Raw genomic sequence first — 288358 nt, forward strand, 5'->3', positions numbered from 1 at the left:
AGAGTCTAAAATAACATCCATAAAATCATCTGGTTTTGGCAAATTTGAAGGGATAATTATCATCTTTTTCAATTTTATTCATGGTAGATCTTCTACATATTGAGCCAATTTTGGTTATTTATATATTCCAGGCAGACAATCTATTTCATCAAGATATTCTAACTCAGTTGCATAAAGTTTTATAGAGAAGTAGCTCCCAATGTTTTATCTTTGCATCCCATCAGTTAAAAATGTTTGAGTAAGCACCCCAATTTACTTATTTAATAACTGTATATATTTACTACTATACTTACAGATTACATAATTATAAAACAAAGTTGTAAAAGAAAAATTTAAAAGATGAGCTGAAGATGAAATGAACTGTTTAAAAATACTTTTAAAAACTTTTTGCTTCTCTAAAATAGTTGTAATATTTATATTTTAGTAAAAGTTATATGATTAAATAGGCTTTATTATTTTTTAAAATCTTGGTTTAATACTTGGTGATACAATGATCAAATAGCTTTTTATTTTTATACTTCTTTTAAAAAGCTGCCCTAGCTATAAAGATACCTCAAAAATACACATAGATCCACCTCTATCCATTCTACTAAGGGAAGTCTCCCAAGAATGGAAAAATAAGCACCACATGTACTCACCAGCAAATTGGTTTCACTGATCAACACCTAAGTGTACATATAGGAATAACATTTATCGGGTGTTGGGCAGGTGGGGGAGGGAGGAGGGGATGGGTATATACATACATAATGAGGGTGATGTGCACCATCTGGGGGATGCACACGCTTGAAGCTCTGACTCAAGGGGGGAAGGGGGCAAGGGCAATAAACGTAACCTTAACATTTGTACCCCCATAATATGCTGAAATAAAAATAAAAAAATAAATAACCAATTTTAAAACAAACAAACAAAATACACATACATCCAAATTAGAGAAAATAAATGCATCACTAGTAACTTCACTAAATCTTCATATTTATTCTTTTCAGGCCCATTCACCAATTATGTAGATTTTGGTTTAAATATTAGGAAATGTTTGCCTTTGCCTTTCCTAATGCCAATCAGTGGTCTTTTTAAAAAATCAGAGTGTTGAATTTTTATATTTTTAACAAATAACTTTAAAAACCACTGGGACTATATATTACAGGTTATAAAAAGTAGGTTAGATATTTTGTGTCCATGGTTTTAGAGTATGCAGATAAAATAAATGTTATCAGTGACAAATACTGCTTTCAGCAACAAAATCAAATTATGATGGGAACGTTTTCAAACCATGATTCTCAAAATGCTGTCTCCATTGCAGATGTTTCTTTTGAAAGCAGTTATTTTTTATTTCCTTATAAAACTCTATTATTAAATATTATTATTATTTTTAGAGATAAGGTCTCTATGTTGCCCAGGCTGGTCTCAAACTCCTGGTCTCAAGATATCCTCCCATCTCAGCCCCCCAAATAGCAAAAAGTACAGGCTCGAGCCACCATGTCCGGCTACTAGTTTTACTTTTGAGTGGAAGATTGTGCTAATATTTTTTTCAGTTCCTGCTAGGTTAATACAACTGGTAGCCATTTATGTTCACAGAATGGTCAGCAAATTTGGAATACTTATCTCTATAGAGAAAACATACACAACTCACCAATAGCTTAAATCTTTAAATTTAAATTAAAATAGCTTAAAATAGCTTAAAATTATACCTGAATTAAATCTCAGATATCTTGTAAGAGGAAATAAAATTCCATGTTCTTCTTTATTGATTTTTTAGGTTGACATCTCATAATTTTTATCAAAAATTTATAAGTTCATTAAGATGTAACTGGTGGAATTTGGTAACTGCTAACATTTAAAAATTAAAGGTTAAATCTCGTCACATCCAATGGTATCCCAATACTATAGAAATTTGATAGCCACCACCCTCCATTCTTAAAAACATAAGAATCAGCTTCTATTTAACAATGGAAAATTATACTTTATCCCTTTTTTGTCCCAGACTTCTATTCCTATCCCACTTCAAACCCCAAGAATTTATTTTAGTATATATTCATTTTGAAACTTTATGTTAATCACCACTATTTTCTACCATAAAAATATGCATATAAATTGAACGTTTAATTTTTTTAATTACCTGTGAACATAAGGCTCTAAGTGTTAATTGCCTCTTGGATAGAGTTATCATTGCAATTGTTAGTAGTACATAATTAGTCAAAACAACATAACGATATTAAAAATTTTCATAGATAATTATTAGACCAAAATTTGAAAATTATTGGAAATAAATCTCTTAATGAGATGCAGAGGGCCAGGTTATTTTCATGTGTCCCGGGATAAATATTGTTTATGATTTGAAAGAGACAGGGCTCACATCACTTGTATTCATAAATTTCACATTTCCAGATGTAAACCCTGAGAACCTTTGTTCATGCAAACAGATAGAAATGGAGGTTTTCTTATAGCAATGCTGCTCAATTTGTTTAACTACTTCTGGATCATATGCCAAGAAGTCACCCACTGATGGAATTAGTTTTAATGATCTATCTTTTGAAATTTCTACTTCATTCTTCAATTGTGTTGACAGCAAAGAATTAATATGTTACACAGTCATTAGAGTTCATTCACTTAAGCTTTATTGAGATTTATCACAGGATTATTAGCCAACTTTTGCTGTGTAACCAACAAAATCTCAGTGGCATATCACAAAAAGCAGCTATTTCTCTCCCTAGCAAGTATGTTTGTCAACTGGGGCAAACCTGATGTAGGCTGTAGATGCATTCTGGTTGGTTCCATGTCTCATTCTGAGGTGCAGGATGAAGTCCCAGTGGCTCCCTGGGGTGTGGTCTCCTCATGTCAGAGGTCAAAGCGTGCGGTACATCTCAAAGCCAAGGCTCAGAATGATCACACGACATTGGCCAAAGAAAGTCATATGATTAATCCCAGTATCAAAGGACTAAGATGAATATTCTTATCATGAATGTGTGGGATGGGGGTGTGAATGTTTGCTGAATAATCCAGTCCATCCACGCCTATTACCTATTATTCTTATTTATGTTGTTTTGTTGTCAATGTAGTTTTCATTTAGCAATAACTTGTTCAAAACAATATATTAAAAAGAGTTGGTAGATTAAGAAGAGAGATGAGGAAGACCTCCAAGATGCTGGTAATGTTCTTTTATTTTTTTACCTGGGTGGTAGATAGTTGGGTTCACCTGACAATAATTCAGTGAACTGTACATTGATAATCTATGTGCTTTTTCAGTAAGTAATGTTATACTCCAAATAAAAGCTTATTCTTAAAAAAAAATAAGAGTTGAGGAAGTAAAATTTTTTATCAAAACTTTTTTAATGCAATATTTATATAGTAATTCTTTTTACTTTATGTATTTTATCAATATGTTAAGAACTATAGGTTTAAAGCATTCAATTTATGGAAAATGTCTGCTATGAAACCTCCTTAGCAAAGCTGTTTCTTATTTTCAAATCTATCAACTAAATCAGATTTACTTTGCATCAGAAAATCACTCACTGTTATAAATAACATATTCAAATAAACATGTTTATATTTATTTCAAGGAAGGTTATAAAAACATTGTGTAATAAGTAATGGAATACATTTTGTAATACAGTTTACTAAAGGTGATTACGATTTAAATTGTGTGGGTTCGATAGAATGAAATTATTCAATTTAAAAGTTAAAAAGCAAGAGTAAATCTGTACAGTTTCTTATATCTTAATTTCTAATAATGCAGTATAATATATAGATAAAATGATGTCATCATGAAGGGAGAAATATAATAAAAACATGACATTTATTAAGTGTGTGTGCATGCATGCATTAAACTTTGATATTTGGCTTTTTGGAATAATTAACTAAAAATCATGTGTAAAAATCCATAAATAGCTTCATTAATTTTGTTCACACCAAGAGAAAACATATTCTACATTTCATGAAAGAAGATTTTAAACACTGCTAAAAAATTAATTATTCTCGCAGCTACTGTATAATTAAAATTTTTAATAATAGGTAGAAAAATATAAACAATTTAGAACATGAAATATTTTAAGTCATGAATTGATAAAACATATTTTGACCAAAAATTGAACAATACACAACAAATCTAAAAAGAAAAAAAAAATCAGTATCACTTGCAACATTTGGACTTCAGTTACTTTTAAAGCAAAAGTATCAGCAGTCTGCACTGCATGTTCTTTGAGTATACTTTTCTTCCCAGTCAATGATAACACCCGAGGGAGGAGGATTGAGAGTAGCTGAAGAAAACTGCCTGCATTTAAATAAAAGTAAACAAAAGAAATAGTCATTTTCGGCATCACTATGTTTACCAGTGTCACCTTCGTTTTGCCCACACTGAACTCTTCCCTCAGAGAGCAGTGCACTTGTGGACAATGTTCGAGAGGAGGAAGAGGCGAGGCTGTAAAAGACAATTGCCACCAATGCCCTCTCTGAAATGTCAGATTTCAGGATGATCCATCGAGGGCAAAAGACTCTGTTTCCAACACAGTGCCATACCTTTAGGAGAAATATGTATAAGAGAGGGAAAGACCAGAAACCTATGGACTTTTATTAATCCATGGACTATTCATAAAAGGAAGCTTCCTAGAAAACAATATTTCCAGAAGTCCCTTAGTTTTGTTCCCTGGAGGTGCCTCCCCTTATGGGGCCATAAACCACCATTTTGAAATCTAGGAGGAGCAAGGGGTAAACCTTTCGTGATCTCAGTGCTGCTCACCAGACCTGTCTGGGCTCCCTACTGCCCCACTCAGGGTCAGTTAGTGGGGCCAAGGGACTGTTGTACGAAGGAAAGATGTCAGCCCTTTCCAGGTTGGAATATTAAGTGCCACTGTAAGACCCTCCTCTACATAGTTTCCTCTTCCCTCTGCCAGGACGACTGATGACTTCCATCCAGCCACTAGCTGAGTCACAGAGTGCAGCGTAATAGAAAGACCCAAACCTCCCTGGGCGGAGGTGTAGCATAAATAAGAAATAAACACCTGTGTCTTCACATTCTGGGGCAGTTTGTTTCCCACGGCATCCTGAACAGTTCAGTTTTCTTTTGTAAAGTGGGACGAGGCCTATTTTGAAAGGGGACATAAGAAAACAGAAAGCCCACGTGGAACCAGGGAAGAGTACTTACCAAAGCCGGGCTGTGCATACGGAGACCTTCACAGTCCCCACGTTGTAGTCCCTTTCTAAAAGTCTCCACTTAGCCCAGTAAGACCACTGGTCTAGAGGGGAAAAAAATCACTTTTAAATAGTTTGCAAAAAAATAGCTGGGGAATCTCTGTGGAAAATAAAATATACTTGTGATAATTCCTCATCTCATTTCAGAGAATTGTGAAGAGTCTGTTATTTTAAATAATCTAGGCTGAATACTATTTAGCTAAGTGTATATGAAACGACTATGTTCCAATACACTAAAATACCAAAGGCACCAACGTTCAAACCTCGGTGTGGCGGACCCCTCCCTCCCCTCCCTTCCCTACCAAGCAGACACAGGCCTGACCTGTAGACTGAGTGAAGGTCTGCCGCATAGCTCCAGTACTGGGACAGCTTATTTTCAATTTCTTAAATAAAAACAAAACAAGATTGTTTTAAATAAAAACAAAATATGCATACCACTAGGGTATAGATCATTCCTTAGGGTACATCCATCTCATTTCAGATAAAACAAAGAGAATGCTGTCTTTGCAGTTCTAATTAAATTTCCTTTAGATCTGTGGTTAAACTTTCTTTATCATTCCCAATTTTAGATATTTGTGGTTTGATTTTGTTTCTGGACAGGGCGTTGCTCTGTCACCCAGGCTGGAGTGCAGTGGCATCATCATAGCTCACTGCAACTTCCTAGGTTCAAGCGATCCTCCTGCCTCAGCCTCCTGAGTAACTGGGACCACAGGCACATGCCATGACACCCAGATAATTTTTGTATTTCTTGTAGATATGAGGTCTTGCTCTTGCTCAGGCTGGTCTTGAACTCCTGGCCTCAAGTGATCCTTGGCCTCTGAAAGTGCTAGGATTATAGGCATGCACCACCATGCCTGACCTGGTTTTTGTTTTTCTTAATTGAACATGGCAGATATTTATCAATTTTAAGAAGTGGTCTTTCATGTTTATCAATTTTTCTACTCTAATATATTATTGCACATTTGTGTCTAAAATTGTTTTCCTTTTCTTAGGTTTATTTTATTGTGATATCAGCTTCTTGAGTTAAGTACTGTTGTGTTTTTAAAATTTTATTCTTTCTGGTTAGTGACAATAAAACATTTAAGATGCTTTTTTGTTAAGGTATAATTGAGAAATAAAAACTGTATTATTTACAGTGCACAATGTGATGTTTTTTATACATGTATACATTGTGAAATGGTTAAATCAAGCTAATGAACATATACCTGCCATTTTTTGTGGTGAGAACATTTAAGATCTACTCTCTCAGTAATTTTCAACATTTAAGATCTACTCTCTCAGTAATTTTCAAGTACACAAAACACTATTATTAACTATTGTCATAATGCTATACAATACTAGATCTTCCAAATTTATTCATCTCATCTAACTGAAACTTCATACACTTTGACCAATATCTTAAGATGATCATGTTTTTTTCAGATTACAGCTTTTGTTGTATTGATAAGAAAGGTTTTCCATATGCCATTGTCTGGATGTACTAATAATGTTCAATTCTACAATTACATATTTGATTTCTTTTTTGACTCAAATCTTATTCAGGAAGATGTTTTAATATTTCTAAATAGTTGGATTTAGGAGGAGAATGGAGGGTTTTGGAACTTTTTTCCAATTTTAAATCTTTGGTTGCATTTATAGCACAGTGATCAAAAATATATCCCATTTCAGATTTGGAGAGTTTATTAAAATTGTTCTCAGTTATTGATGTGGAAAACAGTTTGTCATGGGTTCTGTGGAAGGGTCCTGGCTTTTAAATTTAATCTCCAATACTTTCTCACTAGGATTAAGGAGTAGCATAATTCTTAACCAAAATATTGCCTCTCATAACCATTATTAAATTAGCTTCACTATAGTTTATTGAAAACACCCCCAAAGAAAACATTCATTCCAGAGAGAGAGAGTGAAGGTTACAAAATGGGTAGTACCACAATCAGCGATGATGTAGTGCAGATTGTTCTGCTTTTGGAACAGGGTAAAATAGTCCCTGTTTTCCTTGAAATTGTCACTCTGGCTGACAAACCAAGAGAAACAGCAGCATAGTTTTCCCTCCTGAGCGGGCTGTTTCGTTTCGCTTCAGAGTGGGTGGGGAATGGAGGAGTCTGGTAAAATATTGGTAACTAGTGTGAAAGAACTGACCGTACTAGTTAGTTATCTCACCTACCCGCGGCTGGCACCTCCCCAGCTGTGACCCGGAGTGGAGTGACCTGGCCTTGGAGGTGCCACATTCCGCAAAGAAGCCTACACAGGACACGGATGTTCTCGAAAACAGCTTCACTAAAGGCAACAGTTACACAGGCTCTCCAAAAACACCTGCTCAAAACGCTGTGAACTAACAATAAAAAAACAACTTTCATTTTATTTTTTAATCTGTTTTGCACCAGGAGGATGGAGATCAAGAGCCTTGGCTCACAAGCCCAGGGTCTCTCTCCTAACAGATCAGAATGCTGACCTTATTTACACAACCGGTGTGAATAATCTGTGATTCTGTACGCCCAAGGAAAGTAGGGACTGTCCCTTTCTCTAAGGGCCAAAATTTTCATTTACATCCATTAATCCATCATTACTGATATATAATTAGATCCTTCACATTCATGCTTGTGTATTGCCTGTTTGATGTTAATACTTGCCTCAACTTAAAGACAAAGAGTTGAGGATTTTATTTGAATTAACAAGAGTAGTAAAGCTCATTGTAAAAGTTAAATGAAATAACAGAAAATTTAAACACCTTTGCCTCAGCCACATCCAGTTCTCTCCTCCTGAAATACTAACTCAATGTGAGAAATGTTGGTGTGCATTCACGACTTCCCCTTTTAACAAATACAAACAAATATTGAGGGTTTTTTTAAATGCTATCATGCTACAGATATTAATTCTAGAATTTTCTTTGAAAGGTGAATGTTTCTAATATTCTTTATATATTTTATGTAGTGCTAGCTAGCATATCACAGTGTATGGCTATAAAAGTTTTATTGTATCATATAAAATAATCTGGGTTCCATTTTATGCTTATCATCTTAAACTGATCTTTTAAAAAATAGTTTGATTGAGATATAATTTATATATCATAAAATTCACCTGTGTTAAGTGTATACTTTAATGAATTTTAGTATGTTTACAGAGTTGTGCAACCATCAACAAAACCAAATTTTAAGACATTTCCATTGTCCTAAAAAAGAAATCTTATGCCATAATTCTCCATTCCCATTCCCAGCCTTAGACAATGACTAATGTAGTTTCTGTCTCTAATTATTTGCCTTTTCTTTGGGGCATTTCATATAAATGAGATCATACATGTATGTTTGACTTGTTCCACTCAACATAATGTTTTTGAAGTTCATCCATATTACTGCATTTATCAGTCCTTCATGCCTTTTTTCTTGCCAAATAACATTTCTTAATCTTTACCTGGCATATATTTAGTCATTTTTAAAATTTTTGCCCTTAATACATCATTATGTTTTAGGGGCCTTGTTAAACAGTAAAAGATTAAATTTTGTATTTAATCCAATTTGAGAACCTATTTTTTTCCTTTTTAACATTGTAATTTAATCTATTTACATTTTTGTTTTGATACTAGTAAATTTTCCTTTGTTTCTGGTGTCTTTTTTTATGCTTTCTGCTTGAGAGCTGATATTTATTATTTTTCTTTTTCTAGTATTTTCTTGCATTGAACAACATCTTTTCCCTTTTTCTAGAATTTTCCTATATTGGACAACTTTTCCTCTTTTTTTTTTCCAGCTAGATACTAGAAAGTATATAGCTACTTTAATTCTATGAGTAGTTACCTTAAAGATGAACTTATATTTCTCTTATGTTCATGAGCAAGATTGAGCTATATTTTTCTCATCATATTTTCTTTGTTTTTTTGTTGTTCTTGTTGTTCTTGTTTTTTGTTTTTTGGACTGAGGTTTTTTGGGCCTTATAAAATGAGGCATTTTTTTCTATTCTTGTTTAAGATTTGATTTAAAATATGTGTCATTATTTTCTTAAATGATTGAGAGTTTTCTTTGTGGCAAGGCTTTTCATCATGGATTCAGTTTCTTTAATAGAAATAGGATTACATAGATGTTCTATTTCTTCTTGTGTCTATTTTATCTTTTCTCTAGGAATTTGACCATTTCATCCACATTTTCAAAAGTATTGGGATAATGTTTTTCTTAATGTTCTCATAATCACTGTCATTTTTCAAAGTTGAATTATGTTGCCTTTTTTCACTCTTAACAATGGTTATTTCCGCCTTCTTTTATTCTTGATCAAAGAATGAACTCTTGGCTTTGTTGATTTTCTTCATATTAATAGCATGTTTTTCTATTTCGTTCACATCTGCTCTTTCTTTTATTATTTGACAAAAAATGTCAGAATCATGTACCATTTCTAAGCCCATTGGAAAAGGTCTTATGCATTTTGGTTTTTTCTCTTGAGTTTGTCACAGCCACCAAATAAAAAACATGAAACCTCCCATATATGAAACTTTATATATCCTATATGTAAAAAATATATATAGGATAAACTTTCAAATGGTGATTTTTTTTGTGCTACAAGTACCTTAACCCTAAGTCATCCCTACAATGCAATCTAGCAGGAAAGTCTGACAGCTAAAGGTTTGGAGCCACTTACTCATCATATTTCATTGAGAGCCCACTATTAGTAAGTGGTTATAACAGATATAAAAATAATCATAATAAATCAGAAACAGGAGCTTTCCTCAGGGAACAAGTATACTAGTAGGGAGTGATGCAAGTATGTTAGTGATGGTAAAACATCTTCAAAAGCTACGGGTACCATCTGAAAGTGTAAACAAAATTCCACAGGAATTCAGAGGAGAGTGGAGTTAGGCAATGCTTCATCCAAGGGGCATCATCTGGTCTTCAAGGAAAGGCAGGATTTGGATAAGAAGAAACTCCTGTGGGGGGAGGAGATGGAGGCTATTTCATCTTGGGACACTGAGTCAGAGGTAGCAGATCTCTTATTTAGGAGGTAACAGAAAGGCTGAAAGAACAAGCTGAAAGTGGTTAACCAGCTGTGTGACCCCGAGAAAGTGCCCCAGTCTTGGTCTCCATTTCCTCACCTGTGAAGTCCAGGTGTTAAAGTCCATCATCTCTAAGGTTCCTGCCAGTTTTAAAATCTGTAGGGCTTGGAACAAAAGACAATAGTATTTTAAATCATTAAAGAGAGTTGTAGTCATAGTTTCATTTTTACAGGAAATTGTTGGTCATATCCTTGCTTTATTTAACATCAAGTTCTTGTTTGGGAATGCAATAGCTAATTATAACACTAAAACGACAGAAAAATAGGATTTATTTGCAGCAATATTTTTGACAGAAGCTCTTAGAAGCCCTTGTGTAAATAACACAGTGATTTTATGCATTAGTAATGTGTATGGTAGAAATTTGGAAAATACACTAGGAGGAACTGAATTTTCAGATATATCTGTAAAACAAGGATTAAAGGCTCTATGGAGGTGTGATTACAAATATCAGAAAAAAATAAGGATTTAAAAAAATAAAATGATACATTAAGTTTAAAGATGAGAGAAAGAGGAATGAGAGAAAGAAATGAAATTTTTTTGTTGAAATTTGTCTGGTGGCTTGGTTATGCTGAAAAAGGAAGTTTCAGAGCTTGGTAATCATCTTCAGTTTTGCCTGAATAAGAATAAAATCAGAAAGAAGTGAAACTTTGAAGTTGTCCTCAGTAAGAACTGAGGCCCACTTGCATGCATAATGATTTAATAGTCTGCTTTTACTGCAGTAGTCTATAAAACTACAAAAATATATTCAATCATTATTCAGTACAAATAATTTTAAATCTTTAGAAGTAGTTTTTGCATTTAAATTCAAGTGCAAAATTTTATAGTATAGCTAAAGTAGTGGTCATTACCAAGATTTTCTCCAGAGACTATATCTAAGTATACATAAGTCCTCATGTATGTAAAACTAAAGTATAATATAATTTTACATATTAATTTAATTCCCTCCTGAATCCTGATTTTCTTCCAATTGACTGGGAAGTCTGTTGTTGTCATTTCACATTAAAATGTGCTATTGATTTTCCTTATTTCTTCTCTCATTGTCACTAACCCGTCTCCTGCAAGAGAGCAAAAGAGCTCTGACATCAGAAGGATGGTAAGGATAATAAAAAAATCACTAAATTTTAGAAATTCCATACTGAAAAAAAATGGATTAACCAACACGTAATTGATTAAAGGATAAATTCCTAGACTAGATAACCTAGCATTTTATTCAGACACAAGTAAAACATTACACAAAGGAGGTGGACTCATTTTTTAAAAAATCAGACATAGTTTTTCCATCCTAAAGCATATTTGTGTCTGCTAGCAGACAAGTACAGGTAATTGCCTCCAGGTGTTTGCCTGCAGGAAGTCATTGAAATTCAGTGCTAGTAATGGCAGTTTTCTCAGCAGCAAAAACTCACCTGCAGGAAGCTCATAGGCACAGGTATATTTTAGAATAGCAACGCCAAATCAGCTGAAAGGTTATAGACCCAGACTGCCCAGTTTAATAGGGCACTGATCAAATAAAACAAGAATGAGGACATATATTTAAACTAGTAACAAAAATTTAAGTTGAAAAAAAATTTCACTGACTTCTTAAAAATTATTTATTTTTCTTTATATTTTACTTATTCATGATAACTATCTAGCAGGCACTTTTTTCCCCTCCCAGACAAAATAGGAATTATAAGAATAATTACACTTTCCTTAAAGTTCTGTTTTTATGGGAGCTCATGTTTAAAAATAATTTATTATTAAACAATAATCCAGATCTTTTTTTCTACTGTGAATAGATACCCTAGTACATTTAATTAAAAATGGTAGATTAACCATTAGTATTTAGCTCAATACTATCACTCAAATGACAATAATATTTTTGAAAGGCACAACTTACAAAGACAAAATAAACAAGAATGGAGATAACAGCAACAGAAATTTGGAAGCTGCAAGCATGTCTGAGAAAGCTGAATCCTCAGCCAACTGCAGAGAGAACTGAGACAAAGTCTGATTTTTTTTTTTGAAAAATTTCAGTTAAAGACCCAAGAACGCATATCATTCAGATACCTCTGGAAGTTCTCTTGCAAATGATGTTAAAAAGCATCTCTGTATCCCTCACCTATGCACACACACTCCATGCAACAGGTCAACTACCACCTTAGCAAAAGACCTAATGATTGGGGACAGGCAGAAAGAAGGTACAGTACTATAAAAACAGGAGAATTCAGCATATATACTAAGTAATAAAACTCTCAGAATGTCTTGTCTATTTTGGTCTGGAACACTAGTTGCTACATACACCTACTTGTACCTGTACATGTGTGTATGCACCACACACACACACACACACACACACACACACACACGCAGACAATTAGTAGTCTTTTCTGGGGAATTTGACAAGCACAAGAGAAAAAAATCTGAAAATACTGACAACAAAGGCTCCACAAGAAAGAATAAAGCCAGATCAACATACAATGAAGTCCCTGGTCACTAAAAACTTGTTACAAACTTCTCTTTTAATCAGCTGTTAGTGTGCCATTCCTGTAGGAGTAGCCAGACAAGGATCGCTAAGATCTGATTCTAATATGAGAGACATTGAAACAAATAATCAGGGAGAAAGCAATGGGAAAAAACAAACACTTTAGGGGATAATAAAATTTAAAAACTATTATTAATACACTCAGATAAGATATTGCACATTTAAGACAAGAAAGGGGTGCTATTTTAGAAAAAGAATATGTAGGGGGGAAAGAGCTTTAAAATAGTTAAAATAGAATTGTGAAAATTAAAAAAAACCCTCAATATAAGAGTGGGAAGATCAATCAGAGAAAATCTTCCAACAGTGAAGCAAAAATAGAAAATAGGGATAAAAGATAAGAAAAAATAGAGGACCTGTCCAGGAAGTCCAACATCTGTATGATAGGAGTTCCACAAAGGAGAACTTCGGAAATAGAGAAGAGGAAATCATCAATGAAGCAACTCAAGAATATTTCACCAAGTGAAAGAATATGAATTTTTAGGTCAAAGTAAACTATAGAAAGTCCAGCACCAGAGATGATAAAAAACCAACTTTAAGATACATCATGGGAAAATCTCCAAACTCTGGGATAAAGAGAGTATGTTATGAGCTCCTAGAGAGAAGAGACTTCACAACAAGAATCCAGACCCAGGGTGGCAAGATATTTCTTAAACAGCAATGCTGGAAGCTAGAAGACAATGAATTTAAATGTCTTCAAAAGTATGTGGAAAATTCTTTTCATCGTAGAATTTTCTATCCAGCCAAACTATAAATTAAATGTGAAGATAGAATAAAGGCATTCTCAGATTTACAAGGTCTCAAAGTTTCTTGTTTTCTGTGGATCCTTTCTTAGGAACCTCCTGGAGTATGGACACCCCCAAAATGAGGGAATAAACTCAGAAAGGAAAGCAGGGGGTCCAGGAAATTATGTCCCACGTGAGAAACAGGGGAAGATAATCCTCAGGATGATGGTGAAGGGAATCCCGTGAAAACTGGTGAGTTGGCCTAAGATGTGAACCTTGAGAACACAGGTCAAAATGCTCTAGAAGAGAGCTGTTGGGTAAGACCCAAATAATACTATATTGGGAGAGTTTGAATGTGCTGAGATGATATTTACCCATCTTAGGTTGAATTAATAAGTGAAATCATGCATTGCTCAATAGCAGAGATGTGTTCTGAGAAATGTGTCATTAGGTGATTTTGGGTTTGTGTGAACATCATGAATGAGTGTACTTACACAAACCTACCTAGTACAGTCTACTGCATGCTTAGGCTAGCCTATCACTCCTGGGCTGTAACCCCAGAGCATGTTACTGTACCAAACACTGCGCGCAATTGGAACATGATGGCAAGTATTTGTGTCTCTAAACATATCCAAACATAGAAAAGGTACAGTTAAAGTAAGTATAGTCAAGATAAAAGATGATACACCCGTACAGGGCACTTACCGTGCATGAATGGAGCTTCCTGGCAGACTGGAAGCTGCTCTGGGCAAGTCAGTGGGCGAGTGGCGAGTGAAGGTGAAGGCCTAGAACGTTGCTGTGCACTGCTGTAGACTTTAGAGACACTTTACAATTAGGCTACACTAAATTTATATTTCAAATGTCTTTAACCTTAGCTTACTGTAAATTTTGTACTTTATAAACTTTTTAATTTTTTCAACTTTTTGATTCGTTATAACACAGCTTAAAACACAAACACATTATACAGGTATACAAAAATATTTTCTTTCTTTATATCCTTAGGCTATAAGCTTTTTTTTTCTATTTTTCGATTTGTTTTAACTTTTTTTAACATTTTTGTTAAAAACTAAGACAAACACACACACACTAGCCTTGGCCTACACAGGCTTGGCATCAAGACATCACCAGGCGACAGGAATTTGTTAGCTTCTTTATAACCTTCCGGGACCACCATCGTATATGTGGTCTGTTGTTGACTGAAATGTTGTTAAATGACACGTGACTATACACAGAAAGCTAAGCCAATACACAAACTAAGCAATTATTTTCTCCAGGGAAACACAAAAAAGGAAAAATGATCATAGTATATATTATATGGCTTATCTGTGAATAGTGTTCATAATAACATCCGTGGTCGTGTGATGATGTGCCCATAAACACTAATTGTTGACCCAACCAAAAATAGAATCGATGTGGAGTGCCTACGGGGGTGGACAATGTGACCGTGTGTGCTGGGGACAGGGGGGTGGCCAGGAAAGAGAGCCAAAGCTGGACATTTCCGAATGAGAGGGCAATACATAACCTCTAAAATTGAAAAGTCAGAAATTAGCAACACATTATTTAGAGATATAAATGTAAATATCGAACAATTGGCTCAAAGCCTTGAAAATGTTTCTGCCTAGGGAATGGAAAAACGTAAGAAAGGAGGTGCAAGTAATGGTCTTTTTCCTTACAACAATCTGACTCTTTAAACTTTGATGGAAAATTATGCATTGATTTAAACAAAAAGGAAAAAAAATCCAGGTTAAAGATGTACTCTTGAAATCTTTGGGTGAATTATTCTAGGTGATATGGCTAAGGCAGATAACTTATCTGATGATGAGTTTACCTTTCTACTTGTTAATTCATTCATACAGTCAGTTCCATGGAAAAGGTAAATAGAAATAAACCATGAGTTTCTTTCTTCTGTTGCTTGCAAACCAGCAGGAAACATGTTGAAAACATGAAAATATGTTTTACATGTTTGCAGGAATAAATGAAAAAATGACCAGTATATAGGTAAAGGAACTACAAGCGATAGTGTAAAGGAAACAGGATCCCGTTTTCCTGCTGGATGTGGCAATTTGAATTCAGCATTGAAGGAAGAGGTAGAGCAGATAGTCGAAACTAACATGAATAAAATCATAGAGAAAGGAAATGCTTCAGCAAGGTTTCATCCAGCATAATAAAGAATGAGAAGTGAACACGCTGACTGCAAGGGAGCAGGCATCTCGTGTGCCTTGTTTATCACGTAGGTCATTGCCTGCCACTTAATATTAATCGAGACTCAATAAACATTTGTCCAATAAACGAATGGATAAGAGTGGAAGAACGAGTTAGGAGCTGATAACAGAGGGCCTTGAATTCCATGTTAAAAATTCAGAATTTAGTCTGTAAGTAAATAGGAAAGCAAATTTGAGGAGAGGATTGTCATGGTTCTAATTTTGACAGCAGAGTTCAGGATAAATGAAAACATGAGAGATGTCAGGTCAGTTAGGAGAAAATGAAAAACAAAGGTCTGAATTTTATTCATTAGCCACTAAGTTAGAAAAGAAGACACATAAGCCAGCTATTGCAGAAGCAAGCCATGATCTTAAGGAAATCTATTAAATGTGAAGTCAGAAACATCTCAGTATAAATCTGTCTGTTAATGCTGTGGTCCCCGACTTGTGGGATGGGAAAATTGTCTTCCATGAAAGTCGGCAGTGGTGGACTCCCCACCCCACCTCCACCTGCACGGGAGGGGCAACAGGCAACAGATGACTGAACAAGCTGCACCTGTATTTACAGCTGCTCCACTCCCCATCGCTCACATCACCGCCTGAGCTCGGCTGCATCCTCCCCCTACAGCCCACAGAAAAACTGCCTTCCATGAAACCGCTTTGTCCCTGGTGTCAAAAAAGTTGGGGACCGCTGCAATGGATGTAAAGGTCTGGACATGCCATAGAACCTCTTTTATGAATATCAGTTTCTTCATTAGTAAAATCAGCAATTTTTTTTTAATATCTCATCTGTTGTCTAAAGGGTATCAGGTAACTCAAAGATGTGAATCTCAAATATGTTAAGGCAGTATAAAGTGAAGTGGGGACAAAAGAAGAGAAAAATGCAAGAAGAGGACACAAAACAGAGCTAAGAATGGAGCTAAAAATCCACTGTAATACACAAAATTATGTGAAAGCATTTTGTAAGCTGTGAAGAGCTTATGGAAACGCTAGGTGCAGTTGACCTAGGACATTTCTGATTTAGTGGAAGCTTGAAAGACGTTACCACTGGGTAAGAGGAAAGGGCATTATGCCCATGCGGAGGGAATGGGTGAAGATTAAGCTTTTAAGGAGCTTAGGGGTCAAGAGAGAAATAGACTATTTAGTGGGCTGGGAAACTGAGTTTAAGAAGCTTTTCTGAATCTAGGAGATGTTTCAGCAGATGTGTAGCAGAAGAAAGAAGAATTGATAAAGTAGGAAAGATACAGAATAAAGAGAGTGGGAAACTGGTCGCCAAAGACACGGGAGAAATAGAAGGAAGCACAGCAGGTGTGGGGAGGGGGTGAGTTGGCGTTCAGTGGAGAACAGATCCCACTTGTTCAAGAGCAGGAGAGCAGAGGGGTGAATGTGGAAGTCACAAAGTGTGCAGTATCAGGGAGTTAAGGGATTTCTCATTTCAATAGTTTTATTTTTTTCAGCACTATTGTCCAGAGCAGGGGTCCTCAAACTATGTCCTGCGGGCCATGTGCGGCCCACTGAGGACATTTATCCGGCTGCCGGGTGCCGCTGCCTGTCCCGCTTAGCAGCTGACTCGTCCTGGGCCCATAGTGCGCATGTGTGGAATGCGCGCCGCACTCTCCAATGGCCCTCCAATGGTCTGAAGGACAGTGAACTGGCCCCCTGTTTAAAAAGTTTGAGGACCCCTGGTCCAGAGCTTCACAAAGCAAGGTAAGCGGGTGAGTGAGGGAAGGAGTTAGGGCTGTGAGGAGAGCACAGGAGTTTCCAAGTTATTGGAGGGCAGGGAGGGACACAGAGCCAACTAAGAGTGAGAAGGGCTGTCAGGTATAAAGTTAACCACCTTCATTGAGAGCAAAAATACATATTAATATGTTGCTGTTATAGTGTATACAACATATTATGCTTTTTGAACAGTTGTTTTTAAAAGCATATCATGTCACTAGTCTTCATATGCTACCAATATATTACGTACAAGAAAATTGAGGCTGAGAGAGAAGTTCTTGCCCAAGATGATGGGGCAGGTAGGTGCTTGTCTCGCTTAAAGGAATTTTAAGAATCATCTTTAGTCATTAGTGGGAGGAAATCCTGTTATTTAAGTTGTGAAATACGTATTCTTTCTTGGATAGTTCCTTCTTCAGCAAAAAAGTTGAAAACGTAACAGGGCTGAGATCAAGTCAAGATCATCCAAAATATTTTTTGGGTTAGTATTACAGGATGTATGTTTTACAATGCATGAACATAGACTTCTAACAATTGTACGGAAAAAGCATTTTTTTAAAAGACCATACAAACACCAATTAAGTAATGAAATATTTATTAGAATTTCATGTTGCACACAAATCTTGTCATCTTTTCTACTTTTAAGTGCTTGGATGGTTAATCATATCCTCAGGACAGGAGATAGTGAAAGCACAGGTGTTTAATGTTAGCCTACTCGTAAGTGGCACCTCAAAGTTAAATTGGATTAAAGGGAGATGCATTTACAGTAAAACAAGTTTAGAAAGATTTACTACAAAATGAGGATTCTATTGGAGAACAGGAGGACTTTTTTCAGTTGGGAGTAAAAAGTGAAAAACTGGATAAATGAACAAGATAGAGAAAAGTAATGTGCTCTAAGACATTACAGAATAAATTCCACTGAGAAGGCAACAGTTTTATAAATGGTATATATAACATAAATTAGAACCTACAGCTGTTTTTAATAAATAGACTTTATTTTTTAGAACAGTTTTAGGTTTATAGAACAGAGAGTTCCCATATATGCCCCCTCTTTCTGCTAGCTCTCATTTTCCCCTATTACTAACATTTTGCATTGTTGTGTTACATTTGTTACAGTTGAACTAATATCGATACATTATTATTACCTAAAGTCCATAGTTTCTATCAGGGCTCACTCTTTGTGCTGTACAGTTCTATGCAACCCACTGCTGTTAACCTAATATTTTTAATTGTATCATCTGGAAAATTAGTTTTGATTTATTAATTTGTGAGCTGAGGAACACATTCAAAGGATTAAATAGACATTTAGATTTCGAAGGTGTGGTACCATTTCTAGCCAGGATTTCAGAGCAGTAATAGATAAGACCACTTTTTGCATTTTTATACAACCTTTTAAAAATTTTCCAATACATTTTTACTCCCAACTGAAGAAAGCCCTCCTGTTCTCCAAGAGAAAATTCCTCATTTTGTAGTAAATAAGTAGTCTCTAATCATATCTCAATATTCCCTTAGAAAAGTAATATAAGAGATTTTCTTAATTTTAATTTTTACTGAAGTACAATAAGTTTGGGAAAATTATCACATAATTCTGGAGGAATAACAAAATTATACACTACAGAAGAAAAGCCGAAGAGAAAGGCTTCTTTTAGGGAGGCAGCTGAAAATATTGCTGGGATGATCACTTGGATCACGTTGAGGTTGGAATGACAGCCAGGGAATAGGGACTGTATCTTCTGGTTAGAAGAAAGCTATTCAATTTCTTCTGTAAGGGAGTTACATGATCACAGCATTATTTTTAGGAGATAATTAGGGTGGCGTGCCTTTTAAAAGAAGCTAGGAATGCTTGGACTCCAGCCCTATCTTTTCCAAGTTAACGTCATGGTGGACAACTGCATTCTTTCCCCAGACACCCTTAGATGTTAATATTGGCAACACTAGAGTACCATTGGAATAATCTATTGGACAGTTTTCATGAAATGTAATCGGGATATACTTGCTTTTCATTTTTAGCAATTTTTGAAGAAGAGTAATGAATTTTAAATGTATCACATTGGACCTCTACATCTTAGGGTAATAATAATGAAATCCCAAATCTTCTAAGTCTGAGAAAGAAAGCAACAAATGGGGTGAGAAAACAGACAGCAGACAGAGTCTTGGTTAAGAGAAAAACTGAGGGGATTAGAAAAATGGTGTTTGAAATGATGTCAGAACTGTAGGTTATGGGTGGTTGTAAAGAGAGAATTCTGATTTTAATTAGTCAGGGAATCTATAATCAAGAAGCCAAGTGTCAGGGCGATACAAACTAGAAGAAAAGGAGATTATGTCTTAGAGTAGTTTTCATCCAAGATTTCAATGCACTTATAACTATTAATAGAAGGAGTAATTGTAAGTGAATTTAAGAGGGTAGGTATCCAATTCATCATCTTCACAGACCTAAAAAAATATCGTCCTAGGTTTAACAATAAGTCATTCACTTCAAATTAAGAATCGAAGAAGGAAAAGAAAATAGAGCAGTAAAATGGCAAGTAGTTACAAGCATGGAAATAAATGCTTACTTAAAAAGGAATCCAGGCCGGGCACGGTGGCTGACGCCAGTAATCCTAGCACTCTGGGAGGCCGAGGCGGGTGGATTGCTCGAGGTCAAGAGTTCGAAACCAGCCTGAGCAAGAGCGAGACCCTGTCTCTACTATAAATAGAAACAAATTAATTGGCCAACTAATATATATAGAAAAAATGAGCCAGGCATGGTGGCGCATGCCTGTAGTCCCAGCTACTCGGGAGGCTGAGGCAAGAGGATCGCTTGAGCCCAGGAGATTGAGGTTGCTGTGAGCTAGGCTGACGCCACAGCACTCACTCTAGCCTGGGCAACAAAGTGAGACTCTGTCTCAAAAACCAAAAAAAAAAAAAAAAAAAAAGGAATCCAATTACTATGTGAGGAAAGAAAGAATATATGAGGAGACACAGAAGAATAAGATCAAGGAGACAGTACACAGAGTGGAAGGATATAGGAAAGGCGCTATTTAGTTAGATACTTACAAAAGTAGATACTTTCAGATTACATAGTAAGCATTCATTCCTCTTCTGTAAGGCATCCCTAGGAAATAGATTATTGTCACTCCATTACAGATGAGAACACTGTAAAATGTCCCTTTGTACTTTAGCATATTAAACTTAGGTTGCTAATTAGCAATATATCTGAGATAGAATTTGGCTATGGTAAGAAATATTAACATTTCTTTCTTTTTTCCAGGACTTTTAGTTTAACCTAGCAGAATGATGCCTTTGATTTACCTGCCAAAACACTGGTCAAAATCACATAATGGCTTCTCAATATTACCATCTATTTTAGATTATCAGAAAAAATGGAGCATGCTTCGAGGAGATTTTAGTAGCAAGACATCTATTCTAATCAACATCTGCTATTATTTCTGCCGCATCCCAGAATTTGTCACTTAAGTACTGCCCAATCTTATTCTGGCTTTCTTTGAATTTGTGAGAACCGACACAATATATTTTGTCGTGATTTATTGCAGAGTGGCAGTTTGGCCTTTTGGGCATATGAATCACAGACCACTGTCATGAAATAACTTATGTTTGGAAACTTTTTTGAATAATAATTGGTTAGGGATAAGTCATTTTTTTCTTAATGAAAAAATAGAAGATTTCTTAATAATATCTCATTAGAGATTTGAAATTTAAAATTGTGTGAATTTGTTTTAATTGCATCCAAATGGATATAAGATCATCAGCTGCACAGAATAGATACCCAAAAGAAATGATTGTTGAGACAGTAGAAAAATATTTTTGGAGAAAATTCATAAACTAACTATCCTCTTCCCCCAAATCAAACCTGAGGTAATAGAGATTTATGCTTTCATAATAATAAAAATAAGAGAAAAGCTACTGTTTGAGAATGTCTGATTTACCTTTCTGGAAATTACTTTATTTTGTTCCAGATGGGTGGACTATGGAACTCTCCAAGAGAACATGGTTACGAAACCGTTGTGTGGTCAGAGCTCAGGAGGGAGGGACTGTTTTGACTCTCTTGTTACTATGTGAGGGATGGAATTTTGCAACCAGAAGGTTCCACAACAGTTGGGAACAACAGTTGTGTGAGTAGCGAGCAGAAGACAAATGTGTGTGTCCTGTTACTCCTGCTCTGAGCACTACATATTGCCACTGTGCCAAGATTTCCTGCTTGCATCAATATTTTTTATAATTACCAAACCTCATGTGCAAAATCCATTAATAGCAAAAAAAAAAATCTTACAAATAATATCTACACTGTCTTTAGGTCAGACAGCCATCTGGCTTGCTGATATTGCATTACACACACACAGAGACACACACACAGAGCCTTATTTAGATGCCTTATTATAATAACTCTTGCTCCATTTTCAATCATCTACCAAGCTCCACCTCCTCTTGCAGAAATGAAAATAACTGAAATTTAAAAAGCACTCAAAACATGCTAAAGCTTACTATGAGCTATTATTGTCCTGATATTAGTGGATTACTTTTATCTATCTTCCATTCTCTTGCTCATCTCTCTTACTTGCGAATTAATGTTACTTTCATTTTTCTTAGCTTCTGGAAACTCTATTCTGACTATTGTTCTTTCTCCAGCTTTTCTCAAGTTGGATTTTGACCCTAGACTCTTGGGTTCCTTTATATTGATACCCATTGACATTCTGGCACAATAGGAACTACCATGAAAAGAAGATGCCAGTAAGTTTAACCATGAGCTTTTGCAAACAGAAAATTAGACAAAATAGCACAGAATTGTACAGCCGACGGTTTAGGGAAAGGAAAAATGGGTGGTTCAAGAGTTGTTTACCAGAAGCAATTCAGTTACAAAATTTGATTCAATGGTCAGGCATCTTCTGAACGTTTCTTAGAGCCCAACAACATTTTTACAGAGTCAGGAGCTGGTGAGTTTGGGGATCTGATACTGCCTGGGGCAAGAGAGACATTATGGCAGTTGAGATGTGTTTGCAAAAATGGGGGACTTGTAAAGCTGGTGGAAGTGGAGTTGCAGGCTTGGCAGTTTATTAACAAGAAGGGAAGTTTACTTATAACCAATGATTTAGAAGAGGAACTTGAAATGCTTTAATGTGTTGAATGCTGTGCTGTAGCTTGGTCCACACCTAGTATAGTTATTTGCTGATGTTGAAATTCCATAAATACAGATATACAGATATATCTTATTAAAATGAAAATATACCAAAGAGGATATCTCCATTATATATATATATATGTACATATATATGTATTTGTGCCTATGTGTGTGTGTGTGTATGTATACACACACATATATATGTAATCCCCTCTTATCTACAGGGGATACATTTCAAGACTCTTCCAGTGGATGCCTGAAACCTCACATAGTACCAAACCTTATATATGTTAATACTATGTTTTTTCCTATATATACATACCTATGATAAAGCTTAATTTATAAATTAGGTACAGTTAAAGATTAGCAATAATTAGCCGGGCGCGGTGGCTCACGCCTGTAATCCTAGCTCTCTGGGAGGCCGAGGCGGGCGGATTGCTCAAGGTCAGGAGTTCGAAACCAGCCTGAGCAAGAGCGAGACCCCGTCTCTACTATAAATAGAAAGAAATTAATTGGCCAACTAATATATACAAAAAATTAGCCGGGCATGGTGGCGAATGCCTGTAGTCCCAGCTACTTGGGAGGCTGAGGCAGAAGGATTGCTTGAGCCAGGAGTTTGAGGTTGCTGTGAGCTAGGCTGACGCCACGGCACTCACTCTAGCCTGGGCAACAAAGCGAGACTCTGTCTCAAAAAAAAAAAAAAAAGATTAGCAATAATTAATAATAAAATAAAACAATTATAAAAATATAGTGACCTTATATAGGTCATATATAGACCTTATATAAATAAGGTCTGTCTTCTTCTTTCTCAAAATGCTGTAATACTTTTGGACTACAACTAACCACAGGTAATTGAAGCCTCTGAAAGCAAAACTAAGGGTAAGAGGGGACTGTTGTATGTATATGCATACATATACATATATATTTTTTATGTGTATATATACATTTTCATATGTATTAATATATAATTTTTAAAAACGGAAATCAGGTTCTACTAGAAAGGCCATGTATGTGGAAATTAAATCTCAAAGTAGAGAAAGGGAGCTTGAAGAAAAACACTATCTGCTTCATAACTGTGTTTAGGCTCCACCTGCTTTTCCAGATCCTGGCTCAGGATGAAATGCTCAGACTTACTGGGAGGCAAGGTGGCCTAGGGGGTTAGGATGTGGTCTCCACTACAGACTGGATCCCTCTGAGGACATGTATGGTTGTACTTTGCCCATGAGACTTAACCTCTCTAAGCCTGATCTTCTTAATCAGTAAAACATGGATAACGACATTACCTGTAGCAGCAGGTTATTATTTTTTTTTAAAAGAATAAGCATGATTTTGCAAAAAGTTTAGATTTACAGAAAATTTTCCAAGATTATACAGAGAGCTCCCATATGCCTTCACTGTTTACCTCATTGCTAACATCTTATATTACCATGATACATTTGTCAAAAATAAGAAATTGAACTTGGTACATTACTATCAACTAAACTCTAGACTATATTTGGATGTCACCAGTTTTTCCATCAATGTCTTCTCTCTGTTGCAGGATCCACGGAGGGTACCATGTTACATTTAGTCATCAGATCTGCCTTGAATAAGTCTCCAGAGACTTATTTAAAGGTTTAAAAGGTAATAAATGTAAAGCACACTCAACATAGTGAGGGGACGCAATGAGGCATTGGTCACCACTTGGAGATACAGGTAAAATTTTGTGGCAGGCACTGTTTCAAGCATTTTAGAAATACTATCTCATGTAGTCTTCATAACAATTCTATGAAGACTCCAATGACATTCACTTTAGAGATGAGAAAACTGACCTAACATACAGAAAGGTCAAATAAATTGCCCAAGATTCTGCAGTTGGCAGAGCTTATGGCTCTGAGCCCATGCCTTTCTTTAATCACTATTGTAAATACTTAATACACACTACTTATTAGAATAGACTCTAGAAAGGTTGAATTCTCTCCAGGGCGGTAGGAATATTACTAACTACTTGTTTTCTCTCCCCTTCTTCACTAAGAATATGGCTGATTTTTAATCCTCTTTAATTGAACAATTATAGCAACCCAGAAAGAAAAGGTAAGGAAGGTGTACTGAATGAGCCAGCAGCACTTGGTGCATAGTTTTTTCTTAGAAATCACTTTTTGAACTCTTAACCCTGCCATATGTTTTAAAAATTTTATCCACATATATACCTCTCTCTCATTCCTTCTTTTCTGCCTTCCCTCTTTTCTCCACAAAATGTTTAGGTCATGAAACCTCTATCAAACTGTAGCAGAAGAGAAACATTTTCTTTTCATTTTTCTTTTTTAAATCTAGGAATGGAGCTTAAGAGCAAGGAAAAGGCAGTGAAGTTGCTGCTAAGAATTGGGGAGGGCGTAAAAGGGAAAGGATTTGGGGGCAGGAAGAAGGGGAGGGGAGGGTGGACGGAGAGTTCTCCAGTCGAGCTCTGCGAGCTCTGCTGGTAGCCAGCTGGCGACATTGTACATGTAATACACATGGCCACTCCATATTTGTGCTTCCCAGTCCACAAAATGAGCAGATCCCCTTTAACTATGTTATATAATGTTGAGTCCAGAAATTTAAAACAAAAAGATGTTTAAAGAAAATATAAAAGCCAGAAAAGAGGATAAGTTGATATGAAAGGCTTAACAACTAAACTGGAAGATGAGCTGGCCTCAGACTACAGCATTCATTCAATCAACATGTATTTCAACACTTTTCTAGGTGCCGGGGGGCTGGAGATACAGTGAAAAACAAAACAAGGCCACTTCGTTCATAGCTCATAGCTCTAATATTCTCGTTTAGGGTTGAGAGATAATAAACATGGAAACCAATATGATAACTTCAGAGTGTTAGAAATCATAAAGGAAATTAATGGAGTGATGAGATAGAGAGTATGAGGTAGGTGAGGGGATTGCCACACTTTAGATATGACAGATAATATTTGATCCACAAATGTTCAGACTGTGAATACAATGGGGAAAATGAGATCCATACCTCCTTCGGCAATTGATAAAATGTCTTTATTTATAGCACAACAAATGTGTGTATCAAGACAGCCTTCCATAGGAAGTTTGAGAACATTTTTTACCAGAAATGTTAAACAGCACACAGCAATGTTTTAAGAGTTATTTAAGAGTTAGCCTTCCTGGAATAAGAAAGACTAGAATGAAGTCCTTTGGTTCTCTTCAAGCACCTGACAAGCCCTTTTCCTGGGCTGGTATTAACTCAATCTGCAAGTCCGTGTAAATATAATCTTGGTGTCTCTATGCACTGAATTATGAGCCCCCACCTCCCCCAAAATTCATATGTTGACACGCCAACCCCCAATGTGGCTGTATCTGGAGATAGGATGTTCAGGAGGTAATTAAGGTTAAATGAGGTCATAAGGGTGGGGCCCTGATCCAATAGCATTGGTGTCCTATAAGAAGAGACATCTGAACCTACCCTCCCTTTCTCTTTCTCTTTCCCCTCTCTCTTCCCTTCCCTTTCCTTTCCTTTCCATGCACATGCACCACACCTAGGAGAGGCCATGTGAGGACAGAAGGCAGCAGTCTGCAGACCAGGAAGAGAGCCCTCACCAGAAACTGAACCAGCCGGCACCTTGATCTTGGACTTCTAGCCTCCAGAACTGTGAGGAAATAAATGTCTGTTGTTTAAGCTCCTGGGGCCATGGTATTTTGTTATGGTGCTGGAACCAACTAATACAGTGTCTTTGTTGTACTTGTTTCCACATTAAATCACAGATAAGGTTCGGTTATTTTCATTGAATGCTGTTCTTCTCTTTCTGGTGTTCCTCAGTATGATAGTTGTGGACACTGCTTATGATGCAAGTGTTGCTTCCATCAATCACATCTAATCTTCTTTCCCCAAATAACACACCGAATAATACCCATTAAACTGTCATTATTTGTCATTGAACTAGGAGCTTTTCAATGAACTTAGAGACCACACTCCCTGTATCCTGTAAGGTTGACAGTATCAACATTGGTGTAAATGTGAATTAAATAATTCTTCTTAAAACTGGACATGGTTAAAATTAAACACATTTCCTCTTTCCCCCCTTAGCATCACACCACCCCAACACCCCCATTTTTATGACACAATCTACCAAGTTTCTCTCAAAACTTGAAACTATAAACTTTTCAAAATTCCTTTACTTCTTTGCTCCACAGATACAGAATATTATAAAGTTTTAATCTGTTTTCACAAAATACAATCGTTAAGCTTTAAGCATCTGAATATTCTCTGGATTCTAATCATGAATCTACCATTTACTAGGTCTGTGGCTTCAGGTAGATTACTTAGAATTTCTAATTCTGTTTCTTCATCTACAGTGTGAGTTTATGCTGGGGGGTTAAATGAGTTCACACAGGACAGTCTGGCAAGTAGGAAACTCTTACTAATTGTTAATCACTGCTACCATCACTACTACCACTACTACTGTTACTACTACTACGACTACTACAAATATTACTGTAGTTTTTGTAACCAGCCTCCATGTCTATCCTAAATCCATCAGTGACAATAACTTTCCTTGAAAAGACCATTCTCAGTCCAGATGTCTCCAAATGACTACCAACTGTTTGCAATATCATATCTTAATTCCTTCCAAATGATGACTGAGTAGGCTCCTTTGGTTGCCAGTTGCCTGCCCATTCTGTCTTCAGAGCTCCTCATATTACAGTAAACCCACCCTTCCCGTTTGCCTGGGACAGTCCAGGTGTATGTCTTTCATCTGGGTATAATTATTAATAGCCTCCCTTTCACTCTCAAAAGTGTTCTGGTGTGGGTGTTACTTGTTTCACATTTGCTTGGACTTTCTATTCTAGGCAGAAAAATCATCACACAAAGTTCACTTGCCTTTACCTTCAAGATGTTTCCTTCCCCTGGCATGTTGTTATTAGACTATTGCCCAGTTGTGAACTTTCTCTCCTTCAAAATCCTACTGAGAACTCACCCTCAGGATGGAACTTTCTCTGATAGTCCTGTCCTCCACCCCACCAGAAACCTCTCAGCAATCATGTAAATAACTCTGTATAACTTTAATTGGTTCTGTTTATAAGCTGCTGCTTCTATCTTTTCTTCCCTCTAGGTATTTTTCCATGTGTTTATCCTGTCTCCATTAATTTGTAAACTCCCAGAGGGCAAGGCCTGAACACAAGCTGATGTTGGCATAAAGTGGATGCAGGGTAAAGCTGAATGGTACCGAGTGAGTGCCATCCTTCTTTATTGCTAATCTGTTAAAAAGGAAAAAAAAAACAATCTTGTTAGTGATGACGGTCCTGAGACTGCTAACCTAATGTAGAAATAAATCCAGTTTCTGTTAGTTTCCAGACAAACATGATAAAATCAATAGTTACAAGCATTCCATAATGTAAGGGGGAGGGTGTGCGGATATTTTGACCTATAAAGGAATTTGTGGTGTATGTTAGGCATGTCATTATAGAGTTTTTTGCCTAGAGGTTTATTCTCGTCTTTGTAAGTCTGCAGGACTATCTCAGAAAGGAAATAATATTTACTTTAAAAACTGAGATCTAAAAACCAAACAAAGCCTCAGGAAAGAAACAATACCACCGTATTACAAGTTTGTGCTATGAGTGGAGGGAAAATGAACCTAATTTAGGAGGCCTCCTCCTCTGTGCCTAACCGAAAATACCACATGGTCCAGCACTCCAAGATCGCTACATGGGTGGATTGTCCATCTCTGCCCAGGTAACAAAGGCAGCCCCTCGCGAATGCTCCTTTTTTTCTCGCTGCGGGGGTAAGAAATGGGGATCCTGTACCGCGACCACCTGCTCCCCTGTCGGGACCCCGCACGGAAAGCGCCAGGTACCCGTCTGTCACCCGGGTGCAAGCCCGAGGCACGCTCCGACGGAGGCGGTGCGCTCGCCCGATAACATCAAAGCCCCAGGCAGGGGCCAGAAAAGGGGGGGCAAAAGCAGCCGAGGGAACGAGGCGCCTCCCCCTAGCATTTCCTCTCACGCCCACTTCCAACCTAGGAGGCTTTTGGTTTCTGCTTTTGTTGTTTTTAAAATTAAAAGTTAAGCCCAGGAAGCTGCTTTGGACCAGACTTCTGCGTTGCAGTCCGGGTAAGTTTCGCTCCTGGTTCTTTTGTCTGGCGCCTGGCTGGGGCAGAGCCCGGGCGCGGGGCGCGGGTGGCGCAGCGAGCGGGGACGGCTCGGTCGCCGGGTCGCCCGGAGGAGGAGGGGACTCGGCCGGTGGACGGGGAAGCCCGGCGCGCGCCGAGGGCGGAGGGCGGAGGGCCGAGGGAGGGAGGGACGCGCGGCGTGACCCGGCGGCCGGCGGGGAGGAACCTCCGGGATCTCCGCGTGGCGGCGGCGGCGGCGGTGGCGCTGCCCGGCGGCGCGCAGGGCGGGGGGCCGGGGCCGCGGGGCCGCGCCAGGGGGGGCCGAGCCGGGCCGGGCGGGTGGCCGCGTGGGAACCCCGGCCGGGGACGCGCGGGCGGCCGGTGGGGGTGGTGGCGCCGGCCCGGTTGGACGCGGCTCGGGAGTGGACTTGTGCTTTCTGAAAACTGATCGGCAGGAAAAATGTGTGCAGAGCCTTTCAGTGACATTACCCTCCCTCCAACCCCACGTCCCCCAGCGGGGTTCCAGAAGCGTTCTCGCAGCCCGGAGGGATGCAGCCGGAGGGAAGTGGCCCCCTAGGGACCCCCATATGTGGCTTTTCTTTTCTTTTTTGGCCGCAAATGGTCACCTGCTCCCCCATTGTTCCAGGATTTTTAACAGATCAAACTGCAGTTTTCCATTCTCATTCATCCTCTGGTTCATTTTTTTTTTTTTTTTACCCCACGTTCCGTTTATTTGAAAAATTTTGAGAAACTATATTGAATTAGCCACAAAACAATTAAGGTGGCACAATCTACTTTATATCGTAGCTGGATTTCCCTGCATTCTGATACTTGGAAGTCAGAAGTGTAGGCAAGATTAGGAAAAGAAATATTGAGAAAATTCGAAAACTTGCTAGGAAAACTGTTCTGTATTGTATTTATTTCAAAGAAAAGTTTAGTATCTGTGTGCTGCTCAAAAAAGCCAAATAGGAATGACAGACTTTACCTATTATAATTCAAAATTGCGTGTAAATTTTGCTAGAAGGTTCATAGCAATGCTAAATCCTGAATAAACATTGTGTTGACAGTACATATTTCTGTTGTGCTCAACAACTATTGGGTTAAAAAGTATTAATTCAGTTAGCATTTTTGACTTCCCAAGTGACATTAACTCGGCTCATCATCAAGGTACCTTCATCCTGACAGGTTATTAGCTATACTTTCACATTTAAATGAGTGTTCATTTTTTGATTCAAATAACCCAGTTAGGAAGTTACAATATATACTTTTTATGATTGCAACCTATTGGATATCATTTCATTTCATAAGGAGATGGTTATGTCACAATGAAAATAAAAATTGCACCATTCCATTGTGGGATTAACATTAGTATCCTAGACATCATTTCAGATTTACACAGTTGGATGATCTTTGCTCTTATAACCAAATTTACTTTTTAGTAGGCATATTTTATCCCCCTTTATATGACATTATTTTTGGCTAGAAATTCGCCATTTCTGAGTATTCCATTTTTAATCATTCTCATTTTGGTGTTTTCAGCTCTTCTTAGCTCAAATGAGCTAGAGGTAGGATTTTTCTCTGGGGAATTTTAGGGGTCGACCCTAGCAGGAAAAACCTAGACGCCTTTATGGAAGCGCAAGGGAAGAGATCAGTCACGTTTGCACAGAGGGCCGGCAGTCTTAGTGGGTGTATGGTCGTTTAGCATTTTTATTCCTTAAAAGGGGAAAACAGTTTGGTTTTATCAGAGAATTTTTTTGCATTTTAGTTTTTGTTTTACCTATTCCTTCTAAGTTCTGGGTGTCCCATTAAACCCATTATAAGGAGGCCACTTTTGCCTCCTTCTTTAGGGGTACGCGTGGAATTTCTGACCCCCTAATTACTGACGTTCTTTAGGTCTAAGCCTGAAAACCTTCGTTACCCTGGTCCAGCCCTTCCTAATTTCTTTGCCATGGATTTCCACTCCTTGCTTCCTGCACTGCTTTCTAGCAGCCAGGATCAAACTCGGGTTTATGGTAATTACTCCCTCTTCCCCTTTCTCTGCTCCCTGGCCTCCCAGGAGCCGGGTCAGGCACCCAGCCCTGCACCCCGCTTTTCTGTCCCCGAAGTGCCCTCCCGTGTGCCCCAAGCTGTCAGGCGGGCAGGCAGGGGTTAATTGCGCTCGCTGCTTCGGCTCTGGGAAGCACCAACGGGCTTTGGAGCGGCCTCTGGAATAACCTTGGCTTTCCTCGCCCTTTTAATAGAACATCCGCGACCAAAAAGTGGTTTCAGTTCAGGGTTAACACGTCCTCGTCCACTCTCCAAACCAACACCCCGCCCCCCTCTGGTTTTTTTAAAAGTTGTTTTTCAAAGTTAATGAGTTTCAAGTTTCACAATGACTTTCCCCTTCCTGCTACGCGTTGCTGAGGAAACCCCCTTGGGGTCCCCCCTCCCCGACGTCTCCCCCTCCCCCATCCGGCCCGGGCTAGGGGCGGGGCTGGGAGACCCCATGACGTCACCAGGCCGGCCCACATCCTGCTTTAGAAAGTAAAGAGACGGTAAAGAGAAACTACGGCCCCGCCCGTCCCCGCCCCTCTACCCCGACCAACCGCCCCCAACTGCGCGACCCGGCCAGGCCTTCCCCGGCCGCGTGACCGGCCGGGCCCGCCCCCGCCCCCGCCCCCGCGAGTGCCCAGGCTGCGCGACCCCAGCCGCCCTCCCCGGCGTCCCTAAGCCCGCCTCCCCCCGGCAGCGCCGCCTCCCTCCCAGCCCCTCCGGTCCCTGCGGCGGCCGGGAGGGCGGAGCGGCGGGTGGTGGCGGGCCGGGCGCGCTCCGGGGCCCGCCCCGCAGGGGACACCCGGAGCACCAGCTCCACCTGGGTGCGGGGCTGGGGCACCGGCTCGCCCCACGCCCCGGGCAGAGCTGGCGGCCGCGCCCGCCCAGCTGGGCCCCGGCGCCCGAGTGGCCCCCGCCCCTGGCCCCCGCCCCGCCGGGGACGCCCCCTCCCCCGCCCGCCCGCGCGTCGCAGCCCGCGGCCTCCCCGCCTCCCGCCCCCGGGGATCCCCTGCCGCCCCGCCCACCCGCGGGAAAGCCTCTGACCTTCGCCCTCCCTCCCCCGCGCCGCGCGGCCCGCGCTTCTCCCGCCGTCCCCAAAGACGCTAAACGTGCCCTACTCTGCCCCGGGGAGAGGTAAACCCGCGCCCGCCCGCCCGCCCCGGCCGGCCCCGGGGTCCGCGCCCCGCCGGGTGCGCGCCCGGCCCGCCGCCGGCCCCGACGCCCCCTGCCCGGCGGCCGCTACCATGCCGCGGGCTCGGGCGCCGGCGAGCGCCGCCGCCTCCCCCGCCCGGCGCCTGCGGCCCCCGCCCGCGCGCCCCGCGCTCCCCCGCCCCCCGGCCCGCTCCCCTGTTTAATATTTCAGCGCTGGGTGGTGTGAGCGCCAGTTGCCGGCCCTGGTGCGGCTGCTGCTCGGCGGCGCGGCGCGGCGGCGGGGCTGGGCGCCGGCGAGCAGCCGCAGCGGCGGGAGGTTATGTTTGTGTTTGGGGTTGTCAAGTGAAGCAGGGATCCCAGGCGCCGCGCCGCGCCGCGCGGGGGGCGCGGAGGTTCCGAGCTGCGGCCGCCGCCATCAGCAGCGCGGCTCCGGGCGGGCTGCGGCGGCAGCGGCTCCGCCGGGCGTCCTGGCAGCAGGTTCGGCGCGGGCTCCGCGGCGGGGGCGCTGCAGCGGGGAGGGCGGCGGGCGGGCGGGGCGGGGGGCAGGACCACATCCCCTCGGCGGGCGGGGGGCGTGCGGGCGCGCGTGTGTGTGCGTGTGTGTGCAACCGCCGACCTTGCAGAGGGGATGGCTGCGTGCGGGAGGCACTTGCCACTTCTGGGCGCCCGCGCCGCGCGCCGGCCGAGCAGGTACGGAGGGACCCAGCCTCCCCGGCCGCCTTCCACCCGCAGACGCATTTTGCAAGAGGGTGGGGGGTGAGGGAGACCAGGCCTCGGCTTCCCAACCTCCCGGCTTTGTGGCTTTCTTTCCCTTTCGTTCCTTGCTCTAAGTGCCTGTTTACTCCCGGCCACCTGGGTAGTTTCTTTCCGGGTTGGGAGTGCGCGCCCGCAGCAGTTGGGAGGGGGCCTCGGGTTGGGGCGCGGGTCGGTCGGGCTCGCCCAGGGGTCGGGCTCGGGAAGGAGTTGCTGGCTGCAGAGGGGAGGGGGCGGCGGAGCTGGCGGCGAGGAGGAGTCTCAGGGCTGCCGCGCTCGCCTCATCTCGTCGTCGTCGTCTTCCTCCTCCTCCTCCTCCGGCTCTCTCCGCATCCACTCCAGGCTTCTTCCCGAGCTGGCACTTCCATTCCCCCCTCCTCCTGGCATGCGAAGCGCTTTGTTCAGTGCAGCGTTGCAGAGGGGTTTTCCCAGGCTCCGCCCTCCACATTCATTCATGTTTTTTCTCCTTGCAACTGTCTTTACGCTTTTTGATCGTGTCATGTTTTTGCTCCATATGTAGTATTTATTTCTTTCCCGTAAACGAGCGGTTTATCACTCGTCCCAGTCGCTACACTGCTGCTGTCTTTGGAAATACCCACTTCCCCCCACAAGGATTTAAACATGGGATGGACAGCTAGGGACAGTGGGTAGACAGTGAACGGGGTAGCAGGAAGCCTTTACAGATTGGGAATTTGCATATTTTACATTTATGCTCCAGATCCTGTGGGATCACGTGATTGGATTACGATCAGAGTTCAAGCTTTAAAAACTTCCAAATAGCATGATTATTTAAAAGCTTTAAGTTTAACAAGGAACGTCATCAAGCATTCATGCAATTTATTTGGCCCTAATGTGGCTAAATTCTTTATTGAATCAGAGCCTTCCTGAATCAGTGGATTTTTCTTTAGTGCAGGGAGTTGAGGAACCATATCTTTCATAGATCATTTAGCACAGTGGTAGATGAAATACGTAGTTGGATCATCATATTTTATATTCTTTCCCATGCAGTTAAAATATTGGAATAATTTTATGCTGTGCTGGCATATAGCCATATTAGGGATAAAATACTGAACTTAATTGCAGCCTTATTTACCTTCTAGTTATTTGCTATAATAAAACCACAAATTTCTGAAATCTTATAGTAGTGTATTAGACATATTCTTTCCCATATAGGCTTTCTGAGGGAGAATTAATATTTCATCAATTTTGTGTGGCAGGCAAAACAGCTACATTGTTTGGTTTAGTACTTATAACAACCTTATGAGGTGAATTATATTTCTTAGTTTTACAGTTGGGAAATCTGATCTTCAGAGAGGTTAAATAATTTGAACAAGGCCACACAATAAGGGATAAAGCCTGACTTTGAACCCAGTCTGATTTGACACCAAAATATGTAGTTACGACTTGATATGCAGTACAGCCTCTTGGAAAAAACACTGAGAGTAGGTTTTATCACCTTCATATGGAAATAAATATTGGAAATAACTGGGTCATGTGGTGCCACATTCCTTAGTTGCTGATCTTGGGCAGGTTACTTAATTTCTCCTCTATTAGTTTTATTTTCTATAAGGTGGGTAAATGATAGCTACCTTCTCAGTTATTGTTAGGATTAACTTAGGTAATGTGTAGAAAGTACATAGGTGCATAGGAGGTGCTTAGTAAGTATTCTCTTATTCTATCTATGGTGCCACATAGAACAAAAGTATTAAACAAAGTATTCCATTTTTGTGTCTCTGCTTAGTGATTAAACATTGTTTCATGTTTAACAGTAACATAATGGGCTTTGCTTATCAGCTTTCTTGCAGGAAGTTAAAACTAAAATTTCAGCTCTAGGATCCTTGAGAATCTTGTGGAAGAGGAGTCTGAGGTGGCTGATTGGGGGAGATAGATGATTAGGTTTTGGATCATTACTGTCTCGGCACATTGTTTTTCAGATCACTCTTTTTAAAAATGTGTATGTCAGGACGGACTAAGATATGCTGCAGTAACAAATAACTCCCAAACCTCTGACTTAAAAGAATGAAAATCTGTTTCCTGTTGATGTTGCATTAGCATGTCAGTTTAGCATGAGCCCAGCTCTGTGTTGTCAGATTCATTATCTAGAACAGTTCTGGTCCCTTGGCAGAGGGGAAAGAGCTCGGGAGGACCTTGCTTTGATACTTACATGCTCCAGCTCGGAAGTGAGGCATGTCTTATCCACTCACAGGTCACTAGCTACAACAGGTGACACATTCCAGCCAAACACTTGAGGCGGAAAATGCAGTCTTACCATGAGCCTAGAAGGGAGGTCTGGAATAAATGAGAAGCAGCCATAATAGTAACCGCATATATTAAGTGAAGTTGTTAAATTTCACTTAAATTTCACAAGATGAGCAAGACATAGTCCCTTCCCTTATGAGTGGGCAGATGTACTACACATGCAACATAACCCTTTTGTAGCCTGATGCTATACTTTAATTGTACCTGGTAATGTTATTTTAAAACACAAAGTGAAATTTTTCCACTCTTGTTTGATAAAGGTATGGTGATTTTTTCCCCCCTGTTTTCTTAATGAGAAGGTCCAGATATTGGCAAGATGTGATATGTCTATGTTTAATTAAAAGTTAATAATCTTTTATAGCAGTGCTTAGCATGGTTACCTTTTCTTGAGTTGAGATTGTGCCATGCTAGGTGATAACTTTTAAAGTATCTTTTTCCTTTGAAGATGATAAAATGTGCTTCTTGTTTTTTTCTTTTTTAGCACATGGATTAATTGATGTACATTGAGTTTATGGAGCTACCTTTTTGTGACCTGCTCTTCCCACAGTTTTTAAGAAGAAAAAGGAGCCCCTGAATAAAAGAAGATGCCTCGAACTAAACAGATCCATCCCAGAAATCTAAGAGGTAAGGCTCTGCATTAAGGAGAAGTAAGGCTTACAATAAATTTTTAAATAAAGTATCTCTTTAGTGACAGGAGTGGCTGTTTGTTAGATGTTGACTGTGCTCTGCAGTTAGCTCTATTTCTTTTGTTCATTTCCATTTGTCCTGCGCAATTCTTGTTTCTCAGGAGATTCTTAATAAATATCTGCTGAATGAATTAATTGAATTTGACGAAATTACAGTGCTTTTTCAACCATTAGATGTGGGTATCGAAGGCTGAGATTTGCTATTTCTTGACAGGAACCATATTTGGATCAAGGAATCTGAAATGAAGGATTGAATGTTCTTTGCCAACTGGATCATCAAGAATTTTTGTGTTTATTTTTTTCACTTCTCCATACTTCTTTTGAGATTTATTTCTGTACTGCTTTATAAGTTAGATTAACAAGATAAGAAGCGAAGAGAGTTGTAGTTGGCATTTATTAGACCATTATTTGCGGAAGTCAGAGGCAAATTATTTTCCATAAGGAAGCAGTGGGTCAAAAACATGTATATAATACACATTTCACACAAAGACTAAAAAATGCCTGTTTTCTCCTTAACTGTCAACATATATTTTATTATTAGAAAAGTAGGGCCGGGCGTGGTGGCTCACGCTTGTAATTCTAGCACTCTGGGAGGCCGAGGCGGGCGGATTGCTCAAGGTCAGGAGTTCAAAACCAGCCTGAGCGAGACCCCGTCTCTACTATAAAAAATAGAAAGAAATTAATTGGCCAACTAATATATATATATATAAAATTAGCCGGGCATGGTGGCACGTGCCTGTAGTCCCAGCTACTCGGGAGGCTGAGGCAGTAGGATTGCTTGAGCCCAGGAGTTTGAGGTTGCTGTGAGCTAGGCTGACGCCATGGCACTCACTCTAGCCTGGGCAACAAATTGAGACTCTGTCTCAAAAAAAAAAAAAAAAAAAAAGAAAAGTAAGCCTATTCTAGCTTACCATTTTAAAAGATTTGTATTATTTTAATGTGTTTCATCATCTGGGAATAGCAGTTATCTTTTATATTAGCATATTGACTGCCACACAAAAAACCCAGAAACTTTTCCATGGGGCCACAGTGTTTTACTATGAAAATAGAATAAAAACTTTGAGTGTAATTTAAAGGTAAACATAAATAGAAAAATGAAATTTACAGACTTCTATTCATTTAATTCACATTTTTAGAATTGTCAATATTAATTGTTACAATAAGAACATCAACAAGTAGGATTTTACATATGCTTCACATGGCCCCAGGGGCAAAACTAGAGTAGGTTAAATACAACTCTCATGGCAGTTAATGTGTTAAAATGCACTAGATAAGAATGTAGCAGTATCAAGCAAAGAACTATTAAAGCAAATAATTCTAAACTGAGCAAAATATTCTATGAAATATTTACCATTACAGAAAAAATTCCCAAGCATATGCAAGTTAAGAAATGACCTGAGTACCAAATATATTAATTGAAAATGTTCCTTAGTGAAATAAATTTGGCTAGTCACCATAAGTTGATATTTGAAAATGTGGCCAATTTTGTGGTCTTTGTGAATCTGGAAATAGTGCTTGTTTCCTGCCTTAAAAAGTACTAGAACTCTCTGTTGACATAGGTAGATGCCTTGGCCTAAGTTCAAGTTGATGATTATAGTACCAGTGTTTAATGAGGTGGAGATTTAGATGAGACCATTAAGTGTGGTGTGTCAAGGTCTGATTTTTCTGAGTCTTATAGGAAATGTTGAAAATTGAATGTGTATTTGCCCATCTCCCTCACTGGAGTCTGAACTTCCTAAAGTAGAAACTTTCTTTCATTTATGTAAGAAAGGCGTCCACACCCAAGGACATTTGGAGCCATGGGCCCTGCTTTTACAATTTATCTGTCCAGGGGGCACCCTCTTCAATCTGCATGAAGGCAGCATATAGGCCCCCAGCTGCCCTGGCCCCCAGCACAGTTCCTGACAGCTAATGGGAACCCACATATTTGTTGAAGGAGTGAATACATAATTGATCTAAAGGTATTATTCATTAGGTCATAAATATTAAACGTTTTTCATATTTAACACATTGAGCGCCACACTAGGAAAAAAATTTTTTCCTTGGGGCCATGCTATTTTATTACAAAAATAGAATAAAAACTTCAAAAACCAAATGTTCCTTTCTCATTTAATGAAAAGTTTATTTTTTATTGTTTTCTGTGCATGAGTTATATGCAGTTAAATTATCAGTGTTAATTGTAACAAGAACATCAACAGGTAAGGTTTTCGTGAACGAACTGCTGCAGGGTTTTGCCCAGGGGGCCATCGGTCCTATACTACAGCATGGCAGCATGAGTTGCCTGCACACCACACAGCTCCCAAGGTAAAGAGACGTGTGAGTTACATATGCTTCATGAGGCCTCTGGCTCTCAAAACTGGCATGAGTTAAATACAACTCACATGGCAGTTAATGTGTTAAAATATATACTAAGATTTTAGATGAAATGACTATCTTGAGAAATGCAGATTTTCAGACCATAGACTCTTTGTTTCTGTATTAAATAATCGTTCAACTCAGCAGACATTTGTTGAATGACTTCATGCACCACAGTTCTAGGTGGTGCATGAAGATAGGGATAAAATGATGATAACGCTGAGACCATGAAGGGAGTAGTATGGTGCTGAAGGTGGGCCTAGGCAAACATAACCGCTGCTATGGTGAGGGAAGAGCAGAGGTCTGGAGATGGCAGAGATAGAGGATCACAGTTTGTGCTGTTGTTAGGGGGTGGTTTGGAGTGAGGCAGGGCGGCGATTTAGGGGAGGAAAGGTAACACCTGAACTGGGTCCTTAAGGCTGGCAACTTATCCCAAGAAGCTGACAAAATGGAGTAAGTGCATTTCATCCTGGGGTAGGAGCTGGGGAGTAACTTGGGGTATCTAAGGTACTCTGTTACCAGAGTGTAAGAAGGAGGCAGAGAAGCAGGAGATTGGAGTGGGAGAATTAGGAGGAATCACATGATGAAGGTCCATCAAATTTAGTATGTAGAGCTAAAAATTTTAATAGGAAAACTTGCTTTTCTGAAATTATGATATTTTTGGAGTTTTCAAAAAGAGAACTTGAAACGAATTGAGTCTGACCCATCACTTAGAGACTAGAAAGTTAACTACCTAAGGTGCTTATGAACTCCTAGCCACTAAGGAAAAGATGGAAGTAGATTTGCACAAGATAGGTTACCCAAGCTATGCCAGTGGGACCACCGGAGACTCCCAGGGCCCGGGGAGGAGGGACTTCATGGAAGGCGTGGTATCTGAGCCACCTTAGTTCACTCAGCAGCAGTGGATGAGGGTGAAGCTTCCATTTCTGGCTGGGAAAACCTGAGTGAGCAAAGGCATGCAGGAGAAGGTGCTAAGGCCTCACACCTTAAAATTTTCACTTTCCCCCTCAATGTATCTAAGGGCTCTATCCCTGGAAAGAATTTGGGGGTTAAAGTCAGCGGGTAAACATTAGCTACTGAAATTAAATTTTTAGCCTATCTTTTATGTCATCACTATGACAGTTTGGACTGTCATGTTTTGCTTTGTTTTACCTGTGACCCACTGCGTTGGCTTACAGAAAACACCTCTAATACAATTAGATATGAAATAGGGCGAGGAGGACATTGGAAAACCAGTAAAGGAGTCATAGCCCAGCCTGCTCATGCTGCTTCTGCTTTTAGCCGAGGGGTTTTTGCAAAACCTAACTCCTCTGTTTAGGCTTTCTTGGGAAATGGCCTATAATGTATTTGTGTTGGGCTTGGTAATTAAGTCAATATTAAAAGATATATACCTTAAAAATTCTCAAATTATATGCTTATTACGTTTCCATGGCAGTTTCAATTCTTAAAATGTAATCTTTCTTTGATTTATTCTTGGTTCTTCTGCTGGGATGGGTATATTCCTCTGTATGTGCAAGGTCATACGATCACGTGTGCATCTTTCTGGAATGTGAATTCTACTTGGGGAGAATATGTATACTTTGTGTGTATGCATATTAAAGTATTAGACAAGTATTAAAAATATACAAAATTTTATATATCTGTCATGGAAGAATATACAAAATTTGCATGGATTTTAGATTAGGTTTGCACAGGCTACCTCCCATAAGGAGATGGAGTTACACTTCTTTGCTCTTCAAGTTCTTTAGTCGAAAAGTATGAGAAAAAAATGTCATCTTATGGGCAGTAAATAAATTTGGGGCATAAATGAGACAGACCTGATGGGTGATCTTTATACTTTTTAGGACTGTGGTTTTGTCAGATATGATCTCTTTACCCTTGGCATATAAACCAGATAGAACTTTTGTCTTTGATGTCTGTTTCCCATTTGCACAGCGCAGATGAGTAGAGTTTTAACACTGACCATTCGTTTGTGAGGTTGAAGAAGAACTTTGGAAGAGCATGAGAGAAGCACTTGGTGTTAGAAGTAAGGCTTCGTGTGTTGTCCTAGGTTCCCTGGAAAAAGGTGACTGGACCATGGTGTGGTGAACTCCAAAGCCCGAGCTCCTGTATGTGTGCTTGGTGACCTGAGTGCTGGGCAGTGCCACCTTGCCCTGCAGTTATTCCTTAGTGATTGCTCCTCAGTGGAGCGGGTTGTCCCCGCCACCTTCCTAGGTCTTTGCTTGGACTCGAGTGACATGGAATGGAGGACCCAGTGACTTGCTGGGGGTTCCATGCCAATTCTGGTATGATAAAGGGCTGTGTTTTTGCTTCACCAGTCGTTATTGTGAATATGTTTCAAAGCTTCAGCAAAGGAAACGAGTTGTTAACTTATTTTAGTTGCATTTGGGCCTAGGGTTTCAAAGCCTCGTCTACTTTAAGATTGGAAGTCAGTGTGGAAAATACTAAGTATTAACCTTTTGCAAAACATATTTTGAGAATTTGGTGTAGCTGTTATTCATTTTTATTGGTTGAGTGCATTTGGCTCTGACCACACTATGAAAATGAGAACTTTTTCCTCTCTGAGAGCCAGCTTTATTATAATGTGAAAAGTACCATGGAAGAAGGTGATCACACCACAGCCACGATCCACACATGGGGTCTGTGGATGGCCCTCACTTCACAGGAGGAGGGCCAGTGTCCTGAGTGGCCAGGGCTTCCTTTCCACTCTATCTCATGAATAGTCAAATGCCATTTTAGGACCTCAGTGTGCAAATCCAGCATTTCTGTGCTTGGTCTTCGTTCTGGAAGGTACTTTTTCTCCTTCTCCATTTCGGCTCTCTTCATACTTTGTATGGGAGATACATCTACCAAAGAAGATTTTCACCTCTTTGATTTTTTTCCCCTTTTTTCTTCTCTTCTTCCCTTGTCAAAGTACACCCCGCCCCTCCACAAACATACTGTAGGCCTCCGTGTTTTGTTTGCATGTGGCTTATTGTACTTACGATGTTGCATCATAATTATTCTTCTACAGATCTCTCATCTTAGCTGGATTCTAAATATATCAGAAGAGACTATTTTGGTCATCTGGCTCAACAACAGAGTATTTGGTTGTGTTAGCCTTTTAGCAAACTAGAGGGTTAAGATGATTTTTATTCACAAAGTTTATGTTTTTGAACCTTGAGTAGGAACTGGCTCTTCCCATGTTTGGTAGCCTCTGATTAAGAAACTTGTGATACTTTTAATTGCCTGAACAGATAAACCAAGTGGTTATGACTAACTTTTGTTTTATGTGAAGTTTCGCCATTGGATTCCTAGAGTTTATCCTTTCAGTACATGTAATTAGTGTAAAGGTAACAAGTTTGGCCTCATGCTATCACTGACGAGCTGTGTGGTCTTGAGCAAGCTCTGAGTGTTGAATTCCTCGTCTGTAAAATGGAGATAATGTGTGACGATTAGATGATGTGGCAAATGTAAGCATTTGCCTCAGTGTCTGACATGGGGTAAACAGTCCAGAGAGCCATTACTTTCTATAAAAAACTGGCACATGTCAAACTGTTGGGTTGCATATGCATCATAAACAGAGGAAACAGGAATACCAACATAGAACCTCAAACCGCATTTTATGCTGCATACAGGAAGCTGCATCTGTGCTCAGCATTGATCACTGACATGTCCCCTTCTTGTCCTGACTACTCAAGGTTTAGGATCTGGAGGAGAGAGGCCAGCGCAGAAAATCATCTGGGAAGGGAAATTCTTACCCAATGTGCCGCTTCCTCAGTTTTTCCACTTAAACCCACTGAAACCTGGTCTCGGTTTTGGACAATGTTAAAATGAGGTTAAACGGAATATTTATTTGTCTTCATCTAATTCTCAGGAAACTTACTTTATTCTGTTGAACTGTTTTTAACAACAACGTTGACATCACGGAGCATGCGATGTTGAAGTGAAGTTCTCTCCTTAGGTTCTGAGACGGCAGCCATCTCTCAGTCCCCTGCTCTGCGTCTGTTTGAGACAAGAAAAACCCAACCGGGGTTTCAGGGTTAATCTGATTAAGATGAATGTTTTCATTGGCTTTCAATGTGTAGGCCTACTCCAGTGGTGGTTTTATAAAGTCTTCTATGGTGAATAGTCTTGTGTTTACTTCTTATGTAGGGATTATCTTGTTGAGTTTATAAGTGCAAGAGGTTTAATTTTGATGATGTTCAGATGGAATTCCAGCTGTTTAAGCATTGTTTTTCACATTTGAATGTGAGGTCAGCAGTTCCATGCTGACAGCCTTAAGATCTGAGAAGTCGGAAATCTTGTAGTGAAAACAACTCCACAGCTTATTTAAAAAACAAAAAAGAAATTCTGTATACGACTATAGCCAGAAAGGAAATAAGTAATAATTAAAAAAATAGTTTTTGCTGATGTAAGTGAAAAAGTTATTATGTAAATAGCTGACATGATTTAGTTTAAGTAGGATAAAAATGTAAGAATAGATTTAATATGGCAAGCCTCCCATTTTTTTTTGTAGATAATTATTTTTCAGCTCATGTTGAGAGCTTATTTGATGCTTTTTGAGTGCTTATTAGCATCAGCTAAATGCTTTTTTCTTTTTAAAAGAAAATACAAAATGTAATAATATGATTAACCAGAGTAATGATTTTATTTTAGAACATCTTTGCACAAGATATGTTCTGATGAGGTACAATTTTATGTTATCATAGAATAAAAAAAAAGTAATGTACATAAAGTCTCCTATCGTGTAAAAACATTTTTAAGCTTCACATTACTGCATTCTAAATGCAGTAATTTGAACAAGTCTGGGCTAAAGTTGGTTCTTGTGTTATGTGGAAAAATATTTTATAAATAAATTAAGTGGTTTACTTTTTTATTCATATATTTAATTTCTTTGAAACATTTAAGCAGTACTATTAATAATATGCTCATATTAATAATATGCTCATTGTAAATGATGCTATGGTGTTTTTATAAAGCACTTGATTTTTGTAATACTATTAGCAGTTCATTATAGCACAAAAGCTTACAATCAGGATCCTTTCTTCTCAACGTTCAAGTCATTCTTTCAGAAAGAAGGCCCTTTTGACCATTGAGGTATATTTAGTGCAGGATTGCATTAATTTTTATTTTTTTATTTTTTACAACTTTAAAATGAAAGTGTTCAGAAGGTTCTTAGAAATTTTCTGTGATGAGTTTTGTTCTAGCAAATATTCTAAAGTTGTGCTGTGGTGTAAAAGTCTTCAAAAACTATGAAATGATCACAAATTAGTTGGCCACTATATAGTTAACTAGAATTTCCATGTGGCTATAGGAATAGAGTATGAATTTAACCAAGTATACTTACCGTTTTGTATTTTGAAGTATGCTTGTATGTGCTTGTCTTCCAGCTCTGTCAGCAAAGAAAAAAATCAGCCTATAAACTGCTTAATAGTTACAATATGCAAATAGATTAAACATATAACACAGGGTAGTATTTGATAGTTTACAAGTAAATAAAAAAGAAAAATGAACTGAGGTGACACACAGGGCCCTGTAAGGTGGTTAAGCTGTACGGGGATGCACCAGAGTGCTTTCCCTTTGTGCCTCTCTGCAAGAATTATACAACTTTTACACCAGGAAAGATGGACCTTGGAGGTTATTTAGTTCAGCTGCCTCATTTTACAGATGAGAAGTCAGGGTGGACAGAGAAATTTAACTGAATAGACTTTGAGCAGCTTTTTTGTATCTTGATTGAGATGATATTTGTGAAATATTCTTTAGGAATTTTTTAACCCATATTACTTTCTATAGTTATGATTTTTTATGGGCCAGTGGCAAGAGAGAGGCTGTCTTGTATAGTTTTTGTGGTGATTGAAAAGAGGTAACCTTTCCACAGGTCTGTACTATGCTCTGTTCAAAGTGCTTTTTACAAATTTGCTCATTTCATCCCTAAAGCCACAAGAGATAGGTACTGTTAATATTATGAGCCCATTTTACAGATGTGGGAATGAGGAGGAGAGAGATTGCTGTGTGCCCAGGGTCACACAGCTAGAAGTCTCTGGTGCCTTTCCCCCTAACCGTCATGCTTGTACTGACTAATGTTGATAGTAGAAAGAGCTTTCCTGATTAGTAAGAGTTTGAAAGTGCTCTTCATCCCAGTTGTGAAATAAAACTTGTTAAGCATAGTACATAGAGGTAACTCAGGAGGTCATAATTTGAAGGACTATTTTTTCCCCCTCTAAGTCTGTAATTGTTGAGAATCCATTTCAGAGTTATGTATGTATATGTTACTTCACGTGGGATTTGCTATTACAAACCATCAAGGGAATTTCCAGGTGCTTCAAGACAGAAAGAATAGTTGCTTCGTCAAAGATGTTTGCTTACATGATCTGCTTAGTTTTAGGTAGCTGAAAGTAGAGATGTCTTCCTTAAAATGGAGAATGGCAGTATTTAAATGAGATCCTTAGTATAACAGGTGAAATTTCAGACATGAAGACTTAGAAAATATTTCTGGTGAAATTAATGTGAAAACATTACAATTCTAAGAAAAATAACAGATGATAACATTCTATAATTTGTTTTTATATGATAGGTACAGTAGAATGTAGAAAAAGTGTGCCATTTTAGATGTATATGGACTTTTTCATATTGAAGATATAGATAAAGGGCAAATAAAGAACCACTTTAAAGGGATCAGAGTTAGGAGATTATATTAGTCTTCCATTTTAACAGGAACAATGAAAATGTTAGTAGATTATGCCCAGACATAAAATCTTGCACCTCTTCTGTTAGAGTTCTTATTATAATATGTCTCCAAACACGTGGAAAAAAAGATCTAAGAGTAGTATAAAGCAACAGTATGATTTCAGATTACTATGGTCTGTGCAGTATGGAATTTCCAAAGGGAAAATGGAGCAAAAAATAATCCGAGTGGGATAGAGCAACCAGGAATACCCCTTGGAGAAGTCACCTTTTTTCTCAACGAATAGGAATTTTAAGAGGGGTTCTTAAAGAAAGGAAGGGTATATTGGCAGAGAAAATAAGTTCTTTTTAGACTTTGGTGGAAAAAAGGATGGGGGACAAATCATGTAGAAGTGATTGTTGCTCTAGCTTGCTTGGTTAGAGTGGATTTCTCAATGAATTTGAAACTCTAAGGAAGAAAAGAGGGAAGGAAACTTCTTAGATTTGATGTGTATAGTTTATGGTAATTAGAAAATTACTAGGTTAAGTTCTTTTATACTGCCAGGTAGGTCTTAAGTGTTTAAAGAAGATATATCAAAGGCTGGGCACTATTTTATAATACTTTAAAACTGAGAAACAACATTCATGTAGGGTCAGTGTGATTTGTTGACATCCGGGAAAGAGAGTAACAAGTTAAAAACATGAGGTAGCCTTTTTTTTTATTGTTTTCCCTATTTCAGAAATCATCATGCATTTGAATAAATCAGCAACGGAGCATTGTGTGACCTTGAGCAAATAACTTTAATTAAATTTCTTCTTTGAGAACAAGGCATTGGAGGGAACAGGGGTTGGTGGGAGTGATGTTGACCTTTTTACCACTAAATAGCTGTTATTCTAGGGCAGGGGTCAGCGAACTGTAGTCCATTAGTTAAATCCAATCCTCTACCTGTTTTTGTAAATAAAGTTTTATTGAAACATAGCCATGCCCGTTTATTTATGTACTATCTATCTGCTTTCGTGCAGCAACAGTAGAGGCAGAGTTGAGTAGAGGCAAAGTTAAGTAGTTGCGCGTGGCTCATGAAGCCTAAAATATTTACCATTTAACCCTTTACAGAAAAGTTTGTTGACCTCTGTAGAGGTAATAGAGGAGCATTGACTTCTTTATAAACTCCTTTATGTTTGGGAATCAATGAGAATGCTCCATCTTTCTATTAAATATATAGAATGCTGCAGGAATGAATTTTAGGGGAATCTAGATCTACCGCTTTAGTATGTGAGTGCCTGCTGCTGCCAGGCATGATAAGGGAATTCACATTTGTTTGGGAAGAAGTCCCTTTACTTGTGATTTTAAAATGAAGGGAGAGGCTTAGAGGTTGAGTTGTTCTTGCCAGAAAAATTCAGTTCTTGATTTTCTGATACCAAGATCATGGGTCTCCACCCAATAGGCCTTGTTCACTAGGGAGCCAACTGTCCTGTCAGATAGACTACTATCCTTTTCCCAATTATGTTGTCTCCATTAGTCACCTCTGTATTTAACTCAGAGTGGTAGAAATATATCAAAAGCAATCTATTTTCAACGTGAAGGATTGTTCTTCAGCAGAATAGAGCTGCCTTTCAGCGTAATGAGCCCTGAGGGAAGTTCCTCACCTCAGGAGTGGAGTGCTGGGCTGGGACTGGGCCAGCTGAGTGGTGATTGCTGTTACTACATCAGCAATATAATTTGTACTTAGGTTTTGGGGAACACAGTTAAACTTCTGGTGTCTGAATTCTCAGTATTCCCTATAGCACTTTCTTTAATATCCTAATAATGCTTAATTTCTGGTGGTTTTGGGGTAATGGGATGAGAGTAGGTAGAGAAAATGATATTCTTGTGTTGTGGTTTTGTTTTGCTTTATTTTGCTTAAGTTTAAATTTAAGGAGAGACTCAGTTGAGTTCATGATAACTATTGAGTAGTTTGAGAAGTACTTTTGAAAGTAATGTTAATTTTCCACAGACACGTTGGCTTGTTAGCCTCTTTATTTTGGTACATGCCAGTGTTAGCACATGACTCAAAAAAAGTTAGAGAATCAGTAACTGTTAACATGTTTCCTTTCTCAGCCTAGAGAGTGGTCATGAAATATGGCGGAAACAAGGGGCCTCTTGGGTGGCCAACACTCAGAAGCCTCTGTCCAGACTTGTGTGGCCCTGCTGTGCTGAGGTGGATATGTTGTGGAGTGCAACAACTCTTGTTCTGTCTTCCGGGAAATTTATAGCCGAAGATGTAAAGACCATAATGGCTTATACCTGAAAGTCCAGACAGCTGTGCAAATATTTGATGAGTGAACATTTAAGTATATATTCAATTAACATATATGAGGAGATGTCTGACTGCATAGCCAAGAGGGGAAATGCATTATTTGGCATTCTGTATGTTGATCGTTTAAGTGGACCTGCTATCTTTTGACGGAATTAATGCCATGTGTGTGATGAGTTACGTGTTGAGCATTCACACTGACATCTTCTTGGAGGAGCTAGAGTTTGCAGTAATTTTGTATTTGGTGATAGGCTCTTTCATGGAAAGATTACCTTTTTCAGTCTCCAGATAGTAGCTTACTCCCTCAGTCATACTGCTGTGTGGTGTATTTTTTTCTTTTACAGCTTTATTAAGATATAATTTCTGTGCAGTAAAATTCACTCATTTTAAGTATATGATTCAATGATATTCAGTAAGTTTATAGAATTCGGCAACCTTCACCATAGTGTAGTTTGGGAACATGTCTGTCACTCTCAGTATTTCCTTGTGCCTATTTGTAGGCAATCCTCACTCCCACTATCAGCCCCACCAACTGCTGGTCTGTTTTCTGGCTCTCTTCTGGACACTTAATAAATGGAATTGTACAATATATGGTGTTTACATTTAGCTTTTTTCATTTGGCATAATGCGTTTGAGATTCATGTACATCATAGCATATATCAGGATCTTTGTTACCTTTTGTTACCAAGTAATAGTCTCTTACATGAATATACTACATTTTATTGATCCATTCACCAGTTGACAGACATTTGGGTTATTTTCAGTGTTTGGCTAGTATGAATAATGTTCCCATAAGCAGCCTTGTACAAATTTGCAGTTAGGTGGAGTGTTCTATAAATCTCAGTTAGGTCAAGTTGGTTGTTAACACCTATTTTATCTGATAATACTATAGAGACTCCAGCTCTCTCAGAGTTACTATTTGCATGGCTTATGTTTTCCTGTCCTTTTACTTTGAACTTGTTGTTTCTTTGAAACCAAGGTATGTTTCTTGTGGACAGCGTGTTGTTGCAATTGGTTTTATATCCAGTTGGACAAACTGCCATTTGAGTGGGTGTTTATTTCATCATGTTGATATGATTATTGTTATTGTTGGATTTATGTCTGCCATTTTGCTATTTTCTATTTGCTTCATAATTTTGTTCTTCTGTAAGTCCTTCATTGTCTTCTCGTGTGTTAGATTTTTTAGTGTAAGATTTGATTTCTTTTTAATTTTTAATATACTTTTGAATAATTTCCTGATGGCTGCTCTAGATATTATAATATTTATCTTAATGTATCACTGTCTACTTGAAAATAGTACTACCTGAACTCTGGTAAAATGTGGAAACTTTGTTCTCATATCTCCTTTTCCTTCTCCTCCTTTTATACTATTATTGTCATGTATGTTTGATCCTTATGTGTTTATAAGGCCAGCTATATAGTGTTAAATCACTGCTTTATACAATCTGTTTTTTAAACAGTTTACGATAAGAAATGAGAAAAAATACTAATCGAGTTTTATATCTACGTATGTATTTATCATCTCCAGCACTCCTCAGTTTCCCTGTGGATTCATGTTGTCTCTTGTGTCATTTTTATTCAACCTGAAGGATTTCCTATAGCATTTTTTGTAAGGCAGATTTTCTAGTAACAAAATCGCTTTTAAAAAAATTCATGACATATCTTTATTTCTCCTTCAGTTTTGAAGACTAGTTTTCTGGATATAGAAATCTTGGTTGATAGGATTTTTGTTGTTTTTCTTTCTGTACTCTGAGTCTTCCTCTGGCCTTTTTTGTTTTTGATGAGAAGCCAGCTGTTTGTTTATTGTGTTGTTTGTTTGTTTGTTTTCCTGTATGAGATGAATTGTTTTTTGCATGGTGCTTTCACGGGTTTTTCTTCAGCTTTCAAACTTTTGAGTATGATGTGTATAGTGTGGCTTTCATCATTTGGTTGATATCCAGAGCACTGACAGTGGTTGTTCTTGACAGTTTTGTCTGGCTTCATGGTTGTGTTTTGGGGACTTCTCGCCTCTTCACTCTGGCCTAGCTGTGTTTCCTATGAATGTGTGCAGAGCATCCTCCTGTGGCACCCGGGAACATCAAGTTGCACAAGTTAACAGGCTTCTTGCTTAAGACTTCTCATAGAGACCCATCAAGGTGGCAGAATATGTAGATGCTGTTTTAAAAGTAGAAATAGTGAGATGATTGTGCTTTTAAGATACTATTGCAGGCATTATTGATATTTAAAATCCATACTACTGATGCAAATATTAGTCCACTGATAACTTTAATATCTAAGCTTCTTTCATTGAAACTGTAGTTTAGTTGGAAAAAAAAGCAAGGGTTGTGAAATTGGGATGAATCCTGGTTTTATGACTTATTAGATCTGTGATTGACAGAATGTTAATCTCTCTGAACTTGTTTCCTCACCTTAAATTGGTTAAAATCTACTTTTTGGGCTATTTTGAAGACCAAATATAACATAGGTAAAACATCTGGCACTTAGCAGATACTCAGCAAATGTTAGTTTACCCACCTGACAAGTTTGTGTTGGGAGGGGCATTTGGTAACTTTTTCTTCACCAGATTTATCGCCTTGCTTTACCTAGCTTTGTTTCTTAAATTTTTCTCTTCTTTTTGTAGAATAAATTTGGTACTTTATGCAGTGATTGAAACATACAATGTATTTTTCTCAGAGTACATTTTGGTTGAATGCTTTTTGCAGATATCCAAAAGTTCCAAATATTTCATAGTAGTGCGTTGGTGGTATAGTAGTGAGCATAGCTGCCTCCAATATTTCATAGTGGTTCTCTTTCTAAAGTCTAAATTTTATGTGCTTATAAGTGACAATGAAGCATTTTACTGCCAGTTCAGGGAGTGAATGAGCTCATATATAGACAGTCCCCGACTTAGGGTGCTTCGTCTCGTGATATTTTGACTTTACAGTGGTACTCATACAGCCATTCTGTTTTTTACATTACAGTACATTATTCAATACACAAGATATCTAACATTTTGTTATAAAATAGGCTTTGTGTTAGATGATTTTGCCCAACTATAGGCTAATGTAAGTGTTCTGAGCACATTTAAGGGAGCCTAGGCTAAGTTATGATGTTTGGTAGATTAGGTATGTTAAATGCATTTTTTTAAACTTATAATTTATATTTTCAATTTATGATGGGTTTATCAGGATGTAACCCCATCATAAGTAGAGGAGCATCTCTATGTGTGTGTATATGTCTCTGTGTGTGTGTGTGTGTGTGTGTGTGTGTGTGTGTGTGATATGTAAGCTCATCCTGTGGATGAGCTGCAAGGTCTGCAAGACAAGAGAAAGTAGTGTTGTTATCTAGACATCCTCAGGCCATCATTGGAAGGGACAAAACAGGTCTCTAATAAAGATTATCAAATAATTTACAAAGAAATATTCTTGGACCTTGCTGGACCAGAGTCTACTTTGCTCAACCTAGGAGAGTCTCTCCTATGACATTTAAGAAGTGGTAACTTTGGTTATGATAGGTTTTAATGTCATCTTTAGTTTTGGGGAGGACATAATTGGACATCCAGATCCTCTTAATAATAGCCATATTTTCATATGATTCTTAGAACATGACTTATAAAACAATAAGTCAATAATTTCTCTTCCTTATTTTACTTAAGTCTGGTAGAATACCTTATTCTAGAATATTGTGTAAATATTTTTATTAATTTTTTAAAAATTACATTTCTAGACACTTCCTGTTCCCTGGAAACCATTAATTTCCTCCTTAGGAGTGTGTGTGTGGGGGGGTAGTGTGTTTATCAAGAGTAATTCCTGAAAATAAAGTACTCAGATAGCTATAAATTTTGCAATGTAGACATTGTGGGATTTAGACACATAGGAAATCAAGATTCACAGCTCATTTGTTGTAAAGTGAAATCAGGAAGTCCCTCGTTAAAAGAGTGGACAGGATTATGTGGACGTTTTATAGGCAGTTGCCTCACACTTGGAGTCGCAGCCATGTGCTGTCTGGAATGAAGTCTGATTTAACAACTCACGCAAGCCAGTAACGTGCATGATACAGCCAAAGTGTTGTAGTTAAATAATGAGTTTCATAAACATTAAATGGTCTTTCAGCGCCTGCATTTGTTTCAGGAGTCAAGCACGGAGTTATGTATGTATGCAAGTCGGTCTGACTCTTGTACTTCTATTAAACACTGAGATAAATGTGTCTCTTGAGACAGGTCTGTAACACGCTTATAAAAATGATTATTTTTTTTCTCCCTCAGGTTTTAAAAATCACATATTTGGTAGCCATCTCCGATAAAAATTTTTAGAGGAAGTTTATTAAATGAAGTAAAAATTTAGACTTTTATTCTTTGTAGATTGGATATTTTTCTTGTACGCTTAGCAGACGTATGGTAAATAGCTCTGCATGACACCGTGCCGCAGGGGATACCAGGGTGACCTGGCATACATCTCAGCCTCAGCCACGCAGACCCTGCAGCTCAACAGGAGAGGTGAGACAAGCCCACGAGTGTAACAAGTACAAAGTCTAGGGCCCTGGAGCAAGGAAAGCTGCCAGGAGAGACCGGGAAGGGAGGCAGTGTTCTCTGATTCTGTGAGAAAGCTGCTCCTGAGCCCCAAGAATTCTCTTTACTTTCTACGTCCACATTGAGTTAGCTCCCCAAGTCCCAGTTTCATAAAACCTACGCTTATGTTTCTGTTCCCCCTCATTGTGGGTGTCTGAAGGAGAGGAAAGAGGAATTCAGGGGTGAGAGACTTGGTTAAGGGGAGTAAATTGGATAAATGGTGTGGTTTCTTGACTTGAGGGTCAGACCAGGCTGCACGTGGCATCCTGACCTGACAAATGCCACTGGAATAGCTTGGGAGTGCAAGATCCCAATGAAAATATACTGGAAAAAATAACTCGGGTAAGCTTGGCACTGGGAACATCTTAGAGTAGGAAAAATACCATTTGTGTGAATCAAGTCCTTGGTACAGATGTATGAAGAGCTACTGACACCTCATGGATGTGGATATTATGAATTTTTGTTACAGAAAGTGTGTATGTATATGTACCAGAGGGTATATATGGGTGAGTATATATACACTTAGATAGTCTTGGCTAAAATTGATCTATGAGATTAATCTGTAATACTGAAAGCTGTTCAGATATTCCCAGGCCACTTGAAATACGAAATAAAGTTGGAGTATATCTGTTCAGTGGTATCACAAATTAATCTTTCTAAAAGTGTCCTGATTTTTTCTATAGAAATGTACAGATTGGACTTAATGAAAGTGAAAACAAGATAGCATTTTAAAAAGTCCATTATCCTTTTCAAATTTACTTGCATTACTGTTTCAGGAAAAAATTATAATCGTACTTTTCTTTCTTTTTTGTGAAATAACAGTTCAGAGAGGTGGAGTGTCAGGACCCATTGGCAGGGTAAATCTAGATAAATCTAATTTCAGTAAAAAATTGCACATAGTCCATTTTGGTTTTGTGTAATCTTTTGCTCTCTAGACCTGTGTGTATATCAGCAAAATTGGTTGTTTGCAAAGTTTATTTATAAAATGAATCTTATTTTCTAACATTTGCAATTTTAGAATTATTCTTATATCCACATAAATGCACACACATAAACGGGGAAGGATCTTTTAAAAATGATATTGGGATTAACTGAGTGGATATTTGAAGGGGAAAGTACTGAATCCCCACAAATCAACATAAATTTTAGGGTGGACATAAAGAAAATCAAAATATGGAAAGGAGGAAATATAGAAGAACATCTTATGCCTCTGGAGAGATTATAGTCTCAGGTTTGGAAAATTAGAACTCAGAAATAAAAGGCATGACAGTTATAAAAATATAAAATATTTAGGAACTGATAAATTTAGCATTTGAAAGGTAGCTTCTAATATATAGGAAAAGGTAATAGATAAATGGACAAAGAAAATTATAAATAACAAAGTATTAATAATATATGGAAACATTCTCTGTAATAAGTGAAAATGGGAACAGTGTGGAGATAATTTGTATATACCAATGCATTTGATATTTGAAAGAAATAACACCCAGGGCTGCTGAGGTTATGTGGAATAAATACACTCATTTATTGATGACACAGTAGAACTTCAAAGGGGTTTATACTAAGGTATAAAATCCCTTTGCCCACGTGTTCTATTTCTTGAAATTTATCCCAAGGAAATGACTCAACAGAAGCAAAAAGATACTTGCTCAAAGATCTCCATTGTGGTGTTATCTTTCATAGCAAAATATCAGAAGTGCCTTAGATGACCTTTAATATAGACTAGTGAATTGATCCTATGTTTTGGTAGACATTAAAAATGATAATTTTTGAAATCCTGTGGAAATATGAAAATACTATGTGTAAAAATACAACTGTAGTGTATAGATTATGCAATTATACATGATCTTTGTGGAAATACCTTTGTTGGGGTGGCAGCGATATGAGAACTTTAAATTATCTCATAGATCAATTGAGCATTTGTTCTGTGACTCTGGTTAATTTGTCAGGCTTTGTTGTAGGCACGGGCTGTTGTAGGCCCCGGGCCTGCAGAGCTCCTTAGGTGATCTTATGTGGTCCTGCAGGTGGACGTTACATAAACAGCTAACAGCACATCTTTCCTGGGATGATGTGGGAGCTGGGTCTTGGAGAATGATTAGGATTTGGCCGGATCCTTGGGGCAGAGGCAGTCTGAGCAGAGGGAACAGTGAAAATAAAGAGGTGGTGTTTGAGTCGTGGGCGAAATGTATATTTACAAGGACTGGGTTATTTCCAGGGTTAATTTAACAGTGAGGAGCAGAGTTATAGGGCACGGAGTGGGTTTTGAGGACCAGGTCATGGAGGAAGTGTGTGCGTACTTAGGATGGAAGAGGACTGCTTCATTTCCATTTCTGCAGCTTTTTCATCTTTCACAGTATGATATGCATCATTTGTCTTGTTAGTCATGCCCCATTCTCTTAATTGTTGAGGACTTTTGGTTGTCTGGCTATTTCGTAAACATGAGGTAAAGTGCACAGAATAAAAAGCAATACTCATCTCTGTCAGTTTGTGTATTTGCTGTTGTGGTCGTTTGTAAATTGATCATGGCTAATTTTCCTGAGACTGTACAGTGAATTGGTGGCAAAAACTAGATTTTCTGACTCCTGATCCATTAAACCATTTCTTTCTGCATTTTACTGCTGAGCTATGGGTTACGCTGAATATGCATATATTTGTGGTTAGTATAGTTGTATGTGATTGAAGAACATGTTTCATTGGATATCATAGAAAGGATTTTGTGTATGAAATAGGTAGTAGCAGTGAGTTGTTTTGTTTTTAAATGTTCTTCAACATAAAGATTGAAATTTAAATGATAAATTCTACTATTTATTGTTTTTCTTTTTGTAAAGCATCCTATGTGGAAAAAATTAAGGAACATAGTATATCTCTTAGACACTAATATCATGCCGGTTCGCTATGTTTTAATGTTTTGAGCTATTGATGTCCATTCTATTGAAAGCAAAGAACAATAATCATTAGGTGCTTTATTAGATCTTATTTAATACTTTCATAAAGAAATGCATAGATATGACTGTTTCTCAAATGTGTTTTCTAATATTTGAGAACTGTATTTTGGTGTAATTGTTTTCTTTTTTTATACTATGTGTTTTATGCATTTAAAAACATTCTGAAAAGGAGTCCATAGATTTTACTAGACTGCAAAGGCACATAGCACACAGAAAAAGTTATGAACCACCACCCTCCATTCTGCAAACCTGAAAGCCAGGAAGAGACCACAATGAACATTAGAAATTAACAAATAGAGTTTTGAGTCTTTACTGTGCCTCTTAGGAGCTCTGAGGATGAAGCATTTAACTTCTGAGTATCATATTCTATATTATAAAATGAGTATAATACATCCATCACAGATTTGTGATGAGGATTAAAATGTATAACCCTAGGGTAATTTACCTGGCAGAGTAGCTGGCACATAGAATAGATGTTGTTACCCCCTCAGTCCTAACTCTTACCAGAAACTAGCTGTGTGTTCTTGGGCAAATTACTTATTGTTTCTTGATCTTTCTTATGCATTTGTCTAAATGAACAGGCCTTAGGTTTGTCTGTTTCTACTTACACTAAAAAAATAAAAAACAACCCCCCAAACTTGTGATTATATAAAAAACCAAGATTGCCTTTTTTCAAATTGGAATACATGGTCAGCTAAGCTGAAGGAGCATTGATTGGTAGATTTGTCCTCATGTTGCACCCCTGAAGGGAAGATGATGGTATAGGCCTTTATTTTGTTGATTAAAGACATGCATGTATCAACGGGCATTGTCTTTTATTTCTATGCCACTTAGCTTTTCCTTACCAGTTTCCTTTCCTTATGTGTTTGCCAGTCACCTTTGGTTGAAACCATGCTGTTTATCAAAGATCATGACTTAAAAGGACAATATACCTAATTGCCTTAAATGCCAGCCAGAGCCATAGTGGAAGCCATCCTGGTAAACAAGCCTCTCTTTGGGGCTGTGTTGCAGGAATCCTACTTCAGTTCTAATAAAAGTGATATTCTTGCCTGTTGCCACTGGTCATCGCCTCTCCTTATCATCATGTCTAATAGCTCTTTAAATCTCATTTATTCCATCGTTTAGAAGGCCATAGGATTGGTTGGCTGTGGGCGTATGGGGAGGGTTGGTCCTGGCAGAGGCTTGTAATAAAGTAGGGTAATAAAGTCAGGGTTCTTGATTGCAAAGAGTGGAAGCAGTCTCTTTAACTTAGAGGAAGAATTCACTGCAAGGGTATCATGTTGCTGACATAATCCCCAGCACAGGATGATATCTGTGTTTAAAAGACAGCTAGGAACCAGGGGAAGCTGTGCAGCCAGAACACGGGAGATACTGCCCCAGGAGCAGCTTGCATCCTGGCTGGCACCTGGGTGGGAGCATCGGACCCCTCTGAGAGCCTGCAGTGGGTGCCTGGCCGGGCCATGGCTGGGCCACAGTTCAGGGAAGGCAAGCATCTGGCCTGCCTGCCCCGCAGGACTCACACAAGGGTGTTTTCCTGACTGTGGGGCAAGGATTCTGATGCTGGGCAGACAGAGGGAAATACAAGCCCGAAGACAGATGAATGTTTTCTGACGGGTGTAGGACTTGGCAAAACTGCTTATTATCGGTGTGTTTGTGCGCCTGTGTGAGTGTGCGTGCACGTACCTGCTTTTTGGAGAGGAAGGGATCCTGCCTTTCATCAGACTTCTAAAAGGATCTTTGATCCAAAAGGAGATAAGAAACACTATAATAAAGAGATTTAACTGTGTTTGAATCTTTGCTTTTCCACCAGGTGGTGCAAATCTTTTATGATGTTCACAGAAGTTAAATCCTCTTAAAAGATAAGAAAAATTTAAAATTATCATTTCTCTGTTTAAGAGTTTAGTTTTACCACACAACAATGAGGAGTTGTTGGTCTGATTCTTGCTTTCCTTCTGTCTTTAGTAAAGATATATGTGGATTTATATATCTTTTTAAATAACTGACCATAGATCTAGTTTTGAGGCTATACTAATTTGTTTTGTTCTTTGTAGAAAGAAACTATAATGACTGGGAAAAAATAGTAATATATTCAGTGCACTAATTGTGTCATGCTCTTTATGGAGCTAGAAATACCCAATTTTTATAACTTTTTGCTTGATGCAGAAAATTTATGTGACTTAAATTTTTGAAGATAAAAGTCATGTCATGATACTTTGTCTTGAAATGCAACCTCACTGACGAGAGGGTTGTGACCAGATAATAGGAAGGAAGTCTACTTAGTGGGACAGGTCCCTTGACTAGATTTTTCAGTATGTGTGAGGCAGTGACAACTTAGGGTAGGGGTCTGGTAAGCAACCTATTTAATATAAATATTTCATGGCCAGGGTAAAGATGATAAGAGTGCATTTTGAGTTCAGATATGTTTTAGAATTGTCTTAGACTTGGAAGTTTTTCAGTTTGGAAATGCTTTGAATATTTTTGGGAAAAGTAAATACACCTGTTAAGTTTAGCTAAATATTGTGTATATACACCATTAGGAGAGTTTAAAATATGTATTATTAAAATGAATTTTTAACAGTTCAGAGGTAGTTTAACATTTAAATTTGACCATTTCATAGTGAGGATGTTTATACCAGTGGTTAGGTAGTTATAGTTTTCATTTATACCTAAAAACAGTTAAAATATTCCAAGCCAAAAAGCTCAGGGCTATGCTGTGTGTCTAGAGTTTAAGTGAAAACTTATTAAATATGATCTTTTTTGATAATCACTTGTAACTCTGCTCATTAGGAATGCCCTAAGCCAGTGTTTTTCAAACATTACTGCCCATTTAAGAAGAAAAAAATTAAGTTAATCATTAATTTAAATTTAAATTAAATTTAATTTCTGCCTAATGAAGAGAATTAAATACTAAAGAATACAATGTGGTTGGGTACGGTTGAACTGTAGAAGGCCATGAATCCTGGTAATAGCCAGGATACTTTTCATCCCCACCAAAACCCGTTTCTCTCCCCTTTGGGGGACGCCCTGTAGCAAACGCACAGTCTAGGCCTTGCTGTACTTTGGCACCATTGCTTCATCTGTGGCTTGTCTGGAATAAAGTGAGTGGGTGTGTGTCACTTCCGGAAGCATCACAAGGGTGTTGTTCATTGGACACATTTGTTTTCAGGGCTGGAACATAAATACGCTTTTTATTTGTACCTCACTGATGATCATTGAACCCAGAGAGTACCACTGATGGTGTCAGAATCCCTGCCTCCCAAACTTGAATGCTGTCCCAGACAACCTAAATTTTCGGAGACATTTCCTCAGGTTAGACAGAGATGAGTGAATTCCTTTATTTTCATTTCCCTTTTGATCGTGCCTTCTTTGGTCTTGTGTTTAGAAGGAGAGAATAAAACGGAATTGTGTTTTCTTCTATTTTGTCATAAAGTTTGTTTTATTGAAGAATAAAATCGTGTTAACAATGGAAAGGTCGTGCTTTTCTTGCAGCCTTTTAAAAAAGCAGAGTAGAATATTGAGAATGGACTATTTAGTCCAGTTTTCTCATTTTATGCATGAGAAACAACTTTAGATGATGACATAGAAAAGATAGAACTGTAAGTGACAGAATAGTGTCTCCAGTTTAGATGATCTGACTTGAGAAAGGTTCACAAAGAATTGCCTCCTTCAGAGGCAGCGACGAATTCTGATTCTATTTTTTGGACAAAGGATCTTATTGATGGGCTGTGGATCTGCGTGTTGGTCGGTCTATCTTTCTGCTTTTTTCCTCTGTGCTGTTAATAGTTTGCTCTATCTCCTTCTACATCTTTCTGGTTTTAGGAACAAATAGCCAGAGACAGAGTGGGTTGCTAATTTTTTATTTTATTTTTTTTTACCAAAAGGATGGGTTACTATATACATTACACTCTAGCTTACTTTTCTTTTTCACTTTTGGTTTGTGTGTTCGCAAATTTGGTATGGGCATCCTTCAGGTCATTACGTACAGATTTTAATTTGTCCTATCATCTATAATAAAAATTTACCTAAGTCTGTCTCTTTGATAGAACAAATTAATTGCTTTTGTTTTTGCTTTTTTAAAATTTTAGTTTTTATTTTTGCCATTACAGACCCCTGCAGCAAACATCTTTGGTACATAATTCTATTTATTGATTTTTTTTATGCTTTCATTTTTATAAGATTTTATAATGATTCTCTGAGTCTATATTTTAGTTATGTTTATGGTGCCTTTATCATACAGAATTTTAAAACTTTTTTATAATTGAGTCTGTCAACGTGCTTTCTATTCTGACTCACAATTATACAAATATTCTCCTAAAATTTCTTCTAAATTTCTAAAAGGAATAGAAAGTTCAGGTTATCAGGCAACATTTTGTTGATTCTAAAATGCATAGTTGTTTTTAACACCTTCACATCTCTGAAGTTGTTTCTTATAATAGTATATCCTAGCTTGGCTAGTACTATCTTTTTCTTTCAGTGATACATAAAGTAACAGTTTGTATGACAATTGATGCCTTGAATTCAATAAAATTGTTCTTTCTTGCATTTAGATCTTTAATCCACTTGTACTTATTTTCTGTATATTGTGAGGTAGGGAGTCCTTTTTTCTCCCCCCAGAAATAAAACCAGTTTGCCGGGATTATTTGCTAAATGAAGGACCCTTTTCTCACAGAATTGCCATGTAGCCACTTCCGATACGCTTTGACTCCTGGCCTGGTCCACTAATTTATTTATTCCTGTGCTAATACTATACTATTTTGGCAACTGTACCTTTTTAGTGAGCTTTAAATTCCAAAAGGGTAAGTTTGGCTTCACTGTCGTCTTTTTCTTTTTTTAAACATTTCTTAATGTTTACCTAAAATGTTCTGACTCTTGATTCTGAAGTCTCTATTTTTATCTATTCCCTTTACTTTCAAAGTAGGTTAATTGGGCAGGCATTTCATACTTACACGCATATGCTCACATAATGGTATTTCCCATTTTCCTGGGTTTGCTCTTAGCTCTGTGGGTATCGTGGTTCAGCATCACGTGCAGAAGTTCTCATGGAGCCAGATGCTCACCAGCATTCCCTTGCTGGATTATGAGTGACACATCTAGAATTTGTATTTAGAGACTGCCCTGGGCTTCGTGGGATTTCTGGCAACTCTGATGTCTGTCCTCTAAATGCCAGCGACGCTGCAGTCATTATGATGTACAAAGGTTCCCGTAGAGTCTTACTTCAGGATGGTCTGAGGGGTGGATCTCTGGTGGTGGAAGAGTGTGAATAATTGTTGAAGATGGGTGAGATTGTGAAAGTGGAGTTATACTGGTCTCTTTTTTTAAAATGTGCACTTGGAACTTTTTGAAATAAAAAGTTAATTTTTTTCAATGCCCCATGCATGTCCACAGAGCATTCTGTGGGGCAGGCCGCTGTGCGTGGTGGCCAGGGAGAAGGAGCGTCTGGCTCCTGAATAAGAATTCTAAGTGACTCCCTCTCCCCAGTAGAGCATTGTTATTAGTATAATCAATAATTGGGGGACAATTATACTGTTAATTTTATTATTTGGAGGGGCAATTTATGGAGTTTTATGGGCTAGTCAAGACACCAACCAAATGTACAATTTTTTTAAGTGGAATATTCTAATTTCTAAACAATAAGAACAGCAGCTTTATAATTAGGGACCCTGTGGGTAGTAGGACCAAAGGTGCCTTGGGAAGCTTAAGCGCTGTCTTAGCCTCCCTCTAAGCCCTGGGGGTCAGCGTACCTGAGCACAGCCGTGTGCTTGCCGTGCAAGTGCAAGTGCAGTTTGCAGAGAAGTGCCTCGGCCACCTCCTCCCTTCCCCAAGCAAACTGTTTCCACATCCCTCTTGGGGAGACATTTTGGAGCCTCTACCACGATGCTTGCCTGTACTCCACCTGAAGAGCTAATTTAAATTTGCTTTGTAAGAAGGCTCCTGTTTATTTTTGGTTCTAGGGCTTTGGTGGCTATTTAGATTAGTAGTTCCATAGCAGTCCCCAGCCTTCTCGGCACCAGCGACTGGTTTCATGGAAGACAGTTTTTCCACGGGCTGCGGCGTTGGCGGAGGGGCATAGTGCAGAGCTCAGGCGGTGATGCGAGGCCCATTTCCTAACAGGCCACGAACTGGTACCAGGCCACGGACTGGTACCTGGCCACAGCCTGGGGGCTGAGGACCTGGGGGTTGAGGTAGAACACTAGACTAATGACATCACCAGGGTGATGAAACATTGTGTACATCTTGACTTTCTTTTTGCACATTCAGCTTCATTCCTAGCCCTAGTCATCTGCTGGGCATTTTTATCCGTACAGATGGTCAGAATTTGGATTGGGCAAATACATGTGTGGATCCGAATACATTCATCATCCATCATGGAGAAGCAGCTGGGCACCTGGGTCCTGGGAGGGTCCCATGGATTGCTGTGTGGATGGAGGGGTAGGGCAATTTTGTTCCACATTAAGCGTTGGCTTCTGATATGTTAAATTAATCTTAGAGGAAAGTGGAGCATGTTGGGATTTATGTGGACCTGTCAGGGCAGATTTTATTTGTTTGTATATTTCTTTTAACATCTCATGAGTGAGACATATTTTTTAAAAGTACTGTCAGGGTGGAAAGGTGGCCCAGGACTGCTGTGCTGCCAACTCTGGAGTACTTTGTGAGTGCTCTCCCCCGGGATTGTGCAACGGGCCCAGCCTGGAGCCAGCCCATAAATTTCTTAAGTAAATTTATGTTGAGTTAGCGCCTTTTAAGAGAATGTTCCTTAGAGGTGATTGACCTTGGAGGTCTTGTTAGCATGGTAATCGTAGCACGTAAACATCTTTTTATAACAAATCTCAAACCTCATTTATTAATAATTAAACAATGGCAATTAAAATTGCATTATAATTTTAACAGTGCATGCCCAATAAAATGCTCTGTCACATCCATAGTTGTGCCAACATGGCTAATAAAAATTTGATAATGAGTATTTCCAAATATTGGAAAGCCATACTTTATAATTGTCTTTAAAATTCTACCCATTGGAAATCCAGCTGTTAATTTATATTTTTAATACCTGAAAACTTTTATGTTAATGAATGTACTTCTCAAAAGAATGTTAAGTTTATCTTTTTTGAAATATCAAGAGATGAAATACATATAATTTAAATCTCCCCAAATTTGAGAGAAAATTTTTAATAATTTTAGCAATATAGAAAATAATGAGAAAATTATTGCCTTGGTTATCCCAAGTATCTGAATTACCTTTGTAGATTTTATAGACTTTAAGATTCTGTTCAATAAATATTTTTATGTATTTGTAAACATTTGGTAGTCTAAACTTGAGTAGTCATCTAAAAATTAACCATATGGGAGGCCAGGTATGGTGGCTTATCCCTATAATCCCAGCAGTTTGGGAGGCCAAGGTGGGAAGATTGTTTTTGAGGCTAGGAGTTTGAAACCAGGCTGGGCAACATAGCGAGACCCTATCTCTACAAAAAACAAGAAAAAAATTAGCCCAGCATGGTGGCATGTACTTACAGTCCCAGCTGCTCAGGAGGCTGAGGCAGGAGGATTGCTTGAGCCCAGGAGTTTAAGGTTACAAATGAACTGCGATCACACCACTGCACTCCAGCCTGGGCAGCAGAGCAAGAGCCTGTCCCAAACAAACAAACAAACAAACAAACAAAAAACAGCCATATGATAGTGATACCTTGAATATGTTATTAGGGATAATGGCCAACATTTATTGAGTTCTTACTGAATTTTGGACCTGTTCTAATCTCATTGCCTCATTTAATTCTGCCCCCTAAAAAAAAAAATCCTGTGACCGGTTGTACTTGCTTTTTCTTGTTTTAAAAAGAGGAAAACTAAAGTCTATGTGTGTGAGAAGCCACAGTCCCTCCTCCCCCAGGAAGTGAATGGTGCAGAGACTGGAGTTAGAATTCTGGTCTGTCTTAACCAAAGTGTTGCACACTGCCGCTACATTGTTAAAGGCATAAAATGCTATTCAGATACTTTTAGCAATTAAATTATAAATTAAATAAGAGTGACATAATTCTGAATGCCTACAAGATGTGTATAGGTCTTGTGAAATTTAATTTTGGGGACATGCTAGTGTAAAGTCTAACCCTTCTATAGGGTTAGATCCTATGTGCTAGGATGCTAAAAGATCGTGCAGTTTTAAACTCTTGGAGGCACTTTGCCAATATAGTTGTTAGAGGAATCAGGAAGTCGTATGGTTGGCCAGTGCAGAGATGGCGTTTTTGGACAAGTGGAGGAAACCAGTATGACTGCCTGCTCACTGAGTGCCAGGAACTGTGCTGGGCACCGTCACGTGTGCTGCTGCCTGGTAATCTGCACAGTGCGGGGGTGACAGGTTCAGGATGGCTCCAGGCGCCTAGGTCACTTGTCCCAGGTCACACAGCCACGAGGCAGAGCTGCTGCTCAGAAGCAGGTCTTCTGCCAGGAAACACTTCTTTCCTCTCTCTCGTGCTGCTGATCGCAGTTGCTGCTTGACCTTCCCCCACTCTGCTCTTGGCGTGGGATTGGCTGAGGGTGAGGATGTTGCCTTCTCTTTTCATCCTTAAGATTTTTAGGTACTCCCATGCAAGCCACCTTATTCCTATGGATGCATCCAGTGGAAAGCATTTTAATTTACTGGTATCTCCATTGCAAGAGGTCCCCTGCAGCCATAAAACACTCTTGAGTGTTCTCAGTAAGCCTCTGGGAAAGAATTCCAGACCCTTGTTTTGGGTTCATTGAACTTGTCTATTCAGACCAGTACCCTCTGCTTTTTCAGATCTGAGTACTGAGTTTATAAGTGAGCTGTGTGCTTGAGTCTTGCTATGCCCATTTAGCAGTTAAGGTGTGTCTGGAACCTCCTTTTCTTGACCAGCTTTTGTGCTGATGGGTGTTTCTAGCTTTGTCCAGGCATTCTGTTACTACTTAGGCATCTCCATTTCAGCCAGTTCTTGGTTCCCCCTTAAAAAGTCATAGGTTGTAGGCACCACAGGGTTCAGTGGTGAGAACAGGTGGGCCGTGGCAAAAGCATAAGGCTGACCACAGGAAGACACGTCAGTACTGCCTGAAAACTGCCTGTGACACAGGCTCCAGAGTCAGCATTTTCTCACTCCTTCATCTAAGGGAAGGGAACTTCGCTTGAATAAAGAATTATGATTTTTCTGAACTTTGTCACCTAGATGTTAAATTGTCACTTAGGATTGAGAAGCAATGGCATGTATTTTCATTACTCCTCCTTTCTACAAATACCTCTTGGCCTTCCAAACAAAAATGCCCACTGCCCCTCTTAAAATCATAACTTTTTTTTTGTAATCAAGGTGCTGCTTGTGAATCATAGGATATGAAAAACACGCACAATCTATTGATAATGATGACCTGGATTCACCCTGTTTGAAAATTCAACTTTAAAATCTAGTAGAGAATGCTTGTTTTACTTTTTTTTTTTTTTTTTTTGAGACAGAGTCTCACTTTGTTGCCCAGGCTAGAGTGAGTGCCATGGCATCAGTCTAGCTCACAGCAACCTCAATCTCCTGGGCTCAAGCAATCCTGCTGCCTCAGCCTCCCGAGTAGCTGGGACTACAGGCATGCGCCACCATGCCCAGCTAATTTTTTCTATATATATTAGTTGGCCAATTTATTTCTTTGTATTTATAATAGAGACGGCGTCTCACTCTTGCTAGGTTGGTTTCGAACTCCTGAGCTCAAACGATCTATACCCGCCTCGGCCTCCCAGAGAGCTAGGAGAGAATGCTTGTTTTAAAAAATACTTTTCTAGTTTAGTTAAAGAACTCTAGGAGTTAAAATCATATTTTGTCTTTTTTTAATATTATTTAAATAAAAAGATCCTCAGTCTTTGGGAAACTGAGGCACAAGGCCCCAGGTACTGGCTCACCTTTGAGCAAAACAGTGAAGCTGTTCTTTCTGCTTGGGAACATTTTTGTAATATTTTCTCTCCACTAGTCTGCACAATTCAAGCGAAAATCAAGCTTGAAGTGTTTATGTGGTATCCACTGAGCACACTGGCTGCTTAATGCATTTTGTTACAATGTTAGCAAAACAAAATGCTAAGATAGCTATTCACTGGGCATCAGGATATAGCGAACTTCTGGTTATCCAAAGGAGAATAACAGAGCTGAGAATACAACAGAAGGTGTGTATGGGGGGGTGGGGAGGGGCAGGCAGGGCAGTTGGGTGATTCTCTCAAACCATTTTAACCATAACATTGATTATGGGGTTTAGGTTATCAAATAATATTAGCACCTTGAAATGGGTGTAAAATGTAGAAATCATTTTAGTACATAGAAGTTTGAGATTAATGGTATCCATCATGGCAAGATTCATCACATTTAAGGTGAAAAGTAATTTGGGCACACCCCCGTCATGAGCAGCCTTCCTCTGAAGATGTTCTCTTGGTGTCCACACTCCTCTGTAGCTATCTCTCTAAGACTGGCTGCTGGGTGAGTCAGCACCATGAGAAGAGGATCTGGGTGGTATTTGACCTCCTCAGGGCGCTTGTGGGGTGACGGTGCAGGGTTTCTGTGCTTGGAGGACGTAAGACCTTGTGCAAGGAGGAGGCCATCGTGTCAGTCGATTGCTTCTCTTTAACTGACTATAGAATATTAAAAATCGAACAAGGGCTCATGATATGTAAACTTCACCCAGTTCTCTGTTCATGAATCAACACAAATAGCCAAAGAAGATATTTTCTATCTGCTTCCTCAGATAATAAATGCTATTCACATGTAGAAAGAAAGATGGAAAGATGATTTACAGATGACTCAAGGTTATTTAAAAACAAATTAAGTTTGTGGATTTCCAACTGATAAGCTTATACTTTCCAGGCAAGTTTGAGTAGTTTTATTAAATAAGCATCCTTCTTCTAGCATGTCTTATTTGGGATTTCAACAATTTTTATTATGTCCTTAGGGAATTTTTCTTTTGTGAAGTTTTTCTTCCTTTTTTAATGTAACTATTACAATGAGAAAGAGTTGGAGTTTGATGAACTGGATTGTAACACTAAAATGAGGATGGAAAATAACAAGGCATTCACCGGTGAATGCTGATGCCCGGGCTGGGGCTGGGGCTGGGGCTGGTGAGCTGTCTGGTGCGGGACGTATCTGCTCCTGAGAAAGCTGGAGCCTCCTATCTGATCAGTTGGGTCCATGCCTCTGTAACCTGTCCTGGCGCTGGCATCCGCGAACTCCAAGGCACCCACTCTGCCAGCCCAGTGGAAATAACGCTGCATGAGGAAACCACAGCAGGGCTTAGGGTCTGGGCTTTCAAACGTACTCTCTGTGTGCTAGATAGCCTTACCACCCTCATCTGTAAGTGATGAGAGGACCCTGCCTGCCACACGTGGGCATTGTAAACATTAATCCTAGCACTCTGGGAGGCCGAGGCGGGTGGATTGCTCGAGGTCAGGAGTTCGAAACCAGCCTGAGCAAGAGCGAGACCCTGTCTCTAAAAAAAAAAAAAATAAAAAAATAAAGAAAAAAAAAATAAATACCATCATTCCTAAAGAGGCTGGCTGAGCCACTGCCCCCCTTCCCTCAGGAATCCGGAGTACCTTCCTTTACTGTCAGGATAAGCTGCTCGCCCTGCGGTTGGTCTCCCTGCAGGTGTCCTCACCTTCCAGCCTGTGGCCTGATGGGGCGTTTGCTCATCTAAACAGGCTGTGTCCATTCCCGCTTTCAAGACTTTGCTCCTACTTTTCCGCGGTCAGGTGTGCTCTTGCTCTTAGTCTCCATCTATTACTGAAATGTTCTGTTGATGAAGCCAGAAATGCTGGGAAGTGGTGTCTGGGAACCACAGGCCAGACACTGGATGTGTTCACTGCTGCTGGGTTGGCCATTGCTCTAGGCCTATTTGGTGAACACTGTGTGAGCACACCTGTGCACATCCACAAGCGCACGTGTATATTTTAAAACAAAAATTAGGACTCTAGGGGGCTTTTACTTCACCTCTTTGATCTTACACGCATATCTTCTTTCACCCCAATGAGAAACCTTGTTCTCAGTGGCTCTTGGAATGATAGAATTACTTATTCACCTCATCCTATTATATACACACAGCAGTTTCAGAATAATAACATTAACACCACCATCAATATTTTTCAGCACTTTTTTTTGTCCTTATGGTATGTCCCACCGAGGAGATATTCGTGAATCATGGTGTTTTAATGTTACTTGTTTCTCTCTGTGGTTGTGCCACAACCCATTAAATATGAAATTCATTTTCCACATTTTATGTTTGATTTTTAGAGGCTGTTTTTTAAAACAAATTTTAACAATTACATAAAATATTTGTTAATACATGGTTCCAAAGTGGAAGCTAGAAAACAATATACTGTCAAAGAAGTCCTCTATCTCTGTTCTCTCCCCTCCAGTAAGTAGCCACCTAAAAATATTATGGTTTATCCTTCCATTTTTGGCTTTACTGTGTATATGCATGTTTATATGTGTGTAAATATGAATAGTATATAATTTATTGGTAAAATATGTAGGCATGTGTATGTGTGTGTATATTGGCCTATACTTTATATTTCTAAAGGAGAGGAAACTAGTCTATTAGTGCTTTCCATGTTAATGTGTAGACTTTACCCATTTTTTCTTTCCTAGGGAAAGGAGATTGTAGGGATGTATAAATGGATATTACTAAAATTACTTTATTAGATGTACTGAAGTTTTTTATTTGTTTTTGTTGTTATTTTTTAACCTTCATAAACTCTTACTCAGTGTGGTCTTTACTTTTAGTTAGCTTCTCTTTCCATAATTACACTTGCCCATAATTACACTTCAGCAGTCTTGGGAGAGAACCTCTGTGGCTTTCTGAAAAATTGTTCTTTTATATAAAGTTGCCCAGATAAGTTACAGGAGGAACTGTCCTCACCAGTTTCAAAATGAGTTCAAACACTGTGTGGGGGACTTTCCAAATGAGTAAAGCATGCGGTGGTGTGTGGTTAGCCAATACAAAGCTAAGGGACTGCAACAGCTGTTGCCAACTTGTGAAACATGCCTTTAGGTTAAAAGCAGTATTTGGAGACTTGACTTCCATTTGTGCATAGTTTTATGCACACTCTTTTATAGACACTTCTTTAAAAGTATAAAAGTATCACTATAAAAGTATCACATCCATGTTATATACATCCAGGCAGATTATGAATATATATATTTCTTACTCTAGATTATGTGTAACTAACAAGGACATATTTCTAAATAATGAAATGCATCTTAAACCAGAAGCATCCAAAGTAAGCAAATATATATTTAAAGGGCCACTTAAGGATAGCATTGTATAGCATGGTGTAATATTTGAGGGTTTTTAGTAATATATTTTAACTTTCTTAAATATCATTTTTAAAAAAATTAATGTTCTAAATATACTACCCATGGTACATGAAACAATTACAGTTGTGTCGGAACCTTATGCGTGTAAAGTTATCTGGTCAGCATAAAAAATTTGTAGTATCTGTGAAGAAGAGCGTTAAGAGCTAACATACATTGAATATCTACTGTGTGTCTGGTAGATTACATCAGTGATCTCTTTCAGCAATTAAACCATCTTGTGAGGCAGATGATATTATTAATAATTTAATTTAATTTTTTGTGATGAAAGAAGCCGAGGTGTGAGGGGCCTGGTGTCGGGCGGCTGGTGAGTGGCAGAACTAGGAACTGAGCCTCAGTTTGTCTGAAGACAAACCCTTGCTATTCCCAGCGCATGGCGTTGCCTCCACTTTCTTTTCTTGTCTTAAAATGAGGCTCAAGGATCTCTTTCACTAGATTGAGACACAGTAACCACTTGTCAACTACAAATTGTAGTTGATATGACAATTGTTCCTGTGCTTTAAAATGCATGTTAAAATGGTTAGGAAATGTTAACCTTTTGAAGACTTGAAACAGATGCTCAGAAAGTAATTTCTTGGGGTGGGGTTAGGGATTCTCGTCATCACAGTTTTTAAAATAATTTGATTTTAGTTTTTTGAAAAGCTGCTGGTAGTTCCTGTAATTGGACTGTTTGCTTTTACACTTCACAGCTATAATTTTCTCCAGATCGGAAGACTTTCTGTGCAGCTGCTTTAATTTACATCTCTGTTTTGGGGAAAATCTAAAACATGTGTCCATAGTACATGGTGTTTCAGTATAAAGATTTGCAGGAGACAAGGCATAAAATTATTATAACTATTTCCCAATATACTGTTTTTGTATAGGGATGTTTTATGACATATCTAACCAAATTTTATGTGCTACTCTTTAAACACGGGAGTCCTACTGTCAGTTTATGGTTTACTTAAAAGAAGAATGTGGTTTTCTTCTAGTCAAGTTAGAAGATAAAGTTTACCAAAGTTAAAAATAAGAGAAGCAGCATAGAAATGTGTTACAAGCTATGGGAAAAAAGATTATCGTAAGATAACACCATTAATTATAAATTAACCCAAATGTTAGGATATAACAGAAAAATGTAAATAGGTACCAGTGAGTCTCAATGGACAAGAAAGCACTAGAAATATTCTAAGGCCCTGGGGAGATGACGTGGGGACTTTTCACACCCTACAGCCCTAGGTAAGGGCTGAATTGATTTCATGTCTTGACTAAAACCAAAGCGGAGGCAGGGTGGGGCGTGCTGTGTGTGAGGGTTATGTGCTGCGTAGCTAGGATGTGTTTGGAGAAATAAGAAGACACTAATTTTCCTTTCCCAATCATTCCACTTCCACTTCCTCCCCGCCAAATAGGAAATGACACAAGAATACAAGAGATAAACGCGAAAAGCTCTGTTGTGTGGTGGTTTTCAGTTCTTTTCAGAATAAATACTGTTAGGATGCACTTCTTGGTGCATAGTAACTGTTCTGTATTTAATTAAGGTCATAATGTTTTTTAATCAAGATTCTCACAAGCAGCTTAACAGAAAGGGAATGTACATTTTCATCCTTCTCCATGTAGAAATGTGAGCTACAACTTCTTAGAATCAGAAAAATGGGTTTTCTTTCCTTTCTTCATTTCAAGTAGAGTCTACCATACTTGAAAGCTGCTAGCTTTCAAGCTTTCATACTGCATAGCCCTCATATAAGCATATAAAAAGTGCCTGTTCTGTATTCATTAACTTTAATCTGTCAATTGTGATGCCAGTCTGAGGTATTTGGAGTATTATATCTGGTTCATTCATTTGCCTGATGACTGTGTAAATAATTGGATTGATACCCAGGTTTATGCTAGGGAAGTTGTGGTGTGAAGAACAGTCTATGTCTGTCTTTCTCTCCCCTTCCATAGGTAGAGTTACAAAAAAGCATACTGTTTGTGAATATATGTTCATTGTAGAAAATTTGGAAGATCCACATCCTCACAGAAATTATAGTCACTCATAACTCTGTCATCCAGAAATAACTATTATTAGCAAGTGCATCTATTTCATTTATATGTATACATGTAGCTGTATGTATGTATTTACACATGTATATGGACTATATGGATAAATGCTTACAAATATGAACATATACTTACACATGTATACATTTTTAAACATATTTGGCATCAGACAGTACGTATTTGGTCATGCTCCCCCTTATAGTAAAATTACACTTGTAATGAATGTTACAACCCAAAAGTTAATAGTATGCAGTTATTAATAGAATGTTTACTTGAATCTAATCTAAAAAGAAAAGAGAATTCTCCAATTAAAATCATTCTTATTAATTTTATTATCTTTTGTTGTTTCTGTTTAAAATAGAAAACCTTCATAATTTTATTGAGAGCTGCCACAAACCAGAGGATATAGTGTCCATACACTCTATTTATGTTTTTCCTCTCACCAAATAGTCTAGAGAAGAAGAAATCATCAATCCTTTTGGTTGAATATTTGATTTCTGAGCTGGAATTTTTTGTGAGCTAGCAAATTTCAGGGTATAAATTGAGTTATTTTTGCTGGCATCCTGGATTTGAGGCATGAGATTTCATCATCATGATTAAAAAAGCCTTTCCCTGCCCACAAAGCAAGTTAAATAAAATACGCAAAATGATATAGGTAAACGTGCTTAGTCCATGAAGCCCAAGACAAGCATCCTATGTAGACAGTCCTGTTTATAAAGTGAGTACAGTGAGATATGGAAGGATACTATGCACCATTTTAGGGGGCTGTACTGTGTTTAATATTCATGGAAAAGGTGAGCCATTATTTGTTCCTTCTATTATACCTGTGATTACTCAGCAATTTAAGTAGCTGAAGTCATATATTGGATTAAAAACGCTCAAGGCAGTTGTTCTAGGAGTCCAGGCTAGATTTAACCTTTATCTGGTGCAAGGGTTGGAATAAAAACTGATATAAAAAGGAATTAGTGAAGAACCAGAAGTGAAGAATTCAGAGCAGAAGATAAGTTAGTGCCCTTGAGATTTATTTGGAGGTGAAATAGGATCAATAAACTTCTGGTGAGTAACTGTAATTTGAGAAGATCTGAAAATGAAGGTGTCTTGAATTTATTTATTATGTTGTATGGAGCCTTAGACCGAGGGTGTGTGTTGTTCTTAAAGAAAAGTGAAAAGGTTAACAATAAATATCCATGTTTCCTTTAGTTATATTCATAGGAGTTAAAATCTTACTACACCTACCTTTTCTCATATATGTACTGTTTTTGTTGTTCTTTTATCTGTGGTACATTTGAAAGTACATTAAAGCTATCGGTTTTTGTAAGTTGATTTTATATATGACTGCCTTACTGAGTTCTTATTCATTCTTACCAATTTGGTTGACCTTTTTTTTTTTAATCTGTGTAGTTAGAATGTCGTAGCAGCTGCAAATAAAATGATTTTGGTTTTTCCTTTACAATTTTTATGTTTTTGGAAATTTTTTTTCTTATTTTATTGCATTGTCCAAGGCTCTAGTAAAGTATTAAATAGTATCACTGATAAAATACTGGCTTTAATGGAATGGCTTCTGATAGTTCACAGTTAAATAAAATGATTGAAGTTAACCTCTGTGGACATTCTTTATGTAGTTTTAGAAATCATCTTCTAATCCTAACTGTCTGAGTATTTTACTAAGAATGGGTATGGAATTTTTATCACTGTTTTGCTTAATATTAATATGTCTGTGTAGTAAATTCTAGAAATAGATTTTTCTGATGTCAAGCTATCCTTACATTCTTGAGATAGATCCAATTTGGTGATGATATTTTAATTATTTTATATGTTTTGGTGCTACTATATTTGAAATAGATCAGTAAATATAGATGCTGTTGTGACTAGTGAAATATAGGTACATTTAAAAATATTGCTGTTAAGTATTTTTATTATTAATATGCTTCCTAAATTACAGATAATAAAAATATAACTACTATCACTTGGAGAACTATGGAATTCTTTGTTAAAAAGAAATTTTCACTTTTAAAATGGTTGACAAATCAGTAATCTAGATACTAAAAAACACCTCTCATTCTCATTCTTGCCCTCTTTCTGATAGTTTTGAATGTGGATATATTGTCTAGAAGATGATCTTGATGTTAATCTGCAGATCCTACAATCTCAGACATAAGAGGAACTTGAAGAGGTTATCTTAGTTGTCCTGTTTTCTGTTATCAAAGACTTAACAGGATGATAATTGTTAAGAGTCTCATGAAGTAACTCATTCTAAAGCTTCACTATCAATTGCACGTCTCCTGACTTTAATGCTCTCGGACATTCTAGTTAGTAGCATTTTCTGGTATGCTCAGTATTCGTTAAGATGCTTCTTCCTTGAATATTTGATATTACAGTTCTTTCTAAGCATATTGGAATGGTAAATAAAAAATATAATACTTCTTTAGGAAATGGGAGGGGAGTTGGTATTTCTTTGAATCCCTTCTAACAATCAATAATCATTATGCAACAATTATAAAATGTGAAGAATGTTAGTTTTAGAGTACATAAATTCCCTAAAGCCAGCATGTTGAATTGTCACATCTCTTTAGTGTGGGAAGGAAGGAATATAGGTAATCAGATTGATTCTAGTAACTGTTGTATCGGTTTTACAATGTGCCTTTGTGTCTTTGGGAGATGAGGTTGTATTCCTTTCTCCTTTCTATGGAATCCACAAGACTGTATGTGTGGGTTCTAGAAAGGAGACCATTGTAAAAACCAAAATGCTATAATATAAGGGGTTTGATCTAAGAGCATTTGCCAGTGTCAGTCTTGTCAGTGATTTTGAAAATGAGCAAAATTTATATATATTGCATTTATATAAAGTGCTTAATGGCAAATCTGAAAATGTTTTTTGAAAATAGCATTCACCCAGTCATGTGTTTAGGGCAATAGAAATAGTCAAAAGAAAGCTAAAGAAAGCAGTTGATGATATCATTTTCATTTTAGGTCCACTTCCACGTTGGCTGTCTCTTTTGAAGTTGACTCTTATCATCCTAGAATCATTGATCTTATAACTGAAAGTAACCTGGACAATATTGGTTCAAAATATGTTTTGGTTTTTGGGTTTTGTTTGTCTTGGAACAAATATTATGCTAGATGTTAGGGATATAAAAATGAATAAAATACAGCTCTAGCCTGGAAGACCAATAATCTGAAGAAATACTTTACTTTGGGGTAGTAAGTTCTGGAATGGAACCTTGTGGCAAGAGGTGAGTTATCCATGTTTTGTAGGTGTGGCTCCTGCAGGTGGGGAGGGAGCCCAAGTGCACATAGCTCGGTAATGGTATTGCTGGGACTAGACTCCTCGTCTCTTGACATGTGTCACACTGAGTTGACCTGTTCAGCTTTGATAAAGAAAGTTTTATCAAGCGTGTATGTGTGTTTGTATTTATTTAGTACCTTGCTCTGTGCAGTTAACAGCTGGTTTGGTGTTTTTTTTTTTTGAGATGTATAGACATCCTACTTTCTTATCCCATACATTTTTTTAGGGCAGGGGTAGGGTACAGATTCCCACTTAACATTTGGAACCAAGAGCAGTTAATAATTTGAGTAATTTTTAATCCAGTTGTGTCATTGTGTTACCCAAAATCCTATACTCCAGCCCTAGACCTTAGGATAAACGTTTAGAGCCTTTTCATGGCACTGTGCCCATGATTTTGCCTGCCTTTCCAACCGCATCCCTCCCTGTGCTCCTTGCTTTACACTTGAACCTCAGAAACACTGAGTACCTGCTGACTTAGGGTTCTCCTTGCATATTGTGCTTTTGCTAGCCATCATGCTTTGTCCTGAACCTCTTGATTCTTTTTCAGCTGTGTACTGACATTCATCCTGAGATTCACCTCTGGTCCCTCCGGCCAGCCTCCCAGAACACTGCGCTGGGCCAGGCTGGGCTGCTTGAGGTACAGCTCTCGCCGTGGAAATAAATGCCTCTTGTCTGTCTAGCCCTAAAACATAGGGTACCTAACACGTTAGTAGGTACTTAGTAAATGTTTGCTGAATAATTAAAGTTTTTAGATTGACCTTTTCATCAGACTATTAAAAAATGTGTGTGCACGCACTTAGATATGTTTTTAAAATTTACTGGTTATTCTCTTGTATTATTTTCCATGTTTTGGGTTCCAGTTTGTTTTTCCTTGGAAAAATGCTTGTTTTGGAGGATAGCAAACCTACCTTATTTATAATGTTCACCAATAACGTCTTATTCCATGCTAATTTAGTTCTTATTATTAGACAATCACATGTTGGATAACAACTTACAGATTTTATATTTTGGTGCATCCATGGATGAAAACATTTAAAAATCTGACATTTATCTGACATTTAACCATTTCATTGGTTATTGTGAGTCATGATTTTATGGACAGTGATGATGTCCATTCTCCAGTCTCTATAGCCATATGACATGTAAATTACCCATTATATTTGCTTTTTAAATATATATCTAGGAAATAAAACTTAAAACAGTTACAATATAAGGCAAACCTCATAGCAGTTGAAGGATAACCTGTTCACCTTTTCCCTGCTGTAGAATTATTACTAGATAATTGCCTATTTGGTTCAAAAGTAAAAAAAAAAAAATTTTTAAAAACCCTTGATTTTTTTTGAAATAAATGAGAAACTGCAAATTCTTTTCAATTGAATTCAAATTCAATGCATATTGGGCACTGATTGTTTCTTTGTAATCATCATGGTTGCCCCCCACCCCCACCCATCATTTTATAAGAAAGCCAAATTACAGGATAGTGAATATCTTAAAGGACTCTTATCTCAAAGACTAGGATACCCAGATACAGAGGGGCCTTGCGGAGATACTGGGTCAGTAAATGAAACTCAGCAAATCATAATCATCTTTGGATTCTCAGTCAGGTTATGTAAGTGGTCATACAAATGGATTGTTAACTCTGCTTTTCCTAAGTTGCTTTTCTAGCCATTAAGCGGTTGGGAAGGTGCTCTCAAATGCAGAGAAGTGCGCTGCTGTTACTTTAAGAAGGAAATTAAGTAGGGAGGGAAAAGGAGGATGTTGTGACTGCTGACATTTGTGGCCTCCTTTCATTTGCGTAAGAGGTGGACTGGCTTCTCCTGGCTGCGGTTGCCATGGAGAGGTAGTGGGGGAGGACTCCCAGGAGCAGCCGTGAGAGAGTCGCCTTAGAGCTGCTCCCGCTCCGAATGTGACGTGAAGGGGCAGGGAGCTCAGGTGTGCCACGGCGGCACAGATAATGGGGATGGCGGACCTGTCGTGGCTGGTAACGTGACTGTGCACATAGCCCTGGGTGTGACGGGTGTGTTTGTGCAAGTGCCTGTGGATTCTCTGTGTGAAGTGAAAGGGTTGTGATGTTGTATGCGTTCCCACCCTTCGGTGTGGTTTCTACGCTCTGTGTGATCTGATGAAAAGAGTTTAAACAATTAAAGCAAATGTACACCCTGGCTATAATGAGAAACTAACTTCAGTCGGCATGTGTGCATATAGGTAAATGACATCAATAACAAGTCAAATAAATTATGGTGGGAATAATACCCTGAGAGAAATCTAATATGGTAGGTTAAACTGTCACCAGAAACAATGTGTTACTAACCTGGATCATACAGCTATTATAGAGTGAGGTAGCTGGCTAATAGTGGAAAAACAAAACAGTGAAAGTTGTTAAGATTTTATTCTCCATAACATGTAGAAGAAAATCATTTTCGTGTTTTGTAGATAAATATGCTTATTATCTTAATTGAATTTTGATCATTGCTATTAACATATTTTATTGGAAATACTTTTACATCTAATAGAAAATTGTTAATAAATTTGTGCTATGATCATTTTATCACTTGTTTTCTTGACATACGTGGTAAATTGAATATGATGATTATATATTAGTCTTTTGTTTTTTTTTGTGGATATCATTGTGGATAATGCCTTTGTTTAAAAACAAACGTGATTGGTAGTTTTAACTTAAACTCTGAGCTATTTAAAAATTATTTCTCTTAGAGAAATCATATCCTGTTAAATTTACCAACTATAAAGAAACTTATTTGACTTTTCAGTTTTACGGTGAAATCCGAGTGAGAACTGAATATTAATATTGTTTTATAGTAGAGTCAGAAATGGTTTAGATGAAAGAATATGTTGTAATGTTGTTACGGACATTGGCTGCTTAGTGCATATTACAATATAATTTATTTGAAGAAAAACTAGTTGCCTAATTTACTCCATGAAAGAAATGCCAAACAAAATTCTTTTCTTAAATACAGTAGTGTTATGTAAAATCTATGCAATAGTGATATATAGTACCACTGAGCAGATTTGTAGAATGTAAAAATTTATTTTGGCATTACCTTGGAAGGTATTACATTAAGTTAAAGTATTTCAGAAGCTATTCAGTAAGTACTAATGGTTATATATATAAGACTTCCTTTAATGATAACCTTATTTGGCTTACTAAAAATTTCTATTTCTCTTGTGTTTAGAATATTATATATTAAGAATAAATTTCTTTTTAAATATGATATTAGAATATATAAACATTTATAAGTATTAGATACAGATATTGATGAAGTTGACATTATTGATGAGGTTTTCATTATTTTCTTAATTTTTAAATTAATTCTGTGTTATATCTATTCAGTAAGAAAGCCAAAATTATTCCTCTCAATTACTCGTATAAGTCAAAGGACTATGGGACATAAAATATTCAAGTGTTTGTTAGGTAGCAATAGGTAATCTTTATGTGCCGACTAGATGCTGAGTACTTTTATAAACACACTGTCTTTTGTGAATCTCACACAACTTTGTGAGGTGTAGGTACTGTTTTCTAACCCATTTTATAGATGAGGAAATTGAGGTTTAGATTGTAAAGTAGCTCGCCCAATGTCATAGAGATAGGAGGGTGTAGACTAGGATTTGAGCTGAGGAAAGTTCTTAACTATCATATTTTACTGTTTCTTTCATATTAAAAGTATAGTGTAGTCAGACATAGTGGGAAAGCTTTCTATTCATGTATCCTGGGATGGAATCCCAGCCTTCCATGTCTTAGCCGAGTGACAGAAGTTATGCCTCCTCAGGCCTCAGTTTTCTTATGGGTACTTCAAGATGGAGTACCTGTGAGTACTTTAATTGTAATGCTAAATGTGAAGACCCCTCCCAGTGGTAGCAGTTATTGCCAACAGTCATTATTATTCATAATGTTAAAAATAAGATACTAATTGAAATTATGCTTGGACATAGTTAATAAAATAAAAGGAGGAATAAACAGGATATGATTACAGTAATATTGAGTGCTTTTTTAGTTATCAGATAATTATTAATTTATAACAGGGTTTTCCAACTTTAGCCCTATTGATCATCTTTTTTGTTATTATTATTCTTTGAGACAGGGTCTCACTCTGTTGCCTGTGCTAGAGTACAGGGCATCATCATAGCTCACTGCAACCTGAAACTGTTGGGCTCAAGCGATCCTCTTGCCTCAGCCTCCTGAGTAGCTGGCACTACAGGTGCATGATGCTATACTCACCTATTTTTTTATTTTTTGCAGAGACGGGATCTTGCTCAGTCTCCTCTCAAACTCCTGATCTTGAGTGATCCTCCACGTTGGCCTCCCAAAGTGTTAGGATTATAGGTGTGAGCCACCATGCCTGGCCACTATTGATGATTTGGGCTGGATTATTCCTTGTTATGGGCACTGTCCTATGCATCATGGGATATTTGGCAGAATCCCTGGCCTGTACCCACTAGATTCCAGTTGTAACCCCTTTCCCTTAGTTGTAACAACCAAAAATATCTCCAGATATTGCCAAATGCCCTTTGCAGGGCGAAATCACACCTTACTAAAAACCTCTGATAGAGCTATATAGGCATTAAATAAGTAAATAAACATAATATAATTACAGATTGGGATGAGGACACTGATGGAAAAGACCAAGACAGAGGTGCTCTAAGAATAATGCCAGGCAGGGGCTGGCTTTTGTTGGCGGGCATGGCTGTGCATGGGTAGGGAGGCAGTGAAGGCAGGTCTTAGAGTCTCCGTGGTGCTTGCACCTGGGTGTCCCGGGTGGACAGCTTGGATAGGGTTTTGTAGGGAGAATCAGAGGAATTGGAGATTGCCAGAGTATTACACCCCTGATAGCAAGGAATTGTTGCTTAACAATGAAGGTTTTGAGAAGTGGGCAGTGGGCAGTCTGCAAGACTGACTCACCAACCAGATGAAACCTCGTGTGTTGTCTTGGCCATGCACGAGTCACATGTGTTGTTAGCGACATTAGAAATCACTGAGTGTCCTAGACCTTCATGAATGTTGCCAACCTTGGGTCTTAAGTCTGAGACTGCCAGGTGATTCCTATATTTAAAACTTCCATGATTTGTCTTGCTTTGGAGCTTAGGTGTGATCTTGGGACGTGAGAGAGCTCGAATTTTGGCAAGGAGCATGTCTTGGTACTCATTACTCCTTACTCCTGGGTTCTTGCCCTTGCCTACCCCTACCCAGGTGTCTGGCCTGTCCCCAGAGCTTTTTCTTCTAGTGCATCTACTTGTAAAGTAAATATTTTGTTTTCGAGTCACAATCTTGAAGTTTACAAATTGCTGGAAGCAGAACATACCTACAGTGGGTACAGTATGTCTTCCATAATTTTACAAATGGTGATGACTAAATATTCCATACCCTTCTATGATATCAGGTTCAAGGGAACCTGATGAAATTTCTCCCTTTCTCAGTAGTGACCTCAACAGGCGGTTTCTGGGGCTATTTCAGTAAGCTCATCATAAGCAGAACTTAATTTTTCATTAACAGCAGTGAGACATATCACCAGGAGTTGTAATTGCAGCTTAAATGGTAGTATTGCAAGGCATTTTTAATGCCGATTACTTCAGAAATGGTGATAGAAACTTTTTTTTGCAAAATTATGTTGGTGAAATCGTGTATATCTGAGTGTGTCTGTCTGTGATTTCCGCCATAGTAAAATGGAACTTCAGTTTTTGAGCCAGAACCGAGGCCTGTTGCTTCTTAGATGTAGCCTAAGAGAAGGCAAAAAGGGAAGAGGAGAGGTTGCCTTTCCCGACAGCTTTGTGGCGTTTTTGTTCCTGTGTCTGCCGGCCGCCCGCATGCATGCACGCCCCCACTCCACTTCTTTTGGTAAGTTAGACCAATCATTGGCTGCTTTATTTTACCTGGGAAAATAAATTTTTCAATTTTATTTTCCTTCCTGAGTCTTCCCAGTGGGACTTCATGAAGCAGTCAGGACCTTTTCAGTGTGTGCCTTCGCCCCAGCAGAGAGGAATCCGCCGTATTTGAGCACGCGCTGTGCTTCTAGGGCTGGGCACGCGCCGTGGGCATTGGTTTTCCTGTCTTCAGGCGGCTTACATCAGACTTGGACAAAAGATTCACACGTAATAGATAATTTAAGGGCTAAATAACTAAATAATAATGGACACTTGGGATACAGTTAAATAGTATATAATGTGGGATAAATGTTCTATGCGATGTATAGGAAGGCAAGAAACTATGACTTTTCTGGCATTATTAGTAGATGTTTCTGAGAGTTTGGATTCAAACTTGTCATGAAAACTGGTGCGGTGTGGATGAATGTTGGGGCCTGGTATACTAGAGTAACTGATAGAGCCTGATCCTGGAGTTAGATCGTAGAGAGTGATACAGACGTGAAACAAGCAACGTCACACAAGCACACTTAACACAGGAGGAGGCAGGGTGCTGCTGGGGCACACTGGGGTGGCGTCGGGAGGGCAGGGAAGGGCTTCAAAAGCATGTGAAGTTGAAGCTCACACATGAAAGGTGAGGAGTGGCCAGGTCGGGCAGGAGGCCCTCTTGATGGACGTAGAGAACGCAGAGAAGTAGCACAGCGCAGTGTTAACAAGTTCACCTGCTAGAGGCGCAGTCTGCCTGGGGTCGAACTGGCACTTGCCCTGGCTAGCTCTCTGAAGTTTGCTTCGGTGTGCCACAGTTTGCTCCTCTGGAAAATGAAGACCAAGGCTGGCCCCTTTTTCCCAGGCAGGTTTTATGGGGGGGATTTATGAGAATCGAATGCGTTAGTATATGTCAAGTCCTAAGAACAGTGCCCAGCACCCAGGGGACCCTTACGTTTCAGCTGTTGTTGATGGATTTTCCCCCAGCAGGGCCCTGGAGATGTGGCTATAAGGAGGATGAGGGCTTCCCAGGCAGGTGTAAGGGAACCACTGGAGAGGCAACTCTTGGGAGAAGGAACACCATGAACTCGAAGCTGCAGTGGGAGGAAGGCAAGCTGTGCGCATCCCTAAAAGGCAACCTTGTTCATCCAAGAGGAAGGTCAAGAGGAGGGATTTTTATGATGTGTTACCACAGATAACTTGTGCTCTCTCCATGATTTTGAACTCTGTGTGTGTGTGTGTGCTAATTCTGTGTGTTGCAAGTGCACTTTACATCTAAGGGAGTTTAAGAAATAGTTAATCTTGTTGTTTATCCAGAATAATTACATAGTGGATATCACTTACGTGCTACAGTATAGTACATGAAAAGAACTTTAGGTCTTCTTAATTCCAGTTATATTTTAGTGTATTTTCACCATGATTTGCCTAAGTGGGTCTCTGTGATGCAGTTAGCTTCTTAAGCAAATGATAGCAGTGATAAATGATCAGAAAGCTATTTTTGGTTTGACTAGTTCAGATCCATACATATGAAGTTACAAGCGTAATTACTGTTATTTTTGGCCAGAGTCCTTGGAAGTGTTGGAGTTAGCCAAGTACTTCCTTTGTGAAAGAAATGACACTCGTCTATTGTTTCAGTTGTGATGATTTGTCAAAGAATATGATTTTTTTTGAGTGCTTGGATTATGAAGATTTAGATTGGGATTATAATTAAGCATTGTAAATTTTATCAATAAATATTTGTTCAGAACCACTTAAATGTACTACTATCATTATCTTCTATGAGCTGTTACTTCAAGATAACAGTGAAGACAAATAAATAGAGAACATGCATGTATACAGATAATGAGATGGTGGATATATCTCAAACAAAGCTATATACACACATTATATATACATATATATATATAAAATACACAAAATGTAGGAACTGTTATTTGATTAGACTAATGACTTTGAACAATAATGTGGATTTTCCTAAAATGTAATTTTAATATGTATTATAATCAGCAGTTTTGGTAATATGTTTTGTAAGTAGTAGTCATTGGAAAATCAGTTTAAGAAATTTATCTCTAAGTGTGTATTAAAAAGCTAACTTTTAAATTAATGATTAACCATTAATATTATGGATCACTCAGTTGACCACCTATAAATTTCTTTATTTTTTTTACCATTTTCTATTTTTAATGAAGTACCACTTAGTAGTTAATATTATTTGCATTTAAAATTATTGCATAGAAAATTGGCAATTGGAAATAGTTCTATATTTAACCTACACCTGTTTGTCTCTGTGAAACTATGAAAAATTTGTGAACTTTTCTTGTGAGTTCTTAAAAGAAAGGTTAGCCATTTCTTTTACAGAAAAGATAGTGAGGACTGTTTAAACAGTATAGTTAATTTTAAAGTTTTTGAGCTTGGATTTTTTAAGGTCTAGTTTTCTTGTGGTTATGAAATGTTAGTTCTTCCCTGCTTTTGAGTAGCCTTATATGGTATAGAGTGGTTAAGATGTATTATATTTATGTGATGCCAACGTCAAGATTATTGGGCACCTTGCTACTGTGTGCCCAGCACTGCCCTGCGGCAGTGGTGAGTGACATCTGCCTCTGCTCTGTCCTCGTGGGCGTGTGGTCTGGTGGGGAGTCGTTACTCACAGTGAAAGGGAACAACTGCAATCATAGGGCAAGCGTAAGGTGTTATGCATTGTGGGGCACAGATCCGGGGCCCCCAGTGTATTCTCGACGAACTATAAAATGTTAGGGTGTTCTGGTTTATTTTGATTATAATTCCCCGTGTAAATGTCAGATCCGCTGTTGATGACTAACACTTTTAGACTTTATCTATTTTTTTCCCTTCCATCACCTACTTATTTTCCATATCCTTTTAACTTCTGATTCTTGCTGGTGAGGGTTTATCCTTTGGAAAAGATGCAAATTGGGTTATTTTGAGATGAAGGAGCAGACTTCTTAACTGACCTCAATATTTTGACTAACATTTTGACTAGATTGAATGTAAAGGGCAAAGAATAATGTTTTGTCGTAATTATAATGGTATTATTGTCAGTAAATGTTAAAATATTGTCAATCTGAGAGGAGAAAACAGGCATCAAATAATTTGGAAGCATGGGGTAATATACAGAGTTTAAGTGAGAAAACTGAAAAATAGAATCTGAGTGTATTCATATATGTACATATATACTAATATATAAATATGCATGTACATGTACTTATACATATATGTAATATGTATATAAGCATGTAAGCAGGTGGGCGCTTGAGTACTTTTAGAGAATTGAGGCACTTAAGTTTTTATTTGGCTATCCATAGTTACACATATGCACTTATATATTATACCTGCCTGTATGTTTAAGTGAGCAAATAATGCATCTTCTTCAATATGAGTAATACATACACTTAGTTTTTTTTTAAAAAAATCAACGAATACAGAAGGATATGCAATAAAAAAGTAGCATTTTCCCCTTTTCTTGACTCTGCTGTTTATCCTCATTATCAGCTATATCAATTTCTGGTCACTTTTCCCCATAAATGTTTATGCAGATATGATACTGTCATTGTTTAAAATGTGCATACATGTACACACAATGTGACTTATATAATATACAGTTATTCATCACTTGACAAGGATACATTCTGAGCAATGTATCATTAGGTGATTTTGTCACTGTGTGAACATCGTGGCATGTACTCACACAAACACAGGTGGTGTAGCCTACTGCACACCTAGGCTAGATGGTACAGCCTGTTGCTCCTAGGCTACAACCCTGTACAGCATGTTACTGTACTGAATACTCTAGACAGCTGGAACACAATAGTACATATTTGTGTATCTAAACATAGAAAAGGAACAGTCAAAATACAGTATAAAAGATACAAACTGATCCGTCTATATAGGACTCGTACCTTACCATGAGTGGAGCTTGCAGGACTGTAAGTTGCTCTGGGTGAGTCGTTGAGTGAGTGGTGAGTGAATGTGAAGGCCTAGGCCATTGCTGTACACTGCTGTAGACTTTAGGAGCACTGTGTACTTAGGCTACACTAAATTCATAAAAATTTTTGTTTTTTCAGTAATAAATTAACTATAGTTTACTGTAACCTTTTTATTTTATAAATTTTTAAAATTTTGACTCTTTTGTAATAACACTTAGCTTAAAACAGATGCATTTTATAGCTATACAAAATATTTTCTTTATGTTCTTATTCTATAGATTTTATTCTATTTTTAAAATTTGTATATTTTTACTTTTTAAACTTTTTTGTTAAGAACTAAGACACAAGTACACACATTAGCCTAGGCCCACACAGGGTCAAGATCATCAATATCACTGTCTTCCACCTCCACATCTTGTCCCACTGGAAGGTCTTCAGGGGCAATAACATGCATGGAGCTGTCACCTCCTATAACAATGCCTTCTGGAGTATCTCCTGAAAGACTGCCTGGGGCTGTTTTACAGTTTTTTTATAAGTAGAAGGAGTACACTATAAAACAATAGTATAGTTACATAAACCAGTAACACAGCCATTTATTATCATTACCAAGCATTAAGTACTGTCCATAATTGTATGCGCTGTACTTTTATATGACTGGCAGTGCAGTAGGTTTGTTTACACCAGCATCAGCACAAACACGTGAGTAACACATTGCAACAAGAATGTTCAGTTCCAAATAATCTTATGGGACCACCATCATATATGTGGTCCACTTTTGACCGAAGCATCATTGTGGAGCACATGACTGTATATTGATCTGCACCTTTGTTGTTTTAAAAATTTAGGATCCTCATACTCTAAAAGGGCATTACCCAGATTCCTGTAGTTTTGAGTTTAAATTGAAAGTAAAAGCCATACCAGTAGGAGAACATCTGCTAAGGAGCTGATCATTTATAAATCGTGGCTACACTCAACCCTCCTGCATGATTTTAGGTTACCATTTTTTCCCGTCTATCTGGTCAGTATCTTTGTTTTCTTGCTGAGTTTTAATTTTGTCACTCATACTAATTTTATTTCTAGAATACACATTTGAAATAGAATAAGAACAAAGCCCTTTCAGTTTTCTCTAGTGATCAAACATGGTAAAACATAAACCAGTATGTATTAAAAGAAATAAGGAGTCCAGACTCTGAATTCCAAATCAGACTCTGTATGTCCAGCCTTGACCGGCCCGTAGTGTTCTGTTTCAGCTTTTCTTTGAAGCGTCTTTCCTGGAATAAGTCCCCGCCCCTCAGTCTCACGTTCCAAACTCATTGTCCTGCCTACACATTGACTTCCTGTCCTTCCAACAGACCATTTCTGGCTCTTCGTTCATTTGTTCATTTAGTAGTTAAATCTGTTGATTCCAAACACTTCCTCAGTTATGTGAGTAAATTGTGTGAGCTGCTGGACACGTAGTGCTGAAAGCAGGTCACCTGCCTTGACAGTGGGTGAGCTGGTGTCCGTCCCTCCAGCCTCCACTCCGGACCCTCTGATTACGGTCTTGATGCGCTAACTCCTTAGCACACTGCTCTCACCCGCGTGTTTGCTTTCCGTCATGCCCCGCTGTTCCCCAGATGCTGTATACCTGTTCCTATTTTGTACCCGTCTTCACGTTCTTTCCTCCCAGAAGCTTTTCTTCTTCTGGAGTTTACATCAACGCTCAGATTTTGCCAGTATTTAATAGAATGAAAGGGAATCAATTAATAATTTTTTAAAGCACTTTAAACAGAGAAGGTGTTTTCAGTTTTCCAAAAGATTTTCATAGCTGATAATACACTGGCTGTTTGTAGTGTGCATTAGAAAAGAGATTGGGAACAAACCATCTGTTTTACTTCAGTTTTATGTTTTTTAAAAAATAATCATTTCAGTCTAATGTTTTAAGACTTACGTGAAGTAATGTGAAATAACGCAATGTTACTAAGATTCAGGGTGTTAGTTCATTATTTACAGACTGGCCATAGGCTTGAGGTCATTTTTAGATGAGTTAATTTTTTGTCATATATTTTGTTTATACATAAACTATAAACTGTTTAATTCATTGTCATTATTTTTGCTTTAGGCAGTCATTTGTCTTTTAAAGAATTGTAGAAGAGAAAAATATGGTACTATATTTGCCTTCTCTCTTTTTCTTCTTATAAATCAGAGGTTGGCAAACTTTTTTTGTAAAGGACCAGATAGTAAATATTTTAGGCTTTGTGGGCCTCATACAGTCTGCATCCTTTGTCACTTCTGCTGCTGCTGCTTTTCTGTTTTATTTTTTTCATTAAAAAAAGAATATATAGGCTTTATAAAAACATCTATAGGTTAAATTTGCCCAGTGGGCTGTAATTTCCTGGCCCCTGCTATAGGTACAAATTTTCATCTGTTATAATTTCCATTCAGCCTGAATCAGCCCCTTTTAGCAGTTCTTATAATATTGGTAAGAAATTTTTTCAAATTTTGTCTATCTGAAAATATCTTCATTTTGCTTCAGTTTTGAAGGATAATTTTTCTAGATATAGAATTATAGTTTGACATTTTTTTCTCTTTAGTATTTAAAAATTCTGTTGCCCTCTTTGCCTCCATTCCTTCCCCTCCTCCGCTCATACTCATTCTGTTCCCCCTTCCTCATCCTTGTTCTTCTCTCATTCTGCAGTTTCATGATGGATGACGTATATATGTGTAATATCCTTTGTATTCATCATCCTTGGGGTTCACCGAGCTTCCTGCATCTGTAGGTCAATGTTTTTAGTCAAATTTGGGAAAAATTCAGCCATTATTTCTTCTTTCTTCTCACTTCTTTCTCTCTTCTCTTTCTGGGGCTTCAGTTACATCTGTGTCAGATTATTTGTTACTGTTACACAGTTCATTGAGACTATGTTCATTTCTTCCAGTCTTTTCTGTGTTTCAGTTTGGATAATTTCTGTTGACCTGTCTTCAAGTTCACTAATCTTTTTGTCTGCAGTGTCCCATCTGTTATTCTCACCCAGTGAATTTTTATTTCAGATATTGTACTATTCTATTATAGTATTTCTATTCTTTTTAGACTTTATATCTCTTTTGGAATTCCTCTACTCTTCATCTTTTACTATATTCATTTTTTTCCTGTAATTTTTCTCCTAAATATTATAGTTATTTCACAGTCCTTTAAACGTGGTTTCATCTTCTTTGCTTCTCATTCCTTAAGGGTCAGTCCATCAAGTTTCTGCTGGCTTTCTGTCACTTATATTACCTTCATTTTTTAAAAAAAATTCTTTGTCCCCAATTTTATTGTTATTGGTAGGAAGGTTAGTCTCACATAGGCTACTCTACCAGAACTAGACGCCTGAGTCTTAAATGAGCAAATTCTTGTGGAGCCTTTACTATCTATATTTTCATAATATTGAACAGATAGTTCTCTGAAGAGTAAAGAGACTCTGTGAAGCCTTTTCAGCTGGCAGATGAAGGAAAAAGACAGTGCTTGGATCCTTTTGCTTCACGAATTTGGCCATCATTGGTTGGCCAGCAGTGGTTGTAGGTGAGGTGGTGAGAGATCTCTGCACTATAAACTTCCCACTGCCCTGCTACTATGAACAAAAGTGGGTTGAATGAAGCAGGCATGTGTCATGAGAGCCATACTTCGTTGTATTTTCTTCTTTGTGCTATTGTAGAAGTTGTCACTGTTTACTATATGTTACAGACACTTATGTATTGATGCATTTTATTTGATTCTATTTTCATCTTCTCTAAAGCCTAGGTTCTGAAGGGAGGGCACTATTTCACTCAAAGCTTGGTATGTGGTCAGATCTGAGTTTGAGATGAGGTATACTTATGTCAAGCATGATGCCGGATGCACTGATGAAAAAAAGTAATTTTTTCCTTTCTATCTACTCTCTTCTACTCTGTAAAGAGCTGTTAAAAATAGTTGGACTAGTAAACTAACACATTGACTGCCACGTTAGGAAATTTTTTTTTCCTTGGGGCCATGGTATTTTATTACGAAAACAGAATAAGAACATCGAAAACAAAATGATCTTTTCTAATTTAATGAAAAATTTGTTATTTTTTATTGTTTTCTGTTTTATTGTTTTCTGTGTGCGAGTTATATGGAACTTGAAAAATAGTTCACGTGGCTTCCAAGGTAAAGAGACTTGTGAGTAACATATACTTCCCAAGGCCCTGGGGTCAAAACTAGCATGAGTTACATACAACTCACATGACTGTTAATATGTAAGAAAAATTATGGATTATATATTGCAATTACCTTTTATCCCCTATCATTGTTTCATATGGCTAAATAAGAATAGTTTGTACTAGTAAGAGCTATATTTATTATTTGGGGAGAAATTTAACCACTGAAAAAATGAAAGTTAACAAAAAAGTGAATGTTTAATAGCACTATAAAATGTACCTTTGAATCCTCATTTAACATGTAAGAATACTGATAGTGTAGTGTAGGTCTATATCAGAGGTTCTTGAGCTGGGTTTAGGGGTCTCCATAGATTGCCATGGTCCTTAAGATAATATGCAAAAGTGTGTGAGTGTGTGTGTGTGTGTGTCTGTCTGTCTGTCTTTATTCTTGGGAGAGGCTGTACACTGGTCATAAGTTTCTTTTTTTTTTGATAGAGATATTTGGAAATTTCATTTTTTTTTTAAATTAGCACTTTTTTTAATTGAAAAAGTGATAAATCAGCAATCAGTATTATAGGATGATGGAGATGTTCTAGATTAAAAAAGAAAGAACAGCATATCATATATCTCTTGTGTCTTTTTATTTTTAAAAGTATATGTGTGTGTATATATATATATATGGATATACATACACAAACATGAAAAATAACTAGAAACTAATGTCACAATATGTTAACATTGGCACATTTGGGTTGTCGAAATACCATTTACTTCTATCATATGTTGTTTCAATTTTAGAAACTAAAGTTAAATCCCACAAAGTTAAGTAATTCAAAGGGAAAAGATAATATAAAAAGTACAATGAACTATGTCTTTGTCACCATTTCCTAGCAGTGACTACAAACACTAGTAGCAGTGACTTGTGAATCCTTTTATACACACACACTGTCTCTCTCCACCCAAACAAAAATGTACTATATATGTTGTTTCCTTGGGTTTTGCTTTCTTTAATTAACTTTGTATCTTGAAAGTTTTCCAATCTCCAAATTCTTGAAGGGGATCTGTGATGCTCCACCCCCAGTCCCCCCCCATTAAGAAGACTGGATATTGCCTTTCTAGAAATCGTTTTCTATTCTTTTTGTTACCCTTTCCAGCTTTGGTGTATACAAACATGACTCCTAGTGGTAGTTCAGAAATTATTTCATTTCCTTTTGGTTCAGAGTATTGCTAGGAGCAGTGACCTTTATTGAATGCCCACTCTATGCTGGCCTCACTCACCTTACACTGTTATGTCATTTCTTGCCTATTATTATTAACACTCTAACAACATATGAATAATACTTTTAAAATCTTAGTTTTTGGTGACTCACACCTGTAATCCTGGCACTCTGGGAGGCCAAGGCAGTCGGATCATTTGAAATTAGGAGTTCGAGATCAGCCTGAGCAAGAGTGAGACCCTGTCCCTACTAAAAAAAAACCAGAAAGAAATTAGCTGGACATTTAAAATATATAGAAAACATTAGCCAGACATGGTGGCGCATACCTGTAGTCCCAGCTACTCGGGAGGCTGAGGCAGGAGGATCCCTTGAGCCCAGGGGTGTGAGGTTGCTGTGAGCTAGGCTGATGCCACGGCACTCAAGCCCAGGCAACAGAGTGAGACTCTGTCTCAAAAAAAAAAAAATCTTAGTTTTTAAAAAAAATTTCAGATTCAATTCTGTATTTGTTTCTTTTTTAAACTTTTGATTGTGGAAGTTTTTAAATGATTACAAAATAAAATAGCGCAGTAAACCTCTGTTTGCCTGCCATCCAGCTTCAGTGATCAGCAGCTGACGGCCAGTCTGGTTGCCTTTACTCCCCGGACCACGTCCGCCCTTCTTGTTTTAAAGCTAACCTCAGAGATCGTTTTATTCATTTGTTTTCATTGTGTCAGCTCTAAAAGATAAGGAATATCTTTTCACATAATCACAATACCTTTATAAAACCAAAAAAGTAATTCCTTAATGTGGGTCAGATATCCTATCAGTGCTTTAATTTCCAGTTGTTTCCAGTGTCATGATTTTTTAAACATTTTGTCAGAATTGGGACAAATAAGTTCTGGATTTTTTATAAGTTGATGTATCTTTTATGTTCTAATATATAGGAACCCTTTCCAATTCTCTCCTTGTTTCTTTGCAAATTATTTATCAAAAAAACTGAGTTATTTGTCCTATAGAGTTTTTACCATTGGTCTTTTTTTTAAATGGTCAAGTATATAAATATATTTCATTACAAATTGTTTTGATTGGTTGCTTTTACATTTCCAGATATTCTTCAGGTATCATTAGATTCTAGTTGAGTACACATTTTTTGCCAAACATGTCTCTGGGCCGTTTATGGCTTTGACTTATATTGTTCACTAAACACATGTTTGCAGATTTGAAATATGGGACATTTGAAATAAAACTTCACAAGAAAAAATAATTCAAAATCAGATAAACTTACTTTAAGGACAACGTTGAGGATGCTGTTTTATTCTTTTTGTGCTGCTATAACAGATTACCTGAGACCAGGTAGTTTATAAGGAACAGAAATTTATTCTTCACAGTTCTGGAGGCTGGAAGTCCAAAATGGAGGCACCAGCATCTAGCGAGGGCCTCCTTGCTGAGTGCTCACACGGCAGGAGAACAGACGACAGAGAACCCACTCCAGCGAGCCCTTTGCATAGTGCTGCCAATCCATTCATGAGGGGCAGCCCTCCTGACCTCGACACCTCCCATTAAGCTCCACCTCCCAACACTGTTGCTGTGAGGATTAAGTTTCCAACACAGGAATTTTGGAGTGGATGAAAACATTCCAACCATAGCAGATGCCCATAGCTGTGCAATAGATAACATGTGTATTGTGTCTGCTTAATTTGTGGTAGGCGCTCAGAGATGGAAAATTCTTGTTTCTTTTTAAATTAGAATGCAGTCAGCTGCTTAATGTAACAAGGAGAGAGGCCTTTTCAGAGTCTCTGTGATATGAGCATAGATTACCTAGAGTCTTCCACAGAGATGAGTCTTGCTGAAGGGATGCTGTGTATCAAGTAGGAGGCCAAGTCTTGAACTCCCTGAACCTGTCGTCCCCAACCCCCTGGGCCAAGGCCTGGGACAGATCCATGGCCTATTAGGAAATGGGCCGTGCAGCACATCACCGCCTGAGCTCCGCACCTCCCTCCTCCCACTCACAGCACCCCACCCCCTATCCCTGGTCCGTGGAAAAACTCTCTTCCATGAAACCGGCCCCCAGTGCCAGAAAGGTTGGGGACTGCCGCCCTAAACCACAACATCTGAAGCGCCACGAGGAGCCCAAATGTTTCTCCTACTGGTGTATAATTTTCTCCCTGAGCGAATTGTCTGAGGCATTGTGAACCAGGGTCACATGCACTCAGTCACCAATTATAAATGGATTACGTGACAAAAATTCAGTTTTAAATCTATGGTTTGGCGCTCAGACCACATTTGCCCTCAGTAATAATGTGTTGTGTTTGATTAGGGTTTCAGCCTAGCCTACAAAAGATGTTTCGATTTGTAACATACCTAGCGTTATTGTAACTGGTAATACAGAGCTCATCTTGTTATTGTGGTGCCAGGTAACAATGCCATTGTGTCCAGAGGGACAGTCTGTTCAGTGTTCCAACTCGAGATACTAGCTGGGTGCTCTCGCGTTGTGGGAGCCTGCATAGGGTGCTCCGAAGTCCTGGGCCTGCTAGGCAGAAATCACCTGCACCTGTCACTTTTCCGGGCACGTGATGGGGAAGTGAGCGCCTCCTGAAAGGAGCCTCTTCAGCAGATGTGCCGAAGGCACCAGGTGGGGGCAGGGCTGGATGTCCACAGGCCGCAGTGATGAATCTAGTGCCTGGGGGATGGGAGGTCGTAAGTCTTAACCGTTTGCTGGGTCTGTTGTAGAAAACTGAGATATCAGAGTATTATTTACCTCAAACTGACATCTCATTCAGTTAGAGTTCTAGAAGAAATGTAGTTGCATTCTTCCCTTTCCAGTCTTTACACCTCTTCTTGCCCAAAAGTGGTTTGGAGAATTATTTGCACCATTTCTTTTCTCTGACTCTCTCATTTCTAATCTTCATCCTGCCCTTTTTCGCTTCTCAGAGGACTTGGATTTATTTGTGTCTGTGGTAGCCGAGAGTGCGCAGGGTGGCAGAGGCCGCAGGCATGCTGGTAAAGAGGCCGTCTCGCTTGCTGTGGCCTCCCCACAGAGAGTCACTGATTCCGAAAGGGTTACATGATTTAGGTAAGAAGGTGCAGAGGTATACACGTGGCGGGTTAATGGGATAGCTGTGAATACTGGCTGTAGGATTGGTACCCGACAGGCAGTGCTGTTGATTCCCTTGCTCCCTGAGAAGCAGGGCATGTGAAAGAGGCTATGCAAAGTGTTGATTTGGCTAAAATGTCACTAAATTATAATGGAACATTTACGAAAGCATGAGTGGGTCAGAGTGTTGTGTTTCCGTGGACTTGGTCTGGGGATCAGAGTGGTTCCTCTGCGTCTGTTTCTGGTGCTCAAATCCTCAGCCCCCACCTGCCCCCAGTACCCACAGTCCAGCCTTTGCTCAGACCGCGTCTTGTTCCAGCGGAACCAGAAATCTGAAATATCAAACTATGCCTTTTAAAATGTATTGTGGGGAAGAATGGATGTACTATTTGCTGACAAGGGGTGGGGCAGTAGCCAGCCTGAAAAGCTGGAGGAACATGCTGGGGAGTTTTTTTAGTCTTTGAGATCCACACCTCCTGAGTCCTCCCCAACCACCTGTGTGCCTGCATCCTTAGTTCCCAAATCAGGGTGTGTATGTGTGGGTGTGTGTGTGCATGCATGTGCATGTATTCACATGCATAGGGGCACACATGTTCAGATTCTCACACATGTGAATCCATTACTAGGTTCGTAGCCCAAGTTCTGTGGACCCTGGTGTTTGGCCTCTCAGGGTAAGAATGTTCAGTCTTCACATTCCTTTCTCCCCCACCATAGTTACCATGACTACCTCCTCCTGTTGGCTACATCAGAAAATCATCAAGTGGGAAGAGGCAGCCAATATTGTCATACATACTCTAATAATAATATCCAACCCACAGTGGGCAACGTATTTGTTGTGATTATTGGAAAACTATATTATTAGAAACGTGTATTAGAAAACGTCAGTTTTCGGCATCTTCATAACAATAGTTTATTATGCTTAAATTGTTTTTGTATTTTCAAACATTGCATTTTCAGCTAGAAATATTTTCTAGATTTAGGGCTGACATTAGTAATAATTATTAGATCTATTTTTGGTATAATGCTAAGAACATATGCTTTCATTTTGCATTTTAGAAGTGTAATTTAATTGGACATTCTTAGCCATGAAGTGTACATTGAACTTTCCCTCCCTTATCTTTTTAGTATCCACCAGCATCAGCAGCTCCTTTGATAAGGCAGAGGATGAAGTTGCTGCTGCTGCCCCTGGTACTAGATAAATGTTGCCGTAAAGAGCTGCCTGAGGCCGGGCGCTGTGGCTCACGCCTGTAATCCTAGCTCTTGGGAGGCCGAGGCGGGCGGATTGCTCAAGGTCAGGAGTTCGAAACCAGCCTGAGCAAGAGCGAGACCCCGTCTCTACTATAAATAGAAAGAAATTAATTGGCCAACTGATATATATATAAAAAATTAGCCGGGCATAGTGGCGCATGCCTGTAGTCCCAGCTACTCGGGAGGCTGAGGCAGAAGGATCACTGGAGCCCAGGAGTTTGAGGTTGCTGTGAGCTAGGCTGACGCCACGGCACTCACTCTAGCCTGGACAACAAAGCGAGACTCTGTCTCCAAAAAAAAAAAAAAAAAAAAAAAAAGAGCTGCCTGATAAGACTTTTCTCCCCTAACTACTCGCATTTTATACAATTTTGAATCTTGACCTTATAATATCTATAATTTACAGAGCATTGCTTCTCAAGGTTGGCGGCGTGTTGGAATCACCTGGCATACTTTCTAAAATGCTGATTTAATTGGTATGGGGTGCAGCCTCAGTATCAAGATTTTTTAAATGACTCTAATATTAAGTGACTTGCGTTTGCAGCAAAGGTTGGGTTCTGCTGTTTTAGGGGATATATAAAGGCTCATCAAACCAGGAGCCGCCGGGTAGGCACTAAGGGAGTTGTCCTCGGGCTGCGTTGCTTTGGTAGCGGCTGTTGAAGGAGCTTCTCAGCTTGGAGCTCAACCCTCACCTGGGCTCCAAAACGGTGTGAGGTTTGAGGAAGGAGAGTTTGCTTTGCTTTTTAGTTCTTAGGAAATGTGTATTCAAACATAAAAGCCAGTGGTCATTTTAGTATCCTCTAGGAGTAAAAAGATATTTAATGGAAGGGGGAACTTCTTTCCCCCCACCATTAAAAGTGCAGTTTAATAACAGTGTTCTCACACAGTTCTCAGCTGTGCTGATCAAGGCTGCCAGGTGAAACCAGTGATTGATATATGCGGCATGAATGAATATATTTTTAAGGGACAAAAAAATTTAAATGTGTTAGATGGCACAGTGTAACACATTTGTGTCATGTCTGTGTGTATTTTATTATTTTCATGGTCAGTTTTGATATCAAGATGATTTTCTTAGAGAAGAAACATAGCATAGATGATCCATGATTTTAGAAACATAATAGACCTGATATTTACTTTTTTCTTTGAACTTTTTCAAGTTTTTCTCAGTATCACAATGGAAATATGCTTTCTGAAAAGAATATGTTAACAATTCTTCAAAGGGCAGGCCATAAAAGTATAGCAAGGGTAGGCACTTCACATTTTAAATTTTATTATAGGATGTTTTGTTCCTCACTGTCTTTGCTGTTCCCTGACTCATTATCATACTAGGATAGACATTGTTCATGTCTAGTTAACCTTTATCTCAACCCTACTTTATCCATAACCACTCTGGATCTTTTTAAAACCCCTGAACCCTTTGCTAGAAATGGATCACAACCTGCAGCCTCCTCCATCTCTGGGGCCCCGAGACTCCCAGCTGCCCTCCCGTTCAGCCCTCTGCTCTTGGTACCTAAGTCCTGTTTCTCATTTGCTGTCTAGCCTCTGCCCTCCTGCATGTTTGGTTGATCACATGCACTGTCTGCCACTCTCTAGCACCTTCATCTTGCTCAATTCTTTGTCCTTCCTCCTGGAAAAACCCAAATCTGCCATCCCTCTTCCACTTTTTTAAATTTTTTTTTTTTTTTTTTTTTTTTTTTTTTTGAGAGAGAATCTCAGTGTGTCACCCTGGGCTAGGCAGTGGTGTCGTCATAGCTCACAGCAACCTCAAACTTCTGTGCTCAGGCAATCCTCCTGCCTCAGCCTCTTAAGTAGCTGGGACTACAGGTGCACACCACCACCCCCAGCTAATTTTTCTGTTCTTTGTAGACATGGGGTCTAGCTCTTGCTCTTGAACTCCTAGGCTTAAGGGATCCTCCCACCTCAGCCTCCCGAAGTGCTGGGATTACAGGTGTGAGCCACTGCACCCAGCCCCTTCTCCACTGCTTCATTCACTCGTCAGACTTTGTTAGAGTAAGGACACTGCTGTGCATATGGAGCCACCAGAGGTGTGTGGGTTTCCACATTCACAGATGCACAGTTGCTGTCCAACAGGGCTTTTACTTGTCCTTAAAATTGGTCAGCTCTGTCGTTCCTATCAGTGACTTTGCCTTATTTTTACCAGTCTCCATGGCCTCTCACACATGGACTAACCTCCTTTTTCTTTGTGGATAATCATGTCTCTTACAACAATACATTCGAGATAATTGGATATAAACTCCTTGAAATTTGTCCCTTCCGCTAGCAGACTTCTCACCTAACACATCTTCCTTCCTTCCCCTTCTTCCTTTTGGCTTCAGAGAACAGCCTTGGGTCTTTCTCGGCTTAAAGCCAAGCCCCCTCCTGGTCTGTTGATGCTATCTTCTACTTTCTCCAAAACCTCCCCCTCCACATCCCCCATTTTCCCCAAGTCTTCGCTCTTCTTTTGTTGCTTCCTTCTTCCCTTGGGCCTGTGAACATCTTGGAGGAACTAAACAAACCAAGCAGTCTTCCCTTGACTCCATGTTTCTCTCTGCCTCTTCCCAGTTCACTCTTATTTTGACTTCAGTGTTTTGAAAGACAGTTCTACTTCACTCTCTTCTCTTCTCGCTTCATGTGCCATCTCTTCCTGGGCCCACTGCCCTGGCCTGCCTGTCCCCCGCATGCTTCAGGAAGCACAGTCACCTCTTAATAGCTCAGTTCATGAAAAAACTGCTCAGTCCTTATCATCTGCTTCATCTACTGGTTTGACCTTGAAACATTGTTTTCCTGACTTCTGAGTTCTGTGACCAAAATCCTTTCTGTTCTCGTAATTTTTTCTAGCCGTTTCTTTTCCTTATTTTTTATTTATTTTTTTATTTTTGCCTCTTTTTCAGGTTTATTTTCCTGTACTTGCTCCTTAAAATCTGGGGCTTCCTGCCATTCCACCATGAATCTTTTTTTTTTTTTTTTTTTTTTTTGAGACAGAGTCTCGCTTTCTTGCCTAGGCTAGAGTGAGTGCCATGGCGTCAGCCTAGCTCACAGCAACCTCAAACTCCTGGGCTCAAGCAATCCTCCTGCCTCAGCCTCCCGAGTAGCTGGGACTACAGGCACGAGCCACCATGCCCGGCTGATTTTTATATTATATATATTAGTTGGCCAATTAATTTCTTTCTATTTTTATGGTAGAGACGGGGTCTCGCTCAGGCTGGTTTTGAACTCCTGACCTTGAGCAATCCGCCCGCCTCGGCCTCCCAGAGAGCTAGGATTACAGGCGTGAGCCACCGCGCCCGGCCCACCATGATTCTTAACCGGAAAATAGGTGACATATCAAAACCAGTTGTCAAAGCTTTGAAAATTTATACAATCTGGGCACCCTCCAGAATGTCTGATTTAGTAGGTCCTTCTAGAAATTGACAGTATGATGGTTCTGTAATAATCTGTCATACAGAAGTACCATAATTTACTTAGCCATTTCTCAAGTATTCATTTATTCAAAATTATTTATTCCTTCAGCACCTACTATTAATATATACTAGGTGCTATGATTTAGTTTTTTTCTCTCATGTAAAACACTGTGAATAGCATTTATCTTACTCTTTTCATAATCTCAGCATAGATTTCCAAATGTTGAGTTGCTCTTTTATAGGATGGAGATGGTTTTCAAAGATCTTGCTACCTGTGGTCAAATTGCTTAATAGAATAGTTGTATTTTTGCTTATACCAACTCGATGGTGTGGTTTTAACTACCAGTTATGTATAATAACAAGGTCATGCCCAAGTTGTGTATCTCTCAACCTCCTCTCTCTAGGTTTATGTATCCAAACTGTGTTGAGTTCTCTGCAAACTCTTGTTTCCTGCTCCTCTGCCTGCCCGAGCCCCAGGGCTCCTCTGTTGAATGCCCTGCACTCTGTGGATACAGTCACAGGGTCACCACTTGGGTAGGAACTGCTTGTTTACTTACCTGAGTTCCACACGCAGGATGTTGGGATTATTTGTCTTTGAGTATCTTTAGTGTTGGCATTCAGGGGCTAATAAATACATTCGGACTAAACAAACCATGGATATTATAATGTTTTCATGCTTTAGAAGTTGTCCTGTAGTCTTTCATTTAATCTGGAAATTTGGTCTTTAGAATCAATAGCCAACAAAGATAATTTAGCACATTGTTAGGGTTTATTTTTATTGAGTTTAAATAATTATTTTTATATTAAAATATTCATTATATTCCCAGGTGTGATGTGTGTAAAAAAAAAAAATTCATTATAGGTAAATTAGTAACCGAAGAAAATATAAATGCTAACATGAAATCTGTTAATGTACTACTATCAGATAGCCACTTATATTTTGGCCTCCTTCTTCATAGACCTATTAGTATATATATTCCTGTGTGTGTCTGTACATATATGTACATATTCCTCTTTGTGGCACAAAATGTTAAGAATGTTGATGGTTAAATCATATTCTGTTGTATGCAAGTATTTAATTATCTGTTTCACCAGTCACCTATTGTTTTACATGTAAAATTCCCCCAAGTTATTATTGACATAAATGCTGCAGTGATATTGCAATAGCAGGTGATTGGGCAACTGTGTGTCAAGGGGCTAGTGATCCAGGCTATCTGTGCACTCCAGTGAGTAAAATACAGTGTAATGAGGAAACCAGGCAGGTTCTCAGAGTATGCTGTGAGGAGTGGTGCTGGACCCCAGGGGCAGGGAGGGGGGAAGGGATGGGAATGGAGGAGGGAAGGGATGGGATTAGAGTGGGGGTTGGGGAGACAGGCTGTTCCCCTGGGGGAACAGCCAACAAAGTCATTGGCTAATTTCTTTCTTCTTTGGGGGTATTTATTAGAATAACATTTGGTTAATATGATGAAGAACATCCTTTCCTATTCAAGTGTTGAAGGTTTTCTTCAACACTAAAGATAGATGTGATTTAATCAAGCACATTTGGGGACATTTAAATTACCTTCTTCCCCCTCCCTTGTTTGCTATTATAAATTATAATAACTTGCTTCTGAATATTGAAATAGCTTTGCATTCTTATTTTCTTGAATATGCTTCTTGATATAGATTGTTAAATCCATACTCAGATGAGACTTGTCTGTTGTGTTGGTTTTTCTGCCTCTTGGGTCAGGTTTTCATGTCAGGATCACGCCAGCCTTGTAACATGATTTAGAACACATTCTGTGTCGTGCTGCCTTCTGGAGCAGTTTAGAGCATGCTTTCTTCTTAAAAGTTTGAAATAGTTTGGTAGTAAAACTGGGCCTGGAACCTTTAAAAAAGTGAATTTTATGTTGCTTTGTGGTACTTCCTCAGTTTCATCAGTGGTGGTTATTCTGGTCAAGTTTTCCTCTTCCTGGATCAACTTGGGAATTGTGTATTTTTCTAGAATGTTTACTAGTCCGTCACGATTTACAAATTCTTTAGTACAGAGTTGAGTCTGATTTCTTTCACTTACTATAGCAGTGTTCTTCAGCCTGAAGTATGGGTGGTTTAGATTATCATTTTCAGCATTATTGTCATGTGTCATCTTCCTCAAAGTCATAGGTGGGTCTGGAGGTATTTGAGATGTGCAACTTGTAGGTTAAATGGCTTGCGAAGATAGGTTTATTTAGTTTACTTAGCAGCAAAGAATGGGAACAATCTCCATTTAGAAGAGTGTGTGTAAATGTTTGTGTGTACCGGATATAATTTTAGCATTGTGCCATTGTCATATATTTAGTGGTATTGAAATAGCTCTAGCAGTTCACAGTAAGAGTAAGGAGCTTGTGCTGACGTATAATGAGAGGAAGTAGGAATTATGCTTTATTCAGAAGTAAAAATAGTACAGTCACATATGGTGATCTTTTTTCAATCAGATGGTACCTCTTTCAGTAAACAGAGGTGCCTTTTACAGTTCATTAGGATCTACTGTATAAAATTTCACCAATTTGTGTTTTTAAGGCTAAATGAAGAGGCAGAATCTATGGATCTGAGAGCAGAGGCTGTATGGTGTCTAGCAGAACAGTAAAGAGGGAAGGATGAGCTAATACAATTAAGAGAGAAGTAATTTAAATCTTTCATAGATTGAATGGCATAATAGTTACTAATTCGAGAGCTTTCAGTGTGCTGATATGATTTCCCAAATGTTGAAATCATTAATAATGTTAAAGATGTTAAAATGCTAGATTTTTAAGTGAAACCACCCAGTCCAGTTTTCAGGTTATGTGTCTGTGCTCCTTTTTCTCTTTTTCAGAGTGCATGCATGCTTCTGTGTCACTTGGCTGGTTATTACCGTGTTTGTACGATCAGTCAGCCACGCAGCTCGGTCTCGCTGCCGTCATTACCAACATCATTACTAACGACCATGCGATGCGTAGCTATGGAGAAACAGGGCGCTGTGCACAAGGTTCAGTGTTGGTGCAGAGTGACGGCTCTGACCCAGGGTGGTGGGGACGGATTCCCAGAGAAGCCACATCTTGAAAGGGTGCCACACACAGCAGGGATGGTGTGGGAGGGGCCATTGGGGAAACTGACTGAGTGGCTGTTAGCCGTAGGGGTCTGGTCTAGCCTGGACTTCACCGTGGCTGAGCCTGAAGAGAGAATGCAAGGGGGGAAGGGCAGAGAAGGTAACTAGATCACAGAGATTCTTGTTAACCACTCAGGAGAGTCTGGGTTTTATTTACCATCAAATTGATATTAAAATGATTATTTAAAGAGTGTGATAAACTGAGAGCTCCTCTGGGAGAACCATTCTGTTTCCTTTGTCTCTGTAGCTCTTCTCATTGTGCCTGACACAGGGCAGGCATTCACTATAGTAAAAAAAAACACAGCATTTGGTGAACCAAATCCTAGCAATTTAGTGGGCTGGTCCCCAAACCTGGGATGTAATAGATCCTAAAGCTCTCAAGGGTTGGTACTGAGGCCTCTGAGATCGTGAGCGAGGCCCCAACATTTCAGCATAGGGTGAAAAATGGTCAGAGAGCAGGGACTTACTGTGAATGCTTATTTTGAAGATCATTTCCTTTTTATAAATTATTTGTTTTTAATTATGCAGTCTTCCAAAATCCCTAAGACTTTTTTTTTTTTTGCTCAGTGGTTTCAGATTATATTTCACAAATAAATAGACTTTTTAAATAATTATTTGTGAATGATGAAAATGAGATATTTTTGCATTGTTGTACAAATAAAATCTTTAAATTAAATTATGTAAAGAATTATACGAGATAGTTTCTAGCCTTTATCATTAACATTTTCTGTATTTTAAAGGTGAGGAAAGAACAGTGTAAAAATGTATGAATTTTTAGTAGCTGTAAAAAAATATATAACCTGTACTGTAAGTACCCTCTCCTACCTAGCCTATTTCTCCTTTAGCCACTGGCCCCTCTGAATCTTAGGAAGATTATGGATCCATTCATGTGTTGCTGGGATCTGTTCCAGGTGATAACTCCTCTGAGTATATTTAGTAAAAATGGAATGAATTAGGATTACATCTTAATTTAAATCCAATAAGAACTCATTATAGTAAGAATGCATTATTAACTTTAGATTTACTTATATGGCACACATATCATTATGTTTGTGTATCTATTTTTATTTTTAGGAAACAGAGACAAAGAAACTATTATGTATCTCTGAATGTGTGGTTCTTTGTGAAATTCTTAACCCAGATCACAATGGTGGTGGGAAGGCTGTGTTGAAGGATGTCTCAGAGTCTAAGATCCCATCCTTCCTCCTACCCCCAACTCCCCATTCAAGACTTGTAATGAGAGATGTGATTGCTGGGAAGTGTTACCCTTGGTGAAGGTGTGGCAGAAGGATGTGTTGAACACAGTTCCTTATATTGTCGAGCTTCAAGCTGCAGGTTTACCATCTAGCAGTGAGTCCTAAGATTAATGTAGGTGGTCTAGGGGCAGCATCTTTCATTTTTAATAGGAAAGGATAGAAAGTAGAGCATGAGTAAGTTTGTTTCTGAATTATGTGCATGTATAAATGCATATTATACATATACATGTGATACGGGTTGGAGTGTGAAAATACACTTTTTTCTCTAGGCCATAGTGGAAAAAAGGATAAATATGCTTTAATTATCAGTTAATTGCCTTGTATCAACCAATTAAGAACATACAATATTAATAAATGACTGCATTCTCTATAATTTTGGAGAGTGTCTTTTAAATCATATTTACCAGGAGAATACAAAACACAGGTTAATTACAAATAGGACTTTTTATTAAAATTGAAGTAAAAGCTTTTATAATGACTGTTACAAGCTCTGTAATTAAAGATTGTATTTACCTGTTGAACTGGAGCTATAGGTAAAAGCATTTGAGTAGTAGGTACTTATTGTATCTAATGTAGGAGATGTCCTCAATCAGTAATCCAAGTTTATATACTGTTATTATCAAGACAAAAAGAAAACTTAATTGAAATTTTTAGAAACAAAGACTAGTATTTTGTGAGTAAATGTAAACACTCCATTTTTGTAAGAGTTTATGTTGAAATGCAAACAGAAAGTAGCCAAACCTCAACTAAATAGTAGCTATTCTGTAAGTATTTGTTAAATTAGGAGTTTTTGTTGCTTTGAGCCACAATTGGTTCTATTAATAAGAAGTAGTTTGTGTTATATAATGCCAAATTATGTGTGTATAAACTATTAAGCACAGCCATTACTACTGTGAATATATATAATATATACATATATATTATTTATGATTCTTAAGTTTGGGTGAATTGCTGACATAGAATTAATAGTGCTTTGGTAATAAAACTCCTTTTATATGTTTCTAAAGGACTGTATATTTAAATTATGTGATTTTTTTATTTATAGTTTGAATATCTATAATGTACTCAGTGTATTTTATTTTTAAAAAGTAGGCCTTAGCCTTTTCATCTATGCACGTGGTAGTTTTCTCTTTGAAGTAAAATTACCACTGAATGCAGGATCCACTTTATGCATTTAATATGTTTTTTTTTCCAGGACTATATTTAATTTCACTCAACATTTCATGAGAAATAGCTAAAATTTATAAATCAGGAAGATTGTCTTAATTTCCAACAGTTGCCTGTACTCCTGAAATTGTATTTTGGATCTGATAATTAGCAGGAAGCCAGTAGGACAATGCTGTGGGGGATCCATTTGTGAGGATAAAAATTCAGTTTTTGACCATTGCTGAGATATAATGTCTCATATTTCAAACTAGCTCGCTTCCTTTGTTCTGTGGCTCCTGCTCTGCCTTGGCGGGCTGGTTGGATCAATATGCAACTGATGGACGTTTGATCAGCAAATCAAAGGTTCGCTTGAATTTCTGGTTTTTCCAGCAAGATGGGGAAAGAGGCAGGCAGACTAGAGTTTGAAGGGCCACGGTATGGTGTGTCCCTTTTATTTATGATGGAGTAAGATGCCATATTGGAACTTATGTGTTCCGTGGCCAGTAAGCAGTGGTAGGGTTAGCCCTGCCGGGGCTCGGACTGATGGTGTGTATGTCAGAAGGCAGAGGCTAATAATCTACATGCCTGAAGCAACAATATTTTGAAGGCATTTATCTAAACTATACTTTCGTAGTTGGGATATCAAAAATGTTATGTAATTATCAGTACTAGGCTGAGGCAGGAGGCTTGCTTGAGCTTAGGAGTTTGATGTTGCAGTGAGCTATGCACTGCACTCCAACCTGGGTAACAGCAACACCCTATCTCAAAAAAAAAAAGTTAAAAAAAATTTATTGATACCGTATTCAGTTCAGTGCAAAACAGTGCCCTGGGAATTTTGTCCCTTTATCATTTTGATAAGTGCCTAGCCCAGTGTTAAATATGGAATTGATCACTGCCATAGTCATCAAATATGTGTGTTCTTACAAAATTTAAATTAATTGTCATCAAAGTAGAACAAGCACATATTTACAAAATCCGATTCTGCCCAGAGCCTCAGATCAGAGAACAGCAGTACGGAGGCAGCACTCAACTCTGTCAGTTGCTGCTTCTGGGTTATGCCTGGCCTGGAAACCCGTGAGTCTGTGTAACAGTTCTCTAGTGAGTTCTATATAGTATCTCTGTAATGCAGTACTCTGTCCTCACACTTCATAGATGCTCTGTGCTGTCGTCAAGGGACAGATGCTTTCTGCCACGCCACTCTTCAGCTAATCCTTTCCTTTGTTTCTCCATCATATTCTTTCCTCTGTGTTTGTCTTAGGTCTGAGACTCAGACCGTCTCTGAACTTTGCTTAGTCTTGTTGTTTCTAAACTAGTAGGTATTTGTTATATCCCTTATAAAATTTATTTTGGGCACCTCATATGTGAAGAAACTATTATTTTTAGATACCTTTATTAGGCAAATAAACTTTTTTTTAGTTTTAGTTCAGTATTTAAAGTACACTAATTATTTACATTATGGAAACAATTGGAAGTAGTCCTTGTGACTAAGAAATGATAAGAATTATAAATTTAAAAGGGAATAGATTCTTTAACAGTATGTAAATGTTTGTTTCATAAATCATTTAACAAATATTTATTACTATGTGTCAGATCCTGTTTAAAAATAGTTTGTTTGCTCTACTTTATTGTTGTTTGTATATGATGAATTGATTTATAAAATTGTTTTTTGGTTTTTTTTTAGATAAAATTGAAGAAGCACAAAAAGAACTTAATGGGGCAGAAGTTTCAAAGAAAGGTAAGTTAAAATTAACTCGAATATAGATTTTGTTTTTGCAGAGTTGCCTATCTCGGTGCCTTATGATTGCAGCCTTACCAAACCAATCGATGTAAACATATCACAAAAGTAGAAATCACCTTAAAGTGATTGACACCTTGTTGACACTTAAAATTTTATGGACTTTGCTTTATGAAATAGTTTAGTTGCATAATACATTCTATAACTGTTTCCCACATATTAATATATTGCTGGTAGGAGTATGAAAGAATGTTGCAGCTTTTGTTTTGTTTTGCTTTGTTTTTGAGGCAGGGTCTTGCTCTGTCACCAGGAATAGAGTGCAGTGGCATCATCATAGCTCACTGCAGCCTCAAACTCCTGGGCACAAGCGATCCTCCTGCCTCAGCCTCCTGAGTATCTGGGACTACAGACATACGCCACCACACCCAGTTAATTTTTCTATTTTTTGTAGAGATGCAGTCTTACTTTTACTCAGGCTGGTCTCGAACTCCTAGCCTCAAGCAATCCCCCTGTTTCGGCCTCCCAAAGTGCTAGGATTATAGGTGCAAGCCACCATGTGTGGCTATTCCAGCTCTTTTGAAGGACCTCTTTGTGAGTCTCTCCATGGGAACAGTACCAGTGCAGTTGCTATGATCATGCATGTGTATGCATGTGTGTGTTCATGTGATGCAGTATATTTTTGTAGTGACAAAAACCTGAGACAGCTAGAATAGCCTGAATGGCAGTCAGTGGAAGAATAGTTGAATAAATTGTAGTACATTCATAATTTGGGATATCATACAGCTTTAAAGAAATGTTAATTACTTCAGTTGATGGTGATGACTTATTATTAAATAAGAAAAACAAAATTACAATGTAGCATGTAAAATATCCTATTTTTTGTTAAAACAAATAATAAAGTCCAATACATGTACAGATATATATGTGTATATGTATGTTTATAACACATGCTTATATGGGATTGGACAGAGTTTGAAAGGATTTATATACAGATATGTTTATAATAGTTGGGAAAGGGGCAGTAGAAGATGACTCACTTTTATTTGTATGTCTTTGTATTATTTCACTAGCTACAATGGGTATAATTTTGTATCAAAACTAAAAACTTTAAAGGAAAAAATTAGCTTACATCATAGAATGCGTATTGATTATCTTTCCAAGCAATATAAAAAAATACATGAGATGCAGAACAGTGTTCAGGAAGGGACAGATAGTGAAGCAGATAGTGTTTCAGTTTTAATGAGTAAAATTGATTATATTATTTCATACAAGGTGTCCAAAAAGTTTCCATACTAGGAAAAATTTTGTAATGAATGTTTTGTAAATAAAGGTACATTTAGCTGCAGTTTCTCATTTTCCCTATGTATAGTGACTTTTGGGACACCCTGTATAAATCAAAGTTTAATATAAAAATAAAGTTCTCTTCATGGCATTTATATTTCATGATTTACATTTTTCCTTCTTCTTAATATATCTTCTAATTACAGTGGAATATTTTGACAAGAGTAATTTACCTAAATAGGATTCTAATTGAAAGCCTTTTAAAAAAATTTTTTTTTAATCCAGTTAGATTGCTGACTAGGTATCTTTAGGGGAAATAATTTCTTGCTGTCCCAATTCTTCATCACTTGGGCCAGTCTGTAGTCTCCCAGGTTGTTCTGTTTGGTCTTAATATTTGCGGTGCTGTGTGGCAGTTCAAGTACCCTTCTCCTCACCCCCCTCCCCTTCTTCCATGGAGGCTCTGGAAGGACCATATCAAATCTGACCCTCCAATAATGACATTCTTGCAGGAAAGCAAGGCTAGAGAGAGGAGAGATGTCTCCATAGCCATGCTGTCCATTTGAAAGGTTGGCTGAAGATCCTGTGCATAAGGCGGTTAAAGACCCTCGGGTTATAAGAGGCCTTGTTTTTTAAACTTCCTTTATCATAGTCAGCCTTTTTCACATCAGTCATGATTTAGAGCCGCTTCAAGTAGCAGAATAAATGTGAGCTTGTCTTCCTTTTCCCTTCTTAACTCCTGTGGCAAAGAGTTTTCAGAACAGTGAACTAAATGCCTGATAGAAACGAGGAAATGGAACAAAGGTTCTAGAAAAAGAAATTGGATAATGAGGTTCAGAATAATTGAGTGGGCTACAGTTGGCAGGCTACACTTACTTAAGACCTAGGATGAATACCAAGTGAGCATTGTTCTGTTCAGTTCACTGCATAGAATTACTACTTGGCATTCACTTTTACGCAGAAATTCTGGGCAAATTAAAAATAAATTTCTTTCCAAATATAAGTAAGGAGTAATATAAGTTCCCCTTTAACATGAGAAAAAAGTCTGTGAATAATAGAATCATAGAGATTTCGCGAATCTTTCCTTGCTCAGGTACCTATTTTTTTTAAAGGAAATTCATTTCTTTTGTCAAAGAATATACTTTAAAAATAGTCATTTGTTTTTAGATTACGATGAATCATCTGTGATAGATCACTTTTTCAGTATTTTTCTGACATGCTTTTGGTTTTTTTCATCCTGTAAAATTGACCAAATCCGGCTTTTGTTTTTTTAAATCACTGCTAACATTTCTAAGGCTTTGTTTTCACTGAAGATTCTGTGATCCTTAAACTATTTGAGATTCTGTCTCCCCCTCTCTGCTTTTTTGTAATTATTAGGACAAGTAACTAATTTATTTTCAGAAGTATGCAGCATAGGGGTAGGCTCTAAAAGAAAATATAATAGATTGAACCCCCCCCCCCATATTATAACATTTTAGGGCAGAATAAATCTGTTTAGCATAAAAAACAGACTTTGCCCATCATAAACCAGTAGAATAAAGTTCACTAAATTATGTTGATGTAATTTATTTTATTCTTTTTCTCTGCTTATGAATGAAAATGAGATGACTTTAATTTGATTTATTTTGATTTTAATTTGGGGACAGATATAAGCATCAACACTCACACAATTCTCCATCACGTCATTATGTCTTTACATTGCTATCTACTTATTCTTAACATGCATTATGCTTGACACTATTTTTAAAATTATTGAGCAGGATTTCAGTGAAATAGTGACTATTACAGATGTGGTAATTGAATATGAATAAAATTAACTGGGAAGAAATAAATAGATCAATTAGGAGAGCTTTTATGTGCTGTCTCTTGGATAAGCTTTAATTTTAATACTTTGTTTTAAAGTTTGATAATAAAATGTTTGACATAAAACTTAATAAAGTTAACGTATTACATTATAAAGAATAAAAACAACATGGTAATCTTTGATTTCAACACCCAATTTAAGAACTGCAATATTTCCAATACTATTGTATCCACCCACATGGCTGATCCACACTTCATCTCACTATCTCCCGTGTAGAGGTGTTTACTGTCCTCAATTTTGTGTTCATAATTTTAGTGCTCTTAAAATTAATTATTTATCCTCAAACAATATTTTTTTTTAGTTTTCCCTGCATTTGAGCTTTAAAAATAAAATGATGTTATATATAGTCTTCTGTAGCTTTTTTCGCTCAACATTGTTCCTAAGATAAATTCTGTTGTTGTGTGTAGCTATTTCATTTCATTGCTATAATAATATTTCATTGTATGAAATGATTTGTTCACCCAAATCATCTTCTGTTGATGGATTGAATTTTTTCTATGTTTTTGCTATTGCAAACAATGCAGCTACGAACATTTTCCAATCCTGGGGCCAACATGTGAAAACATACATGTTTTCTAGAGCATATATAGGGAATGTGGATGTTCAGACTCATAAAATGTTGCCAAATTGTTTTCCATAGTGTTTGGAGGAAACTTTGTATAATACATTTCTACTGTCAATGTTTAACAATTCATTTTGTGCTATCAAGCACACGGTATTTCAGTATTTTTAATTTTTTCCAATTGAATGAGTGTAAAATAAATAGTATTTTATTCTGTTCTTGATATATGTTTCCCTGATTAATAATATTGAAAGAAACATTAACAGTAAGTTTAAACAGAATTTATTTGAGCCAGGAACAATTCATGAATCAGACAGCATTGAGAACCAGAAGAGGCTCAGAGAGCGCTGCCCAGCGGTGTGAGCAGCACGCTTTCATAGCCCAAACATGGAAGCAAGGTAGAGAAATCACTTGATTGGCTACAGCTAGACTCTGCCTTATTTGGGCATATTGCAATGAGGCATTTGCCTTATTTGTGATGGTCTGATATATTGGCTACCTGGGATTGACTGAAAACAGGCTATCTGTTACCAAAAATATACTCCTAAATTAGGTTTCAGTTTGTTTACATACTAAGTTAGGTTCCAGTTTGTTACATAGTAAGGAGACAGCTTCAGGTTAATGGCCTCCTATTTATTTAATTTAACATTAACAGTGTCAAACATGACTTCATTTATATTCCCCCTTGCCGAAATGTTTGCTACTATCTTTTGTGCATTTTTTTTAAAAAAATGGGTTCTTTTATTCTTAATATATTTTGGATAACAACTAATTGTTTTATATGTTTTAGGTTTCTCTCTCTTTTTACTTGTATAAATTTAAAGGGTACAAGTGCAATTTTGTTACATAAATAAATTGCATAGTGGTGAAGTCTGGGCTTTTACTGTATCTGTCGCTCAAATAATGTACATAGTACTCATAAAATAATTTCTCTTCACCCATGCTCTGCACCCTTCTGAGTCTCCAATGTCTGTCCCACACTCTATGTCCATATGTATACACTACATAATCCCACATATAAATGAGAACATGTAGTATTTGACTTTGTGTTTCTGAGTTGTTTCACTAACAATAATGGCCTCCAGTTCCATCCATGCTGCAGTGGACATGATTTCATTCTTTTTATGGCTGTGTAGTATTCCACTGTGTGTGTGTGTGTGTGTGTGTGTGTGTATACATATATATATACCACATTTTCTTTCCCCAGTCATCCACTGATGGACTCTTTGGTTGATTCCATATCTTTGCTATTGTAAATAGTGCTGCAATAAACATAAGAGTGCAGGTATCTTTTGGATATATTGATTTCTTTTCCTTTGAGTAGATAACCAGTAGTGGGACTGCTGGATTGAATAATAATTCTGTTTTTAGTTCTTTGAGAAATTTCCAAACTGTTTTCCATAAGTATTGTACTGATTTACATTCCTACCAACAGTGTATAAGTGTTTCCTTTTCTTCCCATCCTCACCAACATAAGTTATTTTCTGACTTTTTAATATTAGCCATTTTAACTGGTATAAAATACCATCTCATTGTGGTTTAATGCACATTTTTCTGATGATTAGTGATGTTGAGCATTTTTTCATATGCTTATTGCCATTTGTATGTCTTCTTTTGGAAAATGCCTATTCCTGTTCTTTGCCTGCTTTTTAATAGGATTATTTGGTTTTTGTTGTTGAGTTGGTTGAGTTCCTTGTAAATTCTGGATATTTGTCCCCATTGGTTGAATAGTTTGCAGATACTTTCTCCAAATCTGTAGGTTGTCTGTTTACTCTTTTGATCATTTCTTTTCCTGTGTAGAAGCTTTTTAGTTTAAGTCCCATTTCTCTATTTTTGGTTTTGTTACATTTGCTTTTGAGGTCTTAATCGTCAATTCTCTGCCTAGACCAATATTCAGAAGAGCTTTCCTAGGTATTCTTGAATTTTTATAGTTTCAGGTCTTACATTTAAGTCTTTTATCCATCTTGAGTTGATTCTTATATATAGTGAGAGATAAGGATCCAGTTTTATTCTTCTGCATATGGCGATCCAATTTTCCCAGCAGCATTTATTGAAAAGGGTGTGCTTTTCCCAGTGTATGTTTTTTGTCACCTTTGTCAAAGATCAGTGGACTGTAGATATGAGGCTGTATTTCTGGTTTCCCTATTCTATTTCATTGATCTTTTTGTCTATTTTTACACCAGTACTATGATATGTTAGTTACTATAGCCTTGTAGTATAATTTGAAGTCTGATAATGTGATGCGTCCAGCTTTGTATTTTTTGCTGGTATTGCTTTGGCTATTTGAGCTCTTTTTTAGTTCCATATGAATTTTAGGATTATTCTTTCTAATTTTGTGAAAAATGATATTCATATTTTGATAGAGATTGCATTGAATCTGTAGATTGCTTTGAGCAGTATGGTCATTTTAACAGTATTATTAATAATCCTTCTGATCCACAAGTATTAATTCTTCTGATCTGTTTTCCATTTATTTTGGTCTTCTGCAGTTTCTTTCATCAATTTATATTAATGGTTCTCCTTGTAGAGATCTTTCACCTCCTTGGTTAAATATTAATGTATCCTCAGGTATTTTATTTTTCTTATAGTTATTGTAAATGGGATTGCCTTGATTTAGTCCTCAGCTTGATTGTTATTGATATTATGGAAATGCTACTGATTTTTATATGTTGATGTTGTATCCTGAACTTTATTGGTATATAGAAATACTACTGGTTTTTATATGTCAATGTTGTATCCTGAAACTTTACTGAATTCATTTATCAATCCTAAGAGTTTTTTGGTGGAGTCTTTAGGGTTTTGTAGATATAAGATCATATTGTCAGCAAACAGAGATAATTTGACTTTGTCTTTTTCAGTTTGGATGCTTTTTATTTCTTTCTCTTGCCTGATTGCTCTGGATAGACCTTCCAGTACTATGTTGAATGGGAGAGGTAAAAAAGTGGGCATCGTGTATTGTTCTAGTTCTTAGAGGGTTGCTTTCAACCTTTTCCCATTTAGTATGATGTTGGCTAAGGTTTTGTCATATTAACATTTTGACGTATATTCCTTCTATCTCTAGTTTGTTGGGGGGTTTTATCATGAAGGCTGCTGGATTTTACCAGACGCCTTTTTTTTTTTTTTTTTTTTCATCTGTTAAGGTGGTTACATGGTTTTTGTCTTAAAATTCTGTTTGTGTGTTGAATCACATTTATTGGTTCATGTATGTTGAATTATCTTTGCATTACTGGAATAAAATCTACATGATCATGTTGGATTGTATTTTTGATGGGCTGTTGGAATTCATTTGCTAGTATTTTGTTGAGGATTTTTCCATTTGTTTTCATCAGGGATGTTGGGCTGTAGTTTTCTTATGTTCTTGTCTGGTTTTGGTATCAGGGTAATACTGGCCTCATAGATGAGTTGGGGAGAATTCTCTCCTCTTTGATTTTTTTGGAATAGTTTCTGGAGAATGGGTGTTAGTTCTTCTTTGTATGTCTGGTAGAATTTGGCTTTGAATCCATCTATTCTTGGCCTTTTGTTTGGTGGGAGATTTTTTTATTACTGATTCAGTGTCTTTACTCATTATTGATCTGTTCAGGATTTCTGTTATTTCCTAGTTCAATCTTGGGAGGTCATATTTTTCCAGGAATTTATCCATTTCTTTTAGGTTTTCTAGTTTATGACCATATAGTTGTTTATAATAGTTTCTGATGGATGATCTTTTGTATTTCTGTGGTTTCAGTTGTAATGTCTCCTTTTATTTGCAATTTCTCTCTGTTCTTGGTTAGGTTAGCTAGTGATTTATCAATTTTGTTTACCTTTTCAAAGAACCAACTTTTTATTTCATTGATTGTTTTATATTTTCTTTGGTCTCTATTTCATTTACTTCTCTGATCTTTGTTATTTTTTTTCTTTTACTAGCTTTGGGTTTAGTTTGTTCTTGTTTTTCTAAGCTTTGTGAGGTGCAACACGTTAGGTTGTTCATTGGTGATCTTTTTGATGTATGCATTTATGCTATAAACTTCCCTCTTAGTAATTATTTTACTGTATCCCCAAGGATTTGGTATGCTGTTTGTATTTTCATTCATTTAAAAAAATTTTAATTTGTCTTAAATTTCTCATTGACCCAAAGATCCTTCAGGAGAATATTGTTTAATTACATGTATTTGTATAGTTTCTGAAGTTCCTCTTGGTATTTATTTTTAGTTTTATTCTTCTGTGGTCTGAGAGGATAATTGATATGATTTTGGTTTTTAAAAAATCTGATTGAGACATTTTTGTGGCCTAACATATGATCTATTTGCAGAATGTTCCATGTGCTGATGAGAGGAATGTGTATTCTGCAGTTGTTGGGTAGAATGTTCTGTAAATGTCTCTCAGGTTCATCTAGTCTAAAGTCTAATTTAAGTCCAGTATTTTTTTTTTTTTTTTTTTTTTTTGAGACAGAGTCTCGCTTTGTTGCCCAGGCTAGAGTGAGTGCCGTGGCGTCAGCCTAGCTCACAGCAACCTCAAACTCCTGGCTCAAGCAATCCTCCTGCCTCAGCCTCCCAAGTAGCTGGGACTACAGGCATTCGCCACCATGCCCGGCTCATTTTTTGTATATATTAGTTGGCCAATTAATTTCTTTCTATTTATAGTAGAGACAGGGTCTCGCTCTTGCTCAGGCTGGTTTCGAACTCCTGACCTCGAGCAATCCGCCCGCCTTGGCCTCCCAGAGAGCTAGGATTACAGGCGTGAGCCACCGTGCCTGGCCTTAAGTCCAGTATTTCTTTGTTAAATTTTCTGTGTCAGTGATCTGTCTAGTGCTGTGAGTGGTGTGTTGAAGTCCCCTACTATTGTTTTCAAGCACTGTGCACTGTGTTAGTCTGTCTCTTTCTTTAGGTCTAACAATATTTATTTTATGAATCTGGGTGCTCCAGTGTTAGATACATATATATTTAAGAATGTTATATCCTCTTAATTGATCTCTTTATTATCATATAATGATATTCTTTGTCTCAATTTACTGTTTTTGATCCAGGGTCTGTTTTATTTGATGTAAGTGTAGCTACTCTTGCTTGCTTTGGCTTCCATTTGCATGGACTGTGTTTTTCCACCCACTTTACTTTCAGTCTTACATGTCTTTACAGATAAGGTAAATTTCTTGTAAGCAGCATATAGTTTGCTCATGGATTTTTGTTTGTTTGTTTGTTTTCCATTCTACCAATCTGTTTCTTTTAAGTGGAATATTTAATCCATTTATGTTCAAGGTTAATATTAATATGTGAGGTTTTGTTTGTGTCATTTTTTTTTATTTTAGCGTATTATGGTACAAGTGTTAAGGTTATTTATATTGCCCATGCCACCCTCCCCCCTCGAGTAAGAGCTTCAAGCATGTCTGTGTCATATTTTTAATTGTTATCTAGTTGTTTTGTAAATTCTTTGTTTCTTTTTTCTCTGTCTTTCTTGTGGTTTGGTGGAGTTCTGATGTATTGCCATTTGATTCCTTTCTTTCCCTCCTTTTTGTAATTGTCTTATAAGACCTGCGAGTTTATGATGATAAATATTGACCATTCATTTCCATGTTTGGAACTTCTTTAAGCATTTCTTTTAGGGCTTGTCTGATGGAATGAATTTCTTCAGCATTTACTTGTCTGGGAAAGACTTTATTTCTCCTTCATTTATGAAGCTTATTCTAGCTGGATATAAAATTCTTGGCTGCCAGTTCTTTCTTCTAGTACTTTGGAAATAGGAGCCCAGTCTCTTCTGGCTTGCAAGGTTTCTGCTGAGAAGTCTGCTGTTAGACTGATGGGCTTTTCTTTATAGGTAACTAGATACTTTTCTTTTGCCTATTTTAGGATTTTTTTCCTTCTTGCTAACTTTAGACAGTCTGATGACTATATGGCATGGTGAAGTCCATCTTGCAGTGTATTTTTCTTGTGTTCATTGGGCCTCCTAGTCTGGCCTCTTGCTAGACTAGGTAAGTTTTTATGAATTATTTCCTTACATAAGTTTTTAAACTTTTTGCTTTTTCTTACTTGGGAGTACTGATGATTCATGTTTGGTCACTTTATGTATTAATAGTCCCATACATCCTGAAGGCTTCGTTCATCCTTTTTTATTTTTCTCTGGATTAATTCAAAAGACTTGTGTTCAAGTTCTGAGATTCTCTCTTCTCATTGGCCTATTCTATTGTTTAAGCTTTCAAATGTATTTTGTAATTCCTTCAATTTTTCATCTCCAGAAGTTCTGTTTGTTTGTTTGTTTTTTAAGATACTGAATTCCTTGGTAAATTTCTTGTTCATATCCAGAATTGATTTTCTGACTTCTTTGTATTGGTTTTCAGATTTTTCGTATATCTCATTTATCCTTTTTAAAATCACTATTTCACTTTCTTTATCTGGAATTTCGAGGATTTCTTTTTGGTTAGGACTCATTGGTAGAGAATTATTGTGTTTCTTTGTGGGTGTCATTATACCTTTCTTTTTCATACTTCCTGTATATTTATGTTGATTTCTTCAGATCTGGAGAAACTGTCACTTCTTTTTCTTTTTGAATTTACTTTTTTTTTTTTTTTTGGAGACAGAGTCTCACTTTCTTGCCCAGGCTAGAGTGAGTGCTGTGGCGTCAGCCTGGCTCACAGCAACCTCAATCTCCTGGGCTCAGCGATCCTACTGCCTCAGCCTCCCTGGTAGCTGGGACTACAGGCATGCGCCACCATGCCCGGCTAATTTTTTTTTTTTGTATATATATTTTTAGTTAGTCAATTAATTTCTTTCTGTATTTTGGTAGAGACGGGGTCTTGCTCAGGCTGGTTTTGAACTCCTGACCTCGAGCAATCCGCCCGCCTCGGCCTCCCAGAGTGCTAGGATTACAGGCGTGAGCCACTGCGCCTGGCCCTTGAATTTACTTTTGTTGGGACAAGACTTTTTTGTTCTTGAGGATATGCCTGCAATGTACATTGAGTAGGACCATTTGGCTTTGCTCCCGGTTGCATTCAGTGGTGAAGACTTTATATGATTTCCTTGATTATAAATAGCCTTAGTGTGGTGGATTTCTCAAATGCTGATTCTAGTAGCAGTGTACCAGGCACTGCAGCGGGCTCACAACCTCCTGAGTAGCCAGGGTGATGTGGGCAATAGTGGTAGCAGAGGTCATGAGAAGCTTATCTTGTTTCCAAGCACTGTGTACTGCGTCAGTGGATGTTGTGGGCTGTGCAGGTCGATCTCCTGGCCAGTAGGTGGCGCTTGCAGGCAAGGGCCAGCTGCCATGGTAGCTTTAAGGGTTATGCTTGACCTTTGTTGATGGGGGAAGCAAGGGGGTGTCCCTTGCTCTGTCTGGGAGGCATGGGGCAAAGCTGCCTGGCTGGGGAGAGGGAGGAAAGCCTGCATTCGGACCACCCAATGGTGGGCACAAGTACCGGCGCCGAAGGGGTCTGCGGGCAGTCCTCAGGCTCCAGGAGAATGCCCGTGCAAGGAGTGGGCAAGGGCTGCTGCCCAAGGTCTCAGCACAGGAATGGAGCGGCGTTCCCAGCACCACAGCCCAGTGAGTGGGGGTGGGACCTGCTTCGCCTCCTGCTCCAGACCCGGTGGGCTCACCCCCCCCCCCCCGTCCTGACTTTGCTAGCCAGTTGTTACAGTTAGTTACAGTAGATGCAGTTTTCTTTAAGTCTGCGAAACTGCCCAGTTCCAGTGCCCACGCCTGGAGCACACGCACCACTCATGTCCCAGTTCTGGCTGTGGGGCCCTTCCCCGCTCGAGACCCGGATCACGGATCCCCAGGGGGGACTCCATTGCCTGGCGCTGCTGCCCCTGCTGCCTTGCAGGATTCTGTGCAGCTTGTGAGCTAGGATCAAGAGTGATGCCCTCCTGTCAGCGACCAGGTCTGCAAATGTGCCTGCGCCACTCCTGGAGCCAGTCCTTCTCACAGTCTGCCAGCCGCTGCGTGTTAGATCGGGCATGGGAGAGTCGAGGCGCTCTCCTGGGCCTGGATCCTTGGTTTCCCAGTGGGAAGGTGGCTCGCAGAGTCCCCCTCTCCCCACACTGGAGACTTCGCCTTGCAGGCTGCCTGGCCACCTTCTCTGTCCCCTATCTGAGGCTTTCTCACGCTTTTCTGTTGAACTCCCATGTTCCTTCTTGGATTAAGCTTCACAGTGTGAATCTCTACATGCTGTTAATATTTTGCTACTTCCAAGTGGATGAGGCATGCTGCAGAAGTTTCTAGTCTGCCATCTGGGAAAATAAGGACTGTTTTAGATACTTAGCTTAATTTTTTACATTCTTTAAAATGTCTTTTATTAAACAGAAGCTCTTCATTTTAATATTGTCAGCCTGTCTTTTTCTTTTATGATTATTGATTTAACTTTTTTTGTAGTTTTGTTTGTCTTAAGAAGTTCTTTTACGCATTTTTCTATATTTTTTCTAAAAGACTTCCACATTTCAGATTAAAGAATCCATCAGGAGTTGAATTTTTAAAATATATTTAGTTTTAAAACATATAGCGTAAGTTAGTTTCTTTTTTTTCTCAAGTCGATAATAATTGCTAATATTGTTAAATGTCCCCTGAAACATTATTAAGTGGTTTCTTCCTTTACTACCTATTTAGTATTAATTTTCCACATATGTATGGGTTTGCTTCTTAATTCTCTATTCTGTTCTGTTAATTTGTCTACCCATGTGCTAATATCACAGTGCATTGATTACTGTCACTTTATTGTCTTGATATACATATGCAATATGCAGTGTATACACTATAAACAGTAGTGCAAATTCCTCAAGTTGTTTGTCTTTATGAAGACAGACTATTTGACTGTTTAAAGGTTTTTCTCAACTGTTTAAATTTTTGAAACAGTTTTTTAAAAAACTTGTTGAAATTTTATTTGAGGTTGATTGAATTTAGGGCAAACTGACCATCTTTGCAGTTTTTAGGGTGTTTATAAAAATGATATACATGTTTTCTTTAATGTTGTATAATTTTCTCCATGTGAATTTTATAAATATTTTATTGGATTTAGTTCTTGGAACTTTATTTTCTTGCTCATTTCATTGATTTTCTTTTGTAAAAATTGTTTTCTAATTCTTTTTGGTAAACAAAAATGCAATACACACACACACATTTATATATATTTAGTTTTGAGACAGAGTCTCACTCTGTTGCCTGGGCTAGAGTGCCATGGCGTTAGCCTAGCTCACAGCAACCTCAAACTACTTCTGGGCTCAAGCAGTCCTTTTGCCTCAGCCTCCCGAGTAGCTGGGACTATAGGCATGTGCCACCATGCCAGGCTAATTTTTTCTATATATTTTTAGTTGGCCAATTAATTTTTCTATTTTTAGTAGAGACAGGGTCTTGCTCTTGCTCAGGCTGGTCGCAAACTCCTGACCTTGAGCGATCCTCCTGGCTCAGCCTCCCAGAGTGCTAGGATTACAGGCATGGGCCACCACGCCCGGCCCAATATATTTTTGAATATTGATTTTATATCAACCACCTGGATGAATTCTCATTCATTCTGAAAAATTTGCTGGTATTTTCAGATTTTCTTGTCATATCTACTGGGAACAATGAAAATTTTGTTTCTTCCTTTTTAAATCATTGTTTTTTAAAAATTTATTTTCCTTGTCTCATTTAGTTGGCTACAGTAAAATCCATCCCAACAGAAAAGTGTTGTCATCCTTGACTTGTTCTTGAGTTTTAAAAAAATGCTTATAATGTTCCACCATTAAAATGTTTGCTTTTCTGTAGGAGGGAGGCTGCTGTGTTTTTTAGTTGCTTAAAGAGGTTATCTTCTATTTTTGATTTATTGAAATTTTTAAAAATCACAAATGATTACCATTTTTATTAAATATTTCTTCTTTGTATATCACGATGATACTATGATCTTTACTCTTTCATTTTAATGTTTAAACATGACTTGCATTCCTTTGATAAAACCAGTTTGGTCATGATGTTTAATCTTTTTAATCACACTGCTAGATTTGATGTGTTAATATTTTATTGAAGAATTTTGAATCCATGTTTAAGACATATTGATCTATAATTTCATTTTTTAATCATTTTATTGCCTGATTTTGTTTTAAGGTCATATACTAGCTCAGTAGAGTGATCTGAGGACTATATGTTTCTGCTTCCCTGGAGGTGTTTAATGTTGGAATGATACCTTTGTAGGCAAGTCTTAGAACATGTTTTGATTTTTGGAAGAAGATAGAGTAGATTTTTAACTGTCAATTCAATGTGTTTGATAATATGGGATTATTCAGACTTTCTGTTTGCTCTTCAGCAAATAGAAAGTTTTAGGAAGTTATAAATTATCCATCTTATAAATATTCACATTTATTGGCAAATAGTCACTTATAGTATTCTCTTATTCTCCTTCATTGCTGGTGGATATATAGTTACTTCATTTTTCATTGCTAATATTGTTCATTTGTATGTTTTCTTTCTTGATTAGTGTTGCTAGAAATCTATATTTTTCTCTCTTTTTGTTGTGCCAACTTCTGGTTTTCTTCATACTCTCTTGTATCATCTTTTTCAGTTTCATTAAATTTTGTTCTTTATTACTTTTTCCCATCTTTTTTGGGGGGTTTATTCTGTTGTTCAAATTTTGTAAGTTGGAATGTTCATTTATTTTTAAGCTTTTATCCTTTTGTATTGAAATCATTACAGTGTTAATTTCCATCTAAGCAATGCTTTAGATATATCATCCACAAGTTTATATTTGCTGGTTTCATTAATTTCTGTACTGGTTTCTTTGGCCCCCATGTTAGAATTTTTTTTTTTTCTCACATGAATAGGGATTTTGTTTATTTATGTTTAGTGGTTTCTACTTATGTGCATTGTGATGTTAATTGTTTTTTAAAAACCATTTAGGATACCTAAAATTATTTTTTCCCTGTTTCTGAATGCTATGTAATCAAAAATTTCAGGGAATGTTCTGTAAAAGTACTCCTAGATTTTGTTAATATGTTAGAAATTTAGCCTTTTATAAATAAATTCACCATTTTGCAAAGATGAAAAAGCAACAACCTTTCTCAAGAGAGTTCAACCAGAAAGTGGCAAGAGAATATTCAAGCCCAAGTCTTGGACTATGCTGTCCTGATATTTATTATTCTGTGGTAAAACCCCATCAGAGCTGTGTTCAGTGATAGTTTTTTGCTCATCTATTTAAATTTTAGGATCAGTTTTACTCCTGTTCTGAATTATCCTTTTGAATAAGGAGGCTTTAATGACAGTCATATGCAAAAATGTTGCGATGATTCAGGAGAAAATAAGATTCAGACAGTGGATATAGAGAAAGGTGGAGATTTTCGGTAAGCTTGCATGGTGATTTTTTTGTTGTTGTTGTGGTTGGTTTTGTTTTTTACATTATTCTGTCTCAACAAAAGCCTACATTTTCCACCATCATTACCAGTCATTTCTTTTCAGCAGCAGTGTTATCACTCTGACAGTATATCCTTCAGCCCTCAGGAAGCATTTGTTTAAAAAATAATTTCTGTTAATTTTACTATGTATATGAGAGTAAAATGGCCTAATCATATGTAGACAGTTTATATGGGTTAAGAAATACAGTTAGGTCATCTGTACTAGTAGTAACTGAATGATACTCAGATTTGCTCTGAGGAGCCAGTTGATGAGTAGGATTTTTGTTACCATAGGTGCAGTTTATGCCATGGAATACCCTTCTGTTATCTGGGGAAGTTTGAGGGAAGTTAGGTTTCTATATAAAACTAGACTGAATAGTTCAGAATTGAGAGAAATACTAGATCATGAATTCTAATTAGTGTGTAAATGAGAAAGCTATGGTTTGCTCGCCTACTTTCCTACATTTTTTTTTGGGGGGGGGGCGGGCGAGAGGGGAAAGCTCTTCATGTTGTGAATGAATTTCCAAGGGGAAATATGGCAACTTTCACTTTTTTTTAATTTTTAGATTTCACACATTTTTAAAAATGAAGGCTATTTTGCAGTAATACTTTATGTTAATAAGTTTATGCTTTAATGCCAAGGAAAATTTCTTCCTAAACATTCTGCTATATTTAATAATTAAGAAAATACAAGAGCATATTCTTATAATTAGAGGTGATGAAGTCCTTCCCATGTAACACTAAAATTTAGGTCACATAGGCAAGAAATTGGGCAGATCTTATTAAATTAAAATGAATAATGTCAATATATTGTTTCATCTTGGTAAGTTGAAAATGTTTTAAAACAGTCTGGGAGAAAATTTCTGCAGTAAAATAGAACTTGGTAGGCTTAGTTAAAATGTTACTATCTTGGAACAGCAATTGACAATTTGCAAAATGAAAGCTCACTTTGATATAGCTAGAGGAAAGGCTAATGTAATATTTTAGTGAGATGTCTAAATACAGGATTTTTAAAGGCATGCAGTTTTATTATTTTAGGATTATATCAATACTAACTAGTATATATGTTTAACAAGTTGCGGTCTTAGGTTTACTAATTATTAGGGAATAATGTATTTTAATAAGCATGTTTAATGGAGGTTTATTATAAATAACAGTATTTGTAAGTTATACTCCCTTAATGTTAAAAGTCCTAAAACAGTCATCATATTTTCCCTTGTAAAGTTCATTTATTTTTTCAATAAATTGTTACTGTGTATCAGCCATTCTTTTAAGCTGTGGGAAATATATGGAAAAGAAAAAATCAAAACCCGATGGAAAAGAAAAAAATCAAAACCCAAAAAGATCTCACAAACTGTAACCCAGCCCTTGCCCAAATCATAAAATCTGAATTGGTAGAGTAAAAATTCATGAGGTGTTATGTAGACTGGCAGCAGTGCTAACAAATTTCCCTTGGGAAAACAGCAACAGATTTTCTGTTTTTTAGAAAAGAAAATCATCTCCTTCTCTTACCATTATATTACTTAGAATTTCAAATTTAAATATTTAAGTTTCATGAAGTGTTCCCTTAGTGTAATAGACAATGAATGCTATGAGCTTGAATTGCAGGGAAATTAGTATTGTTTTAATTGTTTGTGCCATGTATTTAAGTTAAAGGTATCATACATCAACCACGTCAATATATTGGTATTTAAAAATACCAAATCCCAAGAGATCGTTGCCTTTCAGGTAGACTGCCAGCTTTATAAAAGATGATTTGCATATGACATAAACAAAGCATTTTTAGTACTTCAATGTAAAATAAATGTCTTTAAATATTCTATCCTCTCTGTATTTAAGTTCATAATCCTAAAACTTTGCTTGCTATGAAATATGAGAGGCAAAAATCCTCACTAACAATGTTACTTATTACTATATCTTGAGCAATTTGTTAATTAAAGACTTAAAATAACCAACATGATTTTAATTTTATAAGATGCCTCATAGAAAGGCTTGCATTGTTGTGCAAGCCATTTTTATATTAATAGCATATTTCATTGACTTCAAAATATTATTGATTATAAGAGGCACAATGATTTTATGCACCCTTTAGCAAGCAAGGAAAAAAGTCAGTGCCAATTAAGTTATGACACAATGCTCTTATAACTGATTAGAAGATGCATCCTGATTTTAGAGAGTTTAAAATGTTAAAAATATTCTCTCAGATTATATCGAATACATATTTATATCTGCTGCTTCATTTTCCATCAAGAAAGATAAAGTAATTAAGGTAATGATGTGTGGTTTTGAGCTGCTTTGAGACAGTGTCCCTGAGGACTGAAAAACAAAGGAATGAATCTTATTCTAGAGGTTCATTTGGGGATTCATGGAAGGAAGATACAGGGGAATAAAACACAGGTTTTGTTTGTTTCTCTTCAGTTCTGAGGTCATTGACCTCATGCCATATTCGTCAGTATTTTCTATATAAATAATGTTACAGGGTGACTTAAAAGGATAATGAGTGTTGCTGTTGATTTATGTAGGCTTTTCTCCCCCTTTGCTGCTGTATTCTCTGTATGAGGGCAAGAAGGGGAGGGAGCGAGGGAAGCTAAGGTATCTGTTGCTTATGCAGAGACTTGCTCCTTTGCTCATTATCCCTGAGAGAAGGCAGCAGAGGACAGCTATGAATCTGAAGCAGATAATTTGAGGGGAGAAAGAAGAGAAAATGCAAATGAGAGGCATCAGATAAACTGAAGAGAGATAAAGAACTAGGAGAAAATCTGGAAAATGAATTTTTTGAAAATGAAAAAGCAAAGCAGATAGGGAAATAACAAAGTCCCATTTCACCAAAAATGTGGTGTTCTTTTATTATTTCACTATTCAGAAGGTGTTTGATGGGCTATGCTGTAAGCAAGAAGTTTATCAAACTTTGAAGGATCTAACTTAGAGTTTTTCCCTGACCACTAAGCATGAGGTATAAAATTATTTCATTCAAGTAAAGACTTAGAAGCAGCAAATGAGATTCTGTGGATGAGTAGAGAAGGGCAGGGAGAGGACTGAAGAACATCTGCCTGAAAACGCCTGTCTGTAGCACACCATTTATGCACAGCCTGGTATTTGGAGGAGAGATGGATTGGAAGAGCCGGAGCAGCGGCCTGTGTTGGGAGTCCAGCCTGCCACGCAGGAGCAGGAGGGAGATGGCCCTGAGTGTCTGGCTTGTTGAGGAGTGTGTTTATTTCAGTAGCCTTCTCCCCTCCCCGCTGCCCCCCCCCCAGCATGTAGTTAACCACTTAGTAACTGTTTATAAAAACCCTATAATGTGAAGACAAAACTTGATAAAATGGCCTCATCTCGCTGCTCCCCAAGCCTCACCCTGTCACCTTTACCACACGAGTCTCATAAGTCCTCCAGTTCAGTTTTGCCCACAATCAAATCACAGCACCTACTGCGTACAGTTCCTGGTAGATACAGTAGGGATTTGTCAAGTACTGAGTCAGTGACAATGGATGGGGGGCAAAGTTTGGGGGGAAGGATGGCTTCCTTTACGTTACAGGTAGGATTTATAAGCAATGTCTGCTATTGCTTTATTTTCCAAGTGTGATTAAATATTTATTTCTCCTGCTGTAACCTAGATTGGATATCTGAAGTAAATTGTGTCTTTTATTATATTAAATTATCGAGTGCAATGATATATACAGATAGTTTATGTATGTCACTGTAACAAAAATAAAAGCTTCATTCTTTAACCTTTCATAAAGACTATGAACAGCTACAAACAGATCTTATGATTATATTTAATCACAAAGACTGTGACTACTCTGTGTACTTATTTTGTAATATTGTAACATCTTTGTTAACTTAGTAGGAAGTTTAGATATTCTGAAGAATGGAGGTTCCAGGTTTCTGTATGTTTAACACTACAACCCAAAAAGCCTTGGCGGTAGAAATGTTTATCAAGGAGAGGTCACATTTTTCTGTTTTGATAATAGACAGTATAAACCTCAATTTAGACTTTTTTTGTTGACTTAAGGTTAGTGGTGTGCTGGTAAACTATTTTGGTCATTAAATATGAAATGTCTGATTTCAAATCAAAAGTTCCATTTATTGTATCTCAAACAAGAAGCAGTACAATTAATCGAAGTGTGCACCTATACTATTGACACAATTTTGCCGTCTTCATGGTAGTGTGTTTATGCCAGCAGCGAAGAAGCCTGAAGAGTGAGTGGCCATGAAATCACGAAAAGCATTTTCTATAGCTTGTTGAGAATTGAATAGTTTTTCTTGTAAGAAGTGGTCCAAAGCCTGGAAGAAGTGGTAGCCAGTTGGGAAAGGTCTGGTGAATATGGTGGATGACAGTTTCCAAGTCCAGCCTCTATAGTTGGAGCAGCATTGTTTGTGCAACATGTGGTCAAGAGTTGTCTGCAAGAGCATTGGCCTGTCTGTATTGACCAATCTCAGCTGCTTAATTGCAAGCATCCTCATTATTTCATCCAGTTGGTTACATTAGACATCCACTGTATTTAATTGACCAGGTTTCACAACGCTGTAGTGGATATTACGAGCACTGGACCACCAAACAGACACCATTAGCTTTTTTGGTGAATATTCACTTTTGGATTGTGTTTTGGCGTTTCATCTTCATCCAACCATTGTGCCGAATGCTTGCAATTGTCAAAAAGAATCCATTTTTCATCGCACGTAACAATATGGTGTAGAAATGGTTTGCCTTTATGTGGTGATAACAAGGAAAGGCAAGCTTCAAGGTGATTTCTCTTCTGACGCTCATTTAATTCACGAGGTACCCATTTCTCCAGCTTCTTTACCTTGCTGATTTGTTTCAAATGGTCTGATGTTGTTAGAATAGTAATGTCAAACCTTGCTGCTAATGCACGCATAGGTTGAGATGGACTTGCTTCCACTGCAGCTTCCAGCTCATCATTGTCCACCTTGGTCTCAGGTTGCCCATGTGGCTCATTTTCAAGATTAAAATCACCAGAATAGAACTTCTCAAACCATCAATGTACTGTGCTTTCATTAGCCTCATCCCTCCCAAATATTTCATTGGTATTTCAAGCTGTCTTTGCAGCATTGGTTCCACGATGGAACTTGTATTAGAAAATAACGTGAATTTTTGACTTATCCATGGTTTCACAAAAATTTCTCTAAAAAATTTTTGAAAGATAATCACAAGCCAAACTGTGTGTTTGAAAGAACAAAATAAAATAAGAAATGTCAAAGCGAAATGTCAGAGATATCGACTGTCAAACTTAAGTACTTAAGGATATTGGACATTTCATGTTTAGTAACCTAATAGTTTGGGCAGACTTGGAATGGGGAGGCTGGGGAGATGGGCAGCGGTTTGTAGCATTTGCCACTGTGGTAAAATTACTCCCCACCATGGTTGATCTCAAGCTACCAATGGTTGTGCTTTGCAAAATTCCTGAATATTTAATAGTAGAGTGGTCTTTAGCACACATTGCTTGGAGAAATCATTGCCATATTGTGTTCTTACTGTGCATTCAACTACTATGTACTCCAATACTACAGTCCCCAACTCCTGGGCTATGGACAGGTACTGGTATTAGGAACCTAAGGCCTAATCCCTTAGGAACCCAGTCACACAGTGAAGCTTCATCTGTATTTACAGCCGCTCCCCATCACTCGCATCATTGCATAAGGTCTGCCTCCTGTCAGATCAGCAGTGGCATTAGATTCTCACAGGAGCAGGAACCCTACTGTAAACTGCACATGTAAGGGACCTAGGTTACACACTCCTTATGAGAATCTAATGCCTGATGACCTGAGGTGGAGCTGAGGCGGTGATGCTAGTGCTGGGGAGCGGCTGCAAATACAGATTATCATTAGCAGAGAGGTTTGACTGCACAGTAAATGGAATATGCTTGAATCATCCCAAAACCTTCCCATCCCCCCTCATCCATGGAAAAATTGTCTTCCATGAAACAGGTCCCTGGTGCCAGAAAGGTTTGGAGTCACTGCTCTAGTAGGAGAGAGACATAGAACTGAATGGATCATAATCCCTAGAAAATTGTGAACTTTCCTTGAAAAATCACCAAGGTCTTTGGAATCTTTCTTGTGAAAGTATAACAAAAGAATGTAAATTTGAAAGACTTTCTTTTATGGCAGGGAAATGTGACTTATTCTATAAACTTAGTGTTTTAATTGAAGTCTGAATCAGCCTTCTATCGTTTTCTTAAACCTACAAAAATACATCAGAATACAGGTTGAGTTTCCCTCATCTGAAAATCTGAAACCCAAAATACTCTAAACTCTAAAACTTTTGGGGCACCAACATGATGCTCCAAAGAAATGCTCAATAGAGCATTTCAGATTTTGGGTTTTTGTATTAAGTATGCTCAACAGGTAAGAATAATACAAATATTCCAAAATTTGGGGAAAATTCAAAATCTGAAACAGTTCTGATACCAATCATTTAGGGTAAGGGATACTCAACCTGTATTTGGTTTTATTACCAGTGTCAGACATCTTGTTAGCAACATTCAGATTTTTATCTTTTACACTTCTGCTAGTTTTGTACAAACCTTATTGTATACAACATTAGAACAAGCTTAAAAAATAGAAAATATACTTAGTTCATGACATCTCATATGAATTGTCACTTTTTTCTATTACCTTCTTTGCTAACCCAATGATAGCATAGCCAAAGAGGACCTATTATGAGGTATAAAGTTGCTTTTACCACTTTCTCTGAAGTGCTTGGCAGAAGTCAGGCAAAGTGCTTATGGAACATGTTACTGTACTGAATACTGTAGGCAATTGTAATAAAATGCTAAGTATTTGTGTATATAAATGTAAAAATGGTACAGTAAAAAAAAAGGTAAATAAGAAGGTCATTATAACAAATGCTATAAGTATATACTTGCTTTCCTTCTCTTTAGTGGAAACCATTTTAAAAGACACAGTTATGTAAAAGTAATAATTATAACAGTGTGTTGTTGGGCTGTTATATTTATAGATGTATTAGTAATATGTGCAACAGTTATACCACAGAAAGGGGAAAAGAGAATAGAGCTGTAATGTTTCCATTTCTCAGTGGAATTAGTGTAAATCCAAAGAGACTCTGATAAGATGTGAGGTAAGCCCTAGAGCAACTACAAAGGCAATACATATATGTAGAGAGAGAAAAAAATCATTAAAGGAATTAAAATGTTATGTTAGAAAATATTCACTTAATATAAAAGAAAACAATAAAGAAGAAGTAGAGGAACAAAGACACAAGACATATAGAAAATAAAACGTTAAATGGCAGACATAAATCTAGCTATGTCAATAATAACAGTAATGTGAATGGATTAAATAGTCCAGTCAAAAGGCAGAGATTGTCAGACTAAAGAAACAAGATCCAAGTATGTATATGCTGTCTACAGTGAGAATTTAGATTCAAAGACACAAATATATTAATAGCAGAAGGCTAGAAAAAGATATATTGTGCAAGTAACAAGCATGAGAAAGCTGAAGTGGCTACACTGTATCAAAGAGACTTCAAAATAAAAAATGTTACTAGAGAAAAAGAGGGGCATTTTCTAATGATGAAAGGGTTAATCCATCAGGAAGACATAGAGTTATAAACATATATCCACCTAATAACAGAGCCGCAAAATACATGAAACAAAACATGACAGAAATGAAGGGAGAAATAGACAATTCAACAATAACAACTGGAGATTTAAACACCCCACTTTCAGTAATGGATGGAACCTTCTAGGCACAAGGTCAACAGGAAAATAGAAAATTTGAACAACACTATAAAGCAGCCAGATCTAAGCACTCCACCAAACAGCAGCAGAATACACATTATTCTCTAATACATATGGAGTGTTGTCCAGGACAGACCGTAACCTAGGCCATAAAACAGTCTATGACAATAAATCAAAGAGGGTTGAAATAATATAAAGTTTATTCCAGCCACCATGGACTAAAATTAGAAATCAATAACAGAAAAATGTACTGGCCTGGAAAAGTTCTGCCAATCGTACATCATCCCTAAGAGGAGGAGAAAAGGCAAAACTTTTACCGTACAAACATTAACGGCTTTCCAAATAAGTAGGATTAGCAAGATTGCTGTGATATTTGTAAAGGCAATTCTGCATTAGAATCTTTATGCATAAGGAAAGTAACAAAGATAAATGCCACTAGAAATGCTTTCTTTTAAGCAAAAATGCAGCTTGATATATGTTTATGTGTGTATGTATAAAAATATGACCATAGTTCCTCCAAAAAACCCCCAAAATTATTCAAAAGCATCTCTAAGTATCAAGCAAGAAGGGAATTATTTGAAGATACAGAGAAATATATTTGATCTCATTTCCTTTCTTTTAAATAGAATCAAAACATTTTAAGAGCTGAAACTTTTAGTATAGGAATATACTTGTGACCCATTGTTGTTACATTGTCATTTCTTAATGATGTACTTACAAAAAAGATTAAGTATTATTTTGTTTTTTATGTTAATTTAATTTTCTTTATTTTAATGGTGTTCAGTCTATTTTTAATAATATTTGTTAATTTTATATTCTAATAATTAGAATGATGTTAGCCTTTTTAAAAAAATCATTTTAAAACATAAAACATATGTTTATTTTTTTATTTTTTTAGTCAAAAGGGTATGAAAAGTTTAGTTTCACGGAAGCGAAAATACCGATGTTAATCTTGGCCATTGAGTACTGTGTTTCCCCGAAAATAAGACCTACCCATAAAATAAGCCCTAGCCGGATTTCTAAGCATTTGAGCAATATAAGCCCTACCCCGAAAATAAGACCTAGTGATGGGCGTGGCTACAGCGTGGAGCGGGAAAGAAGACAAGCAGCTCTCGTCTGCCCCAGGAGACTCTGTTGCTCGGCATGAGAGGTTGGGGCCAATGGTTCTAAAGGAAATAGAGTCGCAAGAAGTTGAGGATGGAATTCGGGGTTTGGAGAGTTATGATGATGTTCCAGAAGAAGATGACTTAACTATATTTGAATAAATGTAGATTGTTGTACTGTACTTAAAAAAAATAACACATCCCCTGAAAATAAGCTCTAGGGTGTCTTCTTTTTTTATTATTATTATTTTTTTCGGCATATTATGGGGGTACAGATTTTAAGGTTTCAATAAATGCCCATTCCCCTAGGGTGTCTTCTTGAGGAAAAATAAATATAAGACCCTGTCTTCTTTTCAGGGAAACACAGTGTTATAGAAACAGACGTACTGAGATAATGGTGTAGCCATTTTGTCTTAGTATTGCAATTGCAACCAACAATGATGTTGATTATATAATAATGATAATAATAATTTCAACAGTAGCAATAATAATGAACTAAAATTGAAATTCTGGTTACCATGCTAGGCTGTCTACGTAATTTATCTCAAATAATCCTCATAATCCCACGAGGTGGCATTATCTGTGTTTCGCAGATAATGAAGGCATAAGAGAACTTACAAGGACAGGTAGCTAGCCAGTGGCAGTGCCAGGACTTACCCCCAGGCTGCCTTGTCTTCAGAGTCCGCATACCTGAGCAGTGATGATTTGGGGAAAGCACGAGTACAAGTGGTAACTGGCTGCCAGAGCCCAGCATAGTGTCTGGTTTTGATAGCTGTGTGAACGGCTATTTCATGCACTGAGATTGGCCTGTAATGCTTATTCTTTTTTGATCTGCTGGATTTAATTGGATTGGATAGCTTTCCTTATATTTAATAATCTGGAAAAGTTGATATGTGCTATTTGAAAGTTTGAATGTTTTCAGGGGAAGGAGAGGAGTTTTGTGTAGGTCTTGAATAATGTATTCTTACTTTCTTCCTCACTTAAAGGCTTGTCCAAGTTTCCACCTGCTTGGGTCAATTTTATTTTTAACTTAAGTTATATTCTGTATGTTACTCAAGTTGTCTTACTATATTAGGAGTAAAATATTCTGAACCTTTATTATTGATTAGATTGACTTTTTTCTTTTGAGTAGTTTTTTTAAAAATATATTTTGTTACATATTATGTTACATAAGTTGAATAATGCTGTATCTTGCTTTGTTTAAATCTTTAAATGATTCTTTGTCTTACTTTGAATGGGAGTTGAACCTCAAATCCCGCTTATATACCATTTTTGCTTTTCTTTCCAGTGTTTGGGGTTGTGGTTCTTGGGGTTAGCTTCATTAGGAATACTAAAAAGACTTTAGAATCTATTTTGGTTGGTAAAACTTAACCTATATTTTATCGCTAAATGACCCCAAAACCACTCTAATCTTCTGGTTAATATACCTTTAGTGAGGCCCAGGATGCTCTCAGAGGTTGCTTGTTGTATCATACACTGACTTCAGGACTGTTCATCATAACATTTCTTTTCCCCTCTTTTATGGACTTGTCCATTTACATGCTTTAGACTTACATGTTATTGTTATTAGGTCATTAAATATGAAATGTCTGATTTCAAATCAATAGTTCATATCTTAAACAAGAGGCAGTACAGTTAATCAAAGTATGTGCCTAAACTATCAACACGATTTTGTCATCTTAACAGTAGTTGTTTGTCAATAATAAAGAAGTCTAGAGAGTGAGTGGCGATTAAATCACAAAAGGCATTTTTTACAGCTTGTTGAGAAATGAATACTTTTCCTTGTAAGAAGTGGTCCAAAGACTGGAAGAAGTGTTAGTCAGTTGGTGTAAGGTCTGGTGAATATGGTGGATGACAGAGGGTTTCTAAGTCCAGCTTCTGTAGTTTGGGCAGCCTTGTTTGTGTGGCATGTGCGCAAGCATTGTCTTGTGAGAAGACCGGCCTGTCTCTATGAACCAGTCCTGGCTGCTTAATTGCAAGCATCCTCATCATTTTGTCCAGTTGGTTGCAGTAGACATCTGCTGTGATCGATTGACCAGGCTTCATGAAGCTGCAGTGGCTAATACCAGTGCTGGGACACCAAAGAGACTTTTTTTGGTGAATATTCTATTTTGGACTGTGTTTTGGCACTTTATCTTTATCCAACCACTGTGTTGAATGCTTGCGATTGTCAAAAAGAATCTATTTTTTATTATATGTAGTAATACAGTGTAGAAATCGTTTGTCTTTATGTCATGACTGCAAAGAAAGGCAAGTTTTGGGATTTTATTTTTTGGCACTGGTTTAATTTATATGGTACCTGTCTATCCAGCTTTTTTACCTTGTTGATTTGTTCTAAATTGTCTAATATTGTTGGAATAGTAACATCAAACCTTGTTGCTAATTTTACGTGTAGGTTGGGATAGATTTGCTTCTACTGTAGCTTTTTGCTCATTATTATTCACCTGGGTCTCAGGTTGCCAACGTGACTCATTTGGTTTCATTCTTGAGAAATATTCGTGCTGAGTATGGAAGCATAGAATTTGAGCTTAGCAGTTTATTGAGTACATTGACCTTGAGTACATTATTGGTATAGAAATGTTAGTGTAACTATTGTTCCTTTGATGGTAGTGTGATTTTTAAAGTTGTCATTAATATATTTTTTTGGATTACTTTTAAAATTTTTGACTTTTTGCAGTTTCTGAGTGATGTATATAGGTATGACTTCTCTATATTTATCTTGCTTGTGGTTTATAGTGCTCGTGAATCTGTAGATGTGTTTCATTAGTTTTTCAAAACTTTTAGACCATATCTCCTCAAATATTGCTTCTGTTCCCATGTTTATCTCTTCACTATCAGAGAGTCCAAAAAGCTTTTGGTAACTTACCCTATTTGTTTTGTTACCTTCTAGATTTTGCATTCTTTGGTCTAGTACTTTATTCTGTGTTGCTTCTTCTGATATCTTTCTATTCATTATCTTTTTTCAATTGCTCTAATATGAATTTAAATCCATCCAGTGCATTCTAAATTTTATGGTATTTTTTTCAATTGTGTAATTTATATTTGACTTTCCAAATCTATGTCTCTTATTATACCTTCTGGTTCTCTTCTGGAAATTTCAGTATTCTTGGTCATTAAACAGAATAAGCACGTTTATTTTTAAGTCTTTGTATATTCATGCCAATATACTGAACCCTTGTAAATAGGTTTGTAATGTTGGTTCTTTAATGTTGAATTCTTTTCTCAAATGCCTGTTTAACTTTGAATATGTGTTGAGCATTTTATTTAAAAAAATTATAGAAATGTTCTGAAGCCTAAGTTGACGACGTCTTCTTTTAGACAAGATTTTATTAATAATTTTCTCCTGCCGGGCTTGTGGGAGAACTAGCAATCTAAGATCATCTTAATCGAGTTTTGGGGTTTGAGAATTTGGGGGCCACTAAAAGTGAGTTGCAGTTCACCTGAAGCTTGGTCTGCATCCTAGAATGGAGCCCTTAGGCTCCCAGCTAAAAGCATGAAGGTTTTAATATGGACTCCATGCATGCCGCAGCCTGGACTGTGTGATTTGTACCCTTCACTCCTTGAGATCGCCAGAAAGACTGCTTAGGCTTGTAGTGGTTCTTTTGGATAGGAAAACCTTCCCTGAGCAAAAGGAGCCCCAAATGCTGATCTTAACTTTTTGGGCTTTTGTCATCTCCTGGATCTTGGCCCAGTAACTTTTTACTATCTTAAAATACTTCAGTGCCTTTAAGCTGTCAATGTTTATATTTTGTCTAGCTAATCTGTTGTCCTCAGAGGGGAATCATCTGAATTACTTAATTCTCCATTACTATAAGTCCCTTGTAAACATTCTTCAGATATTATTTTATCAATCCTTTGTCTGCCTTCTATGTTGCAGATGCTTTTCTCAGTTTGTCATTTGCTTTCTAACATTGAAGTTTATATATGTATGTAAGTTTCTGTGTACGTATATATACACACACAGATCCACAGAGAGTTTGGTTTTTACGTATTCAAATAGTTTTTCTTTTGCTCGCTTTTTTGCTTATAAAGTATGTTCCCAGCCCAAGATGAGTTGAATATTCATCCATATTTTCCTAGTTTCTACTGTGATTTTATTTCTTATATTAAATCGTTGAACTTATTTAGAGTATTTGGTGTTTGCTTAAGATCTACTTTATCTTACCATCACTGAGACCTGAATCACATTTTTTAAAACTTTACCATCTTTTACTCAAGATTTTATAATATGTCACTTTTTTCATATACTAAATACATATAATGATGGGATTTTTTTAAAGGTTTTTGGTTTAACCACTAATCTGATCTCAAGAAAATACTGTTTTAATCATTTAACATCTTTCCATGAAGTTGTCTTTATATAATTTTTTAAAGGATTTTATTGTCTAATTTAGAATGTTTATTCTTCCAAGTGAAGATTAGAATCATGTCACCTTTTTAAAAAGCAAATAATTTTTATTGGTTGAGATTTTATAAAATTTAGACATTTGAGAAAAATTGACTTCTTCAAAATATTGATTTTGTTTCTTCATTCTGTAAGCCTTTTTTAAAAAAAATCATACCAGAAACTGTTTCAATTTTTTTGTATGTTTTAAATATTTTGTGCTAAATTTATTTCTAGGCATTTTTCTTTTTCTTTTTTTTTTTCTGTTACAAATAGAACTATTTCCATTATATTTTCTAACTAATTCTTTTTGGTATAAGGCAGAAGACTAATTGTATGTTTTTGGTAGGCAGTTCTTGTTAGGTATAGTAGATTTTTGGTGATTTCTTTTGGGTTCTCTACAAGACCATTATATTATCAGTAAATAATGCTATTTTCTTCCTTACTGTCATTTATATCTTATTTCTTTTTATTTTTTCATTATATTAATATTAGCTACATAGTCTAGAGAAGTAATTAAAAATAAAAATAAATAAAAATAACAGTGATTATTGCAGGAATCTTCTCATTGTCCCAGCTTCAGAGGAGATTTTTCTAAAGTTTGGTTTTGAGTCACATGTCATTGGCATGAGATAAATATTCTTTTTTTTTAACCGAGTTTTCTAGTTTTGTTTTGATTTTTCTGATTTCCCTTGTGACTTCCTTTTTCACCCCCAGCCTATTTAGAAATGTATTGTTTAATTTCTAAATATGTGGGGATTTTCCAGATGTCTTTTTGCTATTCATTTCTAGTTTAATTTTGTTGTGGTTGGAGAACATACTTTGTTCTTTTAACTTTTTTGAGCAGCATACTTTGTTTTGAAATTTAAATAGCCACACTTGCCTAGTGGCTGCTTGTGTGGACATCCCTCAGAGATACACTGTAGGTTTGATTCTAGACCACCACAATAAAGCAAATGTCACAGTAAGGCAAGTCACATTAATCTTTTGGTTTCCAAGTGCATATCAAAGTTATGTTTACTTTATTAAATATGCAAAAAAGCATTATGTCTAGAAAACAATATATACCTTAATTAAAAAATACTTTATCACTAAAATATGCTAATGATCATCTAAGCCTTCAGTTGAGTCATAATCTTTTCTGGTGGAGGGTCTTGCCTTGATGTTAATGGTGGTTTTGAACGTGGGTGGCTGTGGCAATTTCTTAAAATAAGAAAACAATGAAGTTTGCTACATACATTGACCCTTCCTTTCACGAAAACTTCTTTATCATGCGGTGCTGTTTGATAGCATTTTACCCCACAGTAGAACTTCTTTCAAAATTGGAGTCAGTCCTCTGAAACCCTGCCATTGCTATAGTCAGCTAAGTTTGAATAATATTCTAAATCCTTCACTGTCATTTCAACAGTGTCCAGGGCATCTTCGTCTGGAGTAGAGACCATCTCAAGAAACCACTTTCTTTGCTCATCCATAAGAAGCAACTCCCCACCTGTTCAAGTTTTATTATGATATTGCAGCATTTCAGTTGCATCTTCAGGTCCCATTCCTAATTCTAGGTTTTTTTGCCATTTCTACCATATGCGCCGTAATTTTCCCCACTGAAGTCTTGAACCCCTTGAAGTCAGCCAGGAGGGTTGAAATCAGGTTCTTCCAAACTCTTGTTAACTTGATATTTTGGCCTCCTCCCATGAACCATGAATGTTCTAAGTGGTATCTAGAATGATGATTCCTTTTCAGAAGGTTTTCAGTTTACCTTGCTCAGATCCATCAAAGGAATCCCTATCTGTGGCACAATAACCTTACAAAATGTATTTCTTAAATAAGACTTGAAAGTTGAAATTACTTCTTGACCCAGGGTCTGCAGAATGGATGTCGTATTAGTTGGCATGAAAACATTAATCTCACACTTCACCGTCAGAGGTCTTGGGTAACCATGTACATACATTGTCAATGAACAGTAATATTTTGAAAGGAATCTTTTTTTTCTGGAGAGTGTGTCTCAGTAGTGGGCTTAAAATAGTCAGTAAACCATGGTGTTAAACAGATGTCATCCTGACTTTGTTGTTCCATTGATAGAGCATAGGCAGAGTTTATTTAGCATAATTCTTTTTTTTTTTTAAGACTAGATCTTATCTCACCCTGTCCCCTAGGCTGGAGTGCAGTGGCATGATCATAGTTCACTGTAACCTTGAGCTCCTGGGCTGAAGCGATCCTCCCACCTCAGCCTCCTGAGTAGTGAGGACTTATTTTCATTTTTATTTTGTAGAGATGGGGTCTCCCTATGTTGCCCAGGCTGATCTTGAACTCCTGGCCTCAAGTGATCCTTCTACCTTGGACTCCCAAAGTACTGGGAATATAGGTGTGACTCCCTCCCCCACAACCAGCCTGTTTATCTTAATTCATAAGGGCCCTAAGATTTTCAGAATGGTAAATGAACATTGGCTTCAACTTAAAGTCACCAGCTGAATTAGCCCCCTGACAAGCAACTGTGCCTGTCCTGGTGTCAGGGGTTGACTTTTCTTCTCTAGCTATGGAAGTCCTAGATAACATCTTCCAGTAGAAAGCTACTTCATCTTCATTGAAAATCTGTTGTTTAATGTAACCACCTTCATCATTGACCTTACCTAAATCTTATGGATAGCTTGCTGCAGCCACTGCTTCAGCATTTGCCGCTTCACCTTGCACTTTTATGTTACGGAGATGGCTTTTTTTCTTAAACCTCATGAACCAACCTTTGCTAGCTTCTGACTTTTCTTCTGCAGCTTCCTTACCTCTCTCAGACGTCATAGAATTAAAGTTAGGGCCTGCTCTGGATTAGGCTTTGGCATAGGGGAATGTTGTGGCTGATTGGATCTTCTATCCAGACCGCTCAGACTTTCTCTATATGAACAATAAGGCTGTTTTGCTTTCATATCATTCATGTGTTCACCAGAGTAGCACTTTTAATTTCCTTCAAGAACTTTTCCTTTGCATCCACAATTTGGCTAAACGGTACAAGAGACCTTGCCTTCAGCCTGTCTGGCTTTCAGCATGCCTTCCTCACTAAGCTTAATCATTTCTAGCTTTTGATTTAAAGTGCGAGATGCGTGACTCTTTCCTTCACTTGAACACTTAGAGGCCATTGCAGGGTTTTTAATTGGCCTAATTTCAATATTGTGTGTCAGGGAACAGGAAGGGCCAAGGAGAGAGAGAGATGGGGGAATGGCTGGTTGGTAGAGCAGTCAGAACACACATGCAATTTGTTGATTAAGTTCACCATGGGTAGGTTCATGGTGCCCCAAAACTATTACAATAGTAAAATCAGAGGTTCCTAATCACATATCACCATAACATATATGATAATGATGAAAAAGTTTGAAACATTGAGAGAATTACCAAAATGTGACACAGAGACCTAAAGTGAGCGCACACTTTACAATTGGAAAAACGGTGCCAATAGACTTACTTGATGCAGGGTGCCACAGACCTTCAGTCTGTAAACAAAAATGCAGTATATGCAAAGCACAGTAAAGTAAAACACAATAAAATGTGTTTGTGTTGGTTTTCTATTGCTGTGTACAAATTGCTGAAAACTTAGCAGTTTAAAACACCACTTGTCTGTAGGTTAGAAGCCTGACACGGGTGCCAGTCACCAGGCTACGGGCACCGTGTCAGCAAGGCTGTGTTTCTTTCCGGAGGCTCCAGGGGAGAGTCTGTTTTCTTGCTCATTCAGTTTATAAATCCTGTGGTTGCAATCCCCGTGTCCTTGTGGGCTGTCAGATGAAGGCTACGCCCAGTTTCCAGAGGCCACTGTCCTCTCTGGATCGCACCCCCTTGCTCCATCTCGAAAGGCTGCAGGGGCAGGTCAGGTGTCTCTCACCTCCAGTCTGCGTCCTGCCTCTTCTGTTGTTTGATGTCTCTGACTTCAGCCGGAAGAGTCTCTCCATTTTTACAGGAATGTGTAATTAAATTTGAAGGGGTCCCACAATCATCCATAGGGATAATCTCCCTATCTTGAAATCCATGTCCTTATCACATCTGCAAAGTCCCCCTTGCCATTTAAGTAAACATATTCACAGGTCCCAGAGCCTGGGCTGTGGCCATTTTGTAGGGCTGTGGTTTGCCTGCCATGCTACCATATGGGACAGTACAGCTTAACACTGTGTTGCCTTTTATTTTTTTATTTTTTGTTTGTTTTGTTTTTTTAATTTCGGCATATTATGGGGGTACAGATTTTAAGGTTTCAATAAATGCCCATTTCCCCCCTCCCCCCAAAAGTCTGAGTCTCCATCATGACCATCCCCCAGATGGTGCACATCTCACTCATTATGTATGTATATACCCTCCCCCCTGCCACCTGCCCATTACCCTATTACTGTAGTACCTATGTGACCACTTAGGTGCTGTTCAGTTCATACCAATTTGCTGGTGAGTACATGTGGTACTTGTTTTTCCATTCTTGGGAAACTTCACTTAATAGTATGGGTTCCAGCTCTAACCAGGAAAATATAAGATGTGCTATTTCACCATTGTTTCTTAGAGCTGAATAGTACTCCATGGTATACATATACCACATTTTATTAATCCATTCTTGGATTGATGGACACTTGGGCTGTTTCCACAGCCTTGCAATTATGAATTGTGCTGCTATAAACATTCGAGTGCAGGTTTCTTTTTTGTAGAGTGTCCTTGGATCATTTGGGTAGATGCCCAGCAATGGGATTGCTGGATAAAGTGGTAGAATCACTTGTATCGCTTTAAGGTATCTCCATATTGCTTTCCACAGAGGTTGAACTAGTTTGCAGTCCCACCAGCAGTGTAGGAGTGTTCCTCTCTCTCCGCAACCACGCCAGCATTTATTGTTTGGGGATTTTTTGATAAAGGCCATTCTCACTGGGGTTAAGTGATATCTCATTGTGGTTTTGATTTGCATTTCCCTGATGATTAGAGATGTTGAGCATTTTTTCATATGTTTGTTGGCCATTCTTCTGTCTTCTTTAGAAAAGTTTCTGTTCAAGTCCTTTGCCCACTTTTTAATGGGGTTATTTGATTTTTTTCTTCCTGATTTTCGTGAGTTCTAAGTATATTCTAGTTATCAGTCCCTTATTGGATGCATAGGATGCAAAAATTTTCTCCCATTCTGTAGGTTGTCTGTTTACTTTCATGACTATTTCTTTGGCTGTGCAGAAGCTCTGTAGTTTGATCATGTCCCATTTATTTATTTTTGTTGCTGCTGTGATTGCCTTTGGGGACTTCTTCATAAACTCTTTGCCCAGGCCAATGTCTAGGAGAGTGTTTCCAACTTTTTCCTCTAGAGTTCTAATAGTTTCATACCTTAGGTTTAAGTCTGTTATCCAGCGTGAGTTGGTTTTTGTGAGAGTTGAAAGGTGTGGGTCCTGTTTTAGCCTTCTACAGGTGGCTATCCAGTTTTCCCAGCACCATTTATTGAAAGGGGATTCTTTTCCCCAGCGTATGTTTTTGTCTGCTTTGTCAAAGATTAGATGGCTATATGAGGATGGTTTTATGTCAGGATTCTCACATCTGTTCCACTGGTCAATATTCCTGTTTTTGTGCCAATACCATATTGATTTAATTACTACAGCTTTGTAGTATAGTTTGATATCTGGCATATTAATGCCTCCCATTTTGTTTTTGTTGCCTAGAATTGCTCTTGATATTCGGGGTCTTCTTTGGTTCCATACGAAGCGTAAAATTATTTTTTCTATATCTGTGAAGAATGCTGATGGGATTTTAATAGGTATTGCATTGAATCTGTAGATCAGTTTGGGTAGTATAGACATTTTGATGATATTGAGTCTACTGATCCACGAGCATGGTATGGATTTCCATCTTGTGTTGCCTTTTAAAGTGATGAAATTTTTAAAATTCTTTTTAGAATTTCCTTTTATTAATTACCATTTCCTGAGTTCTTCATTTATATGTATAGATTCAAATTTAATTATTCACATTTTTAAAATTATTAACATTTTAGTACAAATCTCTAGCATTGAATTCTCTCAGCCTTTGATTTTTTTGAAAAGTCTTTCTTTTGCCTTCATTTATGAAAGCTAATTTATTTCTCAATATAAATAAAGACAGTTTATTTTTTTCTTTCACTAGTGTAAAAATGTCACTGGATGGTTCCTGTTGAGAAGTCTGCTTTCATGTTTATCTTTGAGTCTCTTTATGTAATGTTTTTCCACCCTCTGGCTGCCTTCAAGATTTTCTCTTTATCCTTGGTCTTTAGCCATTTGAATATGATGGCTACATTTCCTCCTTTTCTTTCTTTTCCTTTTTTTTTTTGTGTTCTTCCCTTCTTTATTCTTTTTCTTATTGCTGGTGGTAGTTATTTAAGCTTTTTGGATCTATGGTTTCTTGTTTTTAGAAAATTCTTGGCCATTATTTCTTCATATATTTCTATTACTCTGTTCTTCCTTTTCCTTTTGTGCTTCCATTTATACTGTAGATTATTTGATATTGCCCTGTGGCTCTTCAATGTGCTGTTCTGTTTTCTTTATTTTTTTCCTGTGCTTTTTTCCTATTTGTGTAATTTTTATTGGCATGTCTGTAAGTTTCCTGCAGATTCTTTAGTTTGTCAAGTCTACTAATCAGTCTATCAAAGACTTTATCTCTGTTACTCTGACTTTTATTTCCAGCATTTTCATTTGACCTTTTCTCTCTGCTTCAATTCCCATGTTGTCCACCTTTTCCACTGAATCCTTTAGCATATTAATCATAGTTATTTTAAAGTCCCTGCCTGAGAGTTCCAGCATATGGATCATCTCAGAGTCTGGTTGGGTTGATTGTTTTATCTTTTGACAGTGGTTTGGTTTTTCATATGCGTGCAGCAGTGTTTGTGTGTGTGTGTGTGTGTCTTAAATTTCTATTGAATTTTGGTTATTAACAGTAGATACTGAAGTTAGTAATTTGCAATGGCTAGAAATGGGTAAATGGGTGCTGTTCTATCATGTCATCAAGAGGGGAATTGAGCCAAGTTTGGATTTTCAGTGTACTACATTGGCTTTTAGTTCTTGTAGCCATGGCTGGGCATTTCTGTGTGTGGCTGGGATCCGGAGGGCTTTTCTCAGTGTTAGTGCTCCTTGCTCAGCTTCCAGCTGCTGTTGCCATGGGTTGGGGAAGGGAGTCTCTCCCAACCCCCCAGCAATAGAATGCAGCTACTTCTCACTTAGAGCTGAACTTCTTACTGGGGGTGAGATGAGGGTTGCTCCGTGACCCTGGTCCAGTCTTCATTTTAGGCAGTTCCTGTGTTTCCAACCCCTCCCCATGGCTGCAGCTCAGATTTTATTGGTGTGGAATTTTGTTCTCAGGAGTTTCCTGCCTCAAGAGTCTTCTCTTCTATCCTCCCCCAGCTACAGCGTGCTTCTGCCGGTGCCTGTGGTGACTCAGGCTGCCACCTCTTCCCAGCAGCGTAGAGCTCAAGGCTTTGCTTCATGTGAGAAGAGCACCTGGGCAGGGCTGGCATCTTGCCTTTTCCCGCATGCTTGCAGACTCAGGACCACATCTCTGGTCCCATGTCCTGCCCTCTGCATGAATAGCTGGTGCAGGCCCACAGAATGGAGCCTAGGAGTGCGTGTGGGCTTCCCAGGGTCTACGGCCCAGCTCTTCCAACCTGTTGTAATCAGAAGGCAGAGGATCACATGTACATAGGTCAACAGGGCATTTTCGATTGTGATTATCATAAGGACAGAAGTGAATAAGGTGTGGCCAACACAGGTAGGTAAGGTGGAGGAACAGCCAGCAGTAACATTGGCGCAATGATCTGAAGGTTGAAAATGATCCTATCATTTAAAGAGCTGAGAGGGAGGCAGGGCGTCTCAACTGGGGATGACAAGTACAGATCCCCAGGGCCTGGAAGAGATGGGCCCTCTTCAAGGATCAGAAAGTTTGCCGTGTGTGTGTGTGGCTGCTGCAGAGAGAGTATGGAGGAAATGGTACAGAGGTCTACAACCCCCAGGCCTTGGACCCGTACAGGGCCTATTAGGGGCTGGCCTGCAGAGCTCTGCTGCCACCACCACCCCCCCATAGAAAAATTGTCTTCCATGAAACTTAGGAAGGGGGGAGGTGCAGGAGGTGAGAGGCGAGCGGCAGTCAGGCGAGTGAAGCTTCATCTGTCTTTACAGCTGCTCCCCATCACTCACATCACCGTCTGAGCTCCACCTCTCCCCACCCCCCAGCTGTGGAAAAATTGTCTTCCATGAATCTGGTCCCTGGTGCCAAAAAGGTTGGGGACCACTGATGTAGAGGGATGCTGGGAAGATGGTTGTGAGTCAGTTGATATGCAGTCTTTTGGCCATATTAAAATACTTGAATTATATTCCATGAGAAACAGGAAGAACTTGGTAATTTATTGAATATGGCTTCCTATTGCCTGCTAAATGAATTCCAGTCTCTTCTGCTTAGCATTCAAGACACAGAGTGACCTGGTTCTAGAATACCTTTTTGATCATGTCTTCCACTCTACTAATATATGAAAAACAAGGTTTACTTGCTGTTCTTTATGTATGTCTTATGTATTTTCCTGCACACCTTGTTAATGTCGTTTCCTTAACTTGAAAGTAATTCCTTCTGCCTGTCAAGGTAGGCTTAAAGACAGGTGTGCTGCATCCATAAAACCTGTCCCAGTCATTTCCTCACCTCCATCACAACTGGTTGGCCCAATGTCTGTGTGCTAGCTTCCTGAGTATACCTCTTTATCACACATTAATTTATTTGTCATCTGTCTTGCATCTACAGTCTCATTCTCTCTGCTGACTTCAGTTTCCTGTTCATAAGCAATCAAAGCCCCCCCTTATCCTAAAGAAACCTTTCCTTAATCTCCTCTTCACCTGACACTGACATCTTGTCCTTCTCTTTTCCTTCACAGCCAAATTTCCAGGCCCTTGTGTGCCAGCATGTTCTCCCTCACTCCTTACCTGTGTGTGATAGCGCTTGTACCCCTGGAAACCACTGACACCCCTGTCAGAGATAATGCTGTCCTCCAAATCTTGGTGACCACAGACCCAGTGAACACTTGTTAATTTCCATCCTGTGTATCTGAATGTTATGTCTAACACTGTTGGCTACATCTTCTTCCTAAAAGTCTCTAAATCCTGATGTTCTGGAGACTTCACTATCACATGTTTTGTCTCATCTTTCTGATTCCCTTCTTGTTTTTATTTCTGGCGCATCCTTAAATATAAAGGATCACCCAGGCCTCTGGGTATCAGACCTCTTCTCTCTCACAGCATATTCTCCTCTGCATACCAATTATGTACTTTTATAAAAACAGCTCTCACTGTGTATTCCCAGATCTGTTCCTCTAGCCCAGACCTCTGGGTGGGGGGAGGATGTGCATGTATACTTAATGTATCATAATTTTCATATTGCTGTGTAATCTTCATAATTATTTTAAATGGATATATAATGTTAAGTGGCTGTACCATAATTAGCCTAACCATTTTCCTATTGAAAATTTCTTGTCCTGAATTTCCAGCTCCAGTTTACAATTCTGTGCATGTATATTGAGTTTGAGGTTGGTGGAATGGAAAGTGAATGGATTTTTTTCCCTCCCAAGCTAGCTTAGTGCTTCCATATAAAGATGGGAAAACTCAGCAGAATCTCGGGCAAACCTTTTGCAGGCTTTCTGGTTTTGGATCAGTCAAGAGGCCCACTGTCGCCACCTGAGTTCAGGGTAGCATTCTAACTCTTGCAGAAACTACTGAAAGATGCCATCTAAGTGGTCTCCTTATCTCTGATCTCTTGACTCTCAGAACCAACATGCTTTCAGTTGTCAGAAAACAGGTAGTTCTTGTGTCCTTAAGGCCCAAGAGATCTAAAGTCTTTCATACTGATATGTATCTGAATACCTCTGAAAAAGAGATTTAGTCATATTCACCTACAATCAGGACAGGATTTTAAGGGCACTATGAGGTTGTAGGTCTACTACCTACCTTAAGAATCTTCCTTGCCACACCTAGCCAGCAACGCAGATGCTCTCTTGAGCCAGGAAATTTGTTTTTAATTCTCTTTTCTCCAGAAGTAATCTTGAAAACCAGCTAATAGTGTTAGTTTAAACTCCTTGGTGCTTTTCTCTAAAGAAACATAGGAGCCCAGTGATTAGGTTTGTGCCTTAGAAAATTAAATACCATTTTGCCTTTCGCACATAGAACCTAGGAACCTTAGCTCGTATTTCTCCAGCCACTCAACTTTTTCTAATTAAGTGGGCTTTGTGCTCTTTCTGAGCTATTCTTGACTGCCTAACTGATGGAAAACTGGAGAACTCTGGCTGTTCTTATGAACCCCAGCAAGTCAGTGTTTCTGACAGTGGTAACACTGCCATTTTTGGTCCCTTTCCTAATTGTGATTTATGTCTGTTAAATGAACTCATGTTTGGATTTTTGACCTGTTGTTGTCTCAGTTTCGGCCTGATTTTCAGCCGTTACCAGTAGCACACTGATGAGTTGGGAACATAATTTTCAGCAGTTGGCTGACTCCTTTTTGAATTTTTCTTCTCCCTTCCCAATCTGACTATATGCTCTCCGTGTCAGGAGAGAGGGTTGCGTTTCGACCCTGGTGCGCACCAAGCGTGTCTAACCTTAGCAGTAGTAAAAACCCAGCACTTCTGGATTGTAGGGTGGTAAATATTAAGCAGTGTCTTCACTCTGAGGCCGAGGGCAGGCCTGTGCACTGGTGGGTGGGGGAGTAAGCATGTTAAAGCACACCGTCCTTGGACTGTCGTCTACTGTGTGTCTTTCTCTAATGTATTTTCATTGTAGTCCACCATAACAGCAATTGCCTTTAAAATTATGGAAAACCACAGTGCTGATGGTAAACAGCTGTTCCCCTTCCTCTCTTCATGCCAATTATATTTCTGCTTGGAGGCATTATGGTCTATATATACATCCTCTTAACCCTTTGCACTCACTTGCTTTTTTCTCTATTCCTTTATTCTACTCGGGATTGAATTTTTTAAATACCCCAGATTTTACAAAGCGCAGCAGTAGAATAAAAAACTGAAGTTTCTTTTCATACGAACTTATTGATTTGGATTTTTTTATATTTCAAATTATTGATACATTCAAAGAGTAATTTTAATCTATAATTTTTTCTAACTGTGTCGAGTCACACTTGACATCTGAGTGCAAAGGGTTAATTCTGTAGCCTCTGGTAACTGTTCTACATGCCAGATATTATAGCCACAAGGTTTGATGATTGTACTCTTTTCTGTAGCTAGGAAGGCAAGAGAAATAACTCCAGTCACTCTCTAATAGATAGATTTGAAATTAATCAAGATTAAGGTAAGTTTAAAAAGCTATCACAGGTATATCATTATCTGAAAGTTCAATGGTCTGCCACCTTCTGCTCTAGGGCACTGGTTCCCAAGAGAAGATGTCTCTCTATAATTCCCAGCCATGCAGCTTAGCCAGACACTGAGCATTTCAGCCCCAAATGTTGAGAACCAAGAACAGTGAAAATCTCTAGGGAGGTGTGAAGCTTGCTTCACTTCCATGTCTACAGTGATAGTGTGGTATTTATTTCACATATGCCTGGGCCCCTCCCTCTGCTCCTCCCATCCCCTCCACCAACCTCTCTCCTCCTAACAACCACAAAAAAAGTCCTTGAGGTTAGAGACTGTTCCAACATGCAGGGTCATCCCACTACTTCCTCTTCTCCCAAGCACCTATAATGGTATGGGCTTTTTGCCTTGAACAAGGAGAGTGAACCCTGTTAAAGAAAGGAGATCCAACAAAACCTGAAAGAATGAACGCAGCTCAGAAAAAGACCATGAGGAGCATGTGTCACTATAGTGCCATGCCACCCCTCGCCACTGCCTATGGTGTCAGGCAGTAGAAGAGCTTTCAGAACATGAAAGACTGAAAACTAAGCCTTAAAGGAAATACTGCCTCAGAAACAGAAGTATTTTAAAGTGGAAAACCTAATAGGATCATGTATTTATTGAAGCAAGAGCTCAAACTTAATATGAGACAACAAAATGAGATGAAATGAGAAATATGAAACTGAGGGAATGAAATCAGAGCAAAGCAACATCAGTCTAAAACTAATAAATAAATTTGAAACAGGAATGTAATGGCTTGAAAATTATTGACATAAGGGGAAAAGCTTTAAATAATTATAGAGAAAACAAAAGGTAAAAACCCAAAGAGATGAAAACAATTTAAATCATCATAAGGGTAATGCAGGAAAAATATAATTGATGTCTCTAAAGAAAAGAACCTTATCTCAAAGAAAAAAAATTGACCAGAAAATATATTTGAAGATACCATAGAAGAAAAGTGTTCTGAAATAAACCATTTTGCTAGAAAGTGAAGAAATATGCAAAGTTTTGAAGGGAAAATTGGAGTACTAGAGTCAAGTGTTAAGATTCAAATAGAGAACTACGAGTTAACAATAACATGGCTATAATGTAAATGTTATAAACTCTGACAAACAAGAGACAAATCTGTCTATATCTAAAATTGAAGCATGTAGTTAAAAAAAAACTGTTTAAAAAGTCTGTTTTTCCAGTTCTTGACTCCCAATGGATTTTTTAGGAAATAGTTTCTCTTATAAAGAAATATGAATCTTAAGTTTAACAATTCCTTTATCTTCATCTCAGTTTCATGTTTTTTAAAGTACAAAGTTAAATTTTATTCTTTTTGTTTAAAACATGTATAATATTTCTGGATGTTCTACCTATGGGTTGAATTTTTGCATTTTCCTCTGGAGTACATTGTTTAACTTTAAAAAAGAGATAACTTTATCTAAAAATAAAAGTTTATTTTAAACCATATATAAAACAGAACAAAACCTCAGCCAAGACTCTGACTGAATAGGTCCTAGGTGGAACCTGGAAAAGGCAGACTGTTTTTAGCCTCCGGTGTTTCAGCTCTGCCAGCTTCTCCTCCAGGTGGTTTCTCATCTGTTTTTATATTAAAATATATATTCTCATGAGAAAAAGAACTGCTATATAATTTTTAGAGCAGATATACCTCAGATGATCATGAAATATTAGCTGGTAGAACCATGAAGTATTACTAATACAGCAATTATATCAATGAACAGAAAGTTAATAAAGTAAATAATCTACTTATTTGTGGTTTCTCACCAACAAAATTAAAAAGTCATAATGTTTTAATGGCCCCTGGTTTTAAAAATAAATCACCATTTTAACTGAACAAAATATCCACTGGCTATGTTTCTTTGTCATTAATTATAGGTAGGCTAGGTAGGTAGGCAGGCAGGCAGATAGAGAGAAAGACAGGTAAAACGTACTATGGGAAAGAAGAAACCACCTTCGTTTCGAGCTGTGTTGGAAATAAATCAGCATTTAAGTGGCATCGACCACCCACAATCTCTGTCAACTATTATATTTTTGAGCGATAATTACTTGCCATAATTTAGTTTTGTTTTCATTTGTTGGATCCTTGGACATACAAACAAAAATTATTCAACTTTGTATTACTTTATTTGTAGAAAAGCCAAATACTTTAATTCCTCATTATTTTCAAATACCTGTTGCAATGTACCTATTTGAAATTTATATTAGACCAAAATGTCTATACTGTAGTAACTATGACAGCCCACCTCCCAGCTTTTGGAAGTGGGTGGGGAAAGTGCTCACCCCAGATAATGATCATCATTTTTCACACTTGCCTGGTAAAGTTAATGAGAGGCAAAAAGTATATTATTGACTTTATTACATTCATCTTGAGGAGAGAAAATATCATTTCTTAAGTGAGTAGACTGAAGAATAAAAAAGATTTGCTCAACATCATTTCATAAAAGTTAATAATAATATTTTTTCTATTATTCTTTAGGTTAATATTTTAGTTATAAGACCACTTTTTTTTCTGATTATGGTGAGTAAATATATCTTTAGTGAAATAGTAATATATATTTTCACTAAACTATTATATGAGAGCACATAAGGTGATATCACAAGAGGAGTAGAATATTTTTTATTTTATGTAAATTTTTGTCCTCAAGAAGTTATTACAGTATAGACATTTTGATCTAATATAAATTTCAAATAGGTACATTGCAACAGGTATTTGAAAATAATGAGGAATTAAAGTATTTGGCTTTTCTACAAATAAAGTAATACAAAGTTGAATAATTTTTGTTTGTATGTCCAAGGATCCAACAAATGAAAACAAAACTAAATTATGGCAAGTAATTATCGCTCAAAAATATAATAGTTGACAGAGATTGTGGGTGGTCGATGCCACTTAAATGCTGATTTATTTCCAACACAGCTAGAAACGAAGGTGGTTTCTTCTTTCCCATAGTACGTTTTACCTGTCTTTCTCTCTATCTGCCTGCCTACCTACCTAGCCTACCTATAATTAATGACAAAGAAACATAGCCAGTGGATATTTTGTTCAGTTAAAATGGTGATTTATTTTTAAAACCAGGGGCCATTAAAACATTATGACTTTTTAATTTTGTTGGTGAGAAACCACAAATAAGTAGATTATTTACTTTATTAATTTTCTGTTCATTGATATAATTGCTGTATTAGTAATACTTCATGGTTCTACCAGCTAATATTTCATGATCATCTGAGGTATATCTGCTCTAAAACTTATTATATAGCAGTTCTTTTTCTCATGAGAATATCAATGTTATTTATTTAGAAACTTGCTGAAAAGTTTGCTTGAAAAGATCTTTAACATGACAAGATATGTTAGGGTTGAATTTGCTTCTTTCTTGGCCAGCCTTCTGAGACTGTTGTGTAGATGGAGTCCTCAGGCAGGAGAGTAAAAGGGAGAGGATAATTCAGTTTGGGAAGATCTGGTTCCAGGACCTCGGTTCCTGCAGACAGGAACATAGCATTCTAGAAATGCACACTAAGGTCTTTGCATGCTTCAATAGATTTTGATTGGTAACATTTTTCAAATTACCAAAATGTTAAAATACAGTTTTATTAAACATAGGCTTTCCTTAAACTACCTTCTTCAATTGTAATAACATCCTCAGTATGGCAATCTTCATTTTTTAAAAAATTATGGTTTGTATATGTATAGTTTTAACCAAATGGTTTCTTTTCTTTTTTTTTTTTTTTAACAGAAATCTTAGAGGCTGGTGTTAAAGGAACTTCAGAATCCCTTAAAGGTGTGAAACGAAAAAAGATTGTAGCTGAGAATCACCTAAAAAAAATACCAAAATCTCCACTGAGAAATCCTCTTCAGGCAAAACATAAACAAAATCCAGAAGAATCATCTTTTGCGGTTCTTCAGAGTGCATCAGAATCTCACAAGAAACAGAATTATATTCCCATAAAAAATGGGAAGCAGTTTACCAAGCAAAATGGAGAAGCACCTGGGATAACTGCCGAAGCCTCAAAATCTGAAGAATCCGTCTCTCCAAAGAAGCCCTCGTTTCTGCAGCACCCATCGGAACTGCGCAGGTGGAGGTCAGAAGGCGCTGACCCCGCCAAAGTCAGCGTCCTCGATGGGAAATGTGACTCAAGTTCTTTGTCAAGTAAAACCAGGACTGACACTAGTGAATGTATCTCTTCTCGCTGTAGCACTACTACATCCCCCTCCTATACAAATACCGCATTTGATGTCTTACTGAAAGCAATGGAGCCAGAACTGAGTACCTTGTCACAAAAGGGCTCATCTTGTGCAATTAAGGCAGAAAAACCGAGACCAAATAGAACTGTACGATCCCCTTCAAAATTAAAAAACAGTTCAGTGGATGCCCCAAATCAGATTTCGCAGGAATTTGTTGCTGAATCCCAGTCTTCTCCTTGCACCTCCTACACGGTGCATGTGTCTGCTGCTCAGAGGAGTGAGCACGGGGCAGTGCAGCCGGTTTCTCATTCATATAATCAGCAGGAATGCTTGGTTTCCACACCCAGCCAACATAATCAGCAGCTTCCAGGGGGCTCAGGTTTCACAGGATCGCTGACGAATCTGCAAAACCAAGAGAGCACCAAACTTGAACAAGTGTATAACATAGCAGTGACGTCATCCCTAGGTCTGCTTTCACCTTCCAGTAGAACTCAGGTTACTCCTCAAAACCAGCAAATGGATTCTGCTTCACCTCTGTCAATAAGTCCAGCCAATTCTACGCAGTCGCCCCCCACGCCAATTTATAACTCAACTCATGTTGCCTCTGTTGTCAATCAAAGCGTAGAACAAATGTGCAATCTTCTTCTGAAAGATCAGAAGCCAAAAAAGCAAGGAAAATATATTTGTGAGTATTGCAATAGAGCGTGTGCGAAGCCCAGCGTGCTTTTAAAGCATATCCGCTCCCACACCGGAGAGCGACCCTACCCCTGTGTGACTTGCGGATTTTCATTTAAGACTAAAAGTAATCTTTATAAGCACAAAAAATCCCACGCACATACTATCAAACTGGGTCTCGTCTTACAACCAGATACTGGTGGCTTGTTCTTGTCCCATGAGTCGCCCAAAGCACTTAGCATCCATTCAGATGCAGAAGACAGCGGGGAGAGCGAGGAGGAGGGCGCCGCTGACGGGAGACAGAACGACCCGGGTGCCGTGGAGCTGCAGCCTGTGCACGTCACGAAGGGGATGCCAAGTGCTGAGACTTTACCAAAATCTAGTCCCATTCCAAGCAATCCAGATCATGTAGTAGGTGACTGTTCTCTGCAGGACAAATCCTCAGAATTCCAGGCTGTGACAGAGTTACCTAAAGTGGTGGTCCATCCTGTCAGCCTGTCTCCCTTGAGGACTAACAGTCCCAAGGTTGTCGATTCCAAGCCTGAACTTCCGAGTGCACAAAAACAGAAAGACCTTCAGGTAACAAGTGTCCTGTCACTTTCAGCCAGTGTGTCCCCGCTGGAGACCGAAGACAAGTCCCACCAGAAGGGGGACACGAGCCAGCTGGACGGAAAGCAAGACTCTCACGTGGGAACAGCGCACGCCCAACTGCAGAGGCAGCAGGCCACCGATTACTCCCAGGAACAGCAAGGAAAACTCCTGAGTCCTCGAAGCTTAGGAAGTACAGACTCTGGTTACTTTTCACGTTCTGAAAGTGCCGATCAAACAGTGAGTCCACCGACTCCCTTTGCCAGAACGTTACCCTCCACGGAGCAAGACTCAGTGAAGAATAACGGGCCCTCTGCGCCTCGTGGCGGCGCGGCAGCGCCGTCTGCCTCACCGACGGGGGAGAAGCCATTGCTCCTGCCAGGCCAGATGCGCCCACCCTTGGCCACAAAAACACTGGAGGAGCGGATCTCGAAGCTCATCTCAGACAATGAAGCCTTGGTGGATGACAAGCAGCTGGACAGTGTGAAGCCACGGAGAACCTCCCTCTCAAGGCGAGGGAGTATCGATTCCCCCAAGTCGTACATATTTAAAGATTCTTTCCAGTTTGATTTAAAACCAGTGGGACGGAGAACAAGTTCAAGCTCTGATATACCAAAGTCCCCCTTCACCCCTACTGAGAAATCGAAACAAGTGTTTCTTCTGTCCGTACCTTCCCTTGACTGTTTACCTATTACAAGAAGCAATTCCATGCCTACCACAGGTTATTCAGCAGTTCCTACAAATATAATCCCTCCCCCTCATCCACTGAGAGGAAGCCAGTCATTTGATGACAAAATTGGAGCTTTATATGATGATGTCTTTGTATCGGGACCTAACACTCCCGTGCCCCAAAGCGGGCATCCCCGTACACTTGTCAGACAGGCAGCAATAGAAGACTCCTCAGCAAATGAAAATCATGTTCTCGGGGCCGGGCAGTCCTTGGATGAAGGCTATCAAGGATGCCATGGCGCTGGCGACAGTGCATCAGCCAGGAGCAAGGCGTTGGCCCAGGGCCCCCATTTAGAAAAAAAGAAGTCTCATCAAGGGCGAGGGACAATGTTTGAGTGTGAAACTTGCAGAAACAGGTACAGGAAACTGGAAAATTTCGAAAACCATAAGAAGTTTTACTGCTCAGAGTTACACGGACCAAAAACCAAGGTAGCCATGAGAGAACCTGAACACAGCCCCGTGCCCAGCGGTGCCCAGCCTCAGATCCTGCACTACAGAGTCGCTGGTTCCACAGGTGTCTGGGAACAGACGCCCCAGATAAGAAAAAGGAGGAAAATGAAAAGCGTAGGAGATGATGATGAACTTCAGCAGAATGACAGTGGAACATCTCCGAAAAGCACTGAAGGCCTTCAGTTTCACAGTACCCTGGGCTCTACTCCCGGTTTGTCTAAACATAATGTTGCCATAACAAGTGACCACCAGCATAGAAATATGCAGCTGCAAACCTCGCAGATTCAGCTGGTTGCCAGGGGCCCCAGCCAGCCCGTGGATCCGAAGGCGTCTGCCGTCACGGAGCATCAGATAAGCCCAGCCGCCCCGGACAAGGCAGAGCTGAAGAGGCACGGGGCCGGGATCTCCGTCATCCAGCACACAAACTCCCTGAGCAGACCCGGCTCGTTCGACAAGCTCGAGCCTTTTGAGAGAGGCTCCCCCATTTCTTTCCAGGAGCTGAGTAGAGCAGGGAAGCCCGAGTCACTGAAAGCAATAGGAATGTCCCAAGAAGAAAGTCACCCTTCTCGCAGCACGGCTCACCCTCACCAGCGTGCGCTGGCCGGCGCGCTCAGAGGAGAGCCCCAGGAGAGCCCAAGAAAGATCTCAGGCGACCGGCATGTGTTAGGGCAGCCCTGCAGGCTCGTCCGGCAGCACAACATCCAAGTCCCTGAGATCTTGGTCACGGAAGAACCGGATCGGGACCTGGAAGGCCAGGGCCACGATCAGGAAAGATCAGAGAAGTTCAGTTGGCCTCAGCGTAGTGAAACCTTGTCAAAACTGCCAACGGAGAAACTGCCTCCCAAAAAGAAGAGGCTCCGCCTGGCCGAGATGGAGCATTCCTCTACCGAGTCCAGCTTTGATTCCACTCTGTCCAGGAGTCTCAGCAGGGAGAGCAGCTTATCACACACTTCAAGTTTCTCAGCCTCGCTAGACATAGAGGACGGTTCTAAAACTGAGGCTTCCCCCAAAATTGATCTTCTAAATAAAGCCGAGTTCCTTGTGATTCCAGCTGGCTCAAATACACTGAATGTTCCTGGAAGTCACCGGGAAATGAGGCGTGCTGCATCAGAGCAGATTAATTGCACGCAGACCTCGATGGAGGTGTCTGATTTCAGGAGTAAATCATTCGACTGTGGAAGCATAACCCCACCCCAGACGGCACCACTTCTTGAATTGCAGCCTCCGACTTCCCCTTCTGGCATGGGAGTCGCTGGGCACGTGCCTCTCTTAGAGAGAAGGAGAGGCCCACTGATACGGCAGATATCACTAAACATAGCTGCAGACAGTCATCTGTCTCCTGTAAACTCAACATCTTTCCAGAATATCGCTCTTCCCAGTGTGAGCGCAGTGCCGTTCCAGGGGCCCCAGCTCACTGATGCATCTTTAGCTGAGTTTCCTGCAAATACTTTGCACTCCCAGACTCAGGTTAAGGATCTGCGGGCAGAGACGTCAAACTCCAGCTCCACTAACCTCTTTCCTGTTCAACAGCTTTGTGGTATCAATGTGTTAAATCACATCCATGTACCCCTTAGCCACCAGAACACGCAGCTGTCTCCACAGGTGTCTCCACAGGGTGACAAATCAGGTGCAAGTTCTGCTTTATGTTTGTCTTCGAAAAGTGAGGATTGCTTTGCTCCCAAGTATCAACTGCAGTGTCAGGTTTTCACTTCAAGCCAGTCTTGCTCTTCCAAACCTGTACCTTCTTTGCCAAATCAAGTTCCTTCAGACCCAGTTGCAGCAGATTGTTGCACGACATCAGCAGCATTACCGACAAAACTGACAGACACCATGCCTACTTCATGTCCTCTGCCACCTCTGGAGCTCGGGTCCCTTGGTGTCCCGGTGCAGAAAGTGCCGTCGTCGTTCATGCTGCCCGTATGCCTGCAGAGGAACGTGCCTGCTTACTGCTTCGCCACGCTCTCATCCCTGCCGCAAATCCTTGTGACCCAGGATCTGTCCAGTCAGCCAATTCACCAGGCTAATCGCAGTGTCGTGCCAATCAGTGAAGAGCAAAATCCCGTGCCAGAATCACAAAAAGATCACCAAAATGCGTTGCCAAACCCAGAGAAAGAACCTGTTTGTGAAAATGTGCTTTCAGAGATGGGCCAAAATTCTCCTCTGTCAGAATCCTTGCCCATAACTCAGAAAGCGTCTATTGGTAGACTTTCCCCCCAACAAGAATCTTCAGCTTCGAGTAAAAGGATGCTCTCCCCAGCAAATAGCTTAGACATTGCCATGGAAAAGCACCAGAAGCGGGCCAAAGATGAAAATGGAGCTGTTTGTGCGACAGACAGTAGACCAGTAGAGCCACTGAGTTCAAGAGCTAATGAAGCTAGTAAGCAGAAGAAACCCGTTTTAGTGAGGCAGGTTTGTACTACAGAGCCCCTGGAGGGTGTGATATCGGAACAGGATATTTTTTCTCAACCTGAAATTAGTAGTGAGTCTGTTAATTTGACAGATGTTTTACCAGCAGATAATTCACCATCCGGACACTCCAAGTTTGTCATGGTGGAACCTATAAATGAATTGCAAGAATTTGAAAACATCGAGTCATCCACATCGTTAACTCTTGCGGTTCGAAATTCACCTGCCCCTTCAGAAAATACTCACATTTCTCCTCTGAAATCTATAGATAATAACCAAGAAGGGAAGTCTCCAGGGGTTAAGAATCAAGGTGACAGAGTGAACATCCAAGAACAAAGTCAGCCACCAGCCACTACCGTTTCATTGTTTAACGTCAGGGACACACAGCAAGTGGCTTTCCCCAGCCTCAAGACTGCGACCAGCTTCACATGGTGTTACCTCTTAAGACAGAAGTCCTTGCATTTGCCTCAGAAGGACCAGAAAACTTCGGCCTATACTGATTGGATAGTAAGCTCCAGTAATCCAAACCCCCTTGGTTTGCCCACAAAAGTTGCGCTTTCTCTCCTGAATTCAAAGCAGAATACTAGAAAATCACTATATTGTCAAGCGATAACTACCCATTCCAAATCAGATTTATTGGTCTACTCAAGCAAGTGGAAAAGCAACTTAAGCAAGGTACTTGAGATATATTTTATCTTCGAATATGGTTTGTGCAAATTAGTTTTAGCATGTCTCATTATTTTTAAACATGTTAATTGAATTTTGAATGACAAATTTCCCTTTGTGTATGTGGATAATTTTTTTTTTTTTTTTGAGACAGAGTCTCACTTTGTTGCCCAGGCTAGAGTGAGTGCCGTGGTGTCAGCCTAGCTCACAGCAACCTCAAACTCCTGGGCTCAAGCAATCCTGCTGCCTCAGCCTCCCGAGTAGCTGGGACTACAGGCCTGCACCACCATGTCCGGCTAATTTTTTCTATATATATTAGTTGGCCAATTAATTTCTTTCTGTTTTTAGTAAAGGCATGGTCTTGCTCTTGCTCAGGCTGGTTTCAAACTCCTGACCTTGAGTGATCCTCCCACCTTGGCCTCCTGGAGTGCTAGGATTACAGGCGTGTAGGATTACAGGATTACACCGCGCCCGGCCGTGTATGTGGATATTTGAAAGAAAGGGTGGTATATTTACCTTGGAGTTACCCTGATGAGGGTTACCTGGAGTCCTTTCAGTGATTCTATCTTGAACCATTTTGGAAATGATAACTTGCCCTGAGTGCTTATTTTTTCCCCTTGGCCAACTATATGAAGTCTTTACTTAATGGTACAGATAGTCACGGTTTTGCTTTGATGCTTCTCTTATATTAAGATTTTGTTGTTCTTGTTAAGTGAGCGGAGACATGCTTTGCCCCTGCTAATGCCGGGAAACAGGTAGTTATATTTCTCTCTGGAGTATAAGCAAAGAGGCATCCACACTGTTTGTGTACACTAACTATCCTTCCCCTTGACAATCCCATCCCAACACCCTTCCAGTGAAGCGCTGAGAATCATTAGTACTAGTGAGGAGATTCACCGAATAATTAACTCGTCCACTTGAGAAGTTGATTTGGTCAGGATTTGTAGTCATAGAAGGTCATTAAACTATAATTTTAGATAATTTATGGAATCAGTCTCAGGATTGTTGGTTTTATAAAATGGGCAAAATCATTTAAGTGATTAATAAATAGATAAGGGGGTATTACGTTAAATGGTGGGCATTGAGAATTATAGATTAAGTCTTTGGCCTCTGCAGGTTTCCAAGCATATATTCAGGTTCATAAGCATTTATATACCTATCAGCAAGAAAATATCCCAGAATCAGTACCATAGTAGAAATATGAAGAATTCTAAAAGAAGGAAGTTTCTAACATTGCCAATAGGTGGAGGTATGGATACAAGGATTTTACTCCCAAGGTGGTGAGACTTTAGCTGAGTCTTAAAAAAAAAAGAAAAAGAAAAAAGGATTTTTCAGGCAAACAAGAATAAAAAATTTTAATAATACATTAAATAACATGTAAGTGATAACAGACTTGGACATGTGAAGAACTCTAAGGAGCCTGGCATGGTTAGAAAGTGTTATAAGTTTGAAACAGTAACATACTTTGAAGTTGGAAATATAGGTATAAAAACCAAAATATATGCATGATGGTGTTGAACCATTGATACTTTTCTCAGTGAAGGAGGGTGTCCCAAACCAGTTGTGGAATATATTTTTTTAAATGTTCAGACTCTAAATCTACTAAATTAGAATCTTGGAAGATGAGACCTAATCATTAGAATTTAAACAAGGCTTCATGTATATTCCTGAAGTACCTATGGAAAGTGGCTCTCCAAGCTACCAAGTACCTTGGAGGAAATGTCTGGAAATGCATATCTAGACTTGGATCTTAGGAGACAGCTCCAGGTGAAAGGTGTAGACATTGTTCAGTACATAGGTATAATTCATGAGCTTGCTCGGGGAGAGTGTAAACAGGAGGAAAGGGCCTAGAAATGAACTCAGAGATCACTATTCTAAGGATTGAACGGACAAAGGAAGCCCACACAAAAGGAGGAGGAAAACCAAGAGAAAGTGGTATTACACAGAACATGGAAGAAGATAGTTCAAGGAGAGATGTTTAAATAGAGAGGTCAGTGAAAGAGGAAGGCAAATGGGGGTCTGAACTGAGCTGCCCTGATCCCGCTGGAGACTGGCGTCTGAGAGCAGGTGGCTGTGGAGGGAAGGGTGCTGAGTTGACTGTCAGTCCCAACCCAAATGTGAATGCGTTTATTATGCAAAATGGAAAGGAGTAGATAGATGCTATAAAGTAAAAGAATTTCCAAGAAAAATAAGCCATTAGCAGCATATAATACCATAGAGTGAGCATATAAAGACTAAGATTTTGGCATTTAGCTCATTGATAACTTTGGTGAACAGAAGCCAGATTTGATAGTAAGAAAGTGAGCAGACCATAAAGGGGAATTTGATGTTGAAAAGAAAGTAACAACGAGGATTAGCGTTAAAAGGATGAAGTCAAGGGCGTGTGCATATATTCCAAATTGTGAGGAAGCCTGATCTGTTTGCCAGGAAAAGGGAAGGCGGCGGTTGCATTTTTACCTCCATAGTAGGCAGCCTCAGCACCTCTTCGCATGACCTTTTTGAGGAATGTGGGCTGCAGCTTTTCTTTACTCCTGCCTTTCACAAGGACAAGAGCTGCCTGAAATACTTTTCTGGGGCCGTGCAGATCGTCCTTCCACAGTGCACACTCTTTCATCACGTGCTATTCAGTCATCTCAGTATGATCGCTCTCTGCTTGGCGATATAATTGTTTAAAGGACGTTTGTATGAAAGAAGCCCTTGATCAGAAAAGTTGTCCCTCATGTTGGATCCCACCAGTGGACTAGAGTTGGAGCCTTTGCTGCTAACACTTGACCTTGGACAAGTAACTTAAACCTGAGTGTATCCTTTCTCACTATATATAGCGAGAAGATAGATAGCTCACCTGTGCTGCCTGCTCCAAAGAAAACGTGAGAATAGGATGACCTGATGAGTGAGCAAACATACTGTTAACAGTGTAGTTGCACAAATTTTTGTATAAAATCATAAAGTGGGTTATTGTTTCTATAGGAAAACCACGCATTTATCATTTGTATGTCCATTTCCTTTTCCAGAGTTTAATTATCCAGCCAAAACTGGATTTTTGACCTGACCTGGATCTCACAGTTACCGTTATTCAGGGAACTTTTGAGAAGATACAGAGAATTATGGTTTAAAATAATTGGGGGAGGGGAAAGTAAAATATTGGGAAATGATGCTTCTGCATTACCTTTACAGTGTACTTATAGCGAAGGAGATTTAGTGATGCTTCTCAGGGACATGAGACATTATTTTACAAATAGTTCTTTTCCATCTCTAAAGAATAAACTCTTTAAGAAATATATTTAAACTATAGTATGACTGGTTAGTTAAATATAAGAAAGAATATTTAGTCTATTAAAAATTTTTCTGTGAAACTCACGAAGTACCACGGTGGGAAGTTGTAAAGCCTTTTTTGGGGGGTGTCTGGAGACTATGGTGGGATTTTAACATAGCATAAGATTAATCAGTTTGCTATAGTTTAGACAGATTAATGATAAGGAAGGAGATAAAGCAAATGCCCTTTGAACCTGTGAGTTCTTTGAAATGTATTTCATTAAGTTGACGATATCTATACTCTGCCATGTTTTAATTTCCAGTGAAACATTAGCATGTTTGTGTTTTCAGTTTTATTAAATTAGTTTCTCTTTTTTTTTCCTTTCAGAGAGCATTAGGTAATCAAAAGTCCACAGTAGTTGAATTCAGCAATAAAGATGCCTCTGAAATTAACAGTGAGCAAGATAAAGAAAATTCCTTAATCAAAAGTGAACCAAGAAGAATTAAAATATTTGATGGAGGGCAAGTACAAATTTTACTTCTTAAATGTACATTTAAACTTACTTTTTAAATGTACATTTGCTTTCATGCGAATGAAGATTTAGTGCCAACTTTATATAAATGTTGCAAGGTTTCTCCGCTTATTAACAGAATCTTCGTGGGAAAATATATGTTAGTATTATGTTAAATAACTCCATTTTGATGGAGAAAATGATGACTGTTGAGGAAACATTCTAGGGCCCAGAAGGCAGCTAAGAACTAAATTTTCAGAGCGATCCCTGGGTTTCATGTTGATTTACCATGAGGAATGACTTGGAAAATCTGCTCTCAAAGAGATTAATTCATTGCCTATTTGATGTCTTTTTGTATTATGTTAGAAAACTTGTAAAGGCAAATTCTTTGGTTATGGTGAAGCTTAGAAATATTTCAGTACTTACACTTGTGATTGAATTTAGCAATGAAGAAAATTTTTTAACCAATCACTTAGAAACAGGGAAATATTTTTAAATTAAACATAATATTGAATAAATCTGTTTGATTAAATTAGCTATTAGAATATTAAGTGTTGATATAAAAAAGCTGGAATATTCTGTTACATGTGCATAAAATTTTTTGGTTGAGTATAAAATTTGTGCTTTGTTTTTTTTTTTTAGGTTGAATTTTAATCATGATTTATTTTCTCAAAGATACAGTGTCCAATCTTCCTGTTGGTTTTTTTTTTTTTCTTTAAATCAGATATAAATCAAATGAAGAGTATGTATATGTCCGAGGCAGGGGACGAGGAAAGTACATTTGTGAAGAATGTGGAATTCGTTGTAAGAAACCTAGCATGTTAAAGAAACACATACGAACCCATACAGATGTCCGCCCCTACCACTGCACTTACTGTAACTTCTCCTTTAAGACTAAAGGTATGAGATGCACATTGTTTCCAGGTCCTTTTTATATGCATTCAGGTAGTAGAGCAAAAACCCAGCTTTGCGTTCTTTGACCAAGGATATAGTAGCTTAAATGGACTAATATAAATTATATCTTGTCAACATTATAGACTTATTTCTTTATATGCTTCTAGACCCTTTGGTAAAAAGTTTTTAATTATACACTTTAAAAATATATACAATAAATACTACTTTTTAGAAGAAGCAAATGCCCTTTTTTATTATTCTCTTCCTCCAAATTATAGTTGTATAACATGGTGACTAATATACATTTTCAAAAATATTTACTTTGAGGATGAAGAAAAGAAATTTTCATGATCACAGTGAATTCACTTGGGTGCTAAAAGTTTGAAGAAAGATTAGAAATAATAACCACAATAAACAATAAACTTTTATAATAATTGCACTCATGTCTTATCTAATTTTAGGCATACAATAGCCATTTTCTTCGTGTTACATTTATTTACCCACATACTGTTGAATTTCAGCCTCAAAAATTTTCTAAAGTTTCTACTATTTAATGTTTATAAAGAAATCTCAGAACTAATAATTAAAATTATATTTAGCACCCTTTCTGTTTTCTTTGTTTTTATTTAAATATATGCCTTTATTATACATAAAGTAATTTTACCCTATATAAGTTTCATGTTACATATTATGGATACACTGCTATAAAATGTTTTTTTCTCCATTAGATCCTTGTTCATGAATCATTATATAACAGTTTGTTAATTGAGGTTTTAATTACATATACCACCATTTAAAAAGTAAGAATCTTTCTTTAACAAATCTCTCTGTAATATATATCTGAAAGAATAATATTTGTAAGAAAAAATTTAATCAATTTTAATACAAACTATTTTTATCCATTTTGAGTTAACATTTACTTTTTCTGATTATATTGGTTGTCTTTGCAGTTTTTGTTTTAAAGATTAATCAACTCAAAATTTATTACATTTTTGGCTAATATTTATTGACATTTAAAGAGAGTTACAACATGTAACAACTAAATAGCTTCACATTAGCTCTCTTCAAATGCCAATTGTATCTGAAACAAGAATAATAGAAAAACAAAATGTTCTTCAGATAGCTTTGAATATTTCTAAAAGTTTCAAGCAATTGGAGGGGTTGAGAGGAATGCTCATTCTGTAGCTCTGTGATTGTGATATAGAACCTCCTTCTGGAGATGGGTGACAAGTTTCAGAATGATTTCCTGGGTCTTGTGTGTGGATTTTGGTAGGATAACGTGCTTTGATCTTTTAACTGAATTTATTGCTTTTTCACTGTTTTTTGTCCTATGATTAAGAAAATCTATTAATGTCCAATATGAGACCACGAGTATATTTAAAAGACAAATATTACTAATAAAAGATTACCACTTACAGAATAATGTTACCAAATACAAGAAGATCAAATTATAATGTGAAATGGGTATTTCTCAATAGAAAGAAGAAAAAGAATCAGGGTATTTTAGAAATTACATTCATAAATAGGGATAAGAAAGGAAAGACAACCTAGATGTGGTAAAACCAAATGAAACTACAGAGATTTCTTGGCAAGGAAAAATATTACAAATCACAAAGTATTAATCTTAGTGAAATAACTCAAAACATCATGCAAGATTTTAGGTAAGTGTTAATTAAGTGGCGGACAGAGCATAGTGACTCCCGAGCAGTGAGCCTTGTCTGGAAGCAGTTTTCATGTCTTACACTTCTCTAATATACTGCATATCTGAATTTGCATTAAATTTTTTGCTTCGTAAGATAAGTCCTGTGAAATTACATGATAAATATTTATTTGAAAGAAGCTATCCTAGCTAAGGAGACTGGTGAAGAAAACATTAGAAATTCATTATTTCTTTATTCTTAGCATGACAGTTCTCTTATTTTACAGTCAGCTTCCTTTCAGAAGTCTACCTTTTCTGGATCTGTCTAAAACAGATTCCACAGGACCTTTTAAAGGTAGCTAAATAATGGTAGATAGACCTGTTTTTCGATTAGGCTGTAGGTTTTAAACTCCTGATTTACTTTGATATCCTAACCAATGCAGCTCTACTTCTTGTTGAAAGTGTCTGGTTATTAACAGAAGGAAACAGTCATGTGTTGGCAAGCCATATAATAAATATGGTGTTCAGAGACAGCAAAACACTATTAAAAGTGAGCTAGAAATTGATATTTCTGATGGTAATGCTTACAAATCTATAATTCATTATTTGTCCTCAGTTTATGAGTACATTTTCAAAATTTTAATTGATTTGTTTTCATGATTCTACTTTAAAGGTCCTTCAGCAGAAAATATACAGTGAGCTTGCATCTCTACAAGATGTAGTCCCTTTTATATCACAGAAAGCTAGACTGTATGTAGCTATAGGAATCCAGAAACAAAACCTTCCTGCTTTCCAGAGGATTTAGATAAATGTTTATTAAATCAGTCAGAAAAATGTGTCTATTAAACTAATACATAGGTTTTATAACATTGCATAGTTTGCATATTTAAGACGCAAATTTCTTGTTTATTTTATTTAGAAGTTGGTTGGCAATAAGTAACAGCTCAGGTTGAGAAAATATGCTTATTAAAAACTTATAGTCCCAAATTTGCCTAGCTATAATATAAATATATTAACTTCTTAGAGAGTAAATAAATAACTTGCTGTGACTGTCTATGTAGGAAACAAGCATTTTGAAAGAAGTATTAGTGGACCTTTTAATTCAGTTTGTAATATTATTGAAAACATTTCGACTTACAAGTAAAATTTTCAGCTATATTAAGATGGCTAAACCATTTTTATAACTTTTTAATGTGAAAACTTTGAAGCTCTTATAGAAAAGCAGGTATTTGTATAATAAACACCAATGTACCTATAATCTTTTGTTAATTCTTAACATTTTGCCAGATCTGCTTCACATTTTAATAAGTTTAATTAGCATGAATATCAAATATAGCCAAGTGTTAAGGCAGGTGTTATCTCCAGACTCACAGAAGTCAGGGTTTGATGGATCTTAGGTATCATCTGGTCTAGGCAGCCTATTACACTTGAACTCCTTAAGCACTAAGTTCCAGGGTGCTGTTGTGGTCGGCTCACACAGCAGTGTACTATCTACTGCAAGAATCAGCTTGTACAGGTGTGACCACTTTCACAAGCTTCGTGCATTTATTAAGGAATTGAAGCTCTCTAAATATAGCAATTCTGCATGTGCTTCAGCTACTGCAAGCCTCAAATTCGGACCAATGATTCAGACATTCTGAGCTATTCTAAAGGCTTATGCTCAAATGCTAGTTTGCTGCTGTCCACCAAACTCAGTATTTAGAGTTGTTTTTGTTTTCCCAAAAGACATGATTTGCCCTTTTCGCCAGTGTGCCTGTGTGTGGCATTTTCCACTAAAGATGCTTGGTGTCCTCAGAAGAAGCTGAGCTGTCCCCCCTCATTCATGATCACTGGGACAAGTACGCCCAGTGGTCCTCAGTTAGTCTAATAATACTTACAGAGGTCAATACAACAGCCGACAGAGGAAGCACTCCTTTAGTGATTATTATTATGAGACTTCTAGTCAATAGGTAAAGTAAAATTAATGCAGAAAATTCTTTCTCCTGTTCCAAACACCCAGAAATAGTGTTTATAATATTACAGTGACCAAAAATAGGTTTTCATCGATAGTCAAGCTTGGAATTTAAAAAGGTAAATTCCAAGGTACCAGAAATGAAGAAGAAACTCAAAACTATAATGGCATGGTGAGCAGATACTAAAAAAAATTTAAAAGTCCTTAGGGGAATCAAAACCATATATATGCCTACAGGCCTGGCATTTTAATGCCTGTCCGAGACTGGCTGCTGAGACAAGCCTAGCTCTCCTGTCCAGTGACTTTGGGCCTTGTGGGAAATAAGCTGTCTGCTTAAAAGTCAAATTGTGTACCTATGCCATGTCAAAACAAAACAAAAAAACTGGTTCGGGATCAGTGATCTGAAACCTATGAAACTATGGATGTCCCAGACAAGCAATTGGGAAACTGCCTTACAGAGATGTTTCTACAACTCAGGGTACTTAGGACTGCATGGAAAACAATCTTGCTGAAGATAAGCTTACAATTAAAACTAAAAAGCATGCAAGGAAACAAACTACTATAAGAGGGAACCAGCAGATCAGCAGATGTAGCTAGTAGCAAATTCCCACTCCATGAACTACAGATCAAAGTGCAGTCTGAATGGGGCTTTAAATTAAGTATGCATAAAATGTTCTAAGAGATAAATAAGGACTAGAGAATAGACACTATAAAGCAAAAAGTAGATATCAAAGTAGAAGAGGCAGATTTGAAAAAGAGAAATTATTACTAATAAATAACATTATTATATGGATACCAATATTTTCTTTTGTCCAAATTTTAGTCATTGGAATTGTATGACCACAAACTGTTCTTTTGCTTGAAATAGGGATGGAATGCCAGTTTTGACAAATGCAATAGCAAAGTAATACTGTGTAAGCTTAGTAAACATTCTTTTCCCTTAAGGAAATCTGACAAAACACATGAAGTCCAAGGCACATAGCAAGAAATGTGTGGATTTAGGCGTCTCAGTAGGTTTAATAGATGAACAAGATACAGAAGAATCAGGTAAGGCTTTATACCATATTTTTCATAAGTGCTGTATACGATGTACAATTTTCTTTTTTGCATCCATACTCTTCTTTCCATCCCCACGGATAATGCTTAATTCCTGTTTTCATTATCTCTTATTTGTACTATGTGATAGACTCCTGATCAGTTTTCCCATCGCTAGACTGCCATCCTTCCTCTCCATCTCTCCCCACTGATGTTAAAGTAATCTTCCTGAAGCACGTGACTGATCATACTGCTCCTTTGCCCAAAGTCTTTCCTTGGTTCCCATTTATCCACAAAATAAGGGGTGTGATCACTTGACCTGAACATCCTTTGTAATCCGCTGCCTCCCTGCTTCCTCACCCTGCTCATTTCTCTTTCACCTACCCTCATGCTTGACTTTCCTGCCTAGCTGACATTATTCCACTCTCTACCCTTACAACCCTCCCTTTAAAACCTCGCCCTCGCAAACGCAGCGCCCAGTCTGCACTGGTCAGAATGTCACTTTCCTTCCAGATCTAGCGCAAATCCACTGCTGTCATGAAGCCTTCTCTGATCTTCCCTTCCCACACCACTTGCAGGAAACGAGTTTTCCCTTCTCTGAACTCCTGTAGTGTAGTATTTTAGAGTTTCCTCTCTAAGAGCTTTAATCCCTTTCCACCTTATTTTGTGATATTTACATGCTTCCCTTAGCTCCCCGTTGAGGCTGTTCAGCACCTCTGAGCGGAGTCAATGACCCAGTGATATTTGCTTCACCCACAGCACTTAGCGCAGTGCCTTGCACGCACCAGCTGCTCCGCAAATATTTGTGGAATAAAACATTCATTTGCTTCTCCAAAATGTTTGCTATTTTGAAAAAGTTAACTGGTTGGTTTTTTTTTTTTTTTAAACAGTGTTCACAAATATAAGTATTCATCTCTGACCAATTTTAAGGGAAAATAAATCTGTTCCTATGTTCTGACTAATCAGAACATAGAAACACCTTTTTGTAAACGTTTTTTTAAACTCAAGGATTTATCAAAAAAGAATTTAAAAAATGGCATCCCACTGCTTTTTGGAAAGGCCCTAAATTAAACATTTACCTTCTTGCTGTGTTTCCTTAATATGTATTAGTTTGGTATAAAGAAAATTTCCAAAGAGAAAATGATAAGGACATCATTGAAAATACAGGTTCTACCCAAAAGAAAAAAAGACATTCTATTAAAAAAGACACCTGCACTAGAATGTTTGTAGCAGCCCAGTTCACAGTTGCAAAGATGTGGAAACAACCCAAGTGCCCATCAATACATGAATGGATTAATAAAATGTGGTATATGTATACCATGGAGTTCTACTCAGCCACAAAAAACAATGGTGATCTAGCACCTCTTGTATTATCCTGGATAGAACTGGAGCCCATTCTACTAAGTGAAGTATTACAAGAATGGAAAAACAAGGGCCACATGTACTCACCATCAAATTGCTATTAACTGATCAACACTTAAGTGCATATATAATAGTAACATTCATCGGGTGTCGGGCAGGTGGGAGTGGGGAGGAGAGGATGAGTATATTCACACCTTATGGGTGCGGTGCACACCATCTGGGGGATGGACACGCTTGAAGCTCTGACTCAGGTGGGGCAAAGGCAATATATATAACCTAAACATTTGTACCCCTGTAATATACTGAAATAAAATTTTTAAAACCATGATAAAAAAATAAAAGAAAATATAGGTTAAAAATAAAATGTATTTAATCCCACCTGCCAACCAGTAACACACTACATTGAATCAGCCTGAATTTCTTTCTAAATATGCCAGAGAAATGACTCATATCTTAGTGGTACAGAGCAATTCAGATGTAAAAAACTAGGGAAAATGTGTAAGAGGTTCAGCAAGTATATCTTACCCACTGACTAGGAAATACTCAAGGTATAGGTTATAATATAAAACACTGATGTCTGAAAAATGTGTAAATATAAAAGGCATGTTATAGACTCTTACATGGTGTCCTTCTTAAAGATCAGTTTTATGAAAATTAACTAACATGTCTGCAGAGTCCTCTAAATTGTTAAAAGAAGGCAGTACTTATGTCCTGAATTTACATAGGAGAATAAATTGTAGTTTCCATTAATTATCATGGATTGTTTAGATTGATTAGCTTGATTGACTTAACTAGCCATTAAATTTTGTGTTTTTTATGTCATTCTGAAAGCATTTGAAGCTGGTCTTAGATTATTACTCAACGTGGATTGCCTAATTCCCAATTTGGGTTAGATCTTCCGATAAAACAACCTAGTTTTCTTTCAGTTTAAATTTTTTTAATTGTCATATTTATGGGTAATGTGCTCAAAGTTTCTAAACGGCGTTTATCAAATAGTAAAGTGTAACATACAGGTGGACTTTTGCCAAGTGCTATGCCATACTGTATTAGAGATCTAAAATTCTTTATTGCTATGCTAGTAAAATTCATTCCTCTCCTTTTGTTTTACTATAGGCTTGCAATGTAGGTATAAATACAGTAAACAGTTGTTTTTTTCAAAAAGTCTTGTTTTCCTTTTATTATTCTCTTGTGCTTTTAAAAAGGAGGTTTTTTTAAATACAAAAAGAGTACAAAGAATTTTATTGCATGTACTCATGTATACACAGCAGAGTTAGTGATATAAATATTTTCTGTATTTGCTTCAAGTTCTTTTTATGAACTCAATAATTTTTTTGAACCAGCTCAGTCGTTACACCAGAGGGCAGCTTCCCCCACCTGCATCTCCAGCCCCTCCTCTCCCTCTCACAGGCAGACGCCAGCTGCATTGCAGCTTTTCCTTTCGATTCATTTAACATACGTGTGTATCCACGAGGAGTATGGGGTTTTGTTTATGTCTGCACTTTAAAGCTGCATAAACAATTACCACTTTGTATGGAGATACCAAGAAAATTAGTTTTATATTGTTCTCTGGGTGAGAATTTGCATTTCTTCACCTCCTTAACTATACCTAATACCATCAGAATTTTAATTTTTGGCTAGTTGGATGGATGATAGTTTGTTGTCTTTGTGGTTTCTTGATTACTGTGCTAAGATGGGGTCTCTTTATTCTTTAAAGAGAACTTTTACTCCATGACATGGATGATAGTTAGGAATGAGATTTTGCTTGGAGCTTCTTCAGGTGTCCGTATTGGTCTGCAGCAGGGTGCTGTGTGCCTGGAGGGGGCGCTGTTCTCTAGCCCAGCACTGGCCCACAGCACAGGAGCTGTTCTTCTCTGGCCTCCGTTTCTGGCTCCTCCTCATCTCTGCGGCCTCTCTGTGTAGGCCCAGGCCATGGTCTCTCCTGTCCTCTCTTTCCTGTCTGTGCTCAGCCGTGGGCAATCTCACCCAGCCCCCTCCTCCCAGCTCTCCCCGGGCCTGCCCGTCCTTCCTTCCCGCCTCCTCTGGGGTGTTGGGCAGGCATCTCAGGTTCATGTCTGAGAAGCACACCTCCCCCGTAGTCTTCTGCCACCCTTCCAGGTGCTGGCACCCCAAATCTTGAGGTTATCCTCATGCCCAGCTTTCTCTCATTTTACCTCTAATCTACCGGTAAAAACCTCTCGGCTCCTCCTTCCAAATGTCTTCAGAATCCAGCCCCTTTTAACCACCTCCACTACCCTCCCCAAGTCAAAGCTGCCACATTGCTTTAGAGGCCACCAATTGGTCTTGTAGTTCCACCCTGCTCCTTTTTATCATAGCAGCCAAAGGGGTCTTGTAAAAGTGGTGTCATTCCTTTGCCGAAAACCTTCCAGTGATTTCCTGTCTCATTCAGAACACTGGTCTGCCACAGCCTGGGAGCTCTCCCACCCACTCACCCCTCCTCACAACCAGTCTCAGGGATTCTGCACTCCTTTCCTGTTTGGAATGCCCTCCACCAGACACGGAGAGACTCATCCCAACATGCCTGCAGCTGTCCACGCAAATGTGCCTGATCACTGGGGCCTTCCCGAACCTCTGTTTATGTGTGTGTGCATATATATATAAAGACACCCACTCCCTTACTGCCAATATCACTTTTGCCCTTATCCTGTTTTCCTTTTCCTCATAGCACTTATCACCTCCAGACGTGTGTGTATTTGCTTATTGTCTATTTTTGTTTCTTCCAACTAGAAATAAATTACAGGACAGGGATTTTGTTTTGCTCACTGCTCTATCTCCAGCTCCTTAAAACTGTGCCTGGCAAATAGTAGGTGGTAAGCAGTTTTTGTTTGAATGAATGACTAGAAATAAATTCTCTATAATCTACTCAGAAACAGTTCATTATTATTTTTCGAATGTGATATGTTAGTTTTCCATTAAATTTCTTCACTAAAATAGTGGCTATATTTAATAGCTTTACCTATAAAGAATGTTTGTGGTTATGTGGCCAAGCAAGGCCAATGTAGGTATTATCAATACCTACGTGATGGCATTTGTGTGTTATCTTGTGGTTTATCGGTCATTGGATCAGAAAACTAGAGGATAATTTAAGTTTCTTGACTATTTCATATTCTCATCCTCGGTACTGTTGTTTCCAGATTGATAAACATCTGCTTTTTAGTAGTTTCAGAGAAGAAAAGTTTATTCCCTTGTCGATTGATTCATTTATTTATTTATCACTTCAGCAGCTGTTTAATTTGTGCACAGAGACTATCATCAAGGGCTCCCAGCCCATGGCTGTGATGTGGGGTGAGCCCGCACGTGGCAGGGGTCACTTCCCAAGGCTGGGATCCGGGAAAGATCAGTGAGGGCCCAGTGGGTTGCAGAAGGATGACTAAGGGTATCCCTTAGGGGAGGGAAGGGATTGATTTATTCAAAGAATTGGTGAGGAGGTGGGATAAGGGTGGGCAAACATTCTAGACCCAGGGAGTTGTTTGGGCAAAGGCCCACAGTTTGGGAAGTTGGAATAGACCATAAAAATGGGACAAAGAGAAGAAAAGAGGTAGCCAGGGGACAGGTCAGACTGGACAAGGGAGTTTGAGCGTGGGGAGCAGTCATGCTAGGTTTAAACCCTGCTCACTGATCCTGAGATATAGCCAGCATCTCTGCTATGGAAGTTTATACCAAATTCTTCATGTTTTGACACTTGAAAACTCTTATTTTTTAGATGTGATTTTTTAGTGTTTTTATTTTCCTAAGTAGTCCATGGCATGTATAGTGTTTCTTTGATTAAGGAAGTCTAGATTTTTTTTTATATCAACTAAAATTGTTTAAAGGCATTTCCTTTTTAGAACCACATATATCTGACTTTTACCCCAGATTATTTTCTCAAATGTTCTGGAAATGAGACAAAAGATAATTGTGCTTTTAATCTGTGAGTCTGGAATTTTCATTGTTGAGGTTTGTTTTTGTTTGTTTGCTTTTCGCTGTTGCTGCTGTTTTATTTTGTAGTGGGAATTTACACAATAATGACTAAAAAAAATAAAAGCATAATTTTGTTAAGTGGATGTCCCATTCAACAACACTAGTATTAAATAATACCTCAGAGCAAAAAAATTTTTTTCTGGATTGGAGTGTTTTTACAAACAAAATACCTTGGGGGCTTCAACATTCCTCATTCTCCACCAGATGGAGTTTAAGTTTCGGTGGAAAGTGATGATTTTCCCTTGTGACGTCCAGTTTTGTATGAATATGTGTAAGTATAGAATAACTAATTTGGAAACCTTACTCTTCATTCATTAGATTAGGGAGCATTACTTTCCCTGGAATTAATTCCTACTTTGGCCCAGCAGCACTGTGGTATAGAATTTTTGCCATAGAATAGGCGATGGTAAAAGATAAGGCCCTGACTCATCCCTACTCCAATGTTTTAGTAATACATTTTAAAACCTTGCCCTTATCAATTTCATAAAGATGTCATAAGGAGAGCAACATATGTTATAGTTTCAAATTACTGTCAGTTTTACTTTCCAAGGAAAATGCAAATTATTAGACATGTATTAGCAAATAAAGTGGCTGATGAATTAAAAAAGGATGGCCAACAGGTATTTCCAGTACTACACTTTTACGTTTTGAAGTGTACACCCCCAGTAGAACAGAGCTAGGGCGGTCCAGAAGCTGGCCAGTGTGGCGGATCCCGTGTGCTGGGTCCTCCTCCCGCTCCATCCTCGCTCCCTGGCGTGTCTCCACCTCCCTGCTCAGGAGGGCAGGCTGCCCTGTCTGCAGATCAGGCTCTTGGCAGCAGCTCCTTTTGAGACTTTAGCCACCATGCGGACCCTCTGCCGTTTTGCGGAGTCCTGCCTGACAGTGCATTCTTCATTTTCTTGGCCCAGTACGTGAAGATAAGTATAATACTGTATTATATAACGTGGGGTCTGTTTAATACATAACTTGCCATCTTTTCCTTTTCAGGGGGAACATCCTTATCAAATGCCTGTGTGGTATTACGGGGTCTTAATATCATTTCTCATATTCTTAATCTAACAAATCTAATATTAAGCCTGCAACACAAAAATACTGCTAAAAACCATGCTGGGATTTCATTTGCTGCATGTCTACATTAAAAATTCGGGAAAATACTAAGGGTTTTCCAGCAGTAAGGTGTCACAGCAGTTATCACAGTTAGCTTTCTTACCTTTATTCCAAACGTAGCAATTACGGTGGCTTCTCAGATGCATTCCATTATGACTTCACAGCTATGATTATTGAGGGAAGCCTGGTCTTGCTAAATGAAAATTGAAAATCTGAAATATCCCAGTAAACTCCTTTATATCTTCTAGGTTTTCCCAAACATTAGAATTTCATCATTTAATCGTGCTGACAGATTATAAAAGCCTACCAGATCATATAGTGCTTAAAGAAAAATAAATAGCCACGTCTTTTCAGAAACCAGTGCTGTGAAACACCAGGTTCATCTGTCTGGAGTGGAGTCCTGCAGTACCTTAAGAAAGACTGTTAGATTTGGCACACTTTTCTGAAAGTCACATACACTTAAATAGTTAAAGCCAATAGGATATGCAAGAATTTGCCGCATATATTTAAATCTTGATTATCTCGGACATGTAGGAAATTAGGGTAAATCTTTAAAAAAAAAAAAAAAAAAACAAATAAAACAAGGACATAATTTGGGAGACCTGATTCTAAATCTAGCAAAAAAAGTCACAACCCTCCACCAGTGTTTTGCAGAACAACACCCAGAAACCTGAGGATAGTGTTTTTTAGGTTTATAGGACACATTTGGGGGCTTAGTCATTTAATGGATCTTTTCTGTAGCATAAACATAATCATCATCAGGAAAGGTCTCTGAGCTTTCATTCATTAAACAAAATATTAAATACTCACAAGAGGCCAGTGTTACTACAAAGCATCCCAACCACGGTATTTATTTTGTAAACATCATTACTGTTTGGTAGCATCTTGGTCAACTCATGACTTTCTGGGAAAGCCCATATCTTACATTATGTTTATATTTAGTTATTCCTTTACTGCTGCCTTTTTTCGCTAAAGGTTTTCTCTAGATTTATTCCTAATTAACTTTAATATTTCTTTTCCAGGCATTATCTTTACTCTTTTCTTTTTTTAAGGGCCCTAAACCTGTTCTCTACCAGCCACACCATACCCAGATTGTCATTCACCAGCACAATGTGTGTGTTTCCTGGTAAAGAGTGTTCATGAAAGGATGATGTTAAAATGATGTGATGAAGGCCTAAGATCCTTGCTCTTTTTAACTCTTCACTGCCCTTAGCAACGGGCAGGCTATGTGGCCCTCTTGGTCTTTTGGCAGATGGATTCTTATTCTAACTCTCAATGGAGTTAATTTGGGGATATTGGGAAATGTTTATTTTGAATTGAGCAAGAAGGAATTATAAATTTTCATAAGCCAGCCATTAAAATTTAGACACTTGGCATTTAAAAGAAGTTGCCATTTAGTTTAAAACTAGCAACTCAAGCTATAATTATAGTATATGCTCATGAAAAACCTAATCTCTCCAACCCACTGCATATTCTCTTGTATTCTTACCATACGAAATTATACACCCTGAGACCCTCAGGAATTTTGTTCTTGTGTTCTTGAGATATTACATTTTAGTTTTTACCTTCTGTGTCAGAAATCATGCCACTAGCTATTTGCTTTTCATCCTTTGATCCGAAGAATGTTTTTGTCAACAGAATGCTGGCCTTCAATGCAAGGAATGTTAATGCGTACCCTTAACTGCCAGACTGGGAGAACCATTTAATATGGAGAAGTGTAATGAGAAACATTCTTGTTAGAGTTTAAGTTCTTACAATAATGTGTGTGAGAAGATGATGTTGAATCACAAGTTTTAAAACCTATGCCACATTTATCCTTAAAAATAATTTAAATGGATTTCATAAAAATGCCAGCAAAGCTTTCTTTCTAACATGCAGAATGCTATCACTGAAGTTTTTACAAAAAGCATCATTATTACTCTTTCTAAGAAAAACTTTCATGTAGAATATGAAAAGTATAATAGACCTTAGGATTTGTGCCTAAATAAAGCAATGTTAATATCATTTATGAATGATATAGAGATGAGTCTTTGGATTTACTTCCTAAAGTTAACAAACATTAAACTCTGGCCCATTATACTTGGGGATATTGTAGTAATGTTAGTAATGTTTTTATCTTTAAAAAAAAAAAATACCATGGTATTTGCATGTTTTAAAAAAATATTTCCCCAGGTTGCTGTTGTTTGTCTGGTATTCATAGTAGTATTTCTAAACATGTGAGAAAAACAAAGACAAACTCCAACAACAAAAGAATGTTGATACCGAGCATGGGTTGGGGGCAGGGACTGCTAGCCTCAGTGGAGCACCATCTCTGGAGGAATCTCCCTGCCCTTTTGTGACTCCAGCTCTTCCAGCAGGTGTCACTGTCTGGCAGCAATGGGAAGGCAGGTTGCTGTTCATCTAACTGACCTTTAAAATATTACTTTTGAAATACATCTTCAGGGAAGTTGTTTGACATAAATTTATCAAAACCTTTACTTTTGGAAAAAATATAGCTGTTCATATGCTTCCTTTTCCCTCGTGAGTTGAAATTCACAGGAAAAAATGAATTAATCTCATGCTGTTGTAAAATTTTATTGAGTATTGGAAACATTTATGCTGAGTGGGGATGTATGTTTAGGAGGACATAAAGTAAATGGAACTTTTTAGAGCCATTTATTTATGAATTTATTAAGCAAATGTGATTTCCTTATGTCTCTTCTGGAGTCTCTGATAGCTGCAGAGGGATAAGCCACATTGTTCACCCTCCTGGAGTATTAGTATTGTACATACCAAGAAAAGAACAATTGTAATGTAATAGGAAAAAGTCAGTATTTCTTATTAGAATAATGACAGGACTCCTGAATGCATAAGTATCTGGTTTCCTATCCTGGCTTTGATGCATTCTAGCCATATACAGTGTAAGTTTCTTAACTTCCTTGTGTAAGGTGTGTTTGATACCAACTCTGTCATGGGGTGGATGTTAAGTTTAAACCCGGTAGGCAATATAGATGTTGGCCAACTTTTTCTGTAAATGGCCAGACAGTAAATATTTTGCTTTGTAGGCCATGCATTTTCTGTCATGACTACTAGACTTTGAGACTGTAGCACAAAAGCAGCCATAAACAATGTGTAAATGGCTGAGCCTGGCTGTGTTCCAGTAAAACTTTATCCACAATAGCAGGCGGAGGGCCGCATGTGGCCAGTGACCAAAGTTTGCCAATCCCTGATACAATAGTATAGGTACTCAGGAGAGTATCATAGTTATTAAGTAACATGCAGTATCAAAATAAGCAATATCACAAAATCATATGTTGTAAGTTTTTGGAGTCAATTGCAAGTCCTTGTTCTCATCCTCACTGGCATGTTGCTCGTAGGCAAAGCACTCTTCCTTTCTGGATCTTTTGTCAGCACAACTTCTAATTCAGTAGCAGTAGTCTTCTTTAGGGGACAAGGGTAGAGGTTAAGGGGACATGGGGAGTAATATAAAGAATTTTTACTAGCATAAATCCAGAGAGCAGAGCTTTATTTTGGTGCTGTGAATATTTAAAAGGCTACCATTGCCCTCTATTTAAGCTACCCATTTTATTTTATTTTTTTCCTCTCACCCAAGAATATCAACCCTGTTTAACAAATACGTAGTGATGCAAAATTCATTTTGCAGATCTTTTAAACTACAAATGAATTTGCAGTGGTTTTCCCCTTCAGGAGATTCCCGACCCAGACTCTGTGCATTCAGAGAGAGAAACATCATTCCCTCCTTATCTCAGGGAAGGAAACCCAGGAAAGGAATCCTTGAACTCATGCATATGTATACGCTAGCTTATTGACTGTAATTCATTGTTTACCTTCTTTCTGGTTATTCTGTAGTTATATTTTTAAAATATGATTAAATATGGAATCTTTAGCCCAGATAAACAGGGGCTTGAATCTCAGCTCTGACACTTGTGAGCTGTGGGGTCAACACTTTAAAATAATTAACTGTGTTTTTTTTTTTAAATCATTCTTGGAGAAAAAGTCAAATCCTCAAGTAGTCTTTATTTTAATTATGATCAAATGGTATTGGTTTGTTCATAGCACAAGCTAGCATCTTTTAAGGAACTGGAGTAGAGCCATTTAGTCATCATATGTACAATAGGATAAGAAAGGCAAAAATAGAGACAAAATAAGAGCACTTCTAGGGAGTAAAAATGTAAAACATGTATCTAGGTTAGGGTAGATTTAGGAGAAATTTCCCGTGCTTCTAAGTTAACCAGTAGAAGTTTTGGAATTGATTTCAAGAATTGATAGCGTCCTGTTAATCGATAGAAAATTTTAAAAATGCTTATCAGAAGTGAAGTCTTGATTTACTCTGAGGATAAAGGGGAAGTGGGCATTGTGCCAGCTTATCTGAAAGACAGAATATTGTTATCAGTAGAGCAAAATAAAGACCCTAGAGTGTGACACATAGGTTTTTTCCTAACTCTGTCTTTTAAAGGATAATTTTAGTCTTACTGAAAAGTTGCAAAACCTAGCGTATAGAGTCCCTGCCTGCTGTTTGCCCAGCTTTTCCTGTGTCGGCCTCCTACATGCCCATAGGATGTTTGTCAACACTAAGAAGTTAACCTCGGCTCAGTGTTCCTAACTGCAGGACAGAACTCATTCCGATCTCACCAGTTTTCCCACCAAGTCCATTTTCTGTTCCCAGACCCCGTGTTGCGTTTAGTCATCATGTCTACATTGGCTCCTTCAGTGTGCGTCTCTGTCCTTCTTGTCTTTTATGACCTTGACCCTTTTTTTAAAAAGAATATTGATCAGTTACTTTGAAGAATGTTTCTCAATTTGGGCTTTTCTGATGTATTTCATTATTAGATTGAGGTTGTGTGATTGGGGAAAACAGCATAGAGTGATGTGCTTTTCTTAGTGTATCATAATGGGGTGCATGATGTCGGTATGTATTGGTCACCTTTATCACTTGGCTAAAGTAGTATCTGTCGGACTCTGCACTGAAAATGTACTTTTTTGGGGTTTTATTTTTTGTTTTTTTTCAAGACAAGGTTTTGCTTTGTTGCCCTGGCTGGAGTTCAGTGGCATCATCATAGCTCACTGCAACCTCAAACTCCTGGGCTCAAGCGATCCTCCTGCCTCAGCCTCCTGAATAGCTGGTACTACAGGTGTCTGCCACCACACGTGGTTTTTTTTCTTTTTCTTTTTATAAAGACAGACTCTTGCTCAGGCTGGTCCCAAACTCCTGAGCTCAAGAGATCCTCCTGCCTTAGCCTCCCAGAGTGCTGGGATTACAGGTATGAGCCACCTCACCTCCCCTTACCCCCATCTTTTAAGCAGTTTCTTACTCTCTGCACATCTCAAAATGTCCCACCCCTGGAATCAGCCATTTCTCTAAGGACTCCTGATTCCTGTTACTAGAGAATGGTATTTAGAAACCAAGATCTGGATGCTAGCTGGTGAGCTCATTGCTGTTGGCCTGTCACTACTTCTAGTGCCTCCCACTGGATAGAGCTAGGAAATACATGTGCACATGCCAACACACGCATGCACACACACAGGTGTGCCATATATGTGAATGGAAACATGAGTTCATACCGATAACTTCCAATTCCAATCCAGCACCACTAAGTTATTCTAGCCTTTTTCATTCCCTTTTTAAAATTTCTTCACCTACAGTAAGAAGCCTGGTTCTCACCTACAATGTATTTACATATTTGTTCAACTCTTGCATACATATAAACTAGTTTCAGAAATTCTAACCTATACTCCTATAAGAAACAGATTTGTAATTACAGAACAAATCTGTGCAGTTCCTCTTGCCTTTAGCCTTCACAGTATCCAGTCAGACCCCTCTTTGCTAAGGTTACCTGAGACAGGACCCTTCTTCCCATGCCTTCACCTAGGTTTTATACTTCATCTGCACTGCAGTCAAAAGGTCATCTGTCTCCATTTGGGTTCCATCTTGCGTTCACCCCACATTCTGTCAATTGTGTTTTTATTTACTTACAGTGAAATGCATTTCATAGGGTACAGTACTGTTATTTTTGACAAGAACATGGAATTGTATGTTCAACACACAGTTCCATACAGAACACTCTGTCACCTTACAAATTACCCCGTGCCACACCTTTATAGACCGTTCCCTCCACTCAAGAACCTCTAGCAACCACTGGTCCATTTTCCTCCCTATAGTTTTGCCTTTTCCAGAATGTCATATAAAATGAATCATAAAATACATAGCTTTTGGAGTATGGCTTCTTCCCTTTAGCAGAATACGTGTAAGATCTGTCTGTGTTGCATGAATCAGTATGATTGCCTGTATTGCTGAGTAATAATATTCCATTGTACTGATGTGCCATCGTTTGTTATTCACTGACCAACTAATTGAAAGATATGTGGGTTGCTTCCAGTTTTTGGCAATCATAAATAATGTTGCTATAAAAATCTTGTACAGGCTTTTATGTGAATGTGAGTGTACATTTCTCTAGAATTGGATACCTAGGAGTTACATGTCTGGGTCATACGGTACTTATATGTTTAGTTTTGGATGAAACTGTCCAACTGTTTTCCAAAGTGGCTGTACTGTTTTACCTTCCCACCAGCAGTACACGAGAGTTTCACTCACTTAGCGTTACCAGGATATGGTCTTGCAAGTTTTATCTTGTTTTGTTTTTATATTATATAATAATATGTGTAGTGGTGTTTCATTGTGGTTTTAGTTTGTATTTCTCTAATGATTAATGATGTTTACCATCTTCTCATGTGCTATTTGTCTTCCAAATATCTTCTTCAGTGAAGCCTCTGGGAATTTCTCCCATTTTTAAAATTAGGTTGTTTTATTTAAAAATCTTATTGTAAGTATTTAAAGTATACATTGTGTTTTGATATACATGTAGATACTAACATGGTTGCTGTAGTCAAGCAAGTTAACATACCTCATCTAACATAATTACCCTTTTGTGGAAAGAGCACCTAAAATCTACTCTTTTAGCAAAAATTTCAAATGCAACATTGTGTATTAGATCTCTAGACTTCGCCCTACATATCTGCTACTTTGTATCCTTTGACCTGCATCTCCCTGTTGCTTCTCCCACACCGTATCACCCCTGGCAACTACTGTTTTATTCTCTATCTCTGTGTATTCGACTTTGCTTTTTTTCTTTTTCTTCTTTTTAAGATTCCACCCTATAAGAGAGATCATGTAGTATTTCTCTTTCCTTTTTGTGTCTGGCTTCACTTAGTATAATGTCCTCCAGGTTCATCTTTATTGTGGCCAGTGGCAGGGTTTCCTTTCTTAAGACTGAATAATATCTCTCTGTGTGTTCACAGTTCATTTCCTACTGTTTATTTCTTATTGTTGAGCTGTGATAGTTCTCTGTATGTTCTGGATATAATCCCTCCCTTTGTCAGAATTGTGATTTGCAAATGTTTCCTCCCAGTCTATAGCTTGTCATTTTGTTTTACTATGTCTTTCACAGAGCAAGTTTTTTTTTTTTTTTTAATGTTAATAAAGCCCAGTTTATCAATTTTCTTTTGTTGATTGTGCTTTTGGTATCATATATAAGAAATTATTATCTAATCCAAACTCACAGATTTTCTAGTTTTATAGTTTACATTTTGCATTAGTTCTGTGTCCATTTTGAGTTACTATTTGTGTCAGCTGAAGGTGTAAGGTTTGTGTCAGTGTTCAGTTTTTGGTGTGTGGGAGTCCATTTGTTTCAGCACCATTAATTGAAAAAAACTATCCTTTTTCCATGAAATGCCTTTGTCAAAATTCAGTTAATTTTGTCTGTGTGCTTTTTATCTCTGGGCTCTTTGTTCTAATCTGTTTATCCTGTATATCCTATATTTTTGCCAATACTGTACTGTCTTGAGTGAGTCATTCAACTTTTTTCCTTTTCAAAATTATTTTGGCTATTCTAGTTTCTTTTCTATAAAAATTGTAGAATTAAATTGTCAATATGTGCAGAATGCTTGTGGTATTATTAATGGAATTACATATCATCTATAGATGAAATTAGGGAGAATTTATAACAATGTGGAGATTTCTAGTCTATGAACATGGTATGTCTTTGTTTATTTCTTATCTTTGAAATTTTTGACTAGGTTTTATAGTTTTCAGCATATAGGTCCTGCATGTATATATTTTTTGTACTTAAGTATTTTATTCTTGTGGTGCTATTGTAATTACTATTGTGTTTTTAATTTCAAATTTCAGTTGTTCATTGGTAGTATATAGAAGTATAATTGATTTTTATTCTTCCTTTCCTATCTGTACGTCTTGTTTGTTTGTTTGTTTGTTTGTTTGTTTGTTTATATTGGCCTTGCTGTACTGGCTAGGAATAGGGTATAATGTTGTACAGGAATGGCAAGAGGGACATCCTTGCCTTGTTTCCAGGTTCTTTTTAGATATCTTTTACTAGGTTAAGGAAATTCTCTTCCAATCCTAGTTGAGAGTTTATATCAGGAATGAATGTTGCATTTTGTCAAATGCTTTCTCTGCATCTATTGAGATGATAACATGGTTTTTCTTCTTTAGTCCAGTAATATGTTAAAGTATATCTCCAGCAAGTGTTGAACCAGCCTTGCATTTCTGAGGTAAACCCCACTTGGTACCATCATAGATTATATTTTTTATGTTGCTGTACTTAATTTGTTCTTATTTTGTTGATGATTTTTGCATTTCTGTTTATTAAAGATGTTGGTCTATAGTTTTCTTGTGAATTCTTTGAGTAATGCTTCATAAAATAAGTTGGGAAGTGCTCCCTCCTCTTGTGTTTTCTGAAAGATGCTGTGTAGAATTAGTATAATTTTTTCTGTAAGTGTTTGGTAGACTTTAACAGTGAAACCATCTGGGCCTAGGGTTTTAGTTTTGATTTGGGGAGAAAGTTTGTAACTATGAATTCAATTTCTCCAGTCAATAAAGGACTACTCAGGTTATCTATTTCTTTTGTGTGGGTTTTGATAGTTTGTGTGTTTCAGGGACTTGGTGCATTCCATCTAAGTAGTCTAATGTACAGGCATAGTGTTTTTTGTGGATTCCCTTATTTTTATCTTAATGTCTGTGGGGTCTATAGTAATATCCCCTCTTTCTTTCCTGATATTGGTAATTTGTATCTTCCTTCTTTTTTTTTTTTTTTTTTGGTTTGTATTACCAGAGGTTTATTAATTTTATTGATTTTTTTTCCAAAAGACCTAGCTTTTGGTTTCATTGGCATTCTCCATTTTTTTCTGGTTTTATTATTTCTGTTGTCATCTTTATCATTTTCTTCCCTTTCCTTGTGTTGGATTTAGTTCAGTCTTCTTTTTCTAATTTCTAAAGGTGAGAATGTATATTATTGATTTGAGAACTTTCTTTTCTAATAAAAATATTGAATGCAGAAAGTTTCCTACTATAACCACTGCATTATTTACATCTCACAGATTTTGAAAGCGATATTTTAATTTTCATCCAGTTTAAAATATTTTGATATTTTCTTTGAGACTTTTTCATTGACCCAATGAATATTTAAAAATGTGTTTTGGCCGGGCGCTGTGGCTCACGCCTGTAATCCTAGCTCTTGGGAGGCTGAGGCGGGCGGATTGCTCAAGGTCAGGAGTTCAAAACCAGCCTGAGCAAGAGCGAGACCCCGTCTCTACTATAAATAGAAAGAAATTAATTGGCCAACTAATATATATATAAAAAAATTAGCCGGGCATGGTGGCGCATGCCTGTAGTCCCAGCTACCCGGGAGGCTGAGGCAGAAGGATCGCTCGAGCCCAGGAGTTTGAGGTTGCTGTGAGCTAGGCTGACGCCACGGCACTCACTCTAGCCTGTGCAACAAAGCGAGACTCTGTCTCAAAAAAAAAAAAAAAAAAAAAAAAAAAAAAAAAATAAAAATGTGTTTATTCTAAAATATTTTAGGGATTTTTAGATATCTTCCAATGAATTGTTTTTGATTTCATTCTGTTTTCATATAAAAATATATGTTGTATAATTTCTATTCATTTAAATTAATTGAGGTTTCTTTTATAGCTCACAATATGTTATATATTGGTGAATGTTCCATGTACACTTATAAGAAAAGTATATTCTGCTGTTGAGTGGAACATTCTATAAATGTCATTAGATCTTATTGGTTGATAGTGTTTTTCAGGTCGTTTATGTTTTTCCTGATTTTCTGTTTATTTGTTCCATCGATTGCTGAGAGTAGAGTGTTGGAAGTCTTCAACTATGACTGTAGATTTATTTTTTTCAGTTTTTATCCCACCTATTCTGAAGCTGTCTTTAGTTACAAACACACAGGGTTGTTATGTTCATACAAAGTGACCCTTTTATCATTATGCAATGCTTCTGTTTATCCCTGATAATATTCTTTGTTCTGACGTCTACTTTGTCTGGTATTACTATAGTTTCTGCAGCTATATTTTAGTGGGTAATTTATGGTATATTTTTATCCAAACTTTTCCTTTCAACCTATTTATGTCTTTATATTTAAAATGCATTTTTTATACAGTATATACTTGGGACTTGTTTTTTTAAATCCAATCCTAGCAATTTCATTGTTTAGTTTATGTGTTAGACCATTCCTTTTAATATTATTATTTGTGTATTTAGATTAAAATCTACCACTTGGCAGCTGTTTTCTATTTGTTTCATTTTTTTTGTTTCAGTCTTCTTTTTATGCTTTCTTTAGTATTAATCATTTTTTATGATTCTATTTTATTTCTTGTATTGACTTTTAAAAATTTTAGTTTTCTACCTTCAAATAATATGTTGCTTTACATGTAGTATTACTATAAAGACTTTAGTATGTACACAGTTTCTCCTTTCCATCTTTTATGTTACTGTGGTCATACTTTTTATGTTTATATTTACTGTCAATATACAATACATTGTTGCTATTTTTGCTTTAGACATTCAGTTATCTTTTAGAGCAATTAAAAATAAAAAATAATTTTATCTTCATCTATTCCATTTTCCTTGCTCTCTGTTTCTTTGGGTAGATCTAGGGTTCCATCTGCTATTATGTTCCTTCTGCCTGAAGAACTTCCTTTAACATTAATTGTCCAGTAAGTAGGTCAAGTAGCTGGCAATGAATCCCTTCAGTTTTTGTTTTTCTAAGAAAGTCTGTATTTCTCTTTCATCTTTGAAAATTATTTTCAATGGGCGTAGAATTCTGGAGTTGACAGTTTTCTTTCTTTCTTTTTTTTTTTTTTTTGCTATATTTTTCATTTGTAGCATTTTCATTTCATGCTTTTTTATAGTTTCTCTGTCTCTCAGCTGCAAGTCCCATCTGTTATTGCATGTTGTCTACCTTTCCCCTTAGAGCCTTTAACGTAATCATAATTATTTTAAATTCTCAGTTCTAGCATCTGCGTCATACCTAACTCTAGCCCTGATGATTGCCTTCTCTCTTTGGATTTTTTTTTTTTTTTTTTTTTTTTGCCTTCTTGTATGCCTTGTAATTTTGTGTTGAAAGCCCTACATCTTGTGTCAGACAATAAACACTTGTGTAAATTGCTTTTATGCTTAGAAATGGGAATCTCTGGCCTTCCTAAAGACCTTTAATGTGGGAGTTAGAGTTTATCTAGTTAGGAGCAAGGCTGGGTTTGGGAGATCTGTGCTTGCTATGGCTGTCCTCCCTGCACGCAGAGGCTTCAAATTCCTGCAGAGATGCCTCATGCCCTGCATACACGGGGGTTGGATTACAAGAACAGCATCCGTCCAGTTCTAGTGTTTGGTCTCCCTTTTGTGCCGTGCCTCAGAGAGGGTCTCTCTGCATATTCTTGTTCTTCTCCTGCCCTTCTCCCTACAGTATTTGCTGCTACCTGTAATTCAGAGCTCCGCTTGGCTTTGGGGGGTCAGGAGGAGGACAGCCGGCCTCTCTGTTCCGAGCTTGCCTCCCACGCGCACCGTGTTGCTTGTGCACTTCTGCCCTGCCTCAGTTGTCGTGGGGGGCTGTGCAGTGATGTCCCTCCCCAAAAAGTCAAGTTATGTTTTTTCTCCCTTTTCCTTCCCCCACTGTAGCAAGTTTTCACCAGTGTTCCCCTCCCCGGATATCCCTTTATTTTCCTAGTGGAGAGAGGGGAAATGGATCCAGGTGACGTTTTCTCCACTCCTGTATGGCTACTGCTCTTCTCTCCCAGATCTGGCCACAGTGGGCACTTCCTCGCACGCTTTACTCTGAGTTCCTGGGGTGGGGGCTCATGGTGAAGATCCTGCAAGAGAGCGTGGCCCTAGAGCTTCCACGCAATCCTGCCAACCCACTCTTGGCTCGAACCTACCGCTCTAGACACAAGCTTGTGTCTCCTCTTTTCCCGCAGACCCTGCCTTTCCTTAGATTTTAGAATGTTGATTGTCTGGGACCTCGACTTTTTGATGAGTTTGGGAAAAGTTGTAAATTGAAAGTTTAATCCACTCTCTTTTTTACTGTGTAAAGTAATGGGTTTTAAATAAAGCAAGTCCCACCCTAGTTAGACTGTGTGCAGCAAGGTCGGCCTTGGATGGGATCAGCCAGGAGCCTGTTCTCCCCCTCATCCCGCTCCCTCCAGTCTTTTCTATTTTTCTCCTTTAAAAGGAGGTGCATCTCTAATACCCAAAATCTGATTTGGCGCTAATGTGGCAAATTCAGGTTAAATTGAGGATGACTCTAATTTTAGAATGTCAAACATCAGACAAAATAGAAATATCCAAGCCAGGAGTCTGGGCATTTGCCCAGAAATCACCCATTCTGTCTCCAGCCTGGGCCCTAGTGGGATTCAAAGATTTGGTGTTATTCTATTTTATTATTTAGTTTATAACATACTAGTAGAAGCCTGAAAGCAAAAGGCCTAGGAAATCTCATGCTGAAGGAACTTAAGTGCATACATTTTATCTTTGAGTTTTTTAATTATAAAGCTAACACATGTCCATGATAAATAACAATTCTAGTCCTTTTATCCCCTAGAAATAGTCACCCTCAAATGTTTTGGCATAGGTGTTCTGAGACTTTTCTCTATGAACTTTCCTTTATTATATAGAAAGAAAGAATAGTAAAATAATGTGTAGACTGTTTGGGAAAGCCAGGAAAAATATCTATGGGTTATTTCTCTATATTTTTTCACTCTTTAAAAAAAATACTTGTAAATGCAGAATGTATCACAGCTAAATTCTATGCTGTGTGATGTCATCTTTATTATAGCTCAGTGGCAAAGAAATTAGGTAAACGTTTTGTATTCCTCCCCCCTAATAAATTTTGTAGCTTTCTAAGGGAGAGAGCCTGTAATTTGAAAGATTCTGAATAGGTGAAGCTTTTAAACCAAGTCCCACATGAGCTTATGAAGAATTTTGAAACTGTTTCCTGAACCATCTTGAGTATTCCTTGTTAAACAGACTCACATGATGTCACGAGGCCGATATTAATGACTTTAAGATAATATGCCCCTTCCTGTGAGGAATGGGTTTTAATCATATTATAGAAAAAATTGGCAGGAAACTTTAGCACCTCTCTTAGTAAATAAAAAAGAATAAGAAGAAAGCAGATTAAATATTAGATGAATTTTTTTCTACTCAGAGGGCAATTGAAGCATATCTTCAATACTATTCAAGTATCAAGAAAACTTATTTTGCTCACAAACACCAAATGTCATCGTTTGTGTTTGTTTTAATTTGTTCAGTAAAAGAAAGATACAGAGAAGTAGAGAAAAAGAGCTCAGGAAAAGAGTTGCATTGAACTCTTTATTTTTTACATAGTTCAGTTGTGTTTTAGGAATTTTTCAAGATTTAGTGTTTGAGGCCTTCATCTCTGAGTTCATTTGTATGTCACTCTCTGCCTGTCTAATTCCTCTTCTGAGGCCCGTGTCATTCTCCTGGTCCTTATCGCAGCCCCCCTGGCCGTGTCCCCTCTCCCGCGCCCCCTTCCTCCGAGGCCTGCCGGACTGACCGAGTCTTCTCGGCGTCGTCCTCCTCGACCGGAGCGCAGGCCTTCTGTGGGCAGGGTTCTTGTCTTTTATATCCTGCGCAGCGTTAAGCTTATAAAAATTTAAAAATTGCGTTTTTGTCCACTTTCAAAGCATTCTGTAACACACTCTCTTGGTTGCTTTTACCAGATGAAAAACAAAGGTTCGGTTACGAGCGGTCTGGGTATGATCTCGAAGAATCTGACGGCCCCGACGAGGACGATAACGAAAACGAGGACGACGACGAAGACAGCCAGGCGGAATCGGTCCTGTCGGCCGCGCCGTCGGTCGCGGCCAGCCCGCAGCACCTTCCGTGCAGGGGCGGCCTCCAGGACCCCGCGGGTGCCGACGAGGACATCCGGATCAGCGATTGCTTTTCCGGGGCACATCCCGACCCCATGGACGTTCTGCCGAGAGCCTTGCTCACCAAGATGACAGTGCTGAGCACGGTGCAGTCTGACTGCAGCGGGACGGCAGACTCTCCCGGGAAGGCCAGGCCGCGAGCCGAGAGAGGTGACGATGAGGTGGTCCCTCCTGCAGACTCTCCCAGGTCACCGGAAGCCGCACCCAGGTCCCCGTGTCATCAGATGTCTGTGGACTATCCTGAATCAGAGGAGGTTCTGAGATCTGTGGCAGGAACAGCTGTTGCGTTAACACAGGTAAATGACTGGAGGTGGTTCTTTTCTTTTCTTTTCTTTTCTGTTCTTTTCTTTTTTACCTATTAAATATGGGAACCTAATGGCTTAAGAAAATAATGCACCTGAATGATTTATTTATGTCCAAATCAGTTGGTATGACTTTATTTCTTTTTCGTTATACTTAAGAGCAGAGGGCATTTATGTCCTTTGGGGTCTTGTTGAGTATTTTAGTCAGAGTTCACATACTCTCTTGTAAATCTGTGAAAGAACCGAATGGTTCTTGAAAAATATCCTCATTTATTATTAATGTTTTCAAATGAAAAAATATGTATGTGCCAATCGAGAAGACAGATCCTGGGACTGGTTCATTCCACAGCTCCCTGTGCCTTACTTTGCCATTGTTGATGCAATGGGTTCGCACTACGTGATCCCTACATTTTGCGCTTTGCCACCCTTGGCAAGACAGCTGCAAGTTTCCGTGGCAGAGTTAACGTGACCCAAAAACATATCAAGAAGTTCACTTTGCTTGAGTGATCAAATTACTGTAGCAGCCTGGGAGAGCTCTCTGCCCAAGAACTAGCTGAAGGCAGACACAGGCCTGCGGGAAGGCATGCTCCGCACGCTGTGAGCGGCTGCTGCTCTCCCTCTGGCTGTCTGTGACAAGTGATCCATTCCGGGAGGAATGCATTCTCCTCTCTTGACAGTTCTCTTACCTCTGGTGTATGTTGAATATTGCAGTAGAATTTATTTCTAAATGTGGAAGATTTTGATTCGCAAGGTAACGGAGAAAAATAAAAAGACTGTAAACACTCGGATTGTTATAGACTAGCATAAATTAATATAACTTATAACTAAATTATACTGATATTGAACTTAAATTATTAACATAGAAATTAAGGTAATATGTAAATTAATATAGCTCTAAAGTATAGCGCTAGATATTATCAAGGAAAAGCTAACATTTAGGTAATAACCTTGGGTGGCAGAGAGGATGGGCCAAATGTGTCCCTTCCAGTAACAGTTCCTCACTCTATTATTGGCAACCCATGCTCTAGGCTGCTTCATCCCAAAATCTTCTGTGCACTTACCTGTGCCTGAAATCTGGTTTTCAGTAGACATTTTATAAAATATGAATGAACAAACAGCTGCAGACCTTTTTCTTAATGACACCTCTTTACTTCATGAGCAAATAATCCCTCAGTTAATTTTTCCCCAATGAGTGTACAGAAACAGCCAACCAATATCTCAATTTCCCAGCAACTCCTACTCTCTGAAATAAGGTGGAGCTGGTGGCACCAGGAACAATAACAGCAGCAACATGAGAATATAACCGTGCCCACCTCTCATTTTCACGCTCAGTAGGTGACGAATTTTTCAAATTTGTTTGAAGAATGCGAAGGACTGCACAAAATGCGTTCCTGTTATTTGTACTAGAAAAGAAATCAAATATGCAATAAGAGTTTTTAATTGGAGATTTATTTTTAAAAATCACAGTATAATTTTTTAGCAAGCTCCTCGAGTTTATAAAATACAAATATATGCACTCTGACCTCAGGGGAGTAGACTTAGCAGCAGCGTCTTGGCGCGGTGATTAAGGAGCCCGGCGGTAAAAGGATTGTTCTCTCTTGTTTAGAGCCCGTCACCCCCAGGACTTGCCCCCGCCGCAGCCAGGCGCGGCCCCCAGACGGCAGCGGGGCCCCCGGCGGCCTCGCCTCACCCTCACCCTCAGGAACAGAAGCCGCAGGCCCCGGGCCTGCCTTCGCCGCAGACGCGCCTGTTCAGCCACCTTCCCTTGCACTCGCAGCAGCAGTCGAGGACTCCTTACAACATGGTCCCGGTGGGCGGCATCCACGTGGTGCCCGCCGGCCTGGCGTACTCCACGTTCGTGCCCCTCCGGGCGGGGCCGGTGCAGCTCACGATCCCCGCCGTCAGCGTGCTCCACAGAACCGTGGGCGCCCCCGGGGACACGGCCATGGAGGCGGCCGGCCCCGGCGTGGCCGAGCTGAGCGGCGTCGTGCCGTGCATCCCCATCGGCCAGGTCCGCGTGCCGGGCCTGCAGGGCCTCGGCCCGCCGCCGGGGCTGCCGCCGCTCCCGCCCTTGAGCGTGGAGACCGTCAACATCGTGGGCCTGGCGAGCGGGGCCCCGCCGGCGCGCCCGCCGGGCCTGGCCCTGGGCGCCGTGGGGCTGCAGGTGCTGGCGGCGAGCCCCTCCCCGCAGAGCAGCCCCGCGCCCCCGGCCCGCATTCCGGGTCTCCAGATCCTGAACATAGCGTTGCCGACTCTGATCCCCTCGGTCAGCCACGTGGCCGCCGACGCACCCGGGGCCCCCGGGGTGCCAGCCCCCCAAGGCAAGGCCCGCGACGCGCCGCCCACGCAGACGTCTGCGGCAGACGCGCGCCAGGTCAGCGGGGCCGAGTCCCCTCAGGGGTCGCCTGAAGCCCAGCGGGAGAGCTTTGCGAAAAAGGCCCTGGATCCGCCCGCCCCCGCAGGTGGCCACGCGGGGCCGGGTGGCCCGAGCGAAATGGACACGGAGAAGGCGGCCCCAGCAAATCATGTGAAGCCCAAGCCCGAACTCACCTGCGCGCAGGGCCAGCCGGTGTCCGGGGCAGAGCCTCTGCGGAAGGCACCTTCGGAAGGGGTCACAACGCCGCCAGGCCGGCAGGCCCTCTCCCCAGACGGGCAGGTGCCCAGGCCCCCGGCACCGGCCCGCAGGCAGCGCCCTGTGCAGTTCAGTGACGTGAGCAGCGACGACGATGAGGACAGGCTTGTGATAGCAACCTAGTGGGGTTTATTTTCTACTGTTTTCTTTTTTAATAACACTTAAAGGTTTCTTTGAAAACCCTCCTTTCCTTAAAGCACATTTTTCTGACATAAACTCATGACTAATCTTTGTGCAATCATGAACTTTTGACCAATAATTGTTGTTTTGTGTCAGCTCCAGCCATTTTTGTACATGTTGTATAGACAATTGTGCCTTTTAGGAGTTTTATGTTTAGAAACTGTACAAATTGTTGAATATCTATATACATAAAAAATATATTATATATGTATATGAAAACCAGGTAGTTATTTGTGTTTTAGTAAGGAAAACCTGTCAAATAAATCAGATGATTAAATTATATGTTGCACTGTTCAGTATAAATTTTATGGCTGTGGGGCAGAGTTTCTGTGTGTAAATTAGTATGTAAACTCCATATTTATTGTATTCATATTAGTCTTTGAAAATAGGTCTGTCCTCCTCCTTGTGTAAGGCTGTAACTTTACACTTCAGACAGATTTTCTGTGTTATGAAATGTTTCAGTAAAATATTGTTTACTGACTTTACAGTTGCTTTAATTGTGCCTTCTTTATGTCATCTAGTCATCAGTAATCTGCATTTGGAAAACAGCCCTAGGTTCCATTCTCTCCTCTCCTCGCCCCCACCCACCCCACTGGGCTGTGTTGTCCAGGCTGGTCTCAAACTGCTGACTCCTGGCCTCAAGCCATCCCCCCACCTCAGTCCCCTGAGTAGCTCCTGGGTCTATGCAACACCACTGCACCTGGCTTTTAGTAGCCTTTCTATAATGTGAAACTGTATCTGAAATCAATACAACTGAGAGACCTATTTTTCTTATTTGTTGAGAAGTCATTTTGTAGTTGTCATTGGATGAAATATTTAAGAACACTTTCTGTAAGTACAGATAGCATAGAGCCTGAAATGTACAAAGTTCCTAAATGTGCGTAGGGAAATTTCTAGTAAATGTGAAATGAGTTAGAAAACAATGATCCTGAGAGCTTGGCTTGTGATTATTTCCTGCCCTGGGAGGTTTAACTGTCCTTACTCGTTTAGAAAAATGGGGTAGGGGGAGCCCAGTATTACCACTGCAGTGATTTGCATTATTACCTAAGGATTACAGATGCTAGGTGTGTGAGAAAAATTTTTAATGCTGGAATTTGAATATTTAGCACATCATTAAGGCAATGTATTCACATTCTTAAAGGCCTACTTCATGAAGATTGCAGGGACATGAACTTGGTGAGACAACAGCATGGCCTGTGGGTGGGGGATGGTGTGTGCTAGGGAGTTCAGAGACCCCACTGCTAGCCGGCCCCTGCTTCACGTCTGTGGCTTTGGGAAAGGCACCTGCATCTCAACCTGCACATCCTGATCTAAACTGAGATTTCCAAGTTTCGAAACAGGCTCTGATGGACCCGTGGTGCTTTAGATGCCTGTTTCTATTTACACTTGCACCTTTCCACAGATTGAAGTAGCAAAATTCTCAAGAACGATAAAACTACATTTTATATTTTAAAAGATTTGAAAAGAATTTTGGAAACTTCAGCTCTAGGAATTGCAATGATATAGTTGTGGAAAAATACAGTCCATTATCTATCCAATTTCTCAAAATTAATGTTTTAACTTTGTGTCATGAACTTATGGTAAGCTTTTATTACCTAAAACTTTAAAGCAGTATAATAAACATATTCTTAAATCCCTAACCATACTTTATATATATGACTTCTCTAAATTCAAAAATAATGCTCAGAATTTTATAATAGCATTGAGGGTTTTTTTTGTTTGTTTTTTTTTAGTTTGTATGCAGTTTTCTTGATTTCAAGAATTCCTACATTTAACCAAAGATGAAATGTGATATGCTTAGATGTTCCCTTGGAAATTTCATAATGCTGTAATTTACCTTCCTCTTATATTTTGGGCTTTGCAAGATTCATTACATTATGCACATACCTTTAATATTAGTGACTTGTGCATGCATGTGGCTTTTCAAATATTTTGCTAGTGTTTGAAATATGCAGCTACATAAGAAATATTACTAAAGTGTGGGCTATTATATTTTGAAATAATCACATAGACAAAATAGGTAAGGGAATAGTTAATTTGAACTGCTTTTTCCGAAGTCATCTTTTCCAAAAGAAAGCACCAATCACTTGATACTCTCAAATACAAATGATTTGCAAATAATATAATTCAGAGACCTAGTGAGACTACATTTGACTTTTATTCTGTTGTGCTGTCATGAAAGACCCAGGTCAGTAGAGTAATAGGGTGCAGTGTCATATCAAGTCTCTTTGATAAGTTGTTGACAAAACAGGTGAAAAGCATAATATGTAACAATTTCAGTATTTTCTTGTGTGAATCCACTGTAATACCATCATAAGAAGTGTTGGGAAAAATAGCTGAAGAACCAAAGGTCACTTTTCTAGTTTTCAAAGATCAGTATGTCTGTTTTATTAAAATTTGTCATGCATTAACATAAATCAAGGTCATTCATGTAACTTATTTTCATTTCCCAAACTTTAGGCCACAGTGATAATTATTTCTTTAAGAATGATAATTATCTGATGATATTTTAATGTTGAGATTTTGTTTCTAATTTTTTTTTTATATAATACAGCCATGATTTTCTTTTCACAGAAAAGGTATAAACACTTTTCTGATTAGTTAATCCCTGACCTGAATTATAAATGATGGCTTTTAATAAGGAAAATGGAATATGATTGTTATTTTTGTTGGAAAGACTGTCAAGATAGTTTGTATTTCTTTCTTGATACATGCTCAGGCCAAATTATAACATCGGTGCTCTTTGTGACTTTCCTGTTTTTAACCTTACATTTTGAGATCAACTTCAACATCAGAAAGGTAATTTTCATTAATTTTGTTTCAAAACCATCTATAAATTCTAGACACAGTATGTTAAATATCCTTAAAACAAAAATCTCTCAAAGTGATTTCCCATGACCTTGGAGAATTATTTAATATTCAAAGAAGATTAGTAGATATATATTTATTAATATATATTAATGGCAGTAACTCCCTGTTGTCATTACCCAAAAAGTAAGAGGACAGATTTAAAGCAAGAAAAGTAAACCATTTTTCTCTGCAAATTACTAATATACACAGACAGTCCCTGACTTACGATGTTTCAACTTATTTGACTTTAAGATAGTGAGAATGCTTTACGCATTCAGTAGAAGCCATACTTTGATTTTGAATTTTGATCTTTTCCCTGGCTAGCAATATGGGGTATGCGATACTCTTGCAATGCTGGGTGGTGGCAGGGAGCCTAGATCCCAGTCAGCTACGCCATCTCGAAGGTAAGCACTTGATACTGTACTATGTACTGTATCTAATAAATTACATGAGCTATTCAAGACTTTATTTAAAAATAGGCTCTGTGTTAGATGGTGTCACCCAACTGCAGGTTAATGTAAGTTTCTGAGCACGTTTAAGGTAGGATAGGCTAAGGTAAGTTGGATGAATTAAATGCATTTTTCAACTTAAAAAATTTTCAGCTTGCTATGGGTTTATGGGAGCATAACCCCATCATAAATCAAGGAGCATCTGTAATCTGGAAATCATGAGGCATTTACTTAAATATATTGGTTCCTATTAATAGTCATTGCACACACAGGCTTATCTGGAACCTGGCTCATACAAGGTTCTGTAAAAGGCACTTAGGCATAAAAGTTAGAGACATAACCTGCTCTTAGGTATTTCGTGTCTTCTGAATTGGGCTTGGTTCTGAAGAAGACTCTTAGGCATCCAAAATCCAGTAAAGATTTAACTACCAATCAACTCCAATACTATGCAAGATGCAAAAGAAATGAGAAGGTACACTTTCTACCCCAAAGGAGCATGTCTGGTTAAGACAAATCACATAAACTAGGGAATAATACTAGACTACATACATCATAGAAAGCACAGACTATAAATGTATGAGCGTTAAGAAAATCATTGCCTTCAGGAATGAAAACATGGTTTGTGTATGTTGGGGATTGCTGTATTTTGAAGGAGCTACAGGATTTGGGACTTTTTGAACAGACATGATGCCAAGCAGTAGAACGAAAATGGAGTCATGAATGCTAAGATGAGCATATGCTGGGAACTAGTCTAAGTGGAAGAGAGAATTCACTCTACCTTCAACACATACTTACTCAGCACCAGTGATGTAGAAGGCACCTTGGGAATGCAAATTTAATGCAAATTAAATGGTGTCTGCCCTCTAGGAGCTTAAGTTCTAGTAGAATAGCAAGTAAGAGGATGCAAAGTATCGTGAGTGGCATAAAAATGGATACCACCAAGTGCTGTAGGATTGATAATGAGGGAGAGTTAATTCCTGCCTGAGTTGATGAGGGGATGTTTCAAAGAATGTGGTGTCTAAATTTGGCCTTGAAGGGACTCTGTTAAGCAGAGACAGTAGATGGGACATTATAGATGGAATGTGGAGGAGAATCAGCATTTATCTCTATGCCATCTATAATCTTATTTAATCCTTCAGAGTGTTAATGGGAAAAAACTCACAATTTAAAGAGTTTATTCTGAGCCAAGTGTGTATAACCGACAGCCTAGAGCCCATGGCCTCAAGAGGTCCGGAGAAAATGTGCCTGAGGTGGCCAGGTTAGTTTGTTTTTATACATTTGTGGAGACAGGAATTACACATGAAATCATAAATCTATACATAGAAGGTGTACATTGGTTTTCCAAAAAGACAGGGCATCTGGTCAGGGAAGGGGGAAGGCTTAGCATGTTTTAAGTTAAGATAAGGAAGTTTGTTAATCATAGACAAGCCACCAGACACATGGACATATACTGAGACTCAAGTGATCTGTTAAGTAAATTGATGGGTTTCCTGCAGGTGTGGTTTAACCTTTGTCTTGCATGGCCTTAGGTCCTGTTAATGATTTAGTATCTTATTGTTACAAACAAACAGTAACTCCAAAAGGGAGGGTGTGTGACAAGGTGTGTCCAATCTCCCTTTTCTTCATGGCCAGCAACTCAGCTTTAAGGTTTTTCTGGGGTCCCCTTGGCCAAAAAGGGGTCCATTCAGTCAGCTGGGGGGCTTCAGATTTTATTTTAGTTCATAGGAGCAGGAAGGATTATCTCCCCATTTTATAGGTGAGGAGGTTGCATCTCCAAATGTTATGAGACCTTGTCCTACAGATGCTGGAGCTGGAATATGAAGCAGGATAGTGTGTTGCCCCAGCACTGCACTTACACAAGAGTGCAGGAAACGTGCAAGCACTGAGACCAAGGGAATAAACAATGTCATGATAACATTATGGGTTGGATTAAAGATGATTATAGTACTGTGTGGGCTTGTCATATGGAAAGGGCACTCAATGGGTCAGAGTCATGTAGGGAAAGGAGCACAGGCTTTAGATTCAAAAGAGCTTCTACAACATTATTTCTCTAATGTGCTAATAATTTATGGGGAGGGGCTGGCAATCACAGGGCAGCAGAAGTAAGGAGGAAAAGAAAGTAAAGCAGAGGAGGATTGAAAGCTAACAGGTTATCCATTGCCAAGCTGGCCACAGTATCCTTTCTTTTTAACTGGTAGATGCAATAAAATTATAGGAGACATTTGTTGACACCCAAATAGATGAGACTCTGTGTCTAAGAAGATTCAACCCACTGGAGAGACGGGCTGGATATGAATAAAGCAGACTTTAACAGGAAAGTAGAAGCTATGGTTCTTGGGCTGAAAACTGTACTAAGAAACATAATAGTTTCATTTATATGAAGTTCAGTATGTGCCATCTTCCTCCTCCTCCTTCCCCTCCCCACCTCAAGAAAAAGCATAATCTTGAGAATATTAGAAATACATTATTTAGACCCAGGTAAAAGATGACCACTATCCTCTAGTCCTTCATGATCAGAGCATCCTGGGAGCATCGTCCAAAACTGGGATTTGTGAACTCCAAGCTTGAACAAGATACAGAGAAATGAGCACGTCTTGAGGCCAAATCCAGAAGGCTGGAGGCAGGACAACCTGGTGATTCATCATGATGGCCAAGAGAGCACCTGGAGAGAGTCACAGAGCAAAAGAGGAAGTTGTCTTTCCAGTGGGGGAGCGAGAGTTCAGGGGTTATGAAAGAAGGGCAGGTGGGCTTTTGTGAGGGACACTCCATGTCCCCATCAATCTTTGTGTAAAACCAGTTTTAACCTCAGAGCAAGAAGCTAGCAGGGAATTCATGGTTCACAAACTAAAATTCAAATGCATAATAACCAGACATAAATATGGACCAACATACTCATCTTCAAGGAAGACTGCAAGACTGCAAGATCTAGTATTATTCACACCAATCCTTTCAGCCTGTGGTCCCTAGCCCCCGGGCCAAAGACCTGTCCCATAGCCTGTTCGGAACTAAGCCATGCAGCAGGAGGTGAGTGGTGGGCAAGTGAGCAAAGCTTCATCTGCATTTGCAGCCACTCCCCATCACTTGTATCACCACCTAAGCTCCGCCTCCTGTCAGATCAGCACTAGATTCTGCATTATGGTGAGTTGTATAATTATTTCATTATATATTACAATGTAATAATAACAGAAATAAAGTGCACAATGAACATCATACACTTGAATCAGCCCAAAACCCTCACTCCCACAACCCAATCTGTGGAAAACTTGTCTTCCATGAAACCAGTCCCTGGCGCCAAAAAGGTTGGGGACCTCTGCTTTAAGCTGTGTCATGATCCGTGATGGGAGGAAATGCTTAATTGTTCTTCCCTCCACTTGATTCTGAAGTGAACACAGAGTTTGGATTCTGGGAACAAGATCTGTTCTGAGGAAGCTGATAGGGGCAGCTGAGATGAGCCCAAGGCTCAGATCTGTGATCCACTCATGGTGGATCCCAGATCTACAGGGTGTCCCAAAAGTCTCCATACAAAGAAAAAATTTTGTAATGAATATTTGGTAAGTAAAGGTACATTTAACTACAATTTCGCATTTTCCCTATGTATGGCAACTTTTGGGACACCCTGTATTATCAAGAAGAAGGATCAGGCAGATATTTTTCTCAAAGTCATCAATAAAGTTTTGCTCAGTTTGTAGTTTCAGCCTTTTAGACATAATTAAAATAAAAAGTCCCTGGGACATTTAACAAAGGTTTTCTAATTATTAATACTTTGCTTTTATTCTCTGAGAAACTAGGGGTATCTCATTCCATCATGCCTGAAGCTTACATTAGATACTAAAGGATTATATTTTTGAGGTGCTAGATAGTTTTTGGTGGAAGTAGGTGTTACATACTGGGGTAATTAATGGGCTAATGATGGAAGAATGGACGTTAAGGGTCTAGATAAGTTTTTATTTTTATTTCCCCACCACCTGGGCCATACATTTAATTCTGAAAAGATATAACTGATTTAGGTGATTATTATGACACTTCAAATTAAATAAGAAAATATTCTAGCTTAAAGAGATATCTATAAATTAGTTTTCAAATTAGGTAAATTTTCTTAGTTACTTAAACTGACAAGATATTCTTACTGGATAGAGGCTTTGAGATTATATGCAGGTCATGTTCTATTGGTATGATAGAGTATTTTATGAACAAGTCACATTATATATAATGTAGCATCTTTAATTTTAGCAGTTACAACAAATGCCATACTATACGGTGTTATCCCCATTTTAGGGTTGAGAAAATTGCTTAGGATTACAAAGCTAGTTTAGTAGCGAGGCTGGGATTTAAAACTAGGTCCATTTTTTTCCACTGTAGCATGCTGCTTTTTTGGCAATGATTTATAGTAATTGGGTTGTATTGTATTTATTTTTAGGTGAAAATCTATTTAGCATTCATAAAGCATTCCATTTAAATTTCCTGCTGAAATGAGTATGTCCGGTACCATGCATATCTGTGTAGATAATAGATTTTACAAGCTTTTTCTATGCCCTTTCTCACAATTGATATAATATCAGGCATAAAAATATTTAGTGAAGAAACATTTAATTTAAATAACAAGAGATAAAAGGGCAATCCAAAGTGACAATTCTAATCAGGCATAAAATGTGTATATTTCCAAGTATATTGGGTTTCAATTATTAATCATTATTCAGAAAAATGTCTTTGTTACATGTCGTGTGATGATACGTTAGACTGAAGGAAGGAAAGTTAAGCATAGATTCACATTGTTTTGGGGTATAGACATGAGTTGAATACAGCACAACGTATTATAACAATATTTTAAGTCCCTGAGTTTAATACTTTCAGAAATATTTCCAAACAGAAATGAGGTAATTTTCTATTACATTTGAGAGCAAAGATAGTTATGTAACATATTTCTCCTAGGAAATGTGGCATCAAATTGTATTGCTTTTTTATGCATAGATTTAAATATAATGGAAAGCAATAAGAGGAATTTAGATAGAAATGAAGATGTTTATAAATTGTATGTACAAAAGCAGTGAAAGAGAAAACTATTTGTTTTATTTAGCAAATGATTCCATAGCAGTATAAGCCAATAGAGGTCACAGAAGTTAACTTTTTTTCTTCTTCTAATTCTTACTTTTGGTTCCTGAAATGTAGAAGTGAATCATTAAGTATCTTTTATGTTGTCCATATATTTGTGGGCTCTAAAAAGATACTTCATGACAACCAATAGACATTTGTTATGTAGTTGGTTTTGCTTGAGACAAGACATCTTTCATTTGTTTTCAGTTACTTAAAAGACAGTATGTTTAGTTACCTGTGAATGTTGCCAAATGGGATCTAAAGAAAGCATGTTAGGTGAAAGACATCAAGGCTTTACATTCCTCTAGGTCAGTCATGGAAAGAAAAGCCAGCTTTGAGACCAGTCAATTAGCCAGGCATGCTTAGTTTTCTTTGCTAATAGCAAAGCTTATTTTTGCCCAGTAGGGTCAAATGTTAAGACTGGTTTTGATTCAGCAGTTGTACCCTTTGATATATTTGAATTTAGTTGTTTTGGGACATCTCTATACATTATACAGCAAGACATTTTCCCTTACTTCAGCATTCGTATTCACTAGAAATAGTTTACAATTTCATGCAGAATCTACTTATTTATAATCAGCCACATGCAATCATAATAATTATTGATTGGAAAATCCAGTCTTCATTAAAAGGATGCTAACTATTCTGATGAAATAACTTGCATCATTTCATAGTCTACAAATCTTTTGAATCCATGTTGATTAGAAGAAACTGAACTTCAAAAAAATAATCTATGGGGAGAAAAATAAAATAATTTTAAAATTTTACGTAAAAAATTCAGACTCAAATTATTAAGGACTTCTTTTTGTTAATGATCATGCTAAGTTAAATGCTTAATAAAAAATAATTTTTGTGGTCTCAGCCTCCATTGGAAATAGTTGTAAAATATTTACTGCATGGTGTATCAACCCTCTTTGATGCTTAAAACAACCCCCACTGCCTCCAGGTCAGTGCTGTGATGGTCCCTTAAATGGAGATAAAGATCAGAATTGACACAGGGACCTCAGGGACCAATCCTAGAAAAATGTTTTGTTTGTTTTGTTTTGTAACTAAACAAATTCCTGCGAACACTTTGTTGTCATTTTTCTAAATCCTCAAAAAAAAAAAAAGAGGGATTTGGGAGACACAATAGATTCAGACATCAAAATACTTAAAGTTTCTGCTATAGGTGGAGTCATATGTTCTTTAGAATTTCAGTTGAAAAAGATAAAATATTTTCATGACAGACTTCTATTGTCTCTTAGAGGCACTTAAAGTTTTCTGTTTCTGTTGCTTTTATTGTTGCTGTTTAAATAACTGTCTCTTCAACATGTAAAATACAAGCTCAATGTATTTGTAAATGATTTGTAAAGTAAATGATTTGTAAAAACTGTACATTTTATTAATTCAATCCAGAGTTAGGGACCACTTAGATCTGTTGGCTGGAGTGTGGGTGAACTTTAGTTCAATCTCTGCACAAGGATTATTTCAATGGCTACAGACTATATTCCTAATTGTTATGTCATCTCACAGATTGATGACCAAATGGGGTATGGACAAAAGAGAATAGAATTTCAAAAAATATGTCAAGGTTTATAATCTGCACATTGCAACAATATTATTAGTATCTAGTTAACTATTAACGCACAAATTATTAATTACTTATTAGTATCTAATTACTATTCATTAGTATCTAATTAATATTAGATAGTGCTGATGTTCTATAAGTTTATCTTTTTGTCAAATCAAAACATAAGCTTAATTGTAGGTTCTTTTAAGTATTGCCTATGGAAACAAGTAACATAGTGTTTAAGAACAGATTGCCTGAATTCACATCCCAGGTTGACAACTTACCAGCTAATTATTAATCGAATTATTTATTTTTTGTGTTTCAGTTTTCTCACCTGTAAGTTATGGCAAAAGTAAGTACTCATGTGACAAAACTTTTGGGAAAGATTAAAGTATGTTAAGGTAGTTCAAAATTCCTGGTACACAGTAATATCTGAATAAATGTTAGCACTAATTATTAGAGTTTTTCAATCATTCTGAATGCTTTACAATAGAACAGATACTAATGGGGCACCTACCACAGCCAAGATCATGGTGAGATCTTTATCTGTGATTATGTTAAAGACTCCTTACACCCTGTTATTAAATGCAGTGCTATGTTTAAAATGTTTTCTAAGGGCTTTGCAGAAAAACCAGACTAAGCAGAAGTAACGTGAATAAACCAACAGATCATCTCTAACAGCTTATGTGAACTCTTCTTTTTTAAAGTTCAAAAAGGTCGAGTCTTTCTGTGCGTTCTCAAAAAGAAGACAGGCTGTCGGTTGGCAGGAGAGTGTGTGCAATCTTCGTGGATGATGAAGGGCAGTCTGGAAAGGAAGGTACACGTTTCCTCGGTTCTCCTAGGCTCGGCTTTATTCCTGGTGGAGCCCAGCAGGGAGTGGGCACAGAGAGGAGTTTTCTTCCCAGGTGGTAACAGCTGGGCCCTCCATGGAGCCCAGGCCTGCCCAGGGGCCAGCCTTAGAGAATAATAACAAACTTCTTGACGCTGCCAGGAGCCCAAGTCAGCCACATGACTGATGCCTCCCTGCGTCTCCTGTTACACTGGAACTCATTGCCTGGCAGCTTCCAGGTTAACCCTGACAAAGACAGGAGGATATCTGAATTAGAATGTTAGGTGGTGGTTAGAAATAGTTGATTACTCAGAGGGGTATATGGCTTGACGCTAGGTAGTTTCATTTTTTTAAGTGTTGGGTGTGCTTTAAGAATCACAGGACTTTGGGAATAAAAAGCAACCTTGAGCTCACTCCTCCACTTCATAAATGAAGAAAGTGATGTCCAAAGAAGGTAAATACTCTCTGTCCCTTAAAAGTGATACAAAGGGGCCACACTCATGGCGGCCACCAGCACAGACTCTGGAGACCAGTGCCTGGGATTATGTCCTTCCTCCTCTACCTACAAGCTTTCTAAACTAGAGAAAGTCGTTGAACCTCCCTGCACCTCAATTTCCTCATCTATAAAATGGTCATAATAATACCAACCTCAGAAATCAGTGTGAGGATTAAATGAGATCTCCTATAGGGTGTTCAGCAGAGGCCCTACATAGCCCACAGTGGGCATGCAAATTCCCTCTTATTTCTATTACATTAATTGCTATTAATTTGGGGAGACCAAAGTTAGAAATCTGAAACCAGAAGACAGTGGCTGACAATGAAACATCACTTCATGCTCTGAAATTTTGACTTTAAACCACAATGTGTCTTTCTAATGGACTAGCTCTAAGCGATAGGGAGAATTTTTGTGTTTCGTAATATTTGTTTTTGTTTTTAATCTGTATGTCTCCCATGTCAGTGTTCGAAGTACTCGAGAGAACCAGATATATAAAATTCATACTTGTAATGTTAAATATTTAAATGAATTTGATTAATTTATAAACAGTGTTTGAAAGGCTTTGATTTGTTGGGTTTATGTTTCTTGTGACTTTAATTTGAATCACCTAAGATAACATTTCAAAACACAACTACAGAACAGGAAGCTTTAAGCTTATAAGGAAACACATAGAATGCTACCTTTATGACATCGAGGTAGAAAAGGGCTTGCAGGTAAGAAACAAAAAAACAAAAATCATGAAGGTTCATAAATCCAAATCCATCAGGAGGTGAAACTTTGGTGCTACACAAAAACATTAAAATGTTCAAAAGACAAGTTAGATTGGGAAAAAAAACATTTGCTTTTATATACCTGACAAAGGCTTCTCGTCCAAAACATGTTGAAAGTATTTTACACATCAGTAAGAAAAAGTCAAACAACCCAGTAGGAAAATGTTCAAAAGGTAAGAGTACACAATCATAGTAGAAAAAATACAATTGTGCAACAGATACAAGGAAAAAAATGTACAACTTCAACAGAAATAGGAAATAAAGTTAAAACGAAATAAGGTTTTTTTATAACCAGATAGGTAAATATTAAAAATCTAAGCTCATCTGGTGTGGGTCAGGCTGTGGAGGAAGCAGTGTTTTCGGACACAACTGGCAGAGTCCCGGGAGCTGTTCCGAAGCACAATTTAGCAGTATTTATTAGAAGTAAAAATGCAGAGTCTATGTGCCAGCAATCCCCGCTTCCCCTTATCAGCCCTACAAGAACACTTGCCAACAGGACATGAACAAAAAATCCATTGTGTGATTGTGTTGTTGCTGTTGTTGTATTGAAAAATTGTAAACAATCTAAATGTCTTTCAATAAAGCAATGCCTGAGTAAACTATAGCATTTCCTTCCCTGGAATACTAAGTGTGACTAAAAAGAAAGCATTAGAGGGATGGATGCATCTCCAAGACATATTTTGAGATAAAAATAACCAGTTGCAGAAGAATTCGTACTATAGGATACAATTTATATTAAAAATACAGAGAGACATAAACAAATGGAGTATAGAATTATGCAGTTATATATCCTTATGTAAATGCATAGGACAAGGCATGCAATGACACAACTCCTAGCACTGGATGGTCCCAGGGAGGCACCAAAGGCATTCAGGGCGAGGTTGCGTTTTATGGGGCAAACAAATAGTAAGTACGCTGTTTTCTACCAGAGCTGAGAACGAATTAATATGTAAATGGAGACCCAAATGCCAGCTTTGTGACTGATGGAGGCTGTAATGGAGCAGGTGGCTTAGGTTCACCACCAAATGGGCTTGTAGTGGTTGTTCTCTCGCCTGCTATCATTTTTGCCTTTCCCTGCATTCATTCCCACCCCGGCCCCACCCCCTGCCTCCAGGCCAAGCTTTGGGGCGGTTCACAAGAAGGGGAGTTTAGTTCTGCATAACTCCACATTGGTGGGAACCAGAAAGTAAAGAGACAGACTTCTCAATCTTGTAGTTTTTCGTAGGTTGCCTCTACCGTACTTAAAAATATGCACCAGTGGCAGGGCGCGGTGGCTCACGCCTGTAATCCTCGCACTCTGGGAGGCTGAGGTGGGCAGATTGCTCGAGGTCAGGAGTTCGAAACCAGCCTGAGCAAGAGCGAGACCCCGTCTCTACTATAAATAGAAAGAAATTAATTGGCCAACTAATATATATATATATAAAATTAGCCGGGCATGGTGGCACATGCCTGTAGTCCCAGCTACTCGGGAGGCTGAGGCAGCAGGATTGCTTGAGCCCAGGAGTTTGAGGTTGCTGTGAGCTAGGCTGACGCCACAGCACTCACTCTAGTCTGGGCGACAAGCGAGACTCTGTATCCAAAAAAAAAAAAAAAAATGCACCAGTGGTGGTCGCCACCAATTAGATAACATGTTCCTCCATGTCATCCCTGGCAACGGTGAGGATGTAAGGCACAGAGCACAAGAAGCCCAAGGCCAAGAATGCTCTTGTTATTACTGCTTTTACTGTCACTGTCACTGTTGTTCCATGAAGATGAGGAGTGCTTCCCCTAACAGTATTATCTACAAGTAATGTTTGCATGTCTTTTTTAAAAAAAGAAATGTCTTCATGTAACCCAGTAAACAAGACCAAAATTTAAATAGAAATCTACAATGAGTTTAGGCATTTACTCTAACACTAGTTACTTATAAATAACGTTTTAATGCTTCCAAAAAGGATCATGTCATCACAGGTTACAGTTGTGTAATAAAACAAAAATTAACATAGAAAACATCATGGGAAACTACATAACTATGAAATGAATTTTCTTTAAAAAGGATAGACAGCATTTCTATGAAATTTATTGTGTAGAATTTTAATAAGCTTTATATCAATGTCAATATATACTCAAGATATTGAACAGCATTTGTGAAATAATGAGAAATAATAATTATTAAAATGTATGACAGTGTATCATGTGCCAGGTATTCTGCTAAACGCTTTGCATGGTTTTTTTCATTCAATTATCTTATTAACACTATGAGGTCAGCCACTCCTTTTTAGTTAAGGAAACTGAGGCTGAGAATGGGTAAATATTTTTCCAAAATCCCGAAAAACTTAAACCCATTTCCACTGTGTATTTATCTTGCTTTTCCTTTACCTATACCCATTATTGAATAAGCTGACTATATGCATTTTAAATTAAAATAAATTGAACTGTTTTCTTGGCATATATACTTGCAGTGATTCACAAACTTCAATCATCATCTACTGAGGAGAAAGAGTTCTTCTTATAAATTATAATTATAAACATTCAATATTTTTAGAGGGAAAAATGTGTCTGTTTATGCTGAGTATTTAAAAATCACCTACAGATTTGCTCTAATTGTCAGCCTCTCCAAAATTATTATTGTTTCTAAATCCCTTAACAAGTAATTATAAATAGATGTTTGGGTATGAAAAATGAGAAAGATATCCAGTGTTTCCTGTATTTCATAAATACCATATAATTTCCTTCCACCAGAATTTCCATTTGAATACTGTAATAGTGTTAGGCCACACTCTGGGCTCCTGTATATATGGGAAGAATCCACAAGTTCTTTTCCTTCTGATGTACCTTAGACCTTACTCTACAGTGTTAGAATTTTACACCAGAGACTAATAACCAAATATATGAACATATTTTCTTTTCTTTTTTTTTTATATAGTTTACCTGTTTTATTGGACTTTTTAGGAGTCATCTTTTTACATTTCTTTATCCTATCTATAATTGTTGTCACTTTTTTTTAATATTTTATTTTCATTTGCAGCAAAGAATGTTTTATCATAAATGCTGCTTCATGCTGGACAGGCTCGGGAGGCTCTATCAAGTCTGGGCATAAACAGCACGTGATCTCATTAGGATACATTATACATAGCTGTATCACAATGGTGACAGTGTGGTCAGACTCACAGGCTAATGGAGATATGTCAAGGTAAGAGCTAATGCTATGAATGTGCAGACAGTTTCATAATTCTGACTATACGTATGTCCGGCTTGGCTCATAAACTCTATCCAATCTGTTATTGCACAGAACCGAGATAATCCAAAAGAGAAAATATGTGGGCACTTCGAGTAGATTCTTGAGACAAAGAAATACACCCAATGCTGGAACATTTACTTCCTCACTAAAGTCAGCAGTTGAAAATGTGCCTATTACCCTGGATGCCATTATACTAACACAAGCGTGCAAAGGTGAGCGTTTGCATTTGTCAGAGTGTAGATTTGGTTTTTCTCATCTCATAAAACATGGAAGCTGACATCTTGATGACTCACCTTAAAATCATTTTTATCTCTTTTGATTGTGATAATGCATTTTGTGGTACAAACAAAAGAAACTACTGTTTTATCTGCAAAAATAGACTGAGATTATGATTAGAGCCAAGATATAGAAACTATGGAATGCCTCATGTTTATTCTCCCTTAAACCTGATTCCCCACATATCCAAATTCATTATTCTATTGCTTATTCTCAGTGTGTTTTTCTAATATTTGGAAATTAGACAAGTCCACGCATGGGGCCCACACTTTCAAGCACTCCTTGTATTGACAATAGGTTACAAAGATAGCACGAAAAAGAAGAAAGCAATTTAAGATGCTAATTAAAGCACCTAAAAATAAATTTTATTAACTTGTCATGTGGCAAAGTCAAAGAGAAAATAATTCACACATATTATCAGTACCATTTTTTCCTTTTTGTTTTTAAAACAAAAGTTTTCTTTTTATTTAAAGAAAAACTGAGAAAGAAACGCGTGTGAAGAATCGCACTCAGAAATTGCTTTTTCATGCCATGATGCATCAGGGATTTAAGGCAAAAAGATGAGAACAACAGTATATAGATCATAGAGCTAGCAGATTATTGGCAGCCCTAAGAGATTTATTGCTCCCTGCCCCTTCTTCCAACTAGTATTAATAGCAAAAGTTCTGATGACATGTGAATTAATATGAAATCAGGTTTCATAGTGATTTCAAATAAAATTTTCAGTTTCATTTAGGGCTGAAGGAAATGCCTGTGTCTTCAGAGAGGAAAGATGAGGTGACATTGTGAATGAGTCTCGGACCAGGGGCCAGAGTTCTACATGGGTTCTCCCCCCAGCTCTACCACTTGTGTTCTTTGTAACTTGTTCTCTCTGATCGTCCATTTCTTCCTTATTAAAAGAATGACACATAGCCAGGTGTGGTGGTGCATGCCTGTAGCCTCAGTTACTCCGGGGGCTGAGGCAAGAGGATCACTTGAGCCCAGGGCTTTGAGGTTGCAGTGAGCTAAGATCATATCACTGTACTCTAGCCCCGACAACAGAGCTAAATCTTGTCTAAAAAAAATAAAATAAGACACATGCCACCCTTGCCCCAAAAGAGCCTTGCGAGGAAGAGCCAATGAAGAAATGCAGTAGAATAACCTAATAATATAAATAGTACTGTCATTATTAATGTCAGAATTTCTTTATGATTACTAATGGGGGTGACACTGTGTTTGCAGGCTTACTGCACGTGTGGTCTCCATGCAGGTGGTGGCCCTACCCAGTGACTCAGGGAAAGTATGCACATTTAGCACTGAAGGAAACCTATTTTTTTTTTTAAGTGAAAAAGCAAAAATGATGCCAGCAACCAAACTGCAATATAATATTATTTATGGGGGAGTCTGTGTCACAGGACATTTAAAAGGAGAAAACTTATATATGAAAAAGAAAATGTTCTTTCAACTAAAACAGCTAAGAAAAAAATGATTTTTTTAAAAATTCCAGAAAAAATTTTAAGCCATAATGAAACACAAGAAACTTTAGAAGCATACCAAGCTTAGTTTTAATCCTTTTGAATAAAAACAGGAAACATTGAGAACAAATGAATTCCTAAACAAGGTAAAACAAAGCTGTTGTTTTTACTGGTCTTAACATCCTTTGCAGCATTCACATTAAACTGGGGGGGGGGGAGAGAGAGAGAGAGAGAGAGAGAGAGAGAGAGACATGGGAAGGGAAGGGAAGGGAAGGGGAGGGGAGGGGAGGGGAGGGGAGGGGAGGAGAGGAGAGGAGAGGAGAGGAGAGGAGAGGAGAGGAGAGGAGAGGAGAGGAGAGGAGAGGAGAGGAGAGGAGAGGAGAGGAGAGGAGAGGAGAGGAGAGGAGAGGAGAGGAGAGGAGAGGAGAGGAGAGGAGAGGAGAGGAGAGGAGAGGAGAGGAGAGGAGAGGAGAGGAGAGGAATATTTCCTTTTCTGTGGAGGAAACTCTGGCTCCAGCACCCTCTTGTGTTTATTAAATATTCTGTGCAGACGTCTGGGTTGCCAGCCACGTTATGGAGTTCTTGGAGATATGTTCTTCACCAAGCTTTCAGATAAAAGCCCTTATTTTTTAGATGAGAAGTTTAACTGAGATAACTAAGTTGTAATCACTTAATTCAATCTTGTCCTACTTGGATTAGAATTCAGATGTCCTGATTTCTAATCTTCTTGCCACTTTTTATGGTTTTTCACATTTACAAGATAGGATCACCTACACTCAAAATCATATTGAAGCACAAACCTTCGAAAGACAGATATGAATCCAAACTAACTGTGTCTTAAAAATTTGTTATATCCCTTGAGATAGGAGGTACAAAAGCAAGGGGTGGAATCTATGCTTATATTGTCCATGTGAAGTGAATAAAGTTTGAACTATAAATAGCTAACAAAAATAAATTTAAAAGAATTTCGGATTATTAAACTCAATAATACTTAAGGAACTACGGTGGCAAGGATTCTAGACCAAATCATATTATTAATATGAATACATGCATAGATTGAAAGATGGATAGATAGATAGTTTTGGGGAGAGGAAGTTTGTCAGAATTTAAAAGGGGACTTTTCTGACAGATCTTTTTATTTGAGGGAAGACAGATAATATGGGGTTGCCTTTCCTTTTTGGCTCCAAGAGACTATAGGCAGGATGTTTTCAGCAAAAAAAATGGTTCTCTCAAAGCGTTTGTACTGAGAATACAGCTAATATATTTGTCTCCACTTTGTGGTCTGATCTAGAATTTTCTAGAATGTTAGCTACAAAAGGTCTAGATATTAATATCTTTAAGAACTTTTAGCACAAATGTCAAAATTTGTTCTTTATCATCTACTTACAATTATAGTATCACCATACTAAATACAGACTCAAACAAATTTCTCTTTATTCCACTGTACCAAAGCTGTACACAAAAATGATATATTTTGATCTGTAGTCATTGCTATCTATTAATGTGGCATTCGTAACCAATCCCATTTCAGGAGACTATATTTGCATTTTAATTTCATTATGCTCAGAATAATGAAGCTATTGATGGTTTCTTCCATTTTCCTTTTTATTAGTCCTCTTAAATTTGAACTCCAGCCCCTTTTGTGCATCAATCTGTTGTCACAGATGGATTTTTTTTTAGAATGCATTTTCTATTTCTATGAAGCAGTTAGAATAGAAAAAAAAATCCCTTCATATTATAAGTTTAAATTCCACCAACAAAAGCAAAACTGTTTTTTTCAGTCCAAACGTTATTTTATTTACAACCATCAGATTTTTCAGGCAATTTTTAAGAACTATTTTTAAAAATTTTTTTGTTATCTCATATTATGTGGGTATAAATATTGTTAGGGTTACATATCTTGCCCCTGCCTCCCCTCCCCACCCCGCTATGCCAGAGCTTCAAGTGTGCCCAGCCTCCAAGTGGTGCACACTGCACCCACCATGTAAGTGCGGACCCTTCCCTCCTCCCCCCTTCCACCTGTCCAGCTCCCAATGACAGTTTTTTTTTTTTTTTTGTAGACATTTTGGTTATAGTGTGTATCCTTGCCTCTCCCTAAAAAGGGATAGAGGTAATCCCTTCCCCCCTACAATACTCACCACATCCTTAAGATGTGTGTCTCCCCCCACCAAATCCCTGTTGAACACTACCATTTTTTGAGCACCATAGTTTTAGTCTGTCAGTACCAATTTGATGGCGAGTAGATGTGTAGCCCATTTTTCAGGTCTTGTGTCGTCTCGCTTTGTATTACGGGCTTAAGCTTAATCCAGGATAGCATAAATGGTGCTAGCTCACTATCGTTTCTTAGGATTGAGTAATATTCCATTGTGAGTATATACTACATTTTAGTTATCCACTCATCAATTGACGGGCACTTGCGTAGTTTCCATGACCATGCAATAGTGAATTGTGCTGCCATAAACATTCGGGTGCAGATGTCTTGATAATAGAGTGACTTATGTTCTTTTGGGTAGGTAGATGCCCAACAATGCTATTGCTGGGTCGAATGGTATTTCTGTTTCTAGCTGTTTGAGGTATCTCCAAATTCTTTTCCACAAAGGTTGCAATAATTTGCAGTCCCACCAGCAGTGTAAGACTGTTCCTGTCTCTCCACATCCTCGCCAGCATTTGTTGTTTTGGGATTTCTTGATATAGGCCATTCTCACTGGGGTTAGGTGGTATCTCATTGTGGTTTTGATTTGCATTTCTCTAATAATTAGAGATGTTGAACATTTTTTTATGTGTTTGCAGGCCATTATTCTGTCTTCTTTGGAGAAGTTTCTGTTCATTTCCATTGCCCATTTCTTGATGGAGTTGTTTGATTTTTTCTTGTTTATTCTTTTAAGTTCTAGATAGAGTCTTGTTATTAGACCTTTATCTGAAGTGTAGAAAGCGAATATTTTCTCCCATTCTGTGGGTTGTCTATTTGCTCTAATGATCGTTTCCTTGGCAGTGCAGAAACTTTTTAATTTGATCAGATCCCATTTGTTTATTTTTGCTGTGGCAGTGATTGCCTTGGGGGTCTTCCTCATAAATTCTTTGCCTAGACCAATATCTGATAGGGTTTTCCCAACATCTTCTAGGATTCTTAAAGTTTCATGCCTTAGGTTTTGGTCTGTTATCCATCTGGAGTGAATTTTTATGAGAGGTGAAAGGTTGGGGTCCTAATTTGCTTTTCTGCATGTTGCTAACCAGTTTTCTCAGCACCATTTATTGAAGAGAGAATCGTTTCCCCATGGTATATTTTTGTCTGCTTTATCGAAGATTAGGTTATTAGGTTATCGTATACAGATGGTTTGATCTCTGGAATCTCAGATCTATTCCAGATATTGATGTTTCTGTTCTCGTGCCAGTACCATGCAGATTTTACTATTATTGCCTTATAATACAGCTTGAAGTCAGGAAGACTGATCCCTCCCAATTTGTTCTTTTTACTTAAGATTGCTTTGACTGTACATGGTTTTCTCTGGTTCCTTGCAAAGGGAAGAATTATTTTTTCTAGATCTGTAAAGATTGCTGGTGGTATTTTGATGGGGATTGCATTGGTTCTGTAGATCACCTTAGGTAATATTGACATTTTAACAATATTGATTCTACCAAGCCATGAGAATGGTAGATTTTTCCATCTGTTTAAATCATCTGCAATTTGTTTTTTTAGTATTTCGTAGTTCTCCTTGTATAAATCTTTTGTATCTCTCGTTAAATATACTCCTAGGTATTTAATTTTCTTTGGGGCTATAGTAAAGGGTATTGCGTTTTTGATTTGAGTTTCTGCTTGATGGTTCTTGGCATATATGAATGCTTCTGATTTGTATATATTGATTTTATACCCTGAAACTTTACCAAATTCATTTATCAGATCTAGGAGTCTCTTGGATGTGTCCATGGGGTTTTCTAGATATAATATCATATCATCAGTGAAGAGTGAGCATTTGATCTCATCTGACCCGACTTGGATGTCCTTAATACCCCTCTCATGCCTGATTGCTATAGCTAAGACTTTGAGCACTATGTTGAATAGGAAGGGAGAAAGTGGGCATCCTTGTCTAGTTCTGGTTCGAAGGGGGAATGATTTCAATTTTTCCCCATTTAGAATTATGTTAGCCATTGGTTTGTCATAAATAAATTTGATAAATTTAAGGTATGGGCCATCTATGCCTATTTTGTTAAGAGTTTTTATCATAAAGTTATGTTGGACTTCATCAAATACTTTTTCTGCATCTATTGACAGAATCATATGACCTTTGTTCTTGACTTTATTTATAAAGTGGATTGCATTTATAGACTTGCATATGTTGAACCAGCCTTGCATGCCAGGAATAAACCCCACTTGGTCGTGGTGAATTATTTTTTTGATGTGCTGCTGAATTCTATTTGCTAAAATTTTGTTTAGGATTTTTGCATCTATATTCGTGAGGGATATTGGTCTGTAATTTTCTTTTTTGTTGCATCCTTTCCTGGCTTTGGTATCAAGGTGATATTGGCTTCATAGATGAGTTAGGAGGAATACCATCCTTCTCAATGGTGTGGAATAGTTTCTGTAGTATAGGTATGAGTTCATCTTTGAATGTTTGGTAGAACTCTGGAGTGTAGCCATCTGGCCTGGGACTTTTCCATTTGGGGAGGTTTTTAATTACTCCTTCAATTTCTGAGCTTGTGATTGGTCTGTTCAAGAACTCATTTTCCTCCTGGGTGAACTTAGGGAGGTTGTGTGATTCCAGGAATCTGTCTATTTCATCTTCATTCTGTAGTTTTGGGGCATATAGATTTCTATAGTAGGCAAACATAATGTTTTGTATTTCTGTGGAGTCTGTTGTGATCTCTTCTTTTTCATTTCTTATTGAGGTTATTAGAGTCCTTTCCCTTTGAGTTCTTGTCAGCCTAGCCAGAGGGCTGTCAATTTTGTTGATCTTTTCAAAAAACTAGCTTCTGGTTTTGTTGATCTTCCATATAATTCTCTTATTCTCCATATCATTTATTTGAGCTTTGATCTTAGATATTTCTTTTCTTCTGCTAGGATTGGAATTGGTTTGCTCTTCTTTTTCCAATTCCTTGAGTCTATTCATTAGGTTGTTAGTGTCTAATCTTTCTGTGTTTGGGATGTGAGTGTTTATTGCTATTAGTTTTCCTCTAAGATATGCTTTTGCTGTATCCCAAAGGTTTTGGTAAGATGTGGCTCCATTGTCGTTTTGTTTGAAGAAATTCTTGATTTCCCTCTGAATTTCTTCCTTGACCCAATAGCTATTCAACAGTAGGTTGTTTAGTTTCCATGACTTAGTGATGTGGTGTGGATTTCTGTTACAGTTGAACTCTAATTTTATACCACTATGGTCAGAAAAGATACAAGGTATTATTTTTATTTTCTTGAATTTTTTGAGATCTGCTTAGCAGCCTAGTATGTGATCAATTTTTGAGAAGGATCCATGGATTGCTGAGAATAATGTAAATTCAACTTTATTTGGGTGAAATGTTCTGTATAGATCTGTCAGATATTTTTGGTCAATACTTTTGTTTAGGTTCCTTATTTCTTTACTTAATTTCTGTTTGGAGGATCTATCCAGTTCATTTAGTGGTGTATTGAAGTCCCCTGCTACTATGGCAGTATTATTTAAGGTGGTATTTAGCTTAGGCAAGGTTTGCTTTATGTAATTGGGTGCTCCTGCATTGGGAGCATAAATATTAAGAATTATTAGATCTTCTTGTTGGATCTTCCCTTTCACCATTGTAAAGTGGCCTTCTTTATCCTTTTTAACTTTTGTTAATTTAAATCTAATGTTGTCTGCAAATAATATAGCAATCCCTGTTTCCTTTTCACTTCCGTTTGCCTGGATGATAGTTTTCCATCCCTTGATCTTCAGCCGGGAGGCATCTTTATGGTTTAGGTGTGTTTCCTGTAGACAGCAAATAGTAGACTTGTGGAGTTTTATCCACTCTGCCAGCCTAGTTCTCTTCAGAGGACAGTTTAAACCATTTATGCTTATTAAGAGGATTGAAATTGGGGGAAGATTTCCGTTCATATTGATGGGTGAAGTCCTTTTGCTTTGACTTAGAGCTTGAGCCATCATGAAGTTCGAGATCTAGACTTTAATTCTTTGAGGATTTCATTTTGAGGAGTGTCTATTGCCCTGTTCACTGTGGAAGGCAGGTCTTAGAATTTCCTGTAGTGCTGGTCTGGTCTTTGCATATTCCTTCAGCGATTGTTTGTCTGAGAAGGATTTTATTTCACCCTCATAGATGAAACTTAATTTTGCTGGATAAAGAATTCTAGGTTGGGCTTTGTTCTGTTTTAGAAGATTAAGGATAGGCACCCACTCCCTCCTGGCTTATAAGGTTTCAGATGAGAAGTCTGCGGTTAGTCTGATAGGCTTTCCTTTATACGTTATTTGTTGTTTATGCCTTGCTGTATGGAGGATTGCATCTTTCACATTTACTTTGGTCAGCTTAATAACCACATGACGAGGCGATCGCCTATTCGCATTGTATCTCCCAGGAGTTCTGTGTGCTTCTTGAATTTGGATATCCAGATTTCTAGCTAGGCCCTGCATATTTTCCTCCAGTATGCCATGGAATAAGTTTTCCAACCCTTGTGAATGTTCCTCTTCCCCTTCTGGAATGCCAATCATTCTGAGAGTTGACTTTTTTACATAATCCCATACGTCCTGTAAACTTTGATCTTGTCTCTTGTTTCTGTGCACCCTTTCTTCCCCTGATCTGTTTAGCGTGTAGGTATAATCTTCAAGCTCTGAGATTCTTTCCTCAGCATGATCTATCCTGTTTATGAGGCTTTCCACTGTATTATGGAGTTCCTTGAATGTTTCCTTCATTGCTAGAATTTCTGCTTGGTTTCTGCCTCGGGGCAGGGGTCGGTGCTGAGAAGTGGCTGCAGGGCTTGGACTTTCTCCCTACCCACTACCACTTCAGTGGCACTTTGAGCTTGATAAGCTATCCTCTCCTGAAGCAGGAACAGTTCAGCTGGTTTGGGGCAGTGGGGAAGCCCAGAGAGTGCCTCCTTTGTGGCTCTGTGCAGCGTCTCCAAGCTGTGGGGGCAGGGCGCCGGGGCTGGGGAGCGGGTGCTGGGTTCAGACCCTTCCTGCACTCTCCACTGCTTCAGTGGAGCACTGTGTAGAATTCAAAGTGCTGCCTGCTCTAGACTCCCCTCCAAACTGCTTGTCTGCCCATGTTGCCACCTCCCATCAACTTCAGGCAATTCCTTGCCTGCATGGGAGTGGGGATCAGTAGGGAAGGGATTGTCTCCCTGTGTGGAGGAGAAGAGATGCCTCCTCCGGCCAGCCTGTGGGGCAGCAGACGCACAGGTGTGCTCTCTCCCCACTATACTTCCAACTCCCCAGATTTTGTGGAAGAATTTCGGTTCACCTTTGATTGTTGTCCACAATTTCTGTATCCTGGTGTCTCTTTGCAGTCCTGCGAAGCTGCTCCAGAGTAGGTGCAGATGGCCTGCGTGTGGTCATCTGTCCTCTTCATCCCTCACCCTGAGAGCTGAGAGCCAAGAGGTCAGCCCTATTCCGCCATTTTCCCCTCCTCAAAAGCAAAACTTTTAAAAGTGATTATTTAATTGTCCCATGGAGTAAAGGTTTCAGCTGGAAAGTGATACATATTATAATATTATTTTATTGTAACATTATAAAATCTTTGTAGGAGGAGTCATTTATTTAAAAATAAAAAGCACCAAAAGTCTTCAAAATATTTTTATAAAACTTCAGGCTAAAGTTATCATACATAATATATGCACACACTATAAATATATATATATATATATATATATATATATATATATATATATATATTTAGAGGTAGAATTTCAGAGCTAAACATTTTGGTATTGAAAAACAGGGACTTCTGGTTGTGGACATGACCACAACCTAGCAAATCCACTTTTAGAATATACCCAAGAGAATTAAAAACATACGTCTACACAAGGATAGATACATGAATGTTCATAGCAACATTATTTATAATAGTCCAAAACAAGTAGCAATCTAAATGACAGCTAGTGAGTGGATAAACAATATATGCATATTCATAGGATGGAATTATATATTCACCAAATAAAAGGAACAACAACTGATATACACTATAAAATATACTATGCTCAAAACTATGCTAAATGAAAGAAGCTAGACCCCAAAGACTATTCAATTGATAAGCAATGTCTACAAAAGGAAAATTAATGGACTCAGACAGCAGGTCAGTAGTTGACTGGGGCTGAGGCTAGAAGCTGGAATTGGCTATAAGCAGCATGAAGGAACTTTTGGGGATGATGGAAATGTTCTTAAACAGGATTGTTGGTGATGGTGACACAATTCTATAAATTTACTAAAATCATTGAATTGCTAAAAAAATTAGGAGTATACTAACCATAGAGTAAGTGCTACATCATAAAGCCTAAAGTCAGTTGATCCACCAGTAAATTAACTGCCTACCAAAATAAAATTCCACACGAAAGGAAGGCAACAAAACCCAGATACTCAGCAATACAGCAGCTGCAACATTTAATATGGGGTTAAAAGTTATTAGACGTAAGAAAATGTGACCAATACCAGGAGAAAATAAAACCAAAAGAAATAGACCTGAAATGACCCAGATGATAGAATTATAAAATACTGTCAAAGGGTATTGTAAAATTTGTTTGAAGATTAAAAGGAAAGCATGGGCATTTTGAGTGAGGAGATGATGAATTTCAGCAGAGAAATCAGAACCATAAAAATTAAATACATGGAAAATCTGGAACTAAAAAAAGTCAGAAATGAAAAAGTCACTGGATGGGCTGAATAGCAGATTGGAAAATGCAGAAGAATCAGAAAACTTAAATATAGAGCAACATAAAATCTAAATTTAAGTATACAGAAGAAAGATTCCTTAAAAATGAATTTCAGTGGTCTGTTAAGACATTATTAAGTGGTAACTAGGGCCACAGAAGGAGCATAAAGAGAGTTTGAGGCAGAGGAAACATTTATAAAAATAATGGCTGAAAATTTCCCAAAGGTAAAAATGACCAGTAACTTCTAATTAAAAGCAATACAAGACAGCCTACCAGGGACTGCCATCTTTAAAGGATGGAATAGTTAACCTAAAATTCCATATCTAGAAAATTATTCTTTAAAAATAAAGTTGAAGACATTTTCAGTTAAATAAATTTGAGATCATATATTCCTTATGGATAGCAATATAAAAGTCAGAAATAAAATATTCGCTAATAAAATCAAAGTCCATTTTAGGCTGGGCACGGTGGCTCATGCCTGTCATCCTAGCACTCTGGGAGGCCAAGGCGGGGGGATCACTTGAGCTCAGGAGTTCGAGACCAGCCTGAGCAAGAGCAAGACCCCGTCTCTACTGAAAAACAGAGGAATTAGCCAGACATGGTGGCAGGCTTGTAGTCGCAGCTACTTGTCTTATCCCTCGACTCTGGTGGTCACTTATTCAGAGAGACCCCCCTTTAGCCATCTGCTCTGAAGTAGGGACCTTTTTTAGTGTCTTTTTTTGTGGCACCTAATTCCTTCTATTCATACTTACCACATACAGTAATTTTGTATTTCTTTATCTGTTGGCTTCCATACCCCTCCCCAAGATTGTAAACTCCTTGAGTTACCATTTCTATTTTATCCTCAGGCCAACACCCTCCATAGTGCCTGACACATTCCAACTGGGTTGGGACGCTGACATCTCTTGAGTAAATTCATTCATTCATTAAAAACCAAAAGTTTTATAACAAGTTAGCATAATAAATATCTTACTGATTGGTATATAAGTGTAAAAATATGGCCCCTCGTTTTAGTATTTAAAACTCTCAGTATGCCCCCTATTTTCTATGGCTTTTTACACTGAAATTCCATGCACAGCTGGGATATGAGTTTCTCTTGGCAATCTCAGTGCTTTGATAACCAAATAGGGAAAATAAAAGAAAGCACAGAAACATGTAATTTTTAGCAGTTACTAAATGGACTAATAACTCCAGTAGTAGTTTTTAAAAAATTTTCAGGATGTATAATTCTTAAAATAACATAACATTTCCTGTAGCGATAAGCTGAGTGAGAGGTAAGCTGGTGTATGCAAAATATGAAGCAATCATACCTGGTTAAGAGTGTTGTTACTTCACCTATATCAATTTGTTGAAACATCTTCCATCTTCGACCAATCTAAAAAGGAGACAATCAAATATGTACACAAGTTGGCAGTCAATATCATTGGATTATTTTTGCCAAAGTCTAACACACAGTCTAGTTACAGAGCTAAATTTTAATAATAGTACCAGTGTGAAAGGTCATAATGCTTTTCATATTTTAAGTCACTTTCCAAAATATTATCTCATTTGATCCTCACTGCAAAACCATGATAAAGATTATGTTGGCCTAAATTTTAAAAAGTTACAGAATTTTAGACATGGAAAATTTATAATATCATTTACTTCCATTTCTCATTTTATAGATGAGGCATCTGAGGCCAAGAAGCCTGAGAAAGGTGAGCTCAGATCTCACAACTACTTAGGGTGAAGACTGGGATCCTGATCCTTTCTTGGGCCACTGGAATATGCTTCTGTAACACTTTGGTCTCATACAAATGACTTTTTTTTTTTTTTCTATATATATTAGTTGGCCAATTAATTTCTTTCTATTTATAGTAGAGACGGGGTCTCGCTCTTGCTCAGGCTGGTTTCGAACTCCTGACCACGAGCAATCCGCCCGCCTCAGCCTCCCAGAGAGCTAGGATTACAGGCGTGAGCCACCGCGCCCGGCCCAAATGACTTTTTAAATGTTCAAATTAATTTTAATTATTTAAGTAAATTGTAACATTTTTTCACAAATCATGGAATATGGTTCAATCTAAAAGATCACCTACATCCTACTACCCAAATAGAACCATTATTTTCGTTTTTGGATATTTTTCCAGTATCTTACATACATGTATATGCACACATATATGTATTAATGTTTGTGCTGTCATAACAAAATACCACAGACTGGCTTAAACAACACACATTTATTTTGTCACAGTTCTGGAGAAAACATTCTCTCTCTCTCCAGGTATATACATATATATATAATATATATACACACATATAATTTTATCATATGCTTTTCACTTAACATATCATTCTTATATTTTTATTATTGCTGAAAGCTTTTCCTAATCATAATTTTAATACATATTCAATATACTGCCTAATGAACATAGTATAATTTACTTACCTTAATTTCCATTTTGGACATTGGGGTTGTTTCACTTTTTGCTTTTTTATTTGCTTTTATATATGTATATGCATTCCATATGAATATCATGGTTAATATCGTTGATAATGTCTATAGAAGAGATTCCCTGAAGGATGATTACAGGATCTAATGGGATAAATATTTTTAACGTTATCGATTCATATTGTCCAAGTGTTTTCTTAAAATGATGTGACAATTATCACCAACAGTGTGGAAAAACAGTTTTCAAGGTTTCATCCTCATTAGTGGTTGTCATTTAAAATTAAATTGACAAATTAGTAGGCTAAAATGCTCCCAATTGTTCTTTCATTTTGCATGTATTTGCTTATTAATGAGATCAAACATCTTACAATTTTTTCTGCTGGCTATCTTTTAAGGCTAAATTAATCTACTATGTTTTTTAATGACAAGCTAAGACACTGAAGATGAAAAGAAAATGGAGAGCAGAGATGTTTAGTGACCCCCTACCAAGGTGCTGAGTATTTCAAATAATATTGTCAGGTACATTAATATGCAAGTTAGGAGGAAACAAAAGTCATAAGATTTGAGCTCATAATAAAGACTATTTCAGACTGGCTCAATTTTAAAACTTAAGGGACTTCCACCCTTTGTCATAGTTTTTACAATCCAAATGCTTTAATGAGAAATAATTAGTTTAATATTGAAAGGAAATAATGGATAGCACAAATAGCTCCTTCGTGATGAATCTAGAGCTGTACTGGGCAACATGGTAACCAGTAGGTGCGTGTGGCAACTGAGCACTTGAAATGGAGCTAGTCTGCATTGAGACAGATGCGTTGTAAGTACCAGAATGTACATTTGGTTGTGAAAGCTCGTTACCAATAAAAAAAATGTAAAATATATCCTTAATAATTTTTTTATTTATTACATGTTGAAATGCTAACTTGGGATACATCAGGTTAATTAAAACCTTATTAAATTTAATTTTATCTATTTCATTTACTTTTTATAATGTGACATCAAGAAAATTTATAATTGCATATGAGGCTTCCATTGGCCGGCATTGGTGTGGAGAATCATCTCGATCACAGATTTTAGAAAGGGCATTACAAAATTTCAGCACTTTGGCCAGAGATCTAAAAGGGAGTGTAAGTCAGGAGAAAAAGAGAATGAATGTACCGTGTAATTAGGTAAAAGGAGTGGTACTGCAACAACAAATATGACCAGGCAGGAGGTCTCTGCTGAGCTCGGATATTTATTCAGAAACTCAGATTTCAAAGGACCTATGAATATTACAAAAGACAAACAGAAAGGAACATAAGCAGCTATTGTCAGGACTCTTACACCAGAATGAGGTAGAAGAAGCCAAAAGGGCTTTGAAAACTATGATGAAAGCACAGAAAGAGCAAAGAAGGACAAATATTGCCTAGAGAAGCTGGGAAAATATTAACATATGAGAGAGAAGACAGAATTATTCAATTCTTATTTTGATCCTGTCCTCTCTACAAAGAAAAATCATCTTCAAACTAGAAAATAGAGAAGAAATCTTCTTCCAAGAAAAACTGAATTCAAGATAGAAGAGATAGGCCAGGCACAGTGGCTCATGCCTGTAATCCCAGCACTCTGGGAGGCTGAGGCAAGCGGATCGTTTGAGCTCAGGAGTTCGAGACCAGCCCAGGCAAGAGCGAGACACCATCTCTACTAAAAAATAGAAAGAAATAAGCTGGACAACCAAAAAAAATGTATATATATATATAAAATTTAGTGGGCATAGTGGCACATGCCTGTAGTCTCAGCTACCAGGGAGGCTGAGGCAGGAGGATCACTTGAGCCCAGGAGTTTGAGGTTGCTGTGAGCTAGGCTGATGCCACAGCACTCACTCTAGCCTGGGCAACAGAGTGAGACTCTGTCTCAGAAAACAAACAAACAAAAAAGAAGAGATTCAAGAGAATAAATATCCAGGTATCGTAAATAAATTTTCATTTCTAGCTCTAGATAAACTATATTTCTAGGTAATGAAATCATTGGTAGTCTTCCGAACTTGACTTGTTCCAAAATTGAACTCATCTAGCTACTAGATTAGCAGTTCCCTGAACGCGTGGGTCTGATCTCTTTCCTTCACTGCTGCTTCCTCATGTCTAGAACATTGCCTGGCAAGTAAGTGTTCAATAAATATATACAGATACATGAACAGAGAACATAGAGTGGCCAGGTGATTGAAATGGAGAAATATTCTGATATTTGAAATAGGGGAAATGAAGATTCTCACTTGTATGGATACTCAAACATCATGCAGTAAGATGTCAATAGTTGAAAAAGGCCGGGTGGGGTGGCTCACACCTATAATCCTAGCTCTCTGGGAGGCTGAGGCGGATGGATAGTTTGAGCTCAGGAGTTCGAAACCAACCTGAGCAAGAGCGAGACCCTGTCTCTACTATAAATAGAAAGAAATTAATTGGCCAACTAATATATATAGAAAAAAAATTAGCCAGGCATGGTGGCGCATGCCTGTAGTCCCAGCTACTCAAGAGGCTGAGGCAGGAGGGTTGCTTGAGCCCAGGAGATTGAGGTTGCTGTGAGCTAGGCTGACACCACAGCACTCACTCTAGCCTGGGCAACAAAGTGAGACTCTGTCTCAAAAAAAAAAAAATAGTTGAAAAAATTTTTAAATAAATTAATTTAAAAATTCACAATGTGCCAGGATTCCTCTAAAATTTCACATCGAGATTGAAGCACACAATAACACAATTAATTAGTGTTATGCCCATTTTGCAGAAAAGGTAACTGAGGCCCAAGGAAGTTAAGTAATTTGCTTGGGGATCAGATAGCTGGTAAGCAGAAAAGTTGGCACACATAACCCATCCATCTGACTCCAAAGTCTTGTTATTTTTACTTTACTGTTTGTCCCTATAAAGGAAAAATCATGACTGCTTTGAACCAACCTGTATACAATAAGGATGATTATACTAAACTCTCCTAGTTCCCTTTTTTAATCAAATTTCTAAGTTGGTTGATGCCATAGATGCCAACTGATTTATATGCTTTTTTTTTTTTTTTAATAAAGCAATGAGGTCCTTACCCCAAATCTGAATATGTAAAGAAGCTCCTAGTAGAGCTACTCTGGGTGAGACAGAAGTTCAGAGACTTGACCAAATAGCCATCCATTCGCCTTTGTAGAACCTGCTGCTGTAAACACAGTGCAGGAGGATTGTAGCCAGCATTGGATAAGGTCTTTTGTAATAGTCTTGCAATTAAGGCTGGATGAGGACAATCAGGCCAGTTAGTAGTAAGTGAAACCCCTGCTCCCAAGTAGCATGAATTAATAATTTGATGTTAAACTGAAAGAAAGTCTCAGTCTTGTGGCACAGAGCTCTGTCCTTGACCTTTTCATATTCAAATACCTGGCCAATGACTTGGACAAAGTAATAACATTGCCATTTTTAGCTGATCACACAATTTTACACCAATTCCTACACTTGGAAAATTAACCCGTGCACTCCCATTTACACACATCCTCTTTTCTAATTCATGGTTGAGAAGCTTCCTCTAGTGGAACAAGATGTGATCTCAATGGCATTCCAATGAGAGATGTGTTCTAGTTAGACATGTAATCCATGTGCCTGTATACACACATTATAAGGAATCTTTGATCTTTAGCCCTCAAGAAAGGAATCAACAGAATCTGTTTCCCCTTTCCCATCATTATTCCCGAAGGTTTCTTGGGTGTGGACCAGGCATCCTCCCTGATAAGCACTCAAGTTCTCCCCTGTAGCCACCAGTCCTGTTGTCTCCATCTCATGACTTTGAAATGTCTCTGCTGTTGTGTTATTCTCTCTGCTAAGGAGAATTTACATGAGGGTGACACAATAAGGTTAGTTGACATAAATCCCTGCTCCAAATCATTCCTTCCTTCTGATCATCACTTGCCACCCTAGTCACGGCCTGGAATTGCTCTTTCCATTTCTGACACATCGCCCTAGTGGAAACAGACAGGAGACTTCACCAGCTGCCCCCACCCCTTTGTTAGATTCCTTTTCCGAGGCACCACAGGAATATGGCTCAAGCTTCCCTGAATGTCCCATTCCATTTATTTCATTTGATTAAGATTTATTTAGGGCTGGGCACGATCACTCACACCTGTAATCCTAACATTCTGGGAAGCCGAGGTGGGAGGATGGCTTGAGGTGAGTAGTTTGAGACCAGCCTAAGCAAGAGCAAGATGCTCATCTCTACTAAAAATAGAAAAGTTAGCCAGGCATCATAGCATGCACCTATAATCTCAGCTACTCTAGAGGCTGAGGCAGGAGGATCGTTTTAGCCCAGGAGTTTGCAGTGAGCTACGATGATGTCACTGCACTCTACCCAGGGTGACAGAGCAAGACTGTGTCTCAAAAGAAAAGAAAAGAAAAAAAAAAGATTTATTTAGCTTAAAACTATGCTAGGAACTGACAAGAAAATCATTATTGAATTTAAATAAGATTTATTGAACACTTATTCTGTGCCAGGAACTGAGCTAAGAATGAGAGTTTAAAGGATGTATAAAAACATATTCCTTCCTCTCAAAAGATATGAAGTTTAGAAAGGTAGAGGTAGTAACTAAATCAACTTCAATTCAGGGTAATAGATACTAGCAGACGTACTATATGTGTCATGCTGGGACTGCTCAAAGAAAAAGCATCTAAATCATCCTGAAGAGGAAGTTACATAAGGTGAGTCTGTAAGGAAGAGTACAAGCTGGCCTTGTAAATACAAAGAGAGGTGAGGTTCCAGGCAGAAGTGTCATCAGGAATAAAGGTTAGAAAGAATGAGGGGTGAAGTGGGAGGAACTGTGTTCATTTCATCATGGGGACAGTACAGGGCAGGAGGGAGGTGGCAGGAAATAAGGTGGGAAAGGGAGATTGGGCTTGGATCCATAAAGATTTTGGATTCTCTTCTGAATGCTGTGGGAACCAAGAAAGGATTTCAAAGTGAGGTGTGGGGTTTCAAACCTAATGTGCCTTCCAGAGGGATGGCCTCCACTGCCACAGAGGGTTAAGAAGGCAGGGAAAGACGAGAGGAAGGAAGGATCATTCATGGAATAGGTAGTAATATGAACAAAATGTGGTGAGGGTCTGAACGGGGCCCCTACGAGAAGATGGGTTTGAGAGCTATTTAGTACATGAAACTGAAAGAAGGTCATGAAAATTTAGATAATAGGGGTGAAGCAGAGGGAGGAGGTGAAAGGGAATCCGAGTTTCTGGGTTGGGCAAATTGGGTGGACAAGGGTGTCATCTGCAGGGAATACTTGAGAAGGGTTCTCACCTAATAGGTAGGTGATTAGGAGGATTGTATTGGCTTTCATGTTGAAGTTGAGTTTGAGATGCATGTGAAGCATGCAAGAGATGTATACTAGGCAGTTGTCTGAAAGAACTTAGAAGGGTGGGTTGGGCTACGGATCAGAGTTTATATGCAAGTCGTCAGTGTGTCCTAACTGAGACCCAGGGTCTCGATGAAGTCACCTGGGGGCTGGTATAAAATGATCATGGCAGAGGGCTAAGAATAGAATCATATGAAAAGGTTCATGTTTGGTCTTTGTTGTCTTGTTTCATTTTGTTAAAATGGGGAATCTTGAAGATACCTTTTATGCTGACAATAGAAGAGCCAAAGCAGAAAATTTGAAGATGAAAAGAGAACAGAGAAGTGACAGTAATTTTCCTGGGGGCATAAGTTATTTATTTATTCAATCATTCGATAGATATTTACTGAGTGCCTCCAGAAGGCTGAGAATAAAAGCCCCCTGCCTTCGTGTACTTGACGTTCTAGAAGAGGTGAGAGAGCCCCAACAAGACATAAATGATAGAGCATGATAGAAGGCGACAAGTGCTACAGAGAAAAATAAGGCTGCGTAGGAAGGATGGAGAGTACAGCACATGTGTGATTTAAACAGTGATGAAGGAAGAATTTCCTGAGAAGGTAACAGAAACTCAAAGGAGAAAAAGGAGAGAGTCCTGCAGACCTCTGGGGGGAAAATGTTCCTGGGGCGATCTGCTTTACATGGAGTCTACTGGTAAAATGTTAATCTCATAAAAAAAATACATCCATGAAATGTTTGGAATAGATAGCATTTGATCAAATATCTGGGCACTGTGGCCTAGCCAAGTTGACATATAAAATTCATCATCACAGAGGCTAACAACAGAAGCAAGGAGACCAATTAAGAAGCTGTCATGGCCGGGCGTGGTGGCTCATGAGCCTGTAATCCTAGCACTTTGGGAGGCCGAGGCGGGCGGATTGCTCAAGGTCAGGAGTTCGAAACCAGCCTGAGCGAGACCCCGTCTCTACCAAAAATAGAAATAAATTAATTGACCAACTAAAAATATATATACAAAAAATTAGCCGGGCATGGTGGCACATGCCTGTAGTCCCAGCTACTCGGGAGGCTGAGGCAGTAGGATCGCTGAGCCCTGGAGACTGAGGTTGCTGTGAGCCAGGCTAATGCCATGGCACTCACTCTAGCCTGGGCAACAAAGTGAGACTCTGTCTCAAAAAAAAAAAAAAAAAAAAAAAGAAGCTGTCATATTAACACAGGGGAGAAGTGGCTCGAACCAGGACATTCCAGTGGAGGTGGAGAGAAATGGACAAAGCCTGGATATCTCTGCATGCGGCAGTTACCTTGCTGGGAGCCCAGGGATGACAAGAAATGGTTCCTGTGGTCAAAGTCATAGTCTATAACAGTTATCAAAACTGAAATTACTTATGCATTCCTGCCATCTCCATTACCTTGATTATTACCTTCCTGTTTCAAATCATATTCAATCATCTATCCTAACAGAAGAGCATCAGAACCTTCCAACAGAAAGGATGCCAGTCATTATGCCATACTGGCGCATGCTTGCTCACTGTCAGTCATGCTCATAATTCACCATAATCACAATGGATACCATTAAATCATTAAACCCCACATGGAGTGCCTGGCTACTAAACAAAACTCAGTCAACTTTGAAAAGCAGGTCAGTGTCCTACTCAGGAGATGACACAGGGTGCTTTGTCAGGCCATAGCTAAAGTGCTATTCTCAGGTCTGGCCTCCATCTTTTAGGTGGGGCATCTAGAAGCTAGAGCTAATCCCAAGATGGATAGCACAGGTGGTAGTGATGGGAGCTTGGGAGATGGTGTGGTGACCTGGTTTCACAAATAAATTGGAACGGTTAATTTAGTGAAAAGGAGATTTATTTATTCACGCATCTGACAAATTTTTTCTGTCCTTCTTATCTGTCTGATGGGGGTAGGTCTTAGAGAAATGAAAAGGAATAAAATTTAGCTCTGGTACTCAAGGAGCTTATGGTAGAGTTGAACAGGATAAAGATAAGAAATGGTCCATTTCCACATGGTGTGCTATGAGCTGTGATGAGGCTTAGTCTATGGTGCTCTGTGAGCACAAAGGAAACATCTAACCTAGACCTGGGGGGTCTGAGAAGGCATCTTAAGATTGTCAAAATTTCAGGAATGTAGAACTCAACTGTTTAACGAGCAACTTTATCAAAAATATTCATTTAAAATTCAGAATTCTCCACCCAACTATAAACACAAAGAAAGTACATGCTCTTATTCATCTTTTTTCTTAAGTTAAGCATCTACCACAATTCCTAGTCCTTAGTAGGAATTGTACAAACATTGGCTGGAATCAACTCACCAGGACAGTTGGAGCTGTCGGATAGTGGAGTGCACGGTCTCTGAAGGTAGTGAGCAATTTACGGACAGGGTGTTCCAACCCTAAGGAGCATTAAGGAGGCTAAAGGATCTGCCCGGACACTATAGGGGGGATTTCTGTGTCATGTGAGCTACAGAAGGCAAAGGGCCTTTAAGGAGTTATTTATTTATTTGCTTTTAAGTCTTATCTGGGAAAAAAAAAAAACCTGAGAATTGTTTTGGGGGAAGCAATATAGCATAGAAAGACCATAGATCTGGCCTTTGGAGCCAGGGAGACCTGGATCTGAATCTCTTTTGATCTTTAGTTGATTGATCTGTGAGATGGTGCTAAAAATAAATTTTGGTTGTTGTTATGCTATGTGAGATACAATGCAGTGTTTAGCTCTTAGCACAGCGCATAGCATGTGGTAGAAATGCAGTCAATGTTAGTTCCCTTCCTACTGTTAAGGCACACATATGATAGTGACTACTTAAAAACAGCACTTCTTGAAATTCAAAGCAAATGGTGTAAATACATTCCTGATGGATTTTCCAGTGCAGAGCCCAGCTTTTGGTCAACAAAATCAGGGTGGTGTGGGCATGAGTTAGGAAGCTGGGTGCTGGCCAGGCTATGGGGGACATGGAAACCCATTTTACCTTCACTGTAACAGAGAGTAGACACAATAATCAAAGCTGTAGTCAAGAATCCCAAATCCCATTTTGAAGCTTTGTCTTGAGATGGGAGCCAAGATATTAGAAATATTGCAAAGATGGAGGCCAAAACTTTAGGAGAATTGAGTGAAATCACACAAATAGGAGGTGGGGGCAGGCTTTGAAAAAGTCTGCAGGCTAATGTCTAGAAAGCCACTATGTGTGGTAGCTCTCGCTATGCCTCTAGCCTGCATTTCCACTGGGACTCAGAGATACGCTTAAACTTTCCACCAAAGCATCCCTCAAGCCAAAGAGAATGAATACATAGCTTCAAATAGCCTGCCTTCATGCCTGGAATATATTTGAAGTTTTTTGCTTTATTTGAAAAATTCAATGGACTTTTACATTCTATTTTATAATATCACCATTGTTTTAATAATCCTTCCCAAAAAAGTGTTGGCATAAAATTGAGCACTGCAAAAAATATCCTGTATTCATCCTTGGCCTTATGTAATCTTTGGCACATAACTCTACCTATGGAATGCCTAGCCCAGACTGAGAGGCACAAACCTATAGGTTGCTATTGAACCATTGACCAGAGATTAGTTATCATCTTCTGAGGCCCGGTAGGTGGCATACCTAGAACAGAAATGGGCACCTAAGAGGTAGTCAATAAATCATGGGTGAATGATATATGTCTTCTCATGTTCTTAATCTAGACCTTTCCAAGAACATGCTTTTCTTTCTCTAGAAGCTTATTTCTATTTCTGTAAAATCAAACATTCTTTGGACATGTATAAGGCATGATCTATAGTATTGAAAAATCCCAAGATGTATTCATTCGTATTTAGTGCTTATAATTTCAGTTTTCACTAAAGACTTGGGGAGAAATCCCCAATAAACTTCTCTGATAATCTTCTATTTTTTCCTCAATTTTTGATCCTAATACTGTTCTGTAAATCATATACTTGTGGAATTATTTTCATTTTATTTTGTTTTCATTAAGGAGTACTTGAAAAAAGCTTAGTTAGAGAGTTACAACAAATAACTTTTATGTATATCCAGTATGAGAAGTTACTTTAAAAAGTTTTTCCTTTCTAAGATGTTTTTTGTAACCTTTTTTATAGGTTGGTTTTATGGCTATGTATAGGGGTCTCTTGAGAATGCTGCTAAAATTGGCTTTTGCTGACTTGAAGGATAAAAGGAAATGGAAAAAAAACCCAAATGTGTCCCACTACTACATGAATGGTTCCCATTATATATAAGAAATTATTTTTCTGTAACTCAGTGATTTGGAAAAACATATATTCACTAGTCTCCTAGGAGTAAAAAAAAAAAAAATTAAGAGCAACTTTAGATATTATAGGGGAAAACTTTAATTTTCTACTACCTTCTATTATAGAGAGTTTTTTTTCCATTTTATTTATTTATTTAGAGACAGAGTCTTGCTCTGTTGCCCAGGCTAGAGTGCTGTGGCATCAGCCTAGCTCACAGCAACCTCAACTCCTGGCCTCCTGTGATCCTCCTGCCTTAGCCTCCCAAGTAGCTGGGACTACAGGAGTGTGCCACCACTCCTGGATAATTTTTTCTATTTTTAGTTGCCTGGCTAATTTCTTTCTATTTTTATTAGAGATGGGATCTTGCTCTTGCTGAGGCTGGTCTCAAACTCCTGACCTCAAGTGATCCTCCTGCCTTAGCCTCCCAGAGAGCTAGGATTACAGGTGTGAGCCACCGCACATGGCCTTCCATGTTTTATTAAGAGATTTATTCTATTTCATAATTCGAAGTACGTCTCTCATTTTCTTATGATGTTTCCAGTAAGGCAAACTTATTGACTATTTTAGGTAGTGTCCGTTCTTATTTATCCCATGATATTTGATTTAGGACATTTCTGGATCACTTTTCCTTTTCCTGTTCCTTCTCTCTTTCTTTCCAACCCTTTCATGTCAATGGAGTATGTTGCAAATAAATGTTGGTTGGATAAACAAAGGAGTTGGTGCATATCCATAAAATGCAAATCATTTTAATATTTAATTTAAAAACATGTCCCAAGGAAGGTAAATGCCCTACCCCACCACCCACGTCAAACAATGTAGATGCTGGCTCCCTTTCTATCTTCTCTTGACCAATCCCCTGCAGTGAGCTTTAGTGAAATGTTAGAAAAGTTAGTCACTAGGCAGTTACCTGGAAATCAGAATTTCCTCTGCCTTCAACTTTCTGAAAGTTAAGTCATCATAGGGCACACTTTCTCAAGTCTACAGTATATAGTAAATGTAAATACGGAACATGCATTTGTGTGCCATGCTCCAAAGAATTGGCTTTCTAGGTCCAAAAAAAAAGGACATAGAGTTTCAGATGTTAAATGCAGATAGATGTCAGACATCATTAATGCAAGCACATTTCTGCATTTTGTGATCTGACTCTTAACTAAGCCAAGAAGAAGTCTCTCCCTCTTGCCCTGGATTTGGTGGGAGAATGGTCTGTCATGTGAAGCTTTGTCACTGAAAGCAGCACTTTGGCAGCTAGAAATAACCTTATATAGCAACACTGCATCACGCTCCCTGTGCCAGAAAGATCTGTATGGAATGTGGTGACTTGTGATGCTGATAAGGACATTCCACAGGAGGATGCTGGGGTTGGGAGGACGAGGGAGCACTGTAGCACAATTCCCATTAACCCTGGCTCTGCTTTCCAACCAGTGAAGAGTAGCAGCTGGCATAGTTCTCATTAGTCCAACATGACAACCTGGGCTTGGCTATTTTTGTTTGAAACATTTGGCATTGTCAAGCCAAAATGCATTTTCTATGGAGTGAATTTGCCTCTGCTAGCCTTTCAGGTGGTTTATTATTATAGAGGGGACACAGGCACCCAGAGTCACTGGCAAGCTATTGTTTTTTCTTTGTTGAGAATAGCAGGAACAGACAAAAAAAAAAAAGCCCTTCAGAAAATAATTTACCTAGACTTTTGCAAGGCAATGAGAGGATGAATTGACATCAGGTTGAGAGATCTTCCCTGTTTCACAAAGGATAGAAAATGTCTCTGAAGGTTGCTCATGTCTAAGAAATTTCACTCTGATCTTGGCACAATTGTGGCTTAAAATGCAGAGATCAGGGACTTTTATGATAAAAACTCTTAACAAAGGAGGCATAGATGAGACTTGTCTTAAAATTATTAAGGCCACATATAATAAACTCACTGCCAATATCATAGTGAAGGGGGAAAAATTGAAAGCATTTCCGCTTAGAACTAGAACCAGACAAGGTTGCCCACTATCTCCACTTCTATTCAACATAGTGCTGGAAGTCCTTGCTAGAGCAAGCAGACAAGAGAGGGGAATTAAGGCTGTCCAAATGGGGGCAGAAGAGGTCAAACTGTCACTCTTTACTGACGATATATTATATCTAGAAAATCCCAAGGATTCAACCAAGAGACTCCTGGAATTGATAAATGAATTCAGTCTCAGGATACAAAATGAATGCACACAAATCAGTGGCATTCATATATGCCAATAACAGTCAAGCCAAAAATCAAATCAAAGATGCAACACCTTTAAGGATAGCACCAAAGAAAATTAAATATTTAGGAATACATTTAACAAAGGAGGTGAGAGGCATATATAGGGAGAACTATGAAATACTGAGAAAAGAAATTGTAGAAGATATAAACAGATGGAAAACCCTACCATGCACATGGATTGGCAGAATCAATATTGTTAAAATGTCCATACTACCTAAAGTGATCTACTAATAATGCCATTCCTACAAAAATACCATCATCATTCTTTACAGATCTAGAAAAAATAATTCTACACTTCATATGGAACCAGAGAAGACCTTGTATAGCCACAGCAATCTTAAGCAAAAAGAGCAAATTGGGAGGCATCAGTTTACCAGACTTCAAGCTTTACTCAAGACTATAGTAACCAAAACGGCATAGTATTAGCGCAAGAACAGAGATATAGACCTTTGGAATAGGACTGAGAACTCAGATATAAAACCATTCTCATATTGTCATCTAATCTTCAACAAAGCAGACCAAAAATATATGTTAGGGAAAAGACTCTCTATTCAATAAGTGGTGCTGGGAAAACTGGATAACCACATGCAGAAGATTGAAATTGGATCCCCACCTCCCACCTCTCACAAAAATCAACTCATGATGGATAACAGACTTAAACCTAAGGCATGAAACCTTAAGAATTCTAGAAGAAGATGTTGGGAAAACTCTTATAGACATTTGCCTACACAAAGAATTTATGAAGAAGACCCCCAAAGTAATTATAGCAGCAACAAAAATAAATAAATGGGACCCGACCAATTTTAAAAGCTTCTTCACAGCCAAGGAAACTATTATTAGAGCTAATAGACAACCTATAGAATGGGAGAAAATATTTGCATTCTACACATTTGATAAAGGGCTGATAGCAAGACTCTATATAGAACTTAAGAAAATTAACAAGAAAAAATCAAACAAGCCCATTAATAAATGGGCAAAGGACATGAACAGAAACTTTTCAAAAGAAGACAGAATATTGACCAGAAAACCTATTAAAGAGTGCTCAACATCTCTAATCATTAGGAAAATGCAAACAAATCAAAACCACAACCAGATATCACTAACTCCAGTGAGAATGGCCTTTATCAAAAAGTCCCAAAACAAAAAATGCTGGCATGGATGTGGAGAGATTGGAACACTCTTAAACTGCTGGTGGGACTGTAAATTAGTACAACCCTTGTGGAAAGTAATTTGGAGATATCTCAAAGAGCTAAAAATAGAAATACCATTTGATCCAGCAATCCCACTACTAGGCATCTACCAAAAGGAAAAAAAGGCATTCTATAATAAAGACAGCTGCACTCAAATGTTCATGGCAGCACAATTCACAATTGCAAAGATGTGGAAACAACCCAAGTGCCCATCAATACATGAGTGAATTAACAAAATGTGGTATATGTATACCACGGAGTACTACTCAACTACAGAAAATGATTGTGAATTAGCACCTCTTATATTATCCTGGATAGAGCTTGAGCCCATCCTTCGAAGTGAGGTATCACAAGAATGGAAAAACAAGCACCACATGTACTCACCATCAAATTGCTACTAACTGATCAACACTAATGGTAGTAATACTCACCAGGTGCTGGTCAGGTGGCAGGTGGGTGGTGGGGGTGGGTAAATTCACAACTAATGGGTGAGGAGCACACTGTATGGGGGAAGGGCATGCTTGTAGCCCTGGCTTGGGTGAGGCAAAGGCATTATATGTAACCAAAATGTTTGTGCCCTCATAATATTCTAAAATAAAAAAAGAGAAAATCCTCTCCCCTCTTAAATGAGGACTGAAAAATGAAAGCATGCAGACTTCTATGCAGACAATCAGACTGACAAACTCAGCAGAGTGGCTTTGTCACATTGCACATCTATCATGGGACACCAGCAACCAGACAGAGGGCTTCTCTTGGGCCCTTCTTCATCTTTGTGTTGTCAGCACCTTAGCACACTGCCCAGCACATAGTGGGTGTCAAACTTCCTGCCCTTTCTTCCTCTTCCTCCTTCCATTTCTCCTTCTGTTCTCTCCTTTCTCTTTCTCCTCATGGTTTTCTCAACCTTCATCCACCAAGAGCTTCTTATATCCCAGGCACTGTGCTCAGGCATGATGGGATGGTGAATTTCAGGGACACGCATCATCCTAAATATTATGAAAAAAATCTTCCCTAACTGAGATCATTTAGTTTTCAACCTCATTCTGTGCTACTTTCAAAACATTCTGCTTTCTGCATTTAAAAAAATTGTAGTCATTATTTATTGAACATGACATACAGACAAGGCCTAGCAGTAGTCACCTAATTCATTAATTCACTTACCTGTTCACAAACACTTGTTGTGTAGCCACTGAATCTCATATTATTACTTACACTTCATATTGTCCATGAGCCTCATGAAGCTTCTGGTGGGGTGGGGGAAGAGAAGCAATATGCAAACAAACAATCATCATACATGATGTCAGGTGGTAACGAGTGACACAAACAAAAATGAACCAGTATAAGGTGCAGAGAGAAAGTGGCCAGGTGGAGAGGTGGGTGCCTTTTGAGAAAGAACTGGAGCAGGTCCCATGGAAACTGGGGGGAAAGCATTATATAGCCAGAGGGAACAGCAAATGCAAAGGCCCTGAGGCAGACAGTGCCTGCGTATTCAAGATCCCGGGTTTGATTGGAGCAGAGGTGATGCTTCCTTCTTGCCTTATAAGCCACACTAAGGACCTTGGCTCTCCTTCTTGGTCAGATGGGAAGCAGTAAAATTTTTGAGGTAAGGTACAAAGGACATTATCATCCTGCATGTTACAGTGGCTAAGGCCTTCGGTCTTGGGCAAGCAGCTAGTTGGGTATCATGTCTCTGCTCCTTGCTGTATTACCAAGGGTAAGCTACTCAACTTTTGTGTGCCTTCTTTGTGACCTGTGTACCTACTCCCTAGGGTTGCTATCGGAAGACTTATATAAGTTAGTATTTGTAAAGTACATATTTGTATAAAACAAATGTATTTTTTTAAAATCACTTAAAAATTTGCTAGGTAGTTATGACTTACCTGTCGACAATGAATCAAGTGATTTCCCTAAGGCCACAGCTCATAGATGCCCTGGTCAGGATTATAACCAGGTCTGCATGACCCTGAAACCCACATTTTTTGCCACACGACATGGTACCTGCCTCTTGCCCCCTGCAATGTCAGCTGCTGGAGCTGTCATTAATGAGATCCTAACACTGTGCATTACGGGTTGAGTTGCGGCCCCTCCAAATTCCTGTGTTGAAGTCCTATCTCCAGTTAGCTCAGAATGTGACTTTATTTGGAGATAGGGCTTTTACAGAGGTAATCAAGTTAACATGAGGTCATTGGGATGGGCCCCAGTCCATTACGACTGGTGTTCTTATAAAACAGGGAAAATTTGGAACAGAGGTGTGCACACACACACACAGACTCAGAAGGGCACGTGAAAACTGGAATTATGCTGCCATAAGCCAAGCAATGGCAAGAAGCTATGAGAGGGGCCTGGAACAGATCCTATTTTGGCTTCTGTAGAGGGATTATGGCCCTGCGAACACTTTGATCTTGGACTTCCAGCTTCCAGAATGGTGAGAGAACAAATTTGTGTTGTTTAAGCCACCCTATGGCAGCCCTAGGGAACGAGAATGCTGTTTTTGGTTACCTTAAATGTTTTATATGCTCTAATAAGTCCTTGCCAAATTTCTAGTGAAGACACAGTGCTAGACTCCTTCCCTAGCGAGAGGGGCTGAGTTTTGTGCAGCTCCTGTGTCGTCCAAACCCTTTGCCCAAAGGTAGGCTAGAAGCTGCAGCACGTCATTTACAATTAAAGGTGATTGCAAGTAGGAGCGATCACCCAGGTCTCCCATGTGTGCTAATTTCCTCCTATAATTAACCTGTCAACACCACCTGTTAATAAACCAAAGGGGGTTGCCAACATTGATCAAATAAAACAGCAGAAAATTGAATCCAATGGAAAAAATGTCACATCAAAGTTTCAGAAGCATTTTAAAAAATCCGTTCTGATTTTGCTGACTTTTTAAGTAAGACAAATCATTCCTGATGAGTTGAGATTGCCAGCACCTGGCCAGGCTGGTAAGGCACCTCATCTTGATTACCCGTTGTGTGGTTTCATTTCAGCCTGAGATCTTAATTCCAGCAAATGATTTCCCCAGCACACGCGTTGAAAAGTAGTGTGCCTGCCGAAGATGGCTTTAACCACATCCCGCTATTAGAAAGACTGTGCTGGGGGCCGTGTCTTCATTTATTTTTTAAACGTTTGTGCAGTGTAGTGGCAAATGAATGTTCAATAAATATAATTTTCATGGTCGCACTTAATATTTTCCTTCAATCTTGATCTCTTCCCCTAGATTATTTAAATTCCCTATGTTCATAATACAACAAGGATCCATAATTTCCACTTAATTTCTACAGTTTCCACACTCTTCTAGAAATACTTGGTAAATTTTCCCATAGCTGCTATAAAATAGCCTCAGAAGCTGGCGGGGCCACCAACTGAAGGTCTGATACGTTGTTCAGTAACGTTGTAACTCCCAATCAAGAGTCTAGATTTAACGATCATGAATGTGGAAGACTACAGACCTTGATTTGAATTCAGCTCTGGCCCTCCCATAACATTTTTAGAAATACCTTCTGTGGCTATGGCCCCCAAAATAATTTTTTAAAAGAATAGACATAGTTTACCTCTTAAGAAGCAATTGTTGATTATCTGAGAGAAAGGAAAGTTCATAATGATTATTTAAATCAGTGCTTCATTAATGTTAATATTTCGATAGGAGAAGCAGGATAATAATAGTTAATTGTTGCTAGTTCTTGATTTGTGTATTTCATTAATTTAGATGCATACTTTGCAGTACCTAATGCCTCACCCCTTTTGAGCAATTTCTCAAAAAAAAAAAACCAACAACAATGATAATGACAACAAATAATTTATATTGTGCTTGCCAGGGACCGGTCACTATTTTAAGTATTTAAATGCATTTACTCTTTTAAGCTTCCTAAATCATCCTAAGAAGCAGGCACATCTATCCCTATTTGTCAAATGAGGTTACTGACGCACAGAGAGCTCAAGCAACCTGCTCAAGGTCACACAGGGCTAGTAAGTGGCAGAACACTAGAACCCACAGGAGTTTGTAAGGGCCATAAAAACACATACACCTTTTATGACATGGTTAGGGAATAATGAAATTTGGGCACAAATCCACAGAAATGGTTTACAAACTTGGCATTTTTTTTTTCACTTTTAGTTTTAATTTAACTTGCCCCGAGACACCGAACATGTGGGGTGGGGATAGGGGTGAGGGTCTTTCTATTAATAATTAAGGAAGCAGTGATGAGGGAAAAAGAAACCCTGGTATGGCCAATTGGAGTTGAACTTCCAGGTTGACCTTAAGGTAGGTGTAAGGCACTCGACTGGGCCGAAAGTCACGCTAAGCTGAAGGCAACATCTGGCAAAGAATGGTGTGAGATTTGGGTCAAGCTTGTCTGGATCATGAGCTCTGGTGGCTCCATTAACAGGGTGACAACCAATCCTCCTGCTAAATAGGAGGTTCTCGACAAAGCCACACGAGAGAGACTATGGAAGGTGTAGAATTTGGGACGACTGACTATTATTTTTCATTCAGAAGCATCTTTTTTAAAACTTAATTTAACTTTTCTAGTACTATCCTTAAATATAGAGAAATTGGAAAAACGGTCAAGTAGCTGTTTTCCCTTTTTGTCACATTCTTTCTGGTTCCTCAACAGTTGTCTCTGGACTTCCCCACCTTTCTACTCCACAGAGGTTATAAGATGACTTCATTTCGTAGCGCCCGCACGCCGCCCAAGCCCCCAAGCCCTTGCTGTTGTGATGAACCCCAGAACACGTCTCAGCTTGATGACGGCAGTCAGAAAATGCACCCTAATGGCGCCATGGGGTCACCTGACACCAGAGTCTCACAACCAGACGTGGGAAGAAGGAAGGAAGCCTCACTGCAAGGTGATTTCACCACAGTATGTGTGACCACGTGTGTGGGTGCTCTGGGCTGAACTGTAACCCCCACCCCCAAATCCACAGTCCTAACTCCTAGTGCGTCAGGATGTGACTGTGTTTGGAGACAGGGCCTTTAAAGAGGTACTTAAGTGAAAGTGGGGTGCTATGATGAGTAGACCCTAATGCAATATGCCTGGTGTCTTTACGAGAGGAGATGAGGACACAGACGCACACACGGAAAAGACCGTGTGGGGACACAGGCAGAAGACGGCCACCTACAAGCCAAGGAGAGAGGCCTCTCAAGTAACCGACCCTGCAGACACCTTGACCTTGGACTTCTATCTCCAGAACAATGAGAAAATCGGCTTCTGTTGTTTAAGCCACTCCGCCTGTGGCATTTGCTGTTGCAGCCCTAGCTGACTAATGCAGAGGGCGTCGGGCTTTCCAACCCTTTCATTCACAGAATGCAGAGTGGCCAATGTCCCCTACCCACCCTGAGTTCCCTGAGCATCACCCGCCGGGCTCCTCGCTGTTCCTCCCACATGCTGTTCCCTCTGCCCGGAACACGCTTCTCCCAGATATGCTCCTGTATCCTTCTCTCTGTTCCTGCAAGTCTGTTTGAATCTTCCTAGCAAGGCCCTCCTTGGGTACCCCATTCAAAGTGACAAACCACCTCCTCCCTTCTCCCAGCACTCTTCACCCTTCTTTGCTGCTTCACTGTGCTCCGTAGTGCTTGTCACCTCCAAACATCCCACATCACTTAACTTCCCTATCAGGACACAAGCTCCATGAAAAAGAGAGATTTTTGTCTGTTTCATTAGCTGATATTGCCCAGCACTGAGACAATATTAGGCACATAGCAGGCACTCAAGAAAATTTGTTGAATGAATGTATAAAGAATAATAATAATAAGGCCAGCCGCGGTGGGTCATGCCTGTAATCCTAGCACTCTGGGAGTCAGAGGCGGGAGGATCGCTCAAGGTCAGGAGTTAGAGACCAGCCTGAGCAAGAGTGAGACCCCCGTCTCTACTAAAAATAAAAAGAAATTAATTGGCCAGCTAAAAATATATAGAAAAAGTTAGCCGGGCGTGGTGGCGCATGCCTGTAGTCCCAGCTACTCGGGAGGCTGAGGCAGGAGGATTGCTTGAGCCCAGGAGTTTGAGGTTGCTGTGAGCTAGGCTGATGCTACGGCACTCACTCTAGACTGGGCAACAAAATGAGACTCTGTCTCAAAAAAAAAAAAAAAAGAATAATAACAACGAGTTAATGTGAGTTGAGTAATGTGTGCCAGATAATGAAGTGCTTTACATGTATCAATTCATTAAATCTGCATAGATACAAACTTAATATATCCTAGCTGATATATAATTGCCTTGTGGATATAATAAAAATATTCTTACGTGATTAAAGATGACTGATTTTTCCGCCTCTTTATTATATATTGTGGGAGTGGTTGAGGACTTCGTCTAAAGTTGAATAGCTGGTGACAAACCCTGTGAGACCTTGATTCAGGACAAAGAAAGATCTATCGTTTCAAGAAGGAGATGATGACAATAGGAAATGGTATTTACCAGTCACTGAGGGCTGAGCACCTACCCCAAGTGGGGCACGGTCTTCTCTTACCAGACCGGGCAAGGCAGGGAGACAGTCATCTGCAAAATAGAAAATGCAGAAGTGAAATGCAAGGACTGGATTAAAAAGTACATTATGCCTCACTCAGCCCAAACACTTCCCACCTTTCTTCGCACAGCCTTCAAAGTAAGAAACAGTCTTTGATAAGCTGCTAAAATTTTGAAGCTGATAATTTCTTTGAAACACTAAATTTCAATCTCAGTTGCTTTTGTGCTTTGTGATCCTTATTTATTACTTATTGCAGTATAGTTAGTTTATAGTTGCTAGGGCCATTATAATATATACAACATCAATAAAACTTAGTTTTTTTATAAAAGAAAAAATCTAATGAAAGTTATAATTTGAAAGCATAACAGGTGTGAAATTGCTACCTTTTCTCTTTCCATGCATTTGTCATCTTCTCGGTTACAGTATGTTGGAGACAGCATCTGGGGACTGAATTGAATAATTTGAAGGGGGAAATGACACACTTTTGTAAATTAAACACAACTGCCAGGAAGATTGATTAAGTACAACTTAGCTGACACCTCATTATATATTCAGATAAAGTTCCTTGTCAGTCTTTCTTCAGAAAAAAAAGAATTAATAGCTGCCTAGTTTTTTTTTTAATTTTTTAATGGATATACAGTTATTCTGTTGTATTTATTTTTATTTCAAACTATTAATGGGGTAGAAATGTTGTTGTTGCATGGATACCTTATAGAATGCTTAAGGGCTTTTAGTATGCCTGTCACCATAGTAGTGTTCATTGTACATGATGGGTAAGTTTTTGCCCCTCCTCTCTTTCCCTCCTTCTCGGTTTCCAATGTCCTTTTAATCTCTTTGTGCTTGTGTGTGCCCAGCATTTAGCTCCCAATTATAAGTGAATACATGTGGTGTTTTTTTTTCCATTCCTAAGATACTTCACTTAGGATAATGGTCTCCAGTTCTATCCAAGTTACTGTAAAAGATACTATAACATTTCACCCATTTTTATGGCTGAGTAGTACTCCACGGCACATATATGCCACATTTTCTTAATCCATTTATGAATTGCTGGGCATTAGGTTGATTCCACATCTTTGCAATTATGAATTGTGCTGTGGTAAATACTTGAGTGCAGGTGGCTTTTTGATACGATGACTTATTTTCTTTTGGGTAGGTATCCAGGGGTGAGAGTGCTGGATCAAATCGTAAGTCTACACTTGTTTCTTTGAGGAATTTTCATGCTGTTTTCCATAGAGATTGTACTAATTTGCAGTCCTACCAACAGTGCATAAGCATTCCTTTCTCTCTGCATCCATGCCAGTATCTATTGTTTTTTGACTTTTTAGTAATGTCCATTAGGACAGGGGTAATGTAATATTTCACTGGGGTTTTAATTTCCACTTCCCTGATGATTAGTAATGTTGAACATCTTTTCACATGTTTGTTGGCCATTTGTCTTCTTTTTTAAAAATTATTTTACAATATTGTGGGGGTTCAAGTGTTTTTGGTTATATGTATTGATTTTGTCATGGTTGAGTTAGGGTTAAAAGTGTGCCCATCACCCAGATAGTGTTCATTGTATCCATTAGGTAGGTTTTCACCCAACCACTACTTCTCCCTCCCCTGCTTGATTTCTGCTGAATTTTACTTTCCACTGTGTCTGTGTGCTCATCAATTAGTTCCAATTTAATAGCAAGTACATGCAGTGCTTTTCCATTCCTTAGATACTTCACTTAAGATAATGGTCTCCAGTACAACCTGAATTGTTGCAAAAAGTCTTAATTCATCCTTCTTCATGGATGCATAGTATTCCATAGTATAAATGTACCAAGTTTTGTTAATCCACTCATGTACCACATTTTCTTAATCCATTTAGCCCAAACACTTCCTACCTTTCTTATCACAGCCTTCAAGGTAAGAAACAGCCTTTGATTAGTTAATATAATTTCTAAGTAGATCATTTCTTTGAAACACTAAATTTCAATCTTGGTTGCTTTTGTGCTTCGTGATCCTTATTTATTACTTACAGCAGCATAGTTAGAGCAGTTTATAGTTGCTAGGGTCCATTATAATATAGAAAATATAGAAAACTGATGGGCACTTGGGTTGATTCAACATCTTTTTGATTGTGAATTTTGCAGCAGTGAACATTTGGGTGTGGGTGTCTTTTGATAAAATCACTTCTTTTCCTTCAGGTAAGTACCTTGTAGGGGGATTGCTGGGTCAAATGGTAGGTCTACTTTTAGTTCTTTGAGGAATCTCCATACTGTTTTCCGTAGAGGTTTTACCAATTTGAAGTCCTACCAGCAGTGTATAAGCATTCTTTTCTCTCTGCATCCATGCCAAGATCTATTGGCTTTGGACTTTTTAATGAAAGCCATTCAAATTGGGCTAAGGTGATATCTCATTGTGGTTTTAATTTGTATTTCTTTTATGATTAGTGATATTGAGTGCTTTTTAATATGTTTATTGGCCACTTGTTTATCTTCTAACAGAAAAGCGTCTGTTCATGTCTTTTGTCTGCTTTTTAATGGGGCTGTTTGTTTTTTTTCTTGCTGATTTATTTGAGTTCTTTGTAAAATCTGATTATTAGCCCTTTATCAGATGTATAGCTTGTGAATATTTCCCCCATTCTGTAGGTTATCTATTTGCTCTATTGATTATTTCCTTAGCTGTGCAGAAGCTTTTAAATTTAATAAAGTTCCAATTATTTAATTTTGTTGTTGCTATGATTGCCACTGGGGTCTTGTTCATAAATTCTTTGCCTAGGCTGATATCTAAAAGAGTTGTTACAAAATTTCTTCTAGAATTCTTACAGTTTCAAGTCTTGCATTTAAGTCTTCTATTTTGAATTAATTTTTGTGAGTGGTGAGAGATATTGATCCTGTTTCATTCTGCTGCATGTGACTATCCAATTTTCTCAGCACCATTTATTAAATAGGGCTTCTTTTCCCAAGCATGTATTGTTGTCTGTTTTGTCAAAGATCAGTTAGCTGTATATGGAGGATTTTAAAGCTGGGTTCTCTGTTTTGTTCCCTTGGTCTATGTGTCTATTTTGTGCCAATACCATGTTATTTTGGTTACTATAGACTTGTAGTGTAATTTGAATTCAGGTAATGTGATACCTCCAGATTTGTTCTTTTTTCTTAAGATTGCTTTGGCTCTTCAGACTCTTTTCTGGTTTCAAATGAAGCGTGGAATTATTTTTTCTAGATATGTGAAATATGACATTGGTCTTTTGATGGGGATTGCGTTGAATCTATAAATAGCTTTGAGTAGCACAGACATCTTAACAATGCTGATTCTACCAATTCAAGAGCATGATATGGTTTTCCATTTGGTGTGTTGTCTATGATTTCTTTCCTCAGTGTTTTGTAGTTCTCTTTGTAAAGATCTTTCACTTCCTTGGCTATGTATATTCCTAGGTATTTTGTTTTCTTTGTAGCTATTGTGAATGGTTTTGAGTCTTTGATTTGACTCTCAGCTTGACTGTTATTGGTGTATAGGAATTCTACTGATTTGTGCTGCTGAGACTTTGCTGAATTTCATTTATCAATTCCAGAAGTCTCTTGGTGGAGTCCTTGGGGTTTTCTAGATATAAGATCATATCATCAGCAAAAAGTGATAGCTTTGACTTTACTGATTTGGATGCCATAGATTTCCTTCTCTTGTCTGATTGTTCTGGCTAGGACTTCCAGCACTATGTTGAATAGAAGTGGTGACAGTGGGCACCCTTGTCTTGTTCTGGTTCTTAGTGGAAATGCTTTCAACATTTTGCCATTCAGTTGGATGTTGGCTGTGTGTTTGTCATATATGGCTTTTATAATCTTGAGCTATGTTTCTTCTATGCCTAATTTGTTGAGGGTTTTTATCATGAAAGGGTGCTGAATTTTGTTGAATACTTTTTCTGCATTTATTGAGATGATCATATGGTCTTTGTTTTGCTTCTGTTTATGTGGTGAATCACATTTATTGATTTATGTAAGTTGAACCATCCTTGTATCCCCAGGATGAAGCCCACTTGGTCATGGTGGCTTTTTTTTCTTTTTTATGTACTGTTGAATTCAGTTTGCTAGTATTTTACTGAGGATTTTTGCATCTATATTCATAAGTGCTATTGGTCTGTAGTTTTGGTTTTTTGTTGTGTCCTTTCATAGTTTTGGTATCAAGGTGATACTGTCTTCAAAGAATTAGGTGGGGAGGATTCCCTTCTCAATGTTATGAAATAATTTCTGCCGTATGGGTACCAGCTGTTCTTTGTAGGTCTGGTAAAATTTGGCTGTGAATCTATCTGGTCCAGTTTTTTTTTTTTTTTTTTTTTTTTTGGCTGGAAGATTTTTTTATTATTGCTTCAATCACATTGCTGATTATTGTTCAGTTTAGGAGTCCTATTTCTTCCTGACTGAGTCTTAGGAGGTTGTGTCTTCCAGGAATTTGTCCATTTCTTCTATGTTCTCCAATTTATGTGTATAGACATTTTCATAGTATTCACAGATGATATTTTGTATTTCTTTGTATCAGTTGTAATATTTCCTTTTTCATTTCTTTTTCTTTCTTTTTTTTTGAGACAGAGTCTCACTCTGTTACCCCAGCTAGAGTGCCATGGCATCAGCCTAGCTCACAGCAACCTCAAACTCCTGAGCACAAGTGATTCTCCTGCCTCAGCCTCCCGAGTAGCTGGGACTATAGGCATGTGCCACCATGCCTGGCTAATTTTTTCTATTTTTGGTAGAGATAGGGTCTTGCTCTTGCTCAGGCTGGTCTTGAACTCCTGAGCTCAAATGATCCACCCGCCTCAGCCTCCAGAGTGTTAGGATTACAGGCCTGAGCCACTATGCTCAGCCCCTTTTCCATTTCTGGTCCAGCTTATTTGGGTCTTTTAGCTTCTATTCCTGGTTAATCTAGGAAGAGGTCTATCAATTTTGTTTATCTTTTCAAAGAAGCAACTTTTTGTTTCATTGATCCTTTGTTTTGTTTTCCATTTTGTTAGTTCTGTTCTAAGGCTATTTCTTTTCTTCTTATGGCTTTGTGTATGGTTCCCACTCCTTTTTTAGTTCCTTGAGATATGTCATTAGATTGCTAATTTGTGATATTTCTGTCTTTCTTATGTAGGCATTTAAGGCTATAAATTTTCCTCTTAGGATTGATTTTCTATATCCCATAGATTTTAGTAGCTTGTGTCCCCTTTGTCATTCAGTTTGAGGAATCTTTTGATTTCCATCTTAATTTCATTATTGACCCAATACTCATTCAGAAGCAGATTGTTTCCATGACTTTGTGTAGAATTGAGTGTTTCTCTTGCAATTGATTTCTAGTTGTATTCCACTGTAGTCTGAGAAGGTGCATGGTATGATTTCTATATTTTTGAATTCATTGAAACATGTTTTGTGGCCTGAGATATGATCAATCTTGAAGAATGTTCCATGTGCTGATAGAAAGAATGTATATGCAGTAGTTTTGGAGTAATTTGTTCTGTAAATGACGATTAGGTCCATTTGTTCTAGTCCATCTAAGCCCAGTGTTTCTTTATTTATTTTCTGCTGGGATGATCTGTCCAGTTCTGTCTTTGGGGTGTTGAAGTCCCTGGCAATTACAATGTTGCTGTTTATCTCTTTGCTTAGATCTAGTAGGGTTTGCTTTTTGAATCTAGGTGCTCCTGTGTTAGGTGCATGAATATTTATTATTGTTGTCTTCTTGTTTAATTGCTCCCTTTACCATTTATATAATGAAGAAGGCCACCTTTGTCTTTCTATACTACTGTTGATTTGAAGTCAGTTTTATCTGATATGGGATTTTTGATTTTCACTTATGTGAAATCTTTGATTTTCACTTATGTGAAATATTTTTGTCCATTCTTTTGCCTTGAGTCTGTATGAGTCCTTATGGGTTAGATGTGTTTCCTAGAGATAGTACATACAGGGGTTGTATTTTTTCATCCATTCAGCCAGTGTATATCTACTGAGTGGGGCATTCAGACCATTCACATTGATCGATAAAATTGATATGTGGTTTGCTCTTCTGTTCATCCTGTTGAGTAGTGTCTTATTGCTTTGTTTTACCTTTTGTGCTATTGTTTCAATTTGAGCTCTGAGCTTCATATCGAAGCAATATATATAAACCACCCAATGGCTTTTGGGTGGTTTTACACTGGTGGGTGCATATTGTGCTGATCCATGTATCATGTAGTTCTGAGTACTTCCTGTAGGGCAGATTTGCTCTTGACAAATTCCCTCAGTTTTTCCTTGTCTGGAAAAGTTTTTATTTCTCCTTCATATATGAAACTTAGTTTTGCAGGATAAAAATTCTAGACTGGCATTTGTTCTATTTAAGAGGACTGAATGAAGATAGGGCCCCAATCCCTTCTGGCTTATAAAATCTCTGTTGAGAAGTCTTTAGTTAGCCTGATGGGTTTTCCACTGTAAGTTAATAGATGTTTTCACCTTACAGTTCACAGGAATTCCTCCTTTGTGTTGATTTTGGCCAGTCTGATAACTATGTGTCCTGGAGATTGCCTCTTTGCAATCTCCCAGGTGTTTTGTTGAACTCTTGCACCTGGGTGTCTAAATCTCTAATAAAACCAGAGAAGTTTTCCTCAATTATTCTCTCAAATAGGTTTTCCAGCCACTGTGCATTTTCTCCCTGCTCCCATGCATGCCTACAAGTCTTATATTTGGCCTTTTACATAATCCCATATTACTTGTAGACTTTGTTCATTTCTCTCAATTCTTTGTTCTTTATTTTTTACTGACTGTACTAATTCAAAAGAGTTGTCTTCAAGTTCTGAGATTTTTTCTTCTGCCTGTTGTAGTCTATTCTTAGAATTTCCACTGTTTTGCGTTTCCTTAAATAAATTTTTCATTATCAGAAGTTTTATTTGTTTTTTTTTAATATGTTGATCTCCTTAGTGAAGTTTTCATTAATTTCCTGAATTATTTTTCTAGTTTCTCTGAGTTGTGTTTTCATTTTCTCTTGGATTTTATTGAGCTTACTTACAATCCATATTTGTAATTTTTTAATCTGTCATTTCAATATTTCATTTTGGCTAGTATTCATTGATAGAGAATAGGTGTTCCCTTTTGGCAGTGTCCTTTCACTCTGATTTTTTGTAATTCTGGTGTTTTTCACTGATTCCTTCTCATCTGGGGCAGCTGTTACTTCTTATTTTTGGTTTCTCTTTATTTAGATAGAGCTTTTTTCTTCCTTTCTCCTCACCTGTAAGGGAGTGCCTGTAGCATACGTTGGGTAAGAATCTTTGGCCTTGCTTGTGGGTGCTTTGATAGGGGTCCAGGTTCTGAATGGATGCCTTGGTTATTGATGCCCTTAGTGTGGTGGTTTTCTCAGTTGCTGGTTGTTTGCAAGCTGTTGCAGTGGTAAGCAGTGTGTGGGCACATTCTTTGTCTTTCTTTGTTGAGGGAGGATAGAGGTCCTTGAAATACTTTGATGAGGAAGGATGGAGGTCTTTGAGATCATTTATCTTTCTCTTTCCTGTGGTCTTAACACAGTGAATTGTATTGGCATGCCCAGTTTAATCTCTGAGACAGTAGCTGTACTTGTGGGTTAGATTCAACCACACCCGGTACCATTCAGTCAGTAAATGCTGTAAAGGGCATGCAGATTACCTCCCTGTCAGTAGGTGGTGCCAGAAGGAACAAGCCTGCAGTGTCGTTTTGGGACCTGTGACTGGCTCTAGCTCCTCAGGAAAAGGATTGGAATGCCTGGGTGGTGGGTGGAGCCCTGGAATTCCAGACAGAGGTGGGTTAGGGAGTGAAGCTGGGCAGGGTTGGGTTGGGTGAGCTTTCCCTCAGGCTCTACAAAAGCTGATAAGGTAGCTGTTTGGGTGGAAGGTCAAAGGTCCACAACCAGACTTCTGGGGAAATCTACCAAGGAGGGGCTGATGTGGTCACCCCATTCAGAAAGTCTGCTTGTTGAGGGGGAGGGGTTGAGATCCACGATCTGGCTGTTGGGAGTGGGTTTCACTCATTTCCCCGGTCTCTTGCTCCATGGATTCCCTCCAGCATCTGTCAGCAGGCAGGATCTCAAACCAGCTGAGTTCCCTCCCCCATGATGGTACTGCAGGCTGGGAGCTTTCCTGTCTAAGATCCCACCCTGGGCTGAAATTGTGGCTTTCCTGTTGGGGAAGGAGTACTCCAGGTGTATGCTGTTGTTGGAACCCACACTGCTCTCTTTTAAGTTTTGCCCATGCAGGCTCCCTTTCCTTCTGGTATTAGCTCACATATCTTCCCTTCATGCCCTGGAGCATCATGATGGAGTCCTGGGGGTACGAGATCTGGCCTGTGGCCCTGTCCCTGGGTCCCCCAAATCAATCCCTGACCATGCCAGGGAGAAGTGTGCTATTCTTGAGCTGCTTATGGGGGTGCTCAAGCAGGTTTTATGTCCCTCTGTTTCAGGATATGCCCTCTTCTGATGGAGCAGCCAGGCAAGGGCTGGTAAGCAGGGATCTTACAGTCCAAGCACCCCTTAGTCCTCTGCAGTCTTTAAGATGAAAGGTTTGTGCCCCACTCTCTGTGGAAGCCCCAACAGGGTGGAAGCAGCAGCTCCTGAGAACTCTGGCTCAAGCACTTCTCTCCCCCATGGGTGGGGAAGGGGAACAGCAGGGAAAGGGCCTATATGGAGGAAGCCTAGCACTCTAGTTGTCTTTGTTCCTCTCTCCAGAAGGCAGTCCACTCAGAATGTCTAGGCTCTGGGGTCACACAGATCCCCCAGGATCCCCAGATGCTGTGACTCTTGCAGTCTGGGCTGGAGTTGGGAAATGTTTTTGTGGGAATGAGCATGATGAAAACTGAGAGCCTAAAGCCTTCTGGGGAAAACAAAGCCATATGATGGGTGGAGAAGCAATATGGCATCTGCCATCTCACCTTGGGTCTGCAGTGATGGGAAGTGACCCCAAGGGCACTGGCGGGCTGCTGTTTGTCCTCAAGAAGCTCCCAGTTCACTGGCAGAACCAGCTTTTGGTGGTAGATGATGATAGAAAGTCTCTCCAGCAACTCGGGAGCCTGCTGACTGCCAGAAATGTGAGGGAGGGTGACACAAACCATTCCATCAACCCTTTTTGCTAGATTCCAAGACTCTCAGGGGATGACTTCTGCTGATATTTTGCTCCTTCTTATTCTGCTTCTCAGCTTCTTCCCATGGAATCTCTTGTAGTTTCTGGCACTTTTCCTTTGTAATTACACCTGATCTATAATTGTCTGTTTGGTTTTTTTTCTTTTTTTTCATCTAAAACTTTTCCTTCTTTCTGAGATGATCCAACAGCTGGTGTCTCTGGTCAGCTATCTTGTCTTACTTTCATTTGGGTATCTTCTTTAGAAACACTTCTATTCATGTCTTTTGCCTACTTTTTAAATGTTTTTTCAATGCTGATTTGAGTTCTTTGTAGATTCTGGATATTAGCCCTTTATTAAGAGTGTAGTTTGTAAATATTTTCTCCCATTATTTAGGTGATCTATTTACTCTGTTGATTATTTCACTTGCTGTGCAGAAACTTTTTAATTTAATTAAGTCCCATTTATTTATTTTCATTATTGCCGTATTTGTGGTTGGGGTCTGAGTTATAAATTCTTTGCCTAGGCCAATGTCTAGAAGAGTTTTTTCTAATTTTTCTTCCAGGATTATTATAGTTTTATGCCTTATATTTAAGTATTTTATCCATCTTGAATTAATTTTTGTACATAGCAAGAGAAAACAGTCCTGTTTCATTCTTCTGCATTGTGGCTATCTAGTTTTCCCAATACCATTTACTGAATAGGGCTTCTTTTCCCCAGTGTATGTGGTCTGCTTTGTCAGAGGTCAGTTGGTTGTAGGCAGATCATTTTATTTCTGGGTACTCTATTCTCTTCCTTTGGTCTGTCTCCACTTTCCTGCCAATATAATGCTGGTTTGATTACTGTAGCCTTATAGTACTATTTAAAGTCATGTAATGTGATGCCTCCATATTTGTTCTTTTTATTTAAGATTGTTTTGACTATTCAGACTCGTTTGGGGTTCCAAATGAAGCTTAGAATTATTTTTTTTAGATTTGTGAAATATGGCATTGTTATTTTGATTGGAATTGTATTCAGTCTACAAATTACTTTGGACAGTATGGAGATTTTAATGATTTTGATTCTACCAAACATAGAATCAATATCATTAAAATGGATGCTTTTACATTTGTTTGAATCATCTGTAATTTCTTTCATTAGTGTTTTGTAGTGATCTTTCACCTTGTAGGGATCTTTCACCTCCTTGGTTAAGTATATTCTTAGGGATTTTATTTTCTTTGTAGCTATTGCAAATGATATCAAGCCCTTGATTTGACTCTCATCTTAACTGTTATTAGTATATAGAAATGCTGCTGATTTGTGTACAGTGATTTTGTAACCTGAGATTTTGCTGAATTATCAATTCTAGGAATCTTTTGGTGAAGTCTTTATGGTTTTCTAAATAAAAGATCATATCATCAGCAAACAGGGATACTTTGACCTCCTCATTCCCCATTTAAATTGCCCTTAATTTCTTTCTCTTGCCTCATTGCTCTGGCTAGGACTTTCAGTACTATGTTAATATTATAGAAGTAGTGACAATGGGTACCATTGTCTTGTTCCAGTTATCAGGGGGGATGCTTTCAATTTTCCCCCATTCAGTATGATGTTGGCTGTCAGTTTGTCATGTATGGCTTTTAAAATTTTGAGGTATGTTCCTTTACTGACTAGTTTGTTGAGGCTTTTTTATTATGAACAGGTGCTAGATTTTATCAAATGCTTTTTCTGTATCTATTGAAATGATAATATGGTGTTTGATTTTGTAGTGAATCATGTTTATTGATTTGCTTATGTTGAACCATCCTTGCATACTTGGGATGAAACCCACTTGATCATGATGAATTACCTTTTTGATGTGCTGTTGAATTTATTTGTTAGCATTTATTTGAAGGTTTTTGCATCTATGTTCGTAAGAGATATTGGTCTATAGTTTTCTGTTTTTGTTGTGCCCTTTCCTGGCTCTGTTATCAAGGTGATACTGGTTTAATGGAATGAATTAGGGAGGATTCCTTTGTCAATGTTACAGAATAATTTCTGTAGGATAGGCACCAGTTCTTCTTTGTAGGTTTGGTAGCATTTGTCTGTGAATCCATCTGGTCTGGGGCTTTGTTTGGTTGAGATATTTTTTTATTATTGCCTCAATCTTGCTTCTTGTTATTGGTCTGTTAAGGATATCTATTTCTTTTTGATTCAGGCTTGAGAGGCTGTGTATTTCCAGGAATCCATTTCCTCTACTTTTTCTAGTTTGTGTGCATAGATATTTTTGTATTATTCACAGATGATATTGTGTATTTCTGTGGTCTCAGTTGTAATGTCCCCTTTTTCATTTCTGATTGAGCTTATTTGAGTCCTTTCTCTTCTATTTCTGGATAATCTGGCAAGTGGTCTATCAATTTTGTTTATCTTTTCAAAGGAGCAACTTTTTATTTTGTTGATCTTTTGTGTTGTTTTTGGGATTTTGTTTCATTTAGTTCTGCTCTAAGCTTTGTTATTTGTTTCCTTCTGCTCTCATTGGGTTTGGTTTGTTCTTCTTTTTCTAGTTCCTTGAGATGTGACATTAGGTTGTTAATTTGTGATCTTTCTGTCTTTTTGATGAAGGCATTTAAGGCTAAAAAATTTCCCCTTAGGACTGCTTTAACTGTCCAGAGATTCTGAAAGCTTGTGTCCCCTTTGTCATTCAGTTCAAAGAATCTTCATTTACATCTTAATTTTGTCATTGACCCAAGGGCAGTTTAGCAGTAGGTTGTTTAATTTCTATGACTTTGTGTAGAATTGAGAGTTTCTTTTGGAATTGATTTCTAGTTTTATTTCACTGTGATCTGAGAAGATATATGGTATGATTTCTATTTTTTTGAATTTGCTGAGATTGTTTTGTGACCTAAGATATAATCAGTCTTACGATATGTCCTATGTGCTGATGAGAAGAATGTATTAATATATTCTGCAGTTTTGGGGTAGAATGTTCTGTTAGGTCCATTTGTTCTAGAGTTCCACTTAATTCCAGTGTTTTTTGTTGATCTTCTGCTTTGATGATCTGTCCAGTTCTTTCAGTGGGGTGTTGAAGTACCCAGCAATTATGATGCTACCACATGTTTCCTTGCTTAGATCTAGTAGATTTTCTTTATGAGTCTGGCTATCGTATGTTAGGTGCATATGTATTTAGGATTGTTATGTCTTCTTGTTGAATTACTCCCTTTTTATAGTGACCATTTTTGTCTATTTATTTTAGCATTGTTGATTTAAAGTCTATTTTATATGATATGAGAATGGCTATACCTGCTCACTTTTAGTTTCCATTTTCCTGAAATATTTTTTTCCATCTCTTTACCTTGAGTCTGTGTGAGTGCTTGTAAGTTAAAAGTGCTTATCAGAGACAGCATATACTTAGCTTATGTTTTTTTCATCTAGTCAGCCTGTCTGTGTCTTTTAAGTGGGGCATTAAGACTATTCATGTACTATACTGTTCTGTTTATTATGTTGGATGATGTCTTGTTGTTTTGTTTTCCCTCTTGTGCTATTGTTTTTAAGTGCTGTGAGCTTTAACTTTCAGCCATTTTTACAGTGGTGGGTATCTATTGTACCATTCCATGTATAACACACTTTGGAGTATTTCCTGTAGGGTGGGCCTAGTATAGTGACAATTTCCCTTAGTGTTTGCTTGTCTGGAAAAGTATTCATTTCTCCATCATTTATGAAACTTATTTTTGTGGTATACAGAATTCTTGGCTGGCAATTGTTCCATTTAAGAACTGAAAATGGGGTCCCAATTCCTTCTGTCTTGTAAGGTTTCTGCTGAGAAGTCTGCCGTTAGCCTGATAGGTTTTCCTTTGTAAGTTAGTTGTTTCTTTTGTCTTGAAGCTTGTTGAATTTTCTGCTTCATTTTGACTTTGACCAGGTTGATGACTATGTGTCTTGGAGATGTCCTATTTGCTATGAATCTTCCCAGCATTCGATGACCATCTTGTATCTAGATATCTGAATCTCTTGTGACATCAGGGAAGCTTTCTCAATAATTTCCTCAAAGTGCTTTTTCATGCTTTTTGCCTTTTCTTCTTCTCCACCAGGAATACCTACGATTGACTATTGGCTCCTTTGACATAGTCCCATATTTCTCTAAGTGATTGTTCATTCTTCTTTATTCTTTGTTCTGTGTCTTTGACTGACTTGGTTAGCTCAAAAGCCTTGCCTTCAAGCTCTGAGATTCTTTCTTTTGCTTGATCTAGCCTGTGGTTGAAGTTTGAAGCCTTATGCTGTATTTTGAAGTTCCCTTTCATTTCTTTAAGTTCTGTTATATCCATTCTTATATTGTCTAGCTCTTTAGCTACTTTTTCATTTATTTCATTGATGTCCTGAATTATTTTTTGGCTTCTTTGTGTTGGTTTTCATCTGCGTCTTCAATTCCAGTCATCTTATTTGATGTGTATATTCTGAATTCCATTTCTAACTTTCGACAATTTCTTTTTGGTTAGGGACTGTTGATGTAGCTCTACTGTGATTCTTTGGGGATGTCAAAATAGCCTCTTTTTTCATGTTGCCAGAGTTCTTTTGTTGGTTTCTTCTCAACTGAAATCACTTCTCTCAGCTCAGGGAAGATAGGTTTGTGGTGCACCTCTTCTCCTTTGCTGAGAACTCTCCTACTTAATGAGAAGAAGGAGAGGTCACTAGATGGCGCTTTTGTGACCTACTCCTGAAGACTGATGTGGCAGGAGAGGGGCAGATGAACTGAGAGCCCATAATGCAGCTGTTCTGTGTTGGCCTGTTCCCCCATGATTGTCCCAATCCAAGCTGGTGCTGGATGATCTCCCTGTCGAGTCATTCCCCAGGCCTCTGTTGGAAGCTCAGGTGGGGGTTTGAGTGAGTCCCTCTCCACAGAGGCTGGCATTGTGGGAGATTGCTCTGCCCAGGTCTCCCCATGATGGTGACAGTGGCAGCTGGGTGAAGCTATCTAGGCAGTGGTCATGGGCATCAGGGCTGATAGCATTTGCTTCACATGGGTGCAGTTGCAATGGCAGCCTGTGGCTACCTGGTCCCTGGTGGAGTGTTGGACCACAGGGGTGGTTCCTACCAGGCAGTGGGTGGGAGCCTTGGAGGTGGAGCCACAATGCCAGGTCATTGGCAGCGTGGGAAAAACATGGGTGGGGCTGTGGGGCCTGGTGGTAGCAAGGGAAATAGCTCCCTAATTTAGATGTGGTTTCCCGGTGAATAGATCTCTCTTTTAAAAAAGTTTTCCTTCTGTGGCATTAAAAAATCATTTTTTCTGCTTTTTTAGAAATCATGAAAAGTCTTAATGCCTGATAAATGAATGCCTCATTTATGGGTTACATTTATGTTTACATATATATATGGGAGAATCCCTAGAGGTGTATTTGAAAATTGTCAATGAAAAACTTCTATTTATTAACTTAGGGAAAAGTACATAGACTGTCTCCCAGGGTTCTGTACTTTTCTCTTTTCCAAGAGTACTTTGTACCATTTTCAGTGTACCACTTTTCATCATACGCACACACACACATTTATGTATGCATATATGTACATTTATATAAGTGCATATACACATATTCATATATACATTTGTGTATATATATATTTAAGTAATTCCTAATTTTTAAAAGTAAAAATGATGCATTTTCACCATACAGAAAAGTCACATAGGCCGGGCGCGGTGGCTCACGCCTGTAATCCTAGCTCTCTGGGAGGCCGAGGTGGGCGGATCGTTTGAGCTCAGGAGTTCGAAACCAACCTGAGCAAGAGCGAGACCCCGTCTCTACTATAAATAGAAAGAAATTAATTGGTCAACTAATATATATATATAGAAAAAAAATTAGCTGGGCATGGTGGCGCATGCCTGTAGTCCCAGCTACTCAGGAGGCTGAGGCAGAAGGATTGCTTGAGCCCAGGAGTTTGAGGTTACTGTGAGCTAGGCTGACGCCACGGCACTCACTCTAGCCTGGGCAACAAAGTGAGACTCTGTCTCAAAAAAAAAAAAAAAAGTCACATAATGCAGAAAGGTACAAAGGAGAGAGTAACAACTCAAGCTAATCACATCCCCCAAGGGAAAAAATTAATATTGGTCCCTTTGTTGAACATTATTCTAGATTTCTCTCTAAGCCCATATTACAAACAAAAGTGCAGGAGTCTAAAAAAAAAAATGGTTGGGATGAGCTGGATATGAGAAAACTCACTCAGTCCTCTCAGTGTAACCTTGAAATTTTTTAACATGAGCATGAAAAAATATTCTTTACTCTTAAAAAAAAATTACAGTGCAAACAAGATGATAAATAACAACGAATGCTCTTCTCTTTGCTGGGTCTGCAATGGGGATTGGTGGCAACTGGGGCAAAGAGGACATGCCTCACCACAGGGTGCAGTGTCTGTCAGAGCAGATGGCTGCAAGTGGCGGTGTGTGCCCACTGTCGTCAGACCTTCTGATCTACCCGAAGAAGTGAGACATTTTTATTTGTACTTGAAACTTCCTAATTTAAAAATATTCTCTCACAATTGTATATAAAAACACTCTATAGGCTAAGTGAATTATGGAATGCAGTCCATTGACTGCTGCTATTTGTTACGGACAGTTAGATGGATGGATAGATAGATAGATCTGTAAATTAGTAGCCAGCATGTCAAATGATTGTTTAAAAATATAATAATTCCATAGAAGCTACTTTTTAAAAATCACAATTTTACTTAAACTTGACAGAAAAAATAAATTGACATTAAAGTGAAAGAGTTGCTTAACTTCAATAAGCATGTCTTTGCCACCAAAAATTCCTCCAAACTTTGGAAAAAGATTATGCAAGCCATTAAGATATTGGAGATTTTATTATTATAATGATATTTTTAACTACAGGTGTATGCTTTAGTTTTAGATTACATGGATTGACTTCCTACTTTTGCAAGAATTCCACTCCTTAGATTTTTTTTATTTGTTTGTCCCAAGACTATCTTGTCACCCTTAGTCCACTTCTTGAAGAATGGTAGGGATTTATGAGAGCCTCATAATGTTGATTCACTTTCTTTCCTTAGTATCGCTTTCCGGGATGTAGGTGTACTTAAAAGCCATAGCACTCTAGAATCTTCTAAGCACTACTGTTTAATGTTTGTGGCATAATGCTATGCCTTTTTCTTATTCGGTTGATGCTGGAGCATATTTTGCCTTCTTAAAAACTGTGTTTTATTTAAAAGTATCAGAGTGGTTTCTGTAATCCTATGACATATTGCTGTATTTACATGGAAACTTTTCTCAACTGTCTTTATAGCTAGTATAATATTTACCAAGAAGCTGTCATGTACAATAAATATTAATGACACCAGATAGTGTTACAGCCTTACCAGGTTCGTTGCCCATTGCTCAAGAGGAAGCCAATACACTGAGACAGCAGGAGTTAAAGGAGAGAAAGAGTTTAATATCACAGGCACCAGGCAAGGAGACGAGAGGAAGTTCTCAAATCCGTCTCCCTGAGAATTTGAGAGAAAGGTTTTTTAAAAATAATTTGGTGGGCAAGAGTCTAGGCAATTGGGTCTGTTAATTGGCTGGGTTTGGGGTGGAACCGTAGGGTGTAGAAATTGTCTTCCCGGCTGAGTCGGTTCTTGCATGGGGGTTGCAAGACAAGTTGAGTCAGTTCCTTGATATGGGCTGCTGGTCTGGGTGGGTCAACCATTGCCCCAGAACGCAGGGCCTGGACAATGTCTCAAAAAGTAGCCTTAGGTTTCACAAGGGTGATGTTATCTATGGAAGCAATGAAGAAAGCTAAGAATCTTTATGACCATCAGCTGTATGACTCCTGAGTAGTGAGCAATTATGAGAAAGCAAGCCAGGGAACAATGGCTGGTTATATATGTATCTCCCCTACCACAGTTCCCACCTTGTGGTCCTTTATTAATTTTATAAAGGGTGGTTTCAATAGCATGACTCATAAAGTCTGTTTTCCAGCACTTCTAGGTGTATCATTAATTTAGCGATTGTATACTACCCTATATCATGAGGCTATAATTACATGTCTGTGTAGCCATGTATACTACGTATTAATTTCCCAGGTTATTCAACAATGGTATCCCCAGTTAAATTTTAAAATTTAATGTATCTTATGACTAAAATAGATCTTATAGATTAGTTGACTCTCTCATCTTACAGATTAGGCAACTGAAGCTCAGAGATCAATTTGAAAAGCATTTAAGCCCTTCAGGGGACTGGATATCTCTCAGGCTCTTTGTGCATTGACACCTTCCTCCATGCCCATCTCTGGTGTGGAGGGCAGCACCTCGCATGGCCACAGACAGACCAAACCTAACCTGCTGCCCTGACCATGGTAATGGGAGGCTGCTGGTGGTGGGTGAAGAGACGCTCCACATTTTCAAAGGGACCTTCTTTCCTATGACTTCGTAAGTACACTGATCCAGGGCCTACTTGTGTGTTAGGGAAGGATAAATGGTGAGTTTCATGGTAGGTGACAATGTAAATGTCTCCAGATTTGGTCACAATACACAGATTAGGGAAATAGAGCACTAGAAAAGGAATGTTCCTCGATTTAAGACCACCTGATTAAGACCATTTTCAGAATAAAAAACTTAATCACCATTTGGAGATCAGGTCTCTGGATGAAAAAAAAAAAAGTGACTACCCTATTCATCTCCCTCTGAGTGTTTTCTTTTGGTACAATGTGCCTGTTAGCATGCATTTTTAGCAGAGGCAGCTCCCCGCGGCCCAGCCTCCACACAATGCTCATGTGTGTGTGTGTGTGTGTGTGTGTGTGTGCACGCATGCACGCCTGTGTTTTCAGTGAAACAATGTTCAACAAACCCATTGATACTTTACACTGAAGAAAAAAATAGGTAGGCCTGGAGTAAAGTAGATTATCAAAAATTTATTAATGTGGGGAAACTCAGTTCATTTCAATAAACATTCATGGTAAACTTATTTGACGTAAGAAATAGTGCTATACTTCTAGCCCTGTTATTCCTATCCTTAAACATCCACATAGATTCTTCATCCAAAACCCTGGCCTCTCCGTTCTTAGACCCCTTCACATCCACTAATCTATTCCTCTACTGTACCTTGGCTATTTATTCTCAAGGTCATACCACAGGCCTTTAAATATCAGTGACTTCACCGTCTTAAAAGTCCCAATTTCAAGCACCTCCCCACGAGTCAGCCCACCAGCCCCTATATCCATGACACTTATATCCTTCCCACCTGCGAGGCAGGTGAGCTATCCTGGATCCTAGCTAAAGCCACCTGCTCTCTGGACACCATATTCCCTCTGTCTGATGTAGCTAAAGATTTTTTCCCTCTAATTTTCTTCACTTCTCCCACATCATTATTTCCCCACTCTCCACTGGATCTTTCTCATTAGCCTACAGACACGCTCTAGTATTTCTCATCTTAAAATAAAAATTCCTTCTCCTCCTGTCTCCCATCTCCTCATTTATCTGCTTTGCTTTACAGTAAACTCCTGGAGAGTTAGCTGTACTGATTGTCTCCCTTTTCTCATTCCTTTCTGTTTTGACACATTCAGTGAAGCTACCTTTGCCAAGCCGTCCACAGCCTCCGTGTTACTAAATCCAATGAGGAGCTCTCGGTCCTTATCAGCTTCCCAGCAACATCCGACAGAGGCAGCAGCTCTGTTGCTGATCCAGTCTGCAATTTGCATTTTGGAGTCAGTCCTGGGACCTGAGGCTGGAGTCTGTAGTTGCACTTGACCTTCCTCACTAGGCTTCCAGGACACTCTCCTGGTTGTTCTCTTCACACCTCCCCTGTCCTCACTGTGGCTTCTTCTCACTTTCCTGTTCTGGATCTTCTTTTCCTTCCTGCCCTCCAAATGTTGAAGCATCACTAGGGTCAGACATCCCTTCTCTAACTACCGTCAGCCCCCTGAAGCTCTCATCCATCCGGTGGCTTTGAACGCCATGGATAGGCTAGTAACTCCCCAAACTACTGTTTCCCCCAAAATAAGACCTACCCATAAAATAAGCCCTAGCAGGATTTCTAAGCATTTGCCCAATATAAGCCCTACCCCGAAAATAAGACCTAGTGATGGGCGTGGCTACACAGCTCATCTGCACAACCCATGCATTTCGTCGTGGAGTGGTAAAGAAGATGAGCAGCCCTTCTCATCTGCCCCATGAGAGCTCTATTGCTTGACATGAGAGATTTGGACCAATGGTTCTAAAGGAAATAGAGTCGCAAGAAATTGAGGATGAAATTCAGGGTTTGGAGAGTTATGATGATGTTCCAGAAGAAGATGACTTAACTATAGTTGAATGTAGATTGTTGTACTGTACTTAAAAAAAAATAACACATCCCCTGAAAATAAGCCCTAGGGTGTCTTCTTGAGGAAAAATAATATAAGGCCCTGTCTTATTTTCGGGGAAAGATGGTATATCTACAATCCCCTTTAAGGGACACTAATAGGTGCCACTGTTTACGGAGCATCTCCTCTTGGATGACACCTGGCACCTCTAACCTTCCCCAGTTACCAACATACTTCTAGATCACTCCCTCTTGTTTGCCCTAAGCCTAATTCCCAATCCCCGCCATGTCCACAAACAGCCACCCTCCACCCAGCTTCCCAGGCTGCAAACCTGGGAGACACTCTTGATTCCTCTTTTTAGATCACATCCCACAACAAATCTGTTAGTGTGTCTTGTCGTCCCTAATTAGTAGATATCTCCTGAATCTGACCCATTTTCAGAACCTTTCTTACCAGCATCCTAGTGCAAGCCCTTATTGCTCTCCCAAGAGACTGCAGCAGCCTCTAAATATCCCCCTGCCTTCCCACATAGAGTGGTCACAGAACACCAGGCTTGTCTTCTCCTTTTTCCTTTCCTCTTCGAAAAATATTTATTGAGGTGTAACATGCATTCAGTAAAGTGTTCAAATCTTTGGTGCTTGTTCAACTCAATTTTTACGTATATATATTTACCCATTTACTATGGACTGAGTGTTGGTATCCTCCCACCCCAAATACATACGTTGAAACCTAAACCCCAACTCAATAGTATTAAGAGGTGGGGCCTTTAGGAGATGCTTAGGCCAGGAGGGTGGAGCCCTCAGGAATGGGATTAGTGCCCTTATAGCAGAGGCTCAAGGAAGTTTGTCCCCCCTGCCACCCTGCCGCCACCTGAAGACACAGCTAGAAGGCACCATCTATGGAGGCAGCATCTGTGTCTGCCCCCACCAGACACCAAATCTGCTGGAATCCCGATCTTGGACTTCCCAGCCTCCAGGACTGAGAGCAGTAAAGTTCTGTTGTTTATAAATTACCCAATCTAAGGCATTTTGTTATAGAAGTCTGAATCTATGTAGAGATACAGACCACTCTTCCTAGCACCTCAGCAGCCTCGCTTGTGACTTTCTGTCCCAAAGTATCAACTTTTGTGACTTCCACCAGGATAGATGACTTTCACTTTATTTAACAGCATATGAATGGAGAAATATGGAATGTATTCCATATTTGGAATACATTTGGAATACATGTGGACTTCCACATTTGGCTTCCTTCACCTCCCCATTAGGTCTGTGATAAAAATTCATTCTGTTGTGTGTAGCTGGGCTTTGTTATTTTTTTTATAGTTGTGTTATATTCCATTGTATGAATATACCACAATTTATTTGTCCATTGTACAGTTAATGTACATTTGGGTATTTTCAGTTTGGGGCTATTGTGAAAAAATATGCCATAAATTCTCTTGTACATGTTTTTTTAGTGGACATAAGCTTTTATTTCTTTGGGGTATATTTGGCTTGGTCAAAGGTCTGTGTGTGTTCAGCTTTGGTCGATCCTGTCAATCAAGTTTCCAAAATGGCTTTACCGATTCTCACTCCTATATAAGATGTGAAGATTCTAGATGTGAAGATGGGTTGGTCCCCATCCTTACCAACAACTTCATTTTAGCCATTCTTTAGAGCCACTGTCTTCATTTTAAAATAAAAATCGAAGCATAACTGTCTCCTGCTCATGGTTCCCCAGTGGCTCAGACGTCCCTGGGCCTTCCTCCCTCTCCCACCCCTCCCCTGCCTCCCTGCTCTCTGCCTCACTCACTCAGCGTCAGCGTGCATCCACCTCTGGCCATGTTCTCTCTGTTCTCCCAAGCTCCATGTGCCCTTTCCCCAGCCCTCTGGGTTCCTCTTTCTCTCATTTCCTTGAGTTTTCCTCTTAAATATCACCTCCCTAGATCTTTGCTTCCTGCCACCCTCCTATCTTCTCTATATCTTTACCCTCATTTATTTCCCTTCACAGTGCTGGCCTCATGTCATGTACTTGTTTATTTGTTTATTCTTGGTCTCTCTCGGTGGAATGCGCATTCCAGGAGAGCAGGATCCTTGCACTTCTGGCTGTCACTGCGTAGTCAGTGTTTGCTGCCTGGCAGTAACTCATGGATGGTACTTTATCCTTTCTCCCGCAGTTTTATCCTGTCCCTTACACTTACAGCTGTTCTCCTCCTGCTTTCTCTCAGCCCGTCTCCATCTATTTTTCTTTTCCTCTTCTATTCACCTCTCTTCTACTTCCTCTTTCCTTTCTCCTGCCCCATTTCATTATTCACAGCAGCCTGGAGAGTTACAGAGGCTCCAAATTGCAGTGCAGTAGGCAAGGGAGACCGGAAGAGCTAAGGCGTGTTTTGCAACATGAAATTGATATTAGGATACTCCACAGTTTATCTTGAATGTAAAGAATGGTTTTAGGGAAATTCGCTTGTCTGTTCATCTGTCCCTCTGCCTCTTCTCTTTACTTTAGACCTCTGACTAGACGTTTCACAAACCAATTTCTGGAGTAGGGGCCATTCTACGTAACTGAAAGACCCTGTCGCAGTTGGAGTCACAGAACCACCACGCTGTCAGAGCAGAGACTGCTTCCGGAGTCACAGAACCGCCACGCTGTCAGAGCAGAGACTGCTTCCGGAGTCGCACAACCGCCACGCTGTCAGAGCAGAGACTGCTTCCGGAGTCACAGAACCGCCACGCTGTCAGAGCAGAGACTGCTTCCGGAGTCGCACAACCGCCACGCTGTCAGAGCAGAGACTGCTTCCTAGTGAGTGTGTAATTTACTGGGTGGCCAAGCCTAAGTAAGGCTGTTGGAATTAATGTGATTCTTTTAAATGTTAAAGGGTTTTGTATGGACTTGTGTTTCTTCCCCCATGGCATTCTTTTGGGAATGGTCTCAGTGTCAGTCCAGCACCCCTGTAGGCCCTGTTGGGTTTCAAGTTCTCCTTAACCACTTACACACCATGAGACTTCATAAAAAGGAACACGTGCTCTGCCTCCACTTTGGGACGTGGCTTGGGATACAGAAGAGATCATGTGTCTCAGAGTCATTAAGGGCTTGTTTTTTAATTAAATTGGAGTTTATGGCATGTGAGTAAACTTTAAATATGCAAATAAGTATATGTCAAAAAAAACCCCACAAACATTGTTTCTCAGGAGGAGCAACCCTGCTCTCCCAGATGGAAGCAGCCAGGAGCCCAGGATTTGGGGAGAGGGAGTTGGGAATACATTAGGGAAAGTCTGCTGAGAACAAAAAGGCAGAGGAGTATTCACCAACCTATCGCAGTGGGCAAGAGGGCAGCATTCTGGATTGGTCATCGCCTGGGGTCTGTTTGGGTCGTTAGCATCTTTCCAACAAGCATTAGAAAGAAACAGAAAATAGCATGTATCTGGGGCTATGCCTGGCTGCCTCTCTCTTGTGCAAACAACGATGACAGGAAAATGTGACTTAGCCCCTCCAGGCGGAGGGAGAAATTTGGAGCTGTTCTGAGACAATGAAAGAATGGAGCTAGATGAGGAAGTTGAAATGCTGTTCCCAGCCTGAAAAAGAAGCGTGGTTCATCTTCAGCAACACCAACTGCGTACAATTATCCAGGTCGAATCCTCTGACGCTGGCGCCGTGTCCTAGAGATGGGGGAGGACATCTGGTGTCTCTGTGTGTGCAAATGGCCAAGCAACAACCCGGGAAGACTGAGAGGACCCGTCTGTGGTCCCCAGGTAGACACAGGTCAGCTTAACTCTGCCGGGCCTCTGATAGTGAGGCGTAGTAGATACTACATGTGCCTCGTCGTTAGGTTTTTATCACTCTATCATATGCTTATGGGCAAATTTATAAACAAAGTTTCTAGGTAGCACAATTGCCCAGGAAAAATAAAATGATTGATTTATAGAAGTGTGGATTTATTTTAGGCATCTCGTTCTATGCCTTGGGGGGTTCCTAGTGTTCTCTAGCTGGCAAGTCCAGGCCAAATCGGGCTTGCTCCGGGTGGTCTCTGAGTCCGCGCTCACTCTGCGTGGGGGCGCGAGTGTGTGCAGAGCTTACCGTTGTAGTGAAACTCAGCCCTGGCGCTTGCTAGCGTTCCCTGCAAAAGCCACTCCTTCCTCCTCCTTTCTTGGCAGAGGTTGCCTCCCACCATAGGCTCAGATAATCATCTTCCTGGTGTATTTTGTAGCTCAGCAGGGGAATGGCACCCAATCCTGGGCAAAGGAATTTGAAGATTTCTCAAAGAATATTTTCTTTTCCCTAATTTCCAAGGAGAGGTTTCCTCTTGTTCCTACCTTCCACGGAGGAAGCATGTGACACTTGGCACTGCAACCACAGTCTTGTGATCACGTAGGGATAGCCCCAAGGACCATGAGGAAGCCGACTCAGAGCCCAGACATGGCTGAATGGCTGAACCAACCTGGCATTGCCTCTCTAAAGAGGCCTCTTGGTAGATGCAAAAATAATCTTATCTAAGTCCCTTTTAGTCATATATTTTGTTTCTTGCAGAAGAAAGCGTTAACAATAAATTACAGTATATCTAGTCTGATATGCATGTATGAAAGCATCATGGCAAAACCACTTTTCTAGGCCCCTCAGGGCTTCCCATTGCAGGTAGAATAGCTTGGCCCACCAGGCCTGTACGATCATCCCCTCCACCTCTCTAGGCCTTCTTGGGCCTTGCTCTATATTCCCCACACAGATTCTCTCTCTTTATTTTCTTATTTGTTGTCACTGTCAAATTCTACCCCAGGGCCTTTGCACACACTGATTTACTAATCCTATTCCTCTCTCTGCACTGACTTTAAAATCTCCTTCCTCAGAATGGCCTTGCTCTATTGCATTGCTCCACGAAAAGCAGATGCTTCATGTTATTTTCTCTGACAATTCCCTGCTCTTTCCCTTGGAGGCTGTAGATGACTGGGTAGGGTCCCTCAACATGCATTACAGTCTCCTTCTAGAAGGCAGGAGCTAAAACTGAAACTGCCTTTCCCAGGCTCCATTGCTGCTGGGTTCTAGAAGTAGATGAGGTTCTGCCCATCAATATACTTGTAGGTGGTGGTTTTGACATGGTCAGAGAAAGGTGCATAGAGGAGTACCTTTGGCTGCTTGGGGTCCTGGCAGAGGAGATGTGATTCTTTCTGTGACAAAGGCAACAACTCCATGATGGCCTAGTTCTGTGATATGGTTTGGAATTTCAGCTTAGAGTTTTGTTTCTTTAGGCTTCTTTAGATTATGGAGCTAGCTGTATTCTTAAAAAAACCCTTTCTGCTTAAATTGTGTAGCGTATATCCTGCTGTTCAAAATTCTGAGCCATAAAGTGATATTCACTGCCATTTATGATTATATATTTATTTCATATATTCCCTCATTCCCTGGTATCTCCAACTGGTCTCCATACTCTGAACACTTAGCATAGGATGTGGCATGTGTTTGGAGCCCAACAATGATTGAGCAGGTAAAAAAAAAGTGGATGATTGAAAAAAAATAGACACTGCATATAAAGTTATAAGAAAAGTAAAGCCCCAAAGTTTCATCTTTCATATTTAAAATTCTGATGATGTCAAAGAAGCCAGAAGCCAACATTTATAATTAATTTACAACTTGCTTGTTTCACCTGGCAGACTCATGGCTGTGATACCAAAATTGGAAAAACTGAGGGCCGGGGAGCATGGATTCTAACTGCTACTAAATGGGGTAAAGATCCTAATTATAACACTCGTGCTTCTCAAGAAATGTAATTTTTCCTCAGGGAAGATTTCCCAGAGCCTTTCCCGTCTCTCCCAAGGGGGCAAATTACACTCCGCGATGCTCTCCTAGTACCAGGGAGCTTCCCATCAAAGATGCAGCCTCATACTCTCGAGTGATTCCCTGATTAGACACTGCCGCGCCCACTGACTACCGGATGCACCAGGGCAGGAACCCACGTGTGGCTTGTCTAATCAGGGCACCCAGTGTCTAGCACAGTGCCTCGAATGCAATCAGCACTCAGCACATGTTGGCTGAAAAATACATGGATTATGCTGCATGATATCGAAGCATACGTTTTGAGAAGTTTTATGAAGGTCTAGAGTTAGTGTTATATTTACACTAACGAATCAGAGATTTCTTCTTATGCCTTATTTGTGCGTGCACATTTCTATAAATGCATGACCCTGTCTTATACATATGAAAATATATTTTCTCCAGACTGTAGGCTTCTTTCACTGTTGTAGGCTTTCTCTCTTCTATCGTGGTCTTTTTTTTCCTCCCAAATACTAAAAATAGCAAATAAGCGTGTCTCTCATTTTCTTTGCTTTCACTGTTTGCAGCTAGGTTTGTTCCCTGAGCCCTCCCTCTAGCTGATATTTTTGCTAAAGGTTGATACTCTCTGAAGTTACTGATTGTTTGAAGTTATTTTTTACTGACTCTCACCATCATAAATATTGAAGAGGGGAGAGTGGGGGCTGAGCAGACAGAAAGGAAAAGGGGAGAAACCACCCATTTCAGAAAACCCTTTCAGAAAGATCACTTCCTTAAGAAACAAGACAAAATGGTGGTTGGTGTTTCTCCACTGTGGCCAAATGTTCCTACTCCAAGTCTTGTTTTTCTTGTTGAATTCTGCTCTATTTATTGATCCTTTAGTTACATGAAGAGATATAGAGATTACTGTTTTAATCTATAATTTATGGTACCTTTCATCTGATATACAATAGGCATATAGGACAAGCATAGCATCTATGCAAATAAATAATGTATTTCTTTTTATTACTCTTTCCATGCTTATAATTGGCATCAATGTCCAAAATTTTTACTGACTCCAGAAGCCCCATGAGCACACAGATCATCACGCCCTCAGTTTTACTCCAGCAGTAGTTGGGATTCCCTAGTCCTGAAATGTTCTTCTTTGTGCCCCAGCGCTGAGCTCCCTGATGTCTGCTCATTCTTCCCTTCTCACCGTCTTCTTTCATGTGACTCCCCACACATGGGCAAACACACACACACACACACACACACACACACACACACACACATGCAATCACACACATTCCACCCGTCCCTAAGGCTGCAAGTTCCCCAGGGGCCCAGGAGTGCAGAGGGTGCTCTCTCAGCAGCCTGTCTGGGGCCACGAGGCATAAGTACCAAAGTCCAGGAATGAAGGTGAAACTCAGATGCAGTTTTTCATTTTCATTGAAAAGTTTCATTATGTGGTGAGAATGTTTAAAATCCACTCTTAGCAATTTTGAAATATACAATCCATTGTTATTAACTATGGCCGCCATGCTGTACAATAGATCTCCAAAACCTATGTTTCCTGGCTAACCAAAAGAGTAGATTTTAAATGTTCTCTCCACAAGAAAATGATAAAAAAGCTAAGTGAGGGATATGTTAATTATTATAACTTGATTTAATCTTGCTACGGTGTGTGCGTATATCAAAACTTCACATGGTACCCCATAAATATATACAATTATTATTTGTCAATTACAAACAAAAAATAATATTAAATGAAAATCAAAACTAGAAAAAAATCCATATTATTTGCGGTATTTGAGTCATGCAAAAGAATACATGTAACATATGTAAGTATTATCTCATAATGACGACATTGACATAAACACTTGTGGGGCATGAAGTTCACGAATCAATGCTGAGCCCTGCATCTCAGGTGCCCCTAACTTTGTGCAATCACCTGACATTCCTGTTACAGAACACACGTGCTTTCATGCTAGACATTGAAAAGAAGGCTGAAAATGCAGCTCCCAGGGACAGTGGCCAAGTTGGTATGAATGAGCTTCGGGGAGGGCATAAATGGTGACAGGTCAGTCATAAGAGGGTAGGAAGGGGAAAAGCTCTTGGGGCCTGAGGCTGGGGCTGGGGCTGGAGGAATATTCACATCTCCTGGGATAAAAGGGAGAGAAAAGGGGAGATATTTTAAAAACAAGCGCCCAACCTTTATGATTTTCCCCCCACACTTGTACTATTTCATTCTATCTATTCAGGGACCAAAAAAAAAAAAAAAAATGTGGACAGAGGTGCTCCAAAAACCTATTTTATCACATGTAAGCAAATGCATAGCGTTGTAGAAACTGTTTCCAAGATGGTGATATTTATATTGGTGACATTTATAATTTACTGAGTGCATATTAAGTGTATTGTGCTAAGCTCTGGGATGACTCGGAAAATATGAGATTTAGAGCTCAGTAGTCTGTAGTCCAGAAGGCAGACAGATAAGAAATTAGGTTATTATAAAACAATCTGAAAGGGTGATTCTCTTGTTCCGGTTTGATGCACACTTCCACAGTATGCTATAGTCTCCTCAAAAGGAAAATCAAACATTTTTTGTGTGCAGTGATTTGTTTAATGCCTACCTCCCATGATATATTGTTAGCTCCAAGAGACAGGATTGTGTCCAACTTATAGATTGCTATGCACTGGGACCTCACCCTGGCACCTCACCCTGGCAGGCACTTAATAAATAATCACTCAATGTATTAACATAAAGGAGTGGGTAAATGGATGACTGCTAGAAGAGAGGGAAGCATGGAGTGCTGAGGGGCTATGAATTATCCCCGGGGGTCAGAGAGGCTTTGGGGAAGAAGTGATATTTAAGCTGAAACCTACAGGCAAAATGGCATTGAACCAGGATCAAAAAAAAAGAGCCACTCTTTAAAGGCTGGGGGGCAAGAGAGCTTGGTGCAGCCTGCGGGAACTGGGAACTGAAGTGCATGGCTGGAGTTCAGACATGCTGCTTTGTCCCTGGGCCCTTGTGCAAATTAGAAATCGGTGTCATCTCAAGGTGGAAAAATTGCAAAAGGGTGCCCCCTCTGTAGGCCAACCAATTAGAAACAAGAGACTCTGTCACCAGGATGGTCGAGGCAGAGTTCAGCCTCCACCTGACACCTTGTCTGGAACCCTCCTGCAGGACGCCACCGGCAGCCAGCGCGCGGCCTTGGGAGGAGGGAGGGAGGTGACACGCCAGATCTCAGAAAGGCACTAGATCTGGGAAAGCAGAACTTACTCACAAACAGCTTTTATGGCACTCTAAAGGAATTTGAACTTTACTCTGCCGGCAATGAATGATGCACTTTTGAAGAATTGTAACCTGATAGTGACTCTCTAGCAGAAGTTTATTCAACAGACAGCTCTTGAGCTCCTGCTTATGCAGGAGGCGCACTGCTAGATGCAGTTCTGGGGATGCAGAGAGTGTGGAAAAGAGAGGAGGCTCCTGGCCTGATGGAATTTACAGTTAGAGGTGAGAGAATGGGCCAGGGGATGAAGAAGAGAAAGGGAAACCACAAATGCAGCTTGAACTAGAGAGAGAAACTGCAGATTGCCTGTAGACATGGTAATTGATTTTCCAGATATGGAAACTGAAGGGAGGAAGGTTAAATAAGTCACCCAAGACCACACAAATGATCTTCTGTGAGATTCCAAATCCCACACTTGCACTACAGAGAAAAAAGCCAAAATGCTGGAAAATAGGTTTTTATATACCATTGAGTCATGGATATAGAAATGGCAAATCATTACTTTTACACATAATCTTCCTCCTCATTCCTCTATGCATGTACAGACTAATGAAATAAAATCCAACAAACCTTACTTTCCAGGAAATATAGTCTGAAAAATATTGGTGAGAACATTGCCAGTGGCTTAGCTTTAATTCCTGTATGGGCTTATTGACACTAGTTGATTCTGTCCTGGGGAAAACCATTCTGCAATCACAGATCTTGCCTCTCAATTTAGCACGGTCTCTTGCACAGGGTCCCAGAGCTGTAGAAAGCCAGTCTGAGTGCCTGTTTTGGAACTCTCAAGTTCAGGTTAGCAATTTTGCAAATTCATGTCAGTTATCTCTCTAGGGGAGGAAACTCCATGTTCCCAAATTTCATTACCCAGACCTATAAAATGTTCCCCTGAGTTCAAACACAATCTTACCTGCTTTAAAGGAAGATGGTCTCCCCTTTGTTTGAGCCTCAGTTAAAATGGAGATCAGAAAGACTTTTAAACATGTTTCTTCTCCAAACTCTATGAACTCAAATTTCTTTTACTTTTCATCCTACAATGCATTTTCTCTCTTTATAAAAGCATTCTTTTCTCTTCTCTGAATTATCTCCTTTCAAATAGTTTCTTTTCTTTTTTCTTTTTCTTTTTAAACAGAGTCTCACTCTGTCACCCTGGCTTGAGTGCAGTGGCGTTATCGTAGCTCACTGCTGCCTCAAACTCCTGGGTTCAACCAATCCTCTTGCCTCAGCCTCCCAAGTAGCTGGAACTATAGGCACACACCACCATGCCTGGCTATTTTTTTCTATTTTTAGTAGAGACAGGGTCTCACTCTTGCTCAGGCTGGTCTCTGAACTCCTGAGCTTAAGTGATACTATCACCTCAACCTCCCAGAGTACTAAGATTACAAGCGTGAGCCTCTGCGTCCGGCCGAACTGTTTCTTTTCTTTTTTTTTTTTTTTAAAAAAAGGTAAAATATGCAATTTGGGAAACAGAATAGCTACCAATGAAAGTTACAATTGATTATTTTTATTCATGAGATTCTCATTATTCTTGCCATTCATGTTACAGTTATATTCTATAAAATCTCCATGAACACTGAATTAGGGAATACTGAACTACTAAATTGCTCCTGGGGGAAATAGAGGTCTAGGTTCCTGTAAGCCTCTGGTTGAAACATTTCCATCAACCAATCAATACATAACCTTGTTTTATGTGTCTTTCTTTTGAAAGATACCTTATGTAATATATATTGTTGATTCATTAACACTGAACTCAAGGTCAACAGCACTATAACTCATGCCTGGATAGAGCTTGTCTAACACATGCATTTTCTTCTTCAGACACATTGCAGCCTTCTTGTGCTCACAGACACACCAGGCAGCACTTCAGCACTGTGCTTGGGGGGCATTTTAAACAACGAAATCACCAACAAAATTCACAAGCACAAAAATGTGAAGAACATGGCATGAAACTGACAGCAAAAAGAATACCTATTTGCAGCATGAGAGCTGAAACAAGAAAGTAGAGCATTTCCTTGTTCAGCCTCAGCTGGGAATGTGCATACTGGTAGCTCAAATTTTTCATCACCTAGAGTGCCATGAGTATTGATTTTGGGATTACACTTAAATTTAAGCAAGTAGGCAAGTTGGCAAATATGGAACCCGTGGATAATGAGAATCACCTGCTTCTGTTCCTCACTATTAGGTCATGGGGTCTTATTGCAAATGGTAGACAGAAAGGATGAAAGATTATTGGAGACTCAGGAGATTTTTGAAAATGATTTGCCCAAGGCACAAAACCAAAACAGTAGTCGATTGGCCCAAGGGGGAGAAATATAATTCCTAGCATCTCCAGCCGTCTGTCTGCAGCTCTCCTCCTGTGAGAAATGGCTTACCATAACATGTGAGCCTTGTTACCCTGTAGATGTAATTCTATTTTGATAAAAAGTAGATTTATAGCCAGACGACCATGAGAGTAAATAGCCCAGAATTGGCTGTGACTTCAGCCATCCTACCCCGGCCCTCCTGTCCTCAGCCACAGCACTGACTTCCTGCCTGGGGTGGGTGAATGAACACCGCTGACCCACAAGGGCTCCTGGAAGTCACATTCTTCTCTTGGCATTTAAATTGTAAGACCAATGATCCATCAAAATTCCAATTCCATGAACATCAAATCCATACCTAACAGGAAAGGATAAAAGCACTGATTTAAAGGAATGAAATAAATCTGAAAATAGATGGAAAATGAATGTCATGTGTGGTGAAATCCATTCAAGCTATGTTTTACTACTGTTCATCTTTGACTGTTAAACATTATTTGTTTCTTCTACTAAAACTAAGTTATAATTTAACTTCTAGATTCTTCTAGGGTCATGCTTGGAACAGAAGCGAAATGGAAATATTTCAGTGGCTTATTAGACAACTGTTTCAAAAGAAAACACAGGTTTATCTGCAGAGTTGTCGGTTAAAGCTATAAATTTATTTTATTAAGAAGAGGGGAAAGGGTGAAATTTAAAGACACTGTAACTCTGACTTTGCTTGGCATAATATTCTTGTCTGATTTATTCCTTTAGTTTTTCCTCAGAGATATCACTCAAGTTACACATAAATGGTAATCCTTCTTTATAAGCTTTCATCTCTTGTATAAATTCAATGTGTTCAGTGATGAATGTGGATTAAGTTGCCTAATCGTGATTTTCCAAGGGAGGTATAAATACTATTGTCAGAATTTTCTGGCCACTACGTAGTCAAACAAATTTTTTAAAAATCCCCCAAATTACAGACTTTAAACCATAAAGAACTCCTTAGCATTTGGGTTAAATAAAAGAAGGGGTAAAATGTTGGTATTTTTTCCCCAAAGTTAGCAGTTCTCTATAATTTTTATATTATCTCTTAGCGTGTAGCATATAATGTGTATGTTATACTGATATAACATGATCATAGTCTCTACCAATATGTGTATCTAGCTAGATCACTCTATGGGACGTCTGTTCATATTTTTAGTTACTGAGTTTATCTTTTTCACTAGACAATAAAATGTCCGGTGTCAAATACATAAGCGTTATATGATTCCCAAATGACCTGGCCAGAATAGAGTACTCATAAAACTTGAAGAAGCTGAGTGAGATCATTTCAAGAAGACAAATGCACCGCTCCTCCAAACCCACTAACTTGTGGAATGTAGCAATCTTGTCTTGTGTTTTCTCTAAGCCAAGCAGCCTGACGCTGTCAAGCTAATCTCTCATCTTCTCTGTCTTTCCCCAATTGTTAGTGTTTTCATGATCAGAAGAAAAAAAAAATGTATAGGTTTCTTAATTAAAACAATAAATTGCGTCTATTCAAATGAAGTTGATCCTAATTGATTCTTTAACTCAAATACTCATAGACTAAAGGAAAATGTTGCAAGCTATGAATTAATGGCATAGTTTACTAACTGTAGCTGTTGTAATTTATGCATACACCTTTTGACTACTTTATAATGAAAGTTTGGTGGATACTGCCTTCACAACAATGAGAAAATCAACACAGTGTGCTTGGAAAACTTGCTTGCAAACTTTCTTTTATTTTTCTCTCTTCTTATTAGTAGAAAGAAGAGGCAGGTCACTTTCAGAAGGATTAAAAGGTCAAAGAATTTGGTGAAGGGAAGTCTACACAGATTTTAGAAAGCTGTCTTCAAAGGATCAGCTAGAAAACAATCTCAGAGCTAATCCTTTGGCTGGATCCAAAGAAACCCTGAGGGTTTGGGGAAGCCCTCTTCTTCTTCTTTTTCCCTTTACAGGGGCTACTTCTCAGAAAAAGCCTCTCACTTGCCTTCATCCCAAGTTATAGGACCTGGACAGCTCTCTCCCTCACTCTCTTCCTAGCTCTGTCCTTGGTCTGCCTTTCTCTGACCTCTACCATCTTTGCTTGTTTTTATCAGGGTTTCCCCTAAAGCCCTCCTGAGCATGCACAGTAGCCCAAACTTTCATGGATGCAGAACCTCTCTGGGGGAAAAAATGAGACTGACTTATAGAATGCTAGCATTAGAGAAGACCTTAGAAATCGTCTAGTCTGTCTACCTTCCTTCTCTATCGTTTTATAGATGAACAGAATTCATGGAATTGCCCAAAGTCACATAGCCAGGTAGTGACTAAGGCAGGACGAGGACTCGGGGCTGCTCATTGTACATTGCCTCTCAATAATGGTTGCAAATTGGTCACAAAATCCTTTGGATAGTCCAGGCTGCTGTACTCATTTAAGGCATTAGTGTCATTACACAACACTAACCCCCATAGGCAAGACTGCTGTTGGTGATGCATGTGACGAACTCGATGAGACCCAGTGGCATCGTGTGGGCGTGTTGAAACTAAGCAGGGTGGGCATGTGCCTCACACACAGGGCCCTGTGATCCGTGCTCTCGGCCAGAGGCACCCGCCACTGCACCACAAGGGGAAGTGGAGTTTTCACCGTCACAAGGACACCCTGCTTCCTCTCTTCCTCACTGCTTGAACCGTTGCTCACGAGGAGCCTTGGGTGACACAGCAAGTGAAGAGAAACCGTGCAGCACAAGTGTCGGTTCCACAGGAGTTTACATAATGCTCTATAAAATGGAACCAAATAAAGGCTTCGGCTTTGCTGGGGCTTCCCTGACCCTGCTCACGTCCCGGATGCTCCTTTTGTGGCTTTCACTTCTTGGTCTTTGGTGACAGAGGCCAGGAGCCCACGCAAATATTTGTTTCAGGATTAGGAAGTTGCTGCTTGATAATGATGCTAAATGTATTTTACTGTTCACTCTTTTTTTTTTTTTTTTTTTTTTTTTTTGCGGTTGGAAAAGCCTGCTAATACCAAACTTTAGAATAAAGCACCACCTTGTGGTCTGATGCATTTATTAAAGTGGCAACGTGTCAGAGCTGAAACTGGAAATGCTCCCTCAGCTGGTGGTAGAGAAGCCAGAATTTAAAGCTGCCTCCCAGGTGGCTGACTGGGAGCAAGAACCCCAGAGGCGCCTTTCTGCTGCTTCTCAGGGTTCTTGGATCAGTTAGCAATGGCATCCCCTTTCGTGGGGTAAGTCCTATGTTCCTGACACTAATATACCATTCTGGTCACATATAACAAGCCCCCAGTTTAATCCTTTCAAAACCACATGGAGTTTTTTCTTATTACTGTAACTTCTAAGTGAGGAAACTGAGTCTGAGTCTGGCAGTCTAATCACATATAAGTGCTTGAGCTTGGATTGGAAGTCACACCTTCCTGAAACAAAGTCTCTGCTCTTAACCATGCTCTGCTGACCCTCAAGGCCAAGGCCAAGGCCAAGACCAAGGTCCACTTCAGGCTCTTCTGGAGGATTTGGGCTCTGGGCTCCAAGCCAAACATAAGCCACTGGAATCTGAAAGTAACCTGTTCTCCCAGGCTACACTGGGAAGGAAGGTCTGCACTTGGAGGTGGGGATTCTGTTGGTGCCCAGGTACCTGCTGAGACAGTCAGAATTCAGGGAATCATTTTGGCTTTTGAGGATGGGCCAGAAAACAAATGACCAGACTCTATGTTGTTCATGAAGAAACAAAACCAGGAAGAGAGATTTGACAAACATTCACCTGGACCATGACAGTGTTCTCCTGAATCATAATATTTTATGTTCTTTAAAAAGTAATTATTTTATCATATACATTGTTTTAAGGGCAGGGTTAAAGTATTTGTTTGACTAGTGCATAAGATAAGTAAACAATAGTAATGTGGGCAAAGTAATATTGCAAGGGAGACCCTGTTCCTGGTCTAGTTCTAGTGACATTGTAAGTACCCTTGGGTAAGTCACTTCTTTGTCTCTGGGTCTCCATTTTCTCATTTGTAGAATAGGAGGTTGGACTTCATTTAGGAGTAGATGGTTTTTAAATAGTATACAATGCAACTGTACGGAAAATGTGAGGTGGAAACCTCAGCTTTCCCTATTTCCATAGAAAGTCTGTCCTGCCCCTGCTTCCTTCCTATTCTCGACTGAATCTGCTGCTAATTTTGGTAACACAATGACTTGCACACAGTGATGTTCAGTAGCGTTTTCTAAGGACAATGATTTGGGGGGATAGATGTGTCTCTGTTTTTCCAAAGGAGATAAGTCCGTATAGTTTGTGACTCCCTAGTCACTTTTGAGACACCAAAAAGAAATACAAAAAGTATTTTAAAATACTATAAAAAGAGGAAGCACTGCTCTGGACTGTCTTCCCTTGGGTGGCAAGTATGTAGCACCAGGACAATGCCTGTTCTTTTCAAAGCCTCTCCCATTCTAGTTCCTTCCTGTGCTCTCATTCTCTCACTCTCAGTTTCTTAACTTGAGATCTCTATTTCTGGAGACATTCTTTTAACAGATAATCTGCACTACAATGGACTCTAGAACAGAACTACCCTGTAGAACTTCCTGCAGGGTTTCTCACTAGGTCCTAGAGAAACCACTATAAGATAGAAAGCATGTATTGTAACTGAGCTATCCTTAACTCTGGCTTTGCAAGCAGGCTTTTAAAAGATTGTTTTTTTCCCTGTTGTTTTTCTTTAATACAAGATTTCATAAAAATAGTGGTATGTCAACCTTTGTAAAATGTATTCTACATTTTACATAGCTGGATTTTTTCTTTGTTAATTTCACACTGAATAGTGAAAAAAAAAGAACCCATATTTGATTCCATGGGAATGAAACATTCCTTTTTTGCAAGTAAAAAAGGAAAGTATTTACTCACTTTGAAGATTTTTCTAGCCAATAATTGAATAAATTTGAATGTACATCTTATAATGTCTTCTAGTTAATAAGTATTTTCAGTGTCAAACATTTAATAATAAAAATAGATTCTCACCTTAAAAGTAGGGCTTTATATATAAATGCATTTTTCCTAAAATATTTGACATAGAGGATGAAATTAGAAAAACAACTGACTAAATTCTAAATGCTTTATTATAAAACTTACATCTTGAGTGAACTTGAGTGACATTCCAAGTATCTTTCTAATTAATTAGGCCAGTATATCTTTTTTTTTTTTTTTTTTTTTTGAGACAGAGTCCCACTCTATTGCCTGGGCTAGAGTGCAATGGTGTTAGCCTAGCTCACAGAAACCTCCAACTCCTGGGCTCAAGCAATCCTTCTGCCTCAGCCTCCCAAGTAGCTGGGACTACAGGCATGCACCACCATGCCCAGATAGTTTTTTCTATATATTTTAGTTGGTTAATTAATTTATTTCTATTTTTAGTAGAGATGGGCTCTCACTCTTACTCAGGCTGGTCTCAAATGCCTGACCCTGAGCAGTCCTCCCACCTCAGCCTCCCAGAGTGCTGGGATTACAGGTGTGAGCCACCATATCCGGCCAAATTAGGCCAGTATATTTTAATTGGAAGAAAGATTGAGTAGCAGTGTCCTCATTTATCTCAATGTAAAACATTTCATCCTGAAAGACTATAAAGAGATTTTTTAGGTAAAAGATAATCCTGAGAAAGTGATACCTCGACTAGAAGAGAAGACTAAAAAGTCTTGCAAAATTGTACACAATTTTGATAAATGCACAAATGTTTGCATGAGCACAAGCATATTGCTATGTCTCAGAATTTGTGAGTGATGTCCAGTAAACAAGAGATCCTGCCTTTCATCTGGAATGAAGGAGTGGAACTGTCTTTCCTTATAGCATCTGTCACATGACTGAGGTTTTCAGACTAGGGTCATATGATGTCCTATTGCTCTGGGACTAATATATAGACACTGTTATCCTATGAGATATATTAGACAATATATATAATCTATATTATATATATCATATAATATAGATTATATATAATATAGACAATAGGAATATATATAATATATAGACACTAATATATAGACACTGTTATCCTATATCTTTGTTTAGTGTTGCTATTAATATAAAGGAATACTGAAGCTGGATCATTTATAAAGACTCAGGTGAGGCAAAGGCAATATACATAACCTAAACATTTGTAATAGGCTGAAATAAAAAAATTTAAAGGGCATCTCAACAAATACCATCTGTTCTCACTTATAAGGGGGAACTAAATGGTGGAATATAAGGTCATAAAGTAGTGTAATGGGCATTGGAAACTAAGAAGAAGAGAGGATGGGAAGAGGGTGAGGGACAAAAAACTACCTATTGGGTACAAATTTGTACCTATCAGGTACAAATGTACACTATTCTGGTGATGGGTACACTAAAAGCCCTGACTTCAGCATTATACAATTCATCCATGTAACAAAAAAACACTTGAAATCCCTAAACCTATTGAAATAAAATACATTTTTAAAAAAGGAGCATTATTTGGCTCCTGATTCTTCAGGCTGTACAAGAAGCATGGCACCAGACTGGCATGTGGTGGGGGCTTCGGGCTGTTTCTACTCAGGGCAGAAGGCAAAGGGGAGCTGGCATGTGCAGAGATCACCTGGCAAGAGAGGAAGTGAGGTAGACAGAGAGGGGAGGTGCCAGGCTTTTTTCTTTTTAAATCAACCAGCTCTCATGGGAACTAATAGAGCAAGAACTCACCCAAATGCTCAACCCCACCCAGGGAGAGCATTAACCTGTTCTTGAAGGATCTGCCCCACAACCCAAATACTTCCCATTAGGCCCCACCTTCAACTTTGGGCTCAAATTTCAACATGACATTTTGGAGCATAAACATCCAAACTACAGCAAGACAAATGTTCTAGTCAAAAAATTCTTCATATACTTTTATCCTTGGTGCAGAAGACCATCTCCACTCCAGAAAGTGACTTAAAACCCCCAACTGCATTTTCTGAGAATGGGCATTTTTCATGGGCTAGAGGGCTGGCTAATAAATGGAAATTAACCTCAGGGCCTAAAAACAAACAAACAAACAAACACCCCATAGTGTGGCAGAAGACCAAATTAAGTCCATGCATCTACTTCTTCATGATCTGTTTTTCATGGGAGTTTGGGCTTGAGGGGATGTAGAAGTTCCACTGGTGTATGATGGCACAAATGTCCAGTAGACCAGCCCATGTCCCTACCAGTGTGGTCCCTTTTCAAGACCTGTGTCATGTAGCCATGTAGAGGAAGTAGAAGGCTCCTCTGCCCACTCCACTCCCACTTCAGTGGCTGTAGCACAGGGGACATTCAGCACCACAGGACAGGAAGTGCCACAGACTCAGTGACCCATGTGCCATGAGTAAGTTTACCAGAAAGCATTTGTCAGAGAGCCACTAAAGAACATGCACAGAGGAGAAATATTTTCCAGGATTCACCAGTGCAACCCTCAGACTGCTGTATGTCCTTGCTGGAGGAAAGCAAACCTTAGACCCGGGGCTGATGCAGCTGTGCTTAAAGCATGGACATTTAGTTCTTGCAGGAAGAGAGACTGAGAATTCTCCCCTTGCAATCAGTTTGCAAGCTGATGTGAGGAAATTGCCATTATAACCACAGAAGCAAAATCAAAGAGGAAAATGAAAGAATAGAACCCAGGCAGGCTCTGCAAGGAAGCATTTCCTTTAGCTCCACCCAACCAAAAGGGACCCAATTTTCTAGTGAAGATGAATTAGAAATTACATGAGAACCATAGTGTAGATTATTCCTAGATTGATGTGTAAATATATATAGTGTTAAAGCCAATTGTTTGAAAAAAATGGATATATTGTATCAGTTGCATGAGTTAGCCATTCTCAATTGATCTTTCAGTAGTTGGCATAAAATTACAACTTTTAGAAACTTCTTCAGTATAAATTAGACAGATGCTCAGGAAGACCTGTGATTACCCAGTTCCTGTCACACAGCAGGCCTCATTATATGTTGACTGAAGAACCTCAATGCTGGGTTCTGTTACAATTCTGGGCCCAGAGTATGCAAATAAAGGAAGCAGCTTCGCTTTCAGAATGTTGCCTCAGTTCTTTGTGTTCCTTTCTGGCTGTGACATACATTACACTCGTCATAGTAATCGCTCATTTCCCTGAATCCATTGAAAAATACACGTAAGTATAGTAGAATTGCTAATTATCCCTGAATGTTCTTGTTCCCCTTCTTGCACTATGATAAAGCCTCCGAATGCTAGCTAGGTCATGGCCACCTGGAATAAAAATACATTTCCTTGCCCCTACCCCCCCCTTACAGCTAGGTATGGTCCAGTGACTAAGCTTTGGTCAGTGATGTGAACAGGAGCGTGTACAGCTCCCATGGTGTGTCTTTTAGGGCGGGGATTAGCCCTTTTCTTGCCTTGTTCCTCCTTCCTGCTAGAAAGATGGCTATAAGAGCCATCTTGGAACATAAGATAGAAACTCTTTGTTGAAAATAGTTGGAGCAACATAATAAAAGGAATCTAGATTGAGAGAGAGGGGAGACTCAGTGGAGCATAGAAATTAGGAAATAAAATAAAAACAAAGATATTGGCATGAAAACCATGTTCAGACAAAATATTTATAGTTGCTTATGAGCAGAATTGAGTAGATTCAAATAGGCCCCCTGCCATGGAGTTTTGTATTGCCAAAGAGACCACCAACCTAGCCTGCAAAAACCTTTGACATTCAACACCTAAGGTGATCCCACCTCCTGCACCAACAGGGATGCTATGAAAGCTGTGAAGTCTTCAGTAGGGCGTGCACTTTGCAGTATCCTGGGCAAAGAAACATTTGCTAAGAGGGAGAGCCAGGGCCCACAGGTGACAGTGAACAAGAAGTCTTTTCCAGTAAGTAGCATGAAGGTTTACCTGAAAGCTAGACATTTTTCTCCTTCTGTCCAGTGAGATCTGATTTTTTTTTTTTTTTTTTTTTTAGGAATAAGTGACTATTATGTGATTATTACTTTTTTTTATTTCTGAATGGAAGAAATGTTTATTTGTTTGTTTGTTTGTTTGTTTGTCCTATTCCTATTGCACTCTTGGATGTGTTTTGTCAGGTAAGTTACATTTTTTGTAGGCCCTTAGAAAATGGGTAGTCACACTCAGACCTAGTGAAAAGCACTGAGTATTGCTTGAAAATCCTGGCCCTAGAACCAGATGTATGCATTTGATGTAACTTTGGAATTCTTTCTCTGGGGAAAGGAGGGTTGAGTATATTTTAAACAGGGAAAATAAATGTATACAAGATACATGGGTGGCCAAGGGGAACACATAACTATTCTCCAATATCTATTCTCTCTTAAGTTGTCTTAGTGAAAGAACCAAAGACTGTGAGTAGCAGTGGTATGTACAACTCCTAGGAAGTGTCACTAATGGGAGACAATATGTCCTTATCCTGCCTCTTTTTTTTTTTTTTTTTTGTATTTGTGTATTTGTGATGGCTGGTGTTTGGTCCTTTTGTGTGCTGAGGATGATGGAACATCATGGTAGAAAATGCTGGATGCCCAGATCATGGTGGAGCCATAATGCCAGTCCTGGATCACCTACATCCAGGTAAAACAGTATACAAATTTCCATTCAGTTAAAGATACTTTTATTTTGAATTTATATATATATGTTTATTTATTGGAGACAGGGTCTCACTCTGTCGCCCAGGCTGGAGTGCAGTGGTGTCATCATAGCTCACTACAACCTCAAACTCCTGTGTTCAAGTGATCCTCCTGCCTCAGCCTCCCAAATCGCTAGGATTACAGGCATGAGCCACCTCGCCGGGCCTATTTTACATTTTTAATCACCTTCGGTTGAACCCAATTCCAACTGCTCTTGGAAGACATTTTCACTGTGGACAACCTAAGATGTACATTTATAAACAGGCACCTGTAGAGAGCTTGATGGAAAAGATGGCTCAAGGAGAGGAAGAGAGGAAGGCATTGGCATGGGAGGGTTTCTATATGCCCAGTATTTGCTTTATAAAAATTGTTTGCAAAAAAGCATAGCTCTATGTTTTGCCTGATGAGGTTGGCTATTGTTTTGTGGTATATGGGACATTGACACAACTGCTCATCTATTTCTTTTGGAAGTTAAACATATCCAGAATTGAAACCAAGTTTTTCCTTCTCTTACTCATTTTCGTAGGAGACAATCACATGAGTAACAGTTTTCCCAAGACTCAATCATTGTTTCCAGGCTCTTGTATTCTCTAGTGAATGCTTCATCTTAAGCAACTTTTGAAATTGCATCAAGATATGTGCCTGATACAGATGTAAACTCAATAAACCAAAGAGGGCAACGGGTGTGGCGGGTGGGAATTTCTCCGGAAAACAGTCAGACATATGCTATGTGGGCTGCCCCCCATCTTTACTGCTTTTTCATAAAAGGTTAGAGCGAAAGAAATCAGACCACAACCCCATTAGGTAATAGGCTGTGCATAAATGCAATTTATCTGGAATGAGGAAGGAAAAGATTGTCCTTTGAAAGAATTTCCTCAACAGCATATTTCTCTTTGTCACAAAGCTGTCCTACAGCAGGTGGGACCCAGGAAGCAGCCTGGGAACCCCTTGCTCATCTGTAGCCAGGGCTTCCTGGAGGTGTGCAGCCTTTAGGGATAGTGAAGGTGTTGCTCGATAGTGTGATTTTACCACCAGTTTTCTCTAGGCTAATTTCTAATTCAGGGTGGTGTAGAAAAGGGGTGAAGAGCTTTCACTTAACCTAGATCTGATGGTGAATACTGGGTCTGCTGCCCATTAACTGTGTGGTCTAGGAGGTGGTGCAGTGAGTGGTTCAGAGTGTGGCCTCTGGCTGGAGTCAGCTGCGTTAGCTCTAGTTCCGCCTGTTCTGCTTCTTCGCTGTGTAGTCTGGGGCAAGTGATTTTACCTCTCTGTGCCTCAGTCATTTCATCTGTGGAATGGGAATCTATATGTACCTCCCTCATAGAGTTGTGACACATGCAAATGTGTAATAAAGTGTATCCCATGGCATATAGCACCTTTTAAGGACTAAACTATAATTTGTTTTTGAAGAGGAGGTGCTAGTTAAACACATTGGGATGAGGCAGATCTGGGTTTAAATCTCAACCGTGCTACTCAGTGGCTAGTTGACCTTGGATCTCTGCTCACCTTGCCTGTCTACTCTGGCTCTGTCGTCCTCCCGTTGTTCATGTTTCCACCACACTGTCCTTTCCATTTCTCCAGCCCTCTTCACGGTCTGTATATAATATTTCTTCTGGGTGGAGTTCTTTTGTTAACCATTATTATCCTTGAGAAGGCTATTTCTATATTCCTAGACCAGGTTCAGGTCCCTGTTGTATCTCAGAGAGCTCTACACCTCTTCTTAGCACTTAAAATTATGCTGAAATATTCATTTCTATAATTACAGTTGACCCTGAACAATGCCAGGGTTAGGGGCACCAACCCCCACACGGTCAAAAATCCATGTACAACTTTTGACTCCCTGAAAACTTATCTGCTAATAGCCTACTGTTCACTGAAAGTCTTATGGATAGCGTAAACAGTTGCTTAACACATATTTTGTATGTTGTGTGTATTATATACTGTATTCTTACCATAAAGTATGCTATAGAAAAGAAAATGTTATTAAGAAAATCATAAGAGAAACATATTTACATGAAGTTGATTATCATAAAGGTCTTCATCCTCATTGTCTTCATGTAGAGTAGGCCAAGGAGGAGGAAGAAGAGGAAGGATTGGTCTTGCTGTCTCAGGGGTAGCAGAGGCAGGAGAGGGGGAGGAGGTAGAAGGAGAGGCAGAGGAGGCAGGGGCACTCGGGGTAAAATTTATTGAAGAAAATCTGCATAGAAGTGGACCCATGCAGTTCAAACCCATGTTGTTCAAGAGTCAACTGTATTCCTGTCTTTTCCAAAAGACTATGTACACCATGAAGGGTTAACAGGCCCTGTGTTTGTCAACCCAATGTCTGTACCAGTGCCCGGCTCAGAGTAGACACTCAATAAATATCTGCCGAATTAATACATACAGAAACAAAATGAGTGTGAGAAGGACTTCCTTTTCTGCTGGTTTGATAAACTATGACTTGCTTGAAGGTAGCCAGTATTTCAATTACTATAATATTTCAAAGATCCTAACATGGTGTCTGGCAATTAGCAGGAACGTAATATATTTGTCATGTGAATAGATAAATCATACGATAATGAATCAAATTTACATTACTAAAGTGTGACATTCTGATTTGAAAATAGATATCATAGTTTCTTTAGAAAGGCTTTTGTTGATACCACTTAATTTATATAAATATTGCTTTTCTCTCTCTCAATTGAGAAAGTGTTTACCTATCTATCTGTCATGAAAACTCTCTCTCTTTTTATGTTTGGGACGTTTCTCACCACAAACCATAAGCTAAAACTTGTAGGACAGTGATTCTGAAAGTTTTGCTCTCAGAATTCCTTTACACTCTTAAAAATTTTTGAGGATCCCAAGAAGCTTTTGTTTATGTGGGTTATATTTACCACATTAGGTAATAAAACTGAAAAAATTTTAAACATTTATTTGTGTAAAATAACTATGATGAACTCAATACATATTAAATAAAATCAATATTTTTATGAAATTAATTATGTTTCCTAATGGCTCTTTTTGGCAAAGCATGATTTTACCAGGTAATGTGTTAATCCTTTGGAAAAGGTTGATTCATTGAGTGAATTTTGAACCCCCTAAATCTTGTCTATGCAATATTTTGAAAAATCACACTTGTTAGTTTCATTAATCTCATTAGAAACGTCTTTGAAGCATTGAGAAGCTGTCAAATTTACATTAGCAGACACAAGTTTTCCAAAATTTTAAGTTTTGCTTGAAGGTTCAAATTTTATCTTTAGCAACAAATAACCGTCGGTCATTTTCCTTGAAGTGACAAGCTCTCTTATTCATTCTCAAGAAAAAGTCTGTCAAATAGCCAAATCTGAATAATAATAGTTTGCTGTCAGTTGTTTTTCAAGGAAAAATAGCTTTCTATGAAAAAAATAGGCTATTTCAGCTTGCAACTCAAAACCATCGCATAGGTGTTGGATATACTGTAAGTGCTTTACGCATGCTTCTTATTTCATCACATAAATGTGGAAAAGACGTCGTCAAGGATTGAGATTTACTAAAATTGATCATTTTTCTCGTTTCATTGAGGATATGAAATCATCTTCCCTTCCTGTTTTCTGCAAGTGTGAGGTAATGAAGAGCACAGTGAGTTCTAGTGCAATCTCGGGCCCTGGCCTTGGCTAGTAGGCGCAACTATTCTACCTCCTTTTGCTTTGGCACAATTACCGCAAATGTCAACACAGGGAAAAGGCAAATAGCATCGTAGTATTATTCGAAGAAGACTAGTTTTGATCTCATGGACAGGCAAAAAGGTCTCAGAGAAGCCCGTGGGTCCACAGACCACACTTTGAGATTTGTTGTTGTAGGGTATTCTAACATTAAATTAAAAGACTCCTTGGCTGATAATATTTACAACGATAAGATTTTTGATTAATTGTCTTTTTCTACCCCATTAGGAACAAATAAACCAAGAGCAAAATGTGACAAAAATTTGTGACAACCAAGTTTTAGATCAACATACAAAAAGTATTTTACTAATAAGTATTAATATAAAAAAGAAGTCTCAAAATGTCTTTTAAAAAATTCTACTTCTGGAAACATTTCAGAAATTAAGATGTGGCAATAATTATAATAGATTACTACAAAATCCACTTTGAGTGCACTTTCAACAGTTTTTTAAAGATTTATCATGTATTATATTATTTTAACTTTAACACATCTCTGTGATACGGTTACAAAGGACTTGATATCATCTCCATTTTATAGATGAGGAAACTGAGAAGAAAATGAGAAGAAAATGACTGGGTTCACCCAAGATCACCTAGGCAACTGGTGGTGGAGCCAGGGTAGCCTTCCTCATTCACATTTCAATGCCTTTTCTTTTTCACCAGGCTGAATCACTTGGCCAGACAGGCTCAGGAAATGGGAGCTCATTTTAATAAAGAAAGAGAAGATTCCAAGGAACCCAGTGACTTTGGAAATTCCTAAGGTGGAGTTTTCCAATTAATTGAAAACCTGCAGGGAAAGTGTGATTGCTGCTTGCTTTTGCAGCTTCTATCTCTCCTGATAGATGGAAGTCCATGGAAAGGAAGAAATTCTCTCAGTGGCCACGTCACTCACTTGCTAAATTTAGAATTCCAGATTATAGAAACACCCTTGTATGACAGAACTTTCCACCCCGGTGTCCTTGGAGGCTCTCATTCTGAAAGTCCAGATACATTTTTTCCTTCCCCTTTGGAACCAGAGGGGAAACTTGGCCAAGGAGTCTGCAGCCCTTAGCCTGGTGTAAGGCAGTGGGGCTGTTATTTGGAGATTTCAGCAGAGTGTGTTGAAGGGGAAGAGGATGTGGGTGGGGAAGGATAACCAGCTAAAGAGAAGGGAAATATGATCCTCTTGTCATGTCAAAGCAGAGGCAGCTGAACACTCCACGTCCCTATTTACTAGCCTTTTACAGGTAACAGAATCTTCTCTGCATGTCACCAGTGAGTAATTGCCATAACAATGCCGTATTTGTGTGACCCATATTTTACCTCCCAAAGGTGGAGGAAGGGCCTTAAAGAAATGCACATACCTCAACTTGTGTGTGGAGAAGAGCAACCACTTCCTCCCATTCCTAGCTCTGTACCCCCCCACCCCCCACCCCCAGCTATATGAGATCCTCTTGACCCTCTTGAAAATGCTCTTATCTTTCTCTTTATTCTAATATTTTCATTCACCCTATTCCTCTTTTTAAATTCTGGCACAGGATTTAGATGCAAGGTGCAGGTGAAGTGTTTCTGAGTGGAATCTGCCTGACCCAAGCCACCTGGCAGGCAGGGGACAGCATCTGAGAGGCCTCCTTCTGCACCCCAGGTCCCAGGGTCAAAGAGAGATGAGAACACATGTTGCTCAGATGCAACCACTTCTTGTTATTTTTATTTCTGGTTCCAGAAGCTGCCTGCTTTCCATTTTATTTTTTTAATTTTTGAAGAATTTTATTTTTTAATTGACAATAATTTTACATGTTCGTGTGAGGGTACATAGTCATGTTTCAGTACATATAATGTATGGTGATCAGATCAGGGTAATTAGCGTATCCATCATCTCAAAGATTTGCCATTTCTTTGTGTTGGGAATGTTCAATATTCTCCTTCTAGCTATTTGAAACTATATGATACATTAATATTATTGTTAACTGTAGTCATCTACGGTGCTATAGAACACTAGAAGGTATTCCTCCTTTCTAGCTGTAATTTTGTGTCCTTTAACAAATCTCTCTCCCTCCTCTCCTCCAACCCTTCCCAGCCTCTAGTATCCTCTGGACTACTTTTTACTTCTATGAGATCAATATTTTTTAGCTTTCACAGGAATGAGATCCTGCGGTGTTTAACTTTCAGTGCCTGGCTTCTTTCACTTAACATAATATCCTCCAGTTCCATTTGTATTGCTGTAAATAACATGATTTCATTCTTTTTTTGTGGCTGAACAGTATTCCATTGTGTGTATATATCACATTTTCTTTATCTACTCATCTGTTGTTGGACACTTAGGATGATTCCATATCTTGGCTATTGTGAATGGTGCTGCAATAGACATGGGAGTGCAGATGTCTCTCCGATAACAATCACTTCTTAACATTTGAAAAAACTTGCTTGGGTGGAAAACCATTTTCTCAGACAGCAATTTGCCTAGGAGTTGCAATGACGTCCTTCAGTGCCAAGAATATCAATCACTTCAAAAGTCCCTTTCCCGAGAGCCATTGGTGAGACCCTGGGCATGCACATACAAGCCGAATCTGTACCTCTGCTGTTTGGGGCCAGTGTAATTGTCAAGACTGAGTATTAGAATTAATTGTTCATTCTGCCCCTGTCTGGTTTTCCTATCTCTTTCCCCCTTTTACGTAATCTGACTTTTTTTTTTTCTCTCTTGATCCCATTGTTTCTGGCTTTACTGTTCTCGGTTGAGAAGTATGAGACTTTGGAATGAAAAGCCTTATAAAATCTGGAGCAGGAAAGACCACAGAGCAGGGGTGGGGGCACCAGGAGACCTAGGCTGTCACAGACACTGTCATTTGTTAGCTGAGACCAAGTCACCAATCTCTTTCCACCTCAGTTTGCTGCCTCAAACAGGAGAAAATAATAAGAATTCTGATTGCTTTATGCAATCCTTGTAAGAATCCATTGTTATTGTGCAGCACCACCTGACATGTTATTTCTTTACCTTCATGGCAGTTACCTACCACAGAGACTGTGCATAGCAGGTGCTCAATGAACATTTGTTGCATGTATTTGGAAATATTTTGTGAATTATAAAATCACTACATACGTGTTTTTATTATACTTCCCATAGATGATGCTAGTAGCTGACAGTGCTCCTGGCCTTTAATTGTGTCATGTCATGTAGGGTATATGAGCAGGTTGGTTCCTGCCGTGGGGAGTGTGGCTGGAGATCTTTCCAGGCCACAGCAAGTACTTGGTTTCTGTGATTCCACTTCCTTGTGAGGAGTTGACCCACTGCCCGGAAGATTGCACTACATGAGCTTTGGTGTGTAAATGCTATTGCTGGAGGGTGAATGTGGGTTCCCAGAAGGGCTGCTCTGATAAATGCATAATACAGTTCCATATAACATGGAATGACACAGATGTTGACATTGAGAATTTTTTTGGTCTATGAAATTTCAAGGGAATTCTAGACCTAGCAAGAGACAATAGAAAATACCAGTATTGTGGCAAAGGGATGACATTTAGAAGCATTCCTACAGAGGATACCCCTATTTATACCCTTGCTATGGACTGAATTGTATCCCCCTAAAATTTGTGTGTTGAAGCCCTAACCACCAGTGTGACTATAGGGCCTGTGAGGAGATGAAAAAGGTCAAATGAGGTCATAAGGGTAGGGCTTTAATCCAGTGGGGCTGGTTTCCTTGTTAAAAGAGGAAGACACCAAATATCTCCCCCAGCTCTCCCCGACATGCCCCAAAGGAAAGACCATGCAAGGATGAAGAGAGAAGGAGGCTGTCTACAAGCCAGGGAAAGAGGTTTTACCAGGAATTGAATCAGCCAGTGCACTGGTCTGGGACTTCTAGCCTGCAGAACTCTGTGAAAATAAATGCCTGTGGTTTAAACTACCCAGTCTATAGTACTTTGTTATGGCAGCTCAAGTTGACTGATACAACCCTCGCTTCCTTTGGCTCATTTCTGGGTAGCAATGTTGACATTCATAGCTCTGACCTCATCCTATGTCCAAAGGACACCAGCGTCTGGGAACAGACTGGGTATATATGTTTGAATATCCTTGTGATCCAAGCATAATGGAAGAGAGGAGACAAGAACAGCTACAGTCTGCTGAATGACAAGGCAAAGGTTGTAGAAAGCAACTCTTCTACATGTCTGGCCTGAGACAATTTTGGTATATTGCATGCCACTTCCGGAGAGTGAAAGAGTGTAGGTTATTTTAGTCAGCCTATGGAATTTTTTGCAAATCACACAACTAAAGTCTATGACTTTCTATTGCATCAGATTTTATTAAAACAATGTTTCCAAAGTTAGTTTTGACAAATCAACTTAGCTTACACCACTGCTGTTGCTAGTTGGGTGCATTGGATAGTATTATAGCATATATACAAAGGAAAATGATTACTTGGGACAGTGAAAAAACTGTATATGCAATGTGGTTATAGAACAAGAGTGGAGATTAAGTTTGGAGATTTAGGATTTAATCCTCAACTTCTAATTTTATGAAAGATTGGTGCTAAAATCTCATTATTTAGCAAAAATGTTGAAATTGTTATATACAAATGAGTCAAAGTTAATCTATCACCGACTTTCTTAAAATTTAATGTTTCTATAAATCCTGAGACAGACTCTGATCCAGTGGGTTTTGGGAGGAACCTAAGATTTTATATTTCTAACAAGTTTCAGTTTGTACCAATGCTGCTGGTCTATGGACCACACTTGGAGTAGCAATAATCTAGTGTATAGTGTATTAGATGGAAAGACAAAACGTTTAGTTTTTCCGCATGCATAAAATACTACATGAGATTCAGATGTTGCTTTATTTTGCAGTACAACTGAATTTCTCCCTAAAAATGATTCAAAACCTTGTGCTTTGAAGAACTACATTATAGAGATTGTAAAAATGATTTGAGCAGTAAGTGCTTGACATGAATATATGCTTAATAAATATCGATTGGCTGATTTGTGGAAAGTAGATCTTCAAAGAGATATATGGTAAATGTCTTCCAGTGATATAAAATGATACACCCCTATTTAGGGGATCTAGACTTCTGTGTATTTAGAGACAAGACTAAGTTGATAGTGTCAAAGCCAGAGCCAGCGAGAAAGCACAGGTAACCTAAGATCAGCAACACAGCTCCTTTGTAAACAGCCACTCACCTGGGCAGAGCAATTGCTATAGGGCATGGTAAGGAAGATTTGTTTCATCATTTCATGGCTGTGCATCTCCTGGAGTGAAGGAAAGGCATTGAAAAGTTTGGCAAGAGCTGGCAAAACCAGAGCACTTATTTGCAAGGCTTGGTAAGTATGTGGGTGTGCTATCGTTTATTTCGTTGTGATTTATGACAAGCAAATTCCTCCTACTGATTATACTTCCCTGGTCCCCTCTGGGTTGGTTTTAGGGTTGCTTACATCCTACCTTTTCCCCTCCAGAGTGTGAGTAAAACAAGGAAATTCCCACGGGTCAAGGAGAGGGTAAAACTCCTACTTGAAGCAACCTTTTGTACACTTTTGGCATATGTGTGAATGTACATACACACATATATGTACATATTTTATATTAGGTAAGAGATATTAATAAAGTAAAATTGAGATACAAGAGCATTTTTTACCTTAAAAGAATGTTCATTGCCAATCCATTCCTATGGAACCAGTTTCCTTAGAAATATACAAGAGAAATCAAATTCACAGAGTTACAAATAAACGTATTCATTAACTGTTAGAAACAATGTGGTGTCGTATTTGTTATTAATGGCCTAAGTTAGATAAAAAGGGGTGCACTTTTTTGCATTTTGTTTGTTTCTTGATTTTTTTCTTTTTTTAGTTAGACTTGACTGTGGAATTGATACTCTATCAACAAGTTCTTTATCTCTTGCACTGTTGCCAGTGGTAAAAATAGCTACAATGTTTCACAGGATAATTGCCTTGGAGTAGTTATCTTTAGGATCAATTTGGTTCAACTATTTGCCTAAATAATTCAAAATTTCTGGTCTTCTTGCCATTATCAATGAGTAGAAATTTTCAGGGTTGCTAAAAGTTTGTTACGTTTCATGGGAGAAATTTTGGGTAAGGCTAAGTTTTGGGAAAGTTTCATGTTGCATAATCTGGGGGAACACCTGCACCCCTATATCTAAGCAAACTTTGTTAACTGTTTCTAAGAGGAAAAAGATTCAAAGTTCAAATATAGGCAATTAGAAGCACATATAATGCTCCCTATATCCAACTTTTATCTTACTCCCCTAATATTTCTTTATTTTATATTTGCAGTAATTTTAGGGGCATTCTTCCTAGCAAGATTCATGCAAACTTTCAAGTCTCAGGAAGGAAGTATGGCTTAATCTATTGCATCAGTTAAGCAGAAATGACTTGTTGGATTTTAGTATACATTTGAATAGTAGTATAGGCAATGAGTGCACGTGTGAATAACCTCCAGTTGGTGTATAGAAACGTGCCAAGAGATACTCAAAATTTGTGCTTACAGAGCCCCTAATTTATCCAACAAAGAGGACAATTGATCTCATTCTTTAATTCCCACCTCCTAGAGAGATATCTTTTGAAATAAACCATTTGAAGGAGCACTTTTTTTCTTAAAAGAGTATTATTTGACTTGGATTCAGCTTGCTTTGTTCTCCATTTCATTTATTCCTAAAATCTGATTGTAATACAAGAGTTTTTGGTATATTGTATAAATATAAATGATGGCTGCTGAAATTCTGATAGGACTCTATTCCTACTGACAGAAGCCAACTTTGTGGTAGCCAAGGGAAGAGTATAAAGAGAAGACCAAAGCTGAGGTTTTAATTTTACACATGATTTTACACAAAGGAAATCTTTGTGTCTGTGACACTGCTTTTGTTGCATGTAAACCACAAAGAAATGAAAATTTAAGTTTCATTTCTGTTCCTTAACCTTGTCAACTCTCCATGTGAAAAGCTGAGTTTTGAGAAGTAGTGATCTTCAGTTTGCTACAAAATAAAAGTATTGAGAAAGGGGGCTAATTTGGGCTGGATTCTAATAGTGGTGAAGCTCCCTGTATGGTCATAAATGGCTTTCCAGAACTTTCAGCCCTTGGTAATTCTGCAGCAATATAAGGTGGCAGGCAGACTTCTGTCAAACTACATCAATGTCACTTACACACAGAATTGATATAAAGGTGGAGAAACAGTGGGGCAGTTTTCAGTTTGCTTAAACTTCATTTATGTCTTTGTGTGTGTGTGTGTATTCACCCAGTGTTCATGCCACGTCTAATGTAAGCCATAGGCTTGGCAAGATACCAGGCATACAAAGATGAATAAATGTGTACTCAGGGAACAAGTAATTATAAAGTTAGAAAATAAAATATATCCAACCTGTAATGAAGAAGGAAGAAGAAGAGGAGGAGGAAGGAGAGGTGGGGGTCACCTATAAAGGAACTGAAATCCAGCTAACCTCAGAATATTCCTTCAAAACTCTAAATGACAAAGATGATGAAGCAACTAGCAGAATTGTAGAAGAAAAGTTTGTGACACAATCATACTGTACTTTGTGGTGGAGATTAGAAAATATTACTCTCCCACACATTCTTTCAAAGGAAAAATTACTCAAACACATACTATAGCCTACCAAGATTTGAGTAAAATTAGGACCTTAATTGAGCTAAAAACAGACTGCCAATAAGTACTGAAATTGGTGATTTAAAAACTGCATGCAACTACCAAAGAAGGGAAAGAGAAGATATACGATGGAAAAATTATCATTTTTTCAGCAATATTTATCAGAGTCCTCTTATAAACTAGATACTGTTCTAGTCAGTGAGATTACAACAGCATATTAAACACACAAAAATTAAATAGAATGTAAACCCTGTCTTTATGAAGTTTATATTCTACAGGGGAATAAAAAAAATGAACAAGATAAAAGAAATGCATAGCATGAAATTACATAATGGCAATAATTTGGGCATAATATCCCAGATTTTAATAACAAAAACTGGAATATGGCTATAAAAGGATAGAAGTAAGTCAAAGAGGCATACATTTTTTATTTTATATAGAAGAGGGAGAAAAGGGTTTGATGACTTTCAGGTATTTACACAAATGTGCACACACAAAGGGTAGAAAAATTATTTCTTAGACACAATAGAAGTCAAAGGAATCAGCATTAAATAGGACAAAAAGAACAACTCATCATCATAATAATAACAAGAACAATAGTAATAAAAGTCAGCATATCCAAATTCTATCTTCTTATTCTTCATCTGATTCAGTTTCTGCTCTTGCCTCCCTAACTCAGGGTGTTGCTCTACAGTCCTCAAAATCGCACCCAAAACCTGGATAATGTTCTTAACTCCTTCCCTCTCGCCCCATACGCCCAATCCATCACCTGCATCCTAAACACGTCTCCATCCATCTCCTTCTTTCCATGCTTCCTGAAGCCTCGCTCAGTTAGAACACCATTGTCTGTTACCTGGGTTTCCGCCACAGCCCACTAACTTGTTCCCTTGCTCCTGTCTTGTTTCCATCAAATCTACTCTCCATGGGGAGATCAAAATAATCTTTCAAAATGCCAATCTGATTATGTCATGGTTCTGCATAAAACATCTTTGGCATTCCATTGTCCAAACTCCTTAATGTCACCCTTTATAGTTTGATTCTTGATGATCTCCTCTCTTGGCCAGTGTCTCTTTTATTGCTTTTTATATCCAGTCACACAGATATTTGCAATTCTCTGGTGAGCTCCTTCTCACCTGGGCATGGCATTGGCTGTTTCCCTCTGGCTGGTACCCTCTCCTCTTCTTCTATCTCCCTTTGTCTGGACAATTCCTACTCTGAACTTAGACATCATTTCTCCTTTAAACCTTCCTGACTCCCCACTCTATAGAATGGTTGAGTTTCTATTCTAAGTATTCCAACAGAACCTTGGACTTCCCCATTGTAGCATCCTACTCACTTTATTATAACAGCCTGTTGATATGTCTGCAATCTAAACTGCAGTGTGAACCCCATAAAGCTGTGGACCATACCCCCAAAGACCTAGCCAGAAGGACTTTTATTATTAATGATAAATTACTAATTTTTTAAAAAGAAGTAAAAATTTAACCTAAGAATTTAGAAAAAAAAATAAGAAAATAAGCCAAAGGAAATCAACAGGAGGATTCAACCAACATAAGAAAAGTAATAAATCAGAAAGTAGAAAAACTGTATTTCTTTGAAAGGAAACACACACATAATAAAGTACATAAATCTGTGGCAAATATAATCAAGAGAAAATGCACACACACAATTGAAAAATTTATTATGAGAAAGAACAACAAATATCAAGGGAATTTAAATTATGCTTATGATTTAGAACAACTTTTAAAATGGCAAGTGTCCTGGATAAACATGATGACCAAAATTGTCTTAATAATTAAGTAGTTTGAAAACTCCAATAAACCTAAAAGAATTTTTAAAAGTTCCCAAATAATTATTTCAAAAAACAAATGGATACTAAGATGGAGAGCTTTAAAACGTTCACATTTCCAAGAAGATAATTTCTTTTAGATAAATTGTTCCATGGAATAGAACAAGACACAAAAATCTATCAAATTCACTTTATGAAGATGAAATGATTCTGCCTCAACAGTTGAATAAATAACACAAAATATCTGAATTAAATAGCAACCCTATCTTTGAATATAACTGCAGAAATCTTTAAAATAATTACAATCCAAATACACTAGCATCTGAATAGGTCATCTACCAAGGTGGTCCCCAACCTGGGCTCTGTGGACCTATGGCAGTCCACGGACAGTTAGGGACTGGGCCACAGAGCTCCACTACCCCACCTCCCACCCCCGGCCATGGAAATATTGTCTTCCATGAAACCAGTTCCTGGTGCCAAAAAAGTTGGGGACTGCTGTTAGAGAATAACCTATTAGGGTTATTCTTGGAATTCAAGAATGGCTTAATGAGAGAAATGGGTTAGCATATTACATCAATTGATTTAACAAGAAAAAAATAATAAAACTCATAAAACCATTTCAACACCATTCTGGATAATGATTCTTAGAAAACTAAAATGGAAGGACATTTACTCAAATTGCTAATGAATATCTGATGGCTAAACAACAGAAATACTCTCTCTTGTTGAGACCAGGAACAAGATTAGGAAGTCTAATATCACCTTCACTATTTGTAGGAATGCTGTGAACATAAGTTTTGGCTTATATTTGACCAAAATCTGCTAGTATGCTTTTTTTTTTTTTTTTTGATTTTTGGTTGTAGAAGACTGAATAGACAAATGCTGTTTCCACTGGACTTCTGGCTTCCCAGAGATTGTGCCTGGTCAAAGGTCATTTAATTATGTAGATTGCCGCCACATCTATTCAATGATGATTGACAGGTAATATTGGTCTGAGGCCCAGGAAATTTTCATTTTTTTTAGGTCAAAATGATCAAATTATCAGCAATTTCTTATGGTTTAATCTAATACAAGTATTGAGAGAAAGTATGTTTGCTCAATAACTTTAGGGAGGACAATATATCTGAGAAGATAGACAGGAACATTTCAGAAAAAAGCCAGATTGTGATAAGGTACACGGTAAGGAGCATCTGCCTCTAAATTCCACTTCTCTTATCCAAGTGCTTTAGGAACAACTGCCACACAACACTCCTCTAAACAGCTGGCACAAAAACCAAAACTGCCTGGCCCCTGAACTCAAATGTCTTTCCTCACTCCCACTTCCATCCCTGCAATGAGCCGACAACCTAAGAACAAGACAGAGCAACAAGGCCTGAGGTCCCTCTGCTGGAGCACAGTCCTGAGGTGCTTCCAGCAAGCATGTGTCTCCCCAAGGAGCCATGGATATGAAACTGCAGACCAGGTGTCCTCAAACTACCGCCCACGGGCCACATGCGGCCTGCCTAGGACATTTATCCAGCTCGCTGGGTGTTTTCGCTACCGCTGCCTGTCCTGCTTAGCAGCCGACTTGTCCCGGGCCCACAGTGCGCATGTGTGGAATGTATGCCACACTCTCCAACAGCCCTCCAAGGGTCTGAGGGACAGTGAACTGGCCCTCTGTCTAAAAAGTTTGAGGACCCCTGCTGTAGACTTTCTCTCCGTGAGCTCCAACATACACCAACTGATGCTGGATGAGGTTTGCCTAAGTTTGTGACAAGCCAATATCCATTTTGAACCAACTAAGGTTTATAAAAAACATTATTAATAAAGCAGAAGAATAGAATTAGATTATGGACTACTGGTAATCTTTGTATGAATTGTTTGTACTCACATCATTAAATAATTGCTAAGAATCATATTTCATTTTTTGTTAATTAACTTCACTTTCAGCTGTATTTCGGGTAAAATGTTAATGCTTAGGAATTCTTCATCACTTGTGAAAATATATTGAAAGCAGAATGTCACCACCACCTCCTCAAATTTTCATGAGGAGGTACATCTCTAAAATCATGTACAAAAATCTCAATGATCTATATTGATACAATGAAGAGTATGAAAAAACAGTATAAGAGAAAAATGAGGAACCAAAAGCAGATTTGATGGCACTAATCTAACTTCAAAA

General features: G+C 38.6%; 1 protein-coding gene across 4 annotated transcripts; it reads left to right on the forward strand.

Annotated features, from left to right (window-relative positions):
- The first annotated feature begins 28465 nt into the window (after positions 1–28465).
- HIVEP1 (HIVEP zinc finger 1) lies at positions 28466–185797 on the forward strand. 4 transcript variants are annotated; one of them, XM_012753591.2, is made up of 9 exons: positions 28466–28578; positions 35254–35396; positions 102933–102986; positions 146256–152227; positions 155859–155992; positions 156707–156882; positions 161412–161513; positions 181986–182494; positions 184107–185797. In XM_012753591.2, the coding sequence occupies exons 2-9, from the start codon at positions 35357–35359 to the stop codon at positions 185253–185255; spliced, it is 8136 nt and encodes a 2711-aa protein (XP_012609045.2). In that variant the 5' UTR covers positions 28466–28578; positions 35254–35356; the 3' UTR covers positions 185256–185797. The 4 variants fall into 4 exon arrangements, with proteins under 4 accessions (XP_012609045.2, XP_020135707.2, XP_012609047.2 ...); XM_020280118.2 differs by lacking the exon at positions 28466–28578 and adding an exon at positions 31644–31742; XM_012753593.2 differs by lacking the exon at positions 28466–28578 and adding an exon at positions 31989–32237.
- The last annotated feature ends 102561 nt before the right edge of the window (positions 185798–288358 follow it).

The sequence above is a fragment of the Microcebus murinus genome, chromosome 15, assembly GCF_040939455.1.
Source record: "Microcebus murinus isolate Inina chromosome 15, M.murinus_Inina_mat1.0, whole genome shotgun sequence".
In the NCBI taxonomy this organism is placed as follows: domain Eukaryota; kingdom Metazoa; phylum Chordata; class Mammalia; order Primates; family Cheirogaleidae; genus Microcebus; species Microcebus murinus.

Bases quoted from the DNA above. Each gene is read 5' to 3' on its own strand.
- HIVEP1 (XM_012753591.2), top strand. From the start codon at position 35,357: ATGCCTCGAACTAAACAGATCCATCCCAGAAATCTAAGAG. The intron at 35,397-102,932 runs GTAAGGCTCTGC...GTTTTTTTTTAG, and splicing joins CCATCCCAGAAATCTAAGAG to ATAAAATTGAAGAAGCACAA. The intron at 182,495-184,106 runs GTAAATGACTGG...TCTCTTGTTTAG, and splicing joins CAGCTGTTGCGTTAACACAG to AGCCCGTCACCCCCAGGACT.